Here is a 288,358-nt window from a genome sequence, read left to right on the forward strand (position 1 = left end):
TTACGATAGATCTTCACAAGTGGATTTTGGTGAGGGAGCAGCAGTGAATCAGATGTCTCTAATGGGAACGCTGCCATTTATGGGAACAAGCTGCCGGGTTTCTGCTTGTATCAGGGGAAAAGGCTGTTGCCAAGAAATGCTTCCTTGACTTGACAGGAAAGAAGCCTGCTAGATACATTTAACTTATAGGAGAAGTCAAGGCAAGTTTCAGGAGAGAAAAAATACCAGTAAAAATGAGCCAGACAAGTATATGTCTGTGCAAAAGTATAAAGCCAATCCAAGCTGTCAGCCTGACCCTGGCTACTCAGAAACCAGCCCATCTTCAACAGAATCTGGCTCTTGAGAGCCATGGACACTGTCTGGTGCTGAGCATCTTTTAATATAAAAATGCTACATTTATGAGGCAAGTAAGTTGGAGGTGTGCTGTGTTGAGGCCTGGCGGGTCCTTTTGTAAGACATGCACAAACTGCTTCAGTATTTTTTTGTATGTCAGAACTGACTCCGCAGGACCACTCAAGCCTGTCCTGAATCAAGGGTAAACAGGCAAAATGGCATGCATCGATATCAGTGCTTTTGGAATTACCTTTCTAAAAAGCTTTGAGACACTCGGACAGTCCTGATAAATCAGATGCAAGCTTAATTTAAATCATTAATTTCTCATGAACTGAGATTTCTTTTATGAGAATTAAATTCCCAGATAGCCATGAGTTCAGCCCGCAGTGAGCAAGTTTCTGCATGTAGTGACCAGAGCAACCTTAATCACATTTTATAGCAATAAACAGGTGCTGGGAACTCGCTAGGGTTCCTCACAAAGCTGATCTCAACACTGCACTGCGATCAGCGTCTCATCCCTCTGTCATTCTTCCCAACCCAGTGCCACTCGGGCTGCTTCCTTGGCTGGTCTTCATTTTCTGTGTGCATTTCTGGACATTGAATCAGTTGATAGAAGTATTACTGAAAGAAGCACATCCAAAGACTAACAGATCATATTCAACATTGCTGGCCACCTGACTGGCCTAAGACCGCATGGCTGAAAGACGTTATAATCAAATAAACAGTAAGATGCAAACCTACTGCTGATAGCCTGCTTCTAATTCTTCTAACACAGACTTCTGCATAACAGCCACGGGTTTAGGTCTGGCTTTCAGAGGGGAAGCCCACGTTGAAGAACTGTATTTAGGCTAGGATGCAAGTTTTCTTCACATCAAGGATTTATTTATTTATTTATTTTCAGGGGAAGGAAAGCAGATAGAAGGCGATTAAGATATTTTTTTTTTCTTCTTTTCAGGGAGCCAATCACTTTGGTTTCGGTACTTTTTTGCACCGACTGCCTTTCGGGCTGCACTTGCTGACAGGAGGCTGGAGCGCCTAGCCTCTCTGCTCCTCGGCACCGGGACGATTGGTCCTGTTCCCCTTGCAGCCTCGCATTCCGCTGTCGCACGCTGCTAAAAGCCTTGCCCCACACACAAGACCTTTGCCCACCCACACAAGGGCCGTGGAAGCCCTGCCACCAGCCCCGGGGGCCGCGGGCCATGGCGGCGGCTCGGGGCAGGCCTCCTCCGCCCTCAGCCGCCGCGGGGGGCTCCGGGGGCAGCGGGCCCGGGGACGAGCGGGGCCCCTCGGGCGCCACCCGGCCCGGCGGCTCCGGGCCTGTCCCGGGCCCCTCCGGAGCGGAGGAGCCGGAGCGGGGCGGCAGGGGGAGCACGAGCCCGAGCCGGGCTCTGCAGCGGGGCCGAGCCGGGGCTCCGGCTGCCAGCGGCCGCCGCGGCGGCGGCGTCTCCCCACGAAGCGGCGCCGGCTCGGGGAAACGAGGGATGCGGCGGCCGCCAGCTCCGCCGCTCTCAGCCTAACGGCGGGGCCTGGCCCTCCTCCCCCCCGGCGCCGGGGAGCAGGAAGCGTTGTGCGGCCGGCTCCCGGCGGCCATCCCCCGGCTCCCCCCCCAGCCGCCGCCGCCTCCCCGCCCAGCGCAGAGCGGGCGCCGGCGGCGCGGGGCCGCTCCCGGGAGCAGCGGGCGGCGGATGCCTGCGCCACGCCACCCCGCTGCCGCCGCGGCCTGGGCTCCGCCGGGCCATCGCCGCCCACCGCCGCTGCTCCGGGCCCCAGGTCGGTGCCGGGCACGGGGGGAAGAGGGACGGGAACGGGGGGCGCCGGCGGACACCCCCCCCAGCCGGGCCCGGCCTGCGCCCGACGAGGTGAAGGGCGGGGGGGGGGGCTTGCTTGTGCCGGCACCCCGCCTCGCCGGGTGACCCACGGGCGGGAAGTTTGGTTTATTTTCCCTTATTTTCCTTATTTATTTTTTGCCCGGGGAGTGTTTTTGACGTTGCCGCCGCTTGTTTATGGCTGCGGGGCGGCGCTGCAAATAGGTCGGGGAGGGTTTTCCACCTCGCCCCCTGCCCGCAGTGCCCCGGCTCCGGGCATGTCCGGCGCTGGGGCTCCGTGCCCCGCTCCTCGCCGGCTCCGGGGGCTTTTTTCCAGCGTTTCGGTGCCTGCCCCAAGCCTCCGGGTACTGGGTCCGGCTCTGGAGGGCTCCGGGGGGGCTCCGGGGGGGCTCCGGGGTGCAGCCGCCCCCCTCCAGCACTGCCCGATACCGGCCTGCCCGGCGGTGGGGTGAGCTGCCCCAAACGCCCCAAATTCGCACCGTCGGGAAGCCCTCTCGCGGAAATAACTCTTAGCTTTGTTTCTGGAGTTGTTGGGGTTTATTTATCTATTTTTATTTCCAATAGGATTTAAGTGGAAGCTTTATTTCGTGGCTGAACGTTACCGACGTGCCGCTTGGAAGGGAAATTGCATGACAAAAAAAAAATCTATTTTGGGGGATTTGCGGTCACGGTAATAATATTCCAGCTAAAGAGGTTTTCACGCCAAGGTGCTCAAGGCCGCTTCCCTTTTCTCCTCGCGGTGGGCTTTTCAGATGGCAAAGTAAACAAACTTCCCTTTGAAGGCAAGTTTTATCGAGTGGCGGGGCGTAAATACCTTTTTTATGGTTTGCCTTGGTTTTTAAGGCAGTCAGTCGGCGACCTTAGCGTTGTGTTATCCGTGGGCAAAGTGAGCAGAAATCCCCCCGCGCTGCTTTTCCATTTGTTGGGCTGATAAGTAGGGAACGCTGTTGGCGTGATCCTCGGTACCCTGGAAGGGAATGTATTACATTTCAGTCCCCTGAACCTCTCTTACTTAGCGTTTGGATTGTGAAGCAGAACTCCTTGGCCCTTGCTGAAGGGTAGCCAAGCCTGGTTCGGTCAAGCTGTGTTTTCCTGGAGCGTTACAGCTTTTTCAGGAGGAAAAAATTCCTGGTTTGTGGAAGAGCAAATTACGTATTTCAGCATAGTTCTCGTTATTCCATTCAGCAGTGCTTTGCCAGCTAACACCGAGATGCTGTTTTGTAGGAAGTGAGCAATAAGCCGGACTTCATTGTATCTTTGCAAATACCCGAAATGAATGAAACGCGGAATCATCGTATTGCCCTGTTTCTTCCATGTGACGGTGGCAGTCAAGGTGGCAGCACCCACATTTGAGAGGTCAGAGTACAGCTATAGCTCTTATTCTACACTTCCGTGGTTGGCCAAGCTTATTTTCCGTCTCTTGCCTCTCATTTTTTCCCCCTGTAAGTAGCATAAGTCAGTTCTTCAGCTTTCCTTCAGGAATCAGGAAAGGTTGTAGAACATGAATTAGAACTTATTCTTTGATAGGGTTTATGTTTGTTCTGTGGGAAGCATGGTCCTATAAAACCGGTAGGGGTTTTCTGATATCATATGTGGAAGTACTTCTTTTCTTCTTAAATCTACACTTGTTTTGTTAATAAAATGGATTTGTTATCTTCACTTTAAATTACAGTCTGCATGACTGGCCTGGGTAGGGTTTGGCACGCAGAGTAATCAGTAATAGTCAAGTGAATGCAGCAACCGAAATCTGTCTTCAGAACTGTGATTTCTCGAAATGTGCCAGACAGCCCAATACATGTGCTGATTGAATCTAATTCCACTGCTGTAGAATTTAGTTCTGTTTTGAGTTCAGCAAAACCTCAAAAAACAGTGTCTTGTGTTCTGTTCAGTGTTCAGTGGAAAAAAGCCTTGGTGTCTGTTGTGAAGCCACTGAAACCCTCGTGCAGATGAACTGTTACCTGGCACTGTAGTTTTGTGGTTGTAATGTCAGCTGTCCACCAGGGAAGGCTGACAGCATGTGATGGACTTCATGGTTGTGGTTTTCAGATGTTGTTAACACCCTGCAACAGGATGTTTCCGTCATTATCTCACTCTCACCAGGTTAGTCTGATATTTTGGTGCAAGCTTCTCTTCGGTAGTGTTGGAAGTGATTAGGATGGGATATGCGTGCCACAACCATCCTGTGGAACTGGATAGGAAAGCATATTCTGGCAGCAGGGCGAAGCAGATTACTGTGAGTGGCAAAGCCTTGAACTACTGTGGGTAGACAGATAGGGGAGTCCTGTCTGATTCTTGTACTTCTATTTTATGTGTTTGAAGAGAAACTAGATGTCTATGCCAGTGTAGGAGATGGATATATAAATGTTTGTAGATAAAATGCTGAGATTACTGGTGCCTCTGTGTCTCTTTTGCAGTGTGGGTGCTGTCCTGAAGAAGCATGAAAGAAAGTTAAGCTGTTGACAAAGGTGGACCTTAATGAGAGAATCATAATAAATTGTCGTGAATTCTTATTGCTGTTGACCGTGTTTCAATATTTGAAGTCGGTATTGAGAGAGACTAGTGCTTCTCATCCTTGTTTGGTAGAGGATTTGTCTTCTCCTTTGTGTCTTCTGTCCTGAAATCTTTTTGTTCTTTTGCATCCCCTGGTCCCTAAAGACTAAAGCATAGCCTTGGATACCCTTAGTTAACCAAGGTTGAAGAGTTGTGTTTTTGTTGTTTGGGATTCTTCCCTCCCTCTTTACTTCTTATGGGAAAATACTCTCTCACTGGTGCTTTTTATTGTTTTCATGACAGGGTGGACAAGTAGCATCTGTGTATTGACCAGTAACTGTTCACGATGGGTATTTGTTCAGCAAGCCTCCTGTTGTATGTCAGGCACCTCTGACAGGCCCTTGGCTCAGAAAGCATATAGCCAAAGCATTCGCGTGAAATACAGGCATGTTCAGTTTCTGCTTTGGTTAAACTACGAACATAACTTAATGTTTCTTGAGTTATGAATTACTTAGTCTTACAGTCATTTTTCCCTGCTAGTGGAAAAGCTTGGAAAATGTGATTATTTCTTTTAATGAAAAGTTTGTTTACATAGGAGCCTTCAAAAGCTTTATATGTAGGATATAGGAGCCTTCAAAGACTTTGCATTTTCCTGTTTTAAATCAGGAGCAACAGACTGGGGTTTGATTGGTTAAATACACTCAGAAGCCACTTTTTCATCTCCCTGTGAAGTTACTATAGTCAGACTGTTTCTGAGTAAGTGCTACTTCTGCATTTTTCTGCCACAGCTAAGGAGAACAATAAAGGATGTCCTTACGTTCTGTTAATGTTCATGCACCTTATGTTTTCTGTGTGGCACGGCACATGTTTTCAAGTTCAAGTATTTGCTGGTTTTGGCTTACTCTAGCATTTTACTGAACACATTTCGATCGCACTAATTCATGGAATACATCTCAGAAAGCATTGTGTATAGAAAGCTATGTCACTGTGGAAGTATGAACACGGCAGTTAAATATTTATGCATTCAGTTCTAGCAAAAGCAGTTGGTATGTTTGTAATGCAGTGTAGCTGATATTTCTAGAAGCCTGTCTTACAAATTGTCTTCCTCAGAGAACAATACGTGGAACATTTGTGGTAACAAGACTATACAACAAAGAGTATACAAGAAAAAAAAATCTGAAAGGAAGGAAGGAAGTTTGCCATACTTTGGGGTCAGGGAGAAGTGAGGTGAGCAAACTGTGTTTACTTCAAGCAGGAAATCTGTGACAGCACTATTCTTGGAAAGAACAGGCAGAGAAAAGAAACAGAGTGAAGCCTCGTAGAGTTCAATTTATAAGCAGAACAAGGGTTGAAAGCGATAAAGCAGACTGAAATGACATCAACTCTATTTTTCATTAGATGGTTTCAGTGCTGTATTTTTCTTTTTTTCGTGGATTTGCTTTGGAGGTTTTGGAATTGGGAACATTTTCAGTGCTAAGAACCTTGAAGTTTAATATTCTGCCAGCAGTTTTCTTGGAAGCAAGACATGAAGTCACCCTTATCAATATTTCTTACTAAAAATAAATTTGGATTTTCTTCATTTGTAAGTTGCATGCTTTGTACCAGGAAATTTAAAAACACTTTTTTTCCTATTTTTATCTTTTAAATTTACAGTTACAAATTTGTAACCTCTAACATTATATAATTTTATATATGCATATACATACATACATATACATACAGTTTGCTGAATCTCATTTACAGAGTAAATCAGCAATTCCCTCTCCCACCCCCCTAATTCATAGAGTTAAGCAGAAAAAATCTACAGCATTGGTCAGTTGTGCAGGAAGCCTTACCTTTAATTTATGACATTTTGAAATAATAAACGGTCTTGTTTTTCAGATCCAGCTCTGTTTACCATAGTCACAACCTTGTTCACTTGTTTAAACTTCTTGAATTTATCACTGTTATGTGCTACTGATCATGGCATAGGTCATTTGTTACCTTCTCTATACAGGATGTCAAGCTAGATGAGCAAATCATGCTTCCTAGCTATAAAATAAATAAGTTGCATTCTCTTTATGCTTTAGATGCTTCTAAAGTTAATAAAGCAAGTTTCCCTTTAAGGGTTTGAAATTTTGATATCAGAATGGCTCGCAGTATATCTTTTATCTTCTTTCTATTAAAGCTTGTGAAAGAAATGTAATACTATTTGCTCTCCTACAGGTTTAAGAAGTATTTTTTTTGGAGAACCTACTTTATTCTTAGGCTGTCAGTTCAGATGTCACTTTATGATTTTTCTGCATGATGATCGCATATTTCCATGTTAAAAAAAATCAGCTTTTTTTTTTTTTTTTTAAGGTTTTATGAATTTTCTGGGCAAACTGAGCTTATACCAACTTCCAGATAATTCCAGGGCCTGTGGTTCCCCATACCTCTGACCTTAAATTCTTCAGCTCAGTGAAATACATTGGTGCAAAATATGCCAAGGTAGTGAGTGTCTTTAAGGTGCCAGAACAACAGGGGCATAGATAGTAGAAAACATACCTTTGCTGCTTGTGATGCATAGAGAGAAAGTCTTATAACGGTTGAGGTCAAAAGTAGACCTACAAGTGGAAGTGACACCTAAACCTCCAACCTTGCACCTCTTCTGTCAGACTGGACCTTTTCTAATGAAACCCCTTGTTAGGCAGGCAGAAGCTGTGTGCCATCGGTTTTCACCTGGTGCTAATTTTACCTCGAATATTCTTGAGATATGGTCTCTTCTGTGAAAAGGACATTGTGTTACTCTGAAATAAATTTGAATGTCAGCTAAGGCTGCAAATATTTGGTTTGGCTGTTGGTTGGCAACAAGGAGCTCTGGCACGTATGTTCCTGTCTTTTGATGTGTGAAAGGTATGAAAGCTGGTGGAGTTTAGATGGGAAAATAAATTTACGTGGCCAGTCGGCATGATCAGCTGTGGTTTCATCCCTCTCAGCTAGAATAGGAGGTGATAAGGACCTGTTTGAAAACTAACTGTGTCCATAGGGTAGGGAGTACCTGTGAACTGGGCTCCTGGTTGTTGGGCTTTTTTCTTCTGGATGTGTTATGTGGTATTTAATAGCAGTTTTTCCTTATTCCAGCTGTAGCACACGTGAAAGGAGCGTATAAAGGATTTAATGATTACCAACTGCTGGTATGGTATTTTCTGACTAAATATGACAAGTAAATTGTAGGAAAAAAGGAATGAACAAAAACTGCTCCATATAAAACATAGCCAAAAATTGTTTAAATAGCAATGGTGATGGTTCAGGCTAATTTAAAAATCAGTTTGCTGCTTTGTTTTGATGTAACCCTTCAAGTCTCCCCGTTGAAGGTACTAAGGTGATCATTAAGTTTGTTTTATTTTGAACGTGTTGTTTGCGAAACACAGCGATGCCGTTCTGCGCTCGTGTCACCTCTCCTAGCAGCTCATCAAGTGTCAGCTTTATTCTGTCAGTTAAATGGCATGTGGGGAGGAGAGATAAAAGGGGCATAAAGCTATTAAGCCGTAAAATAAACAAAAGCAAAACTTGAATTTGATAAGGTTGCTATATTTGTCTGTTTAACAGGGATTCTGTACGTAACTCTCGTTTCGGCACCGTGCTGGTGGGGGAGGAAGTGTCGGCACCGTGAGGGGCCAGCCTGTGGCTTGGGGCGCTCTGGCGGCCGGGGCAGGCCCGTCTCTTTCTTCCTCCATTTCGGGGAGAGGAAGAGCCCTTCTTCAGCAGCAGTCGTGCCTGTCCTCTGAGGCTGGCACTGTAAGTGAGGGATCCTGTGAGCAGAGTGTGTTTCCAGGCCTGGCGGGACGGAGGACTGCTGGAAGCTCCTCACGCTTCCTTCAGGAGAGGGATGTCCCCATCTTCAGCTTCTCTCCCTGAAATGCAAGCCCTTGTAGGAGGGATTGGGACATCCCAAGTGCTGAGCCAGGGAGAAGTCAGGTTTGGGCCCACGCTTGGGCTCTTTTTGGCTGTATCCATCCCAGCAGGAGGAGTGCTGTGTCCTGCCTTGGCTCCGTTCCTCGTCCAGCTTGCTTGGTTAGTGTAAGGATGAAGTGCAGGGCTTTTCACCTCTGGAACGATTGTGAAGAGGGAAAATTGCTCTTAAACTGCTGCCATCAAGCCTCCTTGCTTGGCCTCACTTTGCCTTGAAGAGAAGGGAGCCCTGAGGGGTTGCCGTCTCCGGCTGCAGCTCGCCGTCCCTTCCCCACCAGTGGTGGTGACACAGCTATTTGTGGAGCTGTGCTTTGAAACAGGATAAGGAAGTGATCCGATCGAGCCCTGCAAAAATAGATTACTCTAAAATGGTAACTAATTCGTTTTAAAATGCTGTCCCATGAGCAATGTGTCGGCATGTTGGGGGGGTGAGGCTCTGATGCTGTGAAGACAGAAAGGAGCACCTGGGGCAGGATCTTCTCAAGCTGCTGCTGGTGGTCATGACCAGTGTTGTTTCACGAGAAGAGCTGTCTTAAATTCTTGCCTTGCCCTTGCTCACTTCTTCAGGGTTAGATGTTAATACTGGCCTGACTGCGGATGGTCCCTTCTCTTCTAAAGCTACAGTATGTTTTTGAAAACTTGGTGTGTCAATGGTTTTGACTCACATTCTGAGATACTTTTCCCATGACCCCGTTAGCTTCGTGAGGCCAGCGCTCCCAATGGCAGTCTGTTTAATTGGCATCCAACCGTAACCGAATTGCACTGTACTAAAATGATACAGATTTGACTGTAAAGTTAATGCATGTTTTGTGTAACAGAGGAGTTGCAGAGAGCATTTTAGAATATCTATGGTGAGAAAACCATTAACAAAAAACAAAACAAGAAGCTGCGGCATTTCTCTGACCAGTATTAAATAAAGGCAGTGGACAGAAGTTGAGAAGATGAGAACAGTGCTTTGTATTTCCAGGGTGTTAAGGTGTTTTGTTTTTCTTTTTTTTTTTTCATTTAAAATCAAAGAAGCAATCTTTTAACCTAAATTTACGTGGCATAATGTTTGCCACAATTTTTTTGTTGAAACTGGGGGAAACTGGAAGCCAAACTGTAAGGGAAAAAGTGATATTGGAGACTGTTTTTGTAGATATATTCCTGTAAAGTCAGCTTCAAGTCAGCTGGCTTTGTGTTAGGTTATTAACATTATGTGTTAAAAATAAACGAGGCTCCGATACCGTGCCCCCATCTGTTTATGAAATAACTTTTCTCTGCATAAAGAGCCTGGTGGAGTCGCTGTTCCTCCGTGCTGGCATGTCCGGCCTGTCACCACAGGTGGTGGTGGTGTAGGAGCTACCAAGGAAGTGGTTTTGTGATCACTGTTCCTAGATCAGATTTACTATCAGATTATCCTGTAATGTAAGTTTGATCAGGTAGGCAAACTATCACGTTTCTTAAGTTAGTAAGAGTACACAATATATCATTTGTGCTGACTTAATCCCTGCCGTGGGAGGAAAGACAGTAACTATTTGGCATGAAGCCTTCCAGTATGAAATCGACCTGTCAAACCTAAACTGTATTTACTGTCTTGTCAAACTGTGACCTCAGAAAAGGTATTGGAACAGTGACTTAAGTTAGTAAACTGTATTCTCTTTTATTTACAGAATTGCTTAATATGGATTTATTACCTATGAAGAAATAATTTACTGTATGCTACAGTACCGTTTACTTCATGTACCGTTAGATTTCTCTTAAGCTTTATTTTTTTAACAATAAATCTGCTTAGGCTGGGAAGGAGGTTGCAACAACTGACTCTTTTGAGCATTATTCTGATTCATAAAATATGGGAGAGTAATGATAATAACAGTCGTTGCAGACATTTTAATGTGAAATTCATTCATGCATATGTGCGAGTTAATTTTCATTTAATGGCATTGCGTGGCACGTGGAATTCAGAGAAGTGCTTATTTTCTTTCTCTAAGTAGGAAAAGGAAATAAGTACACTTTAAGTACACTGAAATAGAGCCTTAGTAAACTCTTTATGAAGAAACTTTTCAGTTGGACAGAATCAAATTACGTTGGGAAGCTTCCCCCTCCTAGTTTATTAATTCTTACATAGCGCATCCTTCATAAATTCTTGAGGTTATGAGATGGTGAATGTATTGTTATGCAATTTGTTCCTTAAGCCAAAATATTACAGCTTGCAGGTTTGTTTGTTTTGTTTTGTTTTTAGTCTATTGTAAGATCATCATGTGCCTTTCATGTAAGTTCAAGAAGACTTTTAATTATTTAGAGTTAGCACTTATTTTTTCTTTCTCTCCCATATTGCTTTTTGGAGTAGCTAGTTAGGAAAAATAGGTAGATTGTGTTAAATAAAAATTATATGCAAAATAAGTCTTCTCCTTGGTTTTTAGGACATGAGTATAGTAGTATTTGCTTCGTTTTTCTCACTTAACTGGTGGTTGGGACCAAAGTGGGACACGGCCTGGCTGACATGGCAGCACGCATCCTGAACCACCGCCGCTTTTCATGGAAATGGCTGCATTTCACTGGGACAGACTTGATCGCAGTCAAATTTCTGCTAGTAATTTTTTACCCTTTTAAACATAAATTTTTTTTTTAACAAAATTTTTAGGGGAAGTCTTTGTAAAAGACAAATACAACATTCAGTTTGGTTTGTTCACGTTCCGTTTCCTCTTTCTGTGCAAATTAGGGCTGGAAACCATTGCTCAATTCAGCCAAACGCAAAAGAGGAGAAGGGCTCTCTAAGATGATGAATTGTGTTTTGTGTAAATTGGCGGCTGAAGAGGGAAGACACTGAAATTAATGCCCTTTCTGGGAGGAAAAATACAGAAATCATCTGCTACGTGGTTTTGTAGCAGCTGGCCCCTCACAGTGGGTATATGTTCCTAGTACCTGCAGGACGTGTGATCTTTTGCCTCGTCAAGGTGTCACGACAGATAGGGGGTTATCGTGGTGGAGGGGGAGGAATGTGTCTGTAGGAAAGCAGCTTTTTAACTGTGCTGCCCGCAGAACTTTTCATGTTAAACTTTTTAATGAGGAAGCTTAGAAATGCCGTGTCATTTGTCAAAGGCCAATGTTAGGGTAAAAGAGAATAAGCCTAATAAATGCTCAAGATATGTTGTTATATCAGATATGTGGTCTATTAATAGGGCAGAAGAAAAGAAAGGCAACATATTACTGACTTCCACACATACTGAGAATAACTACGTTGTCAGCTCCATGTAGTATGTTGTTTTTATCAGTGCTGCACAGAGTACCAGATACTGGTGCTAAATTTAAAGATAAAAGTGGGAAATTTTGAGTTTGTATGCTGGTTGATTATCTAGCCCATTGAAGTGTCATAGGTAGCCTGCATTAGCTTGGTTAGAAGAGGTGAATGAAACCTTGTAATGGCTGTCTGCAAAGTAATACAGCCTTAGAGAACCATGCAAGAAGGAAATTCTAATAGTGGGGTTTTGCCCTGAGCCTGTAAAATTGGATCATTGTTTAACTGTGTTTAAGTAACTGGGGATATTTATACTCATACAGATATGTAGAACCATGCAGATTTTAAAACAATATATTTTTCATTAAAATAATAAATCCTAGTATAAAGCAGTCTATTCTGTTGTGTTTTTATTTTTTGAGTGGTAGTCATGTCATATTTTAAAGTTGGGATAATGAATTTGCATAAGGTATCCTAGATACCTCCACTTATCGTTACGTTGATGGTTTTTTTCCCATGTTTTACAACATGATGTTTATGCAACCCAAAATTCAATTAGCACTTCTTTTTTTTTCCCTTTCCCCCCTCACCTTTTTAATTGTGGAGGAGCAGGGTTTATTAGTGGTGCTGGGAAGCTCTAGTCTGCAGCCAGGACACTGTGGCACTGGCTGCTGTTCAGCTCCAAAAGGATTTCAGAGGCAGACAAGTAAGCGATGCTTGATGCAGTAGCCCGGGCTCTCCCTGTGGGGGATGGAGAAGGAGAGGTGAAATGATCGAAGTCAGAGGCTGGTTCGTTGCTGCACCGTGCTGGAGTAAGACACGCAGTGAATTACACCTTTGCAGCTTAACAGTAATTAAAACAAGCGAGGATATTAGCTCGGATGTGTTTTGGCCGTCTGGATAGACAGGACACGTTTCTGATCACATGCAGACGAATTTGGCAGGTGTTGTGCGTAGCCTTGCCAAAGTCTATGAAAACCAAGAGAAAACTAAATGAAAAACGCTCTCTAGGTTTGCAGTGAGGTTGTGCACCGAGGTGCACGCTCCCAAAGTAGGTGTCGGGAGCAGCCGTGCAGGTCAGGTTAAGGGCTCTGGTTCAGCCACAGTGAGCTTCAGCTGAAGGCTGCGTCCAAGAAACAGCTAAAATTGGAACTGAAGACAGTTCCCAGGTGGGGGGGGGGACAAATCTGAGTCATCAGCACAGAGATAGATGGTGGCGGAGTTTGTGTTGGCAGATACTGGGTCGCTGAGTTTGTACTCGGGGAGGAGAGGACAGGAAGAAAGGTCAGGCAGAGAGCTGCACAAAGCTCCTGCAGGAACTTAGAAGAAAAAAAGTTGTCTGAAGACTTAAATGCTAGAAGAAAAGTGGAGGAAAGTAAACATTTTGTTGTATTTTCCTTTGTAGGATTCTGTATTTTTGCATTTGACTTCCACCAAGTATAAAATACTAAATTTAAGGCCAGAGTAATTTTCACTACTCTGAGGACTTTGCACTGAGCTTCGTCCTTTAAAAAACAAAACAAGAAAACACTAGTATGGTACAGCCTGTACTGTGCAGTTACATGGAGTGAAAGTAATTTTGATGCAAGGTTATGGTATCAGAATTTCATCAGGGCATTACTGATAATTTGTGGTGTCAAAGATGTAATATTGCACATGACAAGCACAAGTGTTTTCTATTAAAACACAAGCAAATAGGTAATTTATTTTTTATGCTTCAGTGTCTCTGTTTTCTTTGAAGTTAAGGCAAAAACAGTTCAGTTTCACAACTTGCCTGCACAAACTGTGATAGGTTTTGTGTTTGTGTTTCTCTGAAATTCATGCAGAAAGGACACAAGGATCCTCTAAGAAAGCAGAAGTAAGCATTTTCTTCTCTTCGTGTCTGAAACTTAAAAGATGTCAGATAAGGTGGAGAACGAATGATTATTTTGTTGTTGTTGTTATTTTAAACTTCTTCACGCTTCAGAAGAATACAGGGGGCAGGCTGATTCTGAGCAAGTCCTTTCAAGATGGGGTCAGCGGCAGCTTCAGGAGGGTTTCGGAATAGCCCGTGGCATGGACCTAGCTGTAATGGTTGCTCTACGTTGCTGAGGTTCCCTCTGGAGACCAGGGGGGCTGCGGGGTCCTGTGGGAGCTCACGTGTGGATGGGATTCCTCAGCAAAGACAGGGCTGGTTTGGCTGAACGTGGCAGCGTCAGCCTTGCCAGAGCACCGGCTTCAAGAAACATTTTATTTTTTTGTCTTTGTTTTGGAAGAATACGTGTCAGCCTGTTAGGCTTGCAGAAAGCTGAAAATTTCAGCGTAGGAACCAAGGGCAAATGGGAGAATGGTGATAGAAGGTACGAAGATACGTGCGTGTGTTTGTTGGAGAGGACGTGGTAGGGTCTGGTATTAGGGCACAGAAAAGAGGATAAAGAACGTAAGTACTGAAAAGTTCTACAGATACTGTGCTTAGTAAAACATTTTTGTTTTTCTTTTCTAGTTCAAGCAGTATGCTTCTGACAGCAATAGTGGAGAACTGGAAGACTGGTTAATTATCGTACTAAAATGGAGTATTTACCAGTAGAGGTAAGATATTCTGTGAATATGCTGCGGTTTCATTTCTTAGCAGTGTCTTGCAGTTCCTAATACAAGTAGCACTGTTAACACAAACATTTCTCTGAGAACAAAGCTGGTTTAGGAGGTTTCTGCGCACCTCCATCCGTCTTTTCATTGCACTCAGAGGTGCCCTGATGCAGCTGCTGTAAAGTACCGCTAAAATGTTATAACGTTTTTATAATGTTTTTTATAATAATGTTTTATTATATTATTTATTATATTATTAAAAATGTTTTTATAATAATTTAAAAAAGAAAAAACAGAATAAAGAAACATTTTTTCCCTTTTGATGGGCTTTAACAGTCTGATATTTCTCTGATCCATTTTCTGTTGTTGCCCCGGAAGAGATGGGTGTGGGTAACTAAAGAAGGTTTGAGCTGGGGTGGGGACAGTGTTGACTAGCAAGGTTGTGTAGGAAATTGTCTCCTTAAGAACAGGTTCATGTAGATAAACCCTCAGATGTGTAAAGAAAAGTAAAGTTTTGGTCCTCAGTATAGAATCAAGTGGCTTTAATGCTGCTTTAACCATTGGAGATGTTCAGTCTCAGCGCTTTAATGCTACTGGGTTTTAAAATGCTGTTTTGATTATTCATAAGCTCTAAGTAGCCACCAGGAGTTGTGAAACCCTCTGTATTAGGGTATTCTTCTCATTTACTGTCAGATCCTCTGATGCATGTTTATATGCTGCGTTAACCTCTGTTGTTCATAATGTTGTTCTTAATGAAGGATTCTTCTGTTTCTTGCAGGCAGGACAAGTGTCAGTTTCTTTCTCTGTTTCTTAATGATAATTATATGCTTTAAAATACAACAATCAACTCATTAAGTATTGAAATGAGTTGTGGACGTGTAATATTATTGAAGTTAGTGCAGGTTTAGCTGTAAATTTAAATGGAATCTACACAAAGGAACACCTCTACACAAGTTTAACTTTTTATGTTGGGTTTTCTATGATAAGCAAACAAAAATTAAAGACAGCTTCTCCAAGTTTGGTTTTCCCCTTTGAAATATTTAGTTGCCGCATAACACTTCTTGTTACGCGGTTCAAAGAACTCTGTTTTACTTTGCACAGTTACGAAAGACTTCGACAGAAAGTAGTGGTTGGGTTTATGCCACACCAGGACAGCGAACGCTCCCCTTCTCCCAGACTGAACATGGAACAAGCCGATGCTTGGCAAAGGTCAGCGGATTGACTGCAGTCCCAGACACTCGCAGTGGCGCAGTGCTGCTTTCTGGATGCACAACGTGAACTGTGGCTCAGTAGTTCGTGCTGGTTGAGCAGTTGATACTGGAGCAAGGCAGGGGTGCCACCTTTCCACATATTGTTGATAGTCGATCGAGGGCTGGGTTACTGCTTTAAAACAGGTGGTGCCGTGTTGTGCACACGTGTGTGTGCTTGTGTTCAGTCTGCCTTGCTGCCTGCCCAGGCAATTTTTACTGGGCTGGTTGGGGATGCTGCGTTGGCTCAGCAGAGTAGGGGGGGCTCTGGCTCCAGCTGGAGTCATATCAGACCCAACGGAAATATCACAAGTTCGTGGGCAGCCCTTTTGACAGTAATGCCAGATATGGCTCTCTGTAGCTTTTTTGCTGTTGAAGTAACTCTTTCATAAAATGAGCCTTTAAATCTGCCTAGCCAGGCTAGTTCTGGGTTGGTCCCACCTGGTTTCCTCCTGAGGACTTGAGGGACCCTGAAGCATTTGGAAGGGCTGGCTTGGCTCAGCAACTCCTGCAGGAACAGTTTTCCTTCCTCATAGGGAAGCCAAACTTCAGGGACAAAGGACAGTGCCATTAGTGCTGGGGAGTCAGAGGCGTGTGATGATGTGATGTCTTGAAAATGTAGTTAGCTTCATCAAAATGCAAACTGCCTCAGATAGCTCAATGGCGTCCTTTGTCCTCTGAAGTCCTTTCTCTTCTGCCTGAGGATTTTCAAGTGGGGTCCTGTCCTTTCTGAGGTGTCATCCAGCTTCATCACGTGTTACATACACTGCCCTCAGGGTTTGCTGCCCAGGGTCACAGCAGGTCGAGGATCCCTGCTTGGTGGCAGGTCAGGTTCCATTTGCAGAAGATGTGCTTGCATCGTGGTAGGTGAGGCACATGTGGTAATGCAGTACTGCGACCCCAGAGGATTAGAGTGCCTGAGAAGAGCAGAACTTCTTGATTCTGGCTTCAGAGAACCACTGAGGACACCCCTACACAATCCTGTAGGCAGAGCAGTGGAAGAAGGAATTGTTTCAAAGTAGTGTAGGTTATCAGTGATAGCCCTTGCACTGCGTGCTGTGGCATCATTCAACTAGTCTGTCAAAATCCCTTGATTTGAGTTCGGATTATAATGCAGGGTTTTTAGACAAGCTGTGTTAAATGCACCACCTGTATGCTGTAGTTTTCACCTGTCATGAAGGGTCCTGGATCGGAGTTCTTCAAATTGTTATAACTCAGCTTCAGAAGCAAAATTCCTCTTTACCTATTCCCTGCTAAATCAGAAAGTACTAAGTTACTCTTCCTGTGTTCTTAGTAAGGTGTATGTGGAGTCCTTGTAAAGGCTGTTAAACCAAGGTCAGAATTTACTTGTTTATACTTAAAAATCTAAACCTGCGCTGCAGGTACAGCAAGGTAAATCTTATCTTGAGTCATATGCCAAGATAATTTAGTTGGTAGGCTCGAGGTAGCACCGTAAGACAACTTTGCTTTCAGGTGACTGATATCTGCTGTGGCTAGGAATTTTCTTTGCCAGCTTTCTATTTTCTGTCTCAGTAGTACCACCTGCTGCTTCACAAAACTCCCACATGCTTGTTTAAGCTTGTTTTATAGAAACAAAAAAAGCCCATAACGCATTCAAGCTCAGGCCAGGCTCGCTATTAGGTTTACTGCTTCTGCACGAGACACAGAAGGAGGACTAATGTGCATGAAGGGTTGTCTCTTTTATTTTTTTTTGGTTTGTTTATTCTTCAAACCAGGCAGTGCTTGCAGGAGCTAGGAAGTTTGAGGACAAGTGTTTGCAGAAAGAGTAGTCTGTTTTATTAATCCCCTTGATATTGTTGAAGGAAAACCAGCAGAACTCATCGAAGTCTGTAAGATTTTAATTTAAGTATCGGCAGGCATCTGTAAATTAGCAGTAAGGTGCCAGTCTGTGGCTGCAAAGAAGACAATGAGAATTAATGCTTTGCTACTAACAAAGATTGACTAAGGATGGGCACGTTGCCCTCTTTAGCTCCTGCCTTTCCCCTCCAGTCACTCCATCAAAAATCCTACAGCTCCTGTCAGGCCTTACTCTGCCCCGTTTGGCCACATTCAGCTGTCCCTGTCCTCATGTTGGGCTTGAGGTAGTGCTTGCTACCTGTTTGGTCATTCTGCTTCAGCAGGGGCTGGAAGCAGACCAAATAACTGTCTTTGTCTCCTTCTTGGCAGTGCTTTTTCCTCTCTCCAGCCAAGTACCAGAGCAGAGCCGCAGTACGTAGGTATCAGTAAGCTCCAAGGTTATATTATGCTGATCGTATCGTGATACTTCTCTGCTAATACTTGATTCCTTCACAACAAAGAAAGAAGCTACTGTAGGCAGGATTTGGCATATCCTATATAAATCCTATATTCATGTTTACCCCAGGACATGTATATTTAAGGAAGCTGTGTAAAATTGAGTAGCGTTTTCCTTTTAAGCACCAGATAGGCATTGTCCCCGGCTTGTGTTTTAAAAAGTTTGTTTTCTGTTTGTTTTCAGTAACTAAGGTGCTGACAAGCTTTGACTTCTTCATCCTCATAAACATGAGCGAAGTTCAGGCTATGGTAGAATTCTCCGTGGAGCTCCACAAGTTCTTCAATGTGGATTTGTTTCAAAGAGGGTAGGTAGTGTGTTCTCTAAAACTTTACTGTGATGTGTGGCTGATGTTAGAAAGACCTTAATGGGTAGTATCATGCAGCGTTGCTTCATGTGTTATTGACTGTTTTTATAGTGATTTGAAAGTTGTTAATTGCTTATTGGAAAGGTATATGCTTGCTAGAATCAAAACGTTTGAGTAATTTGGCCTAAAACTTAAGTTGTAACAAGTATTTATTTTCTGATTGGAAAGGAGGGAAGTTCTGTAGAGTTTGAGGATAGGTTATATTCTTACTGGGCTCTTACCCTTTCATATTTTAATTGCTGTGATCCCTTTTGCTTGAAATATGTCAGGCAGCTTTTGTATCTTTTAAAAATGTTTCTGCCCCAATTAACTTATTAATTTATTGATTTGGCAGCGGAGAACTTCACTAGCTTCTGTCGTCACGCTGTGCTGTGCCTCTGCAGTAGCAGAAGGCTCTGTACTGCATAGGTCCCTTGACTTCCACTTAACTCCATGGGGTCTCTGTAGAAGACCCTTTCACATTCCTTTAATTCGTTTTTTCCTGGTTGTTCCCAGATTACTTCCTAAGGTCCTGCTTTCCTATGGCTACGTAGGAAGTAATCCTTTGTAGCTTATTTTTGAGTTATTAAAGCTCGTTGGTCATCTAGCATTGTGGTACATTGCCATTCTGTAAGCTTTCTAACAGACTACGGTAAAAGTACATGTCAGTCTTTTAGTTGTTATGATGATAGTTTTAGACAAGTCTGTTTGAGGCTGTGTCAGTGTTCACAGACAGAGAACAGTGTACATCAGTGTTGATTTATGATAGCTCTTTCCAAAATATTGTAGAAGAACTTTACTTGGAAACAATGAAATATATTCTTGTTTTTAACCTAGTGATAATGCAAACAGTTTTTGTTCAGGGGCGGTGGGAATGTGTGTCTTTGTTTTGTTTTTCCTTGCTGCAATACATATATCTTTGTATTAAATCTCCGAGGTGGATATTTTGGGGAAGAGTGGTATGAAAAAGAATTGGGAAGGAGATCAGGAGAAAGTGGCATAAGATGATGTCGTAAAACACATCTTGGCTAGCTAGGCTTTATCTTTGCTGTGTCACTATTAATTTTCCTCTAGAGCTTATTAAAGCCAGCCTTTCTCTAAATTTGACTTGAAGTGGGTACTGAGAGGTGTTGACTTATGTTCACTACCATTTGCAGTCAAACTATATGCAGCTAACTAGCTGTGCCCATCTTTTAGAGGAAATTGTAATTCTGCCCTTCATTGGAGGAGGAGGATTAAGGAAGGCTTAAGAGGTCTGGGAAAACACTGAGAATGTTCTAATTACTTTGACAAAAAGTACACTTCCTTAAACTGTCCCCTTTCTTTTTCCCTCTGAAATCAGTGTGGAAGGAGAGGATAGAGTATGGAAAAACATTAATAGAGAAGAACCTGAAAAAAAAGAAAGTCTTTATGGGTTGTCTTCACCCTCTGATTCAAATGATTCCTCAGAAAGGTAGTTTGGAAGCAAAGCACAGCGTTATAATTACCAGTGTTCAACTTGGCTTGTTGCTTTTTAGCTTACTCTTTAAAATGCAATAAACTCACACAGCAAGCTGAGGGAGGTGAAATGCTGACATAATGAGAAAAATGACTAGCAGATACTGCTTCTGTGGTTTCAAGCTGCACCTTTACTCTGGGCATGTTCCCTTAGAAAGCAATGTCAAGAAGGAGAAGAAGCTGCCAGAATAAGTCAAAAGACTGAGTAATGTGAATTCTGTAATTTCTGTCAATTTGGGCAAGTTCTAGCCTTTGTATTTAGTGGAGATAGGAATGTAATACTTACATGATAATGCCAGAGGAGCTCTTAGATGATGGATTGAATCAGCAGAAAAGAAAATCCTCGGTTTCATTGTTGGCTTTGTGTTGTTGAGCTGCTGCTGCATTTAGCCTGGTTTCTCTCACCAGAAGTCAGGTATAGAACTGAGCATGTTGTGGGTTTGCTTGGGACTGTGTGCGTTCAAGCCTACACAGCTTAGCTTGTCTGTCTCATGGTGTTAGAAGCATAATGGCCTTGTGAATTGTGTAAAAGAAAAGTGCAGCCATTTCAAGTAATCACATCCAGCAAATCAAGCCCCTTCTTAAAACTTATGGGATTTTTATATGAACTATTCAGTTAGAGAGTGAGATCAGATTCTCACTCTTCTAATTATTGGAGATGTCATAATGTCCAGCCTCAATTTCCTTCTGATCAGTATACAGTTGTTTATTTTTCCCATCACCTTTGTCCTGTGCTTTGAATGATTTTTTCAGCGTGAATGTTCACTCTGATGTATTTTCAGATGTCAGTCATTTGTCTCTCCCATTAATTATAAACTGAATCGGTTTAGTCATCCGAATTTGTGACAAGCTGCTTCCCCCCCCCCCCCTCCGCTTTTTTGTGGGGTCCACTTATCCCAATACTGAATCTAAAACAGCAGTATCTCTTCCTGCTTTCATAACCATCTGAAGAAATCCGCCATCTATCGCATCTAACTGTAGCGTGTTTTCTTGGATCTGTACCTGTGGTGACATTGTTTCCAGAAGCATTTAAGACTGTATTTATGCTAACAATTAATTTGGTACATTCAGAATAAAGTGCTAGAAGCAAGGTTGAGGTCCCGGTATCTGTGTGGTTCCAGGATTACTTCAGACTAGGTTTAGTCTGGTCCTCTGGGCCAGATGTTTTCATCATGAGTGTGTTTTGAAGTTGTTTGTACCAGTGATTGGTTCAGACCTTTCTGTCCCCTGGGCTGAAGCACATTTTATGGTATGCAGATGTCACAAACTGATGGTTTAACTTTCTCTAGGAGAGATCAAGTTCACATACACAGAAAACTCTCAGTGAACTTGAACCAGCATGTAGCAAGCGGGGTCCTTTTTGGACCTTAATGGCTTTTCCTGGAAGTTGCACTGCAGCCGTAAGTAGCAGAGGAATGTAATGTAGTTAAAGAACACTTAAGTTCTTCTTATCTAATTTAGCTATCTCATTATATAATATTTTCGTATAGCTCTGCACTAGTTGCTTAAAAGCAAACTTGCTCCGGGTTGCTCTGCTGGCTTATTTTAACAGTTGCTACATTTAGATAAGGCTTCGCATAGTTTTCCTTTTTAAACCAGGGTGATGTGATCTTGGGAGTTTTTGCCCAAACAGTCAGTGGTTGATACGTGAGTATTGTGTGACAAAATGAATAAAAGAAGATCCATCTGAGATGGCAGGGCTTCAAGCTCTTCTGTTGTCTTACTTTATAAAGGCTCCGGTTAGAGTTGGGCCCTGTAGTGCTGACCTTTTATAAATACAAAGGGAAATATAATGCAGTTCGAGGGAGATGTGGACTGGAGAAATGGAGAATGAGTTGGATGGAAAACTGGCTGGGTGGCTGGGCTCAAAGCGTTGTGCTTAAGTGGGGCAAAGTCCAGCTTGTAATTAATGACTAGTGGCATCCCTCACAGATCGATACGGCATCAGTTCTGTTTGGTGTTTTGATTAACAGCCTGGGTGATGAGACGTTGTGCCTTCTCAGCAAGGTTTTGAATGATTACACTTTGCAGGGAATGGTTAGATACAGTGGAAAACAGCTCTTTTGGAAGGACCTACACAAACTGGGGAAATGGGCTGACATTGTGTTAAAGGCAGAGTCATACAAAAGAGGCCAAATAACCCCATACAGCAGTGCAGGATGGGGGCTAAGTGTCTGGAAGACAGCTTTGCAGAAAAGTACCCAGGGGCTGTGGTAGACAGTGAATTGAACATGTGAGGTGAAAGGGAGACCTTACTAATTTGTATGGCTGGAGAAGACAGATCCAGATTCTTCTTGCAGTTTTCCAGTGATAGGATGATGGGCAAGAGGCTCAAGCTGCCATATGAGACATTCAGATTGTGCATGAGGAATGCTTTTTCACCAACTGGACCAGGTTGCACGGAGAGGATGTGGAATCTTCATCCTTGAAAACAATGAAAGTCTGACGGGACAGGTGCCAGAACAGCAGGGTCTGATGGGACCTGCTTTGTGCAGGTGTTTGGGCTGGATAACTTCCAGGCTTTGCTTTCAATTTAAATTATTCTGTGATTCAAGTGGTTCTTTTCAGCCTTTGTTCAAAAAAAAATACAAATAAATAAATAAGAAAATGCAATGTCTCCCAGCTAAGTTTTTTTAATACTCCTATGATTTTGTGTATTGAGGGATCTAGCTTTGTTTTGAAGATTATTTCTCAAACTTTGTGACTTCACCTAAGACATACCAGTGATATTCACTGCCTTCACACTTTTTATATTTAAAAATGAATACATAACCTTCTGGAATAATCCACAAGCCATTGCCCAGCACAGTGTGAATTACTCTGTTTTGCTTACAGATGCCTGTGGAGAAAGTATGACGCTTTATTCATGCTTGCTTAGGTCAGTGTGCTGAGTTTTGTCACTGGATGGCAGTCATATTTATTGTGATTTAAGGTCCCCTCATTATCTGATACTTGAGAGTGACAGCCAGTCACAGTGTGACACATTAACGTGTCTGGTGCCCCTTTGCTGCCAAAGTTGTCCTAACTCAAGTTTTGCCCTGAACTGAAGATGTGGCAGCCTTAGGAAGGAGTGTGGATTATGGGCTCTCTTCTGTTGTTACCACCAAACTGATGTAATTTATCCTGTTTGTATCAGAGTAGCTGCTTGCATCCAGCTTTTATTTCAATCATGAATTCTTTGGGGACGAAGGTCTGTAAGATAACATCTTTCCTACCTTGTCCTGTAGTAGAAACTGGCAAATTCCCTTTATGACTTCCATTAATTTTCCTTTGGTCTTGGCATATGTTATGTTCTCCCACTTTCAAGGCTATCATTTTGACCTTGTCAGTCTCCTGACTCCTCTTTCCTCAGAGCAGCAAGTGCACTTTGGGAAAGCGAGGTCTCCATCCTTCCTGTGTTATGCTGCCTGACTCCTGTCAGCAGCTTGATCCTGGTGTCAGGCTCTATTTCTCAGGTAGTTTTGAAACCACAACGTTCATTTTTTCATACTGATTTTCCTCTTTGAAAAATCTACAAAGGAGATGCTCAATACATTTATATTGTTGCAAAAAAAAAAAGTCTCATACACTTGAGAATGATTAGGCATACAGGGTGGCTTTTTTGAGAGAAGTCATTTTCTTCTGTTTGGCCAGTGTCTTTGGGCAAGTGCTGTTTCCTGAAATCATTTTTGTAACACTTAGAATTACTGTTTGTGTCATTGTGCCTTTTATATTTACGTTCACATGTTGTCTCTTTTTCTCTAAGTCCTTTAAAATAAGGACTCTCTATTTGCACAGCAGACAGCTAGTTAACTCATTAGGCATATTACAGAAATGCCTATTCTGCCTATTTTTAATAATCATTAATAATTACTTTTTCAGCTCTGGATTGTCAAACCTCATTTGCTAGAGGAGCTTACCTGATATTTTCTAGTTCAGCACAGCACAGACATTGCTATGAGATCTGCACTGAAAGCAGATTTAGTCTACGTTTTCTCTACCTGTTTGCATTCTTAAAATCTCAATGTTAAATTCTTATTTTGTCACTATTTTTTTGTCAGCGATAGTTGTGCACACATCTAGCCAGAAGTGGATTTAGGAGATTTTCAATAGCAATGTTTCTTCTTTGTCTTGTTTTTCCAAGTAGAAGTTTCCTTTGTGGGGTGTAATATCACAGGAATGTGAAAACACTTTTTGGATGCATATCACATCTGAAATTCAGTTACTGGGAAGATTTCAGTAGCACTAATTTGCTTGTGAACCTGAGCCTCATTTGAAGTCAAAGGAATTAAAGCTTCAGAGACTATTGGAAAATTAGGTGTTCTTCTGTGCCATAGATTTGTTTTCTCCCTGTGCAGACACTTGCTGATGTATCTCAGCAGCATTGACATTTTATGCTTCCATGTGCCTGGTTGTGTAAAAGAAAACACACTGAATCAGAGAGTAGGAATCTTAATGAATCTTACTATGATTACAGGGTAATTTAATGAGAAATCAGGCGACATATGAAAGTTGGTTTTTTTTTTTTTTTCCTGGATCCAGTGAGTTGTCTACATTAATTTTATAATTTGTTAACAGTAAATTAAAATTTGAAGAGTGGGGCAACTCATCTTTCTTCTGGCTACATCAGGAGATGGACAGTTTTGGTTCCTAAATTAAGGATTTTTGTGGTTTGTGCCATTAGCATATGATCAGGTAGCAGACTCATGGGGTACATGGCACGTTCAGGCTGAGCTGTTTGGTTTTCCTTGGAATTCATAAACCTCAGTCAAACTTTTGCTTTCAAACTACATTCGTGTATGACACAGCTTTCTGGAGGTAAGTGTTCTGAATCCCCTTCTGTCATGTAGCATATCTTCTGAAGTATTGTGCTCTGATCTTTCCTTAATGTAATGCGATCTTTTCAAAGGGAGAAGAAAGCTGTCAAATTTGTCTAACAGTTGCAAGATAAGCGCTGTTCTTCAGCTTATGATTGTACAGCAATACGAGTAGCAGTAATACAGATTCAAGATTTGGAGGGCTGGGCTGTAAAAACAGGGGAATATTCTGTCTGGGGAAAAAAAAGGTGCAGATGCTTCTTTATTCATATTTTTAGAGGTGGATCAATTTCTGATTCTGGTTCAGTGGTGGATTCACATACACAGGTCCTTCTTGCTCTGAGGCAAGAATGTGTAAAACTGGGTAAAATGTCATATTGGGTAAAAAGTCGTATTTTATGTTGGTAATGCTTCAGAAGTTAAACATTAGGGTGATCAAATATCCCATTAGCCCTTCTGATGAAGGATGCCTGAGAGGCCAATGACATGGTGTGGTCCCAATGAGGAATAACCGTTTGAAGTACCACATCATAGTCCTTTAGATTAATGCCTTTTAAAAATAAAAAGCCCTACGTTTGCTGAGTAGAAATTGGAAAAGTAAGCATACAATTGAGCACTACTTCCTTTGAGTTAGCTGAGAAATTAAAGCTTCTGAAGTATGCTCAACCTTAGTTATATAAATGGAACTGAAGACACGGGGAGGTTGTACCACTTGGTTTTAGATATCTGAGTGAAAATATCTGTGTTAGGACACTTCTAGACACACAGGGAAGCCTGTTGAGGGATTGTTTAGGGCCATTGTAAATTGGGTTTCTACTCTGAAGCCTCTGAATCCTGTCTCTTTCTTCCATTCCCATATGTTAATTCGCAGAAGACTGGCCTCCCACTTAAGAAACTAGATCAGATGCCTGAAGCTACTGGTTTTAGGTACATTATCTGACATCTAGATATAATGGTACAGGTGCTTACTTCTTCAGTCACTACTCCCAGATACATAACAGTTGGTAATTGTAGTTGTACTGACGGGATGTTTTACAAAACCTTTTTCTTTCCTCCAACCCTCTCCTAGCCAATATTTGTTCAAAAATACACCTAAGGTTTTGTCAAATGTTCATGGGTATTTATTACATATTTGAGACTTCTCAGATGTTGGGTTCAAATCTCAAGTCTTATGAATTTTGTTCAGGCTTTAGCTCTTAGACCTATGTCATCCTTCTGGAAGGAAACTAACATCATAACATTTGAAGTTCGTTATTTTGAATGAGTCAGACATACCCTCCAGACATTGAATTCGGCAAAATTCACTTTTTAAGAAATAAAGTCCTCAAATATGTGCTTATGCCATCTTAATGTCTTGCTGGAGCCTGACAGCACTGTGGTAGGTGTAGCTATTTTGTGTGACGGTCAGGTTAAATGTAATTATGACACGGCTTATATTATATATCCTCCTTCGAGGACTGTGCCTGGAGGTCTATGTGTAATTCCTTCTTCCTATGATCAAAGAAAGATGTGCCTTGTGTTTGTAAGACCAGATACCATTTCACATTGTGGTATAAAGATCAGGTATTAGCATGGCACAGGGCTGTCCTGCTGTGAAGACTGCCAGCAGAAACATGATCAGTGAGCTCAGTTTAGTGAGGGAGTAAATGACAATGGAGACAGTACTGAATATAAAATGATTTTCTCCAGATAAAACCCTTTTTTATTTTAACCTTTAGAACAATATAATTAGCTTCTGTGCGTTGTATGAAGGTAGAATGAGAGTAGGTGTTCACTGAGGTGTAGGTTGAAGACATCAGAATAATGGTTTCTTGAGTATGTGACTTCTTTCTAAATCTGACTTTTACTGAGTTGAGTATTCTGCAGTGGCGTGTGCCAGCAGTAGCAGCTTTAACGTTGCATTAAATATATGCTTAGTCATTAAAATTGCTAATTTTGAGACTCTCTTCCACAAGTTCAGCAGCACCCTTTTGTAGCATGTAGATTCTGCATCGGCTTACAGTTCAGACCAATCTCTGTGTGATGGTAATGAAAACTAGAGAAAAATCTGTCATTTCTAAGTCTTCTGGCCTATTTTTGCGCACGTGGTTATAGCAGAAAGATGATTATGTTAGTCCTTTAAATTACTTCGACATCCATTGCTATCTGAAGGAGCAGAGAGAGGTGTTCAATGAGTATTCCACAGTCTTGGCTGCCTTGTGGTACGACAGGAGTTCCTGGCATTGGGTCTTGTTGTGCCCCTTCTGCTGCACGCACGTTTATTCATACATTTATGCAGATCTGTATCTGCAATCGCAGGCAGCAGTTTACTGGATGATGTGAGAAATACAGCTTCATGTGAATATGGAGCCAGGCCCTGTCACACCGCCAGGCTTGCTGCTTCTGCTTCCATCAGGTGCTTTACTCGAGACTCTCCTTGCTTCACATCTCTCCTTAAAATCTTCCTCTTTCACTCCTTAAACCTCCTGGTACCTTTGCCAATTACCTTATGCCGTACAAAGTAACTTCTCATACTTTCAGATTTTTAACCATTTTTCCTCCTCCTGCACTTGTTCCCCTTTCCCAGGTCTGATTTGTGTTGGCAGGTAAGAAGCTCAAGACGCTTCCACAGGGTTAGAGGCACTCCAGGCTTAGGCCACTAAGATGGCTTAAGTACATATCCGAGCTCTTCAACACGTTCATGTTTATCCACATAAATTTGTTTTTCCAGAAAGTTTTAAAATTGCTTTTAAAAATGTTTCTTGTTTCTCAAAAAAGATGTGGAATATCATACACGCGGGGGTCAGGACCTCTGTTGCTACTCACCATGTATTTTCAAGGTGCTTTATTTTTATTTTTTAATTTTCTGACTGTTGGAGGTAATCAGTCTTGGTCATATGTTTCAGCTGTACCAGTTTCTTTGATGTGGATGGTTGTATAATTGCCTGAGCACTGGTGGTGGTGGAGGGGGAGAATGTGCACCAGCATGGCCCACTGTTAGCGCCTCGAGGTCAAATCTGCTGTGAAACAGCGTTCTCATCTACGGATCTGTAGGTGGCTTAAGGCAGTACAACGGCATGTGTCTGCCAAAAGGTGTGATATGCACGGTCATCTCCTGTTCTGTTTGCTTTTGCAATCGTGCAGTTCTGTGGTCAATCAGATGGGCTTGCTTTTTGTGTAGACAGGGAGCGGGCATTAGGCTAAGGGTGTAGATGTTACTGATCAGGAGATGTGTTGGATAGCAGCTGCCTAAAAAGAGTGGTCCTGCTTCTGGCGCATCCTGTGTGCCTGCAGTGAGGCTTTTCTGCCACATGGTGGGTCAGCTCAAAACGCTAGGCCAGCAGAAAAAATAAACACAGGATATGGTTCTGCTTTCGCCAGTTTGTCTCCCTGGCTCACCTTCCGCAAGCTCAGCGCTAGTCAATGCCAGCGCAGGAGCAGAAGGTAAGATGGAGGAATGGGATCCCTGCTTGTGTCACCAACCAGCCTCCGGGCTGATAAACTGTAACGCTGGACCTCATTCGGAGAGAGGTGTCTGTAGTTTAGCCTCTGTGTTGGGAAGACGTCTCAAACAGGAGAGTCTGCATCAGCACGATCTCTGGCTGAGTGAGAGCAGCCCAGAGGTGAGTATGTGTTGAAAGAAACCCTCTGCTTGAACTGCTGCCTTCCCCTCGGTTGGCATCCCTGCCCGCAGGGTACAGGACGGTGACAGACATCAGGTGCGTCAGTTCTCATTTCCCTGAGCTGTCATTTAGGGATACTCGGGTGGCGGTGCCAGTTTGCAGGTTCTGCTTTCCTTGCTCGTGGCTGTTTCTTGCCCTCCCCGTTGTGCTGTCAGAGCTGCCCAGAGGTGCGCTGCAGGATCAGTCCAGTGGGCAGCGTTGTCTGCAGGTAGTGTGCTGGCGTAACTGGGAATGGGCTGATACATTGCAGCACAGGGGCAAGAGTGAGTGTCTGGGAGGGCAGGGCAGAGGGAAAGGGGAAAACAGAGCTCTTTAATCCTTTTTTTCCCCTCCAAATCCTTATATTTTAAAAGTCTAGGCTCATTTTCAAGCCTATTTAAACTGGTATCTGAAGGTTAACTGTGGTGAGTTTGGATTTTTAACTTTGTTCTTGTAAAGGTACAGGAGAGACTGAAAATGTTTTAGCTGTAGGAGGTGGCTCCAACTTGGCAAAAATAAAAAATACAAAAAGTCTATCCAAGAAAAGCAAGTTGTTTCCTTTACATGGATGGATAAGAAGTGGTGTGTTTAGGAATCTATTGAGTTCATGTCTTGAATGCTTACCTTACTTGTTTGACAATCATGAACGCTTTGGATCATCTGAATAAGAATTTAGAAAAGCAGATCTTGAAATCCACTGCAGACCTTTGATAGCATGGGTCTAACATAGTCCATTCTGGTAAGACTCCCTGAGATGACATCTTGAGAACTGTGTTAATAATGAATGCATAGATATAGTACACTGAGTAGATCTGCTTCTTTCAGTTTTTTAGAGTTGAAACCCCTGAGGAAAAAATACTTTACAGGAATTGGCAGTGCAGTTTAACATTGCTTCTGAGTGTGGGGGCACACCAGCAGCTCAGCCTGACCTAAGCCTGGGCTGTCACTGAATGGGGCAGTCCCACTTCTCTCATTCTCCCCTGGCCACATGTTCCTGCCTGCTCTGATAGCCCCTATTGTATTCTTTCTCCCCTTTCCAAATGGACATGTGTTGATTTGATTTACCATGCAGTTGCTAGAACGTGAGAACTTGTCTGAGGAGGGGCAAAAACACGTAAAAAGGGGTTTTGAGTGCAGAATTGCTCCTGTCTTAGGCTGGCTTAAATCAATCATGAAACTGCACCTTGCTTGAAGGTAAAAGATGGACACTTCAGATGCTGAAAGGCTATTTTTCTTCCCTAATGTCCAAGTAATATCTAAGAGTAGTTATATTTGAAACTATAGTGATAGAAACTTTAAAAAAATTGAGCCTGGGGAGCTGATGTGACTTTCTTGAATGATGTAGCTTTCTACAGGGGAAGATGAAGATGTTAGTAAGGGTTAAAAGAGTAACACCTTTATTTAATGTATTATACATATGACATGATGGACAGATAATGTGCATTTTTTGGGCACATTTTTGTGAGAATTTTCTTTGTACCTGAATTTCTGTTTCTGGTTAAATGTATGATATATTTGCTATTAAAACAGAGATTGCATTTCATGAAAGTAAGTCACAAAGTGAATTGTAAAGCTTGTGTATTTGATTAGTGGCGGATGAGAGGAACAGAATTGCACAGCTGCAAAGCTTGAAAAAAAGATTTGAAAGACCATTGGCAGTAAGTACCAGAAAATGAGTTGTCAGACTTGTCTTCTGGTCTCCCATCTGTTGTGTTTGCTAAACCTTGATTTCAAAATTAACATGTTATGATGTGTCTGAATAAGAACCACTGCCTGTTTGCAAGAGGTGGAGCTTTGGAAAAAACTGTGGCCCTACTTGCCAGGAAAACTCTGCATCCCATACCTTTGTCCCCAGAAAGCTTTCGAGCCAGACAGTAGATACACACTTGCAATACATCAAAAAATCAAATAAAAAAATTCAAAGCTAAATAAATACAGTTAGGAAGTTCTCTTATTAGGGAATGTAGGAAATCATTAGCACTGAAGAAGAGCTTCGTGGAGCTGTTATAATTTAAAGAGGCAAGATAGCGTGGTTTCTTTTTTTGTTCCCTTCAGTAATAACAGGAAATAAAAGGGGAACTAAAATTATAAACACAGACTGATACAAGTTAAGAGTTACTTGATTAAATGAGAGCTATTACTATAGTTTTATGTGGCTCTTTAAAAAAAAATTAAGATTTGTTTGAGAGTATTCTCCTTTGCAGTTTTTAAATAAACATTGACAGCCACTGCAGGAATTCTGCCCAAGCGTGCTGCTGGAAGGTACATGGAAAAAAGCTTTGTGTAGTAATAAGGCAAAATCCCTACTGCATTTATTTTCCAGACTCTCCTGTCTGATGTATATGATCTTGTTTCATAACAAGCTGCTGTGACTTATTTGAGGTATTCCAAATACATGCTTCCAAATAAAGGCTTCCAAATAAATGTCATCAGACTTTTGGCTTAATAATTGTTTTGCTCAAATATATCTTCAATTGTGAGAAGCAGTGTGCTCCGTAGACGTGCAGTGTATTTTAAAAAGTAAGTCACTTTTGAGCAAACTTACTTTCAAGTAAATGTGAACCTTTTATCAGTCCTGTAAGTTTTCCCCTTTCCTTTATTTCTTAATAAAAATTGTCTTATCCATCTGAAAAATACCTGGGTTTTTCATAGATGGGATTGATAAAAGAGTTTAAACAAAGTCTTTTGGGCGTGATAATTTCCTGTTGTTCAAGGATCTGAAATGGAATTTGTTAAATGGCATAAAACCCACAATTACAGCAGATGTAATCTCATGGTGCTATATTATTGGAAGCACTTACACAAGGTGAGTGTAGGATAAGAAGTTTTGTGTGTGTTCTATACCTGTATCAAATGATACCCTATCTAGATAAGCTCTGTAACTAGTTCTAACTTTTACAGTATACCAAACAATTCCAAACATTTAAAACATTTAACATTTAAAATAGAGTTTAAATTTAACATTTAAAATAGAGTTTTTGTGCTCCAAGGTCATTTAAAACGCTTCAAACATCACAAGCAGGCGCAGATATCCTTGAAAAATGTGTGGATGCTGGCATTTACCAGTACAGACTTGTGACTGGTCGTGTGAAATGCCAAACACCTTCATTGCTTGTAAGATGGATTTTTATGAATCCTTGAAAGAATTAGTAGTGTAGGATCTCTGTAGTAGCCAAGGGCTCGGCTTGTAGGACAGAGAGATGTTGAACAGAAGTAAAAAAATGCTCTTTCTGTCACTGTTGGATTCTTTTAATATGTGGCTGCCTCGACCCCTCAGTGCAGTGGGAGTTTCTGTTCTGCATTTGCCTGTGCACCAAGCGAAGCTTGCTTGCCTGAGCTACTGCTCTGCCACAACTGTCTCTTTGATGTCACCTTGGACAACAGAGAAGGAGAGAAGTCTCAGTGGTGGTCTGCACCTGAGCACGTGGATTTCAGCAGGGCCGCGCGTTCAGTAGATCCCAGGAGCTCTCCTGAGGTTTTACATCTGCAGGGTCACAGCTGTCACCTCCTTTTGAGGACTGATAGATGTAGGAGCTGCCCTGCAGGTGACCCGCTGTGCATGTGAGTACTGCAGTCCAAGATGTTCAGTGTTTGCTCTTGTTAATGTGACCGAATGCATTTATGTGTGCATTGAGCACAAGGGGACTCAGGGACAAGGGAAGGTCAGAATCTGCTGTGTGCATTTCTGCCTGTCCTCTGCTTGGCGAGAGGAGCTGCATAAAAGTTTTACCTCAATGATGAACTGTATTATAAAGCTTTTTCAGGATGTACGCTTCCCTTGGAATGTGCTTTAGCTGGCAAAGTAAGTGTTTTTCAAGTAAATGCTCATGCGGCTATCTCTAAAAGCACATACACTTTTTTATGCATGAGATTTTTGTTTTAATAATGGTTGTTCTTTTTGACTGCATTTGCACGCATTACTGCCTGTGGTTCCATGTGGGAGCATTAAAAAGTCAAATAACCATTCCTTCTTATATTTCCTTTTGTGTTAGCAGCAAGATAAATTCCAGTTACTGTTGAACCCACTTCTTGCCTAGATTATAAATGATGTTTTTCAACACATATAATGGAAAAATATTACCCATCTAAATGATGATCCCAGTGAAAAAAAGGAAACCTGACAACGTTTCTGTGTCAGAAGGTAATTCTGGCTCATGTCAGATTCTGAATCTTGGAGATTTTAATGCAGCTCATTTGAAAAAGATTTAATCCTTCATACACTATGGTCAATAAATGTCTCCTCTGTCCACGGGAGAGCAGTAAGTCTAACTACCTCTTTCAGAAGACTTTTTTCTACCAGGTCTATAGTAAGGACACTAAGCTGCAGGCTTAATAACATGGTTATGGATTTGCATATGGTTATATTCAGGACCAAATGAGACAGTGGACCTCAGCACGTGCACACATTTAGCGCACTACATAGACTTGGGTTGACAGACATCCCTTGGATAAGTCCTCCATCAGTGACTTCAACCGTGATTGTTTATGCTGTCTCAGTAAGCACCTCAAATATTTAGGCTAGGTCACAGATCATCTGTCACACATTATCTGTGATTATGTATTACATGCAAAGGTACCTTTCTTGGGGGTGGATGTGAAACTGTTTCAAGGCAAAGCTTTTAAGCAGTGAAACAGAGATCTGGTGTTCATTCTTGACCTGCTGCTGTCTGTGAGCAAGGTAAGTAATGCTTGAAGCGTTTAGAAATGGAGAGGTTGGCATATTTTCAGAGGCGGTGTTGTATATTGTGTCTTTTTTTCCTGTGCTCCAGCCCCAACCAACTTGATGGCTTTCTGCTGAACTTGCTCAAGCTGGGGGTCCCAAAGCTGGATACAGGATTCCGGATGTGGTCTAATGAGTGCTGAGTAAAGAGGGATAATCATTTTTGTCAACACCTGGCTGTGCTTCTGTTGATACAGCCCAGGATGAGATGCTGGTGACCTTGTCCACCTTGCTGGTGGCTTGTGTTCAACTTGATATCTACCAAGACCCCCAAGGTCTTCTCAGCACAGCTTCTCAAGGCAGGCAGCCTCTAGCCTGGGCCATTGCAGGGTGAGGTCTGCTGCTGGGACTGAATACACATTGTTGTGATAATGCTTTTTAAAGAGAATTAAAGCTTGCTCGCTGTGCATAAAATATTCCTTCTTGACAGTATTTGGCAGAGTTACCTCTGTTCTGTGTTGGAATAACAATTTAAAGTAGCATTAGGGAGCCTTCATTCACATAGTAATGTTTCTGGATAATAATGTTTCTGTTTCAGAAGCAGTGCTGGCTTACTTAGCTTTAACAAGGCGCGTACCTGGATGGTCTGCGACTGTAGAGCCATGCTAACAGTAGTCAGGGTTTCCTTTGCTGAGGGGCGGATGGCCTGATGGTGTTTGGGAAGCGAGCAGAATGCATTTCCATAGCCGCTGAGTTACACTATCTATGGGAAGAACAAATAGGGGCCCACAAGGGAGTAAATGCTGTCTCCGGTGAATGAATCCTCATTCTCCAGGTAAAGCAGTGATATCACGAATAAGTACCGTGTTTCAGCAGTGGAATCTAAGGGAAATGAGATAATGCAGGAAGAAAATAAACCTTTGTAATTCTGAATGCAGTGATGTCCGTAAAGGGTTTCAGAATTGCTTGCTTTTTCTCCAACAAGGTGAAGCTTTTAAAAAGCCTTGGATGAGAAGTCCTCTTAGAGGAATGAAGATCCTCCATAAGACAGCAAATATCTACTTTATTCCTTCAGACTAAGAATTTCTGCCAAGTGTCCATGGTCTAAAAGGCCTTGGTACGGGCAATTTATTTTACTGTTTGATTCTGTTGATGACATCCATCTGAGCTCTTCTGGGTGTTCTTACTCACTAAGATCAAAGTACCTCAAAGATGTGTTGCATATTTGATCGCTCATCAGGAGAGCTGTTTTTGCAGCACTTTGTAAATAGCTTTGTAAGGCTCAGGAAGGCTGCTCTGAGTCTCACTTTGCTCAGTCTCCCTTTGGAGACTTTCTTTCAAATCATTCTTATCAGCAAGCATCATGCAGCTGTAATCTGTTTGTTTGCTTTGTCTTGACAAAACAGAGCTAAAGACTTGCTCAAAGTCATTTTGTTGTGTGGTGTCAGACCTTCATCCAACTCTCACTTTGCTTTTCTTCCCAGATCGGATTCAGGCACTGCCCATGCTGCAGTGACTCACATTCAGATTCTGCTTCATGAGTTGCTGGTGTAGCCTGGACTTTTAAAATGCCCAAATCACCTTATATCATCAAAGATGATCAAAATACATCTTGCTGAATTATCAGGTGGTGGGTCTTATAAACATCAATGCGTAATCTATTAAAGGAATCCAGCAACTATTGCATATCACATTGTTGCTTCTGGTCAGGATTTTTAGTGTGTTTTCTATCAAACTGTAAAAAAGGCAGTTCTTGGTGTGACTACTCTTCGTTTTATTCTCTGTTTAGTTAAATACTTGGTTCATCTCATGGAAGAAAAGGTAGTCAAGGGTCGTAACATACGGATGCTGATGTTCTCATATATATAATCATAGAACGGCCTGTGTTGGAAGGGACCTCAAAGATCATCTAGTTCAGATCATCTAGTAATATATGATATTTTCCCCATTTAATACAGTTAAGAGAGGGACGAAGGGAAAGGTTATAACATGTTTTTTATTTGTTTGTTTCCAAATATAGTAAAAGAATCCAGAATTCTTGTTCAAAAACACCCATCCAGAAAAAATGGAGGCTGGACAAATTCAGTTTTCTCAGCTTCTACTAAGAGTATGTGTGCCAGCCCTGACCGTCCTTCGTGACAGCATCTGTAGCATCATTATTGTCTGGGATTTTCCACTATCCAGAATACCTTCGTTCTTCCATTACATAAGATAATGGAGAGTTGATTGTATTCGGATCTTACTCGCAGAGTATTTTAAGGATATCTGGGATAATTGAATGTGACAAGTCCTTTGGTAGTGAATTGTTATCTGGACTCCCAAGCAGATGCAATTGAATAGATCAGGTTTATGGGTCACTTGTAGACTCCATCAGAACCAGACAATGCTTCAGTTCCATATTCAAATGGGAAATAGTTGGAAGTGGTTGGTTTGTGTTGGTATTGTATTGTTTGTTTTGTTTGTTTGTTTTTAATAGAAAAGGAAGGATTGTGATACACATTGATGAGTCGAACCAAACAGAGATGGAAAGATGAGGAGAGCAGGGCTGGGGGAGGAGAGAGTAACCAGGCTTGATGCATTTGAACTTTCTTTTAGAATCTTGCTGTCACATGAGGAATGTCTTATTAGCTTTAGAAAACGCTTCCTTATTTTATGCATTACAAATGCAGTTCCATTGTAAATTAAATACCCTGTTTCAGTATCACAGTATTTCATTTGCAGACAGATCCTTAATCTATATGGTATTTAAAGATGAGTGGCAGTGATTAATTTGGGTAAATACTGTGTAGGAGGTTGGGTTTTTCATTTAAATATCTTGATGCAGTTACATAATTGTTTCAAAGACCTGGGCACAAGATTGGAAATTAAAATTTAAAAATTTGCCCTAAGATGAACTCTTACGGGATTTAAATTTTCAGATTAACAGGTGAATGTTTTATATTATAAACTGCTTAGAGTTTAAATCTGTGCTGAATATCAAAGCCACCTGTCTCAAACAAGCAGACAATACACCTCCATCTCCACATTAACCTCACATCAAAATCCATCGGGTTTACTGGGTAAAGGGTAGAATACTCTGCTTTTCATGAATTGAAAGTAATAATAGGAAAAGTAAGGGTGTCACAATGGCCTTTGGTTTCACAAATTACATTCTAAGCGTGAACAATTCTATTGATTATTGTTCTCTTTGAGGCCTGGTTTGTAAACAGTCAATTAATGGCATCACCAGGACAAATGGGCCTTACTGGTTTAAGCAATAGGGATATTGCCTTGCGTGATACCTTGTTGCAGTCCTAATTCATTCATCTCTCCACATCTGATAAAATTTTTAAGCTATAGTTAAAGTTTTTCTCTGTAGAGCTGCAACCTGTCTCTAAAGATGAACTGAGAATGGTGCAGGTTTGGGCTGTTTTAAAGGCTGATAAAGGGGCTCAGCTTGGCAGAAGGTTAGCGTGACATGAAATAAAATACGTGGCATGTTTCTGAACTACCGAGACATGACATTTAACCACACCAATTATTTTACATTCTTTCCATAATACCTGAAACAACAAGCACTGTGGTCTGCTAGCACATTCTAGTCATTTGGGTTGTGAGAAGATGTGGCTCGTGGGGTGTCAGGCTCTTGAGAAATGCTTACTGGGGATCCAGGAATGGCACTGCGAAACTGGAGCTGGTGAAAAGTATCTCCTTGCTGAGGTTATGTGCATTGTGAGGACGTGTGTCCTCATTGTAGTGAAACGGGGTAACTGACTGGATGATGGAAGCTGCATCTGACCGACAGGAAAGGAGACATCAGTGGATTGCATCCTGCTGGGTTATTGACGAAAGGGCTCTCCTAATCGCATTGATGCCTTACACTCTTAATATTACACTTTTTTGTCCAGTGCAAAATTAATTCAGAGTTTACTGTTTCTGAATCACTTAGGAAATGTATTCGCAATCTTCTTTGACTTCAGGTTTCTAATGCAAAATATATCATTACTAGTTTGCAGTAGTTGCTTTATTCAGTTTTTAAATGCTAGGGATGATTTTGCTCTCCACTCTTATCTCTAGCCGCATCACTGGTTTATTAAGTATCTTCTGTTATAAGGCACTCTTTGGTGCATAGTTTTGACCAGACTATAGTTGACTTATTAATTTTGTGGAAGGATTAAATTAAGAATTATTTTTATTGATTGATTGTCAGACTAGTAAATAGATGCATCAGTTGCTAATGAACTACTGGATCATCAGGTGTAGCGGAGGTGCTAGCAACCAAAACTGGAACAGGAAGTAATCTGGGATAGTTTGGATAGTCCAGACCATGAAAATGAGAGATGAGATTGACTGGAATACAGAAGGGGAATTGCATACAAAGGCATTTGAGGCCGTGCTTCTGCCCACTTTCTGCTTGAGGGTGTTCTTGCTCCCTCGCTTCGGTGGTGTCACTGTTCATGCAGGTCGGATCAGCGTACGGAGCTGGCTGCACCTCACCCCTTAAAATAAAAACAAATTATCTGAAATGGGATGAGATGGAGGAAACACACCATTTAAGTGTGTATTTATGGGTGCTTGTGTCTTGTGAGGAGTCCCATAAAATCAGTATAAGAGACAATTAGGGATTTCGTAGATAAAAACAAGGTTGGAAACAATATGGAACTGAACAGATTTAAAAACTCGATAAAGGTAGGGGCAGAGACTCAGAAAACAAAGACTGAAGGTTTTGTGTTCTTGGGTGTGTTTTGTTTGGTTTTTTTGTTTAATTTTATTTTAGTCTGTATGCCTGCAGCTGCTGCCCTTGCTATCACAAAGGCAATAGCACTATGTCTTCATAGTCAAGTGCTGCCATATTTTGCTTAGTGTGACCCTCCGTTTGCACTGTGTGGTGGTGGTGACAGGCAGTGTTGAGAGTGTCTGGCAAGCAGGGTATTTTGTGGGGTTCCTGGTGGTGTGTGTGCTGCGGTTTCAGGAATAGCTTCCTCAGCAGCAGAGCTGGAGCAGCCCTATAGATGTGCTGCGTGGTAAATCATTACAAGATGGGCGTGTGTAGCTGACGATCTTGATTTTTCATTCATATCAGTTCTCCAATATAGTTTACCCTCTATCTACATAAATACTTGCATTTACACTGTGAAGTGTGGAAAGTCTAGCTCTGTGTTCAGACTTCCTTCTTATATTCTTATCCGTCTGGTTGATGACACACAAGAACACAGTTTTAAGCTTTTTAGTCTTCCGTGCTCTGTTTCCCCTTCTCACTCTGTGTTCCTGCCTTTGCCATTGTATGTAAGTGCATAAGGTAAATGAGATAGATGTACTGTACAGCATGTGTTGCAAATCACTGTCTTTTGCTTTAGGTTTTACCAGATTCGTGCGTCTATGAAAATTCCTCCAAGAATTCCACACAAGTTAGAAGCTAGTTTGTTACACGCAACTGGTAAGTGCAAAGCCTTTTAGTAAGCGAGGCCATTATCTAGACTTCTTAATTAAGGGAGCATCCTTTTTGTCTTGTATTATTATAACTAATATAAAGGTGATTTAATGTTGTCATTGACACAGTTGAAATGTAAATTATTTCATGGCGACCTGCTGAAAAATTACTTGGTTTGTAGCAATGAGACTCAAAAGTTGATTGCAGAATTTGTGTTACTGTATTTCCTCTGTTAATTCTCTTTGCTGGTAGTGAAACATGGTGATTCTTTTATGTTAATATCTTCTGTTTTTTCCACTGATATGCTCGGTCTTCTTATGTTTTGGACTAAGGTTACTAAGGACAGTTCTCATTTAACTAGATATCCTCAAAGTGGTGGAGTACTTCAGATACAAACAATTATATAGATTGCTGCATACTGCCTCCCCTTTCTTCCCCTCCAAGAAGTCTCTGAAAGGATCCAGTCTTGCTGTTTTCAAACTTGCTCTCTTGCTGTTCAGCAGCAAAATCGGTTTAAGTTCCTGCATAGAATTAGCTACACCCTCTTCCCTTTTTTACCCTCCTTCCCCCCACCTTTTCTCCACGCTTCCCCCCCATTTTTTCCCTGTACTTGACTAGAAAGCAGAACTGCCTTTTGGTTTCTTTGTTGAGGCAAGTTGAACTGGAGAGACCTGTTAGCGCTGTTCTAGTTCTGTGAAGCCCACACCTCACTGTGCTGTAGAAATATGAAAAATGGAAATGAAGTTTTCAAGTGACAGATGAAATTCCTGAATTGCCAGGTAAAAGAGCCTGCTGCAGTCTGAGAATATAAAACTGGGATGCTGAAGCCTGAATTTTGGAGACTATTTTGAAAGTAACTTTTGAAAGAAGAACCACAATTTAGACACTGAATTTTAGTCAAGCTACTTGCATATTTGTTTGCTTTGATTTATGTGAAGTAAATAAATAATTCTTACAAACCATGGCTATTCCATTTCAATGTCAAAGTGTGGCGTTGTTGAGGGAATTTAGCTATGCTAAACTGATCCTTTCACTCTAATAAGACATAGTTTTTAATAGCATCGCTTAATGATGTTTAATATTGCTAAAAGAATGTTTTTTTTCCATTTCATGGTATATTTTAGAACAGTCTCCAGTTAATTTCAGAAAGCTGCAATCTTGTTAATAAATTCTCTGACGTGTTAGCTCTTTGGTCGCTCATTACTAGGCATAAGCATTAAAGACTGCAATTTGACAGGAGTTAAGATGAGCGGTGCTGTCCAAACAAATTGGCCTATGGTTCCCCCAGCTGCTACTCTTTACCTTCGTATTGCTCCATGCACTGTATTGACACAAGTGTCTGATTTGGCCTGATTTTGTTTCAGCTGCCTGCTGAAAATAGCAGAACGGGGAGCGGTAGGTTTAGGTCTGTAGGTTTAACTGTAGGTCTTTCCTTCATAAGAGCGGTGGGTTGTGTTGGCCAGGTATTTCTTCCTGTACTTTTCTACCTGTCTGTTGTTCTGTTTTTCTAATGCTTACCTCTCTTCTAAATCCCATTTCCTTTGACAGTCACGGTTTTCCCACTCTAGTCCAAGTATCTTGCCTAGCTATTTCTAGCTCTCCCTAGCCTGTCACAAGTCACGAACAGTTTCCTTACCCTAGCTGTGCTTTTCCCTCACCTGCAGAGTCTCTGATCTAATTCTTCCTTTTATTTCCCCAGGTTAATTGTGCATGCTCATTTGTTCCCTTCTTCCTGTTCATCCTTCAATCCTGTTTCTCCTTCCTTTACTGCTTCTTCCATCCCTTGCCCAGTCCTTCCCACCTTTTCATGAGGTCCCGTGCTTATTTAAATCCGTGTTTCATCCATTTCTATTTCCCATGTCCTTTAGTAGTTCCCTTGAGTTACTGCAGACCCAGGACATGACAGTGTGTGTCATTACAGTGGTGATACGGCAAGCCGTTTGCCTTAGGCCCGGACTTGAGAATGTCTCCTGGCATTCTTGTGACTTGAAGGGAGATGGAGGAATCCTCTAGGAAGATAAAAGAAAAACTTAGGTACTTGTAGTCTGTATGAGGTTATTTCTTATTTGAGGTTCTTCTGTACTCCTTCTTCTGTAAGGCAGTTTAGAAACGGCACGACCATGTTCACAGGTTCACAGCACAAGAATGAATTCAGTCCCCACTGTTTAATGTGAGACCTCGATTCCCAGGTAGATGTGGCTCAGCCTGTTCCTGGTGCTAGCTTTGCCTCTTCTCCTTTTCTCTCACTTCCGAGGATGCAGTTTCATGTTACTCTCAAGTCAGCAGAACCGAGAGCTATAACTCACAGAGCTGGACGGCACGTAGTAAGCTGACCTTGGCCATGTGTCTCCATTACTTCTTTTCTATCAGAATGCAGTGGCAGAATCCCTTCTGCTGATGGTGTGTGGTTCTGTCAGATTACACATAACGTGAAACCATGCCCTCTCTGCCCTTCACCTGCAGCATGTGACGAGGACTGATGCAAGGTGAACATGCCATTATTTAGGGGAATTGCCATTTAATGATTCATCCTTTGTAGTTACTTTGTTCAACAGACCTAAATCAATGATGCATATGAAAGCACTTCAGCAAAAAAAAAATTTTTTTTTTTTTTTACTGGTTTCTAGTTTCTGTTGGAAGGTTGAACAATAATGAAGGTTATAGACTGGGAGTGTTTGCAATACAGACTCGGGCAGTGATTTTCTGTCAGTGGTCAGTAGACTCCAAATCTATGAAGTGCCAACTTTGCAGATGTCTTTTTCTTTTGTGGACTCATTTGAAGTGATTGATTAAAAAGAATCAAAATGTTTTAAAAAATGTTTCATGCTCCCACTTACACAACTTATCAGACTCTGTGTTCTGAAAGAGGTTAATGTTGTTGAGGCTACTTGTTGAGGAGTGATAAGAAACTGTCGATGTTTCTGTTGACTTAGTTCTTCCAAATTCCGCCTTCTTTTATGTGTTGTTTCACAGGGTAGTGGCCATCATCATATTTCCTGTGTGATAACCCTTGGATAGTAATTATGGCTAAATAACTTCCTCAGTAACTTTTAAAAACTATTCCTTTCCTCATTTCTTCCAAAAGTCTTTTGACCTTTCTTGGCAATGGATTCACTAACCATATATCACACTCTTGTGAACTCTTCGTGATGAACAGCTTCTGAACTGAAAGCAGAAGTATCATCCTGAGCAGCAAACATAAGGTTCAGGTGATACACTTGGAACTAGTCTGGCCAGAACAGTATGCAAAGATCTGGAAGGAAAGGAGGAACCACCACTGTTCTTGATTTAATTCAGTGGAGTGATATATATCATTTAACCTCTTTGCGTCATTGGTAGTTAATTCTGAATTCTTAGTGTGGTTAAACCTTGTAAAACAACACAAATGGTGAATGAAACAAGACAGATTTCAGGGTTTTTATTAAAATTTCTGATGCCTAGAGCGTTTCACTCCAATTTGGAACAAATTAGATTCTTCAATCTAGAAATTGTATTGAAAGTAAATTACATTGAAAAATATTGATAAAGCATTACTTGGAAACAAAGCGCTTCCCTTCAAACTCCAGTAGTTGCTGACTGAAATGGAAAACCGCAGATATTGTTGATGTTATGGTTTTAATTGTGGTCATGGAACTGATAGGAATGGTAAATTCACTTATTAGCCGCTCTGGAGTTGCCAGATGCTAGGCGAATAATATTAATACTTGTTTCTCTTTTCAGGTGCAGATCTTGCCTTTCCTGCTTCAATCCATGACAATATAGTTTGCAGTAAAACATTTCAGATTCTTTACAAAAATGAGGAAGTGTCTGTGAACGATGTGATGATTTTCAAAATAAAAATGCTGTTAGATGAGAGGAAGGTAATCTGTCAACCAATTTAACTATATTCAGATACTTAAATCTTTGTTATGTACAGTTTGGATTAGTATAAATAAGGGACATGAAAAGATTTCACAATTCCACAATTTCTTTTTAGATTGAGGAGTCTCTTAATGAAATGAATTTTCTGCTAACATTAGATCTACACTTCACGGATACAGACTATTCGTAAGTTTAAATATAGAAGATTTTATTAAAGTAACAGCATATGTTAACTTTTTAAACTAATTAAATCTGTGGTATATATAGATGTACAATGTTCATATTAGATGTATATGAGAGTAAGAAAGAAATCCAACACCGAAGTCTGTTAAGATTTCGTAACTGGTTTGACTCACTGTGATTTTTCTTTTTTTTTTTTTTCTCCTCTGGGGCAGATATTATTACATTCCAAAGTATAGACCAATGCTATATTGTTATCTGCATCAGTTATTAATAACTCGCTTGCACGTTGCACCTTGAATGTGGTCACTGTAATTGTATGTGTTTGTTTTTTTTTCTTCTTAGACCAGATGACCTGAGCACACTACAGCCAATTAGTAGCCGAACTTTAAAGTTGCACTTTAACTTACACAGGGGCCTTCACCATTATGTCAATGTTATGTTTGATTACTTCCACCTTTCCGTCATATCGGTTATAGTCCATGCTTCTTTGGTTGCTCTGCATCAGCCCCTGATAAGGTAATCTCGTGTTAATAAAATACAAATAAAGTATTGGGTGTCCAAATGGAAACGTTATGAGAACTGAATACTTAGGAAGAAGTTAAGTCAATGTAGTTTTCTTTATGATTTTGTAATCCAGGGTTCAGAGGGAGGAGAAGCTTCTTGTTTTCTAAGTTACCTTGAAGAAAATTTTGAGTTTGTTTTCATTAAAAATAAGAGTATGTAATGTAGTAGAGAGATAATACCCACAACCAGAGAAGAGGGAAGGAATGTATAAACTTTGGTATTTATACATGTATATTTATATGTGTACATATTTATTCATGTTTTTAATCAGTAAGATCTGCCACTGACTGTAGTTAGTGACTGAAGTAGGTGCTGTTAATAGAATATCCTGAGTTGGAAGCCACCCACAAGGACCCTTGGAGTCCAATACAAATTGAGCATCTTCTGATGGCTGTCTTCTCAGTTTTCAATTGGTACTGCAGTGGCAATGATTTCTGCAAATGATACATTTACCTTCTCTAAAATAAATGAAACCAGGGAATTTTGTTTTCTCTTTAAATAAAATTTTGCCTAATTTTAGTAAAGCTTTCTTCTTTCATTAACTCGTGTCATTCATTGCAATCACTGTTTATCTCGCTTGCCGGTTCATTTGTGCTTTTTGCAGTTTCCCTCGCCCAGTGAAGAATACGTGGTTGAACAGAAATGCACCAGCACAAAACAGGGACTCTGTGATTCCTTCTCTTGAAAGCGTGGTCTTTGGCAATAACTACACAAAGCAGTTATCAGCAGATGTAAGAATACTTCAGTTGAACATTTCATTTGTATTTTGTTGGGTGGTGTGAATTTTATCTTTTCTGCAAAAGTATTGTTTGATTAAAAAATGAACTTTGTTAGAGTTACTTTGCTGTGCCAGGCATATAATATAATGTAGGAAATAATAATATGGGAACATTATATAATATAAATATGGGAAAAGAAAAGAATTGTTCCAAAAGGCTATGTTACCTGTTTCAAAACTGTGCAGATGGAAAGCTTACAGCATTTAGTGTTTAGCCTTATTCTTTTAAGATATTGCAATCCGTTGAAAATTGCAAAAAGATGGATGAGGTTCATAAAAATAGGCAATTTGCATTGTTAACACGTCCTTTATTGTATGAAATTAGTATGTGCCTAAATCTTTTTTCTTTTTTTCTTAGGGTTGCAGTTTTGTTGTTTCAGAGTCTTTCCTCAGTCATGCCTATAATTTCCACTATACACTTTGTGCCAGTTTGCTGCTTGCTTTCAAAGGGTTACATAGCTATTTCCTTATGATAACGAAGGAGCTCCCCTCTTCTCACCGAATTGAACTAGGTATGTTGAATTTAATAAAATATATCACTTTCCTTTTGATGTTTATTAAAAATAACCCCTTTCCTAGGCTAAACTGGCTTTGATTTCACACATCTTGTCTATCTAAAATCTTTTTATTCAAACTGAGCTGGAATTTAATAACTCAAGAACAAAAGGAAACAAGTGTGTTAAAAATCTGTGCATAGAAAAATACCAGAAACTGAGGGTTTTCTTTGTAGAAACAGAAGTAATGCTACAGTTACAGTACAGAGTATTTCTGTGTCAGTTATCTTAATCTTGATATGGAGGGAAACACCCTATTATGTGAATGACTCAACTCTTAGTCTGCCTTGTAAGGACAAAATGCACTTTTTGCCAAATAGAATCTGTTGGCACTATTCTTATTGTAAAGATAGGCTAAGATTGTGTCTTGATATTTAAATGTTTCAGGTAGGACCTTAAATTCCCCTAAAACATTGTTACAAAATACATGTAATAGAAAGAAGCTGACAATCAAATTGCATAGTGAGGAGGTATCTTTTAGTCTTCATTGACGTCACAAAAAAAAAAACAAAAAACTTCAGTGGTAGCTGGATCAGACCTTTAGTCATTTCTCTGGGTGACTTAGCTTAGCTTAAGAAAATGCAAGCTTGAAAAGAAACACTCAAAATAAATACATTAAAAGAAAATTAGTACTTACATTTAACATACGTTGTATATATTCTGCTCATGGTTTGTTTCCTGTGATGTTATGGTATTTTGCTTTTTGTTTTAATTCTTAAGTTTCTGCTATAATTATTTTCTTATTTCTGAATCTTTTTTTTTCTTCATTTATTGCAGTTATTTTGTATATACTTTGATTGGGGAAATTGATATAACAAAAAGAACTAATAATGTAAATACTAATTACGCTATTACTAGTCACTCTTTGCTCTTGTAAAATAAACAGTGCTTATCATTAACACTAATTTCTCTAAAATCTATCAACAGTTAATAATAATAATTTAGAAAGGAACAAAAAGCCATGTTTCTGTGATGTCTATAAAAAAATGAAGCTCTCTGGACTTCACAAAGAACAAAACTGTCTCTTGCATTTATTTTTAATTGTTAAAGTAAATGAACTGTTTTTTGGTTGAGATTTTATATGTTAAATATAAATGACCTTTGGAGAAGAGAATCTCAAGTCCCATTTAAATCTCAAATCGTCACTTTTTAATCTTCAATTAAATTATAACCTCCCTAATTTTGATTCTTCTGTTTGCTTTGCTCTTGCTCTCTCATATAATTTTTTAAAAAGACTGATTTTGCAGAAGCATGTGGAGACAACTGTTGGACTCAGTAACTGTAATTGACCATTTAAGTATTACTGGTTTCAGAAAATAAAAGAATGTTAGCATAATGTATATCATGAGTGATATCTAATCTAGAAATTACACCAAAATTATGTGCTTTCATGTACTGATCTAACTGCACTAATTGCTAGGCTAGCAATAAGCTTTTTTACTAACTTTAAGGCAAATAATAAATCAAAGATGAAAAAAGGAGTGTAGTAACTAGTCATGTGTGTGCAATCCCTATAACTAGCCAAGGCCAGCATGCAGGTCCTTTATGAACGCCTTCTCAGAAGAAAATTTCCACGAACCCAGAGAGACGCCTACCTAGGTATGTTTTCAAAGCAGGTGATATAACCCCTCAGATTTTTATTAATAATATAAAACATATTATTTTGTAAACAGGAACACTATTTCACTATTTAGCCACAGTGAGAGTATGTTGAACTCTGGTGAAGTCTGTAGAATTGAACTACTTATTTTTAGGTTGAGCGTAGATAATAAAATAAGAAAATATTATGCTTTGTTTTAGTGTTGTTCTGTTTTAATAAACAAATGATTGAAGAGTTCAGTCAGTTGTCACCATTTAAATAAAATAGCTAAAATTATTTTTATTTCTTTATAATTCATTTTATTTAGTTCATTACAGACTTAGTTTTTGGTTTTGTTTGTTTTTAATAATTAAAGGCTAGTAGTTATTCTTCCTGTGAAATCTTTCAGATTACTTTTGGTATCTCAAGGTTTGATTCTTCCAAACACTACACAAGACGTTCTTAAAGCTTAGGGTGCGTTTGTCCACATCTAAATGGACAGCCTTCTCTTTGGAGAGAGTCACTGTTGGTTTGATGTTGGACAAAGTACAGTGCTGTTTAAGCACAAGGCAGTTTATGATGAGAGAAGAATAAAATGGCAGCTTAGCCTCATAGTAGGACACCAACTTAATCATGAATGACTGCATTTTTGTTTAAAAAATGTCAAAACTATTTTAGCTGAGCCAGTAAAATTTCATTAGATGTATGAACAATGCTGCTATAAAACAGTTAATTTTGTTTAGTCTTGTATTGTCTAGTGGATTTTTTTTGTTGTTGTTTATTTTTGATATTTTAGGTTTTTTGATAGCATTGTAATTTGGGATTTTCAGAAATGACTTCAGACGTCAGCTTTACCTATTGTATCAAACCTACGCTCAATCGCAGTGTGGCAAACAAGATGACTACTCGGTATTAGATGGTCTCAAAAGAGAACCGTCTAATTTTTTCACTAATGACAAAATCTGTGTGGCCACAAACACTCCGAAAGACGTATATAACGTGTATATAAAATGTTTTCAAATATTTTCAGAGCAATTATCAAGTGCTGTCCTGTCAACAGGTGCAAGTAGTTTATTTCAAAAACATTTCTAAACTTGTTTCTGAGAACTTCATATGTTTCTATATTGCATATTTCCTCAGAACTTTGAGTTGTGTGAGTTAATTTGTCATTAAGTTTAAACCTAGACATAAGGCATTGCAATTATTTGAAAATCAATATATACTCAGCAAATCCAGATGGTATCATTCAAAGACCAGATGACTAAGCAAGCTATTGCTGTTCTACAAGCCTACATTCATTATCCATATCCTAAACATATTATTGTGGGTTTGGAAGCATGTTTTTTTGGTGTACATTTTTAAGTAAAACTGTTTTTTTTCCCTTAATACTGTTTTCTGAAAAATAACTTAAATATTTGTCAGAAATAATTTTAGGTTTGTAAATTACTCCCTTGTTACTGGTACCTCAGATGTAGAAGGAAATCTTATCATAGTACAATGTTATTATTTAATTGATTGGATTTGCTTGAGTAGAAAAGGAATTATTAATAAGGAACAGTATCTTACATGAAGGAATAAAGACATTTGAGGTTCTGATCCAATTTAAGTTGCCATAGCGTGGAAGATTGAGTTACTCTTGACGTTGAGCTATTGAGGGAAAGATTAATTAAAGAACAGTTTTATCTGACCAAACTATGACTCATCAGACAAGAATCTATTTTTATTTATGTAGCTTGCAAATCAGTTAAATAATATACCTGTAGAAAAACAGTGCTGAGTTAACAAATGTCTGGAAAATCTGAGGGAGAAGATGAATTGTGTTACCTTGGTTTTGAGTGATGATATTGCTGCTGAATAGCTGAGCAGTTCTGGTAATGTGCAAACTATATAATCTAAAATACAGTGCTTGCAAGTGTAACTTGGAATAAAAAACATTGTATCCTTGATGAGGTCTCATGATAAGTCTTCATGATACCTGGCTGTAAACCATTTTTTATTGATCATCTTCTGTCTCAGACATTAGTAAGAAATTATTTTATCATTTACTCGATTTAAAGTTGATTATGACGTTTAATGTGACATTAAGTTTTAATTGATAGTCTCTTTTCTTTTTAATGTTTTTAAATTGTTTTGTGAGATAATAGGTTTTACTATGCAACTTGGAAAGTATGTTTCTCATAGTTATATACTCTCATCTTTCCAGAAAACATAGATGTAGAAGTTCGTCTTACAGAATTGTGCGAAGAAGTAAAGGTACTACTTTACATTTGTTGAATAAGTGAGGTAACTGTAAAAGTAGAGTATGCTGATTTTACATGGTACTTGGGAATAAACTGTTTAGGTGATAACATCCTATATTATTTTTTTTGCCACTGTTTCTTTTGACTGTTCTTTCAAAGAGTAATCACTCAACTGACTCAAAAACTTACCTACTGATCTGGTGGCTCAGCATGGCAGTAGTACCCGTGGTAACTGTTAAAGATCATAAAACTGAAGATTATAGAAAGATGGATTACTTGTATTAAAATAACATTTTGAATTTTATGTGTTCATTATTTGAATCCCTTCTTTTTGAAGATACCAAATAACAGTTACAAGATCGAGCATGAGTAATAAGTTGTACAAAAGCAGATTCTCCAAGGCATACCCGCATCCAGAAGGACTTGGCCTGAGGCTGTCTCCTTTTGTTTTCCATGCATTCTCAAGAAAATACTGTCCACTATAGATTACTTAGATTTGTCTTCTCAACTCTTTAATGTGCACCAGACAGAATTATCCTCAGCTGAAGAGCTGATTTCCTTATCACAGACAAATTTAAAGCAGAAGTTTGAAGACTTTTATGCAGGATGGTCCATGCTTTGTTGCTGAGTGGGCTAGCTACCCAGCTTTTGTAGTAGACTTAACTTTCATTCGTCCTTTCAAAAGTAGTAGCACAATTGCAAGGAAATGTAATACTGATGTTGAAAGGATGCTATCTGTATAACTGGAGACAAAGAAAGCCAACACAGTTAGCTTTCTGTGAGCAACTGATAATCTTACTTTATAAACTAGAAAGGCTTTTTTTTTTTTTTTTTTACATTTATGTAGTTTCTATATATTTTCTAGTACTTAAGATTTTTTTTTGCTAATTTTTCCCTTAGCTTGCTAAACTATAGTTGTTTTTTTCCGTTTTCTCCTTTCTGTTCTTTTATGCAGTTCTCTTCAAAAGTTCCTCTTATTTCTACTCTTGCCTCCTAAGTTGGTGTTTCAGTATTTGTAATCTTTTTTTACGCTTCCCCTTTAATACTGCTGGCGTTGGATCTTTACTATACTTACTTTTTAAACCCCTTGCCTCAATGCCTTATCTGTCTCCAATTAGTTTCGGAAAAGCTAGATTTTCTTCTAAAATAGTAGGGAATATAAGGCTAACAATTTACAGTTGACTTGCATGGAACTGGATCGCAGGATTACAGTACACTCTCAGAAAGAAAAACTTGTTTTGCACTGAATTTGTATGACCTCTTTCTAGGAAACCTATTCTGTAACTATCAAATAGTATAATATTGATTCCTGAACATGTTTAAAGTGTATGTAGGCATATAGTGCCATATAAGCATTACTGTATGTTGTTAATGTTCCAAAGTGGAAATGTCTTCATTAATTTTTTAGGATTGTATCAAATTTGGACTAATATACCTAGAATCAATTTTCTGTTTTCTAATTCTGATTCCTTTCAGGCACTATATTTTTGCATGTTAGAAAATCAAACAGTTGCAACTCATAGTTATGGTTGCTATTAATGGTTTTGTTGCCTCAATTTAAGATCATGAGTTCTAATGCTAATAGACATCTAGATAATATTTAAAATACTAATAAAACAAGTTGGTAGTGTTGTAATATAAGTTAATTCAATTGTAATACTTTGACAAAACAGTTCTCATTTGGAAGTTACTTTTAAAATTAAATTTCTTACTAAGATGAAATACACTTCTTTTAATTTTTGTCTGTTCATTAGGGTCTAGTAATCATGTAAATCTTTCTTCCATACTTCAGAAAATGGAAAATCCCGATGAACTGGCAGAACTTATAAATATGAATCTTGCTCAGCTTTGCTCACTTCTAATGGCTCTCTGGGGGCAATTTCTGGAGGTCATTACTTTACAAGAGGAGGTCACAGCATTGCTTGCACAAGAGCATCACACATTAAGAGTAAGTATTAACTCTGGTGTTATAAATGGGATGTTCATACTCTTGCTGAGACACATTGTAATGGAAATGACACTCCAAATTGTAATTTTTCAGGTTTTATTAGGGAAAGGTAGTTGGAATCACAAAGGGAGCTGTTGCGTTGCATTGATTAGTTTGTATATAATGTTGTTAGAGCTTATTCTTGGAATATATATAAAGTACATACATATAAAATACACATAAAGTACATTGTTTATGTTTATTCACTGATTGTCTGAATAAGAAACGCATTTCAGAAGGCAAATTGCAGTCTGTGGGAGATGTGTTTGTGTAGAATGATGTATTTTTCTGCAGGAGCAATGTCTAGTGCCCACTCATTTTCCTTCCCTACTGCAGTTAGGCTGCCAGATTACATCATAAAATGAAACATATTTTTCTTCTGAATTGAGAACTGATAACGTTCCTAAGCTGTGAAAGGGTTCTGGAGTGAGATTTCAAAAAAGAAGAGACAATCCAGACAGGATTTGGCATTTATGTGTGTGTATGTATAAAAATTGATGCATGGTAACTACACACGCAGTAGATCTGGTGATGTGTATATACAGTTGCTGCTTTCTACATGCAAAACCACAGCACATAGTGAAATATTTTCAAGTATGAGCTGAACCTTCACTTTTCAAGTATGAGCTAAACCTTTGCCCTTATCTTCTCATAAATATATCTTTTCCTCCCCTCTTTCGTGGTCAAGGATTTGAAGAAACAAAACATTTAAAATTTTTCAGGGAGTAAAATTCATTAAAACAAACAACACTTCCCACCACCCTTGTTCCCCAATCACACAACTTGATCTTTAGCTAGCGTCACATCTTTACTCTCTGACATCATAATCCATACATGTATCACGTACATATAAGAAGTCATTTTAAGAGTTTATCTGGAGGCTCTTGTTGTAAAACCATTTGCAGAGAGTTCATTCGTAGGTCTGGTTAGTGAGAGTACATGGTATCAGTGCTTTGTAATAGTGACAATCCAAAATAAAGTCATTTTTAAAGTTTTAGTTTGCAGAGACTTGATTTGTTTAACCAGCATTTCTATCACTTGCACCAGAAGCCTTCTTGTTTTGGTTCTGTAGGGGAAACTGATTATGAGGGATACTTGGATTGGGGTCTTACGTAAGCCCTTGAAAAATCACACTGTTCAGTGAGGGAATTGTGGTTGTGCAAATAGCCTATTCTGAGAAGTGGGATCTTTCAGAAAGAGTGCAAGACTTATTTATTAGAGTGACTATGCTAGCAGTAGCAAGGTGTGATCAATTTACTGGCTATCTATGAATCTTACTTGCCTTTGTGCTTTTCATACAAATTCTGGAATCCTTCAACTGGGGTGGAAGCTATAAGATGAGAATATTGTTTCAATTAACCTGCATTGGCATTCAGCTGCTGCTAAGGTAGTGTTTGTACAAGTATACCTTGAGTAGAGCCGAAAGTATTAATATTTTTATTTTAATTGGACCATTGTTAAATATACGTGTATGCTAGTAATGATATGTCCTTAGCTTCTTAAATGTGTTTCTTAAAGTCTCAGATTTATGTCATTTTCTCTAGCTCTCAAATAATTTAAGAACTGAATTTTACTGCAGTTCTTTTAGGGAATATAAATCAAAGTATTTTGGAGATGAATTGAGATACTGTGTGTATTAAAAATATTTTCGTGAAAACTGGAAAGCATCACAGAAGCTGAATAGTTCCCTTACTCCCCCTTCCTTCTGATTCCTGATTTGTTGGAATCATGCCTGATCAATCCATGGTCCCTCATTACATCTTGATCTCCAACTTGGAGAGGGATGGATTCAAAGGGTGGACCATTCACTGGATAAGGAATGGGCTTGAAGGCTGCACCCAGAGAGTGGTGGTCAGTGGCTCAGTGTCCAGGTGGAGGCCAGTGACGAGCGGTGTCCCTCAGGGGTCTGTTTGGGGCTGATGAATATCTTTACCAATGACATAGACAGTGGGATCGGGTGCACCCTCAGCAAGTTTGAAGATGACACCAAGCTGAGTGGTGCAGTCGATACAACAGAGGGAAGGGATGCCATCCAAAGGGATCTGGACAGGCTGGAGAAGTGGGCCCATGTGAACCGCATGAGGTTCAACAAGTCCAAGTGCGAGGTGCTGCACCTGGGACGGGGCAATCCCAGACATGAGGACAGGATGGGAGAAAAACTCATTGAGAGCAGCCCTGCAGAGAAGGACTTGGGGGTTCTGGTGGACAAAAAGCCTGACATGAGCCAGCCGTGTGTGCTTGCAGCCCAGAAGGCCAACTGCGTCCTGGGCTGCACTAACAGAGGGGTGGCCAGCAGGGGAGGGAGGGGGTTGTGCCCCTCTGCTCTGCCCTTGTGAGGCCCCACATGGAGAGCTGCGTGCAGGCCTGGGGCCCCCAGCACAAGAAGGATGTGGGGCTGTTAGAGCTGGTCCAGAGGAGGGCCACAAAGTTGATCAGAGGGCTGGAGCACTGAAGAAAGGCTGAGAGAGCTGGGCATGTTTAGCCTGGAGAAAAGATGGCTCCAGGGAGGCCTCATGGCAGCTTTTCAATACTTAAAGGGGGCTTACAAAAAAGAGGGGGAACAACTTTTTGCTCAGTCAGATAATGACAGGATAAGGGGGAATGGTTTTAAACTAAAAGAGGGGAGGTTTAGATTAGATGTTAGGTAGAAATTCTTCACTCAGAGGGTGGTGAGGCCCTGGCACAGGTTGCCCAGAGAAGCTGTGGATGCCCCATCCCTGGAGGTGCTCAAGGCCAGGCTGGATGGGGCTTTTGAGCAACCTGGTCTGGTGGGAGGTGTCCCTGCCCATGGCAGGGGGCTGAAACTGGGTGGTCCTTAAGGTCCCTTCAAACCAAAGCTAGTTTGTGATTCTATGTAACCTGTTACTTGCTTTCGTACCTGCATTTTTCTCCCCCAATTGTTTTTATGCCCACTTCTCCTCTTAGATGTCACCCTGAATAAATAATCTTGTTTCAGGCATCACATCACATGCAAATTTTGCTTCTTAAGAAGAGAAAAAATAACATTTTTCTTTAATAAATGCAGCAGAAATATTCTTTTCTTTAGGTATTAAGCTACATTTGCAGCATAGTGGTGGTGAGCTGAAGATGGTTGCATAGTCTTCCATGTAGCTTGCTACTGGATGATACTTTGTCTCTAAAACTTTTGAGTTTTCAGGGTTGAACTCAGAGCTGACCCTTGTTATTACTGAAAATGTTCTTATTTTTTATTAAATATATATATATAAAGCTTATTTTATTTTTGAAAGAAGTGGCCGGTTGCTATTACTGAGTTCTGCAGTTACTGGATACTACAGTATCTATCCAAACATCAAAGTCTGAAAAAGAGATGCAGGACACTGGTAATCTTAAACTTACCTTTTTATTTAGGGCCTGATAACGAAGAGCAAGGAGGCTGTCTCCAAGGCTGCTGTCTGGCACAAATTGAATAATACAGCATTGAAAAGGAAATTTTACCTGAGCCAATTTACATAGAACCAGCAATGTGATCATACTTAATTTTACAAGCACTAATTTGCAGATACCACACTGGTTTCCTGTACTCCCAAGATGTGAAGAGCTGGTGCAAACAATTTGCAAATATGTGCAATTAAATATATATAAGGAAACATACTGCCAGTTGAGCAGGATTTAGCACTGCAGAACGTCAGTAAACCTTAAAATTAAAAAGGGATGGTAAATTTGAGCCATGATATTTTTAAGAGCATTACTGATTCTGGATACTGTTTTTGAGGGCTTACCATAACATTTTGCAATTTGCATTAATAGTCTTGAGACTATAAACCTTTATATAAACTTTGGGGAAACCTGGAATGATCATGTTTCACTAGAGGCATTATCTGCATGTTAAATGATGTAGACTTTCTGGTTAGTGAATGTAGGTGGAATTTGAGAGATGACCTACTAATTATAATTACTCTCTTGAGAGCATATCTGTCTTTTCCAAAATAAGATTTTTGCACTATACAAAATTCTGTCCTTTCATTTTAGAAAATGATGTTCTCATCTGGTCTATATTGGATTCTAAATCTTTTCTAAATTTACCTTTTCATCTTGCAGTATTTGTAGACTGTACTCGCCACTGGAAATTTCTCCCTGGGAAAGTTTTATATTAATCTAAGACGAATGAACGCTTTTAGGGATTCATCCATCTGACTGGTTTAGATGTTTCAAGTAAAATATCCCCTAGAAATGCCTGTCATCTGTATTTGGTCAAATAGTTTTCCCCCTCTGTGCATAGGTGCTTTTGCTGGAGTATTGTTAGAAAATAAGGTCATAATGAAATGCAATATCTTATTTGAGTACATCTCTGTAAAACACTATACAAGATTTTAATTGCTACATAAAAAGCAGGAAAAATTCAGATTAGAACATCCATCAACTACAATAGCCCACTAACAAGGTTTGCAACTACACTGGAAAAAAAAACTGATTAAGATATTTTATATTACACAAAGTTTGCACACACTCTTTGTTTCATAGTGACATCTTCTGGTAGGTCTGAACACGTCATTCCAAAATGATTTCTTACAGTGTGATTAGTCCTAAAATAGGAGAAGTGAGAACCAAGATCTGAGTGCTGCTACTCATCGGTGTGCCAGGGACTCAGTATGTACTCCACAGCACTTCTTCTATCCAATTTTTCTTCTGCTTACGTTGGGAGGACCATCGAGTGCATAATTTGAGGAAGCCTGTAGGGACTAGGAGCAGTGCCTACAATTTCCTCCTGCAAAGCCGTTGCCGAGTCAGCTCAAGTTGGTAGCATTTGAGTCACCAGTGCCAGCTGGTGGGCTATCTGCTGCTGCAGAGCCTGCTTAACAGTGTCCTAGCAAATGTCTCAGTCCCTCCATAAGGTACACGCTGATTAAACATAATAAACTACTGTTGTGAGGGGTTTTTTGTTTGTTTTGTTTCTTTAATACTGATTATCTGGGCATTTGGAGCAATTTTGGAGCTTGCATCCAACTAGTTTTCTACCGTTGCTGTTAAAATAAGCGCTGTCAGAGCTGAGAATCAGATTTTCTTCAAAAGCACTGGAATTAATTAAGCAATTACAAATGGGGTTTACTGCAAATAAAAAGCCCTTAATTTTCTGTTTGAGGTATTGACAGAATTATAAAGATCTGTTCTCCGTGTAAGCCAGGTTTTGGTCGGTGGTAAAGTGATTGCTTGCATCCAAAACCAAAAGCGCTTTGCTCCCCTACTGGGAAACAGCTATATGCCCTTTTCTTGGCTCAAATCACAGGCATCTAATAGGGAAATACTCTTGTTATTGTCTTATTTTCTATTACGTGATCAGTTAGGATCTGTAATTAATTTTTAGGTTGCTCAGTTTAGAATGATAACCAGTCCAGCCTTAATAATCAGTTGCTCTAACATCTAGTTTTTAAATAATAAAACAATGTTGTACCTTTCTGGGGGAAAGGCTGAGGATTAGCCCTGACAAAATGACATATTTGCAAGGTAGACCTCTGTTTAGAAAAGGATCTGGGAAAGCACAGGGGAATAGTTAGGAACACTTGGTTCTAAAGCAGCATGTGCGTGCATAAACTCAGAGTGCCATTTCTGAAGGAGAGGAGGTAGGCTCTGTGTGTGTGTCTGGTCACTGCTGAGAGTGGAAGTTGCATTTACAAGGCAGTATACGGTGTAGTGCTTTCTGTTGCTTCAAAACATTTTCTATGACTATTCATAGGTGACATGTCACTGAGATTTATTTCATATAAAAAGTAAATAGAATTTTGAGAGGTTGGGACAGAAGGACTTTCAGCCTCTAATACAGGTTAGAGATAGGGGGTTTTAATGTTTGTGTGAGGTTTTTGTGTTTTGTTTGTTTGTGTGTTTGTTGAGTTGATTTTGTTTGTTTTTTAAGCACCTCAGAGCATTTTTTTAACCAGCTTTTCTTATGTTATGAAGGGGAGGGGGAAAAAAAAGGAAAAGGTGGAAATTACAGAACATGAAACTATCATAGTCACTGTCTGGGAAATTAGATAAAGCAAGAAGAAGGCCCAGAGTACCTTGGGAAAATAAATACCTGATGATAAAGAAATAATCTTCCATATGTTACAAAAAACCATTTTAATATTGCATGGTTTATTAACTTCAGGCATACAATTCAGTCTTGAATACAGTGCCTATGATTAGCATACATTGTTATTTATCAATCACAGCTGAAATCTTTACAAACAAAAGATTTTTTTGCACAATGTTTTAGTTGTGGGCTAGAGGGTGTTTGTGAAATGTTTGAAACATACTTCTCAAGCGCATGTAATGGGTTTCTGCTTCCGAAGGTAATCCTCAAGCCCATTCAGAAGTGTCCATCAAACAGTTACTTCCTTTCCTCTCCTGAAATTTCTAATATTTTTTTGTATATTGTTATTTCACGTGGGCCTGGTTTAGTTGATTCATTTCTTGGTAATCAAGTTTTCAGCAGGCAGTTGAGTCTAATATAATTCCCCTCAGTCATCTAGTACACAAGTTAAAATTCTCATTTCACTTTCAAGTCTTGCCTATGGTATCCTCTTCCTTCTTTGCCCAGACTGAACGTTGAAAAAACAAACCACCACCACCAAAAACTATGTATATAATTCAATTATTATTACTATATAATTCAATTCAAGTTAATAGCATTGCAGCGTAGTAATCGTGGTGAATTTTCAGAACTTGTGTGTAATACACAATTAGCTCTAACATTATTTGGATCTTGCAGGTGCGCAGATTTGCAGAAGCATTCTTTTGTCTTGAGCATCCTAGGCAAGCTGCCCTTGCCTATCAAGAACTACAGTGAGTAGCCTTTCGAAGTGCATAACATTAAGCACATAGTTATTCTGTAGTTAACATTGTGTAGAAGTACTGTCTTGCAAAAATACTTACATAAGTTCAAAAGAAACTTAATGTTCTTAAACAGAGATTTGAAGTTTTTTAGGGAAGAACATACAAGTTAAGACAGTGCAATTCAAATGAGTAATGGAATAATTTTTCTATTAAATAAGTGATTAGTGGAAAAGCTTCCACTAAAGGGAATTAAACTACTGCTGATTTCTGTTAATGTAAAAATAAACAGTTCTATTTTTTCATGTAGGACTACTTCATTTTTTTCAGTGCTCAGAGTCATCTACAGATGTGTGCAGCTATCAAAAACACTTCCTTCTGCAGTTCTCTTCCACCCCTCCCTATTGAATGCAGTGAACTAGATGGAGATATGAACTCCTTGCCTATAATCTTTGAAGATCGGTATTTAGATTCAATTACTGAAGGTAAACACACCTCACAGTGCAGTTTTCTTTTTGAAAAAAAAGAGCAAAAGTGATGTAGAAACTGAGTATTCTTCTTGTCGTTTCTTGCTGGCTTTGAAGGAGTATGTTTGTTTGCTAGGAAATGTTTTTCTAATTTGAGTTTTGAGGATGTGTAAAATTCTGTAATTACCAGTGTTTTATAGCTTCAGCTACTTCCATAATCTTGTTGTAAACAATCCTTTTTTTTCTCACTTTTTTTTGGTAAAAGATCTGGATGTACCCTGGTTGGTAGTTCAGAATCTTCCAAGGTCAGAGTCCAATAAACTGGATAAATTTGAAGCTGAAGAAGGTTTTGTAGCTGGATTTACTAGCCCGGAATTGAAAGTAAGACCTGCAGGTGCCTCCAACCTTTGGCATTCAGAAAGTGAAAAGATGCTAACAAAGTCTTTGAAAGGGAAAAATGAAGATACAAATAAACCTAAAGTTAAGGTTACTAAGCTCATGAAAACAATGAAACCTGAAAACACAAAAAAAGTCGTGAAACAGAACTCTAAGGACTCTGTGGTCTTAGTAGGCTACAAATGTTTGAAAAGTACAGCACTGGAAGATGCCTCTAAAAGCTCAGAAGGCAGGCCTTCATATAATGCTAATGAAGGGCTGGACCCTACGTTAAGTGGATTTCCTTGTGATACAAAGACCTGCACCAGGCAAATAAGTCAAAGAGAATTTACGTGTTTGTCGTCGGGAACTGAGGAAAAGACTGCTAAGACTGAAGGTGTTCAACCAAGTCAGGGTAGCCCTGTGCACTGTGAAAACGCGGCTATTTTTGGTAGACTTACGATCTCCCAGGCAGGTCCTGGAACTACACAAGTAGATAGTGCTCTGCAACCCAGAGATATACTTGAAGGAGGTCAGCCACCTTCCTCGGGGGTCAGGACAATTGAGGTCAAACCAAGTAATAAGAATCCCTATGAAGGGGAGAAAGTAACTGTTCATATTGGATCGTGGTCTGAGTTTCCGCAAGATGGAGTACAAGGAGAGAATTTGCAGACACCCAATATTCAGACTTCAGAATCTGGAAATAAACTGCATTCAGTAGAACCAGTGCTTGAAAAGGAAGACGTCCATGAAAAAAACTTCCGACACACCAGTGATGTCTTGACAAAAATGAAAAATAATCAGCCTAGTTTATCTACAAAAGAAAGTCAACTTTCTGTAAGTGGGGACATGACTAAATTACCAGATGTTAGTGTGACATATGCCTCTTCTAGGTTTTCAGATTCTGGTATAGAAAGTGAACCAAGTTCTTTTGCAACTCTCCCCAACCCTGATCAGGTTTTTGAAAATGTTCAAGGGCAAAGTGTGTACAATACGGAGAGATTATTTCCTCAGCTTTTGCTAAAACCAGACTATGCTATAAAAAATGCATTGGAAAGCCATTGTACTGAGAGTACCAGCGCTGTAAGTGAAATACAATCATCCCTGACATCCATAAATTCTTTGCCTTCAGATGATGATGAACTCTCACCTGATGAAAATTCAAAGATAACTATTGTACCTGAATGCCAGCTAAGTGACAGTAAAACTGTATTGGATCTTGGAGCAGTTGACTTGCCAAAATGCGATGACATTAAAAAATCAAATATCAGTTTGCAGCAACAGTGTGTTCTATTTTCAGGGCATTCAGATAACGAAACTCTGTCTATACATTCCTCTCTCTCAGGAACAAAAGATCTTTTAGACTTAGTTGTTTCAGATGAAGTTACATCTACTGATTTGAAAAGTAACAGCCCACAGACAGACCTTGGCACAACTTGCAAGGGCTCTCAGGACCTCGAAAGGCATCATAACACTACAGAAGAAACAGTTAAATTGCATTTAGAAATTACTTGCTTGAGTGAGCCATCTGTTGTTTCAGGTTCTTCATCTGTAAGTGCAGGGTATGAGGTTGAAAAAACAAATGAAGGAAAACATAATGAGCCTTTAGAACTAAAGGAAACGGTGGAAGAATTGTCAGCAGCTAAAAGTGAAACTGGTACAGATAATCCTTCTCCCACCAGTAGTACTGATATTGTAAAACAAGGGTTTGTAGAAAACTATTTTGGCTCTCGAAGCAGCACAGATATTTCAGATATTTGGCCTATGGACAACAGCAATCCTGTTAGCCCTCAAAAAGAAATGTATGAAAAGCAAATTATTTGCTCTTCCCAACAAGATGAGGAAGAAGAGGATGATCAAGAAATGATTGAAAACGGGTATTATGAAGAAACAGACTACGGTATATATGATGGAGCTTCCAGTGCTGACCAGGATCATGGCTTAGCAGAAGAAAGAGCCCTGAGATCTGAAAGGATTGATAGTGGGCATCTGCGAGACGGAATGACTGTGCCTCCCGTCTGTACTACTGGTTGTCTGTCTTTTCCATCTTCTCTGAGAGACTCTCCTTGCAATGTTATATGTTCTTCAAGGAATAAATCTGATGCAATTACACAGCAGCCAGGCAGCACATCCTACAGCTCAGCTTCATCTATTTCCTGGTATGAAAGCTCCCCAAAACCTCAAATGCTAGCGTAAGTGACTGTTTTAAAACAAAGTTTATTTGCTTTTAGAAATGATGTTAATATAGTGTAAAAGGGGAAAAAAATGTGGTTATGCTCAAGTGCCCTCAAGACAGTGTCTTGTGGATTCTGTATATTCAGTAACATCACATTTTAGATGTTAATATGGAAAATGTGTTAGCACATAATTCCTTATATGATTTACATTGCAATTTCATGTGGTTTCATAAACTTCAAGCAAAATGCATGTATCTTGTTTCGTTAATATGTTCCTTTTTTAAAAATAAGCATTCAGCTGGAAAGTGGTGATGTAGTGGCTACTGAGCATAAAAATGGTGTTTAATGAAATGGAAGCTGTTAAAATAGCATATACAGAAAAATATGCTTCGAGTTTAAAAACATAAAAGCAAAAAGTATCTGTAACTTACTGTCCATTCTATTTGTTGTGAAGCTATTTTGCAATACTGGACAAGATTACAGCCTTATTTTTTAATCTTAACTTCAAATATCCAAAACGTAACACCTCTAAATTACACTACAGTTTGGGTACCAGGAAGGTCAAATTTAGAGGAACATTGGGGATCCCAGATGCAAAAATAGGAGTTTCTGTGATAATTCCTGCTGCTAACAGAACATGGGAAGCAGCAGCTTAATGTGCTGTGTTGTATTGGAAGCAAAATGTTGCTATCAGAATGAAGAAGGCTTGGAAGAGAAGTAGGAACAAGGAGAAGAATCAGCGGACAAAAGAGATAAAGACCGGACAGTTTGTGGTAAGCAGGAGGAAGGATCTAGTGATTGTGGAGGAAACGAGACTGGAAGTGAGAAGACAGAAATGTAGCGTTGAGATAATGGGGACTGGCATGGACTAGGTTGAAAAGCAGAGACTATTTTATGGCTTTCTGTAACAATAAAAGAAAGAGGGCACTCAGAGTAAAATCAAGGACTTGGCCTTGGGGAAAGCAGTCACGTGGATGGTGGGGCCACAGGGACTGCAGAGGGCAGGAGCTGCTTCTTGGAGACCAAACTTGGGTACATCTCATTCGTTAAACATTCTTGTGGTACAAACTAAGTAAACTCTGCTGCAGAGAGATAAGACCAGCTCTCTGCAGTGGTCTCTGTTTAGGCCGACTTTATTGAGGTTTGCTCTTACCACTTAGTGAGGAATGAGCTAAAGAAAAAGCTGGGGAACCAGAGAGCAAGACGTAGAGTGAGAGAAAAACAAGGAGCAGGCAGAAGAGGACAGGCTGTGGGGTTGACGCCGAGGGGTCATGTGGAAAAGACAAATAAAGGAGAGAAAGAAGCATAAAGCTTTTGGCATGAAGCAAGTCTGTTTGAAGCGTTGCAGGGAAAACTGATATGCAACTTTGTAGAAAGGTCATACACAAAGAAACTACAGAAAGGGAGAAGCAGGAGGAACTCTTGGCCTGTGGGCAGCTTATAGAAGCTATAGTTTAAGCCCTCTCCTAATAGGTAAGAGATCAGAGGTCTGGATCTAGTTTCTTCTGACGCAAATAACAATTGTTCAGCATATTAAAGGAACTTTATAGTGAGCGAATTCAGCACTACCTCTGCTAACCTAGGAAAATAGGTCTTAAATTTGGCAAGAATTATCAGAAGTCACTAGAAATCTTTATCTTGACTTTACAGGAATTAGAACCAGATCTAATGTTGTTATTGCAGTTAAACAAAGCTGTCGCTTACTTAAAACTGGAACTAAAGCAGAATCAGCTATGGTTTCAGAAATATTTTACAGATAGCAGAGATATTCAAAGGAAATAAGAGTTGATCTTAGGGTACAGATTTTGTTACAGAGGAAAGGGGACTTTAGGAAGCTGAAATGAAGAAGTATTTTGAGGAACTGGGTTATTTTGTGAAAATAGTAATTTGATAAATATCTTTTCTTCATATCGATTACATAGAAGACAAAAGTAAAAAGTCAATAGAAAACTGTATCCTAGGATACCCTAAATTTGTCTGGCCATAGTAAATGTTATTTTATCATAAGTATTGTTTCATTCCAGTTTCCTCCAGGCTAAAGAAGAATTGAAGCAACTTAAACTTCCCGGATTCATGTATAGTGATGTTTTCAAACTGGCTTCTTCAATACCTTACTTCAGTATGGAGGAGGATGACTGTTCAGGAGAAGGAATACATCTTATAGTCTGTGTCCATGGCCTAGATGGTATGCTGGGAAATGTGATACTGAATGAGATGGCAGTTCAGATTACCAGTCAGGTTTAACTTTTGTTATTTGAACTGTGAACTGAACACTTCAGGAATAGGTTCACCTGAGGGAGTTGGGAATCTGACATTGTATTGCTATGTTTAACAATGTGTTCTAGAAATACATTTAAATTAAGAATTTTGTGTAACATTTGTCTTCAGTAAAACTTTCAAGTGCATAAACCCGGTGTATGGCATAGTTCACATTAGGTACATCCTCCAGTTTTTACATCATCTAGGTGTTTGTCCGTACTGTGATAACAGAAGAGAGATAGTAACAAAACAGCTTTATTTAGAATTTGTAGTGTTACATTGTCAAGGAAAATAAAAGGTGTGTATACTCTTATTTAAAAAAAAAATGTGTGTGTAAATTGCAGGCAATTGTTTATTAGGTTTTAAAAGGTTAGATCACAGAGTGACTGAATGGTTGAGGTCCAATTCACCTGCTTAGAGCAGGGTCACCTACAGCAGGTTGCCCCAGACCATGTCCAGTGGGGTTTTTGAGTATCTCCAAGGACAGAGACTTTGCTATAGTAGAGATGAGAAAATCTCTTGCTAAATGAAAGAAGGTAGGAGAATTTAAGTAGTGTGGAACAGAAGGGTTTAGAGTAGTTCAGCTGGATGGGATCTACAAAGATCTTTGATTATAACGATTATAAGTGCCTGAACACTTGAGGGCTAACCAAATGTTAAAGCATGTTGTTGAGGCCACTGTCTAAATGCCTCTTGAACTCGTGACAGGCATGGAGCAACCACCTCACTAGGAAGCCTGTTCCAGTGTTTGACCACCCTTACGGTGAAGAAATTTTTCCGAATATCCAGTCTGAGCATCCCTTGGTGCAGCTTTGTGCCATTCCTGGACATCCTCTCGTTGGTTACCAGTGAAGAACAGACTGGCACCTCTCTGCACTTTCCCTCAGGAAGTTGTAGACAGCAATGAGGTCGCCTCTGAACCTCCTTTTTTCCAGAATAGCTAAACCCAGTGTTCTTAGCCTGTCCTCACAAGACATGCCTTCCCGCCCTTTTACCAGCCTTGTTGCCATCCTCTGGGCGCACTGAAGTTTGAACATACTCACCTGCTTTTAGTTCAATATGTATGTGCATGCTAAGAAATGGCACCCCCTGTAGTTAGGAACCTATTTCCCATCTTTCTGCCATTAACCTTTTTGTCTCATTTTGAGACAAAATGCAAGGAGACACGATACATAGAATATTGGGCTGGACTAACATTGCACAGCTGTCTTGTTCATTTTTCAAATTTCTTAGTTAAAGAATTTTAAAATAACAAAATAGCTTTTCTTTCCTCCTCTGAGCAGAAGGCATCCGTTATTAAGCTCTTCTGAAACTGAACTCAGAAATCTTCCTTCTTACTAGTGTAGATGTTTGTGTGCTATTGTATGCTTAGAGTTAACACAAAAGTTAACGTGGCCATAAAAATTGTTGTTATAAGAACATGTATTCAAAGCCTTAGAATAATCCATATAGTTAGAATTTTCTTGTAAAACAGTACATAAAGGTTCTTTCCTATTAATGAGATTTATTTTTTTTCTCTAAGGCAGAAAGGGTACCCTTTCTTCAAAAGTATGCATGATCACTGATACAGAAGAATCTTCAGGAGTCTTATAAACTAGCTTTAGTTGTCTCATATACCAGTCTAAGCATATCTTTATCTACTGATGGTCCATTTTGCCTTTTTACTGTGTGAAAAACTTTACAACTTGCCATTATTCCTTGCTGCTTCACCGAATCCTTTAAGCTAGTTCTGAGTTCTTTAATTGACTTTTATTAAAGTTAATTAGGTTTTCAAGAATTTAACGTTCACAGTGCTATGTATCTGTTGGATGCTATAAAAAAATGAAACGCCTTCCTAAATCCTTGCTTTTTTAAAACGGCGTCTGCAACTGAATGTCATTTTCGTTTTGGCGCTGTATTTGACATTGCAGTTTATCTTCCTGAGTCTCACTGAATTTTAATTAGGTCTGAGAATATCATTAACTGTGTTTAAATATAAACTTGTGCCATAGGTTCATTTCAGTACTCTAAATGCTTTTATTGCAAATTCACTTTGCAGTATATAACTCTTGGTTGTTTTTCCTTTTAAGGTAACAGCGCAGATCTAAGATTAGTGAAGACTTACATTGAGCTAGGGCTGCCTGGAGGGAGAATAGATTTTCTTATGTCCGAAAGGAATCAGGTATTTACTAACAAAAGATTTTTTGTAAAGCAATAAACACTGTACGTTTTCAGACATGTTTATTTAATAGTACTATTCTATGCAGTTTAACACATTCTATATGTTTTTATTGTATTCCAGCAGAACCTGTGAATTGTTCTGTGGCTTGCATTAAAGTAGTTACAAAGCCTAGTATGACATTGAAGGAAAATATGTAAGGAGAAGTATTTGTTGTTGCCATTTTGTTGTGTATACTGATATCTCCTAAATTCTCAGTATTATCAGTTAGGATTGTTTATAAAATACTTTTTTATATTAATGGTAAAAGCACTAATAGTAGAAACTTCTGTGGCAAGAAGGGAGATGTGTTATTTTGCAGGATGTAATCTTTTGTCAGCAAATTGCAAGATCTGCATCATGACACTGAATCCATATCAAATTACCTTGGTCTTCATCTTTTGTGAACTTTATTATTTTCAGATGAAGTAAACTTCGAAAAGCACAGAAGACTAATTTTTACATGTTTGTTTTTTTGTGTTACATATTGTATTAGACATACTTCAGGGAAGTATTAGAACAGAGTCTCTTCAGCGGCTCAGAGGAGAGGTTCACTTAGTGCAGTGGTGTGTTTCTGAAGATAGCTGCTCGGATGCTTTGAGAACAGGCTGGGCAGGCACTGAGCCATGCTTTCTCTTCTATAGCACTATAGTTTTTGGCAGTCAGCAGTTCTGAAACTTTGGGATTTGTGAATTCTGTTGAGACCAGTGAGCCTAATAGCTACTGATGGACATCTCTGCTTAATGTTGGCTGATTTGTTTTTGAATGATTTTACTTACCGTTTACACAGCATACAGTTTAATTCCATGGTTCATATACATGAATAATTCAGTTGCAAACAAAGAAATTTAAACCAATCCTACATCTTGTTTTGGGGGAAAAAAAGTGTCAGTAATTATTCCCCATTTTCTGCTTCAGTTAATCAAGTATTTCCTAAACAAGTATAATTTCTCCCTCCTAAGGAGGCAACTGAAGAGGCCTACTTCATTTAGTATTTCTCAGGAACACCTGTGGAACAGTTCCTGGATGATATCCTTCTCTGCCCATTTTCAAACTTCTTGTCATTTAAAATAGGTTGGTCAGAACTTGACAGGGCATTGAAGATGTTTGTGCACTATGAAATTATAAAATGGTATATTGATATTTTCTGTTCTTTCCTGACTTTTCTATTGTGAATTATTTTATAGAACACAGATATACAGATTATTGATTACATGTGTATTTAGGGCTGTTTTTCCCTGTGTAATATTATTTTGCATTTCTTTCCATTTTATCACCCAGTCATACAGTACTATAAGATTCTTCTGAAATTCTGGTCATTTCTAGATTTGATTATCCTGGATATTTGGTTTCGTTTACAAACTCTGATGTCTTGTTATTCTCCTTCTTCCCTTTTTCAGGTCATTTATCAATATGTTGAACAGTACAGATTATAGCGTAGATCCTTTGAACTTGTGTTGAAAAGTTTTAGGCAAGCTTTGCCTACCTCTTTTCAAATTTCTTACCGTTAATCATTGTAGAGAATCAGCTATGAATTGGGAATAAGGCTTTAAAGTTTTTTGTTTGTTTGTTTTGAATAAACAACACTTATGTAGACTCTGCTGTTGCAGTAATTGTCTCATTTTTATTTCATGGGCAGTGTGATTTAGTTTTGAATATGTAGTTGGGTCTTCAGTTTCACTAAAGATAAGATTATATGTAGAGGAAGGCATGGAAGTAAGGCTGGTTGTGTCATGTTGTTAAGATTTGTTTTGGTGTGTTAGAAGAAAGTAGTCTAACAATAAAATGTATATTACTTTATTTCATGTTACAAGAAAAAAAAAACTTGAAAAAATGAGAATACCTAGCTGTAGTGTTTGTATTCAAAGTTAATATAAATGCTTTTATTTGTGTGTTGTTAATCGAAACACTGGGAATAAGAGTTCAGACTGAATGCAGAATGTATATTACTGCATTAGAAAACACAGTTGTTATTTTTTATTTCTTTTATTTTACAGAATGATACCTTTGCTGATTTTGATTCCATGACAGATCGCCTTTTAGATGAAATTATACAGTATATACAAATTTATAATCTAACCCTTTCAAAAATCAGGTAATATCTGTTCTATACTATTTATAGAAATAAACTTAACAGTAGAGCCCTTTGTTGTTCTGAACTGTGATGCTCAGAAGCAGGCCACAAGAGAGAAGGGAAAGAGAAATTCATGAAGGGGGAGGAATAGGGAAAAGGAGGACGGAAGAGAGAGGGAATTCCCAGCTGAAATAAAACTGAACAGTATTGTGAGTTCACTGAGTCCTGTTGGTGGTTGTAGGGCAGAGTGAGTTACTCATTACATTTCCGGAACTGCTGTCCTGTGCCTCCTCAGAGATCCTGTGTGGTAGTGGTCTGTGGTAAAACTGATAATATTTTGAGAAAGTAGAAGGAAACCACAGCAGCGCTATTTCTAGATCAAGTTGTCTTTCTTCTGGTTTTAGTCTCTTCACCAAGTATGATACGGCAGTTTGTCATTCCTACAGGAAAGTTCAGTGTGACATGTGACATTAAAGGGAAGCTGCATGAGAAGAATACTTCATTATTTTGATTTTCTGATTGTTTCATCTGCTAAAAAGCATGTTTTGCATCGTAATACAGAGGGCTCATCCCAGTGCTCTTCCTCACTTTTTTTAGTTATTTTCAGGGTATACCTGTTCTGTTTATTTTTTCACAGTAGGGTGCACCGTTTGGGAAGACTTTCTTACTGACACAGCTGGAGTTAGCTCAGTTAGATGACAGGAGCAAATAATGTCCGACTTCACCCATTTGCTTAGACATCCTCAAATTATCCCTCTGTAGTGGGTTTTGACTCACTGGTCGCTGTTGTGTATCCTACAAGTTTCTGCATACTCATGTATTTGATAGGCCTTGTTCAGCTAGGGAAAACTTCTAACATGTTTAAATGTCATCTCACTTCTTAAACAAATGTTAATATTTTGAGATTTGACATGGTTAATTTTGTCTGATTTGGTGATTTTTTTTAAAAAAAAAAAGCATTGTGCGATTGTGTCTGTTACGCAGAGTACGTGTGAGCACCCTCGGCATCGGAGGCTTCTGTACCCACCAGCACACACTGATATTTTCTCTTTCCTGTGGTCAGAAGGCAGTGATGGATGTATCCACCCAGTTCCTTCTCATTGTTCATATCTGAGAATTGAAGTCTCTTCTGGTTTGCTGCATATTTTCTCATAAAACTTTGGATTTGTAGATATTTTTTCAGCTTCGTTTATTGCCTGACACTTGAACAAAAAAGAAATTGCAATTTTTATTTTAGCTTCCTTTTCAAGATTTACAGTCGTGTTTTGGCTTTACGAAGCAGAAGTCTCCATCTATCAACTCTCTCTTTTCTTAAGAGAAAGTTATGTCTATCAGCAAATCCTGCAGCTGTTTCCTGGTAGCTGCGTGAGAGATCTTTCAGAAAGATGTGCTTATGTGCAAGTCCTTGAAGGGATAACCCAGAAAGCCCAGGAAAGTACTCTTGAGAAAACCTCTGTTGAAGTAGCCACTGCGTTCCTAACTCATTTTGGCTGTCCCACTGTGAAGGAAGTGGGCTTTGTCTAGCTAGCCATGCTCTCCTGAATGGTGCTAGTTTCTCTAAAATCTTCTGTGTACTGAAGGTAATCTTCTCTGTACAAGTGGTACTCAATAGCCGAGTCAAATTAGAAATCAGCCTCCAGACCTGTAACGATGCCATAAGGCAAAAAGGACTGGGCAGTGCCCTGTCTTAGGAAAGCCTGCTCTTCTACATCCAAAATCTTGCTATAGGCAAAATGGAGCACACCTTATACACAGAGGTGGGTAGTATCTGTTCTGGAAGGGGCTCCTCAGGGCAGTGGTCACAGCACGGAGCCTGCCAGAGTTCAAGAAGCATTTGGACAGCGCACTCAGACACATGGTCTGATTTTTGGGTGGTCCTTTGGGGACCAAGGAGTTGGACTCGACGATCCTTGTGTGTCCCTTCCAACTCAGGATATTACGTTAGGCTCTCCTTCCAGCAGCTGTCAGAGTCCTGAGGTTAGTGGTTTCTCTCTTCCTTCAGCAGAACAGAGACAGAAGTCTTACAGTCAGACATCAGCATCTGGGGCTTCACTGGCAGAAGAATGATGTTCTTGGTGGCATTTTCTACCCCCTTGGCCTTGGGTCTGCCTGGATTTATTTTCTCGTATTTTTGGTCTGCCCACATGATCTTTCTTTTCATCGTTACCCAGTTACTCCGTTTTTCTGTTCTCGGTTGTCCCTAACGCCATTTTTATTTCCTGACTTACGAGACTGTGCTTCTGCAGTGGCCATTAATTGGCTGTTGGGGACCTCAGGCATATGACAGCTGTGTTGGCACTCTTCCATGCTGTGTTTTATTCTGGTGATACACCTTTCAATCCATACGGAACATCTATACGTTATTACTAGAAACTACAGAGAAACTAAACCAACTTTAGACCTGACTTGTTCCTTGACTGCTAGACAGTTGTTGTCCCAGCTAAAACAAACTAAAATCACCTCAGGCCAAGACAAGTCATGAGAAATACTGAGATTCTGTACTGGCCAGTCAAAGCAAAGCTTCGTGCTTTCAAAGTCATATTTAGCGTGCTACAATTTTGTACTGAGATAATAAGAGGCTCTCCATGTACCATCAGAACCCTGAGCCATACTGTATTGTCAGCTTAATGAACCAACGTGTTTGGTACTGCCAGAGCTAATACCTGTTACCATACCCATACACCCACCAGCAAGTGCATTGGTTTGCTTTGAACAAAATCTTTGTTCTTAGAACAACGTGGCTAGGAAGAGTGAACTGGAATCTTCATTGAAACCAACAGCAATTTATTTCTTAAAAAAAGAAAGGGATAAAGAATCGCAGAATACCTTTTGGTTTAACAGACCACTGAAGGCCATCTGGGCCAGCTACCCACTTGTATGAGTGCCAACTTAAAAGTTAGATCAGGTTTTGATCTACTTTAAAAAAGATCCAACTTCGAAATTGCTCGGTTACAGCCATTCAAGTTTTGAATATCTGTAAGGATGGAAGCCTTTCCAGGTCATGGTATAACTAGGAAATGAACGACACGCTTTTGCAGCATAGTTTCAGAAACCATCTTCCTCATGTATGGTCCTATATATGTTTCTGATCACCTGTATTGGACTTTGGCCTCAATGGATTTTTCAACTTTTCATCCTCTTTTAAGTAACTTTGGCTCACCCCTGACCCCCACCCCAAAAAAGGAAATTTTTCATGCTCTGCACACATGAAAACATCTGTTCTCTAGTCAGACTCTGGACTCTGTCTAGCCCAGTCAGCAGTGTCTCATGGTGACCAGAGGTAAATGTTTAGGGAAAGAGTATAAACAAAGGACATACAATAGGGTATATGTACCCTATTATTCATGTACCTCTTGGCACTTTAGATAGAGTTCCTGAGCTTGATATTGTTTCAGCAATTTCTTTTGTTTCTTTTTGATTATGGCTTTTGATGGATATCTTTTTCTTCCATAATTTTTTATACTTGGACATGATCTTTCATGTATTAACACAGAAAAACAAGGTTTTACTGTGTGTAATTTCCCAGTATGATCTGAATTTGGAAACCTGGGGCATAAAGCAAATATAAATACTACATTATAATTCTGTTCCTTTAGTGTGTTGTGTTAGTGATACCTTGTATTCAAAAGACAGTAATATTGCCACCTGCTGTTCAGAAATGCATTGTTTTTTCAGAGCATCCCACAGTTGTAGGTATCTGAAACAGTGAGTAGCATGAGTTATGTTTTTGTCTTGCATTTTTCAAAGCCTTTCTTCTCACACTTGATTTGAGAAAATTCCTGAACCTTTCTCTCTTAGAAAATCCTATTAAAGGCTTATTGCATGTTCACCTAAACACCTGGGTTTGAACCGAGTACATTACAGTAATTTTTGTTGTTTTTCAAGATCTTTACAAATTAAGAAATGTTTAATCTTTGAAATATGTTCACATAGCTAATTGCAAGCATGGTTTTTTTTTGTTTGTTTTTTCTTCTCAAATGGGTCTTCCATGTTTCTGAAGTTTTGGTTCAGGTATGCCCATACTTGAGGATGATAGGATTGACTGATGGATCACTTTGTTTTCCGGTTTAAAAATTGTGGTGCAGACCATCTGCAGGATGAACTTACTCAATTTCTGTGGGCATTTTCTTGTTCCTAAAGAAATAATAATAATAACCTACAGTTTGGGTTTTCTTGTATGGTCTTCATGATGTACCCCAAGAGAATAGTTTTAAATCTTAGTATTCAAGAGATTCAGCAACTCAGCATTTTAGTTTTCAAGCACACCCCTGTTGAGCTTTTAATGTGATTGTGACAACACAGAGGATACATATTTTTTGATTCAAAGTTAGGTAAACATAGCAGGCTGTGGCAAAGAATTTCTGATACTGCAGCAATTTTGAAAATCTAATAGTAAAAGTGACCAGAAAAAATATGCATATATTGTTAAATTGTGTTTTGGTAACAAACAAGTAGCCTATTCCATCACCCAGAAATGTACGGTTATGTCAGAGTTTAGGAGTGGCTCTGCAATTCTGTGGCCTAATGTTTGATTTTTTTCATTTAGCTTTACGTTGGAATTTTCAGAGCTAATAGTTCTTGCATGGGAAGAAATTGAATGGTCAAGTAATTTGTTAGCAGTGTATTTTATGTAGATATTGGTAGCTTTGTTGCAGCTATTTTTGTCAAAGAATGCAGTGATACAAAGCATATTGGAAGGGTGATACTACGGATATAATGTGGCAGTTAGGTGATTCAGCTAGCGTAGTTCTAGCATAGATTTCCCATATATTTTTGGATGGTGGCTTGTTCTCTCCAAGTCATGAAATTACTTCTGTAAAACAGGAAGACAACTTTTCCCTTTTAATTTTGTCTGTCTTGCCTGTACCATCTCCTCCTTAACTTGGTGCCTAAGTTAGTGTGGTCCTTACCTCAGCAGGGATCTGTAAGCATGACTGCATAATAACTAGGAATGCTTTATTTTGTAGTGTCCTTGCTAAAGAAATGCTTTGTACAGATTTGTAGGTGTGACTACAGGCAACTCAGATTAAGTAATAATTATAGCCACATTAAGTTAAAGAGTCCTATCAATCTTCCCTCTAGCTTGATTAACCAGGCAAACAACTAAATGTAATATTCTCCTGGTAGACAGATAACTTCATTTGCCTAGCTCAAGCTGATTATCACTTTTTTTGGTCAAACTGTTAAGCAGATTTGAGATGTTGCTTCTACTTTAAAATATTCAGATTTGGTTCAGTAATGGTTTTCCCCCTTATAGGAGTACACTTTTGGAATCTGTCTCCAGCAGGTTGATTCAGTAACTCTCATGCATTTGTCATACCGATTGTCATCACATGTTGAAGATTTATATAGTCCTGTACATCTCAAAATATTTTCTGAATAGTTGGTGCTAAGGGAAATAGACCCAGCAATAATCTTGATTTTGGGTGGGAGGTGTTGGTCAAAGGATAGTTTGTTTTCACAGTTTTTCAAAAACAATGTTTAAAATAATTTTGAAGGAGCTCAGAACATTTTCCTAAGGAATTTGTGTGGCTTGGGATGTATGGAAAAGCTGTGTTTCTATTATTTCCTAAAATACAGGCTTTTGAATGGAAACTTTCATTTTTTTTTCCTATGCTCCTTCAGCATTTTATGATACCAGTTTTATTTCTTGCTGTCTAAAAGAAAAAAATAAGAAGCTTGCCATCAAATTCTGTTTTTCTTTTTAAACAGCTTTATTGGACATTCACTGGGTAATTTAATAATCCGTTCAGTGCTCACAAGACCTCGATTTAAATATTACCTCAACAAACTTCACACCTTCCTGTCTCTGTCTGGACCACATCTCGGTACCCTCTACAACAGCAGTGCTCTTGTTAATACAGGTATAGTATTATTATTCGTAGTATAAGTTTAGGGAAGGTTTTGTCCTTGAAACTCATCTAGCAGTTATATGTAGTGTGCAGGGTTATAAAAGTAAAGTATCAATAGAAGGATGTGCAGAAGATGGTTGACACGAGTTTTCCATTATGTTTGATTCAGACTTTTTTGTTACACCTTAAAGAAACTCCAGTTTTAATGTATTGAATTCAATTTATTATAAACTGAATTTTAGTATACTTAATCTGCAGAGCAAGTAGGTAAGATGCAGTAAAACAGTTCTGAACCATTAGTACTGTATTTTCTCTCAAAAATATCTTGCAACCTTTTCTTATATTAACAAAAGAGAAAAGGCTGGATGCCCATGAGTTATCCAGTATGTTCCTGCAGATGCGTGTCTCATCAATGTCTGTTTTTCTGAAGACTAAATATAGCTCTAGGAGAAGTTGTAGAAAATGCTTTTCAAGTAAATTCTAGAAAATATTTTCAAGTAGCATACAAATTTAAAATAAATAAAGGATAAAAATTTGTTTCTGAGTTTACCACCTGCCTTGGAGGGTGCAGAAGTGAACGGAGTAACCCTTATTTCCAGTAAATACAAAAATGCTCATTAAACTGTTAAGCGTACACGCTCAATCATGAAGAAAATTACTTCATTTGGTGCCAGCTTATTTATTGATTGTCCAATTGCTTCATCCAAAACCAAAAAAAAAAAAAAAGAGGAAAAACCTTTAACTCATATCGGATGGGCTTAAAAAAAGTTAACAGGAATTGATGGCTAATGGCAGTTATGATGGTACTTTATGGAAGCAGACTCTAAGATTTTAGAAAATACCAAGAAAGACCTTCAGTAAATTGTTATTAAAAAAAAAAAAAACTATTTCCCTGAGGGTTGAATCAGCACGTAAAGAAATTCTTGAGGCTATAAGGACTTGGTTGTGTGCTTTTCTTCTGCTTTGCAAGGGATGTAAGTTTTTCTGAAAAAACAGCCAGTTGACTTGCTCATTGACCAATAAAGAGGGTACAAAATCATAGAATAAGTATTAGTATGGTTTTCCTCCCAGAAAATTCTGCTTCCTTTGTTATATTCTTCTTCCTGGTTATATATGATGATTTCAGTGCTGCTTTAAAGCTTATTTCTCAGATTTCTAAAAATATGCTTGTTGTTTAGTGATATGTATTTCAACATCAAAATGTTCTAATATTCTATAAATTACTAAAATAGTTTGTACATTGCCTTATGTCTACCAGTGATATATTTTCACTTTTTGTAAGTATACTTATTTTTGTAGGAGGGCATGTACATTAGTTGAAATAATGGTCTTCATGCTTTATTATACATATTGACAAGAAAAAAGGAATAAAAATGCCTAAGTGTGACAGCGCTGACATGAAAAATAGAACAGTCACACCTGAGAGGCTAAATGTATGTATGTTACATACTTTATATTAATTTTCATATTTTATTTTGGATCTATACTCATACTATACCTTACACTGCAGGACTGTGGTTTATGCAGAAGTGGAAGAAGTCTGGCTCTTTGTTGCAGCTGACGTGTCGAGACCATTCAGATCCACGACAAACATTCTTATACAAGCTTAGTAAAAAAGCAGGTAACCTTTATTAATATTGGGTGTCTTCTAAAGACCAATGTGCATAAACGTGAACAGGAAACCTAGAAAAAAAAGGTTTCCAGCAAGCTCTTGTTTCAGTTTCTTTAAGTTACTTTGGTTTTAGTTCCATATTCTTCAAGTAAGTAAACAGTAAACTGTTTTTTTTTTTTTCTAGAGATGGACCATTACATTTAGACTTTCCTTCCGAACTAATGAGTCTAAGTTTTGAGTGCAGCCAGTACACTGTATATGTCAGCTTCCTCTTCAGCCTCTGAAGCTAGTTATTGCAGTGTGATGAGTCAAGTACCTTCACACTTCATAAAGTTATTGAGGGTTCATTTGACAGGTGTTTTGAAATGTCTGTCAGCCAAGCAATTGTGGAGCCAAAGGTGCTCATGATGTTTTGTGGAAAATTTGGGCACTTTTCTCTGTCAAAATGTTTGTAGTAGCTTGCTACAGCTGAAATTTGGTTGCGAGCTTTGGGCAGCAAGAGACTGACATCCTTGTTCCTGTGATGTTTGATGTATTAAAACTTACAGGACTTGGAAGAAGCAGAACAGAGTAAGAATAGAAATGATAGGTATGTCGTAAACAAATCCCTCCTGTCTAAATCTTGCAGCTCTTCCTTCGTACAACTTAAATCCATCTGTCAGTAGTTGCTGAATGAATAGTCACCCAGAGTTTATTCTACTCCAGTTCCTTAAGTTCTCTACCTCAGTTTTCCTTCGCTGTAAAAATCTTTTGGTAGGATTTTCTTTAAAGCAACCAGTGAAAAGTGAAAAAGGTTTTCTTACCAGTTGTTACAGTGCCTGCTATTCATGTATTGTAATTCATCCTGTGATAGGACTGAATGATAATTATCCAGTTCTGAGATAAAAAGTGAACTTGTGAAGAACACATGGTTCGTACTCAAGCACTAGGTGCTTATTGTCATTAGTTGTGGTCTGATTTTTGTTTGTTTGTTTTAAAAATAGCTGGTGCAAAATTGAGTTTGTACTGTTTTCTGGCAAATAACATCGATGAAAACCATACCTATGTTGTGTTATGCCTGATAAATATAAACTATATGCTGGAAGAGTGATTCGTCTAAGTGACCAAACTTTGTGTTATGAAGTTGTTGTTGTCATTACTTGTTATTAGCATCTTTAAGCTAAAAGGAAATACATCCACCTAAACACAGATATCTGTGATTTAGAATGTGTTCATTGGATTGTTTGTGTACAAGTACGTCTACATAAGAGTTTTGTTTGCAGAATTTCCTCAGATCTAGTATACAGTTAACTCATTTAGAAAGTGAAGTCCGGGAGCATATACATTTTATTTTCAATTAAATTGTCAAGGCAGAATGACAGACAGGGTATTTTAACAGTCCTCTTTATATCTTTCTGATGTACAAATAGGAATTGATTCTTAAATTGTAAGTGCTTTTTGAAATGATTGATTCAATAAATTATAGCAACTGACAAGCGATGATGATAGTGATGAACTAAGTATCTGCTTTTCTGTAGCATTTTATGAGGCGTGTCTGTGAGCTACTTTTGCTTCTCTGCATTTAATGGAGTGTTATACTTGTAGAATATTTTTAAAGTCCAATACAACTCATTTATTGCCCGGTTACTAAGTGTCTTTGTCAATGCAGAAAGAACATTAAAAAGTTAACTTGTTGTTGAAGCAACCTTAGAAGGACCACTTTTATGTTATCTTCAAGAATTCTGAAAACAAAATAATTTTGGGGGACATGTAATAAGTTACCCTATGAAAAGAAATCTTTATTTTGAAGAATAATAGGGTGCAGCAGGAAGAAATGGAGACTTAAATATGTTGCAATTTCTGATGGGATTATTATTTAAAAAAAAAAAGATATTTTCTTTCTCACCATGACCATTCAAAAAGTTATTAAGTTAAAACTATTTTATTTCTTACAGTTACCATCGTTGGTACTTGCTGATAAGGTGCAAAATCTAAACTTATCTGCTCATTAAAAAAAAAAAAAAAGTAATAGGATAATTCAAAATTAAGAGAATTCAAGTTTATAATAATTCCTGAATTTTAAGTTACTTAAAGTACTGATCACTTCATGTTGGCAGTTGAGGCCAACTTATATTGGCTTTAGCTGGTGGAAGATTGAGATTTCTGCTGTTGTTTCTTCGTAATGATATTTCTAAGAATAATCTTCTTTAACAACAATCTCCTTAAAATTTGCTTGTCATGTCTTCAGCAGCCACAATCTGTCTGGTAACTTCTGGGGTCTTGGAAATGATTGTTAGCTTCATACTGCAACAAGAAATTACAGCAGGTTGCCAGCTATGATGACACGCAAGCTGTTCAATACAAAAACAATTGTAGCAGCACAGATGAAAAAACACACGAAAATTACTGTGTTCTGTGTAAACAGAATTTCATGTTGCAGTATTAATTATTCAACAAAAAATAAGACTGGAGTTATTTGAAGTTAACTTGATAAGATTTTTGGACAGAAAAATAAAAAATATGTAGTATTATTTTCTAATTGCTTAGCTTTTAGACATTAGTATGGTCTGTCTGCTTAGTGGGGAAGAAGACTTCTTGTAACTAAACACCTAATATTTGCCATAAAACTTACAAAATGGTTGTAATACAGACCTGTCCTGAAAAGGATAACCGGTAAGTAGTGAATTATTTAGTAGTATTTTTATTAGTAGTATTATTATTATTTAGTAGTATTATTTGAAACCAGTGCATGGATGCATTGCTTAGCACGGCACCATGTTGTGATTCAGCGACAAGTTTGGGAATTTACACAGCTTCTGATTTCTGCTTCCATTTAACCTACCACTAATCTTCCACTTACTCTGAGAATTGGGCATGCTCAAATTCTACAAGTGATACTGTACCTTCATTTTTTTTTTCTAACAAAAAATGGAAGAATTAGCTAGTATATGAAATTCTAAGTGTTTATTGGCATATCACCAAAAAAATAAGAAGTTGGTTTTTTTTTCTTTTAACAGATTGAGGAAGGATATGGGTTTGATCAGGGTTTTCAAATACATTATTTTTTCAATTGGAACACATTGTAGTTTTGGTCTGAGGAAGTGGAAAGGCAGTAGCTCAGGTAAAACTGAAGGTGCTCGGCTGGTTTTGACGTTCTGATTGTCTAAGAACAGTGTTAGGGATGCGTAGCATTTGGCTTTAGTTTGGTTTCAGACAAATCTTTTGTGTGAGAATACCTTGTTTAGAACTCCAGCACATTGTTCAGTACGGGTATTAAAAGCAGAGTCCAGTTCCATCAGCTGGTCTTTGCTGACAGAAACTTGAGCTTCTCAGTCAGCTCAGACACCAGGAATGAAGACCCTGGAGATAGATCCCAAGTTGATACAAATTTTTATAGGTCATTTGGAATTAAGGACTTCCCAAATTGAGTGGCTCCAGAACTTCAGACAGAACTAGTTCTCTTACAAAGAATGTGTATGTGAGAAGCGTGCCCTGCTCAGACTTGCTTGCAGAAGGAAAACCTCAAAATAGTGTTTGCTCACGGGAAGGAGCCTGCAACGAACTTTGGAGCTGTGAGTTTTTTTTCCTCAGCTTTATTTATGTATTCTTTTAAGTCCTGTTAGTCAGTCGTAGACTATGCCTGCATCAGCGCTTTAGTTTGGCTGAGGAATGCATTGGGGAGCAAATCTTTTCATCATCCCTGTTTGCTTCAGAGCACAGTGAGTGAGCATCAACAGCCAATGCATGTTCCAGCCATGGGACCAGACAGAGCTGGTCCAAAGTAAACTCTCCTGAAATGGGCATTACGATGGATGAGGGATTCCTCGTACCATCAGGATTGCTGTACGGTTCTGTTCCTTTTTATCCCACAGAGCTCACAAATGTGAGCACACAGCTGTGGTCTCTTTTAGGGTATTTTTGTACTTACGTAGGTAGGCTTCGATTCATGTGTCTTAGCACTTCCACAGGTCTTGGTTAGCAGAATTCTGATCTGCTTGTTTATTACATTATCTCCCCCCTTTAAAAATACGTGTTTTCCTAGTCTCCGAAAGGAGGAAAGGAAAGTTGTTTGGGTTTCAGTGTATGTCCACGTTAACAACAGAAAAGCCATGAATAAGCATGGCTGACGTTTTCTGCTTTTAGATGTCTGTTATGGAGAGTGAATTTTTAGGCCATGATTCCAGCTTTGTGTGTGATGTACTAACCTCACAAAATAGTGCAGAAGACTACCTGCAGGAGAGAGAGCTGCCTTTCACAGCGAGTTTCTGACGTCTTTATTTTCAGACTGCATTTTTGGCAAAGCTTCCAGATCCCTTTTTCCAGACAGGTTTGTAAAATGATAGAATTGTAGGAAATGTTTGCAGTACAGTACCTTGACAAAACGGAGAAGTTTCATTCAAGTCAAAGCAGCCAGATAGGAGGCGAGCTACTGATCTAACATCAAAGCTGGCCCTGTTTTGAGCAAGTAGGTAGGATCAGATGATATCTAAAGGTCTCTTAAAACCTAAATTATTCTATTCTAGGATTCTGTGATTAGTATATTCCTAAACAAAATGGGAGCTTATTACCAAAATCAGATTGCTGTATTTTTTTTGAAGCTTATCCTAAGTGATTTTCATTTCCTTATGCTCAAGAACTCTGTGGTATCCACAGTGTATATTGTCCATTGCAAATAATTCAGGCCTCGTTTTGAGTTAAAGGGGGGTAGGCAGAATTTTGTCATCCCTTTTGTCATGAAGTGTCAGAGGAAATCAAGAGCCCATTCTACCAGTGGCATCGTCTTCCATTCACTGCTTGCACGTTGACTTCAGCTAGAGGGCAGACTTAGCGTTAGATTTACAGGCTCCCTGATTCTGGTGCTAGAATTTATATAAGAAAACTATTTCTCTCTGACTGTAGACAGTTTTGGATTGCCAGGTCTCTATACCTACTGCTCCAGACAGATTTTTCCACCTGACAAATTATTTGGGAAAAAAAAAGCCATGAATTTTTAAATATTCATTAATAATGACTAATGCCATTATCATTCACTGATGCACTGACATGAATGGAAAGATGGTTAAATGATAGAAAATGCACTCTCTGTGTATGCTTAAACTAACTTTGACTGAAAATGAAGTTCCATTAGGTGATGAGAATCATCGTAAAAATTTGGAAAGCCTAGAAGGGGTTTGTTACTACAGAAAAGAACATTCTGTTGTATGGGGCAAAACTTATTATTTCAAGAGTGATCTTTCACTTGGATTGTTTATTTTTCTCCAGGCCGTCTCAAACCCTGTTGAAAAATTTAGTCAGTGCTTTCTAGTTAATGAAAACATCAGTGTTTTTATAGTACTCTGCAAAAATGTGATCTGTTTTGCAGATGAGGTGATGCGATGAGTTCAAATATATTTCGTTCTGATAGAATTCAGTTTTAATCTTCTAGTATTTTGCCTAACTACAGCAATCTAAAAATGTTGGCCTAATGAGATTTTTGGGGTTAGGTTCCCAATTCAGTAGCTGAAAATTTTGCTGAACAAGTGAGATTGGTTTAATGATTACTTAGAATAATTTTATGTTTGGGCTGTGTTTTTTTTTTTTTTGTTTGCTTTGTTTTGTTTTTAATACTTCTGGTGTGTGTGATAGATCTCGTATTATGTCTGGTGAGTTGTTTTTTATTATTATTTTTGTTTCTTTCCAGAGGGAAAATTAAGATAAGGATCACAGGAATTAACAGAGCTTTATTCTTGTTTTCAATCTATTCTAAAATTTCCAATTTAAAGGCAGGATATATTTGAAGTCTAGGAAGTAAGTGAAAGAACAACAAGGAAAGATGACTGGTGTCCAGTTTTCACATCTACATAAAAGAAAGATAGTGATAAATTTCTTATTTGTCCACAAGTACGCTTAAGATAGGCACAGTTTAGCACTGCACACTTCCATATTAGAGATCATTCCAAGCCCATGCCCTGAGTAGTTTCACAGTCTGCTCTCAGTCTGGAGAGCAGAAAAGATGCTGTTGAACATCATGCAGTTTTTTCTCCTTGACAAATGGTTTGAGTTGTCTCATGTTGTAGACATCCAAGGGGTTGTTGCCAGGCTCTGTATGTTTTATATACACTATTTGACTCCTTTCATTCTGGGAGTGCACATCTGTATTCAACCGTGTCAGAAAAAACAATTCCAAAGCATAAGACTTCGACATTTTTCTTCAAAATAAGCACAAAGACCCATCCAAAAAAAACATCACCACCAGCAAAAAAAAAAAAAACAACATGAAGAATGGTTAAAGAATAAAATTCATGCTTATGAAATATCCTGTATGCCTTTTTTGTTCATACTGAAGAATTCCCTTAAACACTTAAGGAAAGATTCCTTATATTTGTCATACCTGAAGTAAAGGGAAGTCCATTATATTATTTTTATGAGATATAAGTTTTTATTTTTATGTAGACCATAAAAAATGAGTCACTGTGACCAAAAGGGGGATGCCTAATTTATTAAATTGTGATGTCCTAAGCTATTTTTGTTTTAATTCTGTTTTTGTTTGTATGTGAGGCTGAAAAGAGACTATTTAAATGTTGATTGATGTAGACTGCTATTCCTCTAAAGATTCCACAGGACTTTTCTTCCTTCCTCAGGTTGATTCTAGGCAACCCACTTCTTTGTACCTTTTATATGAATTAATGCATATTTCTCTAGGGAAAGCTCATATCGAAAATACTTAATACGAGATAGGTAGATTCCCGAGGAATTTATAAAACGATTACAGATTAGCCTGCAGAGAATTCCTGTCTTTGATTCATTCCAAATGCATTGTTTTCAACTTAGTACTAGGTTTTTGAACTGGTATCTGCATCTTTGTGTAAGATTGCTGCAGTCATTTTTCATCGGATGTCAAATAAAAGATTCCAGTGATTTAGCTGATCTGCTGAGACAGTATTGTTTTTGCAGTGGTCACAGGCAAAACAAATACACAAAAAACCACAAACCAAACAAAACTAAAAAAAATTCTCAAAACCACAACAGCCAAAACAAACAGAAAAACAGGATTTCATATTTGAAGAGCACAGGATTTAGTTTGGATGGATTTTCTGTATGTTTTTATAGATATGCAGAGTTTTTATCAATTTATTTGAAATCTGGGCAGGTCCAGTTACTTTCTCACATATTGCGGTTGTTCAGCATTGGTTTTGTAACTGACTTGGTTTGGACATGTAGCCTTCATCATACAGAGTCTATAAAACACTGGAAACTTAGGAAACAAGCTGGTAAAAGGGAAGGATTTTTTGTTGGATGGGCTGCACACCTGGGCTGTACAGCATAGATGTTTATGCTGGGCATTAATCCTGGCCCAGCTACGCTGTCGACTGGGGCATCAGTGAAGAAGACAAGGAACCATTCAACTCTAGGCTTCGTTAAGCAATGCAGAGCCTTTACTCCCTTCCGTCAGCCAGAAATTGAGTGCTCGATTCCTACACCTCCTCCAGTCTAAGAAGCCAGAGAAGGTTTTAAAACCTTCTGATTTTGGTTTAAATTTTTTGGATTTAAAACCATACTGATTTTGGTTAAATGGGAAACATCGCACTTGAGTCACGCCTGTATGTGTGTATTAAAATATGTACAGAGAAAAAGGCCAGTACTCAAAATTTAATTACTCTGTAGCTCTGTCTTTTGTAACTAATTCTTTCTGCCTTTTCATGCAAGGTCTTATAATAAATCAGTGCCAAACTTCAGCTGTAAAATGTTTAATTAGTCTGTAGTAATTGTCAAGTGATTCATTATATTATATACTTTTTTCTCTTTTCTTGTAGGTCTTCATTACTTCAAAAACATTGTATTAGTAGGATCTCTGCAAGATCGTTATGTTCCTTATCACTCCGCTCGCATTGAGATGTGTAAAACAGCTTTAAAGGATAAACAATCAGGTAATAAATGGAAAAAGACCACTCAGATTAAAGCTTATAGGTTTTGGATTCATCCCATTTAATTTTGAGTGCTTCAGGCACCTCAGCTACGTCTTTAGACACCCTGGCCTTACTCTGTAGTAGTGGAGAAAATCTACATGAGAACAGAATTGCTTTCTTAATATGTCCTGCAAAAGATGAGACTGAATACATTTCTAGCTTATAAACTTCATTGAAAGTTAGGTGGGACAAACACAGCTCCGGATGTGTTACTCCATGAACAGGGAGGACAAATAGCTTTCATTTTTTGAAGATGTCCAGTTGTAGCTTCTAGCATGTGGGCTTTATTTAGTTGAGGCTTAGTACTAGCAGTGAATGAAAATGCAATTTTACAATTTTGAGAGATCGTGGAATCACAGAATGGTTTGGGCTGGAAGTGACCTTAAAGACCATTTAATTCCAACCCCCTGCCATGGGCAGGGACACCTCCCACCAGACCAGGTTGCCCAAAGCCCCATCCAGCCTGGCCATCAACACCTCGAGGGATGGGGATGGCAACCTGTGCCAGTGCCTCACCACCCTCCAAGTAAAGAATTTCCTCCTTACCTAAACCTACCCTCTTTTAGTTTGAAGCCATTACCCCTTGTCCTGTCACGACCCCTTGCCCAGACCGAGTCCCTCCGCAACTTTCCTGCAGGCCCCCTTTAGGTACTGGAAGGCCTCTGTAAGGTCCGCCTGGAGCCTTCTCTTCTCCAGGCTGAACAACCCCAAGTCCCTCAGCCTGTCTTCGTAGGAGAGGTGCTCCAGCCCCTTGATCATCTCTGTGGCCCTCCTCTGGACTTGATTGAATACTTCCATACCCTTCCTGAGCTGAGGGCCTCAGATGGTTGGTTGTTGTATTTACAGTTGAGATATCCTAGCACACTCACATTCTAACATTATGTATTGGCAAGTAAATACCTTTTACGTAGCCAGTATAATACATTAATACTGATAAGCACATTCTCACTATAAATGTACCAAGAAAAAAATGCAAAGTAAACAAAATTATTTTTCCCAGGTATCTGAGGAAATTAAACTGTATTCAGTCTTAACAGACAAGCAGCGTAACACATGCTGTTAGCGCTCTGGAATGCATTCATTTTCAGTTCAAGGTCAGAGAACTGTGTTTGTTCCTGGTGATTCACGCAGTGCAATTTTTATTTTCCTCTGCAGGACCAATTTATGCTGAAATGATCCAGAACCTGCTTCTGCCAGTTCTTCAAAATAAGGAATGTAATTTGGTTCGTTATAATGTAATTAACGCGTTGCCCAATACGGCAGATTCGCTCATAGGGAGAGCTGCACACATTGCTGTTCTTGATTCAGAAATATTTTTAGAAAAATTCTTCCTTGTTGCTGCCCTAAAATATTTTCAGTAGAGAAAAGCATTGTAAGAGACTTGGTTATTACCTCATTAACAGATGAATCAAATAATGTGTGGTATTAAAGTATAGCTGCAGCTGTATTTTAGGAGATATTTATACTTTTTATATGGAAGATAATTTATATCATCCACATTTAGGGCTTTTTAACATCAACTTTACTTTCTAGGTAATGTGGCTGTGCAATATTTTTTTTATTTTATTCTTTTTACTTTTCTATTACTTTTTCTTAATTTGGGGTACCTGATTATTTGGAGATTAAAGCACAGTGTGTACTTTCAGTTTGTTTATTATGGGCTCTTATACTACAGAAGTCAATGTTCCTTGGCTCATTTTGCAAGAGGGTTTAGATGCCAAAATTAATTGGATTTAAAAATTCTGATACGGTATTACACATTCAGTTGTCGTATTTTAGCACTGCAAGAAGTTTTAACTGGAAACACAACGAGCTGCTAAAATACTGGGTATTTGAAAAATGACTACATCCCTGAGTCTCGCAAAGACCATTAGTGAGTTGTCTGTTCAGATATCACTACATCCTAACAGTTTTCTACAAAGTCATTATCATCATTATTAAATACGTTATGCCTGTGGGAATATATTTTCTACTGATCTCAAAAACATGTTAGTTTACATATTCAATTTTATTACTGGAACTTTAGTTTTCAGAAGCAAATGGCAACTAAGGATTTTTGAATGTTTAATGAAAGCTGCCTTCAAATAATTGGGGTTTTGCAAACTGTATTAAAATTGCTCCTTACTCTGTCAGTTCTTCAGATGAACGTGGACAGTTTTACATGGACTTCCTTGTATGTACATAAAATAAGTAAATGTTATAAATTTCTGCAATACTTTTATGAATTTAATCAATTTTTAAATATTGTTAAAATGTTTTATTGACTACAAAGTATTGTAAATAGAAACCAATACATCTTCAACTGGGACAATATTGTAAACTTTACCTGTTTAGTGATACAGATAAAATGTTTTTGATATACAGGAATGTTAAAGGTCTATTGACTTTCTACTGGTGCTGAATAGCATTACGTTTGGTTTCTCCTTCCTTCCCTTTTCTCTGTTTCAAACAATAATTCACTAAAGGTGGGGGGAAAAAGGGGTTACATTGTGCATTCACTAATTGTAATGAACATTTTTTTGAAAAATATAAATTTGTTGTATAATGCATGTTTATTTTTAGCTTTGTGTTATTGCATCTGGTGTTAATAAAATGAACAAATGGCTCTAATGGAAGCAATTAAAGAAACTGAAATCTTCTGCGAATTACCAAAATTCTGAGGAGGCATTTTTGCATATAATTAATAATTTTGTATTATTTGAAATGAATATAGCAATAAGAGTTTATAATGACGTGGTTTTGCATTTGATATGGTTTGTTAATACAGTCTTTGTAATCCGTTTTCTTCTCTGTGGTTTCCAAGTTTCAGCTGAGCACCTGCAACTTGGCAATGTGTCCACTTAAGAGGCTTTTATTAGAGTTGGGTTAGGCAAGTGCTTATGACACAAAGATACCTTAAATACATTCCCCCTCTAACAAGGTCTAGCTTTATTAATGATTCTTATATTATGACGGTGCTACTCTGTTTTAAATATTTAAATTGTGTTCTGACATCTCGACTGTCTTTTGTTTAAGAGTATTCCAGTAGCTTAATTTTTAATATCAGTTTAGGGAGGTGGATCTCCAAAATATTCCTTGATTCACCATGATGAAGTTAAAATACTGTGAGCACGGAACTATTTAGACATTTCTGTCACTAGTGAGAAATGTTTTTGTTGGATCTCTCTGGAAATCCAAAAGTGTACGTCATGCATTTGTGATTAGCAAAGCAGAAATATTCTGCACTGTAGCCACTTTTTTTCTTGACTTCTTTTTTAATACTTGAGCCCATTCATTTAAGCAGTCTTGAATCTGGTTTGTTCTTTAAGGGAAATGGATGGTATAGAAAATCATATGATATTTGCACGTAAATTCTTCATGGAACAGGGCAAATGAAGAGAATTTCTTTTTCTCTCCCCTACTGTGTATTGCCCAGTGCAGTCTGTTTGTAGTCTGGGAGCCCTCTCACTACTGTAGCCTTCGTGGGGGCTGTTTGACATCTTGAAGAACCAAAGGAATGGCCACTACTTCTTTTTTGTAAGACAGCACTGAGTGGCATGATGACCCCAGTGTGTCCTTGAAGTGCATTTATTAACTGTATGGTATGCTTGCAGTTGCTGTCTGAATGACACGTGCACTCATCCATGTTTTGGATAACTCTGTGCGTGTTACACAGCATACTCCCCCTACTCCTGCGTATTCCTACTGTCTATTTACTAGACAGAGTATAGATTCATATGCATAATTAATTCAGTGTTGTGATCCAACGCAGCCATAAAGTGCTCCATCTCTCCCCTCTTCTGTTTTGAATCAGCTTCATCTTCCTGTGGTGATAGCAACCTCTCCTCCATGCAGGTATTGTACAACCAGGATTAGGCTGCATCAGATGCTGCTTACGGAATGGGAGTTAAATACTAGGGTTTTTTCACTCCTTTAGGGAGCTGCCAGTCTCTCAATTCCTGAAGGCAGTATGTTGCTCCTGTTATTCACAAAGCTCCCTGTGATATTATTAGGACAACATTGTGTAAAATGACTGTGTCTGAAAGTTTGCTTGTGTGTAGTGTATATAAATTAATTCCTTGGTTTGTGTTTGAATCTTCTATCCAAATTAAACGTTCTGATCCTGCGGATCTGGATACTGATTGGGGGAAAAAAAGATCATTGTGGAAGTCACCAGGCTTTGCAGCAGAGCCCAGAATTTCCATGTTGGTGGAAAATTTATTCTGTAGCCACAAAACACTCTTCATTCCAAGCTAATCTTATCAGCACAGCCCCAACCAGGTATGTTGTTCTGACAGCTAAGGTTTCTTGACTTGATCAGAAAGGAAATGCTCAGAGGGAGCCTTAGGAATCGGCACATCTGTTGGTGGCATGTGACAGTGGTGGATGTGGTGCTTTCCTGACAGCACTCATGGAAAGCTTATGTTCTGGCTCATCTGAATTGACCTGCTGGCGGAGTATATGTTAGCTCCAAGTCTCCTATTCCCTGCTTTTTAGAACAGCAAAATAAATAATACAATATTGTTTGACTCCTCCTTGCAAGGCAAGCTGGAGAGTAAGTGAGAAATGATCAGTTAATGGGGGGAGGGAAACAACAACAACAACAGTTTCTTTTAATCACGAAGTGGCAAATTCCTGTGGCGCGTGCTAAATTTGTACTTACCTATGTTCAGATTCGCAACCTTCTCAACCACAGGATCTAGAAATACACAACTGAGGAGTAAAATGTGCATTTCGCATTTTTACAGGAATACAACAAATAAAGCATAGAAAATAATGCTTTGAAGACCTCAGCTTATTTTTTGGTGGAAGAATAGTTCCTAACTAATCCTACATTGCTATTTTATCCTTAACATTTGGGAATGCATGTCAGCATGATTTTCATGGAATTGCTTTAAGCTCTCAGTCAACAGAGCTTACTGCTACTTGGTACCTACAGACAGCTTGGTATGAGTATTTTTAAGGTAAGGATTTCATGATAGCAAGTGCATACATGATTCGTTGTTGAACTTGTCATAGACCCGTGGGCTTTTTCCTTGCTGCTTGTGGTCAGAAGAGCATTTTTCCTGCACGAACCACCAGTATTACTTTTTTTTTCTTCTAGTCTAGAAGCTCAGCATCTTGCTGTTAGAATAAAGTAAAGCGTTTCCCATTATTTTCAGTCTCTAATGTCCAATTAACCATGTTACAAGAAGCTTATTGAGAAAATGTCACACAGAAGGCAGTCAGTTAAATTTAATCACTTTCAGCGTGTAGGCATTGCCAGTTGTAGCGCAATAAACCCAGCGGAGCATGGCTGTTAATTTACTTTCTTAAACTGTTCAAACACAAAATGCTATTTTAGACTCCATGAATGGCTGAGTGAGTGAGTTATCTTCTGTGGCTTTGTATCTGTCGACAGAGTTTTGAATTCTCTTTTATGGAGGAGCAAAGTTAGCTGGAGATGGTTGGAGTGCGACAAAAATGTTAGTATGCTCAAAAGAAATCGATTGGAGCTAAATAACTGGAACTCCACCCTGTATGCCCAGATGTTATCTGCTCCAGGCTTAGGTTTGTACTGACTGTAGAGTGTTCAGAGCACTTTCTCAGTGTATAGATTGGAAAAATTAAAAGATGTGGTCTGAAATACTCCTCCTGGGTCAGTGACTGGGCTGCGTTGCTCGGTTTCTTGCTGCCTTCTTCCTACCTACTCAGGTGCAGAAAGAGGTGAGAGAGGTCAAATTTATTAAATAATGAAACAATTATGTGAGGGGGGGAAAAAAGGGGAAAGGCATGGCAACCTTAAAGTTCTATAGCCTTTGATTTATGAGGACAAAGCCAGCCTGTAAATTAGTGCTGTGGTGCCAGCCTACTTCCCTTATGGAATCATATAGATCGTTTGGGGTTGGAAGGGGCTTTAAAAGCAATCTAATTCCAACCCTTCGGCCGTGGGCAGGGACGCCTCCCTCAGACCAGGAGGTCTCACGTCCCAGCTACCTTCCGCGTGTTATTTCCGCGCTGTATTTTAACTATTTTTATTTGTACCCGCCCTGGCCGGCCCCCCGCTTCCCGCCCCTCCCTCAGCGCCCAACGGCCGCCGCGCCAGCCCCGCCCGCAGCCGTTGCGCACGCGCCGGGCGCCTGAGGCGGCCTGGGGGGGCCATGGCGCTGCGGCTGCTGCGGGGCGCGGCGGGGGCGGCCAGTAAGCGGCGGGCGGGCGGGGCGGGGAGAGGAGGGGAAGGGGGTGAGGGGAGGCCTGGGGGTCTCCCCGGCTTCTCCTCCTCCTCCTCCTCTTCCTCACGCAGGGGCGGGGGCGGTTGCCTCGGTGGCTGAAGGGCGCCTGAAATGGCGGCGGGGGCAGGGGCCTCGCTCTGCCCGCGGCTGGGGGGGGGGTGAGGGCGCGAGGGGGCCGCCTCGGCGATCTCTGCCCCGTGCCCGGTGTGTGAGGGGCGCGGGCGTGCAAGGAGCCCCGAGCGGTGGGCACAGGGCGGCGGATCAGGGCCCTGCCTTCCCCTCCGAAACGTGAAGCTCCCGGCGGCCTCCTGCCGCGGGGCTCCTGAAGCACCCACCCGGCCGTCGCTCCGAGTCTGTGGTGTCCTGGCTAACGCAGAGACCTCCTGCAGGCTTAGTTTGCGAACGAGTTGTTTCTGAGGAGGTGGAAGTTCTAGAGAGCTCTGTAGCCTCCAAGAAACGTAGAGTAAGAAGCATGAATGTCCTCCACAGCCATGATTTTAATTTGGTAGAACTAGATGTGTTTTGGGTATTATGGATGTTGGCTGTGCAGCAGCTTAAAAGACGTGGGATTTTCAACTTCTTTTTAAATTCAGCCCTGTAATTAAAACATTGCGTGGCTTTGTGACTGCCCGCAAAGGAAGAGGGAGATCAAGGGCAGTTTGCAGAATGTGCTGTACTGATGAGGTTAGAATCATAGAATATCCCGAGTTGGAAGGGACCCATAAGGATCATCGAATCCACCTCCTGGCACCCCACAGGTCTGCCCAAAATTTTAGACCATGTGACTAAGTGCACAGTCCAGCCGCTTCTTAAACTCCAACAGGCCTGGTGCAGTGACTACTCTAGGTTGGTTGTTCATCGTGCCTTTCTCAGAGGCACTTAGTGTTGAACTTCTCTCGCCTCTGTGTCAAGAAGAATACAACTTGGTCAACAATAGCAAGTATTACAAATAGGAAAATTTGATTTTGTCTCTTCTGTGCTGAGATAATCGATTTCATCAGTAGCTTCATCGGACTTCTGTTTGAAGTTAGACTAGAGTATCAGCCATAATTTAGTTTTCTAAATAGCTTCTCTTTCACCTTGCTGAAGAGCCAGTTGACTGGCAGGAGTAGAAGGATCCAGTGTACGGATGAGAATTAAATTCCTCCCTGTTCATAATCCACTATGTCATAGCTAAAGGAAAAAAAAATAGATTCCTTTGGGGCATTGGCAGTGGTTGGTATGGTTTTTGTGACCGTAGGGTTTAATCTTAAGGTTGTGGTATTTTGGGATGAATAGATGCAGATTCTGGCAGTGCAGGTGGATTGTCGTTTGGTGTCGGGGAGGCGAATCCGTGCTGCTTGCGGAGGCTGCCTGGTGCGGTCTCTAGCACGGTGGGATAGTTCTTCGCAGTGCTTTGCACCTGGGGTGGTACCGGGAGGATTTCTGCTTGAATCCTTAAGAAAGGTCAGAGTCCCTTCAGGCACATGTCCACAGTGGACAAGAACTACTCTCTAAACATACGCTGTCTATGGACATTTGGCTTTTTAAACGATTGTGGAAATAGCGTTCATTTTGAGAGGTTTTGAAAGTAATTTTTAACTTGTTAATGACTTCTGAATTTTTTGTGACTTATAGTATCTGTGCACCTCTGTTTTTAGACTACTTAACAGAACTTTGAGGTGTGGCTGATAAGCTTTCTTCTACATTTGTGTTTAAAAATTGTTAGTAGGTCTTTGTTAAAATAAGTAACTTTTTTTCTCTTTAATGCATTTGCACAATTTGCAGGTGTATACGTGAATGCAAATGTGTTTAAAGTTTGTCCTGCTTTTGCCTACCAGTTTAATTATTTTACCATCCTAAACAAAGCCCATCTATTCTGTAGCAACTTCCAGGAATACCTGTTACTAAGGGAACAAAGGTTTTGTTTTTTTTTTTTTTTAATACTTTCCTTTGGGAAGGCAGAAGGTTTTTCTGACTAAAAAGCTGCTGGAAATGAGCCAAAACCTGGAAATCAGCTGGTTTCTTGGGGAGGATAGGATTCTTCCAGGAAAACAGAATGTACTGGTCTGTGCTAGCACAACTACTATTTAGAGTCTAAAATACAAGAAGGTAATGATGAAGAGAAGTTCAAGCAGTTTAAAATACACTGTTTATGTGAACAGAGTTACACAACTAACACAGTTTTCCCTGCATGTGTTTCTAGGACTGAAAATAAGAGTCTGTGCTGATTTCTTAGGTGGCTGGGAGTTGAGTTTTGAACTAATATTTGGAGGGCTTTTTCCTGGCCTCCCCTCCCTAGTTTCTGAAGTTAGATGGTTTTTTTTTCCTTTTTTTTCCCCCCCCCAGAGGTTCTCTAAACAGTGCTAGAACTGTTCAGTGTTAAAGCCTCACATTTACGTTACACATGTCTGTTCATTTGACAGGGTCACCGGTTCTTTGCAGCTCTCTGAGGAGCACCAGCTCTAACACAGGAGGAAGACCTGAACCCGCTAAGCAGGCACTTAAGAAACCAAAGTTACCAGTAGGTCGATTTGATGAACCGGAGGAGTCCAGTATAGAGAGGGAACCCCTGGAAAGTAAGTCATGTTTTACCAAATTGAAAGCTGTGTTTTTTAAAGTAGAGATTTTGAGATGTTGTGCTGATACATGCTTATGAAGAGGGATAGGTGTTCAGCACTCTTCAGAATCACTTTCTGGGCTTAACGGTTCTGAAAACGAATGGAGATGGGGCAGTGGTGACAAGTCACAACAGAGGATGTATGAGCAGAAACTTCTTCGAAACAAGGGCGGTCAAACGCTGTAGGAAGTCGCCCAGCGAGGGTGCCGCTAAGGGTCACTGGGGTGGCCAGCATTAGTCTGTTACCGTATAGCTCTAACCGATGGTGGTAAACCCATGAGGGCACCCGCTACTTTTTGTTATCCAAAAAGTCAGTTCTGTTTCTTAGTCCGCAGAAGATTCCTGACCTGTGCCATATTTCGTGGTCACCGTTTCTTAGCCTTGCACAGTGTTTTGAAGAGCAACAGCAGATGCAGTTTCCTGAGCCCCTCGGTGGGGCCGGGGGCCCTGATGAACTGCGGCTGCTGGGGCTGTGTTCCCCTGGCCTTAGTGCAGGGAGCCTGGCAGCCCCAGGTGCCAGATGTGTCACTGCCGAAAGCCAATGGAAGCATGCGCTTATTTATCAGACAGGAGAGAGAGAGAATCTATTTCCCTCTCGTTTTGATGAGCCATCTTTCCTTAAGTAAAAGTGCTGGGCAGACCTGATCTTACACACCAGTGTGCTGTTCTGTCACTGTTTGTTCACCAGTAGCGATAGCCCATGTTTGTCCATTCCGAGGTCTCCAGGACAAGCTGTTTCAATATAGCAATAGATCCCTGTGAACATCCAGGTGACGGAACGACTGAAAAATTATAGTATGGTCTGCAAAATGTTTGCAGGCAATTTCAGATCGACTCACTTGAGCATTGACTCAGAGTTGTTCTGTAAGCAGTGTTTAATTCTTAATTTCTTGTTCTTTTATTTCCGAGGAAATAAATGCCATCAGTGCTTCATTTAAAACAAATGCCTAAATATTATCTTTTGCTTTTGGCTTAAGTGTTCTATATTTAAAGCAAAATTTAAGGTTTCTTTTGGCTTTAAATGTAGTTGTACTTGGGTATTTTTACGCATAACATCAGTTTGTTAGGATGCCCGCTACCCATTGTATCCTTGATGGCTACTAGAAAAAATGTGAGGGTTTGAGATGGCTGTTCGCGATTCCCTCTGCCGTGTAGCTATCATGGAGAAACCGTCTGGCCTTCTGTGTCCACTGTCAGCACAGTAGTGCTTGCGTATCAGGATGATGACATCTACGGGATAATGCAAGATGCTTTTGTGCTCCTTGAGCTGTGGGGAGTACTCGAGTACTTGACATTCCCTGTCAGGGTCTGTGTGAGTGTTCAAACAGGCATCACAGCATGTCATCGCGTATCGCCTGTAGCCATAGGAGTCTTCCTCTGTCCCTGCCCTTTTTCATCGCTCTCCAGGATTCCTGTTGTCTTCTCGCGTTCTCAGCCCTGCTCCTTGTTACTTGCGTCCCCACCAGCGCTGGCTCAGTGACGCAGCAGAGGGAGCCCAGAGCTGGGTGTACAGGAAGGTTCTGGAATCACCATGGCAAGGGGGTGTGGGGTGCAGAGAGCTTCAGAGCACTTCGCAGCCTGCCGCAGAATGAAAAAATACCCAGCCTAGGGTGGTGCCGTGCCAGAAAGTAACTCCTCCGTGGCTTGGCGATGCCTGTGCAGCCGTCCCTGGGTTACTGTGAAGAGAGGGCCCCGTTACGGGAGCACCGAGTAGCACAAGACTGCCGGGGGTGGAACAAAGCTGCGTGGCGGTAAGGGCAGGTGGCGTCAGGGAGGTGTTGGGGGCGTGAGCTGAGCGTGCAGCTCAGCACAGAGATTTTGGAGTCCCGTTCACACCCTGCTCAGGAAGGGTCCCACCCTCTCCTGAAGGGGCATCACAGGGACTTAGCAGGCTTATGCTCAGTTTTAAAAGGTAAAAAGTCTAGTTTCAGTTATCTAGGATTTCATAGTACCTTCTAGGATGGTGGTATTTAGTCTGATGTTGGTAAATCTCAACATGGTATTTGCTGAAAAAATACCATCCATGACAACATGGTGTTTTAAGTCCAAGAATTACAGAATCTCGACTGAAGTTCTCACACCTGTGAGTCTAAAATCAGAAACCTAAACAAACACAGACAACGACCTGATATTTTAGATGCAGCAAACGTACGTACAGCATACCTGCACGATGCCCGTTCTTACTCCGAATCCACTGTGGAGCTTTGGACATTGAGTTGCTTTTTTGTTTGTGTGACGGAATTTGATCATACTTTCCTGACTGTAGCCACAAAACTCTGAAATGACTCTTTTATTGCTCTGGGAAGTGCTTAACTCAAGGTTGCCTTTAAAAACAAGATAATTGATTTTGCGTTGAAGTGTGGACTGAGAGGCAAAGCTTACAGCTGATGACAACTTTCTATTTCACAGAACGGCTGGGGTTGGCAGGGCCCTCTGGGGGTCCTCTGCTCCGGCCCCCTGCTCGAGCAGGGCCCCTACAGGTCTCCAGGGAGGGAGGCACCACGATGTCTGTGCAACCTGTGCCGGTGCTCTGTCACTCACACAGTTTAAAAAAAAAAAAAGTGTTCCTGATGTCCAAAGAGAACTTCCTTTGTTTCAATTTGTGGCCATGTTTGTCAACATTACAGGCATGTTAATGAATTTTCCCTGTCATTCTAGAGTTCCCTGATGGAATCAATCCTACTACAAAAGAGAGGGGTGGACCTAAAGGCCCTGAACCGACACGTTTCGGAGACTGGGAGAGGAAAGGACGTTGCATAGACTTTTAATGTGTAAATGTATCAATATTGCTAATAATGTTCCTATGAAAAATATATCATGTATAGAAAAACCTCGACTAGATTTGCTGTGAAGCTTCTTGTTGCTGTCATGTTTGTGATGAATTTTCTGAGAGATATTTTATGTAAATAAACACAACGTACCAATTTTGGGAGCTGTTACTTGTATGTGCACCTGATCTTCAATAATATTTATCCTGTGCCAGTATGAACGCAGGCATAGCAATGTGGAGGTGGCAGAAAAGATAGAGATGTCTGTTTGAAAACTGGCTAAATGCTGCTTGGGGGAAAAAGGAACATTTTCTCACACCTTAGGGTCAAAGGTGAGTATTAGATAAGATGATCTTAATATTGTAGGCCTTTAAATATCGCTAGTGTACCTGGTGTGGAGCTGAACACCTTTCAGTCAGATTGAACTCAGTCACTTGTTCAGGAATTTGCCTGGTTGTAAAATACTTGAGTAGAGTGTGAGCCTACCGCTTCTGTATTATTAATATGAGAATAAGCTGACATTATTAAAACATCTCAACATACTAACGCTCCAGGTATTTGCTGTGGAAGCTCTTTTTGGTAGACTAAACAAACTGATTTTCTCTAGTCCTCAACAACGGAAAGTGTTTGTTCATTTTTTTCACCCCTTTGTGTTTCCTTCCCTGTGCTTTGCTGATTTCCCAACCTCTTCACTTCCGCTCTGCGCTCCCTGGCTTATACGTTCACAATTCCTATTGCCTGCTTTTGCCATAGCATCACAGTGGGCATTAAAACTGAATTAAAGGGTTTTGGAGAGCACAGTACAGTCTTCCATTTTATGGCCTAAATTTCTCTTTCCTATACAAATATTTTTTTTGTGCCTTTTGCTATGCCAAAGCAAGTTCTACCTGACTGACAATCAGCTTCAGGCATGATTTATGTTGTTCTGCATTACTCAGGCTCTGTAAGAATGTACCAATTCATCCACTTTTGCCTTTTGCATGATTTTATTAAAGCACCAAAGTGTGTCCTTGTACAGATCAGTAAAACCTCCCTAAAAACCCACCTGACCTGCGGCCAGTGGTGAAGCTCCTCCTCCAAATCTGTCAGTTTGGATACTGAGTGTGTATTTTGTTAATGTAGTATCATGCTGGTTGTGGATTAAGATGTTTGACTCACTGCCATGATGCCCTACAAAAGTATCATGTCTGTTTGGTTAGGTTTATCAACCAAATATCTCACTGAAGAACAAAATGAAGTTTATTAAAGCCTATTTTTTTTCATAAAGGGTGTTAACTAGTGGCAATTATATTTTTGATCCCTTAATCTTCTATAAATTCTGCAGCACTGCTTGGATACTGGAAAATCAGTCTGTATTTACCCGATTCTTTCTTGTTGTCCTTCTGTAGTACAACAGCTACATTTTCCCAAAATCTATTGAATTTCCAAGTTACCTAAAAATGCACTGGGTAAACTTATTTAATATACGGTGTTTATTAAAATGTCTATTTCTAGTGTTGCTTTGCCTCTTCAGTTGCTAGTAGAGGGGAAAATATGTCACCACCCAACACACCACCTACTTCTCACATACGAAGCAGAAATTTTAATTGGAAACTTCCGCCTTTTCTGCATCATTACCAATAGGCTTAACGTCTTAATTAGTGAAGAGGCAAGAACACTACTGCAGTTATTTTACTTTTGCATTCTGAATCTTACCCATGGGTTGTTGCACGATTTCATTATCTCTTGCCAGATTTTGCCTTCCCCAGCACAAGCTCTGTGAATGTTTATCTTGTTCCACTTCTTGGTGTTCTTGATACTCGGTTCCAATTGCTGCCTTCATCACCGACAGGTTTCTGGCTGCAGCTGTGCTTCTCTCTGGTTACAGAACAGCACTTTTTGGCTAGTGTATAAAAAAATCGTTCTTACCTGCCTATGGTTTTATTTTTCTGTTGTCACCTTTGTGATTAAGAGCTAGATCTACCGATGTTTTTTTGCAAAAGGAGATCCCCATGTCAGAACTTGCGACCCATCCCATTTGTTGCTATCCTTGAGGAAAGTAAAATCGCTTGTTTCCTCCCTGACGTGAAGGCTCTTCAGGCACCTGTGTGTCCGCCTCCATCCAGGTGGTGGCTGTCCCTGCCTGAGCCACAGGCAGTTGTTTGCCACGGAGCTCGGGCGAGTCCTAGGCACTCCCTGTCTGCATGCACTGAGTTCCTTCATTTGAAAGCTTCTTCTGAAAGCGCTGTCCGTACCAACAAGAATGCCTCAAAAAGGCATGGATTTTATTTTTTTTTGCCTTCCAAAACCTAAAAAGCTCCTAACCAATGTAAATACAAGTTGTCAATGGGTAGGCGCTCAGGAAATAGAGGATACCTCTTCAACATTAAGGAACAGGCCTTCTTCACCACCTCCCAAGTCCGTGCTGCTAACTACCGCGTATTTTTTTAATTTGGTTCGGGAATGTATCAATAAGAGAGGAGAGGCCAAATGTTTGGGCAAAATAAATGGCCACAAGGCATATGCCAAGGAGCTTTTCGGTCTGGCAATGGGGCATTTACCAAAGGAGCCCTGGGCTCCTTTATTGATAAGTTCAAAATATTGTTTTGTGGTGTTGCAAGATCCCTGTCAAAACCAACAATGGTTTCAGTGCAATAACCAACATAATGACATTGCAGGGTGTAAATGATAATTTCTGTTTGGTTTTCTTGCAATGTCTGCAGTTGTGAAAGAAGCACTTCAGCACTTTTTCAGTGCTGTCTTCCTGCTCTTTCCAGATGAATAATATTAGCAATTCACTATGATGTAGCATAAGGGTAAAGCTATGACTTGTGGCATTAGCTATAAGATTAGCCATAAAGGTATGTCTTTATTGTAAATACCAATTAATCTATCTTTGTAGCTCTTTTTTGTTGGTATAAGAGGGTGGAAAGCATCAGGGGTTTTATTCCTTTTCTGTTCTCTTAAATTTCTGTGAGACAAAGAGTTGTTCTGCCTGGGTAAGCAAGATCTTGTAATTCTGGAGGATGCTTGTTGCTCTGTCTTTACTAAAAAGCTGCATGTTGCTTTTCTGCAGTAGTTTTTCATCGTTAAACTTCTTTCTGCTAGTTTGTTTACATACATTCAGTGCATTATTAAAATTATGAAGCCTATATTGTTCTAAGGAATTGCTCTGTAATTACTTTGTTACAAAATATATGAAGTTGCACTCTGCAGTTAAAATGTTTGCTATATGTTGTCATGTTTGGAAAGTATATATTTCAGTGCTGATTCTACCGAGTTAAAATGCAAGGTTGTATTATATAGTTGAATGAGAGTCAAATTATCCTGTCTCGTAGCAGATGTGTTTAAAGGACTGTGGAATGTTGTTATAAAACTTCACTGCTTGTTTAGTTGACTGCAATAAATGGATCACAAGTACCATCAGTCTGTAGCAATGTGGCATTTTTATGATGCTGACTTTGGTTTTGTCGCTTAAAAAGGACCACAACACATTGTTCTGAAGTATCAGGAAAATGATACAAAACAGTGTATTAGTTTGTGAGAGAAGAAGATTCGGAGATTCTCTGGTATTTGTAATTGTTCATCAATCGTGAACAGCATTGTGTGTATGATCAAAGCTAAGGAAATGATTTGAGATTTATTTCTGTGTGCTGACAGTGATCAGAAAATGTAAAAATCTGTGATAGCTGCCATGCTTTTGTAACATGCAGTATGGAAACACCTTTGCTTGGCTGATGGTTGGTGCACTCCAATACTGCGACGCTTCTGCTCCCTCGTACATCTTGGTAGTTGGTGGCAGGGCGTAGTCGCGTGTGATCTTCTTAAGGATTGTTGTAGAAAGGGCGGCACAGCACAAATAGAAACAAATATAAAATCTGGTTTTGGCAAATCCTGAGAAAAGTTCTCTATTTAAATTAAGTATTGTGAAGAGCAGAACTAATGAAGTCTTGTTTCTTATGAGCTTCTTGAGCCTCCTGTAAATCCAGTTTCTTTACCCATGTTCTCTTGCTGAGTGACATTATCTCGCCCAGGCAAGAGAAAGGGCATCTTTCTGCTCATCTCTTCCTCCCTGGAGGCGATACTTGGACTTCTTTCTTCTGTTCCCTCCTCCCCTGCACTGACTTTGACAGAGCTGTTAGGAACTTACTTACCTTGGAAACTTTTCTCTCCTCGATACCTTTTCAGAATAGGTTAAAGTTACTTGATGACTTCTAAAGTAATGGGGCAGTGCAGACATTAGCCTTTCATCCTTTGACCGTACATTTTTTTGTTGGAAATGTTCATTGTCTCTCTGCATTTTTCTCTCTATGAAAAGATGATATTTTTCCCCCTCAGAGAACATTAAAAGTGCCAATTAAAGCTTACGGCAGTAAGACTTTGACAAGCTTTTTCCAGACATTAAGTCTCTCAGTCAACTGTAGTCTCAAGCCTTAAAAAATCACATATTTTAATGGTGTATTTTTAGGATAAGAGTGTTCACAGCTCTTTAAGGTCCTTAATTAACAAATTCATTTATAACAAAGCTGACATACCCAGCCATTAAAGCACACAGTTGTAATTTTCAAATGTTAGTCTCTGTCAAAATTAGGTGAGCTATGAAGTGGTGAGGTCAGTTCTGGAGGCCAGATAATGAACTATTGTTTGCACTGAGATTCCCACCTCATCAGCTGCTTAAAAACTCAGCGACTTCCCTAGCCATCTGTGCTCCCTTCGTAATTAGCTGCAGGGGAGGAGATGCCTCCCAACAGCAGCCCGTCTTAGAGCGGGGAGATGAATTCCTCACTACAGATGGTGAATGGGAGGAAGTTTTAAGCGTATCTTCCCCATTAACTAACTGTAAAAGCTGCCTAAATAGCTATCTTAAGGTCTCCCTCATCTTAAGACAGCAAGAGCTTATCAACAATTAGATAAATAGAATTGAACGTGTCGGGCTTTGCGGTCGTGGCAGTAGGGAAGCCAGGGTGCCGGTAAGTGCCACGGCCTCAGAGCGAACCGTGCAAGGAGACAGCAGGACCCGCGGCGCTTTTGCTGCCTGTGCCCTTCCCAGGTGGTTCTGGTGGGGAAGGACACCCAGAGCCTCGTAGGCACCTTGTGAACAGGAAATGGCTTCCCTTAAAAGGAGAGAAAAAAGCCTACTGATAAAATTTTTTCTTTTTTTTTTTTTAATTCCCTCTGCCCATCTACCTCCCAAACAACTACCTAAAGCACCTTACAGCCTGGAGGGTGACACGGCTATATCATACCTGGATGACAGCACGTACCTCAAACCTAGGAGAAGTGTGTAAAACTAACAACTAAACTCCGATGCCCTGCTAAAAGAGGGGGAACCAACATGAAGATAAAGCTGGCAGACTAGAAAAAGATGAACATATTTGCTCAGCAAAACCTTAATCTGTGTGGTTTCCTTATAGCAGGGTAAGGAACAAACTGGAACATCTGTGTGTTTCCAGTTTTCATTTGAAGGATGGGGAAAATTTCACCGTCTCCCAGAACATACGTGAGCAAATGTTGCTTAGCTCAGGGAACATCATGCCTTCAGATATTTTTTTTCTCCCAGGGCTTTCACTTGCAAGTTCTACAGTATCGATGTATGATCGTTAGATTTTATTTTTCCAGTGTTACACTTGAGATAGGAATGCAGTGTAATAACAGGTAACTGCTTGGTCTGGCAGGCTTACTGCTTCATCCTTCTTGTATATGGTGATGCCATTTCTTCAGCCCAGTAATGACAGCTACAGCTCTTCTCTTGGTAATTACGTGCTATTTAATCCTGCTTTTAATTTTTGACATTGAGGTCATTTTTGATAGGTACCTTTAGTTCCTTTTCGAGTGGTAGCAGTATGCTTCACAAAAATGAATCACAAATTGCAGATATTTCTTATTCTTCTTTCTCTGAAGGAAATCTGACAATTTGTATTTTGTATCTGAAGATCTTGTTGGCAGTCAAATAAAAAAGGTAAGTCCCATGGACTAGAACTCCACCATCTCAGAGTTGTGTCTGAGTCTCACACTCAGATTCGTTATTATAGTAAAATGTAGCTCTCGTGGGAAGTCAAGCATGCAAAGGAAGAAAAAAAGAGATGCCCCGTCCCTGGAGCTGCTCAAGGCCAGGCTGGATGGGGCTTTGGGCAGCCTGGTCTGGTGGGAGGTGTCCCTGCCCACGGCAGGGGGTTGGAACTGGGTGGTCCTTAAGGTTCCTTCCAACCCAAACCATTCTGTGACTGTGATTCCATAGGTGAGTAAGACCAATCTCCCTGAGTGTTTTAAACACCAAATCATTTGAAGGCCTCCTTCCTTAACTGGGCACTGGTGAAGATGACTTAGCTGTTACATGTACTGTTGCTGACCTTTTTTCAGAGCGCAGTTAGCCTCCCCTGTTACACAGAGTTTCTATTTTGAATATAAACTGGGATTTGTACACCTACTAAAGAGACACCTCTACCCACGGCTGCTTTGGGAGATGTCCTCTCATCCCTCGGCTCGGAAGGACCTCTGGTGTGCGAGCACCTGGCAGGGAGAGGCTGGATGAGACGCTGAACAGGTGCAGGAGGGCAGGCAAACGCGCATTTGGACAGCTGGAGACCAGATGGTCCTTCCTATAAAACTATTTCCTATCTGCAGCCAAGTGTGGATAATACCAGGCGTGTCACAGAGGCCTGCTGTGCTCCGCAGACTATGTGAGGAGAGAGCGCGGGGTAACGCTAAGCTGGATTTGAGCAGCGATTGTGTGTGCTTCACGGGAAGCCAGAAAGCACAGCAGTACAAGGATGCAAGGGAAGCTCAGTTACTTCCCCGTATTTTTGATAAATAAGGGGGGAGAATGAGGTGATTGGAGCATTAAGGTAGCAAGCTGTGTCCCCATACCTGAGATAACCCTTTGTGTGAGTGTTTGTTACTAAGCAGTGACAATACTGACGTACCTGTGCATTGAAATGCCTCGTATTGTCTCTTTTCTGGCCCGTGTCCTCATATACTTCGGGGTGGCAGAGAAAAAAAAAATTGATAGCTACCACCACGAGCAGCTTCGTTGTGATGGGGCAGCCGGGCAGCCGAGCAGATGGCAGGGGTGAGTCGCGAAGCGGGCGTCCACTGGGGTTCACAACGAGCCCGGGGGGACACCTCTGTGCCCACCCTGGGGCACGCGGAGCGGTCGCTGCGCCCTCAGCAGGAGGGGAGGCAGGAGGTGGTTTTCCGATCCTGGGCTGATCTGCGACGGGCAGTGGAACCAGAAGCCCAGCAAACACGGTTCTGTCTCCGGAGCCCTGCCTCCATTCCCGAGTGGCAAGGTCACCAAGTCCAGCTGACCTCCCCTCTGGGCCTTTTCCGTGCGGCAGCGAGCCCTGTGCTCCTGGGCTGGCAGGGACCTGAACTACTGATAGTCCTGCGCACCCTTCGTGCCTGGTCTTCAGGAGAAAATGGAAAACTTACTTGTTTTATACCATAATAAAAATTGCAATTCTTATCTCTTCTGTCTCTGCTTTGACGCAGTCCCAGGGTTTTCGCTGTCACAACAGTGTATGTGCATTTTTCTCTCAGTTTATGGGAACGAATAAGGTTTGTGTCATTTCAGAGTGTGTTGAAACTGATAGCAGAGCAGCACTGCTGATGGTGCTTGCTTTATTTTAGACCACACTGGCATTGGAAAACACAAAGTTAGTTTTTTATCCATGAGCAGAGGAATGAACATTTGCTTCTGGTGTTTGGAAGAAAACTAATGCGCAGATTTTCATCATTTGCAGATTGCTGGGAGAGAAATGATAAGGTACAGCCTGCTCTGTAGGAAATTCTCATGGAACGTAATTTGGGAATAGCAGCTTTGTAGTCCACAGAACCCTTTCCAAGTGCTCTTCTGTACGCCAACAGCCAGATCTATTCAGAGAATTTCAGAAGTGGTCTGGATTTCACACTGTTCCTGGATGCACAACAAACTTCTTCTAAGCCTGTGTTGATGATTTTTTTTTTTTTTTTTTTAAATTTAGGCTATCTCCAAATTGCCTTCTCAGAGCCAGTTCCAGCACGAATACACTGCTTTGCTAGCCTCAAGGACAGGAGGCCCAGACTTACCAGGAGATTTACCGTGAGAAGGGCGACCAAGCTGGTGAGGGGTCTGGAGAACAAGTCTTACGAGGAGCGGCTGAGGGAGCTGGGCTTGTTCAGCCTGGAGAAGAGGAGGCTCAGGGGCGACCTTATCGCTCTCTACAGTTACCTTAAAGGAGGCTGTAGAGAGGTGGGGGTTGGTCTGTTCTCCTACGTGCCTGGTGACAGGACGAGGGAGAATGGGCGAAAGTTGCGACAGGGGAGTTTTAGGTTGGATGTTAGGAAGTACTTCTTTACCGAAAGGGTTATTAAGCATTGGAACGGGCTGCCCAGGGAGGTGGTGGAGTCACCATCCCTGGAGGTCTTTAAAAGACGTTTAGATGTAGAGCTTAGCGATATGGTTTAGTGGAGTACTTAGTGTTAGGTCGGAGGTTGGACTCGATGATCTTGAGGTCTCTTCCAACCTAGAAATCTGTGATACTGTGTGATACTGTGTGAGTCCTGAGAAGGACTCTGTGTACTGGAGACTGGCCACTGAAGCCTCGGTAATTTAACGTTGCTGGGTATGCAGGGGTTATTGTTACTCACCCCATGAGCAGTAGAACGCACTGCAGCGAAGCAGGGCTGGCACAAAAAAGAACAAGTTCTGTGGGAAGCCACTCTTAATACAACTTAATTTCCTATGAGCAGTAAGAAAAGTACAGTATGACCTAGTACATCACCAAATGTCACAGCTTCCTCTCTCGCACAACTCCTATGCTGCATCCAATCCCAAACTCATCATCTCTTCCTGTCGCCTCTCTCCCAGCACTGTTAGCTCTCTACCCCCATTCCTTGGCTGCGGGCTAGGCAAACCCAAGCGTATCATCTGCAGAACAGGTGAGTCACCGTGCTTCCCCGCTGTCCCATGTAGATAACCTACAGCCTCACCGAGCAGCGTCCCAATGCTGTCCTCTGCAGGGGCAGCCGGGGTCTGTAGGTTGTCCTGTCAGCTACCCGAGTGCTCTCAGCCACCCTGTAGGCAGCAATTTGGACTCCGAGCATTTTCCACTGAGTACAGGCATCCTGTTTTCCTGTGGCAAGACAAAATGTGTGTGTTGTTCCTCTCCATGGAAGGAAATTATTTCACTAACAGCCTCCTACACACAGCTGAAATTGAAAACCGTAACCATTTCTAGAATATGAATATCTACATACATTGCCATAGCCTAATGCAGAAGTGTTTGCAGCTTTCATCCCTGTGTGGGAGGTTGTCACTTCATGAAACCATTTCACAATGCATCAAAACTCGATAGCTAGAAATTATAAGGAAATATTTTATGTAGTAAAACTACAGCTAATAGTTTTTCTTTTGGAGCTTGGCTAGTTTATACATATTTTAGATCATTTTGAAAACTGAAAAAGTTGCTGAAGTAGAAAGCAAATGCTGATGTCTTATCTCCACTCCTGAGAAGCTGTTTACCAGATGCACGTTTTTTTGCAGTCATGAAAGAGGAATCCTGATGGGAGACGCCAAATCGTAAGACACCATGATAACACCTGCTGGAAGTATACCCCAAATCCAGCTAGGCCAGCAACCTTCATCTGATTGATAAAAGTATTGCCAGGCGCTTTGGCAGAAGCCCCCTCCTTACAGGCATTGTGGGATGATAGTGGGACATTTTCCTGATTCCCTCTTCCAGAGAGCTTACCATGGTCTTAAGAGTTTAGCTTTTAAGCACATTCAACTTTTCAGCATGGTTCTCTTCAAGGCCCCATGTTCCTCAAACAGGCCTACACCTTGTACACAAAATAAATTGACAAGAGACAGAACTAATATACAAAGGTATAAATCAGCTTTGGAAAAGATTTAAGGAACCATTTGCTGAGCTTCCTTGAATTGTTTCTTACAGTTTATCTTTTAATGCTCTGATTAGTTGAGATGCCTTGATTGTTTCCTAAGTAAAAAAGTCAATAAAAAGATAAACATCATTAAAGAATTAGAGAATACATTTAAGATACTATAGACCTGATCAACTGTAATGTTTCTACTGACTTTAACAGATGTGAGACTGAATTCAATGTGAATAAAGATATTTTTTCCTCTTTGCAAATATTCAACTGAAGCTGAAAGAAGGCATGTTGGAGTTTTCCATTTGTAACAGTAATGTCATTATTCTTTGAGAGCATAATTTGAAATGCTGTCAGATGCAGTTAATATTTCTCAGTGGAGAAACATCTGGTTATATCAGGTATATCTGGGTAAATCTTTTGCTTAGTTTTGCTTTCAAAATTTACACTTATAGGTGAACACTTACTTTTGCATGTTCATATGGGGCTCAGTCCTATTCATGCTGTTTTTCTAACTTTTCTTTCCACGTGAAATTCTAATAAAAACAGCATCTAATTTTCATGACCAATATCCTGCCCTCCAATCACATGCACCAAAACCAGAGGTTGTTCTTGATTTCTCCCCAGGTATGTGTAGTTCACTGTATCCCCAGACATTAAAAAACAATTCTTGGCCAAATATAAGTCATACTTCTTACTCCTCTTACCCACATCTCACTTCTCTTACCCAGCTGAGGCTCGTGCAGCTCCTGTACCTCATGTTGTTTGCTGTCCTATTTGTGGGCTGTATTGTTGTCCTGCAGCGGTCACAGAACTGGCACAAAATGCTCCCATTTGCATCATCACTAAACAATGGGAAGAATTTGGAAAACACATGAGCCTAATAGCTGGTAATCAGAGTTTTCTCAGTTTATGCACAACAGTACTCAGAGCACTCCGTCATACAAACTAAACTACATGCCAGTTGTGGCTGAAGGGTGTTTAAGAACAAGAGGAGCAAGGAAGAGTGCAAGAAGAATGAAGAATGTGTAAATGAAAGAACTTCTTTGGAAAGGTATCTGTATACACACCACTTCTCCCTACAGATGCTTTCTCGTTTAATGTCTGTTGATGTGTAAGGGTCGCAATTCAAATATAATATATTAATGTATTTTACATCTCCAAAGAACTGTACTGGTATTAATACTCTCAGACACCAATATGAGAGATTTTTAAAGGCAAAGAAATGTGGACACTCTGAAGCAGACTGAGAAAGCATCAGAGCAAAAACTGAAGTGCTGAAGTCCCATTCTCTTTTTGCCACATGTCCATCGTTACGTTAACATTAATGGGTCTGTCCTCTTCCTCAAGGAGCAGAACTTTGGAGAAATTATTGTTCTAAACCCTTACAGTGTGAAGAAAGGGTTCTTTTAGTTGCATGTTCAAGACAATGCAAGCTGAAATACATGAAGAGAATCAATGATGAAAGCAAACATCTTGGTGCGGTGACAGATAAAGTCAACAACAGTTTCCACAACCGGAGACACGTGAACAAAACCTGAGATGGCACTGTTCAGCCAGGTGAGGGTCAACCTGTTTGTGAAGGAGCCTGGGAAGGTCTGTTTCAGAGACTTCCCAACAGCCAACATGTGTAGGCTACTACATGAAGCACCAGGGCACGTGTCTGAAAAAAGCTATGTGACTGGGTGACACCAAAGGCCACACGGGGAGAGAAACTTGGGAGAAGACCAGTAACTGCATCTCCGCATCAGTTACACTGAGGTAGAAACAGACACATGGTGTCCTCAAGAAAGTGACCTCTTGGAAGCAACAGATAAAACCACTCTATAGCATGTATGTCACAGTCGAGTTGTCGATAGTGTGTGGGTCCTTTGTCAGTTCTTACGTTCTCAAAACAAGTATCTCTGCATGTGACTTGAATAAAACTTATTCTCAAAAGGAGCAATCTCATCAACGCTTATGCAACACCTTAGGCTCTTTTAGCCACTTTTGAGTAATTCTTTTCTTTTAACACTCATTTTTTTTCTCAGTTTTTACCCTTCCTGTAGATTTATTTTTGTGTCAAGGCTTCATTAACATTAAATTCAGGTTACTTGAAGGAGGAAAAACTCAGTTGCTTCTTAATTTCCATTTACTACCAAGTCCTTCAAGTCTATAATAACAGCCAATATTTCTTCTTAGTGTTTATTCTAAAAACATTTTCATTCAAACAAATTGTATCTATGAAAGCTGTTTATCTTTGAAAATTTACAGGAAAAGTGTTAGACTCCTCACAGCAATCATTCACTAATAATAAGGCTTCAAATTCTACCAACTGTGTAGATTTCATCTGATCTATTTTTAAACATTTTCCTTTCTGCACATCCTCCGCTGGCTCTGCAGTCTTCGCTCTGGATTTCTGAGCGGCTAGAACTTCCAAAACTTCATCAAATACTGCTGGCTACAAACCAGCTTTTTACTACAGGGTCCTGCAGCCTCCTCCCAGATACTTACCTTGGAGGGTTAAGGACTTGTGCACATGAGGTATTTTCAGTCTCAGCCAGAAGTGGGATCAGAAATCAAAAAAACTTATTTTACAGTGCTGCTGCTCTGATAGGTGTATTTGGGAGCTGTGATTCCAGGAGGAGTCATACAATTCTGTGTTTGGGACTGCTTGGTGCCTTAAAGGGTCAACGAAGTAAGACAGCTGCTCTCAAGTGCAGAAAGCAAGTGCTTCTTTAAACCTCAAAATCCATGCCATCTTCTAAAAATACATACAAAGCAGGTAGGTATTTCAGGAAGAACACATGAGCACAAAGCAAAGGCTTTCACCTTAATCCGAGCTCCAGGGATGCGAGACGTAATATGTTCTTTAGCACTTTGCTTCTATAAATCAGAATTAACTTTTTAAAGGAGGCCAGTACATTATCCTCATCTTACAAAAGGGAAAACTAAGCCATTGGAGGTGGAGTAACTTGGCCAAAAACAGACCTGGGTCTGCCTGTATTGGAACAGACCCATTTCATCCAGGCAAAAATGCAATCTCTGACTACATCTGCTAGACACATCAAAGAAAAGTACAAGAAAACCTACATTACGTGTGCTGAGGAATCTGCCTGTTTACTATGTTGTGTGGGGCAGAAGTGAGGTTGATGCAATTGGTACCAGTAAGTTATGCCTTCAGTCCAAAAAAAATAAGCAACAGGAAATTTGTTTTTCTTTCCTTTTATATGATACAAATAGGTAATAGAAGCGTGTGATACGAAAAAAAAAAAAAAAGATAAAAAGGCTCAGTTATTGTAGTTTTAAATTACACCATCAACGTCACGTAAACCACCCTGAAATCAGAGAGCCACTTACAGAGCTTCGTTAATGTGTTATATCTCTGAAAGCGGCAGCTCAAAGGACATGAAACCTAGTCTTTATTGAAATGCAAAGTGAGAAAATAGCAAAGAATATAAGGAACTTGTATAACACAGACATGGGTAAATTTCAATATTGCTGTGACACCCAGGGAAATTTGCTCCTTGGTTATGTGAGGCACAGCCAATGAGATTCATCTGAAACCAGAGGAAGCTGTGGATTGTTTGCAATGTTTTCACTTACGGGTGGCTTCAGAACCATCAGGGAGACAGAAAAACCCACTGCTGATCTTGAGAGATTTCATGGAAAACAATCCCAAACTAGAAATGAAACTAAATATTAACATCTGCGTCTGATCAAACTAAAAAACACCCTCTTCCATGTCCAACAGCACACTTCCATCAGTACAATGCAGTCCAGTTTTATTTTGCATTTTTCCATTGGTTAAAAGCCATACCATCACCATCGTTCTCCATTGACTGGGCTGAAGGGGTTCAGAAGCACATCTCTGCACTCCACTTTGGATTTCTACTGAGTAGCGTGTCAAAGGGATGCAAATAAGCCACATCCCTATTTACATACTTGAATGATTATCTGAATTTAAGACCCGCTGGAGTTAGGTAAGAACGAAGATTTGTTGGAACTATACATTTTTACTTAATTAACATAAAATGCTCATGGATTTTAAGTGAACTATTGTTAATTCACATTTCAAAATGTCAAAACTATTAAAAGCCTATGGCTAGGGCTTATCCTGTCTACTTCAGAACAAAAAGTCTTCTGACATTAAACAGCTGTCATGGACATGAATGCTCCAAGCTTGTATATTAAAGACAATTCCCAAGAGACTGCGTGGTGCTGAGAACGCAGAGATGACGGCTGACCTTGGGTGTGTCATTTAAACTGAAGATTCAGAGATGATTTCACATCATCAGAGCTGTAAGGACAACATTGCTCATTACAAACCATCCTTTAAAGAACAAATTATTATGTCCTGCCTAGCACTAGACTATTATTAAATGCGCTGCATAAGCAAAACAACATTTCAATAGAGCTCTCAGTCCAAATTATGCTGACACATGAAGTATTCAAGTGTTATGTTGGACACCTTATTTCAACAACATGCATGTTCCAAGTTGTTCCTGCAACTCATCCAGTTAAGAAAAGCCCCTTCCGCACAGCATGCATGAACGCAAGCAGGGTCTACCAATGTCATAAAGCCATTAGCATGAAGCAACAGTTGTTAGAACATCACTTACAGTTTTTCCTGCCTTTCCCACAATAGGAAAGGTCCATACCACTCTGAACAACAGGCCCTGAACTGCACTTTCAAGGAACAGGAGCAGTCAGTTCTACTGCTCAATGCGCTTATTTCTGCCTTCACAGTACCAGGTACTGACATTTTTTTTAAAAACTCAGTGTTTGTTAAACAATGATCCCCCTTAGCAGACTTAACATCACATAGAATACATACTTACATCAACTTTTGAAAGTCTAGAATCTCAGCTTTCTTTTTTATTCACTATTTCATCACATTCAGTAACACGCTTCCTTCTTTGCAGGAGAGCTCCCCCGAAGACCTGCAGTGCATTCTGGAACTCTGCATGGGAGTAGAGCCTGAAAATAGACCGTCGTTCTGCACTTCAAAGGCTCTAGAATCATCTGGCAGACAGTGACATTAAAGAACACAAAATGAAGATTCAGAAGCAAGAGACGAGTTACGGAAAGCACATCTTAATCTTGCAGTCAAACAAATGGACATTGTGTAGAACATTTTTAGAAATCACACAGGTCTTGTCTGGGAACCTTTAACGGTCTTTCTTATTAGTACAAACTGTCTTAAATCTGTCCCGTGATTTTTATATGATCTTTTTTTTTTTTTCTTCCCTGTAATTTCTGCACCCATTAGCTAGCTGGACCTTTTGTTCTATAACCTTTTCTGCTCAATTCCTAAGTTAAAAGATCATTTCATATTCAGTGAAGTCAATGCACGGATTTCAATGTATGTCTCAGAACCGTACACTTTTCTTCAAGAAAAAGAAATATGCTTTCCAGATAAAATGTCAGAATGAAATAAACACAGAAACAATGTGCCTTTGGGGAGTAAGAAAACACTCCAGGGCTGATTATACTTGCCAGAACATTGAACATGGACCCATCGGATTGATTAAGTCTGTCATAACAGCAAATCATTAAGCCGTAAAAGAGAAAATTCAATGTATTTTCTAGAGATAGAAGTCTATTTTTAAAAAATCAAAGCAATATTGGTTTTAGCCAATCCTTGTTGCTTTACTGTACTAACACTTTGAGCAGGACTTTGACATCAAAGATGCTGTAGTAACAAAAGTACAGACATCTCAACATTAATTTTTCTTTTTTATTATATGACATCTATCTGGACCCGTGTCAGTAAAGATGAACACGCCAGGCATGCTGTAACCAGTGCCATGCATCAAAACATGGAAAGGAAAAAACTGTGAGGGAAAAAGACCAACACATATTCTGTACGGGGAGAAAAACTCTTGTTGAAAAGCAGCTAGGAGGGGTTTTCCACAAAAACTTCCCTTCTCTGTGAAAATATGATCTGGAGAGAATTCCAGCACTGCCTTAAAGTGGAGCAGTAGAAAAACTGAGGCAAGCAAAGTGAGCTGAGGGAATCCCAGTCAGATGCCTCTCCAGAGAAATCCTGTTCTCTTCCACATCCCCGAGGGACACACAGACCTTCCAGAGCTGCAAATTCTTGGAATGAGAGCTCACATTCTCCCGACGTTACGCTTTCTGTGCAGTGTAGCTCGGCTTTACATTGTACACAAAACAAGGGAAACAACCCAGGAACCATCACAGACTTATTCGTGCTTCGAGAGGCAGTCACCCAGCTGCCAGATATAGACACAACATGGTGAACACATCCAAGCGCGTTTCTCAAGCGATCAGTCACAGAGGGCTGAAGGAAGAGGCTTTTTCATTTCTTGAGAATCCACTGAGTGAAAAAAACACGTTCTCCTGCAGATAGGAGCTCAGCTTGCGAGTGTTAAGGACATTCTTTTATTGATAAAAGACTCACTGCTCACTAAAAATAACCAGCTTTTGAAGTAGAAATGATACTTCTCCAGCATCTCTGGACTTCAGAGAAATTCAGAAACCAGTATGATTTGCATAGCCAAGGCTATGACCCAACCACTTCAGCCTCCCCCAGTAAGAAATTATCTTGAAGGAGAAAGCAAAGTGAAAGTACTTCAAATGTATCTCCTTAACATTTTCACTTCGAGGATGATTATACTCTAATACTAAGACAAAACAGGTAGCATTGGCAGGAGTACTGCAAATGTTCAAGCAGGTAAGATCTAGCACGCAATTATTAATTGTTCCTTGTTGAAAAGATTAACACTGGTTTATTTACACTAATATTTAAAGAGTGCTACAGAAAATAGTAGGAAAAACATACTGCTACAGAGGCAGATCTGTGTATAGAGAGATTCTTTTGGTAGCAACAGTCTGAAGCTCGTGGTTCATCAGCTGGTTTTCAACCTGTGCTCTCCACAAGTTCGTGATTTCAGAGGGCTGAAAAAGCATGCTACATGAATCACAGCTTCTACTGTTAAGGAACTAACACTGAGATTTGTTCCACGTGAAGCCAAAATGAAAAGCTTTCCCAGCTTTAGGGTCAATCCTGTAGTTTACTGAGTCAACAAAATGTTTTTAAGCTCTAAGACTACCTATTGCACATGAAGGAGTAATTACAATGGAGCTCAGCTGTCTCACTATGTTTTCTTTTCATATTTCTCCCTCATCTTTCAAATGTATGATTTTGCAACCAATTTTACATCTGATTGTTGCTCTTCTTCTTGGCTAGCTATCAAGGGCTGCTGATACCTAAGACTGGTATTCTTATCCTAAAAGCCCGAGTGAGCCAAATGCATGACTCACAAAGTTTCATCTAATAGTCTCTCTTTTTGAGCTTCTCTTCAAAAATCCCTATCTTAGAATGGAAATGAAAAGGCTCAGGCTGAAACATACACATAGCTTTCAACAGCTGAAAATACACAGGGAGCTTGGGAAGCGCAAAGCATTTCGTTTTTAAGATCTCTTCTTGCTTTGGAACCGTGTGGAGCTTCCATTTCGTTATATTGAACACCCACACTATTCTGCACGACATTCCACACAAGAATACAGTGGCCAAATATATGCAGTAGTTTAAGTTATAATTGCATACATGCTTATTAGCTGTACAGTAATGATTTTTTTTTTCTGAGCTTACACAATTTATGACTGACAGCAAAGCTCATTAAAATGTATTTAGTCATTTGCATCCGTCTACTTAATTCATAGTTTCCTGCCAGGTACTCATTTGTATTTACAATTACAATGCAGATTTACTAATAACTCTCAAGAACACAAGATTGTGATGTGTCACCATGTGCTGGCATGTCACTAAACGATGCCACTTAGTAAGAGATGGAGATCCCTTTCTAGTTTTAACAATTTCCGTCTTAATTTTTGGAAATCTTTAGATTTCAGTGTATTTCAAACGCTCGGCACCTACAGAAACCAGACGGCATTATGTGTGATACCATAATGTCCGTAATTGCATTCAGTATCAGGTGCTTGTTCTCTGTGCATAGACGTAAATGAAGAACCAAGAAACTGGAAGGAAAATTTATTACCTCTAATATCTCATCTCTCCAGTCAAGCTGCTGTACAGAAACACAAAGTCACTGAAAATACTGCCTCCCCTATAAATCTTGCTTATTTTATACCTTTTAACCACCTCAGGCATGACACTATTACTGCTTGCTTCATGGGGCAGGCATTAAGTGCTGAAACTATGGGGCCAACAAGTAACTCATGCGGCTCCTGGGGCAGGTGTTTAATGGTTATAGATCAGACTTCCAATTGCAGTGATCATGCAGGGCTGCCAAACATTTAATACCCTTTTTGGGGAAGAAGTGAGATGAACTTGTTGTTCTACTACTATATTCGTACTGTATTCAGCTGTAGTTCAGACAGTCTTGTCCTAATAAATTTTGCATTGCATCATTGCATAAGGAATTTCTTTCCATATCAATACCTTATGTACGGTTAAAATTTTGTGAAGCATAAATTAATGCAAGTAGTATGTTAAATATATGTATAGTTTGTGTTAACATTTTAATGTTAGCATTGAAAAGGTTTATCGAAGCAGAATTAAAATTGAGCTTTGAAAACTAAACTTTCTGATTTTCAAAGGCTGGGTTTATATTATTATTATTATTATTAAATACTGCTTTTTAACACTTTGTTGAATTTGTTTACAGAATTATGTTTTTGTTTATAAGCAAAGAAGGAAAGTAACAAAATCCCCTGGTATAGGTTTAGATGTCTTTGTACAGCTGTTACTTCATTTTCCATGAAGTTACTATTGCTTCCTTTCTTTTTTGTCTGAAGATACCAGAAGTAGAGCTGGGCAGGAATTTTCCTAAACGAAGTACATTGCTGGAAAATTGTTGATTAAAAACAACACTGATAATTCGTCTCTTAAATGACCAACTTCTGTACACTCAGGTACAAGACAGTCGCCCTCCCTACCCTTTACAGCCAATGGGGAGATGCAAATGATCCAGCAAGTGGTTCGCCTCCTCCTAACGCAGGCTCTTCCAGATGGTAATTCACCTCACCGCAGTTAGACGCCTGTCTCAGAAGAAGACAAATCACCTTCTGGAACGTCCGTTTCTCTCCACTGACTATAAAGGGTGGCTAGCTCACTGCTAAATAAAGATTTCCTTAAGCACCTCAAATTTGTGAAAGAAATTCCATCTGAAGTGCCTTAGTGGAGTCTATGCTATAGTGAAGTCTATGTGCTTTTAGAACATAGTGGTTCATATTTTGGGTACTGCCTTTCTCTGACAGCCACGGGCTGCAGCTACCATGTTATCTGAGTCCGTGGGCATCCCAGACCCTGCAGCCTGAGGAGCCATCTTCAGAGCGCTGAGTTTCAGGAACATTACTGAAATGTCCATTTCCCAGAAAGACACAGATCTCTCCTTTCCTTTCCTTTTTCCTTTTTCTTTTCTTTTCTGCCAGAAGAGCATGAAAATGTCTGAAGCAGTGAGGTTTCTTATGAATCAGAAATTCTCAAATTCAAAAACTCTGTAATTGGAACCCTGTTTATTTCTGGACTTTGATATTTGCAGATGAGACATTAGGAAACCACAGCTATTTTAACACCTGGTTTCATTTCAGCTAATAACTTTGCACCTGATACATTCTCCGCCATTAAGTCAAATTTATGCTAATACCATCCTGATTAGCAAATACTATTTAAAGTTGGTTTATGTGGAGATTTCTGAATAAAGTAGGTATCTAGACTTGGTGAATTTCAGCCAGGAAGATTATATATTCAGTGAACATCAGCTATCAGATTATAAAACAACATGAGCTTCAGAAGTTGCCCATAAGTATCCCTGCAGAACAGCGGTGTTGCCTACAGGATGACAAGTAGGAACAGCTAGGGAGAAGCTTTTTTCATGCAAGGTCGATCTGTGCTTTTTTACTGAACACAACGAAATCTCTAGCACCAGGGATGGCAGAACTCCAGTATTTGAGTTACTTCATGGAAAATTCACTTAGCCACGTGAAACCCACTCGCTATGGAAGATACAGGTCTTCAAACACCTGAGTATGTCCTTTAACAATTCAAAAACTGGATTGTATAGGCTGTGCTCTGCAGGGCTTTACGAAAAGTGAAGCAAAGGGCACCAAGCTGACAGGCTCAGCGAGACAGCTGCCTATCTTCTCCTTCTGAAGGAGCCCTAGGTGGTGACATCTCTGGCCTCTATGCACTACATTTCACTGCAGACCTTAGCTTTTTCTAAAATCCATACCATATCCTGAAAGACATTTTCCCTTTTATTTTCCTTCTGAAAAATGCTTCTGGTGGTAACTTCATATATACAATACTTTGCTTTTCTTTAGGGTCTAGGAAAAGCAGCAAAGGCACAGAGGGGATATCCTTTCATCTTCTTTACATTCATTTAAGCTCTTAGGGAAATACCTAATAATGCATTTACAGCATGCTGTTTTCAAAGCGCTACCTATTAAAATATTAATAACTTACTCATCTCAGTCTCCTAGGGAAGCAGGAAATTTTATATTTCCACTACTTTATACAAAGCATGGTAAGTATATTGAAGGAAAGGATAATTTTGTGAGCTGAACACAAGAAGGACATCTTAATGCTTGACAGTTAGAGGAGGATATCCCATACCAAGCCACTCAAGCATGCATGCAAAGTTGGAGCTAGTCCCAGGAAATAAACAATTGGGACATCTGGGTTTAAGGCACTAAGGCCAAAGCACAGACTAAACAAATACACTTACTCTTCACTTCTGTAATTTTTTCAAACACAGAAACTGGATCAATAGCCACTTTTCATGGTAAGTATCCCTGTATTCATTTTAGGATCAGAGAAGCTGATGCACATTAAGTTAAGCCGATTGCTTAACTTGACACCTTCTGGCAGCGCAGCAGATGTTTTCACAGCATATGTAATGTACAGGTCGAGTTTGTCACAAGACGTAAAAGCAAGTACTATTTTCTTCTAAAATGGCAGTGCTGCTGCCACAGTCCTTTGATATAAGAACACATGAAGAACTTACCAAGAATATGAAATGCAAGCTCGTTTCCTTTCCTCTCTGAGGGCATTTGTGCCCACAGTCCTTGCCCTTCTGAAAAGCGTTCTGTTCCCCAGAGCCCTGGGATGAAGGCGAGGGGCAGAGGTATGTCCTCTGCCCTTCTAGCTGGAGCTGTTTTTCTCTACAAAAGACACAGTAATTAAAGATACTTTGGGCTAGAAAAGAACAATTTTATGCTCGTAGGTAAAATACTCAGCTGGAACTGTTTAATGTCTTGTTTAAATAGCTAGGACTATTGCACCCCAATAACCACGTCCCTAGCAAAGCACAACTAACACCAAGCTACATTGCTGTTAGTTTTACGATCTTTCTGGTGCAGTACATCTTTGGATTCAGGCACTGCAGCAAGGCAGCTGCAGGATGCTAATGCATCTCTTGGCCTCATGCATCGGTACCAGGTATGCAGCCTCGTACCCAATACCGGGGCGCTCTGCGTGTCTTTATTTATTTGAGGGAGATCTAAACGCAGTCTTCCATGTTAGATACCAACCTAACTGCTCAATATTGTGATAAGCACTTTCTCAGTTCTTTCTGTTATAAGTCTTCCAAGTTTAGGGGATAATTAATTAACCATCGGAGTTGAGCAGAAGAAAGACAGGAGTTTAACCGCTGAGGGAGAAGAGACCTGAATTCCCATCTGCCTCACTGAAGTGTTTTATAGGCTATATATATAGGCTCTAGCTCTTTCCAGAAGAGTTGGATTAGGGGAAAAAAATAACAACAAAAAAAAAAAAGGAAAAAAACAGAAAGCTTGGAAGAGGCTGACAAAAGGGCCGATACTGACGGCCGGCCGGCACAGATCGAGGCGAGGGGACGCGACACAAAATGGCGGCGGGCAGGCGGCACCGCCACGCGGTACGGAGGGGCGGCAAGGGACGGAGCCTTCCTTCTCCTCCTCCTCCTCCTCCTCCCCACTCTACTCTTCCTCCTCTTCCTCCTCTTCCTCCTCCTCGCCCGGTCCCCGTACCCATCCCGCCCTTTCCACGGGGCGGGTCGCGAGGGACCCGAAACCCCACGGGGCTCCCGCGGGGCGGCGGCAGGACCCGGCGGACTATTTGTCGTCGCGGAGCGGTGGAGGGGCACCGTTCACGGATCCCTCCGCTCGCCGCGAAGTAGCGCCGGTCGCGGAAGTCGGCGCTGGCGGCTGCCGGGGGCCGCGGCAGGGCAGCGGCGGCGCCTCCCCCCCCCTCCCGTCCCCCGGCCCAGCCCGGCCCGGCCCCGCTGCCGCCGCCATGGCCACCCGCTCCTGCCGGGAGAAGGCGCAGAAGCAGAACGAGCAGCACCAGGCCATCCTGGCCAAGCTGCTGCGGGAGGAGGACAACAAGTACTGCGCGGACTGCGAGGCCAAGGGTACGGCGGGGGGGGGGGCGGGGGGTTGAGCCGGGCTGAACCGTGCCGAGCCGGGCTGAGCTGGGGCTGAACCGGGCCGGAGGGAGCCGCAGCGGCCGTGCCGGCGGGGTGCGGGGAGCCAGCGCCGCCCCGCCCCGCTCCACGTCCGCAGGAGCGGCCCCGGCCCGGCTCGGCTCGGTGCTGCCCGGCCCGGCCCGGCCCGGCTCGGCTCAGGCGTGTCGCGGCGGTGGGCGAGCTGCTGGGGCTGCGGCGCTGCCTCCCGTGGCGAGGGGTTTGCGGTGTGCCGTGTGCCGGTGCTGGCCGTGGGCTCGGGAGGTGTCGCCTGGCCCTCCTCGGGCTGGAGGGACCCCGTTAAGGTGACCCGAGCTAGGGGCGGCACGGGGAGGGCTCTGCTTCCCGGTGGTCGCAGCGTGCGGCGAGCCCAGCGCTGCCCTGCCCGGTCCCGACCCGTCCTCGGAGCTCGGTGGGCTGCCCTGAGCTGCCCCAAGGCGCCCCGTGGCTGTGATTCCCCGCTCCCATCCCTGTGTGCTGCTTTTCCCGGCCGCGATCATCAGCTGTGCGGTGTCTTGCGTGATGCTGTGATTTAATACATCGGTCTTACGGAAATGCAGAAATACGATTTTATTTTCCGAGCTTACAAACCTGAGTAGCGTACAGTGTGGGTTACACTAAAGGCGTCAGGCCTTCGTTATTTTGCAAGTAACTCTGCTTACTCGTTTGCTAGCACAGCTATTCAGGCCCCCCAGGCTTCTGGTTGCTGTGTGAAGACTCCTTGCAGACTGTGCTTTTCTGGAAAAATCGTATGTTTTGTGCATTACTGGCATTTGGGAATGCGATGCTGAGCGCTGCTCGGAGTTCCTTGCTGACTGAGCTCCACACGGGTGCAGCTCCGTAGCACAGGCCTCAGAGCTCGGCTGGCCGAGATCTGTGTCTCGAATTCTCCAGCTGAGTTTTGTCTTGTTCCCTCTTTCCAACCACCAGGTCAAAGTATTGTTCATAAATCTCTGTAGGCCTCCTTGCCTGGTATCTTCTGCCTCTTCAACTCAGCAATACTGATGCTTCCAGCCTCCTCCTCCTATTCGTGTTACGAGTATTTTTGCGCACTGTTCTTCGTTCTTTGATACTTCCGTACCATACCTCTTGTCCGTCACAAGGCAAAGCTTGAACTGGCAGAAAGCTCTTACCTTCAGTATGTGTGTGTCTTCTGTCCAGGTTCTGGAGCACCTACCAGTCCCTTGACCAGATGTCTTCTGCCAGTACCTGTCACTTGTTTTCCATCTTTCTAGTAAGTTAGATAAGGTAGCTAAGTAAGATAAAATTCAACTGCAGTTCTAAAGTCTTCTGTTTTCTCTTTGGGCAAAACCTCATCTTGCCATGCTGTCTTTCTGCATGCTAGAGGTGAAATGGTGAACTTAGCTGAGCCTCAGCTGTTCTAGGGGCTCCTGTCTGGGGGGTGGTTATATGTGGAGATGCATGTGTAAATTTCCTTTCTTAGGTTTAGGAAGTTTCCTTCTAGGCAGTAGAGCTGTGTGAGCAGTGTTGAGGTGCCTCCTTTATACCCTGGAGTCTGGATTTTTAAATCTTTCCAGAAGACATGGTTCAGAAGAAAAAGCACAGTTGGTTCTCCAGATGAAAATCAGGCCTTCCCCTGCCGTCAAAACGTGACACCACTGTTGAACTCCTCCCTGATGTCATTCCCTTGTTGAAACTTGTTGAGGAAAAGAAGAAAAGTGGAGGCTGCTGCTTTCAGATACAGCCAGGTTTTTCTTTCTCCTGATGTTTCACACTTGACCCATGGTTTTGATATGTGCTGGTGTCTGGCAAAGTTACGGTTTTATTAGTCATGGCGCACAGGGATGTCTGAGGCAGCAGTTTTTAAAATGGCTCTGCAAGGAAAGCAGGTCTGTGGGCTCTCCCCAGGCTCTGGCAGCGGCCTGCTCCGCTCGCATGGCTAGCAGCATCCCTTTCATCACCAAACACGTTTGTAATTACAGGCTGGAGTTCCCCGCTGTCAGTTCCACTAGAGGAACTGACTTCTCTTAGTCCTGCCTTCTGGAAACTGACTCGTGAAATTGTTCGTGACAAAATATTGAGGACCTCTCTGGTGCGAGCTCTAGTTAAGAGCTTTTGTTTCCTTTTGGTGGTGTTACTGATTCTTTTTTTCACGGAGCTATTGTCCACTTCAGCTTCTGTTACTTTTCTCTTTTGTGCGAGCTTTGCTTCCTTGTCTGTCATCCTCCTTTCTGTTGGCTAGGATTCCCCGAGTTCAGTTTATTCATGCTTAAGGGAGTTGCACTTGCATCTTGGTTCTTCCTCTGCCAATATTTTAAAACCTTTCTGTCTGGTATGGTCCTGCAGATGCCTACCATCGGCCCAGATTCAGTGAGCTCTGAACTGAGACGCAGTGGCTGTCATCACAGATTCCTTCCTCTCACCGGAGACGCTGCAGTCTTCCCTTGGACCTTAAGCCTCAGGTGTTCCGTTTACCCTGGGCTTCTGCTCAGATGGCTGCATCTAGGGGATGTTAAAACCTCGTGTACCGCACCTGCACGTCTGTATTAGCTACTATTCTTTGAGGCCCTGGGAATTCTTCAGCAGCTAGATACCCTCTGAAGTCTTGTTAGGGTCTACAGGATACTTACAAACTTAACGTGGTCCCACTTGCATTTTTATTGCACATTGCTTTGACCACATCTACCATTAAGGCTTCTCTGCTGGCTTTTACATCTCGCATCAAAAAGGGGATCTCTGGAACTTGCTGTTGTCCTGATCCCCTCCTAAATCCCTGAGCTGGCTCCTTGCTCTGCGAGGACCTTCTGCATTGCTCACAAGGAAGTGTTGAGCATGCACCTTTCCTCTAAGAGGATCTTTTTTTTTTTTTTAAAGATACATACGTCTTTCTCAAAATAATAATGCCATTATTAATAGTGATTGTGTATCAAGAAGAAATCCATCCATGGCTTTCTGGCCTACTTCTTAACGCGTGAGGTATGTGGATGAGTTAGGCAGGGATTATACCTCCTTCCTGCTTTGTTCTGCAAATCCTTCAGAAGGTGGAGAATACAGCTGAGGATGCATCTGCCAGAGTGGGCACGAAGCAATAACTAGGATTGCTGACGCTGGGTACGGTTTGCGGAAGCGTTTTTTATTCTATATTTGCCTTTTAACTGTTGAAAGAGCTGCTAGGAACCTGACTGCCACTGCTGGCACGTGTTGGGAACTACCTGCAGTAGGGCCGGGCTGCAGTCACTGTCACGCTCACAGCTGCACAGGAAGGCTCGATGCCATCTCTGTGGGGAAGAAGCCTCAAAATCAAAGGCTCTGGAGCTGTCTTTGCAGCCACTGAGGTTTTTGGAAGAGTGAGGAGACCGGGCTGACTTCTGACAGCGCTGTTCTTGTCTGTGTGCTGACTGTTCTTGGTGTCCCTGTCTGAACAGCTGTCCGCATATGGCAGTAGATGTCTTCCTGATGTTATACTACCTACTCCTAATATTTGGAGGAAATACTAAGGCATGTAGGCGGTAACTTCAGTGAGCCTGAGTTTCTGAAAGAGACAAGCAACTGAAATTCCCTCTAGTGTATCATTGTATGGTGCAGCTCTTCATAGTCCTTTTCTGTGTGTAGGTAGGTAGAGCTGGCAGGAACTGGAAAGCTGTGGGAGAGAGAAATAGCTACAGATCTGTCAAGCAGACTGTGCTGAAAGCTACCTTGAAGCACCTGTGTTTTGTGTTGTTTTTTCCCACTGTATAGGGAGTCTAAATGGATTTTTGCTATTTGTGCTGATGTTTGAGTCTCCTAAGCAATAACAGCTCTTAGGGATCTCTCAAATGGAAGCACAGTCAGAAAACATCAACTTCAGTCCCCCTTTGACTGTCAGGGTTTGCTCTTTCTATCTATTTAGTACCGAGTTATAACGTGCTAGGAGTCTGCCAGGCTCGTGGTACCGCTTGGCAGCGGATATTACATGGGCACTGACATTAAACAACAGTGAATCGAGTACTTGGGATCTGAAGAGTGTGACAAAGCCCCCAAGGAGATGTACTGTGTTAGAAAGGGTCAAGGTGTTCACTGCTATCGAAGGAACGGCCAGCTGAGCAAGAAGACCTGCCAAGTAAGCTGGAGGCAGGAGACCTTGTGCTAGTAAGACTCTGCTGGCTGTTCCTAACAATGCTCAGATGCGAGGCATGCGTTTGAAACCAGTGTGAACATACTCCAGCATCTTGTCTGCTTGTCACGCCTTGCGTTTGGGTGTTGGCTTTAACACAAAGGTGTCGACTTGTGAACTCTGCTGGTGCATTCACGTGTCTGTCAAGAAGACAATTACCTTCACTTGTCAGCCCCATTAGATTTTTTTTTTTTTTAAACTGGAGCAGTTACAGGAATGTAATTGGAAGCTTGCAGATCTTATATAGACAATTTTAGATATTTTGGACCATCAGAAGAGGGGAATAAATTTCTGTGTCAGGTGTTTTGTTGTTTTTTGTAATGTTTACTCGCTTCTACTGTGATGAGGTATGAAGTCTGGATAAGCGATCCTTTACCAGAGCTCTGGCATAAAAGGACACACTGACACTGCTTGTTAAACCGGATACAATTCCAGTATTAAACGTTTTTCAGTAAATTTTAGTTGTGCTGTACAATTCGTGGATATTTGTCTATGACTGACGACTTGATCTTTTCTGTCTGAAGAATAACAAGTATGGGCTTTTAGGGAATGTGGGGAGAGACTGAACAAGAAAAATCACAGTGCCAAAATTCGTGTAGTCAAAGCCAATTTCTACAAACTTGGCTTTAAGTAAACCTAACTTTAATTTGCCTAATAACCTGCCTACCTCAAAAAAAAAAGTTTAAACTGAAATGGACAAACCAGCAGTCAAAACAAATTCCTGCTGTGCTTAGCTGTTCAGACTCCTTGTTTTTTTTGTAGACAATTGATTCTTGTGTTTGATGTCTTCCATGTCTGGGAGACCAACTTAAACGCGTCTAAGCCTCAATGTCTTTGAAGCTACTTCTGCTCTTTGCTTGTTTCAGTGACTAGGGGTCTCAGCATCTTAATCTTGCTTGTATACTTTCATAGAGTACTTCTCCTTAGGCATTACCCTAAAGCATATGGCTAACTCTTCCAGCCCACGGCAGCAGCGCTTGAGCTTTTGCCTCTGGCTGCCAGTGTCAGCGTGCTTTTGGGTCGGCTCGTCAACACTGTTAGCTTGATCTAGCGCAAGGCTTTGGCTGCTCTGCCTCCTAGGGTCAAGGCTTTCTCCTGCCTCCAAAGGTGGAGAAACTGCTGAAGTAGGACGTGAGGGCAAATGGAGCAGAGTTAGCTTATATCAGAGGTGAAGTCCACAACTGACAGCTCAGGTGTAGCTTTTAGCCCGATACTGAAGGTCAGCCACTTAGCAGAAACCAAGCAGCTTGTGATTGCACTGTGGTACCTTGTCCCAGCAAACATACCTGTATCCCATGTGAATTTAGGTTGCCTGGATCAAGAAGTTGCTGGTATCCTTTGATTCTGTTGTAAGGTTGCTCTTGCTGCTGTGAGACCAGGCTGACAATGAAAACAGGAGCTTAACAGACCAGAATATGAATAGACAGATAACAGCCGAAGGCTTCTACAGTCCCTGTCCTTCCACAAGGAATAATGAAGGCAAGCTTTGATTCAGGGTGGGTCTTGACCTCTAATAATAGGAAGGAGCCGTGTCACTAGAAATCCTAGGGTTCATCTGGTTACATTATTATTTTTTTCTCACCTCTTTGCAGAACATCACACCCTGGAAGACCTTAAGGGACCAGAAACTCCATGCTCTCTTGCCACTGTGTCTGCAGGGTTTTTTTCCGGATCCTCTGCTGCTAAAAGCTGTGCCAGCCCTCGGTTTTTGTTCTGCGCCCTTTTACCTCTTGCTGGGACTGGTTGCATGAGGCTGAAACTTTAAGAGCGAGAGCTGGAAAGTTAACTGCCTGGGGTGAGACAAGAGCTCTGGAGGAGACGCTTCTCTTTCCAGCTGGGAGAATGCAGTGGCTTTGGCTCACAACCTGTAAGCAGGTGGAACGGGGCCGTGGGGTTGTTGTGGTGCTGGGTGACTCCAGTGGTGGTCTTTATACCCTATAGGGAGGGGTTTGTTTCTATCTCCTGACTCTCGCAGTACAGAAGAATACTCTGACACAAGCCACAGGAAATCTGTTTAACTTGTAATAGAACAGGCTTGTTTGTAAATGCATACTCCTGCTTTTGAAGTTCTGTGTGCTGCCTGGAGGCATTTTACCCAAGCCCTTACTGTGGTATTTGTGTGGATTCTCCATTCTTCGGCACTTGGCAGAGCTCGATAGGGTGAGACCCGAGGTGGCATGATGTAGCATTGAAGTTGGCCTTGTTTTGACGGGAGACTGGGTGGGTTGACCTTTGGGGATCCCTCACAACTTAAATCTTTCTTTGACTTTTAAAAATACGTGCAGGACTTGTGTAGTTGATATTCTTCTCATACAGTTGCAGTAATCCTTACCACGGTTTGCAGCCCTGTGCTCAGGAGTAAGGCCTCTGCAATCTGAGCTGTTGCCTTTGTGCGGACCATAACGGTGGGGCAGTTCCCGGAGCAGGGATCGGTGGTGTTGGTGAGACGTCTTCTGGCCTTTGAGTGCGGGATGGCCTAGCGCTTCTGGCCAGGAGCTACTGGCGTCTCCCTCCTAACAATGCCTCACCCGTGGCTGTGTCACTCCTCAGTGGCATGAGAAAGGTGCCGCTGCAGGATGCTGTTGAGGCCAGATGTTAATCTTCGCTCTGTTCCTAGATCTCCTCTCCTGGAGCTGAGGCTGTTCCTGTCCTGTGAAGTCTTCCCTCCTTGGTCCGAATGAACAGCAAAGCAGCGTTGATGCAGCCCGAAGCAGTCCTTGTCAGCAGAACAGAGGAAGCAATTAGACACATGTATGTGATAAGTAGACTTTTAGGGAGGGACCTTTCCTGGAGGGGTGGCTCCCTCCTTAATCCGGATTTCCTAAGGGGATTTAATAGAGTCAATTAGCAGCTATTACTCAGGGGTAGTCAGAGGTTAACTTAGCTCAGGTGTTGCATCTTCCCTCACTGGCTCACTCAGGTTCATTTGAGCATGATTCAGCTCTGCACTACTGGCTTAGGTGCTTAGTTTTGTCCTCTCTGGAGGCCTCAAGTAAATTCCCTAAGACTTAATGAGTTTGCCTTACAAGCAGGTAATGTTCAGTGAGATCTTATTCTCACGTTGAGGTTCTTGGAGTATCCCTGTTGGGTCTGTAACTGCTGGAATCCGGCACAGGATTCAGGCGCAGTAGCCCTGGGCAGTAATAGTCCTCTTCTGTCAGAGCACGGGCCTGCATGCGGCTTTGCCTAGAGGTAGGTGATGAGCTTAAGAGCTTACGGGTCAGGGCTAGAGGGCAGACCAGCAGGGGTGCTGGTGTGGGTGTCTGCTCCTGGCCACCTGGTCAGGCAAAAGCAGGAATGAGGCCTTTCTCAGACAGCTTGAGGGCTAACATTCACGGGCCGTGGTGCTTGTGGAGGACTCGAACCACGATGATACTTTCTAGAGAGGAAAGAGGTCTAGGAGAGCTGGTTACCTCCCCTCAAGGGTCACATCTTTATGCTATAGGGGGGCACATCCCAGTGAGCAGGAAATCAAGCAAAAGCAGCAGGGAGCCTGCAAAAATGAGCAAGCTGCTCCTGGCAAAGCTCAGACATAAAAAGGAAGCACGTAAGAGGTGGAAGCAGGGACAGGTGATGCACTGTAAAAACAGAGGCACTGCCTAAGCATGCAGGGATGGGGTTAGGTGGGAAAGCAAAAGCCCACTTGGAGTTGAATCCGGCAAGGACAGTCTGGTAAAGGACAGGAAGAAGGGACTTTACAGATACATCAGCAGCAAAGAGAGGGCTGGAGAAAATGTGGACCTACTGCTGAATGGGGCAGGGGACCTGGTGATGAGGGATGAGGAAAAGGCTGAGGCATCCCTTGCCTTCTTCACCTTGGTCTTTATGTGTAGAACTGCCTTCAAGAAATTTCTTGTTTCAGAAATCTCCATGGATCTTAAAACTCCTGGTTGGTTCTCTGGATTGTGACTAAAAATTATATCCTCTGGCAGACCAGGGGCAAGAGAGAAACTATTACAGCATTCCTGTTCTCCCCATTTGGCCTCTTACCTGATTAACATCTGCTGGGAGCTTGAGCAGGGCTGCTCTTCCTGAACGACTTCACATGACTTAAAGCTGCTTCATCTTCTTTGTGAAAAGTTATCAATTCAAATTGAAGCTTGTTGTCTGTTTCATGTTTGTGTTTGCAGTGGTTGACTGTAGGATATGGAACTAACCCTTGCTTATCCTCCAGTCCTGCATCGATCTCTGATTGCTTTCCAGTAGGCAGTAAACATGTATGCGGATGTCAAGGAGTTCCTGCTTGGTGTAATGGTGTTTGCAAGAGGTGCTGAGTTCCTGCTCTGTTCCCACTGTACCCCAAACGCCCTAGAGTTGATCTGTGTCCCTGTCACTGGAGAAGCCGGGTGCTGCTGTGTTGTGGGGCCACCGTCTGAGGTGGAGGAAGAGCTTGGCAGCACGGAGAGCATCCCAGTGCTCCGCTCCTGTACCGGGCGTGGAGAGCACTCGTCCTGTAGCTGACAGATGCGGCGATTTACTTCTATGAGAGATGTGAAAAACTGCCCAGGTCAGCTCGCCGACCATCTCCGTTAACCTAGACCTTCAGCTGCTCTGCCTGTCCCGAGGGAAGGCGCTGACATCCTGCGGGCTGCTCTGGCACGTGGCGGGGGGAGCGGGCGCAGCAGCAGCACAGCTCGGTGCTTGTCAGAGCAGGGCTGCCTGCTGCTCAGGGCAGGGTTGCCAAGCAACTAACTTTGCAGCTGTGATTTGGGGAAAAAGTGGCTCTGTTCCTTGAAGCTGCGCCTGGCTCTGGTTTCCGTGGCAGAAAATGGATACGCTGATTAGGAGCTGCGCTCCTGGCATGGGTGGGGAAGGGAATTTGGTATCCGTGTTTGGCTGCTGGTTGCCGTGCTCTTCTTGTATGCTAGCTCTTTGGTAAGCAGCCGGGAACAGAAATCTGTTAGGTGATTTTGGTCAAGTACTTAAGTGAAAACGGATAAAGCTTCATAGAATCACAGAACGGTTTGGGTTGGAGGGGACTGTAAAACCATCTAATTCCACCCCCCTGCCATGGGCAGGGACACCTCCCACCAGACCAGGTTGCCCAAAGCCCCATCCAGCCTGGCCTTGAACACCTCCAGGGATGGGGCATCCACAGCTTCTCTGGGCAGCCTGTGCCAGTGCCTCACCGCCCTCATAGAAAAGAATTTATTCCAAATATCTAAACTAAAGGAGGGTAGATTTAAAGGAGGCATAGGGCTTCCTGTGCTTTCTTATGCTTTCACTGCCTTTCATGGCATAGGGCTTCCTTAGTAGGGTTACAGGCTGTAGTACTGTAGGAATTTCTGCAAAAGGAGGTGGAAGTGATTTATTGCGTGTAACCTGCTATTCCTGAACGCAGCAGAGCTTGCAGGTAGTCAGGGTGTGTTAGTGAGTAGCAGCTGGGTTTGAGTAATAGATTTCAAATAAGCTCTTTGTACTGTGTGTTCAAGTCATTTGGGTTTGTTTGTCATCCATGACAATTTCTAGAAACAACCAGTATGTGAATAAAACCCAGTGCTTTTCTGTAAAACATTTGACTTCTCTAATAGGGTATATACCTATGGGGTATTTGTTCTGTTGCCTGTTACCTGTAGATAAAAGCAAAAACATCCGTTTCTTCAAACATAGCAAATGCCATATTTAACATTGACTCTTTAGATCTTTAGCAGAAATGCACGTGGGCGTGTGAGCTCCCTTCCTAGGGACTGGTTAAACTGGAGACACCACCAACACGCGGACTTTGGTCCTATTACCAAGTGATACCTACATGGCTATTTCCAGTTCTCGGTGCACTGAACTGCTGAGGGCTGCTTTGGTGTTTCAGGAAATCACAGTCCTTTACTAAGCTTCAGGCTTCACAATCCTTTATTAAGCAATCTTCCTGGGTGTTCTGCACTCATAGCAAAGGGCCTCAGAGTGATGCTGAACGCCCCTTGTCTGGCTCACTGTAATTTCCGTGGAGTTGCTGTTCTTAAAGAAAAATTACTCCAAAAAATGTGCTTTATTAGCAAAAAGATTGTCATGCGTTTGGTTTTAAGTAAGACTTAAGAATACAACAGAAGAAATCCAGGCTCAAGATTGCGTGCTGGAGGATCCTTTTAAGTTTTGGGAATATGTTTTGAGAGCTGATACTTCTCGAGCACCCTTGATTCCACTCTAAACACTTTTTAAATTGTGTATGTGAAAATAAATGCAACTGATTACTTTGGTGGATTATTCAGTTTTTCTTCCTGGCTTCTGAAGAAACGGATATTTTGCAACAAGTATTTTCCAGCCGCAACTACTCATCTTACTACTCTAGGAAGTAGTAACCATGTTGGGGGGGGGCGGGAAAGCTTTAGAAAAAATTGAGCAGTTTTGTTTTTTTCTTGTGAAACACAAATCTAGTTAGAGCACGTGTGAGGAACACTGCTTAGAAGGAAATTGCTCTTCCTTCCAGTTGCGTGTGGCTGATCTCATGGTGCATGATACCTGTGTGTTGACAATTGTCTGTCATGCAGGAACATTTAACTATATTCAAATAAATTATAATTAATCTAGTGTCATCTCAGATGTGCCATAGTTTTAGGAAGCAAAAAACTTTTAGGGAAAACGTGAAGCTCATTTCAGCCTTGTGTGGTGTGATACCTTCCGATTCTGTCTGCCCTCTTTGACCTCTTCTTTCCCATGATCTTTCACTTAAGTTCGTACCCTGAAGTCCAGAGCGAGTGCTGCTGTGAAGGTTAGTAACATTACAGAATCACAGAATTGTAGGGGTTGGCAGGGACCTCAAGAGATCATTGGGTCCAACCCCCCTGCCAGAGCAGGCTGCCCAGGTAGGCGTCCAGACGGGCTTTGAATATCTCCAGGGAAGGAGACTCCACAACCTCCCTGGGCAGCCTGTGCCAGTGCTCCGTCACCCTCACCGTGAAGAAGTTCTTTCGCATGTTGGTGCAGAACTTCCTGTGCTCTATCTTGTGGCCATTGCCCCTTGTCCTGTCCCCACAAACCACTGAAAAGAGGTTGGCCAAATCCCTCTGTCTCCCACACCTCAGGTACTTACACACATTGATGAGATCCCTGTTAATAAGATCCCCCCAGCGTTGCTACAGTCAAACTTGGGCATCATCCAAGAATGGGGTTACACTTATGCTCGTAGTAGGCTGTTCCTGTGCCCGATCTGACACACGTCAGTGTTGTGGGGTGGCCAGATACGCTCTCAGTAGGTAAGAAGAGTCACTGGTGCAGCATCACCACCTACGTGGTGTGACATATTTCCCCTGCAGAGGAAGCGAGGGGAGGCGGTAGGTGTGGGAGGAAGGGCGGTGAGTAACCCCCTGGCGTGAGCACGGATGGTGTGGGTTAGTCCCCCAGCTGAGCACTGCACAGCCCTTTGCTCAGTGCCCCTCAGGGGATGGGGGGGAGAACCAGAAGGGTTAACGGGAGAAAACTTGTGGGTTGAGGTAGGTAATGGGTAAAGGGAAAGCTGTGCGTGCAGTTAAAGCAAAATAAGGAATTGGTTCACTGCTTCCCCAGGCAGGCACGTGTTCAGCCATTTCTAGGAAAGCAGGGCTCATCGTGTACGATGGTTACTTGGGAAGGCAAGCACCATAACCACCAGCAGCCTCAACCTTTTTCTTTCTTCCCCCAGCTGAGCACAATGTTGTATGATATGGGCTGTGCCTTTGGGCAGCCTGGGCCCCTTGCCCTGGCTGTGTCCCCTCCCAGCTCCTGGGGCACCCCCAGTGTCCTTGTGGGCAGGGCAGCACCAGGACCAGGAGAGTCCTTGGCTGTGTGCAAGCACTGCCCTGCAACAGCTAAAATAGTGATGTGTTATCAGCACTGTTTTGGTCACAAACCCAAAACACAGCAGCACAGGCTCTGCTATGAAGACAACGCCATCCCAGCCAAGACCGGTGCAAGAGACTGGGCAGTCTTCACAGATGCTTTCGGTCTGTTTCTGCAGTCCAGAGACTCGGATTTGGTGCTCTGCTTCTTGTCTGCAGACCTGGGTCTCTTGTTTTTTCTCTGCATCTTTTTCAAACGTAGGTTCACGTGGGAGAGGTGACGGCGGTGTGTTTGCCTGCTTCGTAATGCAGGGTGTATGAGGGAGAGCAGCTCCTGGTAGTGAGGGCTGCGCAGAGGCTGTGGAGTTTGGGGAGTGTCTGCTTGAGCTGTCTCTTCTTCAGCTGCGTTTGAGTAAAAATGGTAGAGGAAGTTAATGTGATTACTAGATTGATAGTCTGGTAGGTAAAGGTAATTTTTCTTTCTTGTTTTATGGCAAATAGGCTGTATCATAAATCTGTCCTGTAAGCAAATCTCATTTCTGTGTTTTTGTCATGGTTTAAAGAACTTAACTGCTGGCTGAAGGCTTTGCAGCAGATGCTTCTACAACCTTGGTCTTGTGTCTAGCTACACTGGGGCACCTGCTATATCCCACCAGAGTAGCACAGATTTACATACGTGTATGTTTCCTCTTATCAGTGGTACTCCGAATTCTTAGCTATCAACTTATAAAAACATTTTTGTAAGACCTTACTGTTCCCTAAATTTTCTTTCATTTCTGCATATAAAAGGAATATAAATTGTTCACTTTAAAAACAATAAGCCTTTCAGCAGTTCCTTGCTGACGAGGGAAAAATTGCAGTCAAGACCACCTCCAGAAGCCTCTTACCAGTATGTAATATGCTCCATGACTGTGTCGTCTTAGAAAATACCAGATGCTGTTAAGAGGAAATGACTGCTTGCATGCTTCTTTCTTGCAGCTTGAACTCTGACATGAACAGTGCTTTTTTCAAGCAAACAGGCCGAGTAAAATCAGAGCACTACTCCTCAACCGAATTGAAATTTGATTTCTGAAATTGCAGGCGTATTGAATGTGGCTAGGTTGGCACCGCTGACACTTGCCATACCGAAGGGTTTGCTTTTTGCCTTTCCAAAGGGGATGCTGCGGCGTGCTCCTGTCCTGCGAGGCTGAGAGGAATACAGGGCCAGTGTCCGTGTGCTCTGCACACGCTGTGCATGTGTGTGCTCAGTAACCAAGTATTTCAATGAGGAATGTGTTTTATTTAAACATCGTCATCCTATTTGTAAGATGAATAGGAAATCTTGGTGATATTTTGGGAACACACCTCCCAAAAGCCATTCTTGATCTCTTTTCTCTTACTATTCCATGAAGACTGGCCAACTATGTATGGGATATATGTATGTGTATAACTTCACGATGAACTTGGAAATACTGTGTTTTTATTTGTTAAACAACTTAGCATTTGCATCATATCATTCCCTAATGTTTGGTGACATTATTGTTATTATTATTATTATTTATTTTGGAAAAGCAAACATCTCAGAGTCTCATTCAATCAAATTCAAACTCTTAGTAGCTGGCTGTCAGTAAGGCCAAAATACTTTGATTCCATCTCTTGTCACCTTACAAAATTTCTTAGCTAGTAGCAATTTGGCATGAGTAAAATGCTGTTTGTGAAAGAATAAACTGACTTTTCCTGTGTATCCTCAACAGCTGTAAGTAGCCAGTCCTGATCTGCATACTGCACATTGCTCATATTCCTAAGAAGTTTCCCAGATAAGTGGTTTGATGTTTGAAATGTTGTATGACTTGAGTGTACTCCAGAGTTAAAGTAGTTATAGCTTTGATTTATTTTTTTTTCCAATGAAGCTGTATGTGGTTATCAGATAAATCAGGTGAATTAGGTATATTTTATTTTGTGCCTTAAACAGAGGTGGAAGAATTTTCATGTCACTGTGGTACCATTCTAGTTCAGGCTTTATACACTTGTTGGAATAGGGATGCTGTCTTTTAAAACACTTAACACTTACTGATGCTGTGGAAGCAAGCATTAGCGAGCTGAAGGACTAATTAAAACTGGCTGATAAGGATTTCCCTCTGAGTTGCAGAGGTGGAGCACAGGGGGAGAGTCTTGTTCAGATAGCCAATGCGTGGCTTCTACAGTTAGGAATAAGACTGAGCTTAGGTGTGTTGTTGTTGATGACTTTGGTGAAAAATGGTTGTCCAGATGGAAGAGACAAACTTGGGGGCATCCTGTCCTTGAAATTCTACTCCACTTACCAGATTTTGGCTAGCAATAACCAAGCAATGCATCCAAGTCTCGTCTTTGCACCGTTCCTGCAAGAAGTCTTGAACTGCCCGATTCTCAGCGGTTATTGAGCTGGGCTCTGGAGCAGCGTAATTGCTTGAATTGCTTGTCTTCAGCAAAACTTCATGCCGTTGAGTTTAATTGTACTTAAAACTACTAAAACAGCTGTCTTGTTTGAACTTTTCCAATGCTTTTTTTTTTTTGATGTAGCAAACTTTAAGTTTGTTCTCACCTTCTGGTCTTGACTATGTGTCAAAACCACCCAAAAGCCTGCTTTGAGAATAGCAAGGTCTAAGGGAGGCATAAAGTAAGGACTGGAGCCACCATCAGACCTGAACCTGTCCCATGGCAGAAGCAGCTCCGCTTTGCATGTGGATGAGAGAAGGTAACTGGTGTGATAATACCATGAGATCTGTTTGCATGGTTGGTTGTTGCTAATTGTATATAACCTGCTGGAAATTGTAATGTGACCTTTCCTTTTCCTAATGGAGGAAGAGTCTCATGATCAGGACCGAACTTCAATGAAACCTTTGTAAATCTGCCTTTGGTCCTGATTCCTACTTGTGACTTGGGATGTTCAGTGACCTTTTGGGTCATGTTTGTCACAACTGTCAAAATACAGGCTTATTACTAAGCCATATGGAAGAGATTTCTAATAATGACTTGGAACAAGGTGATCATTAAGGTCCTTCCCAACCTATTCTGTGATTCTGCAGATCTGTTTAAGCTACAGACTCCTGTCACCTTTTTTTTCAGTATAAAAGAGCTTTTTGCTGCATGCTTTCACATCTGAAAAGAACATGAGGAGTGCACTCGCATGATTTTCTTAGCCTTTGAGTATGGAGGTAAAGCAGGGAAGCCTCTGCTGCACAGGAAAAGAATGAGCTTTCTGTGGGGAAAGACAAGAATGAGCTTACTGTGACACAAGACTGCTTCAGGCTGTTTGTTCCTTTTAATCAGGAACTAACTCAGTGCAGCAAGTGGTAGGTAAATAGTCCCGTATCTTCAGTTTGTAAAGACTAAAGGTTCAAGGTCCTTGAAGAACGCTTTATTCAAGAGTAAAGATTCATGTGTTGTGGTTCTTGCACAGTTTCCTTTGTGTAAAGGTCTTTGTGTAAGATCCTCAAGATTTTTGCTCTTTCTGAGATCTGTTCTTTAATTCACAAAATCTGATGTATTTCTTCCTGGCTTCTTCTTCCCGATTTGAAGACTTAACTGATTGAATAGATATGATTAAGATTGTAGTTACATTATTTTTTGTTTCTGGGGTGTTTTTTGTGTGTGTGTTTTGTGTTGTGTGTGGGGGAGTCTGAATCCTACATGGTAGGAGATGGTGGATGGGGTTCTTCTTCTTTCAGGAGAACTGAGCAGCTTCCAGTGAGGCTGGTAAGAAAGTCTCTGAAACAGCAGGATAATACTGAACATGTGTGACAGTACTAATACTGCTTTTGAGCATTTTAGTCTCGTCATGATTTAATCCCTGTCTCAAGTGTATTGCCTTGAGGGGAGGAACTGATAGGAGTCTCTATGGTTCTGCCTCGTACTTTTCTTCTTCCGTGTGTGGCCAGTGGAGGTGGGACTCTTGTGTTAGTGGTGCTGCTTGTTGAATCACACAAAATACAACTGCTGCTTACATATTTGTCTTTTTTTCCCCCTATATATCTGATACATAAGAACACTTGTTTTCTGTTCACAATTCTTATCTGAATCTCACCTTGGAGAAATGAGATGTTTCTGGAAATGTTCATTGATAACTTCATTTAAGTCTTGATTAGCAGAGCACTTACACAGCCCAAATTGTGTGGGGAAGTCGTGGAGAGAGCACTGCACGAGCATGCTTATGCTGATGCAGCCACCCAGGCTTTGGTAAATCTTTGGCAGAAGAAGTGACTCTTTAGGAACTGGCTGGTAACCATTAGGAGATGTGTAAATCTTCTTGCAGTTAATTCGCTGTTCCACAAGATGGAGCCAGTTATTTGACAAATAAAATCTGTCAGCCAGCTGTTCTGTTTGGAGGAAGAGCAGCGTACTGCAGTAACTTTGCTTGCTGCTCGGGGCACAGTCAGCGACATTGGAGTGAAGGGAAGAGCCACGGAGCTGGAGTCTGGCAGAAGACGTGGCTGATGTTGGCCCAGAGAAGTTTACGATGGACTATTTTGAGATGCATAGGAGTTAGTGCTCTGTTACCTGTAGTGTTTGGCTTCCTTCCTTCTAGAATTATTATTTTTTTAATATGTCCATGTGGGAAGTACATGTGCTCCTGCCCTAGCCTTAGCTGATAGCCTGTAGGCTGTTTTGCACGAGGTAGGCACGTGCACCCACTAATGCAACACGTAATTCCAGCAGTCCGGAATAAAACTTAAACTTCGGACTTGCAGGAACTGATGTACCTCAGCCCACGGTACCTTTTGTAATGCGCTATACTGGCCTCAGCATTGTCATTGCTCTTGTTTTTCTTGCCCGAAGACCTGGATCAGCTGTACTCACCAGGCTGTTTGTGTAAGCTGTATGTACACGAGCAGGGTGCGTCAGCAGGGCTGGGGATGTTTATTGCTGCCTCTTTGATCAGCTTTCTAATACAACCAACTAGAACGCTTTGCCCAAAACGAACTGTGGGGCTGGGGAGGAAAGGGCTGTAAGGGGCACATTAAACATGTGCGAGGAGCTAGACCAGTTTAAATAATATGGAGGAGAAATATATCAGCAGAAGTCATACCCTGAAAAGGGAAAAGTGGGAAGATTTTTGAAATCTGTTCAGAGAAAGCATCTGGTTCAACAGAAAATACATGAAAATGATGCCTATTTTTCATAAAATTCATACTTTGAAATCATTTTAGAATATGTGTCATGTGAAGACAGATAACTTCAGCAGCTTAAAAATTGGATGAAAATCAACTTATGTGAAGATTTGTGTTTAAAATTGTCAGTGACTTTCAGGCTCTTTATTGGTTAGGTTTAAAACAGCTGAATTCTGATGTTGAAATATTGTCATTTTTTTGGTAGCTGTAGATATTTTTGCAAGCAGGGAGAAGTTCTGCACAATAACTGTAGGGGCATGGAATTTCTCTGTAAGAGGGGGAAAAAAAGCTCCTGTCAGTTTGTCTCTGAAATTCACAAGTTACCTGGCAATTTCTAGCAGGAAAACTTGAGACATGTCGGGAAATGTTGAGCCCTGTGGCTATACTTCTTTCATTCTAAAAGTGTAGATGGTCTCTAATAAAACACTGCTTAAATACTCGAAATATGTCACAGTCAGTGGTGTGTTTGTGCATCTGGTTAAATTCTAGTTTCCAATGCAAACTTGACAGATGATTCCTGGATGCAGGTGAATCCGGCAGTGGCCATGGCTGATCCCGGTGAGCAACCAAACACACACCTGGGCTCTCGCTCCCCTCTCCTGTGGGTTGGGGAGAAAACAGGAGGGCAAACAGACCTGAGGGTCGACATAGTGACAGCTGAGTAAGAAAAGGAAAAAGCCCTGTGCACAAGGGAAACTGAGGAGTTCATTCCTTGCCTCCCATCAGCAGGCAGGTGTCTGGCCTGGAAGGCAGGGCCTCAGCACATCTAGCGGTTGTATGGGAAGACAGACCCCATAACCACTTATGTCCCCTCTTCCTCCTCTTCTCCTGGGGCTTTTCCTACTGAGTGCAGTGGCGCAGTGCAGGATGTGGCACAGGGCACAGCCGTACGGGCTGCTGTCAGGGAACGCTAGCTGGCCTGGCCAGAGCCAGCCCTGTGGGAAACATCACTTGCTTTTTTTCCGTTAACATCTAGGAATCCAAATTAATTTATGTGAATGTGTAACAACTCAAATACAAGTTTCTGCTTGGGTTTTACAAAGCTTGCCTATTCTAGCTGTTTAAATTTTAAATTGAAGTTTTATCACCTTTCTGCTTCTTCAGAAGGTAACTGAATTGCAGCTACAAATACAACTAAACACGCACGATAAACCATGTGTGGTTGTATTCGGTACTGGTTATTGTAATGGTTACTTGTTAATGTCAGACCATCCTAACAGAGATTTCAAAATGTTCATAAGAATAACCTAGTACATTCAAAATCTTGTTGTGCTGGTTTTACTCGAGTGGGCAGCCGAGCTCCACCACAACCGCTCTCTCACTCCCCCTCCTCAAAGAGGAACAGGGAGAAAATACGATGGGAAAGGGCTCAGGGGTTGAGATAAGGATGAGGAGATCGCACAGTAATTATCATGACGGGCAAAACAGACTCAGCGTAGGGAGATAGTAAGATTTATTACTTACTACTAACAAGCTAGAGAAGTGAGAAACAAAGGAAAGAAACCAAAAGCACCTTCCCCCCCATCCACCCTCTTCCACCTCCTCCCCCCGAGCGGCGCAGGGGAACGGGGGGAATGGGGGTTATGGTCGGTCTGTAGCGCTTCTTCTCCACCGCTCCTTCTCGGTCACTCTCGTCCCCTGTGCTGTGGGGTCCCTCCCATGGGATGCAGCCCTTGCTGAACTGATCCGGCATGGGCTGCCCACAGGCAGCAGCTCTTCAAGAACTGCTCCAGATATGGGTCCGTACCATGGGGTCCATCCCTCAGGAGCAAACTGCTCCAACCTGGATCCCCCACGGGCAGCAGCTCCTGCCAGGTCACCTGCTCCTGCGTGGTCTCCTCTCCACAGGCTGCAAGTCCAGCCCAGAATTTGCTCCGGCAGGGGTCTTCCACAGGCCGCAGCCTCCGTCGGTGCAGGTCCACCTGCTCCACCGTGGTCTCCTCCACGGGCTGCAGCGTGGAACCCTGCTCCACCGTGGTACTCCATGGGCTGCAGGGGGCCAGCCTGCTTCACCAGGGTCCTCACCCCAGGCCGCAGGGGACTTCTGCTCTGGTGCTTGGAGCACCTCTCCCCCTCCTTCTTCACTGACCTTGGCGCCTGCAAGGCTGTTCCTCACTCCTCTCACTCTCCCAGCTGCTGTGTGGCACAGCGTTTTTCTTCCCCTGTCTTAAATATGCTCTCACAGAGGCACAAAAGAACATCACTTACTGGCTCAGCTCTGGTCAGCAGTGGGGCCCTTACCAAACATGGGGCAGCTTCTAGATCCTTCTCACAGAAGCCACCCCTATGGCCCCCTGCTACCAAAACCTTGTCACGTAACCCCACTACGCTTGTCTAGATATGTTTTCTAGAAAATAGCATGTAGCAGCTGGCCTTACCTAACTACCTAGTAAGAACTGAAAAGTAAACTTAAGTCTAATCAGTAGACAACGTAGAAGAGGAAAGTTTAAATGAAACAAATAGTTTTCATCTTTGAAGCAGCAATCTGCCTTTGGATTAGTGCAGTGTTTTCCTGGGTGTACCCAGATAGTGTTTGAGAGGCTTCATGGCCTGCTGGAGTGGGCCACCATAAACACATTGCACTACAAGTCTTGTGGCTTTTCTACCTGCATTATCTTTAGCCAGTGATTAAAGAGGCTCAAAATATTTTTAAGCAGTTAACTGTATCTTAAATGACAGAAGAAGTTGAAGTGGATTTGGTGTCAGAAATGGTACCTTGATAGCAGCATAGAAAGTTGCTGAAGTTCAGCCCAGCCATTCTAGTAAGAAGCTTGTATTAAATGGCTTTCAAAAGAATAAAATTAAGTATTGTATTAAAACTTACACCAGACAACATTTCCTACTAACATTGGCCAGTTGGAGTTGCACTATATCATGGCAGTTCTTGACAGGTAGCTTTGTTACTGCCATGTGAAGGTGTTTTAAATAACATTAATTAACCGTCATCAACTTTAATGTTCAGTCTCCATTGTTGAAGCCAAATGTCTGTTTTCTTATGTCAGTAGCAGAATATGTACAGCAGATAAGCTAGCTTATTTTTCTAAACTTGTAAATTGTTTGTTGAATCAATCCAATTTACCCTTGAACATTTCTGACATGGAAAGGTTTGCAGGCTGCCAGCTTTCTGGCGAAGTTGAGAAAAGCTCAATGGCATAAAGTACATACTCCTGAGCATCGGTTGCTGCCACTTTGCTTTTGCCCGGTGTGGTTCTTTTTGTTCAGACTGTCCTATTGTGAGTACAACAAGTGTTTTGGTGCCCATACAGACAAATTATTTTATAACTTCTCTTGCCTACTGCTTACTGTGGCATAATTGATTTGTATTAATTACTTTTTATTTGAAGTATTTAATATTGCGCACTGTCATTAGTCTGAAATAAATTCAGGGGTTACATGTAGCATTTTATCTGGCCTCAGGTTTATTAGTGTTATTCCACTGCTTAGTTTGTTACTCTGTTGCTCAGTTAAGTTTTATTTCCCTGAGTTATTCAGAAATAAGTAAAAGTTAATGAACTTTGAGCTTCTGGGAAAACACAAAACCGTTCCTCTCCAGGAGAATAATAGCTGTTATATATTATGATCGTACTGTTTGTTAACAATTCTAAGCTAAGCTATTAAACTACCAAGTTAGCAATCTCCCTCCTCATTTGTTAAAACAGATTTTGGTCATGTTGAACCCTAATCCCAGTCTTGTCTTGTTGATGTATATGGGGACTGTAGCTGAGAAAAATCTGAGGAATAGGAAACTAGATAGGTGACCTAAAGAGCAGCGCCCAGCCAGAGTTGTATAATGTTTTAAAAAAGAAAAATGAAAGAAAAATGGCTGTGTAAGCACCCTATAGGATAAAAATAGGGACAGCACATAGATACTACAGATGATTATCTCCTGTCCTTGTAGTGACCTGGTCAAAACGGGCTTTCCTCTGTGTAACCCAGGGTTGTGCATTCTAGTTTGGGGGCAAAATTGGACGAGCTGTTGGGTGCACAAGACCTTGCCATAGTTGTTTTTAAACCATCATGGCTACATTAAGCAACTGCACAAGCTAAGGTACGTTAGCCACAGCGGAGTGGCTAATGGAGTATTTAGAATAAGTTTCGTCTGGTGCGTAACTGCAGCTGAAATTTGATTAATATCTTGATGCAAGCAGCCTGCACATCCTGGAGCACTAAAACTTGTGGTAGTGTACATTGCTAGTGGGGTCTTCCTGCACTCTGGATCTGTACAGACTGATTGAACAGGGTGCTTCGTGTGTGGAGCATTTTATGGGGGGGAATGGCAGGTCAGGAGGCTGCTAGCTTTTGAGTTCTTTTCAGGTGTATATTGCAAATAGTTTGACTGTTAGTTCTTACCTGGTGAGTATTTCTGTAGAAGTGTAGTTTGTGCAGGGTTAGTTTCGGTGAGTAATTGTTAGATCTCCTGACCCCTGAAATCTAATTTTATCATCGTAGCACTTCTTTGTAAAACTGCCAGTCACCTTAATCGTTTTGGTCTTAAAGGTCAAGCGCTGGACATCAGGGGTCTGGCTTGTTGAGGTCATGAGCAAGACAAATTAAAAGCAGAGTGGCTACTCCTGCCGTAGCTAGTAAGAGGAACGCCTCTTGCAGTAAAGCCAGGGGACCTGTGTATGTACTAACAGTATGTTAGTGTTGTAATGCTAACTGCTGCAGTTATGTTAATGGTCTGGGTGTACATCTGTCCTACAGAAGGGGAAAGTGATTGCTCAAAACAAGCTCCAGCTCTTCAATGTGTGTCGTCTTTGCTTCTGGTTGTTAATTATTTAATCACTTCAATTCTTTAGAGTTCAGAACTAGATGGAGTTTAAAACACTGCCTTTCATACTGGCGGTGTTGAGAGCTGGAATAAAACAAGTAAGAGTCATGGAATCACTCCAGGACATGGTTGGCTCTTTTGGCTTCCAGGGCACGCTGCTGACTCACATTCAGCTTGCTGTTGACCAGAACCCCCAGATCCCTTTCTGCAGGGCTGCTCTCCAGCCTCTCGTCCAGGTGCAGAATCCGGCACTTGCTCTCATTAAACTTCAGGTGCTTGATGATTGCCCAGCCCTCTAATTTGTCTCAAGATCTCTCTGCAAGGCGTCTCCACCCTCAAGAGAGTCAACAGCTCCTCCCAGTTTAGTATCATCTGTGAACCTACTTGGTATGTGTTTGAGTCCTGCATGCAGATCATTTATAAAAACATTAGAGAGAACATTAAAGAGCATTTGACTTGAAGTTACTACAGTCCCAAATATCCCAAGTGTCTGCGAGATTTCAGGTCAGCATGTCCTAGGTCTGTGTCAACATGTTTCTCAGCCGCATTAACAGTGATAAAGTTCATAAATCATCTTGATTCTACGGGAAAATTCATTGGGCTGTGAATGGCAGCTCATTAAGTAGTTCAGGCATCAAGGGGGCTGAATATATTTCATTTTCTATCGTATTTTGTCTTGGGTATTTTGATTATTTGGCATTTTAAATCTCTGTATAGTATCTCTGTATAATCATTCTCTAAAAACTTGCATGCTACTGTTGCATATGTGGGGTATTAAAGGATTTGGTGCATTCATATAAGATCGCTCTGCATTTAATTTGAAGCTTGGTACAGATGCGTGTCTTAGGTGGCTTTGAATTGGAGAGAAAGGGGCAACTTCTGATTTTTGCTGATACTTGGATCTCATGCGTAGCCATAAGTGTTATTCAGAATGTAAGCAAAATCTTGTTGCTGCTGGTAAGCCAACTTCTTAAAGTTTGTTTGGAGTGTGCTTTGTAGCTAATTGAAATGTTATGTGATATCAGTTAAAAGTAGAAAGTCATAAATAAAATTGCAAATGATGGACATTAGTAGCAGTAACTAGATGTAGATATCTTCGAGAAAGAGCTGTCAGCCTTTATTCAGACTTATTTATTCCTGTTGTCTGGAACAGAGTTGTGCCAAAGAAGATCTTTGCAGTATATGGAATTTTGAAAATAGCTAATGTGTTTCCCTGTTCCCTTTAGGTCCAAGATGGGCTTCCTGGAACACCGGTGTTTTTATTTGCATCAGATGTGCTGGAATACATCGAAATCTTGGGGTCCATATATCAAGGGTCAAATCTGTCAACCTGGACCAGTGGACACCAGAACAAATACAGGTAGAATATTAAAATGTTTTCAAATCGGAAGGAATTCAAGGAATCCTTTTCAAATGATTGAGTTTATCATGAATGTTTTACAGTCAAAGTAGAGAGATAGGAGAGCTACTGTGATTTTCAAATGTTTAAGGGCAACTTTAACTGTCTAGCAAGGTAACTTAATACCCCTACGTGAACAGAAAAGCTACATAATCAAAAAAGATGCCTGTAGTTTTAAGGAGTTGTATTTAAGAGTATTTATTCTACTTTCCTTTTTCCTCGAATCTTTCAAATGTGTTTCCATATAAATAAAATATTGAATGTACTCTCTAGCTCTTCTGATTCATTGTAAAGAGACTTTATAGGTATTACACGTGATTTTTTAGGTTTCATTCCTTAGGACTGAACAGACTGTAGTCAGCTACAGTCTATTCACAAATACCTAATATATTATTTAAACCTTTTTTATTTATAATCTTGGTACACAATTTGAATTACTAGAACAAGGGATCAGAAATACTCATGTTCATATGAATCTTTATTATGCTGAATGAGTTTGAGAAGCCGAAGCTTGTTAAGTGTTATAAATTTGGGACATCTGAGTTCTTTAAAACCTCCAGTGTCATTTGAGCACACCTTTAGCATTCTCACTGTCATGATTTGAAGTACAAATGGTCAAGAACTAACTGTTTTCTATCACTTTTCCTTAGTGCATGCAGGAAATGGGAAATACTAAAGCAAGACTACTCTACGAAGCTAACCTACCAGAGAACTTTAGAAGACCTCAAACAGATCAGTATCCTTTTTGCTTTAGTTTTCACATTGAAATGACTTCAAATGCTATTTAGATGTTAGGACTATTTCAAGAAAATTCTGTGGTTGGCATCTCGTTGTTTCGTTGATACCGTTGTGTAAGAAGTAGCAGTGGAAGTTGGGGACGGTTCAGAAAAGGTTTAAATTACTTCAGTTATAGCAAATCTACTTTGTAATGAGATTTGGCAAGCCCCATTTATTTTTACTGTCAAAAGAAGTGACTTCATAAATTCCATATATGTAAGAAGTTAGAGTGATACCAGAGAGCTCTTGATTCTGTCTCTATCTTGAACTAACTGCCAGCTGAAGTTAGGAGCATTTGAACAGGAAATAATGAGCTGAACAGTAGAGAAAAATAAGTCATTGGATCTTACGCAAAGTGAAGTACAGATTTCTTCCTCTAGATTAAGTATAGTTTAGTTTTCTGAAGTTGAAGTGTGTGCAGTCTATGAACTATGTGAGCATAGATGATAAGTATGGGAATATCTGAGTAAACCAAACATCCTGACAGCTGCCATTTGTGTTGGTGAGCGTTTATCACCAGGTACCTGGAAGGGGAGGGTTGGAGGAAAAATGGTCTGCCATTGATGGAACGGCTCTACTCAAAAATTAGCTTTCTCAAATGTACTGAATCCTTTGGATAATTTATAATAGCATTAACCTAGGTTTGTATTAGCCTCTGATTTAGTGATGGTACTCCACAGGTAGGATTTGCTTCACCTGATCTTATTGGAACTCTTAACTGTAATGAGATACTAAACACTTACTGTTAAGTGAGCTGAATCTTTTCCCAGCTCTCACAGTCTGACACAGGCTATAGAGGCTGATAAACTGACTTAGCTGTAATTGGATCCGAATCTTCTTCTTCTGTATCCAAAAGTGATCTTGGTTCTTCTGTTTATTAGATGCTATGCTTGATATGTAATGTGCCAAAGATTTTTTGAAGGGTAACACTCTTCATTTTAATGAGCACTTGGGGAAAAAAAAAAAGGATGTGTTTCTTGACGTTCCAGTAGCTTTTGCATTAAATGTACATAGGTTTAAGAAAAAAAAGAAAGGAAGCACATAGTACTGTAGTATCCCAGGTGTAATACTTAGATTAAAACTCAAGCAAAAGTTGACCTTAAAGACAAATATTTTGTACATACTGCATTTGAATTTCCTGGTGCTGTTGCAGGAGAACTAATAAAGCTTTGCTTGAACCTTTGTAGTCAGTTAAGACCAAAAGTTGCATTAGCTCTGTTGCACAGTACATCTCAGACAACAGAGGTAATCAACACTTCTGTCTCATCGGGCTTACTTTAAACTTTCAAAACAATCATTTTCTTGACACTGTATACCTTGAGATAATTATATAGTCTTTTGTCAGTTTCTAGGTGGTTGACTTGGTAAACTGAGTTTCTTTAATTGCATATGTCCTCTTTATTAAAAATACAGTGCTAGAAAAGAGGATGACAGTGTTTTCTATTTTAATTCTCTTCTCCCTCAATTTTGGCAGCTACTTAGCTGCTTGACATTGGTAATAACTGCTGTGATATGAACTTTTTTGCCATCTTTTTGACCTTTTGTATCAGTACAAAATCATTATGGTCTCGAAAGTATTCTGGTTGTGAATATTCTTAATATTCTGAAGCAACTTTTGGATGAGTTGTGAAAACCCTTTGCCTTACAGTGATCGCTTTTGTATATATTATTCCATCTTAGTGTTTAATTTCTTGTAGCGCTATAATGTGCATTCTTCTACTTTCTGGGTAGTTGAATGGAGAAATGGAGAAGCTTGCAGGGTTGGAATCTGCCCAAAATCTCCTGATAAAGGTCCGCCATCACTTCTGCTTGATCACAAGACTGACCTTTCTAAGCATTTTCATTTTGTCTTGTACCTGACGGGGGTCCTCTGGCCTGGAAGCTAACTGAAGGTCTTCTTGATCTGGACATCAGTTTACTGTTTGAAAGTGGTTTTGTTCTTAGAGTAGATTAATTTTTCCCCCCTTTGTTTTACTTGTCTCTTAAAACAGTTTTGGCGTCTGTTGAGGTTGCATTAAATTATTCTGCTAACAAGGACACAGAGGGTTACTGACGTAAGGGTAGACATCGTTCAAAACTTGGCATACATTAATGTGGGTTACCTTGAATAAAGAGGTATCTTTCAAAATGCACAACTTAATACCCCAGTGTAATATTATCCCGAAAAATTAAACCTTCCGAAATCTAAAAACTTCTGATTGTTTGGTATGTATAAAGAACAACATATGTATAGCTTGGTACTAAAATTTTAAAGAGCTCAATATAACCTTAAGAATGTAGATACATTTGAAAAGAGTAAGAAAATAATGTTTTCTTTTTGCAGCTTTTTTATGAGGCAAGTGTTTAGGTGACACTTGTATGCGATTTGAAACTAAATATTATTGTTGAAGATAAAACTTGGTGTGCAGAAGGAAGCAACGGAGTGCTCTGAGCTCAGCGCTAATCTTAAGAGATAGTACAGGGAACTAAGGTAGTTCCCCTTGATTGAGGAAAAAATGGTATGGGAATTAAAGATGCAATGAACCTGAGCTTTCACAGTTGAAATTTTGATTTCTGAATGGATAATCATATTGCCAAACAGATTAGTTAAGATCTAAAGTTTATTCTATAGACACCAGAGACACCAGAGAGTTGGCTTTGCTAAAATTCAAGTACTCACTCTGCTTTGGATGAGGTGCTTTATTAAGCTGAGATAATACTTGAAGAAAATAACTATTGTTCTTCCTGTATTTGAGCTATCAAGTTGTCTGTTCTGGTCTTCCATGCTAGTATACTTGCTGTTATTTCCACCTGTGGTTCAATACCTTCTTATCATTATTGCTTTAGTTTCCTTTCCCTTCCACAGAGATGTTTGTTGTAGTGGAATATTCTTATAGAGGACTTGCTGATCCCAGAGGACTTTTTATGATCAGCTTTTGACGCATGCTATAATTTGTGCAAATCAAAAAACGGTGCATATTTCTCACCTGTTTTTCTGAAGAGAAAGTGTTTTTTCCAAGTTACGATGATAAATGATACTTTAATTATTTAATGTATTTACTGTGAGTACCTTTGCAAGTATTTGCAATGCTATGGTTCTGCAGCTTATAAATACCAAGTGCAAATACCATAACTGTAGAATGCTGGGTTACTTCTAGTATATCTTTTTGATATTTCATTAAGAGGTGAAAATGACTAATTTTCTGCAGTAAAAAACAGCTCTTTTTGGACAATACAATAGCAATTGTTCTGTCCAGAGTGGTTTCTCTTCTGTTGTTTTAAAATGACAAAATGGGTTGGAACAAAATCTGCAGTTCTTTAACTTGAATAATCTGTCAGCTGTTTAACTTACTGTTGCTATTTATCTGAATGCATATTTTCCTTAAACTAGCTGTTTCCAGAGCCGTGGAATTTTTCATCAGGGACAAGTATGAAAAGAAGAAGTATTATGATAAAAATGCAGCAAATACCTTCAATGTAAGTAAACAGTTTCACCAAGAATTCTGTCACTTTTCTTACTTGAGAGCTATATGAGAGAAATGTAGGAAACCTTACACACGTTAAAATGTCTTTCACAGTAGAAAACTTTTTGATACAGAGCTAAATGCTTTATTTTATCTGTTGAAATCTATTCCTAGATTCTGTAAGTACAACTTACGTTGTCTATTGCATTTTTAACAGCAAACTGTTACGATCCAACAAATAACTTTCTTCAAGCCTTTTATTTTGTGGTGTTTTGTTCTTTCAGTGATGGATAGTTCTTTAACAGTATACTTTTGAGTCCTTTTTGAGTGTCTTTTTCTGTTGTAGAAATAAAACAGAATTACTGTTCCTGTGTACTTTGGTTTTCCTCTTTCTCTGTAATATCTTGATGAGAGGTCCTAAGGTGTTTTGGGTCCCTTTTGTGAGGGTCTTGTTGCTCTGATAAAATGTTCGAACCTTGCTTCCAGTGAGGTGCACTGTAATAGCAAATGAGTAATAAGACAATACAAAATTAAATAGTTATGCATTCACTGAAGTAAGCTGGTGAGAGATTTCCTTGCAAAGCAGTTTTGAGAATGTCAGTCCTTACTGAAGTTCAGAATTCATTAGTTTTCTTGATACAGCAGTTCATGGGGTGTACAATCTAGTTCATACATCTCAATTTTTATATAGGTATATGTATGCTTAAACTTCCATATATCTACATTATTTAAGTATGGCCTAACACAAAACTTATTAGTCCATCTTACTAGACAGTGAACTTTGACAGGGAAATGAGCGTAAGGATGGGAGTAGAGACTGAATTTATGCTGCCTTTGCCATTTGAAAAAATGGATCTTCAAAAGATATTTTTATTTTAGAAAATCTAGAAAAATGTGGAAATCAGAGAAGTGAATTTCATTAAGCATTACTGAAGTAGGGGAAAGGTTGCCTCATTTAAACCACAATTTGTATTTTACCTCTTGAATTACACTGTTAGCTACCTCTGTTATTTTGATTACAAGGTAGAAAATAGCAACAATCATTTAAAACTATACTTGTATAAAAAGTTCAGAAGACTCGCAAAGTACTTTTAAACACAAAACCTGGGTGTCTAGTATAAGAGTCCACTGCTGCTTTAGTATATTTGAATGAGTAATCAGATTTTGCTTGTTGTACTGCAAACTAATATAAATCGTTTTTGACATAGCATTAAGAATGGAATCCAGAAAAGCTGGAGAGATGCACGTTACTGCTGAGTAGGGAACAGCATTTTATTTCTTCCTACCTGGACTTGTCTTTCATTGACAAGTATAAATTGCATAATTTTTCTGATTAGGACCAAAATCTGATTATGAAATGTTTTAACAAATGGACAGATCCTGCACAGTCACATTTACCTGCTTTTCTTCAGGGCCATCAGACATTGGGTTTGAGGTAGGCAATTTTTTGCTACAGTAGTAGCAAAGTCCTAAAAGCACACAGATTTACTGAACTAGTGCAGTGTCTGTCATCCTGGTCTGCTGCTTGTTTTCAGTTGCTCTGCTTGGCTCTGATCCCCAGCCCAGCTCATGCACACTTGTGTTTTGTGTGCCTGGTATTCCGTGATCATCTCTTGTGTGGGCTTTGGACTGACAGGGAAGAGGAAGAAGAGGTGAATTGAAGGTGGGCCTTCGTATTCTGCATGTGTGATGCACGTCTTTTCCCCTCCTGGGTGCTATAGACAGGGGAGGTACCTGCACCTCCAGCAGATGGGGGTGTGTGAGGCGTTTGAGAAGAACGGGGTGAGGACAGTGCTGCTGGGGTATGAGTTTCTGCACACTTGTGTGGCAGTGGTGAGGAGTTTCTTTCTGTGGTTGTGATGATGTCTGAGAAACCTACCATTGTCCCACCTTTCCAGGAGGTGGCTGAGATTCCTGCTTGTGGTCTGCAGCTCTGTCAAGTGTTTCAATGGCATCAAAGCAGTTGCTAGCATGAGCCTTTTATCAGTAATAGTCTCAGGAGCTGTGGGTTGTGAACAGTTTAATTTGGAGATACATATGTGTATTGTCATCTGGTAAAATGAGTCCCTTCTGGGTATGAGCAGGTAAAACAAGTGCAAAAATAGGCTTGCTAGACCTTCAGGGCTGCTTTCCTTAATCAAGTGATTTTGCTGAAGTGGTATTTAAAACTTCAAGGGACTTTCCTGGATTTGATTCACTGTTAAAGGTGCTTGTGATAAAAGCTTCAAGCAGCATAAAAATTGTACGTTTTAAGAGAATCTGTTCAAAACCATACACAATTTTTCATAGATCAATTTTGGCGAGATCATAAGCTTTTCAAGTTTGTTAACAGCACAATGCCTGTGTTAATGTATTCTGTCTGTTGGAGTCAGGAGTGTATGTGTCAAGGCTCAGCTCTTGCTTCTGTGGTTATCAGGATTCTTGTATCAAAATGTTAATTACTTGAGGTGTTTTTTCTGACAAGAAGACTTGTAATACTAAATTGAGTTTTGAGAGACCCTGACTATAATAACAAATTTCTCTAGTGGCCAGCCTTGTACTGCCATCAAACACGCAGGCTAAAAATAAGCAAATATGAAAAGTTTAATTATTCTTTTTATATATTTTTCATTTTTTTTCTATTTAGCTTCTGCTAATATTGCAATATTTGACTTTGTTTTATTCTGATCAGTGGAAAACAACAACAACAGCAACACAATGAATAAATAAGCCTGCAATGAGGAAAACGATTCATTTTATTTTTTGTGTCCCATGGAAGCATCCTCAGATAGACTGGGTGCATATGACGTGGTGCTGAGTTTGCACAGCTGAGTCGTAACTTTCCTGTGTTTTCAAGCGTTTGGTCAGAGGCAAGGTATGACCAACAGGCATGGAACGAGGCAGTAACTTCTGTAAGCTCCACGCAGCCAAATTTAAATCAAGCTTTATAAGCAAGAGCATCTTTCTTTGAAGTTAAGGTGTAGTTTAGGGAAACGTAATCCTCAAGAACCCTTTAAGGCAAGTGGTTTTCACTCGCAAAAGCAATTATCTTTGAGCCAGCCCAAAGACTGGGAATTTCAGAGTAACTTAATGTGTGTCAGCTCTTTGAGGAATTGTTACTGTTGTAATGATCTGTAAATGTGTAGATACAGTTGTAGGGTTCTGACTGTGACTAAATTGTCAAGACAGCTGCATGGTATTTATTGTATTCAGGAAAATGTATCCTCATTATCAAAGCATATTCCATGTAAGCAGTGTAGCCTGTGACAGAAGTAGTATTTCTCAGGCCAGTGCCCATCATATTTCTCTTTCAACATTAATTAGTCACACTGGTATAAAAGATTACCACTTCCTTTCTTAGGAAGTAGTTCATAGCCCTACTGTGGTGAGACCTTGGTTTGTCAAGATTTCTAAAGACCAGTTGCTTAAGGAAGCCAAGTCTCTCAATCTGACCAGCTGCCTTCCTGGTATGCTTTGTTGTGATGGAATTTTGAAACATGCAGGACTTCATGTTTGTTATGCTTTTTGTGAACGTTTGAATTTTAAAAAATGAGGAATAATACAAATAAAAACATGTGAAGCTGACTGTGTTACTTGGGAGTGTATGTTGGCTTTGTGTGAATGCTGTGGGATTTGGCATTGCTAACAGCAGGAACTTTTTTTTGCTTACTGAATAATCACTCTGAGAGCAGCAGTAATTGTTAACAATTGTTAACAATTTGACTAATTTAAAATACTTCCAACATAATACTGTCCACCTAAATCTTATTTTCTGCTGAGTCCCCATGTTTTTGAGCAATACGTAAGCTGTAAAGGATGCCAAGTGCAAGGTGAAATCTATTAAGATAAACTTCACACAGGAAAAGGATCGGGGTCTTTATGAATGTGGTGCATCTAAGATAGGGCATTGTGTACAACTTGCTGTGCACTGTGCTGTGGTATTTGACTTGATTTACCCCAAAAGCTTGTACCCAGCAACTGAGGGCTAGCATCGCTTCTGTAATTAGCTACAGATACTTGCCAGAGGTCAGGTGGTGTGAGGTGATTTTGCATGTTAAAGCTCTTCCTCAGGTGGGTGTTGATGTGAAACTGTTCAGGAATATCATTCCACTTCAGACTTGCACCTGAGTTTCACTTCCAAGCAAAGGCAAATCCTTCTGTACTCATCCTATGTTTTTGTTGTACAGAATTGTTGTACAGAATCCTATGTTTTGTTGTACGAGAACTGAAGGGTGAAGCACGCAGAGTGGTTTCTCCTTTTACACTCTCAGTTGTAAAGACTGTTGCTTAGTAAATCTGTTGTTTGCTTTAGGCTCTCATTAAACTCTTTATGCTCTTTTATTTTCTCCTGGAGCGCTCTTAGATGAGCACAGCTTACAGTTACACAAACACCTTTCCACAAAAATCTGAACTCGTCTGCTTAAATTAATGACTTGAAGGACTTTGCCAGACTTGTTGCAGTAAATAGTAGTGGAGCAGATGTAAGCCTAGTCAGAGACACAAAGTATTCCAAGAGAACGTAATATAAAACTGTCATTATTTTTAGGAGAATAAACTGCCTTGCTATTTTCGAGGGCTGTTCCCTGTTACAGCAGAGAATACTTACACAGCTCTAAAACTGGGTGTGAAAGGGGATTCCCAAATGGGAAAAATACTGTACAGGGAAGGCAGCTGACTGTCTTAACTCCCTTGATTTTCAGTCTTTTTTTCTGATTGGGCGTTTCTCCTGTATTCCTCCCACCAGACCTTAGTACAACTGCAGATAATTCTTGTTTGTTTTTTTTTTCTTTATTCCTTTTTTTTTTGTGTCTGGGATATATTGATATCTTTCTGGATTACTTAATATTCTCTTACTTCCTCATACCACTTTGTACTACTTCCAAGAAAGCCGTGGATGCAGGCAGTGATGCAGAGCCAGAAAAAGAAACTTAGGTTGTTAAGACTTCCAGGTGCAGCCTGTAGTTGTCCAGCCTATGTGATTGTGCAATGGGATTATTATTATTCTTATGATTTTCTTCTGGTGATATTTTCGTTGTTGAAGCTGTGGCAGATATAGCTATTCTCGACTTTCAGGTTGGGTTCTCTTTCCCAGTTCTTGTGAAATTTTTTAATCTGTATTGCAGAAACAATGTTTGCCATAGGCTTTGTAACACCACTTGATGATGTAAGATGTTAAATGTGTTGAAAATTGGTCGTATGTAGTTCATTAGTAAAACTTATAGGCTGAAAAAAAGACAACAGTGTATTTACAGCTAATGGTATTTTTAGTTGAATTATTATAATTTTTGATTCTTTTGAAACACTCGTATGACGCTGAAAGCAGATTGGTTTGCAACTGAAGCAGCTTAGTTTGAATGCAGGCTGAGGAGTGTTCTCAGGAATCTATTCAGAACATCACAACAATTGTTAGGCCGGTTTTCCCAGTGAAATAAAACACGTTTTTAAGTATTAACTCATTTTGGTGACTATCAAGACAAAGCACTTATTTGACAAGTACACTTTTTGGCCTTGTTTCTTTCCCTTAATTCTCTAACCAACTGAAGACAAAGTACTTGAATCCAGAACTGGAAATGGGGAGACTGCTTTTAGAGATCACTTTTTAGTCTGGAAGAAGTTCAGAGATATTAGACTTACCAATATTAGTAAGTGTAATAATTAAACTTGAAAGGTAAGACTGCAACTGCTTCCCCTCAATACTTGTATCCTAAGAAATAGATAAGCATTATCTGCTCGAATAATAGGAAGGTGGTTCCTAGTTGTATAGGAATATGAGTGCACATCATCGTTCTCTCATTGCTAAACAATTTAGCTGATCCCAAAGCTGCTGCTGTGCTTAATATTCATATATAATTCCTGCCTAGCCTTTAGTAGGTTTGTCGCCAGTATGTGGAATGATGTCTGAAGTGGCAGTAGTGGGTGGAATTTGCCTTCCTGTTGAAGGGAAGGCATTGTGAAAAGTCAGAGCTCTTGGCTTGCTAAAGGTCTGAACAGAGTTCATGAAAGAGCGTTGATTGGGTGTCTGTGCTGGGGCATGAGTTGCTGCCTGATTTTTGGTTACAAGTGGAATGATTCAGTGCAGTGATTATACCCAACAATGTGAAGTGCTCAAAGGTTAGCTTGTCTCGTCTTCAGCAGAAGTTGTTTGTTAGCTCTGGAAAGAGGCAAAATCTTTTTTGAAAGCTTTTTCTGAACAGAGCATTCATCTTGACTGATGATCTCTGTATTGAGTTCCAAATACTTGTAATCAAAGCTGTACACCTGGTAAGGTGGCAGGAAAGCTGTTAATGAGGCCAGGTTCTTAGATGCAGTGGCCAGGAGAAATTATTCAAGTTGCACAGAGGTTTGGGAGATGGTTTGCAGCCATCCTATTTTCTAACAACAACAACAAAAGTAGCACCACTTTGATATAAAATAAAAACTACCAAAAGACAAGCTTGTTTAAACTTTTGTTTATATCCAGTGCAAAGACCCTTATGCCATACGAGTAATAAGGAAAAGAAGCAGTGAGGTCACTGTTGGTTGTGTATAAAGATGAGCAATGTAGGTATTAACACGAGTAATCTCTGCAGTTTTTAATGAAAGTATATAAGAGAAGAAACAGCACAACTTCTAAGAATGCCTGTGGAAACTACGATATTCAGGGTGGATGGTGAATCAACTTAAGCTCCCTCCAGATACTTTCAGCCTCAGAAATAATGAACTGGTACAACTTTTTCCACTACATGTAGTGTGAATATATTATAATGTACTGATGATACTGAGAGAATAAAAAACAAAGTTCCTACATTTTAGAAAGGGTGTGAATTATGTATGCAGCAGAAGTTTTATGTAACTCCTAAGTTCATGGAAAGAAAAGAATAATGGGTCTACGTTTTCCATGCTTTAAGATGCTGTGTATAATTTAAGAGATTTGAAATCAGGCAACTGGATGAAATGTGATGTGAATTTAAAGAATGTGGTAACACATTTTCCAGAAAGTTATCTTAAAGGGGATTAGTGTTGTAAATTTATTATGGATTTAAAATATACCTCATGGGCAATTTAAGGTGGAGAAATTGGGGTATGATAGAGTAGGTGAATGATTGCTTTATAGTAACAAGCATTGAGAAGCATTCAGAGTCATTGGCCTGGAGAGAGGTTACTGGTGGCTTAAAAACCAAAACAGCTCTGCTCCCAATATTACAAGATCCATAATCACAGAATCATTAAGGTTGGAAAAGACCTACAAGACCATCTGGTCCAACCATCCCCTCGTCGCCAGTGTCACCCACTAAACCATGTCCCTAAGCACCACATCCAACCTTTCCTTAAACACCCCCAGGGATGGTGACCTACCACCTCCCTGGTGTTTTTAACAATTTTCCTAAGGGGTCTATGAAAAATTTGTGAATCAAGTGATAGAAAGTACCTTTGAAATACGCTAATCAAGAGGAAGCACAAAAACACCATATGAGAATGACTTGAGGGCAGGCATAATAAAAGTAGGATAAAAAATATTTTGCAAGATCGTGCTGTTAAAACGAGTTAAATTACAGAATTGCAGAGTAGCTGTTTGCCTCAGTCATCATTGTTCCCCACCACTAGTTATTTATGCAGATTGGTAAGATTTCTTCCCCCTCAATAGCTTTCAGTCAACAGTCTCAACTCACTAAGCCTCTCCTTGTCTGAAAGATGCTCCAGTCCTTTAATCACCTTAGCAACTCTTGACTTGTTCCTGTCAGCCCATGTCTGTCTTATGCTGGGGAGCCCAGAACTGGACACGTTGCTGACACACGTCCAACTTGTTCACCAGGACCTCCGTGTCCTCTTCTGCAGAGCTGCTGGTGATGGACTGTCCCACTGTGTGGGTCATCAGTGAAAAAGTTCAGCAATACTGACCCCCGTGTCAACACCTGGGCATACCACTAGTGCCTGGCCTTGAGCCCAGCATTGCCCAGCAGTGGTTAGGCGAATTGGTTGGAGAGGCCAGGGTGTGGATTTTCTGTATGCAGCTGCATTCTCAGTAGTTGTCGTGTGCAGTGTCTCTTTTACTCCATTTCCATAAGGAACCAAGTACGTTCATTAGAGGAGTAGTTAACACAACAGGTGGATTGCCTAGCTGCAATTTACTATGTCCATGTAGACAAAAATTCTGCCAAAGCTGAAATCGGTAGTGATTGAGTTGCCAGTTCAGTGTCAGTCATGAAAATGTAAACGATCCTGGTGTGCAGCAGAGCAGGCATAGCCACTTGGGAGGAAAAAAGGTTTTGTTGTGAAGTGTTGGGAAGCTCTCACCAAAGAGAGCTGTTTTCCCTGGAACAAATGTGGAAAACATCTGTTGGGTTGGACAGGGGAAATGGAGAGTGCTCCAGTAAGAGATTAAAAGCATCTGTTCTGTTCATCCAGTGTCAGCCTTTAATCAAGCCATGTTGACTCTTGTAACATCCCAAGAGGGTAGATACCTGAAGGAGAAGCTAAGTAACCTAAAAAAACGTGGGCAACCATAGGTATGGATGCTCTTGAAGTTGGGGAAAAAAATACGTATTTTGCACTGAAGTCAAATACTATTTAAAAACAAACAAACAAAAAATCCTCCCACGACATTGAGTCATTGCATCTCTACTTGATGTAAATGTTATGAGTGTCTGTACTTCTGCACACATCCAGAAAGAACTACAGGCAGGTTTTGCACAAGCTTCGCTGTATTCCTGAAATGAGATGCGAGCACTCTAAAGGAATGGAGGGGGGATGAGCACGTTCAAAATAGTGACCGCACAGTAGTACTGGGTTCTTTGAAAAGCCAGCTACTGCTGTGTTTTGTGAAACGTGGGGCATTGCATCTGTTCTCTGTAGCGTCCAGCAGATAAAGCTCTGAATGGCAGAGATGTTTTACTGGCAAAAAGCCATAGCAGTTAGCCTAAGGAACTTCTGGTATGTTAGCATTCTTTATACTTCTTTTAAAGAGGTCTACTCTTGAAATACTAAAAAGTGGTAAGCAGTTCGTTGTGTGTATGCATCTGCGAGGACTCTGTAATTGCTACCACTTTGAAATTGTTTTTTTCAATGTGGTTGGAGATGTGCAGTAATAAAGACAATGAGAAACACACCTAGTAGCCAGACTTAAAACCTGCCAAATGAGTATGGAGTAGTCCTCTTGATTTAAGTTATTTCCCTGTGTATTGTGTGCGTTTAAAATGGCCACTCGAGGGCACCTTTGCATTTGGTTCAGCTGCTGACTTCCTGAATGTATTGACCTGGTTTGGTAATTGACTCACTTTTTAATATCTTGAATCTTCTGAATGACAGCACCATAAATGTCAGGTGTAATGGCAGCTTGTTACAGGTTTCTAAAGATTTAACTTGAACTCTCTAATAAAAAGTTAAATAGTAAAATGCATTAGTTCAAGAGCGAGATTTTGGAAAAACTGAAACTAAAAGTTTATGAAAACTTTTAGTACTTTGACCTTAATGTCCGTAAGTGTTTGTATGACTGCTGCCTACCATCAGAAATATCTTAGTAAAAACTTAACCGAAGTAAAGTCATTCTTAGATTTTGTGCATGTTCTCTGACAGCTTCATTTCTTTTAACCTTGATTTTTACTTGAAATTATATGTGGTGCTTAGACTGCAGCAAAGTCGTAGGGCCAAGTACTGCTTGTAGTGATGCTTTCACATTGAACTACTAACACAGTGTGTATTCGGTTAGTGCTACTACTAAGAAATACTATAGAAGCTTTTAATGGAGAAAATAGGAAACAGGTAACCCCTTTCTGTGTAAGAAGGACAAGGAACTGGATTAATATTTTAAACTTGTAGATCCATGCTTTTCTGTTCTTTTTTTTTATGAACCATAGAGGCTCTTACAGAGCATAGGTGAAAATAAAGTCTTACAGTACCTTTCCTTTACGCACGTGTATGCATTTTCTGCACTGAATGTTCTTAATGTTTTAAAAAGCACTGATGAGTTTCATTGCACAAAAGGATTGTTTTGGCTAATACCAGCTTTCTAAAAACTACTCCCAAAACAAACAATGGAAAGAGACTCAAGAATTGCTAAAATGAAATGACTACAAGTCTTTCAGTCTCAAACTCAATTGAAATTTTATGATCTTAAGAGTATAAGTGCAGAGACTTAATAAAGAGCTCCATACTTCCCTATCTCTTTTAGGCAATTCTGAATTCACTTTTCAATTAAAAGGCCCAACTATTCTTAGGTTAAAAACTAAAATGAAATATTTAGATGCTAGTTGTCAGTTTGTAATACATTTTTAATGCATACAGGCATGTCAGTTTTATTCTCTTTCCAGCAGCATGTGCTGTTGGTGGTAGGGGTTGCCACTGGTTTTGGCTGGTGGTTTGAAGTGCCAATAATTGACTGTTGTTGACAGCTTTCCAGAGCAGAATGCTAGCATGTGTTGTTGGAGCGTATCAGTGTGTGCTGCTTTACTTGAATTCTGGAGAATGGCTAGAAACAGCTTTTTGGTTTTTGATATAGAAATTTAGATGAATTTATTGCTTTATACTTGTGGCTGAAAGTAGGGGAGGTTTCGGTCATTTGTCACCAAAGCCATTAAAGATAAATTTCACTCCTACCACCTACTTACTCAAATGTCTTTCTGTTGCATCTAAATTAAAAGCAAAGATATTTTCCATTTTCCTGCTGTCTGCTCTTCAGACTTCGTAATCGGTGTCAGCATTGGCCTGTTTTTCTAGAAACTTTCGTTTCCAATGGAGTGTAAGAATTGAATTAAAACTGACAAATCAGAGAAGTGGTAACAGGATTATTGCTGTGGAATAGTGGTTTTGCAAACCACGTTTTCACCACTAAAGAGGGGGATGTCTGCTTGTAAACAACAGTATTTTAGGGACTTGAACTTGCTCTCAGCTGTAGAGCTGATCTTCCTTACTGATGTTTCTGATCACCCCCACAGAAACAAGCCATCATTAAGAAAGGCTGATAAATGCCAAACAGAAAAACATACACTACTTTGAGATGGGATTACGTAGTACTGCTTTCCAGTGATCTCAATCTACTAAAAAGGTTTTAAAATTATTATTAAAAACCATGGTCGGCAATCCTGAGTGGTGACCAGCTATAAATATTTAAGGTGCATTTGGGGCTTTCAACGAATTGTGGGCAGTCTGAGCGGCACAGCCTGCAGCACGCTGCGGAGCTGGGTGCATGTAGCTGTCGTGAGCGACGGGTTTGATCTGGGAGCTGGTCTGAACCTCGGCACTCACGCTGCTGGCCAGCCGACGGTATTAGCGCAAACGTAGAAGTAGGTCACTGAGCAGATGCTTTTTCAGTTGCCATTTGTTAGTCAAATGAGCTTCGTTAGCTTGCCAACAAATTGGGACAGCTTCATGAGCTGCTTTATCACTGTAGTAGTTTTAAAAACAAAGATTTACTGGAACTGTAAGACAGCAACACACAACTTGTCAGCTGCTGTTCCTCGTCAGCGTTTCATTTGTTCAGTGACTGATACGACCATCGCCAGCGGTGTGCCAGCAGTGCAAGCAGGATCTAGAAGCTCCTAATACCAACTTTGAGAGTGATAAAACATGCATTTTTGCAATAAAATCATCAGAATAGTGTTGTAGTTGTTTACAGATGATTTATGCTAACGAGAAGGATTATTTGATGAGGTTTTTGCTGTACGTTATAACATGCACATCTGTGAAGCGTGCTGCGGTTTGAAAATAGGAGCATACCACAACCTGTCAAAGTAATAGCTGGGGGCCAGTGCAAGGGAAAATAAAACCTGTGAGGTTCTATTGAGATCTCAGAACATCAAGCAACTTCAGTGATTTGCAAAAATAGTGCATGTGGCTTAGTTTGAGTTAAAAATGAACATTTTGCAAACTGGAAAACAAGCACTCGATGATTGAGGTGTTCCTTGTCTCTTTATGCTTGAAGACAGTAGTAGCAGCTTTTATGATGGCTTTGATACTAGTCAAAATTCAGAATCTCAAGATAATAAAATACCCTTACATTGCAGCATTATTACAATGCTTAGTTGTATTTGGTGCTCATTCCGGTATACAGACATGACACAGTGAAACCAGCTGGGAGCATGATAGCTGGCACTGTCGGGGCTGATGCTAGCTGGTTTGCTCTAGCTCTCCTTAAGGCTCCTCTGCAGTCAGTGCCATGCTGGGCTGCTCTTAGCTCAGGAGGGCTTGTTCAGTGTGAGCTGGCAACGGTAACAGGGTGCTGCTGGTCCCTCAAGCATCCGTTTGTACCAGTGGCAAGTAATTCTACAGGCTTCTCTGGTACCCTGATAACTCTGCAGCGGACTGCATCAGTCTGTCTTTTAATCCTGTTTCATGTTCAGCTTTATCCAGCCACTCAGTTAGACTTGATTTTTTTTTCATTCAGATTTCCTTATCTGGTGCAGCATGGTAGATAACAAATTTAACATGATGCAGTGATGACAGAAACTATTCAGCAGCCCGAACTCACACCATTACTTCCATTATATAAACTTAATCAGTTCTATACATTGTAAAGTGTTTTCTTTTAAAGATTATATTCAGTCATATACCTTTTGTATTCCTGCTCAGTCGAGTGTTTGCATATGTCAAGCGTGCTTTGAAGAGCTGGTGTTTAGCCTGAAGTGAATGCAGAGCTGTGTATCTATAAATGCTTTGTCTGAGTATTTCTCAGCTTGTACATCCTGTTCCATATCACAGGACAGACTGCCACTGCTTGTCACTGTCTAGCTGCTTAGAACTCGCATGCCACTTCTCCATTACTTGATTGGCGAAGGTACAATTTCAGGCCGTTGTAGGATTACCCTATCCCAGGTTAGATGATCCCTTAAGTTATGAAGATGAAATACAGATTGAGAAGAGCTATTACAGAAGCACAGAAATGTGACACAAACATCTATAGTGCTGATTTCTCCCAACATCCAAATGCACTTCTGCTCGTCTGGTTCTGTGGGGTGCGTAGCAGTTACCTGCTGTTCACCCGTGAGAGCTGTCAAACTTAAATTCTCTAAAATCTGAAGAATACAAAATAATTTGAAAAAAGCAAAAAATCCCACTTTATCCTTAGAAACCATACGTAAGATGTTCTGCTATCGCAATTTCACACATTTGCATTTAAGTGAAATGTTGATGAGGAACATGTTATTAGAGCTCATTGTTTAGTGTATGCACCTACCTATTTTTCTGACATCTTTATTTGGTTACGGCGTGGTGTAATTGGAATAAACAGGATCCCTGTGTTCCTATAGCAACTGAATGCTACAGTGTAGAACTGCTTTCTTGCAGCAGATGTATCTGTAACTCTTCTGATAACCTGAGGATTTTAAAACAGTAAATTCAAAAAAGAGGACTCTTCCATGTCTCTGTAGGTTAAATCTGGTTTAAAACTGAACTTTTTAAAAAGCTTTCCTGAAACTACACCACCTTCCAGGTTAAGTATAGTTTGTGAAAAAACTGATTATATATACACTCTATGAATATCTAGATATATGAGCTATGGTACTGGCAGGATTGTCTGTAGCAAATATGGAGTATGTAGATATATTTTTACTAAAAAAAAAAAATGCTTGCACTAAAAGGAAACTGAAAGCTACAGAAAAAAAAAGCACTGTCATCTAAATTGGTTGTTTTGATCCAGCATAATGGCCTGCTCTGCAATAGTTTCATTTACTTCTACGTTTTCCCTGTAGATAGTAGAGATGATCCAAGGCGTTGTAGAACTAAGTGTCACCTTTATAGCTCTCAGGATCTACTACCTGTTTGGTAAAGGGGTAATTCAGTTGCATTTTTGTAGTAAGTGTAACAAAGATAATGTTTCCATTAAAGTGATCAACTATGCATAAAGAAACAGAATAGGAAGATGTATGGAAATCCATTTAGAGAAATCCCATTTTCTTGAGCAAACTGCATCGCTTGCATATCTAACTTAAACCTTTTGGATCACTCTGCAAGTCTAGTAGTGCTTATAGCAAATTTATGTACTGGTTCCTAGGAAAGAAGCATCAACTGACCGGAAGGTCTGGCGTCCTACCTCTAGGATGGTGCCTTATATTAAGCTGTTTACTCCTCTGGGGTGCTCTTAGAGGACAGTTAATTAGAACTTTAATTACTGAATAACTTTCAGAGTTATTTTGCATTGTTCATTGCCTCAGTAATTTTATTAAAAACAAGAAAAAAGGCACTCTTTCTCTCCTCCTCCTCTGGGGACAGTATGCCTTCATGCTTCAGGACATTAATATTTCAGGAGTCATGCTGGAAAAAATTGAAAAATGGATGAAACCTAATTATTTCTCGTAGGCCTGTGATATGATCATATCCAGGTTCATTTGCTTATATGCTGTTCTAGTGAACCTCATTATGAGTCGCTCATTCCTACTTGACAGATCTCCTTTAGAAATTGTACTGATAAAATTTATGAAATTAAATGGAAATACTTTGTTTCTTTCTTTTGCTTTTTCTGTGTTGTATGTTTTTTTCTATACTCAAAACTATTAAAAAAGAATGAAAATCATGTCTTAGCTGCCTCTGTTCCCCATCCACCTATTTCCCACCTATTCTTGCTTATTTTCCTTCTCATTTCTTTCCTTTATTTTGTACAGATATCCTCTTCTGATACTGCTCAACCTTTGACATCCTCTCCTTCTCTGCAACCTGCTGCTGAGAAGAGCAAAGCAGAGGTATATTGGGTTTTCTGGTGTAACTCTTGTCAGATTATCTAATCTGCTTCTTTGCACAAATGTTTGCGTTGCTATAGGGTAATTTCAGTGAGCTAACTAGGTAATTTGAAATGTTAGTAATACTTCAGGCATTTAAAATACTTCTCTCCCCCCTTGCTTCCTGGGCTTGATAAATTAACTGATAGAGTGGGACAAAATATATGCATGAGTGATATGTGCTACATTTACGTGTTGAAATTCAGATTTTGCTCTGGTTTAGTGTCTCAGAGTGGAATAACTTTTTCATTCGAAGCTAATGGGCATGAGTGACTTTTTCCTTTCTCCTCAGGAATAGTTCTTGATAACTTCTTTATATTAATTGTTTCAGAACCTAAATTATCAGTACTATTCCAGCCATTGACTTCAGTCTCCTTGGAGATGAGGGTCGTGGAATTAATTCTGTATTTCTGTTAACTTATACTGTTTTAATATCCCTTCTAGTTGGGGTTTGTGTGTGTGTGTACTAAAGTTACATTTACTGTGTAGAAGGGCCTTTGAATTTTCACAGACAAACAGGTAGGGGATGAGACATTTGCCAAAACTTCTGGTAAATGTTACAATTCATAACAATAATGAAATGCATAATTTTAAATGTAAATGTTAGGTTCTTTTGTATACTTCACTCTAAATTGAGGCTGTATACAGTATATGAAAAAAATTATGATCTAAATGTAAATCATGCATTTTTCTTCTAGATAAAGAAAATCTGGCCAGATGTTATAAATTATTTTAGTTCAGCTATATTTAACATTAATTAAAATTTAAGTTAGTGTCATGGACAAGACCACAAGCCTTAGGGAATGTGACATGCTTTTAAAGTTGTAGCAGGAATCTCGGTTGCCATTCTATAATTAAACTCACCTTTCATTTCTTAACCTCCTCTCTTGTATTCAAATTTAAAAGTTCCACTATGTAACTAGTATGCCATGTTGTTGGAAATGAATCTTGGGGAAAAAGGAATGATTTCTGCTTAGAATTTAAGACCAGTACAAAGACAATTTCATGTTATGATCTTGATAGTGTCTTTTGACTAATTTTGCAAGTAATGAAACACTTGAGTTGAAGTTCTGGCATGAATACAGCCTCTGAGAAATGCTTTCACTTAGTCTGAATTCATTTTTATCTAACGGAGCTGAAGCAGAAAGCTTGCATATTGGACTTGTGAAGTGCGAAGATGGAGTTATGGGTTTTTAAGCCTTCAGTGAAAATGTACTTAGCAAGAATAAAGTCTCTGGGAATTGAGAGAGGTCCTATGGGCTTTGTGAGGTATGGAGGTGGAAACGCCGGTGAACAGTTTGTCTTCACATCTTCAGTATGAAGAAGTCAGGAGTTCTATAAGGGCATTTCTTGTTTATATTTAGTCACCTTTATGGAGTGTTTGCCATGTGAAGCTTAATGCAAACTCTCTTCTTTCCTGAAGTCTGAAAAATTAAAATTTTCTGATACTTCTTCCCCTGGAAGTGAAGCTTCTCTAACAAAATATATTTAAAAAATGTTAAAGTCAAACTGGAAATCAGGACATCTTGAAGAAGATCATATGCAAAAAAAAACTTTCTCTGCTTTCACTTGATATATTCTAGTAAACTTACAGTACTATATTTGAAAAGTAAGTACTGCCATGATACTTCCAACAACCTTTTCCGAAAGGAGAAGAAACAAATAGCATCTAAGACATAAAAGAGCTTCCATAAGGGAGGAGATTAAGTGTACTTAAATTATTCAACTTGAGAAAGCAGGGAGGAAAGGGATAAAAGACTTTTGGAAAAAGAAATATATATTTCTCCAACAGTGTATTTGTGCACTATATGTTATTGCAGTCACAGGATTTAGGGAGTCTTTAGAATGCAAGTTGGTACTGGAATGAGTAATGCAGTAATGAAGGGAAGATTAAGCTTCGTTTGAAAGGCATGGCTGTGCATTTGCAATTTTAGTTCAATAAACCTGCAAATCCCAGGTTATTATGATGGCTTCAACATAAAACACTGCTCTCAATACTTGTCCCAGTAAGCTTTTTCTTCTATACCTGATGCTGCCACAGGTGAGGTGCAGCGTTGGCTGGTCCTCTGGTTTGGACTGGTGTGCTCATTTTGTGTTTCTAGTAGTTTGTTGCTTAACTGACAGCTACCTGTGCTTAAAGTTGGTTTACGTGATAGCCTCACTTTTTGGGATCAGAGATTAAGTTAGTACAAGATTAAAGAATACACAGGGGTTACTTGGGTCATGAGGAACCTCTGTTGAATAACCTCAATCCATCTGGTAAATATAGTGAAGCTTTTGAAAACATTACTTGAAGTTGTGAAGACTGTGTGTTCTTTGAGTTCCTTAAAACAAAAATCCTAATATTAGAGCTGTTTTATAGGGAACGCCATTGGTGACTGCCAACCAGCTGGAGCTCCATTCACTGCAGTGAATATATAGTTTGAAGCAATAGTTTGAAGGCTACATTACACTTGAAAGCTTCCTGGTAACATCCTTGATCTGAGCCCTGGGGAGGCAGCAAACTTCTCCGTGAAGAGGGTCTGGCGTGCAGATGGGAGCCTCCAGTCCCTTGAGAATGGAGTCGTCTACAGCTACAACTCGCTGTCGTTTCTTCACGGCGCTGGTCTTGTTGCTGTGCTTGCTGTGAGGCATTGGTTGATCTGACCTTGGAGGGAGAATTTGCATGGATGTCTCTTCTTCCCTCTTTTCACGTTCCTCGTTTGCAGCTCCCAGAGCCTTGTACCTCTTCAGTAGTGGAAATTGAGCAGGCAGACGGCTCCTCTTTCAGTTCCACGCGGTAACTTGCTTCCACTCCTTGGTGTCCCTCAAGTTGCTGCCTTTATCCTGATGCAGATCAGATGGCAGGTTGGCACATGCATACCTGAGAAAGCAGAGTATGGCTCCATTGACCTTCTCAGACTCCCAGATGCTTCCCGGTCTCCCCAGTTCTTCCTGGAGCTTGGCTGCCAGGCAGAGCAGTCCATCTGCCCAGGCACACCTCCCATGTGCCCTCGCCCTCCATCTCAGGGAGCAGCGCCAGGCCCACCCCACAGCCCCAGAGCTGGGCGGCCAGCACGTGGTGACGTCTGCCACCGCCATTAGAAGTGACAGTGTCCTGCTGTTCTGAACCAAGACTGCTCAGTCTAAAAATCACAGCTAACACGTCGTGTCAAAGCACACAGAGCACTGCCCTAAGAAGTCCACATCTTCTGTGTGTTACGAATGGTGCCTTTTTTTTTTTTTTTTTTCATGCTGTTCTTCAGTCAGACCTGATCTGGAAGAGTTTTGAGTTAATAAATCACCTACGACTTCTGTAGTGTCACTATGATCCTTTTAAAGGAAAGTGATCTCTTATGTTTTCTTTCTGGAACAACTTAATGTTTTATGACTCATGAAGTCTTTTATGTGGCTGAAGTCAACTTTTTATATTCAAGAGTATTATATTCTATTTCTGATCTACTAGATCAGCTTTTAAAAATGGGTAACTCTCTGCAGAAGGTTACATGTATATTATCTTACTATAGTTCTTTGGTCAGCTTGGAAACAGGTCTGAGAGAGATTATCAGAGTTAGTAGAGTACCCTCCACTCCTTCCATAGTAGATGCCACCAAATCCCCTTTCATTTCTACCCCACCTCACCACTTTATCTGTTGTCCACTGTGGTTTTTGTCGCGTTCCTTAAATGACAGAACAAAAGAACTACAAGCTTTCAGCTGAAGATTTCAGGGACTTCCCTCTGTAACTCAGACTGTATGGTGTCAGGTGTTGCTGAATCCAGCAAAACCTAAAGTATGGTAGTTTCTATAAATTTATTAGTAGTTGTTGGCTTTTCTTCCATGAAATTGTCTGATTGCCCACTCAACCCATGTAAATTCCCAACAGCTGAATGACCTGCAGCAAGGAATTCCATGGCTTAAGTATAAAGTATATAGAAAATAGTACCCTTTAGTTTTCATTTTGTTTTCAGTCTTGTTCTATGTTGCCTTTGTATGATAGCCCCATATTCTTATACTGGAACTCAAAAAGAAATTCTATATTACTCTCTAAATGCATCCTCAAGATGATGAATCTGTGATAATGTATTTTTTGCTGTCTCCTTCTTCCTTTTCTGCACTGAAATCAACTTACGTAGCTAACTCTAATAGGAAAGCTTTCTGTGCCATGAAAATTCTTGATGCCTTTGTCTTGAATGTTTTCTGGATCTTTCAGGAGGAATTTATAAAAATCTGCCTACTTGTATCTTTTGATAATTTTTTTCCATATTTCTGAAACAGAAATTCAAGGCAGATTCTGATTTATGAAATTATAGATGATGCAAGGAAAGTAATTCCTCCGATGCTAAGAATCGTTGGTACTAGTCAAAGCTGGCACACCTGTTTCTTTCTCTTCTTTGCATGGGACATCACTATTAGTGAGATGCTAGTGAGTAGTAACGGATAGTTGCAAAACCGAAGTTCTTGTGGAAAGATTTCTTTACCAGGTTATGTATAAAGGCTAAATCAGGTAAAAAGGAAGAAATAAGCTTTAGTAAGCTTTTTTTGTTTTTTTTGGTGACTGTGGCCTTTCCACAACTGTTTTCTGTGGACAGTTAGAGATGTTTTTTCTTTCCATATCTCCTTGGCTCAGGAAAAAGCAACCATGATTCCTTTTTCTTTCTGCTTGTACGCAGATGAAATGCAAATGAGAAGGCAAAATAGTATTTTCTTAAATTTGGAAAAAAAAAAAAAAAAAGATTTTTTTGGTAGTACTATTTGAACAAAAGATACTTCTGGAAGCAGAACAGACGAAAGCATAAACTCTGAATTGAAAGGGACCAGCTGAAGATCTTTGTTCTGTATGACCTGACATTCAGTATGTTTGCAAACGTATTGTTATTGAGTACTAGCAAAATGCTTTTATTCATTTTTCAGAAGGAAAAAGAAAAAAAGAAAGAAGAGAAAAAGAGAGAGAAAGAATCAGAAAAAACATCAAAACAAGTAGCAGTTGAAAAGGTAAGAATATTTTATTTTCCTCAGTTACTTAAAAATTACATGTAGGACGTGAGGATTTGAAAAAATGAAATTTTAAGTTGTAGAGAATATATATATACACGTGCACACACATGAATAGTTATCTAAATAACCCACATGAATGGTTTACTTAATGTTAGTACTTCTACTTGCATACAGACGTTGGTTGACCATTTGATGAGGAATGTGTGTGGTGGAGCAGGGAAGTGAGTTAGGATTTGTTCAGATTTAAGCTCAGATGATTAAGGTTTTTAACACGTGCCATTAATATTCTTACATAGAAAATCTGCAGCTTTATTGAGCACTGTGTGATCATTTAATGCTATCTTTCTTAAATGAATCAATTTAAACAGGTGTATAATTATAAAATTGAATTAATAACTTCAATCTAGGTAGCTTGAAAACATTTGACAAAATGTGACAGACAAACCAGCTTAAGCTGCTTTTTTCAGCAGCTATATTAAAGCATAACGAGCAGCTTTAGCAACGTAGGTACGTTTAAAATTTCATGTACATTGATGTACACTGCTTGTAGAGTTAATATTAACAGAAATAGAAGGGATAACTTAAGTATTAGATACAACAGTTTCTTCTGAGACAAAAGTCCTCTGACCAATTAGGTGTCTCCATTAGTATGTTCTTATCTGCTGCGTAGTCCACAGAACACACTGGGGACTCCATTTGTCAGTTAATTTGCCAGTAGTGCTGTGTTACAACTATGAAAAATGTGTATTCATAAATTATAATTGCGGGTATATTTCTAGTTCAGTTTTCTATTTTTATTATTTTTTCAATATATTTTATATTTATTTTGCATAACCAAAAATAAATACAAAAATATATGCATCTGTGGATGGGGAAAAAACCCTCTGCAATTTAAATATCTTTTTTTCTGGAGCTGTAAAGCAGTTTTGGAATAACAAATCAAACTTGTTATGACAATGCGAGTCTTCAGTGAGCTAGTGGGAAAGGATATCCTTACACATATGGTAGGAGGTCAAAGCATGTTTATGGATGGTAATACAAATATTAAAATTCTTGATTATTGAAATTTTGTAAAAGTACAGTTTTTTTGCATCCAGCCAAATTAAGTGTTTTATTCTCATGATTAGAACAATATAATTCAGTTCTATGGGCTAAAAATATTGCTGTGGTTTCTAAGTGTTAACTTCTTAAAGCCTAGAGGTCTAGTGTTGGTTGGGGCGGGGGGGAGTTGCTTTTGCAAGGGTTCCTCAACCTTGTCTCATCATGGCAAGGACTACTTAAGTGAGAAGAAAGGACAGCAGTGCACAGTTACAGCTGAGGGGTTACCAGTTAAATGGTTAAGCAGGAAAAAGAAGTGTTTTGATTTTAAATGTTTGTGCTACAAAATGTGGCATTTTGTAAATAGATGTGCGTTAGGTAATAGTGCTGTTGTAACAGCTGCAAAATGTTTGAGCATGCAGTGCATTTTATTTCGTTATTAATGCAACAGCACTGGTTGCTCAAATGAAACTCATCTATGTGTCTCTTTGATTTAAAAGATTCTTTAAGCTGAGGCTTTTCAAGGTTTTTAAGGATCATTCAAAATACACTATTTTTAGATACCACCTGTAAATGTTACTTTAAAATTGCAGTCAGTTTCTAGAATCCAAAGGAAAGAGACCTATATTGAATGCTTGTGTTTCCACTGGGAAGTACTGGTGAGATAGAGGATCTGAAGATTTTTATTTATGTGTATAGTCATACATTGCTGTTTTTTCATGTGATTCTGCTTCAGGAGATCATAAACAATAACATTCTTCTTAGTTTGACTAATAATGATGGAATTTGTATCCTGTTAAGACTGACTGTAGGGTATGTTAAATATTGCGTGTTGAATCAGTAGGAGGATGATGGAGTCTTGACCACAGTATGATATTCCCAGCAACCACCACAAGCAGCAGATGGCAGTTTATCCCAGTTTCGAGCTTTCTGAAGAAGGAAACAACTTAAGAATTCTTTGGACACTTCATATGTGCAGTCACTGGTCACCTTCATCAGGCATCGTATACCTCAAGTGTAGACGTTCCAGGCTTGAAAAGTCAATAAAGTAAAAGCACGTAACCAAGCAATTGTCAGTTTTACAGGAATTATGTTGATTACGATTATTCTAGCCGTGTTTTAGCCATCCTGTAGAAGAATCAATGAAGATTGTGGGGGCAGAGGGGGGAGGAGGAGGCTTTAAGCTAGCAAAAAGTTGGAAATGAAGCTATTAAGAAAACTTCAGGTAGCTTTCCAAAAGTGATGTATTTCTATGAGCCTTAAGTTCCTAGTATCATTTTTGTATCTTATACTGAGTTCAAGTTTGTTAGCTTTGGAAACGAGTTTTAAAAAAACCAAAAACTTGAAAAAAAAAAAGCAAAATGTGCCCATTCAGTGCTTATGTTCTGGTCTCTGCGTCAAAGAACCAACTAATCTGCTCCTGTGGTTGCATATAAGAGCCTTTCACTGGTAACTAACTGATCTTTAGTCTTTCACAAGCTGAGTGTCTAGCCCTATTTCTCTGGCATTTTCACATACTGCTGAAAGCTTGTAACATGGGTTTAGTAAACTACATTATTTCAATATTGTATTAATGCATCAGGTAATTAGGAAATTCTTCAAGGTCCAAATGAGATCTACTGAAGAACAGTGAGTAGCAAGGATACTTGGCTTTGACTCGATTTTTCTGGGCTGTTCCATTTTCTGTGACAAAATGGCTGGGTAATTTCTATTTTAACAAGATCTTACTATGTCAGCTGCAGAATGAGTCTAACCCAGTGGTTAGTGTTTTATTGGGAATAGCCAACACTGTGATGTTCCACATCGGGTCCTGCAGTTTCTTAAAAATTGTGATATCGCCAAGCTACTGGCAGTTGTAATGATTTATTTTCAGTCTAATTGAGATCTACCTCATGAAATCTTACTATGGAATAGTAATGTTGTCAGCTTTGCTGTTATTAATTATAGCTTCTGGTGCTTCATAAAGCCTGGTCTAGTAGTCTGACGTTTTTTCATGTTGGTAATAGGCTAATAGTGGTCAGAAAAGACAGGGAGCTAGCTTTCCTCTTCAGTGCTCATTTGATCCTATAGTACTGTGTACGTGTTGGATCACGGGTCTCAGTTGATAAAACTCCTTATTCCTATATAGCAAACTTCTTGTAACCAGTAGATATCAAAGTTTATATTGAAGGCTTAATTGATTCAGCAGTATTTTGAGACTTTCTAAAGATGATGTTTAAGACTTGCCATAATATAACTAAGCTACCAATACAAACTACAGTGTTGAGTGTCAACACTCTTCAGTTTCTCCAGGAAAACTGTATAATAATTGGAATACTAGACGTTCGGCATCCATGAGATTATATACTAACCTATCATGTCAGAAAACTAGAATTTTATATTTGGTTTTAGAATTTCTAATATGGGCTGAATATTTCAAATAGGGCTGGTAATCTGGATTCAAATTTGTCTTTTAAAGTAAAGCAAATTAATCAGTAAAATAAGTATTTCTGTGATGTCAAAATTGTACTCTAAGGGGTTTATTGCCTTTGTTAGATCATCTTTACAAAGGTTTGAAAAACAATTCTTTGGGACGTTGCTACTTGGACAGTTAAAATACGATTATTGGCACGCCTCAGGGAAATGAAAGTAAAGTATGGGTAAATGTTAGTCCTTTTAGACTTTGAAGTATCTTTGGCTTTAAGAGGGTGCCTTCCAAGAACAAACCATGTTAATTTTCAATGAAGTATTATTTCCATGGTTTAAGATAGTAATCAAGAGCTAGAGCTTCTAATAACACAGAAGACATGCATACAGTTTTAAATGGGAAGTTACAAGTGACTTGAAGGCCTCAGGAGCTATAACTATTGGCAGATGATATTGGCAGTCAGAGGAGATGGGTGCTACTTTGCCAGCACGCTCATTTCACAAATCCATATCCGGATTTTAAATAAAGCAGTTACAAAATTAAAGGGAAGTAATAATTCTGTATAAGGGTGGGCAGAGAAATGGAGCATGAGGAATAAAGCACTTGAATTTCTAACTTTAATGAGGAACAGGAAATAAAATCTCTCATTTTGTGTGAAATTGCGAACTTCCTTGAACACAATAAATAACCATCTAGTAAGTATAAAGGGGCATACTTTAGGAGTAAGGGACTACTGAAGGAATACTCTTCAGAAATCTGGCAGCTTATTCTAGGAGCAGTTGACCTAATGAGGCCTGGACTCTCTGGGGATATTCTTGTATCCTCTTTTCCTTTCATTCACTGCCAACTGATTCTGCTCAGAATAAGCAAGATGATGCTTTAAGGATAAAAGTAGAACTACTTGTCATGTTATTCTCTCAGTATTCAGTAACTCACATTTTTAGTGTCTCCCAGCAAGGTCTTCTGCCATTCTTCAATTTTCAGCTTAAAGTCTTTCATTAACGTCTTCTTTGAAGCCGGCAGGGACCGAATTCTGCCATCTCCAGCACTCCAACACCGCTCTTTCAGTGAATGCCCTTGTCTCGCAGAAACCCAGGGTACTTCTTTCCCCTCTCCTTGTGCCATTTCCACAGTTACAGACTTCAAGTTTTTTTTTGTCATGCTTTAAATAACCTTACCTTTACAGTTGCTTTGAGAAGAGATTGTAAGAAAACTGCGGGAACAAGCACAGTTCTTCTTGACAGGAAAACTGGGGACTGATCACGTGGAGCTGAGATGTCCAGCCAAAGCCCAGCTTGTTTGCGAGCAACAGAAATACCAATATAAATAGAAATATAAAATACATTGAATTGCAGGAATAAATAAATGGGGCTACTCATGTGTTTTGTAATGTTTCTTAAGGGCCAACAGCAAGAGTAATAGCACAAGAGAGACTGTCATGCACTGAAGGAAATTTTTAGATGTTTTGTAAATGCAATTATGACTAAGATTTTAAATTAGCTTAAAATCTGATGCTTTTAAGAGCCAGTTTGTGAAGGGAGGGAAGAAAGTCTGTAGTCTGCCACTAGTCCTATGTGTTTCACTGATGGTAACACATGAAAATTTTTAATTTCTTTGAGAAAAAACAGCTAAGCTTTCAGTAGTCATCTTTTAAACTTCATCGTCCTGCCCACCCTTTCATCAGCCGCTGAGTAGCTTTCCTTTCTTATTAATTAGTCCATTGCACAGTCAAAGTAGGTGAACTCTCCTAAATCAGCCACAATTTTTTGTTTTCCTTTTATGCCAAAGCTGATTGAACTAGTTCTTAGTTGGGGATCAAAACACTGAACTCCTTTTTATTTCTAGTATTTCTACTGAGAAGGACTTCTTCATCCTCAGGAAATAGAATGTGTTCATTTTAGTCATTTGGTTTATTTGAGAAGAATACCTAGCCTAAGTATTCTACTAGTGTGTGAGGGAGCTACCAAAGCCTCGTTAGTAGTTTTTGGAACTAAAACTTAAATTGTGCATTCCTGTTGTGTAGCACCTCCACTTGCAGCACAAAGGAGCACTTGAGGTAAGTTCCATGGTGCTGCTTCAAGCAGTGTGCACCCCATCCATCTTGTACCTGTATCCACTGAAAGGAGGGATGGGATACAATACAACCTGGTCATTAAAGCTGCACAGAGTGGAGTCAGGAGGTTGGTGTTTGAGGGTAATCAAATGGAATCTGATCTCTGCAGAACGGACAGGAAACTCTTGGCGCATTTGGCAGGACTTATAAGTGAGGCTATAAATGCTAATAAGTATTAAGGATATAATAATTCATTTAGTAAAGGTGCTTGTGTTGCACAACACCTGAATTAGAACAGAGAACTTGGATTGAGTTTTATGAATGAGACCTCCTGAATTTCAGTGACTAACACAATTCGATTTTTTTTTTCCAAAACATGCATTATATATCCATCTGCAGTACAAATTCAGACAAAAATAGGCATAACCAGGCATGATGTCTTGTAGTTTGAGAGCTTCCAAAGTAAGGAAGAGAAAACCCATGTGCCTAGAACATTCAGATTTTTGTAGGGTTCGACTTTTAATAGAGATTTAATTCTTAAATGAAGGAAATCTGATGTGCTTGAGTGCTAGCAATCTAGAATTTAGCCAGTAGTGATCTGTAAAACCATCCCTGGAAAACTTGACAACTATTTCTGGTATCCAAAATTACGAAGTTCAGCTAAGTCCATGGCACTGAGTGATTTGAAAGTGTTTGGATTCGGCACAGTATAGCTTTTTATGGTGTTTATTTTAAAGACTTTGCATCAGTTGAAGGCTTTCATGAAAACATTGTGATGGTTTCTCTGTAAAATACTGCATATTGAGGGTTGTAACCTGATTTTTTGAAAGTGGGCCCTGTGAAGACAGATTTTGTTCTGTTTGGACAGTAAAGTTACATCCTAACTATTTAAAGAACAAGGTGTTTTTTTTGTCTTCACCAACTACCTGTGCTTTTGCAAAGTAATAATGATATTCAGAGTTAAGAACTTTTTTATTCTCATGAACATACCAGGATGAATGTTTCTAAAGGACTGCAGCAGTTAACTTGATTAACTGAAGTACTGTTTGACACTAAGTTTAATTTCCTTTATTATGTTGCATTTTGAGTTTGAAATTGGCTCTTATGTGTAGCGTCGAGATAAGTGACAGGAATGGGTCAGTTAGAGGCTGTCTTTTAGTGGCAGTCAATCAAATTCTATTTTTCTTCCCCAAGCTGAGGACTAAATTGCCAGCTTAATCTCAGCAATAAGAGTAAGCTGCTGCCTCTGTCCAGGTAGGACCAACTTGCACCAGATGGCCAGTGTTATGGAGGTACTGACAACTTTATTTGCACTTTAAAAGTGCTAGCAAACCCCTCAAGTAGAAGTGGAGGCATATCATATTAGCAGCTTTTCTGCTTCGTATAGCAGAAACGGTGTCAAATATTCTTTCACTGAAGAGGAAGAACTTACTGTAGTTTTTTGTGTTGTCCCCTCACCCTCGAAAGACAGGTAAAACTCCCACAATAATCAATCCATCCAGGCAAGTGAGGCAAGAGGAGTGTTAGTCCCTGTTGGCTGGAAGAATGAAAACTTGCTAAAATTTTGGTCTCCGCTTAAAGACCAGTTTGATGGAGGTGATATACTTAGGTGTTTACTTTTAAGCTGTAGGAGTATCTTTCACTTGCTGGATATTGACCTGAATGATAAAATGTAAATGCAGAATTAAATCATTGATATTGTAAATGTTTTCTTGATTATGATATGGTTGATGAGCCCTGCTAAATCACTTGAATAGTTATTCATGTTCTCCTAGCCCTATAACCACAATTTTGCCTTCCTGAATGATTTCATTTTTAATGTTTTTTCTTTGTAATCTTACATAAAATGTTAACATATAAGCAATTGAGTGTTTATCAGAGGAACAGAGAAATAAACAGGTTTTGCACTATGACTGTATAGTCTCTTTTATATACTTAGTGCTGGTGCTCATAAAATTCAAACAAAGTAGATTTGATTTAAAGCTCAGGAGTCAGGAGTAAGTGGTAAGACATAGGACAACCTGTTTCCCTTCCTCCTGCTTCCACAAAGGGTGAAGAGTTTTCAGGCTTGTTCTGTTTTTTATGCTTGTTCTGCATTTTATGGACTTGTGCAGACTGGTTTTATATTTCTAATCATACCTTTCCAGTGTTTCGGAAGAGACCAGATTATTTTTGAGTTGTTTTGTTGCTTCTGTTGAGTGGTTTACAACATGATTCTTCTTCCCAAAGCTGTGCAATTCATTTTTTTTTGTGCAGGGAACAAAGGATTACTTGTGTTTAAGGATTGCTTTGAAAAATAGTCTTTATTTCACAGAAGTAATCTGTCATGGGTATTATTATTTATTAGAGCTGTAGACAAAGATATTAAGAAATAAATATTGTAGGTAGAAGCAATTGAAAGAAAGTCTTGTTTTGTCATATGGGGGGTGGGAGGGGAAGGACATTTGTTTGTTTTTTTTTAGTTCTGGAAAAAGAGTCAACCATAGGTATCACATTTTTTCTCTTCAGTGCAGCGTGCTTTCTCTGTATCTGCTTGATTCTCTCAACTCTGCTCTGTGGCATAACATTGTTTTCATGTTATTATTTCTAAATAAATGGAATCTTAAAACTATGAAAACAAGCTTGGGTTTTGGCCGCTTTGGTTAAATTTGCCTTTGTTTAATTTTCTACACTATTTTTAACCAAAAGGTATTCCTAAGTGTGCTTTGTTTTAGTTGATCCTCAGTTGTTTTTCCTGCATACGGAGTCAAAACCTAAACCAGACATGGTTTTGGGGTTGATAATACATATTAACAGGTGTCATTTTCAGGTTTCTCCTGCTTGCTTGTGATAAGCTTCATCTTTTTTCTGTGTAACCTTGAGACATTTAGGAAGGCAACTCACGCAGAATTGCTGGAATATGTTATACTGCAACTTTCACTTTTATGCATCAATTCTAAATTGGAATAAGTGCTGAGGTACATTAGTCTTACTTTTAGCCTGTTGACATGGTTTTACATATATAAATCTGCATATATATGTTTAGCTAAAAGAAAAGCGTGCCCTTAAATTAGCTTGAACTAAATTAGCCTTATTCAGAGATGGACACTCTCTTTAGATTAAAAGCATCTATAGGACCAAGTCTTATGCATTTTGAGGCATTTGAACCATAGGAGCATGCATGATTGAAAGTGCAAATATGCAATCTCATATAAAGCATATTATAAAAATTACAGTACTAGTTAAATTGTGTACAATCTATCACGTGCAAGAACAAAGAAGTATGATGCTTTTACAGAAGTGGTACTGACATGTGGAATTGAACATAAAGAAGGGTAAGGATTGGATGAGATGAAGTTGAGAACAGGAAAAAAAAATAAAGAATGATGTTCAAAATAATAATCTTACCTTGCTTTGTATAATAGGCTTCCTTTGTTTTTCTTACATAATTTAAGTATTGGATCATGAGCAAAGCAGCCAAGTGTCTTTGTGTTTGTTTTCATTTTACTGTGCTTAGGCTAGGAGAACGTGCTTAAAATCCTCAGGGGAGACACCTTACTCTAGTGTAAGGCATAGACAGGGCCTTTAGATAGGGCAACTGGGTAGCAGGAAGAGGTGTTAGATGTGTAAATCTTACTTAAGAGTAAAAATGGTAACCTATTTTTTATAAAAATAATTTTAGATGCCACTGGCAATGTTAAAACCTCCAATGTAAGCTTTAGCTATTAATATGATTTTTAAAAGAGTATGTTGTAAGAGGTTTCAACAAGAAGTTAAACACTGTAGTGAAATTTTCAGAGCCTTTCAGTTCAGGTTAACAGTCGACGTAGGTATGGATTGTGCAGCTTTTTATTAAAAGGAAAGACGGCTATTCAGATTGAATTTAGTATGTTTTGGTAGTCACTCATGGCACTAGAACAATTGCATAAAAATCTTTATGGTTCTGGCATTAATCCTGTTACCTAATTATGTCTTCACACTCTTTACTTAAAGGTATTTGAAGATATCACTCTAGCTGTGATAGAGATACAAGCAAGACAAGGTACAGGGCGGGATCTTTTAATGCAATTTGAAGGAAATGGACAAGCTTCTTCTAGAAAATTGTGCGAGTTGGAAGTGTGGTACAAAGTTAAGTTGCCAGTTATCTGGTTGTTCCGATAACTAGAGTCTCTTTAATGCTAAATTGCTAATATGTCAACACTGTTAACCGATCTACAATCAGTTGCCTCCTGTCTCTGTTGCCAAAAGGGTTGCAAGTGGATGGATTCTTCTTTGTCTTACCTGAAATTTTTCCTTTATAAACTTGGCACCTGCAGCTAGAAAATGGGGCAGTCCTGTGGTTGGTCCCCATGCTAGTTGTCAGGGTACCGTTGTGAAATAAATCTGTAGCACATCTTTGCTCAGCAAGCATGGTATCTCCCAGCTTGAGGGTATTGTAGATCACGTCACAGTAAGTTACTGCAGACTTGGCTGCTAGGCAAATAGTGCATTTTACACTGTGAGTAGCATGGGTAACTTCTGCTCAAGATAACCTATGGATTTTGTCTTACGTACTTAAATCCTCAGTTTACACAGTATGTACATATCAAATATCCTTTTTCTTCATTTAGAAACAGACTAAGTGGTGTAGAAGAAATTGATTTGGTTGAATCTGAGCATAAGTATTGAAATGGCTGCACAAATAAGCAAATTGGAGTCCTTGTAACATCGCTTTGAAGGGTCAGTTGTAAAAGTTCAGAATCCCTTGAAGCTATGAATCTAAAGTTTTAGTGATCCTGACATTTAGTAGGGATGCTTTAAAACATTCATTTTCAGAATACCCAGAAACTTCATATCGGTTCATATTATTTAAACTGGAGGAATAAAAGCAGAAAGAAGTTTGATCCATTTGCAGTACAGATGTAGACTGCAAGACTGGATTGCAGTTTAGTAGGTGTTAAAAAATTACGGTGATATGAAGGGCGAAGAGAAAGAAAATAGTTTATTCAAGTAGAGTGAAATCCATTTTGGTATTGTGATAGGTTAAAATGAACTAGCTTCTAAAATAATTGTTTCAAAGTGGTTAAATTTGAAATGAGAACAAAACGGGAAAAAAAAGTGACAGGAAAAACCAGTGCATTGTCATAGATGTGAAAAGTTAATGATGCTTATTTATTTATTAAACACTTCTTATGGGATGCAGAGAGAAAAGAATGGGGATCGGGCAGCGAGGATTGGGGTTGTGAGAAGTTAATTATACAATTAATGTGCAGTTAGGTGACAGGTTAATTATGCAATTAGGTGACAAGACCAAAAGCAGGGAAATGAAGGAATCAAGGTGGATAGGGGTGGATCAAACGTGAGGAAACCCAGGGAGAAAGGGATGTAAAGGGCCATGCACATTGATGCAGGTTGCTGGGCACTATGTGCGTCTGAGCCCTGCAGACAAGCAGGATCGAGGATCACTGCAGGCTACACTGCGTTTGTATCAACTTCTGTTTGCAACCATGAGATTCCCTCTTCTGTACCTGTGTGAACGCTAGCAAACCTTAGGTTGGGCTACCAGACAAGTAGGATAAGAGGTTAGTGTTGGACACGGGAAAGACAGCAGGTCAGAGGACCTCAGGGTCAGCAACTGGAGACACCAGCATCCAGAAGTCAACTGTTGAAAAGGCAGCACGTCTAAGACCAGTTACTGGAGACACTCAGCATGCTCACGCAGGCAAGTGTGTAAGAGCTAGCAAAACTCAAGCTGAGTTAGCCAGTGAGCAGGAAACCAGCATCTGGAAAGACCCAAGGCCTGAGCTGGGGACTGGCTGCAGGTATAGGGTCCTGATACCAGATGAACTTCAGTTCCATGCAAAAAGCATTTTTCAGCAGAAAAGCACTTCTGTTGTAGCCAGGGAAAAGAATGCAAACCATGTATTCACAAATAGGGATGGAAAGCAAGGTTCCTATTAGATCGTTTTTTCACTATGAGTTCAGTCAAGTGCCGTGCCCACAACAGCTTACTCTTGTCTAGAGGTCTGTAAACAAGGAATTACAAATATACAGATATGTTTGGGTGAACTGATGTTATATCATGTATGCCTAAAGGTTTTTAGAAGGAAAGTTATTAAAAAAAAAAAAAAGATTGGAAAAACAGTTGAATCGTTTCCAGGATACATTTACAAAACATAATACAGTGCCACATGGCTATGAACAAGCTGAGGAACTGGAGCTAATACAGCTGTATTACCGTAATATTGTCCAGGCTAATTATACAGGCTCTGTATAAACAGGGTTGAAATACTTTTAACAGAGTCCATGTAACCAGAATGTGGTTCTAAAGCTGAAGGCATATTTAAAACAGCTTATAGAAATGCAAGCCACGTGTATTGCATTTCACAGCTTGCAAACTGAGGTGCATTAAAACACACCCACTCTCATCTGATTTATAGATGTTGTAATGGGACAGTGGATCAGCCACAGCTTTACGATGGATCTGTCCAGATTTTCTGCTTTAAAATGACTTATCAAAGATTTAAAAACAGCTTTTATTGGATTAGAAGTAGAATGCTTTGGTTTTATCTAATCAATTTTCATGACCGGATTAAGACAAAACAGGAAAAGGCTTGATAAACAGCTTTTCCTAGTGCCTTATATGTCCTTGTAAGCAGGTCCTCAATTCTAGGTTCAAAAGCAGTCATTTCAAAGATCTTGAGCTGCAGCAAACTCTGCTCACATCCTTACCCCCAGAATCCCTATAAAACTGTTTCCTTACCTCCAGAATCCCTATAAAACTGCTACCTCTGCATGCAGGCTGTGGGCCTCTCCTTCTCAGCAGTGTTGCCATCCTCTTCAGGTTCCTACTCCTCGTGACTGTTACCTAGCGAACACGCAGTCTTTTGATGCTTTTCTTCAAGTGCCAAACTCTTGGGAGAAAGAACTTGTCCCCTTGTTTCAGACCCTATTGTGAACTTGTCAGCTTGAAAATGAATGTATACAATTAGTGTACCAAATGCGGTTTAGATCTTTTTAATAAGTAAATCTTGCACTTGCCCTTGAAATTCTTATATTCAATCTTAGACGTTTTGCCTGATGTCTCAGCAATAACTGTAAAAAATAGGCACCTTCATTTTAAGAAATCATGCTTCTACATTGCCTGCGTTACTTTGAACAAGGCTAAAAGGGCCTCTGAGAGTGTCTGATGCAGATACTAGAAAGGAGCTAAGTATGAGACATGAAAGGTTTTAAGTTTTCTTGGAACACATTGACTAAAGTAAATGAGACCTGAGCTAACGTTTTATGTTCTGTTAAAATGGTAGTACCAGGTGGTCAAGACATGATAACAAAAGAATAGTCTTAATCCACTTTCATAGATATTAACATCTTAGCCTTGACCCAGATAAAACTATATTAATGGAGCAAGATTAAGGTGCAGCTGTCTGATAGTTCAGCCAGGAAGTTTTTCATTCAGGTGACTGAAGATACGGCACATTGTACGTTATCTTCTGCTAGGACTGCCCTGGTTTAACTCCAGCGGGCAGCTCACCACCATGCAGTCACTCACTCACACCCCCCACAGTGGGATGGGGGAGAGAATTGGAAAGGTAAAAGTGAAAAAACTCATGGATTGAGATAAAGACAGTTTAAAGCAAAAGCTGTGTGTACAAGCAGAGCAAAACAAGGAATTCATTCACTATCTCCCATCAGCAGGCAGGGGTACAGCTGCTGCCAGGAGAGCAGGGCTCATCATGGGTAGTGGTTCCTTGGGAAGACAAACACCATCACTCTGAACGTTCCCCCCTCCTCCTTTGGCCATCCCTTTGGGCAGCCTGGGCCAGCTGCCCTGGCTGTGTCCCCTCCCAGCTCCTGGGCACCCCCAGCTCCTCGCTGGCAGGGCAGCACAAGGAGAGGAAAGGCCTTGGCTCTGTGCGAGCACTGCTCTGCAACAACTAAAACATCAGTGTGTTACCAAATTATTTTAATCAAAAATCCAAAACACAGCACCATACCAGCTACTAGGAAGAAAAATAACTCTATCCCAGCCAAAAGCAGGGCAAGTACTTGCCCTAAACTGTGAAAATTTAATGAAATCCAAATACTGAGGTTTTTAAAATGGAAATTTAGATCAAGGGCAACTTAAAAATGTTTTCCTTCAGACTGTATGGCCTTCAAGTGTACAGATTCCAATTTAAAAGTGTTTCAGTTTTGTTGGTTTGCTTGATATAAACACTCTAAATTAGATTACCTACATCAGCATGAGTAGTTCAGTGTCTGAGAGTGATTCATTACAATAATCGCAATAGACTCTTAAATAATAAAATCAGAACTTCCCCTTGGAGTAACTGTTAGTTTGAGGCAATTCTTCTTTAAAGAAGAGTTGCAGCCTTTTGTTCAGTTGACATGCAGTGTTTTTTCTCGATTAGAAATGCGTCAAGAATTTGCATGCTGAGACGTTGTAATCTGTACAACTTCAGAGTGATACCACTGTAGTGTCTCTTGTGCTTCAATGTAGTATACGTGCTTTCTGGCTCTTTTATTTATTTATTTATTTTCAATTTAGGCAAAATGGAAGGTCATTTGCTAAAGGTATCCTAAGTTTTTAATGTGTCAGTCTTGTTATTGAATTTCATCTTATTTAGTTACAAGTCTGAGAAAAATCCTGATAACTTATAGGAAGGTAAACAGAACAACACATTTCATTTTTAACTTGATTTAAATATAGTATTATGGAAGAATTTATCTTTTACTTATTTACTTGTACAAACGGTACAAAAGATGTAAAGTGTTCTTTACAAATTCTGGGACTTCTGTGAGTGATGCTTTAAATAGATACTGGCCAAACTAACTTGTATAGTGAGAGTATATAAGCTGTCAGAAAAATCCCACCTACTGCAAGCTTATAGTAAATGACTAACATTATTTTCTCATATCAGAATTCTCAAATGTTTATGCTGTCTTCAAAAGTTTTATTGCAAGCAGGTAATGAAGAAGGAAGGAATCCAATTACTTTATGCACAAGGCATGAAGTTCCTACCTAATAAAGAGCAAAGGAGGACTTTTGTTCAGTAAGCATAGAGGCATCTATAAGCTCTAGTGAGTAAACTGGAAATTGCTTTTAAGTAGGTTAGGAGTGATTTTCACTAAATTATTTGATGGATCTTCAGCTTTCATAAACCCTCATGTAGCTAAGGTAGAGTACAGGAATAAATGCCTGAGTGGGTCTGATGTATATGAAACAAACCAAATTCTAGATTCATGTGAATTTTTCATTGAAGCATGAAATTGAGGAAAATGTTCAGAGAGGGCTTTTGTGTGTATAATGTTTAAGTATGAAAATAGGAGCAGATAACTGGACTGGACAGCTGATGGATCAATCTTTGACAGTGATTGATTCCTTGCTTCAAAGAAGGAGAAGAGGGATTTACAGTAGTAACTTATGACTGCTCTTACTTTAAACTTTTTCTACTTCAGAGCTACTAGTCATGTGGCTTACGTCTTGCACCACGTATGCTACCCCTTCTAATACTTCTCAGCTAAAGTAAATGAGAATAAGGTAAATTTTAATCCTAAATGCTGTTGTCGGAACTAAATGATTTGCATGAATATCTTGTGGTAGTGAATTCAGCAAAAGTTCCATTTGTTTTTTAAAGTATTTTTTCAGTTTTACGTTTCTGTTGGGTGTCACTTCCCTTCTAGAACTGTTGAACCCTTAAAAATTGTACATATGAAGTAATTGTCATGAAGTTACAGAAGCAGAAAATGGACACTCGAATTACCCAGCATTATTCTTTTATCCCAAAGCCAGTCATTTACGATGAAAAATAACCACAATATGTTCTCTGTGTGCTGGCACTTTTGAACCTACCCTTCCCAGACAAGTTTGCTTCACCATTGTGAGTTTTATGCAGAATGTCCTCAGCTTCCTCTGTCAGAGGAGAGTAATCTGGTGAACAGGAATGTGCAGATAAGTAGCTCATAAATGCAGAGTTCAGACTGACCTATAGGCTCTGCAGTGTGTAGTCATGTCTGAAAATGTTCTGAAAGGACTGCAGTGTATGAGTAGTGTGTCCTTAAATCATTTCACAAACTTGGATTGATTTCCTATTTTGTTACGATAATGATTAAAAAGAGAGAATGGGGGTAACTGAAGAGCAGTGGAGTTGTTATGAGATCTGAATATTCTTAGTTTTCTTATTCAGGGTTTAACTCACATAGGAAGACCTGACGTCATCTGTTCTGTCCACCAAGCAAGCTGGGATAAAGCTTTCCGTTTCCCATTCCCCTACCCATCTTGTACACCTCGTAGTCAAACATCCACGTGGGCACTATCCTGCGAGTCAGGGAAGGACAAGCTGTTTTTTTTTCTTTTTCAGAAAGGGAATATAGGTTCCAGCAATAAACCTTGTAGTGTCCTCCTACCTGTGTGAATTTAATAGATGTGTGACTGTTGGTCAGGGTCAGGTACTGACCTTTCTTCTTGTCTTGCCCATGAGGATAACCATATCCTTGTAGACAACATCGTACGTGCTGAACTGTAATCTTTGTGCAGAGGAAAGAGGAAGATTGACTTGGCAATGCTTTCGTTATTTCTCTTTCCTCTGATGAGACAGAATGAATTATTCATTTAATGGTTATCTTCAAAAATAGCTGGCTGAACAAAATCTGATGAAGTGCCTGACTGAGACAGCAGACTCTACAGTATACAACTTAGGCTTCAGGTGTTACTCATGGGGTTCTTCACAACCCCATCTCCTGTAGAGCTGCTGTCTCAGTCTCTGGGAGAAAACACGGTTGTTGTTCAATGGAGTGGGAGTTCACCTTTGGATGAGGCTAGTGCAAAACTGTGTTAAACTCAAACTTAAGGCTTTGAGGCTTGTGTATGCTAGGCTTCAGTGGGAAAACAGATTGGGAGCTCACTGTGATTTGTACTTCCTTGAGGCTGTGCAGGTGGTGCTTAGCAATATTCAAAAACACTGCTGTGTTACCTATACTGTTCTAGGCAGAAATTCAAAGCACAGCACCGCACTAGCCCCTCTGAAGAAAGTTAACTCCATCCCAGGCAGACCCATACAGGCAATTCGTTTGCAAAATATATGGTATAAATCAGATTTCAGTTCTCTTGTCCTTGTCAAAGAACTGTTCTTATTTACTGGAAGATTTGCCTTAGAGGAACATATAAGAGAGAAACAAATCTATACAATCAATCCTAGACCTTGATGTGTTATAGAGTAATTAACATTGTCACTTGCTGATTTATTTGGTTTAAACTAAATCAAGAAAAGTGTTTCACATAAATTAGATTGAACTAGAATGGTGTTATTAGTGTTATATTGAGAGCAATGCATTGTGAGAGTTCAATAAAATGTAATATTGGTTTATACAAAAGCTTTCCTTTTGGATCGAGGCCTAGTAGGGACAAATAAAATGATTTATTTTTTGCTGGTCTAAACTAGTATTCTTACAAAACCTGTTTTTCAAATTAAACCTTTATTACTGCACAGAATGAGAAAAGAAAGAATAGCAGAGGAGAAAACAGCAGTGCATCATTAAATGTAGGTTGCTGAATTATGAGTTATTCTTTCACAATGGAATGGAAAACTTTCTCATCCTGTGAAAATAGTGCAGTTTTCTAGAATGATGTTCTTTTGATCTTGGAAGGATGTTGTCAGAATTTGAGCAAAATAAAACTCAAAACTTTGATTTCAGTACAAATATTTTAAAACAAAAAAAATCTTAGCCATGAAATGTTAGAAAATGAGAAAGATGGATAAGTGATTTTGATTATATAATACCTAGTATTGCTATGGATTAGAAGCAGACTAGTGTGAATCTTAGGAAAAATTACATTACATAAAATTATTCAGGCAGGCTTAAGCACTTGCTTAAAAATTGTAATAAATTACAGATGGCCTGATTTTATCCACAGTTGACTGCTTTTTACAGCAATTAGGACAAGAATTCTGTTTGTGATAGCATCTTAGCACATAATATTAAAGTTGACCAAGTTGCAAAGTGGAGGCATATGCAGATTGCCAGCATCTAATGTTCTGTCTGCTAATTTCAAGCCAATTAACTTCTCGTGAAGGTGTGAGGAAGTTAAGATCTATATAGTCATTTCTGCATTTCCATTTTACACGAACAGGAAAGAGATGTTTCTTATTATCTGTAGAAGATATTTTCTCAACTGCTCATTTTGTTTGTTGGAAGTAAAGTTATGGAAAGTTCCCAACTAATTTTAAATACTTGCTCTTTAAATACTAAAATATTATTTATTTTGTTACCTAAGAACTACTTGTGAATAAAGTTTTAGTGCTACGTTGTCATGGTATGTTTTTATTGTATTGTAGATGGAGATTAATTTGGGAATAAAATTGGGAGTCACTCATCACTGGATAGTAAATAGAGAACAGAATGAGAGCAAAAACTTGAAGAACTTGTTTCCATGATAGCAACTTGATCAGTTTTAAGCACACAGCTATGTTTGCCTTACTAAAAGGCAGCCACTACAGGTACTGTGATTATCTAAGGTTCTGACAATTAGTTTACCTCCTAAATATTAAACCAAAATTCAGGTATTCTGTGAAGGAGTAGCATTTGCATCAGTCTCAATGTATCACGCGTTCTTTTCAGAGAATAATAAAGGGAAATTCTGATCAGACAATAGAAGAAAGAGCTATTCTTGACCTCAGTCCATTCTTACTCAACTCCTGTTAAGTACTCACCTTTCCATATCACCCCATACATACTGGCATGCCTCTTGGGATCCTCATAGCAACTGTAACCTCTGCTGCAGTTCAACTTGATTGTTTTTCCCAGTTTTATTAAGTATGGAAAATGAATATCACATAATATTTATGCAGTAGATACTTCCATTTCATTGCTGAAGCAATCTTCAGAGGTGTTACTAAAAATGATCTCAGAGAGAGCTTCAAGATTAGGCTATAGTAGATGAGACAAAATCCAATACAAAGGAACGATTACTTATAAATGAGAGAACTCATTGGTATAAAACCAATCCTAAAACAGTGGTTTCTGTGCATTCAGCATCACACCAGCTAAGATGGATGAGCACTTTAGAAATCAGTGTTTTATGCCAAGAATTACTTGCCTATACTCTTCCACAGAAGACTGCTTTAGCCCCTTCCATTGAGAACTTAAAACAATGTTAGGGTGCCTGAAAGCATGGAAGGCTTTCAGCCTTAGCAAAACTGTCTGGCAAGAGCAAATAAAATAGCTGATGATTTCTACGTGATCTTTCTCTTGAGACAATCATAGGGTGGTCAAGGTTGGAAGGGATCTCTGAAGATCATCTTTTGAACAGCAGGTTGAACAAAGAGTTCACCAGACAGCTTCCAGCAGCTCCAGGCTGGGAGACTCCGCAACCTGTGCCAGTGTTCTGTCACCAGCACAGCACAGAAGTGCTTCCTGATATTCACACAGACCCTCTTATGTTCCAGCTTGTGCCCGTTGCCTCTTGTCCAGGCGCTGGGCACCACTGAAAAAAGCCTGGCTTCATCCTCTGTGCAGCCTCCCTTCAGTCCCCTGGCTGAACAATCCCATCTTTCTCAGCCTTTCCCCGTAGAAGTGCCTTAAATCAACGTACTGGCCCGTCACTGGACTCTCCCTAGTCTGTCCATGTTTCTTTTGTACTGAGGAGCCCAGCACTGCAAGTGTGGCCTCACCAGTGCTGAGTAGAGCGGAAGGATCACCTCCCCGGACCTATTGGCAGTACTTTGCCTAGTGAAGTCCAGAATACCGTTAGCCTTCTTAGCAGCAAGGGCACATTGCTGCCAAGGGCCCTTTCTGCCAAACTGCTTTCCTGCTGGTTGGCCCTCAGCTTGTCGGTGCCTGGGGTTGTTGCTTCCGAGGTGCAGGACTTTGCGCTTCTGCTTGTTGAACTTCACGAGGTTCCTGTCAGCCCATTTCTCCAGCCTGCCCAGGTCCCTCGGGATGGCAGCATGACCCTCTGGTGTACCAGACCCTCCCAGTTTTGTGTCATCTCCAAACGTGCTGAGGAGCACACTCTGCCCTGTCATCCAGATCCTTAACGAAGATGTGGAACGTGACTGGACGTAGTATTGGCCCCTGGGGACACCACTAGTTACTGACCTACAAGTAGACTTCATGCCACTGATCACCACCTGCTGGACCTAGCCACTCAGCCAGTTTTCAGGCCACATCACTGTCTGCTCATCCAGCCCGTGCTTCATTAGCTTCTCCACAAGGACCTTACAGGAGATGGCATCAAAGGCCTTACTGAAGTCTGGGCAGACAGCATGCTGCGCTCTCCCCTTTCTACCATGCTAGTTGTTCCATCACAGAAGCTTATCAGATGCGTCTAGCATGACTTCCCCTTGGTGAATCCGTGCTGCTCCTTTTTAACCACATTTGTCCTTCATGTGCCTAGAAATGGTTTCCAGGACCAGCAGGTCTGTCACCTTCCCACGGGTCGAGGTGAGGCTGACTGGCCTGTAGTTCCCTGGTCATCCTCCTTGCCTTTCTTAAAGACAGCAGTGATAGAAGAATGTACTTAAGTAAAATTTTAAAAGATAATGGGGGGGGGGGATGGGGGGATGGGAGGAGGATTACTGTATCTCAGCTAGATATTATCTGCGCAATTGCAGAAAATCATGATACCCATACTGGGTCTCAATAATGATTTGTTTCCCTGCTTCTCTACTGAAGAGGTTTGCTTTATGGATGAAAATTGCAAGACTTGCCAATCTGAGGAGCTGTATAAAGAGCTGAAGTATGCAATACCTGCTGAACAAGCGATAACTTCAATGGATTGTTGTTGCCCTCTTCAAAACAGGGGCTAGGTTTTTCTTAGGGCAGAAAATTCCAAGTCATGTTGGATACCAAGCTGATAGCACGGGGGGTGCAAAATAATTGACTTCCAAGAAGCTTGTTCTGGCGTTGGGTTTTTCTCAATGACACTTGCAAATAATCTGCTTTCAGTTATCTCAGAATAATTTAAAGCTTACAACATTACTTGGTTTCAATAGATGCTTGAAAATGAGAACAACCTTAAAGTAAAGTGTAGTGCCCATTTGTGACAACTGTGAAAAATGGAAATTTAAGGCCTGTGTATGGAAGACCTTTGATGCTCTGCTGTTTGCAAGGACAGTGTTTCAGGAGTATAGACTAGTACCATAAAGATTTAGTTTTTCAATTAGAAGTTGCTTATATATGATATGAAGTAAACATATCCAGAAATTGCTGAAACTGTGTACTTCACTTATAAAGCCACACATACTGCTATGCCAGCCTGAAATATGTTTAAAATGGTAGCCCCAGTAATTGTGAAGACTCCGCTTGAAAGTAAATACACAAATACTGCCTACCTGTCCCTTTATACATGACTCCATTATAGCAGATTTTTATGCTATTTTTTATTTATTTGATGCTGCTTTGTCTCCTATTTTTATGCAGCCTTTTTCCAAAAGATACTACAAAGAGTAATTAATCTATTAGTGGTGTCAATAATTAACAATAATTGCTGTGATATTCTAGCAGACTGGTAATAGTAATAGACTGAGATGAATCTTAGTGCAGCAGAAGTCCCAAGCAGCCTTTTGTCAAGGTATATGACACTGCTACAAAATTAAAGCAGGTCACTAAATGAAACACTAAGTTAAAGCAATTTCACTGCCTTGTTATGCAGTTCTTTAGCCCATTGCATGCTTCTGTGCACACTGCATGCAGGGATTTTTTTGCTAGAGCAAATCAATATTTCTCTGAAAGATGAGCAGGGATGGGTTTGGGTGTGCAGGTTCCTGTTTCCTGTCACTGCAGATATTTCCTAGAGGTTTTCAATGGATACTTGCTTGTTTCAGAGGGGTGTCAGTAGTATGTTGGGTTTTGGGTAGTCTTGAGTTCCCTCACTGCTCTTCACAGACACCAGCCTCATTTACTCTTTATTCCTAATTTGCAGGAGAGGAAAGGATTATGTATACAAAGATAACTCCATACCCATGCAGTGAAATATGTTACAGAACTGTAAAATTCTCCTAATACTAAATACTAAGATTTAAGGACTTCAGCACCTCAGCAGACTCAGTAGCTCTGTCAAAGGCAGCTATCGGGATGATAATGGTGTGAGCGAAGCACATTTTCTTGATCTCAGCCCAGTGCCCAGCCTGACAGTGCTCTTCTGCTATCCTTCAGGAATCGGCTCTAGTTAAAAGCCGTGCAAAAGATTGACCAGTTTGCTTCAGCTGTGCTTTTTTTGTGATTAAGTATGGAGTAAAGGCACATTAGATACATAGAAGAGGATACATTTGCTATGTCACTACTGTGAACCAGTTTGTATTCATTTTAAAAAGTGATGTTTAGATGGATTAGGATGATCAATCTGGTACTGGTATGTGAAGAACTATAAATAGATCTATAAAGTCATTTTCATAGTCAAAGTTCATGTCAATACCATCTTACGTTCTGAAGTCTCTTGGCAAGAAAAGATGAGAAGTTTCCTTCTCCAAAGAAGACAAATAGTGTCACTTGCCTTCAGGTTTACAAAGAAGGACTGTGAAAACACATCTGTGTGGAAGCACATCTGTGCTTAGCATCTATAAAGCATCTACAAAGTCAGCACATTCTGCAGATACTGTTTTCAAGAAGGGTAAATAGTGTCTGTCATTAGTCTGCTTCTGAATTTTTACTACAAGCTTTTGAAAAATTGAACTTTTTTTCTCTTTAATGATGCAGAACGGCATAGTTTGGATGCTGAAGTTAGTCAATACATGAGTATAGACAGCTTTCTGGCTGGTGCATGATAAGCGGTGGCTCAGTTTAAGATTTCAATTTATTTTTAATTTATCCTGGAAGTTTTATTTAAAAATTGATTACATATCAGTGAAGGAATAAGGATAATGTTTTAGAGTAATACGCCTTGCCCTTTATGACCAAAACTGTAATTTATATCCTTATAAATCAAATTCATTACAATAAACAAATACAGAAAAGAGTTTTTATTTCTGATACTGGAACAGCATCTTTCACAGGAATTTTTAAGCACTTTACACTTTTCAGAAAATTTACTTGTGATTTTTTTTTCTTTCTAAAGCCACAGAAGAAGGAGGATCAGCAATTAGAAACTAAAGCAAGTCCAAAAAAGTCATCAGAACCCACTATTGACCTTTTAGGACTTGGTAAGCAATAAATAATTACCTGTTTTTCTGTCGAACACAGATACATCATTTTATATTTTAATAAATATTCTCTCTGCTTACTGATACTGTTAGCTGAATTTGAAAACCGTAAGATTGAGTCTCTGAATTTGAAACTATAAAGGAAAATGCCATGGGGACGTGTGTGTATCAATACTTGTGTTTTGCTAAGGAGAGTAATGAGCTCCTGTGGGAAGGGGAAGTTATCAAAGTGATCTTCAAAGGGCTTGCGGATGGTGGAATTTCAGAGTTTATGGTACAAGCATACTTTTTAATTGAAATGCTGAGGTAATCTGAATTGTATTTCTCTAAAATGCCTTATATCATAAAATCCCTATCTTAATTAAAAGCACAATAAAGTGTCTCACTGCAACTGACCAGTATCTTGTAAAATTTAATACACTGGGCACTGCTTTGTCATATACTGACTGTGACAGTCATTCAGTTTTATGTGATACATCTTTTGTTTTCTTGACTGGCAGGTAGCCATCAATTTGTCTTGTAAATAAACTGTTTCGGACATTAATAATTTAATTTGCAACATCTTCATATGCTACCGTAATTTTTATGTGTTTCCTCTGCTTGTTGAAGACCATATTTCTATAATATATGTGTTTACCCATTGGATAGAAACAAAACCTAGAAAAACAAAATATTACAATAATTACTTTAAATCCCTTTTATTGTTTGAATTATTTGTTTATGAATTTGAATATTGTTTATGAATTGGGAGTGGATATTAGTATATTCAATTTAAACTATTCTAGATTTCTACATAGTTTTTACAGGGTATTGCATGAGGCAGATAAGCTTTTAAAATGTAATTATTTTTCTAGTCTGTAGTACAACCTGGAATTTGTTGGAAAATGTTTTGTTGCCTTTCTTAAAAAAAAAACAAAACACTTTTGGGTTTAAGGTAATAATGTTACAACAAAGCAAAAAGTGTCTTCCCTATTTTAGAATTTACACTGGCATTCAGAACGCAATTTATTTTCCCTCTGTGTGCAGAGTAGCTCTGAAATACTGTTTTTGTACTGGTTATGCATGTGTGTTGTGGTCCGTATCTCATCCCAAGTAATCTGCTACTGTAGGCAAGCAAATCTTAATTAACACAGTAGAAGTTAGATTATGGATATAGAATGAACTTGTTAAAAACAAAAGTAATTCAGACGTCACGGAAAACTGGTCCCCCTTTCTTTTCCTTTACCAGACCGACTACCTAATTAAGAATTAAAATTTAATCAATATGTGGTTCTGAGGCTGTTAGACTTCTGTGTCCTTTTAGTTATTGTTTGAAAAGAATCTTGGTAATGCCGCTTTATGATGCGGTAATGAACTCAGATCACATCGAGAAAGAGAATTATAATTGTGTTCAGCAGCTGTGGTTCTTCATTGTAAGGAAGCATAGCGACATACACAAAGGGCAAAGTTTATAATTTGTATTGTAGCATAAAATGATTTTAGAGAAGGGGGTGTTAAAGACTTCTTCAGTAACAAATTGAAAGGCAGTGTAATAAGCTAGTATCACTTAGAGTCTGCTGAGCTACAAATGAGATGGATTAATGAGAGCAGACCTGCATATTTCATTTGGAGATTTGTCTTCTAATTAATTCCTCCAGTGGACTACTTGTTATTAATTTGTTGGTTCAGATAGTATTAAAAGAGAGATCACTTCAAAACAATATATATGCCATATCAAACAATAATAGAGTGGACACGACTGTATAGCTCGTTTTTCTTACTGAGTGGACACATTTCTAATAACAGTGATTCATTCCCTCAGGATTTTATTTCTGCAAATGGAGAACGATAGTAGTTTTCACTAGACGGATCAGAATCACTTGTAATAGCAGGTTAAGTAATTTTAATGGATCATGATTCATGCTAGAAGAATTCTGTCTTTCAAAACAACCTGGCCTCTTGTGGAGTATTTTCTTGAGTAAAGAGTAGCTTTGGGTATTAAGTTAACCTCTGGGTGATTGCTTTTTTTTTTTTTGTCTCCAGTACTTTTTTTTAATAGTGACCTCATCAGAAGGTAAACCTAGTCCTGTGTAATAGGACTTACCCTGAGAAAATGAGAGGCAGTTATAGCTAGACAATATAATTTTCTGGAAATATTTTTTTATTATTATTTTTCTTTACAAAATGCAAAATTGTCAAGGTAATATGCCTGGGCAAATTGCATCTTTAAAACTTGTAATAGCAGCAGAAGTGTAATGCAGAAAAATAGTACAGTCACCAAGGATTTCTTCTGAGCTTTTAAAATAGATTCGTATGGTTTCCTTGAGTTCGTCCTGTTCAGGAGGCTATTACTGAGATAGTGTTTGGAAATTCAATTTTTGATGATCCAGCTACATAAACATTTGTGCCTTTTGGCCTTTTGTTTCAATGTAGATTTTAATTCAGTAATCCGCAGGCACAGAAAGGTGGGAAACAAACGTGTACAAGCTAAATGTTCGTACATTCTTCACAAGCAATAGTGATAGTTAATGTTCTTGCTGTGCTACCTCAAATTCTTTCCCTTACTTCCCAAGCTATGAGAAATCACAGCCTATTTCTGCAGGCTAAAACTGCTGCTCCTTTTTGTTATTGATCTCTACAATTAGTTGGATCTTGCCCACACTGAACACGAGTGCCCTATTGAGAATGTGAGCACTTGGAAGTTAATGCCAAAATCGGTAGCATGGGATTTTATAACATTAATTTTTAATAGGGGAATTATAGGAAACATTTTTTCAGTCTGAAAGTCACAGCATGTAAACCAGAGTTGTTCAGCAGTTAAGTCACTGTCACTGCTCTCTCCATCTCAGTGGTGCTAATCTTGCATTCTGTGCTGCTTGGTGCCTTGGGGTTTTCTCTTACAAGAATTCTCTCCGCTTATGTCAGATCAATAGAAATAAAGACAATTTGAAGAAATATTTGTAAAAAAATATAGCTATGTAGGATAGTGAGAATGTTTGAGAATCTTTTTTTTTTTCCTGAATATTATTACGCAGGTAATCTGGGGCCATTCTGTTTGTCACTGTATGCCACTTGAATTATTTCAGCATTACATGAATACAGAAAAAAGTGAGAAGTTAATATTTTTAAACTATTTTACCTTACAGAATAATGAGAAAAAAGGAAAGTGCATTTTATGTATTCTGCACCATTTACTGTGTTTAGACATGCCTTTTATAAACCAGTTAATTGCACATCCTTGATTAATCAGTGTAGTAAGCTGTTACAAATAATCAGGAGAAATTGAGTTTTATTATGTTGGCTTTTTTTTTTTTAATCTTCATGCTTATTTAAGATACTCCTAGATATACCATAGTTAATGTACTGCTGGAAAGAAGATCTAATACAATAAACCAGAATACAGTATCATTAATAGAATGGAAGGAAGGCATCATTATGGAAGGAAGCTATCATTAATTGAATGAGATGTGTGGGGCATTCATCTGACGTGGCTGGAGGTAAAGTAGGATATGCCAAAAGCTGCATATCTGTCTGCTTGTACGGGGGAATCAGTTTCAGAAACATAATGCAAAGTTTAAGAATAAATCTTCTTACGGTGCCTTTGAATCTCTTCTGTTGGTCACTTCCACTGTTGGCAAAGAAAATTATACCACATATTAATGCTGTGTATTAAAGCTTTCATAACAAAAGGCAGCATGACTTGGAAATTGTAGTGTCAGAAACAAGTAAAATGTATACAGAAAAGCACTATAATGGTAAACCCTTCACTTACTGAATATATCCTGGTAAATGGCTTTTGTTTCTACTAGCAAATTTAAACAAGACTTCCTAATCTGAAAGCAGAAGCAGCATCTGCTGTTGTACAGCATGGCAGACAGCAGTCAGATACTATCTGTCATATTGTCATAAATGTAGAAAGAGCAAGTTTGGGACCACAGATAGGAACAGCAATGAAAACCAGCATCTACTGTCGTAGGGTTGAGCCACGTCTTGTGCTTCATCCGCAGCTACTGATGAGGACGAAGTGATGGGTGTACTGTTGATTAAAAGTGCTTTCCAAGTAACTCTGTGATGTCTCCATAAGACTTCTGGTGGTTAAAGCTATAAATTTCTAAGAATATTCGGGCAGGCCTATATAACTTAATCTGTTTTTTTGACTGCTTCCCAGAAAAGACTCCAGGCCTGTTTCCTTCCATCTCTTCTACTCATCAGTTTTTAACGGTAGGCAGCAAAAGTTGAGTAAGAAGTAATATTCTTAGAATAATTTAGAACTCAGAACTCCACCACACCATCTTTTGTATACTATAGAAGTATTTTAAAGTGAGGAGAGAAAGGAGAAAGTGCTTTCTAATCGATGGCCTGCTGCACTGAGGTTGAGAATATCCAACATGTGAACTGCTACACTGAAACACAAGTTTGTGTATGCCTGCATGCATATATTTAAATGAAGACAGTAATATTGCTACAAATGATATACAGGATTGAAAACACTTAGGTTTTGTTTTTTTTTTTAATCCTGAAATTTATCACATTCTGGAATCTTCTAGTTTCATTGTGGAAAAATGTTTTAGGAATCACTTTTTAATAGATATAAATATTCTAACCATTATGTTTTTGAGAAATTAGTAATACAGGATCTCATATTATTCCAGAGTTGAACTATGTTGTAAACAGTAATTCAAAATGGCTGGCTTCTGCACTGATAGAGACAAGGAAATACTCATTTTTAGTCTAAAATTCAGTAAGAGATTGAAAGTAGGTACATTATCAAATAACATTCTTTGAGAATATGTATAGCTGTTAAAACAGCTTTGGACTGATCTGATGAAAACCTGGGTTTTCATACTACTAATTTATAAGCAGGTTATTAAATACTGGAAAGAAAACGTGCTCTTGCAAATGTGTTCTCCCAATGAATGCTCTAACGTATGAAATGTTTGTTTTACTAAATGATTATGTTTAAATTTAAAATCTAAAGTCTTATGTTAAACATTTTTACATTCAGGGAGACTGAACCACTTTGGAATATAAGATTTTCTCTTTAATACATGTGCCTCACTGAGAAAATGAGAACGTTAAATTATTAATTCTAGAAAAATCCTTTTGTGTGAAAATTATGCACTGTTCATTCCTAAATTTATCTGAAACAGCTTTTTGGGAGATGTTTTTGGAACTGCCTGTCCAGAATGACCTCAAATGAACAGAATACTTTACACTGCCAGAAGCTTGGTACTTGTGTGCAAATACATTTATTTGCACGTATCTTAAAGCACGGTTGTGGATGAACGGTGGATCAGATTATGTGTATGGTGTCTGCTGGCTTCCAGTCATCAGAACAGAAATAAGGAAAGGAGGAGACCTTCATAGCTAAGATGTAAGCAGGTTTGCCATAACTACACATGACTTTGTGTAACTTTGTTTTTCAGAATTGTTGAAATGGTGATCCTCCCAGCAAAGTCAAATCATGACACAGGAACTAAATTGGCTGGTGTGGCAACTGCAGTCCTGTTGTCATCGTTCAAGTCACGAACTTATTTAGTATAGAAGATCTAATATGGCCAAGCCATTCCCATGGCCATTTTGTCTGTGTGGAGTTCTCGGGTCTTCCTTAGTCCTTGCAGACAGCATAATTACCCTTACAGACTTTGGGGAACTTAGGACAATAAACACACGTGCCGAGGTTCAGTTTCTTGAGAGTGTTGCTCACTTGCATCCTTCTTGTATCCCTGCCTTGTAGGTATTTTGGTCTTTCTACTGGGTCTGCGTGCCTTTGCTGGCATGCACAATTTGGTCTGAATTTCCTATTGATAGGAAGTGGATTTGAGAATTAGCAAATACCAAGCTATTAATGTTCCTGCTTGATACTGAATCAAGCGTAAAATCATGTTGTGTATCTGAAGTAGTCACAAAAGCAAGCATACAGCTTTCAAAGAATTGCAACCCAGCACCCTTCCACGTGGTTGTTTCCTAATTCCCTGTGCAAAAAAGGTGCAGTAAGTGCTTTAAAGTATGCTGGGAGTTTTACATATACCAAAGCTGTTCTGTTGCAGTTTCTGTAGCAGCTATAGCCATGCCACATTTCCTGTACTTACAAAGGTACAAAGGTTAGCATCTCTAAAGTAAGACAAAATACAGATGTGGAAGGATGGTGGTAACTTTGGACACATTTCACATTGACGGATTTTGACATTTGTGACTTCAATGTCAGCTTTTCAAATACTTAGCAGTAACAGTCTGTGCTTTTAAAATAAATATTTACAAGCAGCGTGGCCAAAGGGGTGGGGGTGTCATGGCTGGACGGTGGTCCATCGGAGTTTGAAGGCAGGCATCATTGAAACGTGAAGACATCTTTTGTGGATATCTTGGACTGACTGTTTCCGATGCATTGACTTCTAATACAAGTTAACAGCTAAAAATCTTGTCAGCTCCTCTGTGATAGCCTAGAAACCACTTGAGTGAGGAAACTGATGAAGTGTCTGGTGATGCCTTCAGGCTTCTTCCAACTTGTCAGCATCCTGGGCTACTGGGAGCAGTAGTCTCCAGCTGCTGGCACTGTTTTAAATTCGCATGTGACTGAACAAAATAATGAAAAATGAGAATATTCTACATGCAAGGTGACAGATCTTACTATATTCAGCCAGTTATCCGTGTTTCTGAAAAAAAAAAAAAAAAAAAAAAGTAGAGGAGCAAAAGGAGATCTTATTTCTAACTAATAAACTTACTCTTTTATTCTATTATGTCTTTAATAAAATAACATACCAATTCCTCTATGATTGTTTTCCAGATGGGAAAGAATGCTGGAGTTATTTAAGAGATGGACTTGTAGTATTTTAAATAAGTGTTGGAAGCCTCTTATGATTTGCTTTTAATTAAACACTGCATTTCAACAATGCTCTTCACTAATCAAACCACTTCTGTGCCTTTATTAGAGTTCTAGAAATTTTAATATACTAAAACCTCACATCTCCCATCTACCTTATGTATTTCTCTGTGGTAGCAAGGCATATGTTTTGTGTGTTATCACTAGATTGCTAATGCTGATATTCCAATGACAGACCTCTGCTCTGGAAATAGATCTTTTCAGTATGGTCGATAATTTTCATGGTTGTAGGATATTGGAAAACAACGTCTTACAGTGTAGTAAGAGGAGCGAGTGACTGTTTTTTTCTTAAATAAATATTAACTGTTTTTGAAGGTTCTTGATGTTTTTAAGTTTAAAAATGGTGATCTGTATTCTGTGTTTTAAATTTGTAATATATTACTGAGAGTCTGTAAATGTTTCAGAAGTTTCTGATAGATATATTTGAAGTTAGCTACCTATGTGTAATTGTATGACTTCAAAAAAAATCCTTTAATTAGAATTCTACATAAATTTAAATTTGTTTTACAGAAACTTACTCTGAATAATGAGAACAGTCTTATCTTAGAAATTGAATACATATTTGATGGCAATGGGGAGAATGGGCAGCTTTAATTATTTTTTAATTATTTATTATCCATTAAAATATTAACAATTTTCACTTTAAATGCAATTCCATTGTCTTTTTAAGATGGTCCAGCTGAAGCATCTGTTACAAATGGAGGCACTGCTACTGCCGCAGCATTGAATGATGACCTGGATATCTTCGGTCCAATGATCTCTAATCCTTTACCAGCAGCTGCTGTATCTCCTGCTCAGGTAAAATTTACTTGGCTGTATGTATGCCTAAATTTGTGTGTTTGTGCACATAGTTTCCTTCCAGGAGTTGTTCTCATCTCATGGAGATTCAGAGAGAAGGAATGCATCTCTGTTTGCAGCTGGAGACTCTATAGCCATAATGACTACATTTTTCTCACCTCTTCGGGCTTCCCTGCTGCTTAAATATAGAATTAAGAGACGGTCTGGTCTTCCCTTCTGATTCCTCCTGGTCGTCCAACTGAATTGGTTTCTGCCTTCCCTCGGTGTGATGGTAGTCATGGTTTCCTCTAGTTCATATTCCGTCATCTTGTTCTTTTTTTTTTTTTTAAATAAGTATTGCTGAATATATTTTTTTATTTCACATCTGCAGGTTTTTGTAATTTAGGTCATACTTATTAAGGACTTCTTATTGCTTTTTAATATTGATATTTAGGAAATGCTACAGCAGATGCTTCTATCTTAAAGCTGCTGACAAATTGGGGTCTCAAGCATCATTCTCAAAAGCAAGAATGGATACCAAGAAAAACTAATAATTGCTTCCTGGACTGATCTGTCTTTTTTTCTCGTCTTGGAACTTGTGTGTCCCTTCTTCCTCAAGGAAGGGGTGGCATGAAACCCCTGCACCTGACCTCCTCCCTGTCATAGCACCGTGACAGCTCGGAAGAGACCCCATTGCCTTGCCTGCTGTAGCCGAGAAAGGCAGCTTTAGGATGCACAATGAAAGCACTTAATGCTACAGCTCCATCAACGTACCTTTCAGCCTCAAAGAACAAAGCGTTGGTGCTGAATGTGGCAGGTACAGATGAGAATGCGTACGTGCTGGCTTCCCTACCCGAAGTGGCTTCTGACAGGGAGGCTTTGCCCCATCTGTGGAGCCCTTTTAAGGTTATTTGGAGGCTTTCTGCCTCACTCAGCTGAAGCAGGAAGTTCTGTATGTATTCTTGGATTTATGCTTTGGGACCTATGATCTGTACTTATTTTTCCTTCTCCAGTACTTCTCATCATATATAAAATGTAAGGAATGGTGATGGAAAGTAGTTGTGATCGGACTGGCCTATCGTAATTTTGTTCCCAAATGTTCCCTTTATCACTGTGGTCACCTCAAAGCATTGAGGAGCAATTGCTGTTGTCACAAGATTTGATTGTAATTGTTATTCTTTATCTTTTACTCTACCCTCATCTACTTGTTGTTGAGGGCTGGCTTTCTGAAAAATGCTGGGTAGGGTTTTAGAGACCGAAATCACGCTTCTTTTTCAACATAAAAACTATAGATAAGGCAAGCTTCCCAGCATGCCTTCATCCAACTGTAAATGGTGAGAGATGAGTGGTTTGGATGTGTTAGCTAAGGCTGCAAAGGAAATTGTTGGTATGGATTTTCTTGGCTCTTGTGGATGTCTGTGTTCAAAGTACCAGAAAGGACGGTATCTAAGTGCACGCTGTCTGCTATTCTACCGCCTTATGTCAAAATTGATCTAGATAAACCTACCTGTAGAGCTAGATGGAAAAGCAGGAGCCCATTTCCAGCTTCACTGAGCTGTTTAATGTATCCAATTTTGGTGTAGATTGGGTAAATTGAAATCTAGAATCATGCAGTTTCCACTCAACCCCGTAATAAACAGACCGGCAATAGTAGCACATGTAATAGGAAGGGCTGACTTGTGTTTTTCCTCTTTTCCTGCCTTTCTGATGCTGGAAATGATTTCCTCTATATGTAGTTATTGTCTGTGCAGGAGAAAAGATTTTGGGGGTACAATTAATGTTGCCTAATGAGTCTTTTCAGAGAGTTTTCAGAATTGCAGCCTTCCCTGGATTCCATTCCGTGAGCAAGTGACGAGATCCGCTGGTTAAACAAGTGATGTAGCTGCGGAATTCAGGAAGTCGAAAAGAAGGCCAAGTACTTAAGAGTGAGAAAAAGTTAAGTGAAGGGTGATTATCTGGATGGTGATGATTCCTGAAGCGTTAAATAATAGGGTGGCTGCTACAGCATATTGAATAATATGTATTAGCAGTTAAAGGAAAGAAAGTGCATTTCTGTGATAAAGATTGTTTTGATATTTATAGTTTATCTGTGATTGTGCTGGTTTGTATACCAAGTATAGCACTTATTAAATAGATTACAAAGTAGTAAAAAGGAAAATATTCTCAATATCTGGTAAGTATCAACTTGTTTGTATCCTCGGAAGCAAGGCTATATTTACTTGCAGTTAATAAACCAGTCCAGATTTTTAGTGATAATTTGCTTTTTTCTGAGTGCCATAATCAGGAGCAGCAAATAGAACTTTTATCAAATAAATGGCCCTTATGGCATCTTGCAAGATTTAATTCTTGGTTGTCTTCCATTTTTAATCAGTAGTCTGAAAGAAAATGTAATATAAACAGATAATTTCCCTAGATTAGGGACAGAGAAATAGTAGTAGCAGAGGATAGGTTTCTGGTGCTGATTAAATGGCTTTCTTGGTAAAGCGAATATTCCATTTTCCTTTAGGTATAAAAAGGCCTTGCAGGTCTTGCACGTTAGGATGGTGGTATCTAGTTTGGGCACTGATTCTGGAAAGGACTTGAGGGTGCCTCTCATTTGGCAGCGGTATGAGTATTTTGCAATATGGATAAAAGTTGGATGGGATTCAGGGAAGTGTCAGGAAAATACTGGAGGCTGGAAACTATGCTTTGTAATGAGATTTTAAGGATTCGCTCTGTTTAATGTACTGAAGCAAAGAGGTGGTGTGATTATGTTCTGTAACTATTTTGTATGAGACTGCAAATGGGAAGGTGAACACGGAGACAGTCCAGTAGCTGAGTAACCCTACTGTGCAGTTCCTACATTTGGAATTGGAAAATTTAGAGTAGAAATCCGTGGCCAATTTTTAAGTTGGGAAGCGTAGCACTTGTTTGAATATCTAATAATAGAACGAACCTTATTCAAAAACTGAAGGTAGAAGAAGGGATCAAAAGCAAAATATTGTGGCTTGCATTTTCACCTAGATTTGCCATGGTATTCTGCATAGGTTTTTCTGAGATACCACAGCAGGGTTTGTGGGCATCAAAAGAGAAGGGAATTTAACTCTGTCCCTCAGACCAATTTGCAGGAACAACATACACTTGTTCATTATTCATAGGATTGCTTTTCTGTTCCAATTTAACCTTTAAGATAGGACTTAGTATTCGATGAGTATTTTTATGGCACTGCAGAGTCCAGAAATGTACTGTTTGAATGTTTTATTATGAGAACGGAACAATGTGATGTCTGAAGAACTTAGGATTTGTTATGACAGTTGACATGGCCAAGACATGATTTTAAATGAAAACAAAAGCATTTATTTTTTTGTTCTCAACCATGACTTCACTATTCAGTGTTTTATTGACTTTTACTCTCCTTTCAGTTGTGTCTTTATTATAGTTTTCAAAAACACTTAAAATATTTCTTCCTACTTTTCTGTGTAGCTGGATATTAAAAAAAACAGTTGATTTTGTAGAGGACTGGTAATGCACAGTATGGGAATGAGTAACTTTTTTTTTTTTTCTAGAAATTTGCTGACAAGCAAATTCAAGGGGGATTAAGTTAGTTTAACCAGCTCCAACTGTAAAGCTAGATAAAAGGCATGTGCTATAAAATTACCAATTATGCAGTGTTCATGGACAGAAAAAGGTAAAAAAATGACATTTTGTATGGTTAGTGACACTTTCTAATGTGAAGTGAGCATAGCTGAATTATAATTATTAGTACAGAGTTTTTTGTTGCCAAACATTGGATGGGAATTGAACAGTGGTCTATTATTCTTAGTTGTAATTAAGCAATTTCCTAAATTGGTTTAGCCAGATTGTAATTTCAGACTTTGTTGGGTATATCCTCCAGCAAAAATGTGATCTTCAGTCTTTGCTGAAACTTGTAGCATGGGGGAGACAGGGAGAACTGCAGGTAGTAAGTTGAAAAGTATTAATTCACTGAAACACTTAACATGCATCTTTAATGGAGCAAAATACTAAAATCCACTGAAATTACACTTTGGATTTTTGTGTGCCTGTTTTGCATCATATGGGGGAGCTGAGAACAGTTTCAAGGGCTGCAAAAATACGTTTTTGTAGAGATGCTATATGTTCTTCATGAGTGTTTGAGGGCAAACTTTAATTTAAAGTAGTAATGTGGTTTAGATAACTACGTGTTCTCAAATACTCATTTTTCCCTGAGGCCAGATGTATGCACTTACTGTGGCTGCTATCGATCAGCCCACAAGCTTTAACTTTTTAACAAAAGTTATGGTAATGATAATGTGTCATAGTCCTCATTTTTTTCTGGAAAAAATGAGTTGGTCAGAAACTTGCTTTACAGTGAAAGTTCTTTGTGTGGGCCCTTACTGGAGAACTATTTAGTTGTTATACTATGAGCAGTTGGATTGTTTGTAGCTTCTGCTTGTGTTTATTTTATCCCTCTAGATTTTGAGGTAATCTGAAAGATAAGTTTATTCCTTGAATGTGGGGGACATGGAGTGACTCTTTATTGTGACTATGATTAATTAAGCTTATCAAATTGTATCTCTAATTGTAGGAAGTTGTCTTATTTCCTAATCACTAGGCTGCCTGTACTTGCCTGGTTTATCATCGTTGATACAGTCTGAGCGTCTGATGAGTCTGGTGATGACCGGCAGTGTTCAGTGGCAGGCTGCACTTAGGAGTCACACTGAAGCTTCTTACTCAGGCAGTCCCTGTATGTTTGCACCCGGTAGGCAGAGCTGAAGGCCTCTGTATTTATGTCTGTATCCACAAATGGAAGCTACTTGGGTAAAGCCTGTGTTTGGGAAGTCGGTCACTGGGAATTCTTCAGCACTGTGCTGCTCCTGGCCCTTCTTCAGCAAATTGTTTAGATGTGGTGTCAGTGATCAGATTACGGAACATAGATGTGGTCAAGTGATCTTTAAATTATTTCATTATTTGTTTTGGTGCCAATAGCTGTTTGTTTATCTCTTGAAGAAGCTTAAGAGGATTTCTGTAGTTTAGTATAAATTAACATTGGTTAGCACTGGTCCTAAGTTCCTTTTTTTATATGCATGTTCATGTTGTGGCAATTCAAATATTGCTGGAAGCATTGATGCACAAGATTTGAATCATTTTGAGGTCAAGGAATCATAGAAGCATTAAGGTTGGAAAAGACCTCCAAGATCATCTGGCCCAACCATCACCCTACTACCAATGTGCCTAAGCACCATGTCCAACCTTTCCTTGAACACCCCCAGGGACAGTGACTCCACCACCTCCCTGGGCAACCCCTTCCAATGCCTGACTGCTCTTTCTGAGAAGAAATGTCTCCTCATTTCCAACCTGAACCTCCCCTGGCACAACTTGAGGCCATTCCCTCTAGTCCTATCACTAGTTATCTGCGAGAAGAGGCCGACCCCCAGCTCCCCACACCTTCCTTTCAGGTGTTTGTAGAGAGCAATGAGGTCTCCCCTGAGCCTTCTCTTCTCCAGGCTAAACAATCCCAGTTCCCTCAACCGCTCCTCACAGGCCTTGTGCTCCAGGCCCTTCACCAGTTTTGTTGCCTTTCTCTGGACATGCTCCAGGGCCTCGATGTCCTTCTTGTAGTGAGGGGCCCAAAGCTGAACACAGAACTTGAGGTGCAGCCTCACCAGAGCAGAGTACAGGGAGACGATCTCCTCCCTGCTCCTGCTGGCTACACTATTCCTGATACAAGCCAGGATGCCGTTGGCCTTCTTGGCCACTTGGGCACACTGCTGGCTCATGTTCTCCCAAGTGTTTTATTTCTGTTCTTCGGTGTTGGCCTTTTTCAGTTTTAAACTCTTGAAACTTCTGATACAAGTCTCAATTGTTCTTGCGTTGAGTGGCAAGAATGTGCCCTCTTTTATTATATTCTTGATGAAAAAGATTGCTTCAAGCTATATACAGAAATTCCTTAGTTTACCTTTCTCCCGTTTTAACTACTCTTGTGCTTCTTTAGTTTTACGTTTAAAGAATGCAGTGCTTCAGAGAAGATCGTGAAGTCTGCAGTAGGGTGACATCTCTTCTTCCTGGGGAACTGGCAGAACAATGGATGCTTGTAATGTTGCAATCTTTGTGTTTTTAGTTGAATTACACTTTCTTCCTCAGCTGTGATACACAAACCAGAATTATTGACCCAGGTTCCCCTCTGTTTCCTGAAGACATGGTCCAGCTGAAGAGGCTTGACAGGGAATGAAGCGTAGAAGGTGCTTGTTCTTGGACCTCTCTCTGCATGCTAAAAATTTGTAGGCATTATGAAGTGTCTCCAGCCTATACTTTGCAGTATACTACTACTACTTTTTTAGTTTCTCTTCCATAACTTTACATTCTGAGCCATGATGAGTAAAAATGTACATCACTCAATGCAGAAGCAGTACCAGACTAATGAATTGTTGAAGAAGAGCTGGAATTTAGATATGATTGATGTTATTACAGTAACAGGATCTGCATCACTCTGTGCCTGGGGGAAGAGAAGAAACTCCTTATATAAGTCTGTATCTTGGTGTGCTGTTGAGAAGCTGTCCTATTAGTATGCATGCTGTACAGTTCAGAGTGGAGGTAACAGTGCTAAGAAGCTTACAGTCTAATGGAGAAATAATGTAGATGTGCAAAATTCTATGATCCTATGAAAATAGCCATGTGCAATTTGTGTAGCCAGATGGAAATGTAAAGTGATGGATTCAGCTACCAGATTTGTGGTCCTGACACATTTGGCTGATACTTTATGGTGAAAATTTCCTTTGCTTAAGTATTACCTTTACAGGTAATAAATAAGCTGTCCATAACTAAACCAACTTACATATGAACGTGACGCATATTTGTGATAACTGCTAGTAGTTTAGATAAATTCTGCTGTATCAAACAGCTCAGCAGTGTATTTCTTAACCACCTGACGAGTGTTTAGTTTTGATACAGTGACTGAGAGTACTGCACGTAGCCTGTCTTGAAGGCCTGATACTATATGTATTCAAGACATGCTTTTCTAGAGGTCTTGGAGAGCATGAGAATGTTAGGTATGTGAAAATGATCTCAATGTTTTTTTAACTTGAATGCCACCTGCTGTTTTCTTGCCATGTATTTTGTATTATCTTCCATCTATTTAGCTGTTGAACACTTAGGGCAGTGCTTGTTCAGTGCCTTTGGCTCCTCTTACAATCTTCCCCAAACAAACTGAAGGAACAGAGGTTCAATGAACATTCATTTCAAACGTAGTAGCTGATCAGTCCCCATGGTCTTTAGCTGTCTCTTCTCTTTTGTGCACACATGTATGATTTGCTTTATTTCACTAAAGCATCTACAGGTAGCAATATTTCATGTATCTGGAGACGATTTTAACCTGAGGTCATGCCAGATGAGAACAGTTTGTCTCTGATGCTGTTGTTTATTTAAAGCCAAACTAATGCACATGAAAACAAACAAAAACCAGAAAAAACACAGATACTACTGTTCTCCCTCCCAGAAAAAAGCAAACCTTTTCCTTACTGCAGTATGAGTGGCAGAGAAGAAGATGCCTCTGTTAACTCACCTCTGCTATTTAAATGTCTTTCTCCAATACGCTGAGCATGGCTGCTGTACAGAGGCTATCTCATGCAATAAGAGGAGAACGTGTAATAATTCGGTAATGAGACTTCCTGCGTGGATGCATGGGAAACAGATACAACCATTTAGGGTGGACTTCTACATGAATACATTTTTTAAATTAACCTCTGGTATTTTCAAAGAAGGTCATGCCAGCCTGATGAATAATCCTCTCAGATTGAGCGGACTTCCTACTGCCCATTACAAAACTCTGAATTTTGCTTTGCAGTCAGAATTTGTTGTCAGTAATAAGCAGGAGGCACTAGCTTTATTAATATGTGCTGAAGGAAGTTGATAATTTAAGTATATGTTGGCCAGAGAGATGATTTCACAGGAGTTAAACTATTCCTGGTCTTTTTTTTGGTCTGCTTTCCCCTGCTCTTCGTAGGGTGGCTCCGTAGGGTCTCAGTTTGACTTCGGCCCAAACTGACTATTGTGTAAATGCAGGGTTTTCAGTTGCCAAAGAGTTCCCATTTCTTACTCTCTGCCCTTTCTACAGTAATCTTGGAGATTCTGCCCATCAACCATCTGAATCCACATTCTTTATCCTGACAGTTTCTGACCAATTTAGTTGGTATCACTTTTTTATTTTTATTTTTATTTTCCCTCTAATTTATAACACTGCCTTATCCTATAGCTTTTTAGCACTGAAGCAGTCAGATACGCTTTTTGAAGCTGTGTACTCAATACTTGTATTGCAGTGTTTGTAGAAATCCAGTGTCAATATGTGTAGGGGAGTTTTCAGGGCCTGCCAGCAAAACCTGGAAAGCATCAAGGTTGTGGCTCCAAGGGGGAATACAGGTGTCTTACAGCAACTGCTTCTTTTGGGGTGGCTTCTTGTACCACAGGCATTGCTGTGGGATGACAGTGAAGAAAGAGATGGACCTGACGGCAGATCCAGTCCATTCAATGTGGTAGTGCAAGTAGGTTTTTTGTGTTTTGTACAAAAGGGTTGAAAATTGCATAGGCTCTGGTATCAGGCAGATGTATGCTAACCGGTTGGCATTGTTTGGCTGGACCATAACTTAAATATGTGCTGTAATCCTGGCTTTCTTGCAGTGTGCTTACAGTTGATTTGTACTGAAAGTTCCCACTGGTAACAGAATGAGTTGTTTTAAGAAATTTAATGGGAATGCAGCGTATTGCCTAGTTATCTAAGCAAACTCCGGTATGGAAGTGTGTGCATGTTAACAGCAAAATAACATAACTGACAGACACGTGGAGGTAATTTGTTTATAAAACACTTGGTGCAAGAGCAATGAAAAGCCTGACAGCCTGTGTGTGTTTTAGGTTTTCAGTCCTGGGCTACAGTAAGCTTCAGATAATTATGCTTTCTCAATAACTCAAATGTGCTTAAAGAACTAAAAGCTAATTACGTTGTATTTTAGAAGTCGTATTACTTTATCAACTGAAATTTTATTTCTGCCTTTTCTCCAAAAAATATTATCCTCTTAGCTGAGGTATATTCTAAAACACTGAACATTTTGTTAGCTCCTCTCTAATTTATTCTATGAGAGGATTAATGAGATGTGAATTGTAATCTCCTTATTGATTTCCTAATTATTTTTCATAATCTAGCTAGAGCTCATGATTTATGCTGCTCGCTGATAAAAAATAATAATAATGTAGGAGCACCAAGAATGAATAACCTGTACTTGTAATCCCTGGTGTTGGTCTGGGTTTTAGTCTTGTTTCATAACCTGTCTGGTTGGTGTTCTTGCCATATCGCATGTACTGCTGTCTTGCTTTTCAAAGCTTCATTTAATTTAATCTCTATAAATGAACTGGTTTTCATGTTGTTAGGGGATGAGGGTGTGCGGTAAATATTTAATGTAACAACTTCTGCTGGTTTCCTTCAGTAGTCTGTCTTGACCTTTATTTCCCAGAGCGCTTCCACTAAACCAACAGCTGCCACCTTGTCTGCAGCATCCGGGGATCTCGATCTGTTCACTGAGCAAACAACAAAATCAGAGGAGTCGGCAAAGAAGCAACTCTCCAAAGACTCCATCTTATCACTGTATGGCACAGGAACCATGCAGCAGCAGAATGCTCCAGGTAAATAATTTTGTGACTGTTTCTAATGCAATCCTATTTTAAGCTTTACCTGGAATGCAATAATCTCCTACAAGTGTATGACTAAGGTGGGGTACTCTGCTACTTCTCTTCAAATGAGGAATTTTCTTTTTACAATTTATAAGTAATGGGAAAATTATTGAAACATGAATATTGAAGCTACAGAACAAAATACTGTGTGATTTTAATGTATTTATAGCTGTTGAAAGTACCAAGTATGCATTTGACTGAAAGATTCGTGAATTCAGCTTCTGCCATCTAATTCTGCCAGGATGAGTACAGAGCTGTCATGTTTTGATTTTAGCTATATTTGTGTGAAACCAAAGACTTGTAGTACAGCAATTGAAAGATTCTCACTGATCACAGCGATTTGCCAAACTCTTTTGGGTGGTTAACCTTATGGTGGTGAGGCCCTTTCCTTTGACAGATTTTAAGCAACTTCCTACTTTTACAGAAAGTAAATTAACAGCACTGACATACAACTGGACAAAGTTATCCTTTAAAATTACTTTGATGCATTTCAAACCTGGGGGCATGTGGGTTGAAAATCACAAAACGCTTTCTCTGAAATATTCCCTTCTCTGTTACAGGTATGTTCATGGGCTCATCCTCTATGCCATTTACCACACAACCATCAACTCATTTTCAAGGTTTTCCAGCCATGGGAGTTCCTGTGCCTGCAGCAACCGGAATGATGGGAAGCATGATGGGACAATCGGTGCCAGTCATGGGACAGAGCACGGGTGTGATGGTAGGAATGGGAATGCCCAATGGATTTACTGGTACTGCACAAACTGGTGTGATGGGACTTCCTCAGAATGTCGTTGGACCTCAAGGTGGAATGGTGGGACAAATGGTTACTCCACAAAATAAGTATGGATTGCAACAAAACCAACAAGCTCAATGGAACCTCACTCAGGTAAATACTTCCTGTTCCCAGATAAGGACGTTTTTAAAAAAGATGCTGCTTTTCTGACACAAACTGTTGAGCTGTAGGAAGGCAGCTGCAGTGGAGCCAAGTTACAAACTGCTGGACTATGAGTTGCTCAGACACACGAGGAAAAAGAATCAGCGAGGAAATAAATTAAAGATAACTAATACATAAGCACAGAATAAATTTTGCCAAGGGAGACCAAACTCAGTTTTCTGCTGCTGTAGCTAGTCTCAGCCCATTGTCTGAATTAGGTTAAATAAAAAAAATAATAACCTACTAGCTTCACTGTAATCACGCCATACTGAAGTGTAAACACAGCAGTATAACTAAAAGCAGAATTTAATTGCTCGAGGATAGCTATTAACAATACTTTCATTTACAGACTTCAAGATAAATTGCAGTGGAATGTGCAGTGCTTTGCACTGTGATATTCTACTGTACATAATTTGCTTAGATTCTTGTTACTTATCTGTAGCATTTCCATGCTATTTTTTATTTCTTAAACATGTTTAAAGGGTTCTGTAAGTGTCAGTATATGCTTAGTACTATATTTATACATGATCCAATGAAACATCTTAAAATCATGTAACTAACAGCTTATTTTTTTTAAAAAATAAATGATTCCCTAAGAGATCAATATGGATGATAGCAACTATTTTTTTTCATAATATGTTTTTAATGAGAAGAACAATGCAATATTTACATGCTGCTTACTCTAGTGATTCATGAAGTGAACTTTAATGACTTGTGAGATTTAATTATATTAAGTCCTGCAGTGTGAACAGTTATGAAGGTAAGCAGTATTTCTTAAAGAAATGAAATAGGCCTTATTTGAAAATACAGGCTGTCATTCTGCTTTGAAATTTAACTTTTTAAAACGTAAGTATTCCAGAATGTCAAATGAAAAATGAAAAAACTCTGTGGTCTTACTGTTAACAATCTTTGTTAAGATACCTAACTTTAAAGAAGCCCTATATCAGCTTTGACATAAAAATCATGCTTCTTATCAAATATATATTAAAAGTTGGCTCATAGGACAAGCTCCTACCCATTACTTGCACACCAGGTAATTCTACCAGTATGCTCATATTCAGCAATTTGTAGGGGATCTGTGCTTCAGTTGAAAGGGGGAGAGATTGCTTTACTTACCAGAATAGCCTGCTTTGTATAGTCTACTTCTAAAGAATTCTGCTCAAGAAGAGATTAACAGTTAGGTGAGACGTTTTCATCAGCATTTTTTAATTTCCATGTTCAGTGATTGGTCAGTCATTTTTGCGGATAAAAGTATGAAAGCACACAGTACTGAATTTTACGCTGAAATATTAGCTTGCAGTTCATTTAACAACTTTTTTCACCAGTTTTTCACAATTTCCTTTTGTACCCTGGTGTTGTGTGGTCTTCTTTAGATGAATTCTGAAATTCTACCTAATGCAGTCTCTTACTCAAATCTGATGCTGCTTAGCCAACATCCCTGTTCATTGATTCTGATTATTAATTGCTGTCTTGCTCTCGAACACTTAAGAGGGGACATCTTTACTCTGTCTATACAGTTAAGGTTTTAGCTTGTCAGTAAGTGTCTTTGAGAAGGTAAGGGGTAGTTACTTAACGGTTTTTATATTGGACACTGAAAATTACACCAAATAGATAATATTTTTAGAAAGTAGAAGTATTTTTTGCACCATCTTTAAGATGAATGTGCTCGATTTTGAACTGTTTCCCACCTTTAACTAGTTACCTTCCTTAATTTCAGGTGAACTATTTCACTTGTTTTAAAGTAGTTACGGTATCTTGAGTTGCTTCTTTAGCAAAAATGCTTAGATTTAGACAACGCTCAAGTTAATAAATCTGTATCTTTTTTGGCCAACTAAATGGACAATTTTTATAGAAAACAGTGTAGTCAAGATTTTGAGGTCTCCAAAGATATACTGCTGAAACAAAAAACATGCGGAGTTGCAAAGGTAGACAAGGCTATGCTACCTGCTTTGGTGTTTCTTTACTGTGGTTGCCAACATTTTGTTGGTTAGCTTTGAAACTTCAAGCTGTTACCAACTGAAACACATCAGACCCTGTTGTCACATGCTCTGTGAATTCACTAGCAGAATGTTTATAGGCTTGTCACAGACACCAAGTGCTACAGCCAGTCAACCTATGTGTAATGGTGATCACTTGAACAGAAAGTGGTTCGCGAAAATCTGGTCCCTTGAAAACTGTTTAGAAGCTTATCTTGAATCAATATTTAATAAGAAATATTAACGTTAGGAAAACATACTTTAACTGGGTTGCTAATTTAGGAGGCATTACTGCTTTTTGGCTAATAGTGTGTTGTTTCTGAGCACCAGTGCTAACAAGACTTGTGTATGCTTCACAGATGAATCAGCAAATGGCCGGAATGAATCTCAGTAGTTCCAGCAACGTGATGGGCTTTGGCCAGCCCCCCAGCACAGTGGCAGGATGGACTGGAAGCTCATCTGGTCAGACTCTGAGCACACAACTGTGGAAATGAAAGTTGCAATAGAAGTTTCCTCCAGAACAGCCACCTAACATTCCTTGTTCAAATGCATTTACTTTTGCTGTTCTCTCCATGTACATATTCTTTTTCTTTTTCCCAAGCTGTTCAGATTAAGAATATAACTGACTGACCGTGTTGTGGTCTATATTGATTTAAATTTGATGTAGTGAAAAGCAGATCAAGAATACATTTATATATCGTTGGCAGCGTTTTCATACAATGCATCTGATTTCATAGACCATGTATTTAAGAAGCTGCTTAACCACATACTGATTTTTTTCCCTCAAAATTCTAGATCAAATGTTTGCATATAAGGGATGTAGCTATCATGTTAGTAATATCCAAAAATATAAACCCTGACCCCACCCCCCAAAAAAATTACCCAGTAATCCTGTAGAAGGTACTGTATGAACAACTGTTTAATCATATATAAATAGAATGTAAATGTATCACTGAGCAATGTTTTCTAGTGTATCAAAGAAATTTTGTTTCATCATACATTTCACTGTGATGTTATTATGGTGTGCATAACAGGGAATATGGTTATTGAAAGAAAGATAAACCTGGATGTTACTGTAGTTCTACAAATTAATAGTTTATTCTTTTAAAAAATGAGCATTTGATCCATTTGAGTTTCCTGTGATAAAGTACCCAATCTGGCTCACGAGGCATGTACACAGTATTAATGCTGAGAACTAGTGGCACAACATGTATACAAGGTAACTCAATGTGAACAGATATATTTTTCCTCGCAGTGATCCAGGTTTATGACAGTGATTGTGTTTACATTTTATGGTGCCTCGTAATGATAAAATGTTATTTCCCTATATTAAAAGGATAAATCCATAAATGATTGTGGGTTTTTATTTCATCGTTGTATGACCTACTTGACAGCTATTTCTTCCAGAAGTCTGCTTTTAATGAAGAAAAGCATGTTCAATTTGGAGCATCTATTTATGCAAATATTTAGATCAACTGTTCATGATTTAAAATCAGTTTATAATTACACCATTAAGCTGGATAAATACAAAAACTATGTACATACATGATGATTTTGAAAATATTCCATTGCAGTCATGTTTCTCTTGCTTGTTTTTACTATGTGGAAACAGCCTTAAAATAAAGGTAAGTGTCAGTTTATTAAGACGAGTTCAGAAATGCATGCAAACAAGTTAGAACAAAGCACACCCATTTGATTTGCTTATTAGAGTATCTGACAACTTTCTTTTTGTTTCCACAGAAGTCCATCAGGTGACGGTTAAGAGATCTCACACATGTAGACTGTTGTAACTGGCTGATTGCGAACACCTTCTGACACATCCGTTGTACTGTACCTCCTGTGTAACTTTGTCTCCAGTTCATACCTCGATATTGACTGTGTCCAGATGGTATTTTGGCTCATTAGCTAGATTGACTTTTTCTGTTCGTGTGTGCCATACAAGGACCTATAAAACAAGATTTGCGTTAGTACAGCCTTCTCCAAAGAAAATACAAGAGCTTCTTAGTAAGGAAATTAGTACCTTTGTGCAGTTGTTTGCTTTTGGTTCCAGTTCCTCCACTGTAGTTATCTGTTTCAGAAAATCCGATTCTTGCATTCCCGGCTGAGAACCACGACGCTTGAATACAGCTTTTGGATGTGACAGAATCACTTGAAGACTCACAGCAAACCCTTCAAGAAAAAAAAAAAGGGGTTAAGAAACCCCTTAAGGTTTTACATTTTGTGCAGATTACACTTAAGCCTAGAAATCTCCATGTTCCTTTTAAAAACATGTAAATTTGATTATATGGGTAGACAATATTTAGTAGTTTTTTACATCCCACGTTGTTTTGTTTTGCCCTGGAGATGCACTCAGATTTTTTTTTAATTGCACTGTATTTTCAACACGTTTAATCAGTTTCCTGTAATGAAGAGAATGTTTTTTGCCTGAAAAGTCAGCTGTTGCTAAGATGTTGGACTATCTTCCCTTTCTACTCCTAGTTAAGAAGATAAAACTGAATTTTAACTGAAATAAAATGTATGACATTCACACTGAACAAACACATCTAGGTTTAAAGGTGAGAGTCAAAAAAAAAAGTTACGTAAGTGATGACTGTTGTCTTTAGAGATTTTTTACCTTGTTGATGAGACACGTCATTTATAAGCAGTCACCTGCAAGACAGTCTGTAGCTGATCTGTGCATTGCACTATGCAAAGGATTTCATCAGTGGGCATACCTCTGTTGGCAATGCATTCCCCCTAATAACATACACTAGGCCCCCCAAAGGGAGATAACAAACCAGGAAATCAGAAGTTCGAACAAACTCACCCTTTCTGAAGCAGAAAGGTTAGTCTTCCCATGTGCTGTTATTTACAGAAATGTAGTGTTTTCATTCAGTAAGGTTCAGTCGTATGTGTACTTCAAGTATGACTCAAAACTGTTCTGATACACTTGTGAAGAAAAAATTCATTTGCAATGCCTTATGTCTAATAATAGCCAAGACTACCAAATAAATAAATGCTTTTTAGTCAGTTCTGAGTGGTGCCAGCTGCCCCTTTGTAAGAGAAGCTGCTGTCCCTTTACAACAGTTTTCACGTCTGCTTTGGAAAACTGTGAGCGTGTTAAAGACAATGTTAAGATTTTTCTCATTAAAAAAGAGTATAATTTTCTCTAATGGAATATAAGTCTGTCTCTTTTACTAGAACTGTCTTGCCGCTGTATTTTCCTTGAAACTACCTGGGTCTTTTATAGGAGTTTTTTAGAGAAGAAAATAAAAGGAAGTAGTTAATACATCATATGCAAAGAAAGTGTGTTGAAACCACTTTTACCTTACAGTACAGTAAGACTCCAGAAAGTGATTTTTTTCTTTAAAAGTAAAGAATTGCCCTGGTTCAGTTCAGTATTTTTGGTTAGGTTTTCTTCTAAATTAGAACAAGCAATTAAAATTTTTGGTGTAACTGGACTTCACTGTGGTTGACAGTTTGGGCACAAAACCATATTGTTTGCTCTGCAAGGTAAGTCTTTGCTGGAGCCCTGATCAGCTGTAGGAGCTGCTGTTTCCTTTTAAAACGCCCTAAGATTTAAGCTCGTCATCCGTGAAGAAGAAAATAAAGTAAACACCAAAATTAGTACAGTGTCCTAGATTTTAAGAGTGGTGAAGGCATCCATCCTAGGTAGAAAAGAAACGCTTTCTAGCATTTCTTTGCATGTCTCACATAACTTGGTCCCTGGTTCTCCATAGTCCATGCTTATCAATAAAAGAATTTCTTCTAGGGTCTCTTGGTACAAACCTGCTCCTGTGTTGAGAAACGGAGTCAGGTTTAAATTTCTGAATTTCTCCTTTGCACATATCTTCAACAGTGCTGTGCCGCCCCTGCACATCACACGTAGCCTTGGTACCATGTTACTGCAAACCACCCTTCTAGAGTGCTGTCAAAAATCCCCCGTGTTTTCAGACATGAAATTAAGTCAGATTATTAAACTGTTGTACACAATAAGGACATAGACTGCTGTGCACTGGCTGGCCTGAGGCTTGGTTTCGTGATCAGTGGTCATGCATTCTCTGTGTATCTTAAGAGACTGAGTAAGCAGCAACTCGAAAATAATTCAGGGAGACTTATCTCCCAGCTCTGCAGTTCTTCAGCGCTGCTGTATAACTGCTTTAATTTCACATGACATATTTCTGTAGATAAGACTTCCAGCGGACTTGGAAAACATTTTCTAGTGCCAACTTTTGGTTGGCTTTATCACAGATCATTCTGGCATCAAGAAGAGATAGATGGCTGAGGTTTTGGCCACACTGGCACTAGTTACTCCCCTTGGTAGCTAATGATCCCATGATAGTTGATGAAGAGCCACTCTTGTGCCTGAATTCTATCCGCGCCAAGGAATTCCATGGAATTAATGTCTCCAGTGTAGCGTAACTGAGCAGCACTACACTCACAAGGTCACACTGAGCTTAATCACTTAAAATACCATGGGACAATTTCATAGACAAAGTGTAAAGGGGCATTTTGTTTGTTTAGTGCAAGGCTGTAACCGAACTCTAATTGGCTGAATATCCACCTGGAGACGAATGAATTTGTTGGAAGATGAGACCTCTGGAAAACACGACAAAAACTGCATCTGTGCGTCTTTCAGTGGAACCGATCCGTTAATTCACACCTTGACTTGTCTTGGATCAACAGTTTCTGTTTGGTGATAAACATTTTTCTTCACCCAGTTAGACAGCCTTTGAGGATTTAGTTGCCACAATAAATGCCTCTGCCTCCTGAAGGCTCTAGATAGGATACTAGCTGAAGGCAAGCTAGAGACTGAGCATTTTTATCACTTCCAGGGTGATAATGTGATAAATGTTTAGCATTTTAGCATGTTTAGCTCAGTGCTGGTGTTGACACAGATACACTGGTTTCCACACAGTTTGAGGTACTACCTTTGATTTGTTAAACATGTCCTGACTTGGGATCTGCTTCCTTCTTCTCCCTGTGATGTAAAATTTGGGTTCAATATTTTAAAAATATATATTGTTTGTAGTTCAGAACAGAGGAACAATTCTAACGTTCTAACAATTCATTCACCTGAAAGAGGTTCTCCATTTTAAACTGAGCAACCTGTAAAACAGTTGTTACATACTTGATGGCGGGGTTGAGTTTGTCTGCTGTAGCCCCTCAGTTTTTTTGTTGTTTGTACTTTGTCTTGCAGCAGCAGCTCTACCAGATTCAGATGCAATGCACCATGTTTTGCAGTGTCTTTAACAGACTGGCTTTTTTCTCAGGAGAATCGTGAGAAAGATGAGATGTATTAAAGCTCTCACATCACCACAGAACCCAGGAAGCAGGTGGTTGCTCAGGCCCTAGCAGAGGGACTTGGAGCACAATGAATGACTCAAAATCTGCCTGCCCAGTGAATCACAGGTATAGATTAATCTGTATGCCTGAAGCAGCTGCTGGAATGCTAATGCAAAGCATGCATCTGTTTTCCTTGAACAGTCTTGACATTGCGAGATTCATGATCTAACTTGTTCTCATGGGTGGTGAAAAACTCTTGCACTGGAAACAAGCTGTAAGTAAATCGGTAACAGTGTCACTTACAGAAGATTTAGAATCAGGTCTATAATAAACAACACAGTGCACTCACTTCAGCTGCCCAGGTGGCTACTGATAACTTAAAAATAGTTTGTGGTGGTTTGTTTTTTTGGGGGGAGGCACAGGGAGGGGTTTTTTAAATTCCCCCAAAGCCTCAAAGAAGTGTTCTTGTTACAGCCTGCGTTCTTTTAGATATCAAAGTGTAATGACGTACTAGAGTTGATATTTGCATCAGGCTTTCTAGGTCCAGAGAAATTCCAGTTCGTCCTTGTAGACAGCGTAAGTATTTGTGGAGCCTGATGTTAGGACAAGCACAGGTAGACCAAATCTTTAACAGAAATTATCTGGCAATACACAGGAATAGTGTTCTAGCCAAACCAAAAGCAGCTATTGCTTGAAGTTACTATTTTACCATCCATTCAGACCAAACTGCCTAAAAAGATGTGAAAAATGATCCCATACTTCAATGTATGATTCTTTTCTTCTGTGGGGTAGGGATGGCCTCTACTAGCACTCAGCGGGTGTGCGTCCTTCCACGGATAAAAGCCATGACAGCAGGCAAGGCCGTGAAATAAAGAACGGTGTTCGAGACCTCCTCAGGTAGTTTTACATCAAGGCAACCAACTACTGGAGTTTCACCTCCTTCACTCCCCTGAAAAGGGGAGTGAGATGGGTCTGTCACGTCATTTTTCTGCCAACCTATTACAAAAAGAGTGCCTCAGCTGGAGTCACCAGGAGCAAAGATGCTTCACAGCTTTCACAGTCAAATCCTGTTCAGTCTGTGACAGAAATACTAATGAAAAAAGGTGTCTGTCTTGCAGTAAATTTTGCCTAGATTAAGATGAAACCTGCCTGGAGTGACAACGCATTTCCATACTTCCTAGTTCCTAACATGATAGTATATCTTTTTTTTTTAACCTAGTTTTCCTCAGTTCATGTTTAACCTATATTTTAATAGCACTTTTAAAGCCTTAGGACTGCGTGTTTGAAAAGACAGTATGTTTCCTTTCCTACCCTCTGGGTAATGTTTGTCTGTATCTGGAGCAAGATTTTTCTTAATTTCATTCTTTGTGTACAAGAGCCCAACTTCTGTAACTTTCATGTCATGGATATAGAATTTTGCTCAGCTTTGTTTAATAAAATATCATCATAGTCTAGGTAAAAGCACAAACAATATTTATTGCAGAATCCAGTAAAGTACTGTTTTCACCGAGAACTACAAAGCCAACTCTTCAACGGTTCTAGGTAATGCACGTTTCTAAAGTAACAAGCACAGGTTGAATTTCAGCCAATGGTAAATACCTTTTACCATTCTCGTGAAACCAAACAGGTAAAATTTACTTTAGAAGTTGAAAATTAATTTTGGCTTGTGCTGCCACACTGCTCTCCCTACTTAAATCTTTTCCATAGCCAGTTCTGCAAACATGGAAATACAGCCCTGGCACACAGGCTTTAGCAAGAAGACCACTTCTAACTGTGGAAAAAAGAGGGATGCTTACTGTACCACAGAACCCTGTGGGTGAGTCCAGGGGCTCTCAGGAGGCGAGAGAGCAAACAGCAGCTCCTTTCTTTTCCCTCCTCAGCCCTGCTCTCCCCTGCTTTTAATGGACAGAGCAAAGAGGGGAAAAAAAAAAACATATTCTTCCCCTGCCCCAGCCTTTTTCTGAATGCACACTTATCTATCTTCCAAGTAACCTATGCTTCTTCTCCTTATTTTCCTTGAACTCACACTCTCTTTTCTCACACTCCCTTTTCTCTAACAGCCAAATGCTCTCCCATGTGTTTGCAGTCATTTCTTACCCCATTTTCCTGCTAACTCAGACTCACTGTCCCATTTTGCTTACAACACCCAATTCTCTTTCCCTTTTCTTCCCTTATGATAAGGAAGTCTGTCAAACTCTAGAAAACACCTACCGTTAAAGCTGAGGCAGTACTTTAAAAACACCAGAACTAATTTGTATGCTCTGTTGGTTGCCAGACAATAAGGAACACAGGAAACAGCTACTCTGCTTTCTGAATGCAATTTAGCACCGGGGAATAACAGTATCAACCACAAACTTCTCCAAAGAAATCAATGTTCACTTAACAGATAAAATGTGACTGCCACATGTGAGGACATTTCAAAGAAGAAACTAGAAGTTGGCCAGCTAGGGTCTTTAGCCGATCCCAATGAAATCAGCAGTTCCTGTCTCCACTTGTGGTAGATTTGAGTTTGGCCCTATATCTTAAAGTCGAGAATAAGAAGTTTGTGTACTTAAGCACAAGGATGCACTTAACTGAACAGCCACAAATCAGTGACCTTTTGAACTGCCATCCTTTTCATACCAAGCCTCCTGATCAAATCCTTGTGAAAATCCCTAAGAAAATATGGTTCTGTAAAAGAAGAGAGCCCCTTATCATTACCTTGGGAGTCAGAACATTAATTAGAAACAGCTATAGACAGCTGGACAGCTTAACTTACACACCATTTATTTTTTTATTCCTGATCTTCCCTACATGCAGTATATGAAATAACCTTAGTTGCTTACATAGTTGGTGCCAGTAGAAGGAGGAATTCCAGTGATGCAGTCAGCATGCACTTCAGTTTACTAGCAAGTCCTCTAAGTCCCCAAAGGTATAGAGGTGTGCTAGGGCTGACAAGGCTGGAAAACAGTGTTTGCGCACATCCTGTACACCACAGCTGTTGAGACACCTTTTAAGTTCTGAATTCACAGCTTCTGTTCTGATTGTGCCCTTCCACCGTGTTCCTGAGGGGAATGAAGATGCAAACTCAACATACATATTTACCTGACTACATAACATCCATTTCCCTCTTTACTGAAATAATGGTATTTAAAACGTATTTTTTTCTGATTTTTCTGTTGTTTTTTTTTTTTTTTTTTTTTTTTAAGAAAAATGGAAGTTCTTTCACAAAGTAATACCTCCTTTTTGGTGATTCTGCCATAATTTCCTGTACTCTCAGCCCTTGTACCTGTTTCCGTAACTCTCTCTTCCATGACTTCTGTAGTCATGTCAGAGCAGGTCATGCTCCTAATGGAGCTGCTTTTCCCTCGTGCCAGTGTTTCAGCCAGCCACTGCAAACTGTAAGCAAAGATGACATGAACTTTCCATGCATCTCTTCATATCAGGGTTAGAGTCCCTTGGCTAATGTCGTGTAATGGCTTTTTGCCTGCTGCTAATGAATTATGAACCATGCTATCATCCTTACAATGCCCAAGAGCAACCAATTCTACAACAAAGTATCTGTACGTATCTATATATCCACAGGCAGAGACTGTTCTTAAAGCCTGGAGCTGCAGCCAGGCTGCAGGCATTTTGGGATTGACATACCTAGATTTCCCCCCGAGGAATGCCTCTACCTAGAGGCTTTAAAATTTTTTCATGCTAGGTGATATTAGTAACCTGGAAGGTTTCTACAGTGCAGAAAAATTCACCTGTTGATACTTCTGCTACTACTTAGTTCTCCTAGTGCATTTTTTAACCAAATGTACTGTAAATACTGCACATATTTGTCATCAAACACTTCAATCCATATAAAAACAGTCTGTTGAGATGAGAAAGCACTGTCCCTTTCCCACTCCTGAAGCATAAAGGTTTTAAGAAAATTGAAAATTGCTGGCTATTTCTATCCCATTCTTGCCCTTGTATCCCTACTTTTCCCCTCCCTCTGCACCCTGAATACAGAATATGCTTAAGTGCGAACACCGTATCATTCTGGGAAACCAGCTGCTGCTACATCAGCAATCAGAATTCGGGACCGTGATGATTCATGTGGCAGTTGTGAGTATATAAAAAAGAGTGTCTAAGCATGGACTGGCAGCAAGACAGAGCTCTGTGCTGTGCTAACTTCATACCAGAAGACTGAGTAGATCAATTCTGAAGCTTTTCTGCCTTCATCTATTAGGCTATAGCTGACAGTGATTTTTTTCCCCCCCTCAGCACACCATTTCATACTATATCCATCTACAGTTATCACCATCATTCCAAATAGCCAATAAAAAATGAATTATTTCATGATAAAGTAGCATTTTACAATATGGGGTCTAAGAAGGGTCTCCATTTATACTGACTGCTGTAGATTGATGACACAAGGAAAGGGAGGCATTCCTTGCAAAAATTAACTCATTAATTTAAAAAAAAATGAACAGCTTAACTTACAATTAACTTGTAAATCGTACTTGTAATTGTTTCAGACAATTTTTACAACGTAACTGCCAAGTTGCCACATAAAATTAAAAGCAAGTGAAAGTCAGTTCAGCTATCACTAAGAAGCAACTTAATTAAAGGAGATGTGCAAGCTAAGACTTCCAGGATATTTAATGCTAAAGGGCTACGTACAGCGGCTACACTTCAGAAGTTTAAACAGCTGCTTACCTCGAGACGTCTGTTTCTGTCCCACTCACAGAAAATGTAGGTCTAGGTGTTACGAGAAACACGTTCATACGCCATGAAGCTTGGTGCTTACCTGCCATGTCAATAGCAAACGGCCTGTCAGCTCTCCAGCCAGTATACCAGCCGACGACCTTGCCGTTTTCCACGACGGGGCGCTCATACCGCCGTCCTCCCACAAGTCCCACGGGCCACACCGACACTTTGCGGGTCGTACGCATCTGCAAGAGGCAGGTGCAGCGTGACTTTGTGCACGTTTTCTTTCCTAGTAAGCTTTTTTATAAGTGTTGGTGGAAAGCCTACGCATTAATCGTCAATACCTGGTACTTACGAGGAATTCTAGCTTACAGGTGTCAGCCCAACAGAGTAAGCATTTGGAAGCTGCATAGGCCCACTCATTTTCTGTGAATTCTCCAGCTCCCTAGCTAGTAGGCACCTCCTTTCTACTGGAAATATCTCATTCAAGTTATTTTTAAAACAAAAATTTTAAAAGCCGTGAAAAAACACTACTTGCTTTCTTGTTTGTTTGGGTTTTTCAAGGTGCATTAGATCTTTGTTACAGGCAAAACTACAGCATTCTCTCAGTAGGTGTATTTCTATAGATCTCTTATCAATTCTGAGAGAGATCCCAGTGAGATTACAGGAATGATTAACAAATACGCATTTCATTAAGACGTGTACAATGTACAATTAGAGACTATTAGCAAGTACACAGAGTACAAGATTCTGTGACACACAACCCTTCCCCTACCCACAACATATCAGATTTGGACAAAAGATGCAGATTAGATCTATTAAAGGGTCACAAATAAACAAACAAATAAATAAATAAACAAGTTTTGGGGCTATTCCTTTTAACATTTACATTTCCTCTCAAAGAGAGCTGTTAAGTTTCTGAGAAGGACAGAAAGCAGGCTGGGCAGTGTGCAAGTTTGTTGTCAGTAATGGGAGTTTTTCCCCGGTGTAACCAAATGTAATTCTGGAAATGCAGTCCTCATCTATCCTAGAAGAAACTATAGGTACTGGAAGATCACTCTTTCGTTAGCAACAGGCATGTTGGACTGGGATTCTTCTGTTCACAGGCTAGAAGACCACTACCTGCAGAAAACAGAAGACGATCCCTGCGGCCCTGCTCCCCGCAGGAAAATGGCCATCGCTGCGGCCTGAGGACTTGAGAGGCCGAGCACAGAACTGACAACGCGGACACAACTCGCATTGTTTTACCACGCTAGTTCAAAAGCCACTGATTTAACTACCGTGCTTAAATATGGTCTTATTTAAGCAAGCAGGAAACTATTCCAGTGTGACATGGGTTTAATTCGATCAATTTTTAAAACAACCTCATCTTCTAGTGTAGTTGAGGCCTATTCCTTAGGGAAAGGTTATCCCTTTCTCCTTCCAAGCACTCATCTTAGCAAGAAAAGCAAATGAAATTTTACTTATTTGTAACTGCACTCCCCTATCGATAGATGTTCAAGTAAAAGACAACCTTGGTTAAATATTAAACACTTCCCTCTCTTTCTGTCAAGGTGAAAGATTTATCATATGTATCATCTACACTCCCACGAGATCCACTAGAAAAAACAAAGAGAGCACTTCGCTCTTGTTGGCATTTTTACGCTAGAAGCATTAGCAGATCTTTTAAAGAGAATATAGGGAATGCATAAAATACATATTTAAAAATCCAGATATGTGTGTGCACACAGAGGAGAGGTGTACACCTCCTCTCCTTCCGATTCTTTGTGCAACTTTAATGTCCAAACTATTGGCTATTTCAGCACCAGTAAGAAACTGCAATGAATGTCTCTACAGGTTACTGTTAAAGGTGTTTGCCTTTAACTGTTCTGCATACTTAAGATATTTTTTCCTGCCTCTCCCACTCATCCATTCAGAAAAAAACAGAATTAGCAATTAACTATTCAGATATGGAAATCAGTCAGACCTTCTCATGAAGCTCTTTTAGCTCTGGTTTTAATGATACATCCCATTTGCAAGTTTTTCTAACAGCATATTGGCATTAATATCCAAGCACATGGGATATGGACACAGGGCATGATCCTCTCGGGCTTGTCTACACGGGCAAGCCTGCAGTAAGTTTCCAAGGGCACGACTGAGCCGTGCACCCACCTATGGCACACGTCCTCTACCTCCTTTCTGTTAGCACCAATACCTTCTTGAGCGCATGGCTGCATCAACAACTTCTCGGCATCTGGATTTACAGCGCTTTGACAGCTCTGTGCTAGCCGCCTGCCTGCACCCATGCCGCTCTGCACGGTGAGCACGAACTGCCACAAGGTACGGGCAGGATCCCAGCTGCGCCAGAGCCCTGCCTGCTCTCACTGGAAGCCTTCGGGCACCTATGTGGCAAAGTGAGCCCGACCACACAGAGCTACTGGGCAGGGTGAATACTGGCTGCAGCATTTATGCTAACACAGCTAGACAGATTTTCATCAGTACTTCACCTTACAGTCTGTAGGGAAACCTTGTTACTCGAGAGTGTCCCACTGACCTCCAGAAAGCAGCATGAAATGCCCCAGGAAGGTTTAATTATTATAGTCTTGTGTTCATCTCCATGTCTATGAGTTAAGTCAGTAATGCCACCGTACCTCAGGAGAAAATAGGCACACATTTACAGAGCTCTTCATTTTGTACTCGTGTTAGTTTCTTTGTTCTCACAGGTTACACTTGTGGAGAACAAAGTAAGCGGGTGTCAAGAATGAAGCAATCCCTTTAAGTACAAACTGAAAGAGCACATCTAGACCAGTATTTATGCTAATTCTGAAATACCTTACAGCCTCAGGATTTGCTAGGCAGATGGAAGTAGGAATATTTCTTCTAATCTTCTGAGAATAGCATTAATGCATTTAACGTACTCACGTGTGTCAGGGCTGTATTTATGTACGATGGGAAGAAAGCTGTATTTGGATTAAAAGGTCAGCTTGCAACTGAGATTTGACGCTACCAATCATTAGGACACAAAAAGGTGATTGAAAAACATGTTAATTCTAAATAGCTTTGCTGCTGTGAGTTAAACTACCGCCAAAATCCTATAAATTACAAACAGCTTCCTAAATTACTCTTCTAGCTGTCACTTTTATGCGTGGCAGCACATGCTATCTTAATGTTCACCACTTTTAAGTCCTATTAGTTTACACGAATAAGATTCATCTTTCTTACACATAACTCTCTGAAGGGTAGGCATCTAGTCAATCCTAGTTAAACTTTGATAGTTAATGAGCAGAGAGATGAACCTGCTGATGTGATTCATCCTGCTCAGCTTAGACAACAATCTTAAGATAGGATGAATCTCCTATCTCCTAAAAATGTGGGTTTTTTTCCTCTATTTACTTTTTGATTATTTGAAGGTAGTCAGGACACAGGAGAAGAGTGATGTACTGGATGGGGAAAGATGGGGAAAAGGACACTGCAAGATGGCAGAACAAGCAAAAATGAAGCAGTTGAGAACTAGGAAGGAGTGGGCAAGGAAATGACAGGAGAGAGCAGTAACAACTGACAAAAGAAATCCCAGTGAGGTGATGGGAATACAGCAGTAGATATAGTACTAATATAGGAACCACTGAAGAATAACAAGTGAAAATGCACAAAACGTAGCTGAGCAATAAAAGAGATAGCGTTAAAAGCATTGCCAAAAATAGCACCACAGTCAATCAAGAAAAGCTACTTAATGGGATGTGCTGATGGATAGGTAAGATGCCAAGCCAGAAATAAAATAAAAAAGCCCTAGCGGAATGAAGGTAAGTGACAAAGAGAAGGAAATATACTTCCTACAGTGAAAAGGCTTCAAGGCAGGAACTACAATTCCTGTGTTTTTGCAGCCTGATGTTGATGTGTTTCTCTTTGGATTCAATGTTAACAGCAAAAACAAAGCTGGCTGCCACACGCAGTAAGCTTTGTTCTGTTCTCTGTCACTTCACCCTCTGTGTAGTTTGTGATCTGTACTGGTCAGTCTACAGACTATCATCCAGGCTCACCTGGATGAAACTCCATCCCAGTGAGTTTCAAACAGATCTATATGCAAAATTCCAATTTATTATTACCAAAGACGTGATCTAGAGCCTAGAGCTCCTTCACTACAAGTCTTCCAGAAAAAAAAACTAAAATAATAAAAAAATTATGGGGTAAAGCAAGAGCTTAGCCAGGTTCCTTATCAGTTCTCAACCAGGTGTTGTGCATTACTCTCAGGTCACATAAAGCCAATTTCTACTTCAACAAAACTTACCTGACTGCACTACTAGCCAGGATAGCTCAGCAGCAACACTGCCATGTTCATTTTCTTAGACATGAAAAGGAGCTCCTTACTTCAGAGGAGGTCCTGTGTCAGAAAATCTGTGCCAGTGGTTTTCTGGTTCAGGGACTGTGAGTGAGGCTTTGGTGACAGTAACTTGAAGAAGCAAGTCTGTTGTCAGTAAACAGGGGTCTATGTCTCCACCAGAAAATGTGTAGGAAGGGTCTACAAATCAAAAAATGTGTCAGTCACTGACCTAGCCTGCCCTGCCCCACAGTTAGATAAATGGTATTTGAACAAGACCTGAAGGATCTATGTCCAGGTGGAGGTTGGTGACAAGTGGTATCCCTCAGGGGTCTGTCCTGGGATCGGTATTCTTTAATATCTTTACCAGTGACAAAGACAGTGGGATCGGGTGCACCCTCAGCAAGTTTGAAGATGACACCAAGCTGAGTGGTGCAGTCGATACAACAGAGGGAAGGGATGCCATCCAAAGGGACACGGACAGCCTGGAGAAGTGGGCCCATGTGAACCGCATGAGGTTCAACAAGGCCAAGTGCGAGGTGCTGCACCTGGGACGGGGCAATCCCAGACATGAGGACAGGATGGGAGAAGAACTCATTGAGAGCAGCCCTGAAGAGAAGGACTTGGGGGTTCTGGTGGACAAAAAGCCTGACATGAGCCAGCCGTGTGTGCTTGCAGCCCAGAAGGCCAACTGCGTCCTGGGCTGCACTAACAGAGGGGTGGCCAGCAGGGGAGGGAGGGGATTGTGCCCCTCTGCTCTGCCCTTGTGAGGCCCCACCTGGAGAGCTGCGTGCAGGCCTGGGGCCCCCAGCACAAGAAGGACGTGGGGCTGTTAGAGCAGGTCCAGAGGAGGGCCACAAAGTTGATCAGAGGGCTGGAGCACTGAAGAAAGGCTGAGAGAGCTGGGCATGTTTAGCCTGGAGAAAAGATGGCTCCAGGGAGGCCTCATGGCAGCTTTTCAATACTTAAAGGGGGCTTACAAAAAAGAGGGGGAACAACTTTTTGCTCAGTCAGATAATGACAGGACAAGGGGGAATGGTTTTAAACTAAAAGAGGGGAGGTTTAGATTAGATGTTAGGTAGAAATTCTTCACTCAGAGGGTGGTGAGGCCCCGGCACAGGCTGCCCAGAGAAGCTGTGGATGCCCCGTCCCTGGAGGTGCTCAAGGCCAGGCTGGATGGGGCCCTGGAAACCTGATCTAGCGGGTGGCATCCCTGCCTATGGCAGGGGGGTTGGAACTGGGTGATCTTTAAGGTCCCTTCCAACCCAAGCCATTCTGTGGTTCTCTGATGTTTTTCTTATCTTTTCTTAAAGACCTGAAACAACAGAAGCTCTACAACTCTCACAGGTAATCTGATTCAGTGCTTCATCATCCTTACCATTAGACTTTTTTCAAATACCTGCCTTATGCTTTCTTTGCTGATTTTTACGCAATCCACACCACAAAGAAAGATGATAGATTAATTTTCCCTTCTCTCAAGCAACATTTTATATATTGGATACTATGATTAATGCTTCTAAATCCTCGGGTACAAATGTCAGTACTGCTTCCCTAGGGGAGAAAACTGTACTAAACTACAGCAGTTCGGAGCCAGCTTGGGAAGACTTCCAAAAGATTTGTTGTTCGTGTTTCTTTTGGCTCTTCTACTTACTAATTATTTTTCTTATCCTACTTTCTGTCATTCCATTCAGCTGTGTTCCTGCATCATGCAAGGCATCCCCCTAAAGAGCCTCCAACCGTTCATAATTAATTTGATAGTAATGGCATTAGTTTCACAGGTAAAAAGGAAAAGACTTGTCAAAATGCAGAAATAGACAGTGCTTTGCACCATGTAATCCAGAGTCCCTCACTTACATAAATCTGCTTCAAATAGCTTTTTTGTCACCGTTTCCTCTCATTTTAAGCTATTTCATTGTTTCTCTACCAGCCTTTTCTCATCCAGCCTTTTTAGCATAGGTATTACACGTCTACGTGCAAGGGGAATTGTCAGTGTGCATTTAAAATCTGTCACGTATTCTTAAGTCATTTATATACCATGAAGATATTTAATGTGCTGCTAACTCATATTTAGATCTTTTTTATTACGAAGGAAATAACTAATGACAGCCAGCTAATATTTAATTCTGTCTAGGCTACTGAGTGTTATTTTTAAGGCTATAGCAAAAATCTGATTTTCCAACCAGTTCCAAGAGATGCGACAAAAGATCTCCATGTTTTCACAGAGAACTAGATTCATTTCCACTACTTTTAAATCTTTGCATAAATATATCCATTAAAAGATACACCGAAGTCTACTTTTACATAATTGTCATAACTTGAATACACTTTATTAAGCTATCAAAAGAACACTAACCCTTCCCTTGTTGAATTCGGAATAAATAGTAAATATTCAATTCTTCTCTAGTGTCTTCTCTGAGTTGCTTTCAAACTATGCTACAAAATAGATCATGGGAAAACTGAAGCCTAAGTTCAATTTCCCACTGCTCTTTCCCAGAAAAACCCTGTCTAATGTGAAGTCTGCTTGGGGTGGTGGGAGGAATGACTGGAAAAGAGATTTAAAAAAAATATTTAAAACCCTTCACCCTTCTTATGCTAACAGGGAATAACAGTCATGAACAGTCAGAGATGCAGAAATTTTGTCTTCACTTTCATATTTTCCTGACATTTTTTCTTTTGACAAAGCAGACATCAATGTCACTTTTCAATTAAGGTTTAATCCAGAAACTATTCAAATGGGGGAGGAAAGCTCCCATTAGGTTTCTCTGATCACTACATCAGATCAAAAGTCCCTGGAATGTGAATGGGTTAGTCTACTTGTGGTGCTAATTTAAGCCCACAGATAAAGTAGCAAATTAAAACTGCCATCTCCTACGTGTAAACAAACCCCAAACCAATTCAAGCCATTGACAAGGAACACAATACCCTGAAACGTGTATCAAATTAACTTTGATAAGGGCCAACACCTGCATCACACATGCATTTGACAAGACAGCGCGTAACAGAATGGAGGTTGTCCCGTCCTGGCCACACGTCGCAGAAAGCCCCACACCATCACGGAGAGCTCCCTAGAAAGGAAGGAGAACTGCGCATGGCTGACAGACACGTCCACTGGCCATCCGATGCCTACATGACACACAATGCCTGCAAGTATTTCTGTTCTGATTTTACTAACGCGGGTATTTTAAGCCACAAACTGCTACCAGCAGTTAGGATATCTGCTACCTTTGTACAAATCCTCTGGGAGAGGGAAGAGCGGGGGCATGAGAAAATGTTTTCAGAGTGATTCACTCTCACAACTCATCCTCTGCTCCGCAGTGCCACTATGGAAATTATCAGTGCCTATTAGCAAAGGCACGATCTTTACTATTTTTCCTCTGTTCTTCATGAATCTTCATTCCCATCTGGCTGACTTGAAGATGATCCTGTCTGGGCAATTTAGGCCACTACCTAAGCATTAACATACTTCCCAAATACTAGAAAATTTTTGTTTTGATTTGGTTTAAATTTCTCTTGTGAAGAGCCACCCAGATGACTGTCCTCTTCACTGATCTGATTCATATCTTTTTTTGTGGTTCCACAAATCTTGAATTACCTGTAAAGACTACCTCAAATTCAAGCAAAGGAGACGGAGATCTCTCTCCTCCGCCTCCTTCTCTTCTAGCATGACAGGGCATTCTTGTGCAGGCAACAGCTTTGGTAATTTGAATTCTGGTCCCCAACTCAGTGAGCAACCAGACTAACTGAGCTACTGAATACAAGGACTTTTTTTCTCCTCAGAAATGACGATTAATGCTTTGCACTGTGTTCTGCAGGTCTGCATTCAGAACACACCTTACAGCATAAGTTCCTCTAAGAAGACCCAGCCTGTGAATCCTCAGCTCACACTCAGACAAGACAGTGGTATGTGCTTGCACATTTTAGGCGGCCATCAAACCTTGCTTAGACACCAGTGACCAAAGGGCTAGGGGTGGCAGTGAGGGAGATCATGGTTTTAGATATAAGCTAGTGAATTTCACAGTTACGTGTCCAAGCGCAATACAAGCAAAGGTGACAGATAAAACTTAGGACCCTCTGAAAGTCAATGCATTTCTAAATACAGCAACGTCACCTTCTAGGACATTAAAGACCTTTGCTCCTGCTCTTTGTACTCCTTAAGCAGCATGACTCTCGTCCCCAAAGGTTTCAGGGGAGAGTCTGCACAATCAACAGCAGAGTGGCTCTCCAGCACTAGTTCATCTCGCTTGCATGTACAACCATCCGTGGACCAAGCAAGCGGTGGCCTTTGGCCAACTACTCAAAATATGGAAAGGGCAGAGAAAACAACTGAGACCCACAAACACATGAAGGATGTGAAGAGGTAAGGGAAGTGGAATTTCAACAATGTCTGCCTTCAGTTTCCAGTGCTCAGGCTGATCTTGTTTAAAAAAAAAAAAAAAAATCCTCTATGAAGGTGGAATGCCAGCCTTATCTAAGATTTTCTTTCTGGAAGTCTAAAAATATAGAACCGGCAGTTGCTAGGCATCAGTCACAATATTACAATAACTTGCATTCAGGAAAAAGATGAAGCACAAAGACAACAAACCATAACAGAGTCACTCCAAAAAGAACAGCCTACAGTAAAAAATAGAAGTTATGATGACTCATGTAGGAACATCTGTATAGCCTATTGGATACTGGATTTGGGATTTCAGGCCTCTCAAAAGCTTTGTTAAGAACCCAGGCTGAGGTTCAACTGATAAAAGACATTTTCACAAAGTGGACTGCTTTTTCTGACGGAGAGATGCAGCTGGACACCTCCAGGCAAACACATCATATCTGAGCAGGGAAAAAAATAAATCAGTTTTGAGGTCTGGATCCCAAAAGAATAAATGACAAAACCGTACACCAGACCCAGCAGCACTGAAGTAAAAGCGTGATTTTTCACCTGGGCACCATTATACTCTCAGGCAAAAAGAGCTAGGGATAACTTAAAGAAGCCACACCTCCACACCCGGAAATATTTCTTGATCATAACCGTAGCCCCACTTAGCTCTCCAAATAATTTTACAGCCCCTGAGCCAATTGGTCCTTTCCCCGGAGCCTTTTCGGGAAGATTAGCCTCAGCTGAGCCAGTAAGGAATACAGTAGCAGTGGAAAGACACCAGCTATGACTAAACCTGCTCAGACCCCCTCCAGCCTGACTGCGAGGATGTACTTTACCAGTCAAACACACATGTGCCACTGCATGTCCCACAAAATAAACTACCATAAAAGCACCAGAGGGTTCCAGATTTACTGCAGATGGTGACATTTCCCAGCAAAGCACCACTGTAAGGTTTGTTGTTGTTCTCATTTCCCACCCCCCCCTTGATTTCCACAGAGCACATTTTGCCCTGTTCACTCCCTGTCAGATGTAACACACTCACTCCTGTAAGTACCAGATGGGAGGACTTTGGACAGCGATTAGAATTTCCTGGGTAGTTTAGAATTGCCTGGGGCAGTGACTTGCTGGAGGCCAAGGCAGGTAGGACCAGCAGTCGGAGCTCCTCTCTCCTTGCTCCACATTTACACTGCTCCCCCAAGTAAGCAGATCAGTTAATCAGACCTTGGGATTAGGCAACTGCACATCTGGAGAATTGCGCCTGGTAAGGTAACCAAGAGCAGGCAGAAAACACCTCCCTCCCAGGCATCTTTACACCACGTCCACGACGGAGTTACTGCTGGATTCCTTCTGCATGCAGCATGTTCTGAAGTTGCTCTTTTTGTGCTTGGAGAAAAGAAGCACAGTTTACCCCCGTAAATCAATCAATCCCTGAAGGAGAGAGCAGGATTTACTACAGAGCTGTCAAGCCAGAATCCGTAACCACAGATAAGTTTTGGTTTTTTTTTTAAACAAGAAATAGAATTTCAAGCAGTCCCTTGACTGAAAACAAGGCTACTAGCTACCTCCAAAAGTAACCTCCCACTTATCATAAAGGCACATACAGCCCGCAAATTGCAAATCCTGCCAAGGGACTTCAGTTGACTTGGTCAGGCCGACACGGCATTCCTGGAGTTACTGTCAGCGGCATCCCAGAGACCTGCCCTACACACCGCCCGTCGGCGGTGCCAGGAGACAGCCACGGGAGCGTTCAGGGATAGCTGGAGCAGGAGCCCTTCCTCTGCTCCTGCACTGGAGCCTTCCAGCTGCTACCTCTCACAAGGAGAACTCATTCATTAGTAGGATTCAAAACTAACACCTCCTGCACAGCGGCTGAACCCTGGTCAAAGAGAAGCCGGGAGGCTGCATAGCTGCAGGTGTGAGGTTACCACTCCTGCCAGCAGGAGGGAGCACAGGTTGCCTGCTCTGCTGGTAATGTCTAAGGTTAGCCCTTCAGACATTCATTCCTTTGCCTTCACGTATTCTGTGGCTGAGAGATCACTTGCAACTTTCCATTTCATCATCCACACCAGTTAGAACAACAGTACAGGGAATAATAAAAGAATAAATCTGACACGCACACCAGTGGCCGTGGGCCACTCAAGTGACATGCCTGCAATACTGTTCCTTTAGTTTGCCCTAAACATTTGCACTCCAAAAAAAGTAGAGATTCACCTCCAGGTATTTTCTCTCACACTACTTGTGGTGTGAAAGAGCATTTTCTGTATCGATTTACAGAGTCCCTTAGCAAGAATGAGGTTAGTTTCACATCTCCGAGTAGCGACGGGCACTCCCATCCCACCAAAGATCTGTATGTGGAATTGCTCTGCATCATAACACCCCAAGCACAGCCGTGAGATTTTAAGGAAATCAATCACAGCAAGGGCTTAGCCCCCCAGGCACAGGTCCCCCGATTAGCAGCTTCGACGCCGAACGCCAAACTGGAAAAGGAACTAGGGCATCTCTGCTCAACGGGACCTCGTACCTGTCAACACGCAGAAAGTGGAAGCGGATGCGCTACAAATCTAAACACAAGCCAACATAAGCATTTCTAAAATAACCCGCTCTGGGGAATTTCACGTGCTTCACATTTCTGTGTATCACGATCCTCTTAGCCTACCAAGAGGAAAACATCTGAGGGAGCACGATGCCTGTGAAGCGCAGAACGGGGGTGCACGCTGCTCTGCGCCGCACCGCCTGCCAGTGAAAGGCAGGGGTCAGGATCCGTCCCGAGCCCTTGACGTTCCCCACCTGCCTGCCAGCCGCCTGTCCTGTCCCCTTCCCATGTCATCCTGCCAAGGTTACTCTCCGAACTGTCACAGGAGATGCAAGTAATGATTCTTCTGCTGCTTTACAGCCATTAATTATTATTAAGCATCCCTCCTTCCTGCCAGGGGAAATGAGACAGAAAGCCGGATAACCTCCCCCAAATCCTTGCCAGTTTCCACCGTGAAGCAGCAAAGCCCTTCACCGGGGGGCTGAAAACACGTCCCTTTATGAAAGCCTGCCGACGGGCTGGCTGGTCCTCCTGGTGACAGCCTGCTGCTGCTTTTAGGGGCTGCTTTTAGGGGCGGGAGGCTCGGGGAAGTCGGGGCGGCAGGGGACGGCCCCGGAGGACGGACGGGGCAGCTCGGTGCCTGGCCCTGGAGCTGCTCCTTCACTCCAGGCAGCGAGAGCACAGCCTGAAGGAACCGAAACTTGTCTGGAGGAGGAGAAAACACCTCCGCAAGTTCTCGGGGTGCCCCAAAACACCGTGGCGGCGCGGGGCGTCGGGGCGCTGCCGTGCGGGATGGGGTTGGGGTGGGACGGGGGGGGGGACGGGGAGATTTTGGGAGGGATGCTGCCCGAGGGGAGCCCTCCCCGCCGCCCCACGCACCTCGTGGAAGAGCTCCAGGCTGTAGGTGTTGTCGTCGTCGGCGAAGAAGAGCACTCCGGGCTGCGGGGGGGGCAGGTGCTGGTGCCGCTGCCGCAGCCAGGCCAGGCCGGCGTTGCGCTGCTCGGTGGCCCGGGGCAGCCCCGGCCTCTTGTAGCGCCGGGGCGTGGGGACGTGCAGGTGGGTGCAGGGCAGCCCGGCCGCCGCCACGAAGCGGCTCACCAGCTCGCTGCGGGCCGCCGCGTCCTCCACCAGGATCCAGTGGAGCCGCGACACCTGCCGGAGGGTGTTGGCCAGCCGGGTCAGCTCGGCCTTCTGCACCGGGCGGCTGTAGGTGGGCGTGATGGCGTAGATGGTGGGCAGCGCCGCCTCGGGGCCGCGCACACGGGACCCCCCCCCGCCATCACCCCCCGCTCCGGCCCGCGGGGGCAGCGGCGGGCGGCTGCTGTCGATGTCCAGCACGATGATGACCACGAGCACCCAGGGCAGCAGCAGGAGGAAGCGGCCGAAGAGCAGGGACTTCATGCTGCAGGCCCCCCCCCCCCCCCCCCTCAGCGCCGCCCCATGGACGGCAGCGGGGGCGCTCAGCGCATGGCCGCCGCCCGACCCACCGCTCAGCGCCCCGAGGGGCTCGGGGGGTCGTCGGTGCTCCCCCTGGTGCCCCCCGGTACCCCCCTGTGCCCCCCGGTATCCCCCCGATGCCCCCCGATGCCCCTCGAAGCCCCCCGGAGCCCCCCCGGTGCCCCCCGACGGGGGCAGCAGCGCGGCCCCGCCGCCGCCGCCCCTCTACCAGCGCCCTTCCTCCTCCTCCTCCTCCTCCCTCAGCATCGCCGCGGCGCCGGGGGGCTCCGGGGAGCGAGGCTGCTCCTCCGCCGCTTCCCCGGGCGGCTCTGGCGGGGCGGGGAGGCGGCGGGGAGGCAGCGGAGGGAGGGTCCCCGCGGGCGGCTCCGGGGGGGCTCCCGCCCCGCTCCGCCCCGCTCCGCTCCGCCGGCCTCCCCCCGGGCTCCGAGGCGGGGCACCGGGCGCCCCCGGGGGGCTGCGGCTGCCCCCGGACCCTCCGCAGCCCCCCGCCAACTTCTGCCGCCGCCCCCCGACGGCCCCGAGCCCGGGGGCGGCCCCGAGCCCCCCGCCGGCGGCGCTTCCCCCTCCAGCGGGCTGGGTCCGCCTAATTCATGTTATTTCTCCCTCTCCTTCTCCTTCTCCTTGCAGAGGAAGAGCGGTTTGGAGCTCGGCAGATGCCCCAAGTTGTACATAACGCGCCGGTTCCTGCTCGCCATCCCCCTCGGGTCCCCCCGACGGCCGTGGCCCGGAGCCCTCTCGGCAGCACCCCCGAGCCTTTGCCTCTCAGGGGAGGCACCGAGAGCGGGGGGAAGCACCTGCTGTCGGCATGTTCCTGAATCTCGTTTCGCCGCTTTCCCCCCGTCTTTTACTTTGCCTCGTCTCCGAAGGGCTCGGCATGCCGCGAGAGCTCCTTTGTAAATCAGTCGTACACGGGAATTTGCTAATATCCCACCTTTCTGCACTTTGCTTGAATAAAAGGCGTTCGCCAAGTGCCGTACCACGCCTGAAATGCATGATCTAAAGCCCCCGGGATTAATTCCTCACCGAGGAAGTTCCCCGTGCATTTCGCAGCGCTCGCTGCTGTCGCAGCTGAAGAGCTGCTTACAACTTGAGCTGAACGCTTCAGTCTTCGTGTTGCACAAAAACACGGGGGCACAGAATGAGTGTTTACAAATTGGGGAACCCTCCTCGGTTCCCTGATTAATACATTTACCCCTTTATAGACCAAACTGGGGGCTCACCAACTTCTGGGCGATTTGAGGTCAGAAGCAGGGTGATTCATCGCCGAAGCATTGACTTATCAGTGGGAACGGTGTGGGCTAGAGAAATTGATAGTGTCTTCACATCAGCCTCCTTGTCTCAAACTGCTCCTTTCGTTTCTGCTTTATATGCATCCTTCACATTCGCATGTGTATAACCAGCGCAGATAATGTAGATGCTGCGTCCATCTATCACTCATATCTCTGTAGCGATCAATTTGTTACCCAAAAGGACATATTAACCCAGAGGGCTCACCCACAGGAAGGACGTTAAAGTGATGTAATATAAGCTGAAATGCTTGTGAAAGTGGGAGTGACACATGACCACGCACTGAATATCTAAATGAGGAAACATCTGTGTAGCTGAGAGGTAATTAGAGTTAGCATGTTTAGTCGGGAAGTGGAAGGGTTGTTATGTGATTAATGAAGTAATATGGAACAATGCAGCAGCCACAAATAGTTCAATATATCCGAACCAAACGCATCTCAGACATGAAATTACAGTTGCCCGTTTTGTGCTGGTGCACTTTATCTAGAGGACAATAATCTAAACAACATCTCTCCCCAGTGAATGAACATACCCTTGTTTTCTCATAGTACGGTCCTGTTTACAGAGAGATTCATTCATGTAATACAATGTATGTATGAAAGCAACATGCCAGCGAGCTGCTGGTTGTGCTCCTTTGGAAGTGGGGAGTCTGTTGGAAAAGTGAATTCAAGACTTGTAACTTCCAGGTATTGTGTTACTGCGTCAGCACCCTAAAAACCTGCTGGGGCAGAACGTGGAAACTAAGGGTTACAAATGAAGGTGTTTAATTAGCGCTCTTCACATAGCCTGCAGCCTTTTTTTGGTCAAAAATAGTCTTTGGTGGACTTCGAGTCCATATTCAGAGCTTAGCCTGTAGAAAGTGCCTAATAGTCTGTGGCTATAAAACCTCGATAAAGGTAGCAATAAGAATAGCTGGGTGTAATTGCAGCACTTTAGGAAGGAGCACAAACACTAACTCAGCACCAGGGAGATATCCTGGTGAACTGCGTGGCGTTATCCCGCCTCTTTAATTGCGTCCTTGGAAGCTGGTAACTACATGTTTTTGTGTGCTTGCTAACATAGCACTTACTGCTCCTAACTGCACACAGGATCTGTAACATAATGATTCGAGGTACTTGGCTGTTGGATAACAAATCACTACAGCTATATTTTCACTCCAGAGCTGCTGCAAGGTGTTTCCATGTGCCACAGAACAGACTCGGAGGTCACGATTCGAGCGCGTCAGGTGTGATATCAAATAAAGCAGCATCACTCTCTGCTAGCTTTAGGTGTAGATTGCATTAGATGGGAAGGTAAATGATAATAAGACACTGTGTACAAGCCAAGTGGTATTTATTAAACTGCTGCTTTTTGATGAGCAAAGAAAAACGTTCTTCCTTTGGACACTGGAGGAACCCAATCAAATAACCACTCCATTTGTGTGGACAAACCATCCACAAACATAGTTTTTTCTGCAAAACACCTTAGCTCTGGCTATTATAAAAATTGTCACATTTGATTTGAGGCCTCAGGTGCAACTCTGAAACAAAGGACAAGTTTCTAACTTGTGATGGATGGTACCAATCACCGTGTGACTCGGGTTGTTCCTATGGCTTCACACACGGTACGCAGTACAGTGCATATTCCAGGTTGCATGGTGGTGTGTGGGCAGGCGTTTCTCTTTAGGATCTAGTCCAGCGCCGTTTATTTGCAGTACTTTATTGCTTGGCTCATCTATTATGGGATTGCTGATTGCTGCCCCCGTTCTCCAAAGATTTTTGTCAGAGATGTGTCAGGATTTGTCACCCAATTTTTCATTTGTCTTAAAAACGAACAAACAAACCAAACCAAAACAAAAACTCTACTTCAGTTTTGTGCACGGTTCTTACCAGCGGAGGGTGCCTGGCTCTGGCAGAGGAATGTTTGACAGTGCTAGAAAGCAGTGTGTATGTGTAAATGTCCAGATACCTGGTCATACACAAGAATTTTTATTCTACAGGAACACACAGAAGCTTTTTTTTCTTTCTTTCTTTCAAATTAGAGCACGTTTCAGACTCTTCTGTCTTGTGCTGGCTGGACACAGTCATAAGAGTTTGCGATGCTAGCCAGTGATTGCGTGCCCCTGTTTATTTTCTTTTTCATTGGTTTCAGTCTTTCCAACATCTGTAGAAAAAGACAAGCATGACTTGAGAGTTTTTATCTCCATGTACGGTTCTACTGGCTCTAAAATAATTCATTTCTTTTTGTTTTTCTCTCTCTTACCACCCTGAGTCACCCTCCCACTCGGCAGCTCGGCCATGGCTTCTGCTAGGACCCCCCCCCAGCCTCCCAGCTGGACAAGCCCAAACCTTCTCCTTGCTCAAAACATTTGAATTTCCCTGCAGTTTCTGAACACCAGGATTTGCTCAAGCTAAGTACAACATTACAGACTGTTCTTCAGATATTGGAAAGACAGTCAGGGTTATAGATAGCATTTGAAAAAAAAGCTATTAAAATTGATTGTTTTGTAGGTTCTGCGGCTAATGGAACTATTACGGTCCTGCAGGAACAGAAGCAAAACCAGTTGGATAAACATATCAAAATGTGCAATTATTTTTAACTCGTGGATAAAACGCTGTAGAGAAAGAGTTCCTATTTCATATGTTTGTAATTGAATAGATTAAGCCCAAGGATGGTTCATTTCTTTGGAATGTTTTGAGGTTTTCCTTTCAACAGCACCAACTGGTGATAACTGAAAATGGGTAATCAGCTCTGGCATGCAAAGGTGGCTCCTCAGCTTGGTTTCTGTGACAGGCAAAGCCAGATACGAGCTGACTCAAATCACAGCAGGCAGCAAGGCCGTCCTGCCTATCTAAATTAAATATGCGCAGTGTGTTTCTTGCACCTTTTGGCACCACTCAGTCAATCAAAATGCGTGATTAGCCAAAAAAGAGCACCGGGGCCGCACCTCACAGGAGATGAACGTACACTGTCTACGGTACATTCAAGGGCGCGAGCCTCATCTCGGCACTATCTAGGCATGTAAATGAGGACAGGTTTATTATACTTCAGCAAAGGCCCGGAAGACCAGAGCTTAAGCCAGACTTCGTACAGATAATGTAAAGTTTTGCTGTCTGACAGGCGCAGATCACCTCTCCCTGTCTGCTTAGAGGTATCTTGACATCAGCAAGAGGCGAAAAAAAAAAGAAGGAAGCAGCAGAGGATACGGCAAAAACATTTCTTCTGTCCTCATCTGTTCCTTTAGAGTTATTCCAGCCTTATTAGATCACCTCACACTTTCTTTAAGGGACCGCATTTCCCTGCGTTGTCCAGTTGTGGAAACCACCAAGAAATTTCATTCTCCAGCTTAGAAGTAAAGGACCCCACACTCACACACAAGATTTGAGTGTGTCAGAAGAGACAGGCAGTGGAGACCAGGCTGGACTTGTTAAAATAGTAGATAAGGGGTCTGTGCTGTTCCCAAAACGAGAAACCAGCTGCCTGAGCTGATAATGAAGGATGAGATTGCATGTTTATGTATGCACGTAGGCCATTTTGAAATCATTTTCTCTAGTGCTTTGTTCCTCTCCCTAATAAGCCAACTTGTTTATCACTATAGCAACCGGCTCCAAATTCCTGGAAAGAAGAGCTGCAAATGCCCATTTGGACCTCTGTGGTCACAGGCAGTTCGTACAGGCAAGGTGCCATGCCTGCCTCCTTGGGGACACAGGAGGACAGAGCAGGGTGAGGCAGGTACGACGTGGTGTGAGGGGACATCGGAGGGAACGTGGCTTTGCACGGCACGACGGAGGCCATCCCAAAAACGAGCAGTGTTTTACTTGGAAATAAGTGCTTTAGGAAGGATAAGGTTGAAACAAAGAGCTGAATCCTCAGCTCTGAGAAGGGTCAATTATTTGTGCTGAGGCTTTGGGGATGAATGCTGGAAGAGGTGGGAAATGGACGTGCAAAGAGCTTGCTCAGGGGAGGTCCTCCAGACGCAGGTATGGATGGAAATCAATGCTCTCACCAAACATCTGCCAGCAGACACCTCTGAAAACACCTCTGAAACACCTGCCAGCAGACACCTGTGCCAGCGCGTGTCCCGCTGGTGCTCAGCCACATCTAGATGACATCTCACAACTACAGCATCTGCTCAAGTGGCAGAGGTCAGTGATGTCAAGCCAAAAACACGATCCCTGGAAATAACCTGCAGGGGTAACATGGTTGCACAGAAGGCAAAGCTCTTATTTGCTTCTCAGCCTAGGCAACTGCATGCAAAGAATACTATGCTACAAAACTATTTTCAGAAATGCAAATTTAAGAATTCAAAGAGTGGAAAAGCCAGAATTAAAACTGCCTCTTGAAACTTATGTTGGTGTCTTTGAGCTCTCGCCTTATGATTCAGCCTTTGCACTTTCCAGCTTCTCTTAAATCTACATTTTCAGATAGTAGGAAAAGGATCAACCTTACACTGTTTGGGTACCCCTCCCCTGTACCCATATAACTTAATTCATAAGTTACTGAGCTCACCCCTGAGTCCTGGTACGTGGTCAGTTTGCTTTTATTTTGAGCAGGCCCCAGGTATGAAAAAAAAAAAAAGGCAAGTTAAAAGCTGCATGGTTGAAAAGGCTACTCGACCCTTAGTCCTGATACTTGCAGGGCTGAATGTTTTGTTCTGTGATTGTAGTGTAATGTTATATTAATGAGGTAATGTTGTTGTAGCTCCAGTGTCCTAGCATAGGAGAGGCACTCTTGTAAGGAGAAGCCGTACCTTCTCGTAGACTCCACGATATGGTAAAACACAAAACAAAACAAAAACCAAGCAAACAAAAGTTTTGGCATACTAGCTTTTCTTCGAGTCTGAAACAGCAGCTTTCCAAAATGCTCACAAAAGAGGATACCTCCAGGCTACCAGTCATTGCTCATAAAGAAAAAAAAAATCAACAACTTGGGAGTTTTTGGTAAGAGTCTTAAGTTTATGATTTTGACAGCAGATCATTTTAGTTAACCAGAGGTTAACTTAAACCAGCACAGATAAATACAAGCAAACTTTTCTCCAAGTGTGCCACTGTTAAAGTGGTGGTTTTCTGTTCAGCATGATTTGATCAGGAAAAGGCTTAGGCTAAGCCAAACCAAGCCACTCTGAAATTAATACCAGTGACAGAAGTGGTACTTGTGAAGCTGTACCATTTGACTAATTAATAAAGGAAAGTTGCTTAGCCCTACCTGAAGACTAATTCAGCCCTGTGTGAATCTATTGTCCTCTATCTCCCTGGCCAAAAACCCACATCTGATCTGACAACACACACGGAGACAGCTGGCAATCACCACGGAAAACGGGTATTGTCTGACAAGGCTTGCAAGCTGTCTTGCAATGCACCTGGGGGACACCTTGTGTTGTGAACCAGCAGAAAGCAAAGTTTCTTGGTCTTGGCTAAGGACTCAGTTCCATGATATAATATTTACTAGTTGCCATATGGAGGTGAGTGGCTGAACCTGGCTCAGTTTTATGTAGAGATAATAAAAAACAAAACAAAACATCAAAAAAAAAACCACCAAACTGGTGCATCTCTGAGATGATGAGTGTTTTACGGTGCTGTAGTGTCTGTCAGTTTGGGGACTGGTAGATCCCTTCAAAGTCCTAGAGCATATACCTGCCTCCCCAGATCTCCAGGGACTTTGTAGAGCTGACTGGCCAAGCTGGAGACAACTCCTTACTGTATGCTCCTCTATGTGTTGTATACAACAGTTGTGTAACAATTGTATGGGACATCAGGCTGGCAACAGGAAAAAGCACGTACAAAGGTGTGACCTCTGTCCGATAACCTTACGGTCCCATAACAGCTGAGAAGTCATCATGGCTAGGGGACAGCAGGCACCTTTCACCATCTCCTCCCTAGCTTCACCTTTTTTCTCCTTGAGGCAGGCTTGCCCCTGCTGATCCAACAAGAAAAGGAAAAAGGAGTTTGCTGCCTCCTGGTGCAGGCTGGAACTGGCGAGGTGGTGAAGATGGCATCTTTGTTATGGGTAAGACAGGCACTGGAAAAAGGGTCGCACTAGATCAGCACTAACCAGAAATTCATGCACTGGGAGTGTTACTTGAAACTCTGCCTCTTTTTCTCCCGAACAGACTAGACCAGAGAGAGGGACAGCTGGGCTTGGTCAACACCCAGTTGGCCCGCACGCCTCATCAATATGTCTTGTGGCTTGCTGCTGCCTTTCCATCTGTTCGTGGTGTCTCCTTCCACACTGAAATTCTCATTAAACCCTAGCTATGGCCATGATATCGTAAATATACATTACATAGTACCTTTGTGCTGAGTTTGCAAACTTCACCCATCATTAGCAGAGCTCGAAGACACTGAAGATCTGGCTCTTCTTCGGTGGTATTTGTAACACTTCCACCAAATCAGAGAGCTGACACATCCCTCCCTCCCTCTTCGCTCACCTTCCCAGTATTTCTTCTTTGCGTTGCTCCAACAGGGTGTCCCTGGAGCCTTCCAGCTTGTCAAGAACAGTAGACTGCTCTGTGCTTGAAAGCATATGGCCAACAAAACAAAGAGCTTGCAGCCGGAATTTGAATGTGGTACAAAGAGAATTGCCTTAAAAATCAAGGTGCGTGCTGGGAAGAAGCAAACTGTGGAAATGCCAGGCACAAAAGGTCATATAGTCCAGACACTTATCTCAAGCCAGGAGACATTTGTCTTAATGTCCAGTGATGATATTCCAGCCACCCGATGTTGTAAATATAAGTAAAAGTCTTCTCATTACATTCATATATTTAATAAAATGTGGACTCCAATACCAGAATTATTACTCTGCCAAAGATTCTAACAATGCCACCTGAAGGAGTGTATTTACCACCCATGTCTTCCATATGACACTTTGAACAGTTCGGTTCGTTATTCATCACAGGTCCTTTTCTGTGTTACTGTTACTTGTTATTAAATTTAAGATTTTTTAGGCAACGGATTATAGTTCATCTTTCTAGGAAAGGATAATCCACAAGAAGAGACATGGCACCTTTCAGTCTTAGGATATATTTTATGGCGGTCTGTCCTTAATATTCATGCTAGTTTAATGAAATTTTAAAAGTTTTCTAAAATCCCTTTCTCATTACCTGAGAACAATGCACAACAAGTCACCATTCGTATCCTCCTCGATATGCTCTGATTTTGAAAACTTGCTGTAAGCTGACTGTCACTCTGAAATATGATCAACAAAATGCCCTATGGGGCCATTGCTGAAGGTGTGGTGGAACAAAATGAACATTTTCCATGAATGATGGGATAAAATACAGCCATAGAAACATTTTGCTTAGGTTGCTGGTAGGCTCATACATCCACTTTTCTGACAATTTGATTTGCCTCTGTGCTTGCAGCCAATGCATGAGTGCAGGACAGGGTGGGAATGAGACTTAGGGGGGGATGCAAGAACGCTTACTGGGTTAAAGAGCAGAGCAGGGTTGGGAGAGATATTGCAGCCACCCTAATCCACAGCACCCTGGTTGTAAGGCAGAAGTGAATCACTGCATAGATACCCAAAAATGAACTGTTGGAAGCCCATAACAGTTTAGCAGAGCAGACCCTCTCTCTCCAATGGACTGGGGGCATGTCTAAGCAGCTGTGGGCAAGCATGGGGGTAAGGTAAATTTTGAGGAGGCTCAGGCTGTGTCATGCCTTAGAGGGGGTGGGTAGCGGGAAGAAAGGTCTCTTCTTCATTGCAAGGCAACGGGTGAGGACACGCTATTATTCCCAGGAGTTATTTTTCAAGGGCAATTTGCCCTCAGGCACTGTTGTTTTGTTAATAAGGATGTGGCCAAGCTAAGCAATTTTCTCTAAGTCGTTGTGTGCATTTCTTTCTCAAACCATGTCCATGGCAAATTATGTATAATTGGGCTGTAAGGCTCTCTGTGTCCTCCTTAATCTGCTGTTTACTGATATGCTCTTTATCAACACTGACAATTTTTTTTTTCTTGACGATTTTGTCACCTCTAACAGAATGTAAACAGTGATTATGTAAACAGCTTACATTCCTACTCACCATGTTCAAACACTTTGATTTCTTATCGTAGTAAGGATGAGGGCTGGATAAAGAAACGTGGCAGCATATTCTGCAATTTAATAATTAGGGCTGGATGAAAGCACCACCCTGCACCAGGGGTGGGCCACCCCTGCCGTGCTCTGCTGAGGCTTGAAGGTAGGAATTCAACTTCAGATAGTGCTTGTGGTGGGGACTTAACCAGCTCAGTCCCCTCCTTCAGCGGATGAGGCTATGCCAGGCATTGCTGTTCCAGAGCATTTCTCTGATAAGCACAAGTAACAGGTCCCAAGCAAAAATGTGCCTTAAACCAACCCTATGTGTTAGTGTAAGGATGTGCCTTTCACAGCTGTGAAGTCCTGAAGCATTAAAATTGGGCCTTTCCACAGAAGATTGCTTGCCCTGCAGCTTGAAATTCAGTACATGTCAGTGAGATATCATGTGCAGAAACTTTCATTTCTTTTCTTCCCTGGCAGGTGGAACTTTAGGGATTCAGATTTATAATAATGTTTTAGGGAATATTATTCTTTCAGAAATCCTTGACCAGTTATGGCATTTGAGAAGAATAAGGTGTCTCATCCTTTGTGAGGAGACAAGGCAAGTAGTTGAACCTGTCACAACCTTCCTCCCAAATTACACTGTGTGTAATTCTCAAATAATACAATTTTACATAGTTTAGCTATTCGCCAGAAGTTTTCACTACAGATGAGATGTTGTATAATTCTCAAATGGCATAATTTAACACCATCTCTTTCAAACCTGCTTTAACATCCTATTAGGTGTAGCACAAACAGAAAAGCCTCATGGACTTGCTATGTCAGTAATGGATACCGAAACGACACCATTTTTTAACTATTATTTGCTCTTCCATTTTTAGTCCTGCTGTTATTCCAAAGGTGACTGAAATTATTCCACTATTTCACAGAAACCTCTGCAGTGTAAGGCTAAAAATGACCTCCAGAGGTCATTTCATCTAATGATTTCCACACATTTTGAAACGGTGGATCAGTGCCAAGGTTCAGCATATTTCCCAAACTACCTTCTAGCTTTATTGGCAAATCTTTAAAGGGAAATAGCTGTATGATGATCCTGTAGGCCAGTTATGGACCACCAAACCCAAGGTTCATGGGTGGCCAGGTGTCCCAGCATGGAAATCTTGAGTCCAGGAATAGCGTCTCAGTCATCTCCTGTTGCAGACTCAGGTGTATGCTGATGATACCCTTGTATTTCACACCAAGTGTCCTTGGCTCTCCCATTTTCCAGATAATCCTCAGACCTGAGCAGGGAATGAGCTCTGCGCAGAAAAACTGCACTGGCAGCAGCCTGTTCCCAACCACCGTCCTCCCCAAATGGCTCTGGTCCTTCTCCAGTCCGGGAAGCCAGGATGCATGCACCATATGAGAGGTCCTTCTGTGAAGCTGTGAGCTGGGCAGCGGCTGCCACCCCCGAATGGCTCACCCAGGTCACAGCTGGCGTCTGGCTGGGTATATTGTCCAAGCAATCTACCGACGGTTGGCAGAACAAGCAGCCCTGATTTAGCCTATTCTTTTCCTTGAGACAAAATCAGATAGATTTTCACCATTCTCAGCTGCTCTTAGAAATGGTCAGTGTAGAGAATGCCAGCAGCCCCTATGGTAACCAATGCTCAGCTGTCCTTTCAATTCTTCCCTTATATCTAATCTAAATTACCTTTCTTCTCAGCAATTTTACTTATTTTCCTGCTGATTGTGGAGGAATAGTACATATTTTGTGCATGTGAAGACTCACACTATCATCCCTGTTTTCTTCCTAGAAAAAAAGAGGCTTGATTCTTTCAGCCGTTCCCAAGGAGCCACATTTCTTACCAGGTGTGTTGCTCACCTCTGAGCCGCATGATTCAGAGAGTTACATTCTTCTAAAAATACCCAGTCCAAAATTGGGCACAATATTCTAGCTGAGGTCAGTAGTGCCAAACTAAGTAAAAGAAATACCTCCTGTATTTTATAGCTGTTAATACGTCCCAGAAGGGCATCTGAATGTTTTGCAAAGTGCTGTATTTTCCACTTTAAGTTGTGCCCCATTGTGATCTTCTGGTTCCTTTTCCACAGCAGAATAAAAGCAAGCGCAATAGGACAAGCTTCTACAGGGCCCCACTTCTTGTATCATCTCAGTGGAGCGACCCCCTGAAGGATAAACTCAACCAGTAGATACCGATTGGTTGGACATCCACCTTAGGATTTTTTCTGTGTCATTTTCCTTCAGCTTATGAGAATGTCATGGGAGCTTGTCAAAAGTAGTGGCTTGGTCAATATAAATTCTATCATTCCTCTCGTTTTTGCAAGGTTTCTAACCATGTTAAAGAATTTTGTTAGAATGGTATCAAGTGAGTTGCTCTTAACAGAACAGAATACTGTCTGTTGTTTATGAAGTGGCTGTTCAGTGAGAGTATTTCCAAATACTGAAGCTGAATTCATCCATCTTGTATGTCCCATAGATTTCTTCCTAGTCTTGCTCTTAAGATAGATTTTGTTTGCATTTTTCCAGTCCTTTGGGACTCCCCATCCACTTACAATTTTCAGAAATGATCATTAACCGTTCAGAAATTGCTCAAGCTAAGTCCTAAAATGCTTTTAAATAAACTTCGTCAAAGCCAGCTGACATGATTACAGCTGGCCTGTTTAAATAATCTGTCCTCTGCTCCTCTGCTCTTGTGCTCTTGTTGAAATTAATTGCATGAACTATCTGGTCAAAACTAACTTATTTTTTGATGAATAAAAGACAAGAGGAACTTGATGGAAGCTCAGTCATATATATTGCTTTTAAAATGTTGTGCATATTTGGGTAGACTTTTCAGAAAATCTCACCTATAGTGCTATATACAAACCCTCACAGATCAAGCGCAGCACAGGGTTTTCAAATTCTACCCTGAGATCCATATAAATATTAAATTGACTATTTTAGCAGTTGCTAGCTAGATTAAAATGTAGAGATGGAGTCACAGCCACCAAAGTCACTCTATGAAAAGATCAGTTCTTCACAGCTTACTGTTTATTGTAAAGTCTGAATCATTTCTCTTTCTCAGAATCTTTTGAAGGTGTAAGTGTCAAATTATGTATCGTTTTAAGAGCTGGGTTTTCTAGTCCTTACTGTCTCTCATAACTCATCATCTTCACCTCTACAGTATTTATAGCATGCATGAATGAAGCTTGTGCAGGCAGAACGTAAGATAAAAATACATCTGAAAGCTAGTTAATATCTTTATTTGGATGCGGCACTTTGCAAGGCTCACCCTTATTTTTTTCACATTCCTCTTGTTTTTCTTGCATTCTGTGACTGACGTAAAATTTATGCTTAGACTTTTTTTTTTTAATGCAAGATTTTTTATTATTATTATTTTTAATACAGTTCCTCTTTCTTATGTTAGAGTGTTTTTCTGCGATAGGTGCAAAACATCACCTGAAATCCTGGATGGGCTCCTTTTACTCACAGACAGGCTCTCCTCGTGCATGCAGACTCACATGTTTACAGTGTCAGGTTAGATATTGAGAGATGTTAGAATTTCAAAATGAAATTTTTGCTGTTTGGCAGCCAGACTTTAACAGGGTTAGAGCATCAGCCACTGTTTGTCCAGAGCTTTCAGTAAGACACTCATTTTGTGTAATTCATATGACTACAGCATAAATAAAATGCATTTGTCCTTATTTGAGCACTGCCTCTTTGCAGGGAATGGGTAATCACACAGAAGGCAGAGGGATGAAGGGCTCGTAGCACTGGTTGCACTACAGAGAAGCTGCAGTCACAAAGAATTCATAATCTAATTTCAAACAGAGACAATAAGTGGCTATAGCACTGAGGTAGAAAAATAAAGGAAGCACAAGGGGTTTTTAAGCTCTTACAGAAAACTAAAATACTTCCTTCAATGCTAAACAGGCTTTTTTTTGTGATAAACAGACCTTTTCTCCTCTATAGGGAGCTGTGTGCTTTTTATACCTTCTCGATATTGCTGCTATAGACAGCAATGCAATAAAACAGGCATTTTCATTATTAAAACCTTTTCTTCAACTGCTTATAGCTTTCTGGAAATAAAGCTTGCTTTCCTGATTTCTTAACATTGCAACAGGGAGAAAACAACAACAGCAACAAAATGAAGCAGACACTGAAGGGATATAAAGAACATGTTAAATGTTAAATAAGATCAAACAACAAGACCAAGGTTGTCCAGTTTCCTAGATTAGAAAAAAACAAAAACAACACATCAGGAGTGAATATAGGGGGGGTGATGTTACTCTGAAGTTTCTGAAGTTTGCGCTGAATTAAAATTACCTAAGTCTTTGCCCCCTTACAATCTAAGCAGTGAGGTCCAGTCTGGAAACCTGGGGACCTCATCTGCCTTATCTGCATCCCCTCGATGAGCAACTCTTCCTCAGACACAGAAAAACATTCAAAGAAAAACAATTCAAAGAGAGATTTGCAGGGGGCTGGGGAGGGGCTTGTTGGAGGCAGAAGAAGAAAAGTAGAAACAGTCAACAAGAAAAAGAGATGGTCATTAGGGATGGCTCTTCTCTGCCCCCTTGGCGTTTTCCCTTGCCCGCCAGTGACCGTCTCACACCCCAGCTTCTCTCAGCTGGGAGAGTTTAACGTGGCAGCTAGCTCCAGCCTCCTGGCTCATCACATGCTCACTCTGTTCTCCTGGATCCACAGCGTCTGCAGCCTGAGCGCTGGCATGCCCGCCTCTCACCTCTGCCTGCAGGTGATGCCTGCCGAAGGGACACCTGCCCGAAGAGAACCTTTTTCCTTTGCGATACCCCAGCGCTGTTTGCCCGAGGTTTCATTATTCAACTGTTCGGGCTCCTGCTTAATGCATAGCATAAAGGGACAGTAGAATTTTGTTATCCCCAAATTTACAACGTAGCTGCGCCTTACCAGAATCGCTCCTACCAGTCTTACAAATAAAAAGCAACCCCCTCCTGGGCAAGCCCCGTTTTTTCAATCGCCAGACTCCAGCAGAGGCTGGCAAAGAGCCCCCTCCTCTGCAGGGCTCCTGCCCCGAGGCTGCTCCCAGCCCCGCTCAGCACCCGGGCTCCCTCACAGGTAACCCTGCACGAGCTTGTGCGGGGACTCGCGATGAGGGATTCATTAACAACGCCCAGATCCAGCAGTGCAGACAGGCTCCTACACCTGTGCAGGGCTTATGGCAAGTCTGGGATCAACATAATTCACAGCTCTACCGTCTGTGGTATCAGGCTCGGTTACTTGTATCAGCCTCTACCACAGCGACGCTGAGAGAGGAGGTGAAACTGGGAGGAAGAAAACTGAATTAAACACCCAGGGTAATGAGATTCTCCTACATTATTTCCCCCGTCAAATGAAAAGTCTCTGTCTTCCCCAAACTGGTTTTGTCAAGTGCCCCGTCTGATTGGTACCAGGGGGTTGTTTGGCACGATTGTCATCTGAAAAAAAACAAACTTCACCCCCTGGAGATTTTTGCAGGGAATAATGGATCTGTGTGAAGGTCTAAATCAATACAAGTCTTTCTGAATGCATTTCCAGGAAACCTGGACACATTTCTGGTGACTTCGACTGAAACACAAGGTGCCAGACGCTGTTTGTAAAGCAATTTATAGTTAAGTAGTTTAAATTTCATAGCTAAGAAGGCCACCCAGCCACCCATGGCCAGAGGGGGATGCTGGAGGCCTTCAGCGACTGCAAAATACCTGTGCAATTTTGGGAGGAGGTTTGAGGGTTATTGCTTTATTGCTGTCAGTTATGATTTCTGGATCCCATTCTGGTCCTAAGGGTAAACCCTAAACCCTATTCTGCTTCCCCCAAATCACAGCAAATATTCAGCTTCTGTCTTTTTTTTTTTTTTTCCCTACAGTTCATTTTCTGTCAGAGGATTATTTTTCCTGCTATTAAAAGCTTTTTTTTAGGCTATCAGAGTAGGTGTTTAAGGTCTCAATTCTGCCACTTCTTGTTTACATTTTTTCAAATGTTTTTCCTCAAGCTTAGGCTTAACTGGAGGAGAATTATATACTGTGGCTTGACAGCCATACATTCAGATGAAAAGCACACCAGTGGTTCTTCCCCTCTTACCATCCACTGTGCATATCAGAGCTTATGAGAGGTTTGATTTTCCCAAGCTCAACTTTTACGACTTGACGCCATCCCCACACCTTCTCCCTCAGCTGCAGCACAACTCTGCAAACATCTGAATTTGGGAAACTTCCCCGTCTGCTGACTGTGAGGTTTGCCAGGCTCTGTTTGCCCTGGCCTCTCCTTGACCGAGTAGCTCGGCAATTACCTCCAGCCCAAGCCCAGCTGGAAGGGCTGAAACCCACATTTGTCACCGTCAAGAAGTGTGTCCTCTCGACGAGGATACATGCAAGTCACGCCGGAGATGAAAAGAAGAAGGAAGGTGTGGTTTCTAGATGCTGGCTGAAGCACTGCCACTGGATGGCAGAGAAAGCAGGAATCACAGGGCTAGAGAAGGGAAAAAAAGGGATTTTGTGTAGCCTGATATTCCCATCTCAGAAGGCAGCAAGTACTGCTCTAACCCTGCATTTCTCACTTCTTATGTGTTCACCAATCTCAAGGATATTAAAAAAAAAGATGGGCTCAGCTTTCTCCAGCCACTTTTGCATTTTCCCTCAGTTTACCAAGGAGCAGTTCCAGTGTTTCCCTTGGGAGATAGCCTACATGTCCCCAGCCTGTCTGGAAGGCAGCATCCTCTTGCACTGTGCCCCACCGCATCGTTGCCCACCCCTCTCTCAGCCTTTTGAGGGGATGGCCTAGCCGGGTGTGCAGCAGATGACCACAGGGCACCAGGGCTCCCATGGCCCACGTTGGCCTGTGCAGCTCGATGGCACCCAAGCACGCTCTGGGGACCCAGCCAAAGCCCACTGCCAAGTGCTCTGGTGACGCGTGGATTTAAAGTCTCTTTTTACCACCAACGATGTTATGAACTGGAGATTGATGACTCTAAGAGTTGGTCACTCTTTCTCTTGTCTAGGTTTGGTTGACACAAACTCAACCATTGCAGCCTTGAAAGACTTAGAAAGAAAGCTCAGAGCGCGAAAACCCATAGCAGCGGCGGGGAAAACAATTTTCAGGAAAATAGACCGCGGCGGGAAGAAAGGCAGCGGAAAATGAAGCAGCTCTCCAAGGCTCCCCCAGGGCACAGCGAGCCAGCAAACTCAAAAGAGGAAACAGTAGGCATGCCCCAGTCCTGCCAGTGGCAAGTCAGCCATCAGCTGGAGCACAAGGAGGCTCTTGGAAACGAAACTGCCGCTCATCTCACCCCTCCTTCAGCAGCATCCCCAGCATGGAAAGTAAGATACCATGAGACATTAGCCAGTTCTGCGCTCATGAATATTTGAAGGTAAAAGCTCATAGAAAGTTAGGACCCCCCTACTCTTTTATGAAATCATGGGCACTGTTAGCAGCTTTGAACAAGGCTTTAAATGGGCTTTGAGGGCTACCAAGAACTGCATGCCCTGCTCCAACAGTGTCTCTGCCAGCCTCCCCTAGTGCTGAACACCAGTGTTTGAAACAATTAAAGGTTACTTTAAATTTTTCACTGTAGCTCTCCTATATCGTATAAAATACTTTCATAACAGAAAAAAAAATCTGTTGTGAAATTTTCCAGTGATGTCCTCACCTTGAGTTTCTCTAGTCGGAGAACTACAGCTAAGAATTGCAAGCTCCAAATACAAATGCACATTGGAGTGTGTGCTTAAACCCACAGAGGAATATGATGAAACATTTATTTTGGCAACCCCTGCACTTTTCAAATTAGATGCAGAAAAGTTATTCTAATTATTTAAAGGTCTCTGAGTCTCAGCAAATTGTATTGGCAGAGCTTTCACTTTCAATAAGACACAGAACTGAAATGTTTGTGTAAATGTGTTGTTTTCATCAGGATTTTTTCCACTGTTATTTATCTTTTCGCTGGGCAAAAATTATACACATGGGCACATTTGGGCACACCCTCATCCCCGCTCTCTTTCTTCCCCCAGCAACTATTCCTGATTTCTCTGTCCTTTTTTCATCCCCATCTGTGGATACCCCAGGAACCAGCCGCACACAGAGGGCAATGAGTTCACTTCTAAGTGAAGGCAGAGGCAGGAGTGGGGCAGGGGAAAAAGAATTTGAAGAGGGAATTTGGGAGTACAAAACATGAGGCTGGAAGGACAGTCAGTATGGAGAGAGCTGAGTACTGGTGAAGCAAGAATAAAATGAGCTGGGATGACTGAAGCAGAGAGGAGAGAAGATTTTGCTACAGATTGTTCTGTCATGAAATTGAAATATGGGCCTTTAAATTGCAAGGTATGTGAGGCAGAGTGAGATAAAAGAAAGCCAAGGGAGTAGTCCTGAGCAATAAGCTGTGTTAGTGATGCACATGCACAGTAAGCGCATAAACCAATTAATGGAAATATTACATTAACATCTGCAGAGCGATCTTCCCTCTGCCATGCCCCCACGGCGCTCTCCTGGGTGCCTGAAGTGGTCACATCTTTGCAGGAGGGACCCACTCGTGCCCGTCCACGTTTTCCATTGGAAGAAGTTGTACTGCTCCGGTTTTAATGAGATCCCTAATAAAGAGACGATGACTGGCAGTGTAATTTCCTTTCTACACCTTGTGCTTTCATGACTGGAGTTTATTATTAACCTCACTACCACATTTTCTGTTATTTTACTCTGGTGGTTTAATTGTATTTCCACCCCAGTCATGTGCATTCATTTTCTAATAGCCAGAGTCTCCTCTCACAAGATTGCTTTCATATGAGCAGCAGGGTTTTCTGTTAAGTACTATGTGATGTTTTTAGTATGAATTTCTTTCTGGTTTAATCTCTTTTTTCTCTCTCTGTCCATGTATTAGTCATCCTTAATGGGGTACAGCACCTTGTGCTCTCTGACATGGAAAACAGGGACAATGTAAGCAAACATCAAGGACAAAGCATAAAAATAATGGAGGCAGTCTCGGCAAAAGAAGAATTAATGACTCGGGCAAGTAGGTGCCACATGTAAGTAATTTTAAAGAAAGAAAGCATCAGCCATGCTTAGAAATGCAGATGTATTTATCGCCTTTCAGACCCCCTGTTTAGCTATTACTAATGGTGTATTGAGAGGGAACAAAGGAAATTTTCTGAATGCAAAATCAGGGATGTCTTAACAAGGTGGTTAGGGGTAATGTAAATTTAGGGCACAAGCAGCAGGACTGATTCTTATTTCATCAGTGGTGACACAAATCATGTGTGCATTCACTGAATGGGTGAACGAAGTTATGCCACTGCAGAGGTCTGAAGAGAAGTCGGTTGTGTCTCACAGCTCCACTGTAATGCAGGGCAGCAGCCCCTTCAGTAATGGCACCTCTGCCCTCACTCGGTGAAAGAGGGTGGAAATAAATCTTTGTGCTACACTGGAAAATACTAGGATGGGTGCACCGCCGAGTCAGGGCAAGTGAGTGCTAGTCCGTATGTTCCACTCATAGTGCAAAAGTGCAGTAACCCTAACAGCACAGTCAGGGTTTTAGCATTAAGTCAATATAAATGATTGAGTCAGCCCCTTATTTACAGCCTGGCCCCTCTGCAATGCTGGCCTTTTAGGGGAGCATTAAATTGGATATAAATGTAATGCAATTTGCCAGTATTAGGTAAAGGCCTCTAATGTGAATGAGCATCAGGACCTTTGATTTTACATCGCTGGGCACATTTCCATTTGACATGTTACACACAGATGTTATTCATCTGTGAGAACTAAGGGCGGTCACATTCATTTGCTGAAAAATTGTAAGCAGTGCAGAAAGGCTTGTGAAGACGGAGCAAGGCTGGAGGGATCGCCTCGCAGCACACGGCGAGCCTTCCTTCTGAGGAGGTTACAAGAGAGAAACTGAGCTGCCTTGGCTACCCTTACAAACACCTCCATGAGAAGGGGAATCTGGGTGATAAAGAGCTCTTTAAGTTACTGGGGAAAGGTATCATAAGAACTGCAGGCAGCTGGATAAAACCAAACAAAATCAAGTAGGAAATAAAGTGTGCCTGAAACTGTGAAGCTGACTGGTCCTTGCAGTGATACAGCAGAAGATGATGGTGAACTCTGCTTTTCTGTTTTTCATATTGTTGCTGGACACCTGGCAAGAGGACGTACCTTAGCGACACACATCTAGAGGGCTCAGGAGGAGGCCCTGAGTAAATTTAAGGGCTTGTACTAAATAAAGATGAGATTTGATAGTCTAAGGGTTGCCTCCTGGGTCGCCCCCATGAACCACTCGTCCTTGCTGCCCGTCGTGACAATGCTCTTGGCCGGCTGCCCCAGGGCCAGGCACGGCGTGGGCACCAGCTGGCCGTGAGAGGAGCGGTCATGTGTGCAGCCCGCAGTGTGCCCACACGTGGCTCTGTCAGCAGGAGAAGGCTTTTGTGAGAAAGTATTGAGAGAGAGAGACGGGCATAATGCTGGAGCTCCTTGTAACTGCTTGTGTGAGGAGCTCTTAGGCCGTCTGGCAGAGGAGCGGCCTCAGCTCCTAAGATGGCGGCGAACACAAGGCCGCCACGCAAGGGAAACAGAGACCGGGAGCATTTGGGGCGGGCGCATTAAGCTGCAAGTTTGCATGTGAGCTGTGCTTGCTGCAACAAGGCAAATGCAGGGCAGGCATTTTGATCAGTGGAAAAATCAGTTATTAATCAGCCAAGGGCTATTGATTTTCCAGCAGCCGTTTCCACGGCATAGGAAACCTGCTGCTGCGGTGTGGGCAGCTGTGAAGTGCCAGCGGGGGGATGCAGGGAGGCCAGGGGTGCTGTTTGCAGACAGCAGCCTGCCAAACATGTGGGGGCCTTCATCTCCGAATAACAAACCAGCCAAATCTGTCTTAGTAATAAGAAATATTTTCAGAAATGTAGGTTTTGTTGCAGTAAATTCATAGTGGACCTGAGAAATTTGTCATTTTCCTCTTTCTGCCTTCAGTCAGCAAAGCACCCTCCTTTTCTCTCTCTCTCTCTCTCTCTTTTTTTTTTTTTTTTTTTTTTTTTAATGCAGTGGAGATATTCATAAGGTATTCAGAGCACTGGAGACTTCTGATCCCTTTTCTTCTAAATCCAGACCATTTGCAGCACACCCAGGCAGACGAGTGCTGATCTGGAACATATGCGTTTGCTTATTTATTTTATATAGGTCTGTAATGAAGTTTTTATCACCAGCCACTGGAATCTAGGTTCTTTTTATGGAACCTGCCCAGAAAAAGGAACATCTGGGGACCTGAAATTCTTTCACAGCCTTTATCCTAACCCCCCTGAGTCAGCATGTCACTGAAATAGATCCACAACACCGATGTTACGTGGACATTTAGCCAGGAGCATTCCAGCATCAGCAGTGTATAATGCTGCATAATACAAACAGGCCACTGCTCTTTCATATTTTATAGTATGAAAATTATAATTTCATTATCTAGGAGCTGCCCTGATTTAGATCTGAATTTTAGCTGTCCAGCAGTCAGCAGAGAGTGAAGGCTGGCTTGCATCTATTTTAGGTGCCTTTTCAACATGCACATAGTCAGTGTTACGCTGCATTTCGCTGCATTTCTCTGATCAAATTGTTGTTTCTTCAGTCATGGTCCAGCAACACAGTGACAGTATCAAAGACAATAGCTCTCACAGCTGTCATTAAGAACCACAAGTTCATTTACTCACTACTGAAACTTTTGTTTGAAATAATCCAATACCAAGCAACCATTACAGGCAATTGGGGAAAAAAAAAATCTCCTTGAAACCAGAACTACAAAAACATTACCCTGGACCTCAGTAAAAAGAGCATGGTGCATAGTTCTACTCTGGTGGTCATCATCAGGAGAACATTGAAGGGTAGGTTAGATCCTAAAATTGCTTTTGGAAGATAGCATCCCTGGTGTCACAATTACTGCCACCACTATTGGTAACACAGTCCTAGCTTCATATAGCATCACTGGCACGTGCAGCCTACTGTAAGGGAAAATGATCAGCCCATATGGTTTAAATCAAATTGGGATTAAAGCAATTTATTTATTTATTAGCAGCATGAATTTAACCTGCAATCAGTGAACTGTACATGTTCAGGACTAAAATCAGCAATGTATCAGATAAATAACAGTACTAGCACTTGCAAAATGTTAATAACTGCCTGCAATTTTCTAAGGATGGTTCTATAATTCCAAAATCGAATGATCCCCCTCCCAGGTGGGCTATACCCCCCATGTCCTGTACGTGGGTGCGGGTGCCCCATGTGCAAACCCTCTCGTGGCCCCATGTGCACCCCAAGGAGAGCTCCCCAATGCCTTTCGCATGCTGTGGGTCCCTGGTGGCAGCAGGAGCTCTGCATGTCTACTCCTTGTTGAGGTGGGTAGGAGAGGTAATGGGACCAACTGCAGTACGTGGCTTTCCCAGGGCAAGACCTTCAAGCTGAGAGCCTTTTGCCGCTACCCTCCTGGACTGGTCACCTAGATCACGATCAAGGCGTGACTTGTCTTCAGCTAGAGACGCTGCGTACACATAAAGGCAGGGAAAAGAGGGCTTATACTTTGCAATCACACTGCGTGAGAAGACAAGCCCCAAATTTTAAGATCCTCTGTGAGTGCAGCTTCTTATAAAACTGAATTGTTTGTTTCAATGGCTTCTCTCCCTCCCTTGTAGCGATTTTCTTCCTGTTTAGATAGTGTTTATATATCTAGATATGCTTATTTAATTTAAACCTGATATTTCTGAATCTCTTCATTCTACAAACCTGGTTTACTTTTTCTCTTAACCTTGTTTTCAAGGCAGCATTCCCTTTTTATTTAACAGCTTCCCTTTCTGTGCAGTTTTCCATGAAATTCTTTCTTCCTCTATTACTGTCTGTGTCAGTCCCTCTCCAGCTTGAGAGGACTTAATGTTTTTTTTTTTTTTTTTTTTAACTTCTCAGGTTTTCTTAAATCAGTTTAAGCCCTTTGGTCCCAGTCACTGTCCAGAAGCAGCTGAGAGCATCCCAGGAGTGCTGGAGTGACAGAGCTCCTTGCATGGTCACCCTCCAGATGCCCCTGAGTGAACATCCTTGGGGCTACACCAGAGCTGACCTCTGTGTGACATGTTATTATATACTAGTGCGTAACAGATTCTCACTGCGTTGTGAATCTCAGCTTGCAGCTGTTTGCATTTGAGCAGAACATGGAAAAAGAAACAGTAGTTTGTGGGTACAGTTTTCTCCTTCCTTCCTTCCTTCCTTCCTTCCTTCCTTCCTTCCTTCCTTCCTTCCTTCCTTTTTTCTTTTTCTTTCTTTCTTTCTTTCTTTCTTTCTTTCTTTCTTTCTTTCTTTCTTTCTTTCTTTCTTTCTTTCTCTCTCTCTCTATCTCTCTCTCTCTCTCTTTCTCTCTTTCTCTCTTTCTCTCTTTCTCTCTTTCTTTTTCTTTCTTTCTTTCTTTCTTTCTTTCTTTCTTTCTTTCTTTCTTTCTTTCTTTCTTTTTACCCTAAGAAACTAAAAATGGGCCACATTTAGACAGTCATGCTGCTTCTCTCTTTTGATTCTGTGGCAAATCTTGAACAACAGTACAGCAGGGAAGTGTAGAGAAAAATTAATAGCAGTAGTGATATTTTCAGATGAGTGTTGCCCTTTTGGCTATAGGCATTTAGTGTTCTCCAGCTCAAATAGTATTGAGTTGTTCTGTAGGGGAAAAAAGAGGAAATGAGAATTACAAACAGTCTCTTTTGAGTCCCTTCTTATATGTCACATGCACTCACATCTTCAGTTTCTTGGACCAAACCAGGCAGAAGCTTTGTGTTGATTTCTTCCAGCCCTTGAAACATTCAAAATGTGAAGTCCAAATAAACCAACAGAAGTTCAGACAAGAATCTTATTAGCAAAGATACAGTGCAACTTCCTTAATGCTCTCCGTGCAGCCCTCCTGCTCTTCTGTTTATGCAATCCGTGAAGCTTTTTAAGGCTGACAGTTTGGATTTATCCCTGGAGGATTATCTTTGAAGCAACATATAACTTCTTAAGTACTAAGATTTTTTTTTTAACATCCTGTATTCATAACTCTAAGACACAAATAATATTATCAATATTAATGCATGGAAGACGCTTTCTTCTGTACCTGAGGATATGTTACTACCCACAGAGATAAGTAGAATTTCATAAATACATACAAAAACCTAACTCTTGTTATCATGACATGTCTTCTGTGCTGTAATTGTCATAACACTTCAGAGCATAACATTGCTACTAGCTGTAAAGGAGCCAGAAGCTACCTCTCAAGAGAGATGCTCCAGTGATTCAACATCTCGACTCATACTGAGAAAATGCAGAATATATATATATCAATATCTTCCAAGATACATATATATTATTTACATATATATATCATATATATACACATAATATATTATGTGTGCATATATATGGAAGTGTGGTTACTCATTCAAGTGAAAAGAATTTTCTCTTTTAAAAAACTTTTAACTTTCTTTGAATATTTACATAAAAATATTATTTTCCTTTAGGAAGAAACAGTTAAGTAGTCACATGAGGATGTTCTTAGGCTACTGTTGTCATAAAAGCTTTGTAAGTCCTTCCTCTGTGTTTAAAAAGCGTGGTTTTCTACTGTATCTGAAGAAGAGTATTATCTTTATTTTGTGTCTAGTCATCCCCTGGAAGAGGTAAGTTGTCGCCAGTTGTCTGTCACAATTCCCTGGGCTGAAACTGATCTACTGAAATCACTGGGAAATGCTGAATAATGATAGAAAAGTGACGTTTCAATCCATTCGTGGATAACTGACATGAAGGAAATAAACTTCATTTAATTCTTTTCTATTATAAATAGTTCCGGTTCTGTCCTTAACTTGGATGTAAGCTTGGAGTATCTTCATAAATTCTGCTGAAAATGCTCTATGTTTATAAAAAAAATATAATAAAGTATAATTTGTAGCATGATTAGGTCAAACATTCACTACAGGAGAAAAATGTTTTAGACAGAAACAATGATGGTGAAGAGTTGTTCATTGTTCCTATATAAATGTGTCTCTTACCTCTTTCTGTCCAAGAAAGGTGGTCTGAAAGGGAAGGTGTATTATTATCCAGATAGATAGAGAATTGGGTAAGTTACCATAATTATTTTTTAAAATTTATATTGAGGAAGACCCTAGCATCCCTTTCAGCTGAGCGATATTTATGTTACCTTTATTTCTGCCTTTTTTTTTTTGTGTGTGTGTTATGTTTCTTGTTGAGGCCTCAAGATTTTCCTTCAATGTAATTGTTAAATAATAATTGTTATTTATTATCTAGTTCTCTTTTAGACATCACAGAAACAAATAAACAAGTGTGCTTGCCAAAGACACTTTACAGTTTGACTGGTACACTATGAAATAAATAGTTGATGTACTGATTTTTTATTTGTTTCGAACGAGAAGCAACAAAACTAAAGAGAACACATTTAAAGGCTCTGTTAGAAACCTTAGACAAAGGATTTCTCCCTGTAATGTACTTTAATGTGATAACTGCTTTATGGATCATAGAGGTGTACATATGTTTGCAATGGAACTGGGCCCACTTGAAGTTGGTCCTGGTGCCATCAGAGAATCAAGAACCCTTCACCCAAACATCAAAATCTAGAGCTGTCTAACCTTTACACCACTTGTGCTGAGCTGCCAAGCCTGTGACTTTCCTGCGCATATAAACCCGGACAGGATTTTTACATCTTCTGGGTCACAAATCCCATCTGAGGCTGCCTCGGTCTCATTTTGTGCTTTTTGCTGACTCAAGTGGTCCGAAACTACCTCTTGATTTCCAATCTCATTCTTTTTCCTGGCGAGTTTATTCTATTTTTCTGTTGTGTCATTTCTGAGTTTTATCTGAAATAGCTTTTCTCTTCCTAGAGTTTACTCCCTTAATGTAGAGGAGCCTGATCCTTCCTGAGGGTTTGGCTCAGCTAGACAAACCAAGCTGTCCCAGTCCTCTCTGCTAAGTACAGCAAATAACTCTGCTCATCCTAAACGTTCTCCCCTCTGTGTAGTCCAGTTAAAATTCAGCTTTCACATAAGTGACTGGAGACCCCAATGTTTTGTCAGAGTCATCACAACATATCACTTGCCTTCATCATGGCGGCAGGGCTAAGAGACATTTGTGGATACCTGTGTGCAAGTGTATATGCACAAGCACGCACATTTATAGAATATTTACATTTGACCCTGGGCAACCTGCTGTAGGTGGCCCTGCTTGAGCAGGGGGTTGGACCAGATGGCCTCCAGAGGTCCCTTCCAACCTTAACCAGTCTGTGCTTCTGTGAAGTACACAAGTGCACACACACACACACACACACATTTTTTTAGTGGCTTTTTTTTTGCCAGCTGAGTAACTCCCAGATTATAGCACTCATTTTTTTTATTATTATTACTGAAGTGCACGGCCTTGTGTATTACCGCACTCCTTTCTGATACCCCTTGTCCCCAGGGACATCTGTCTCTGTGTGACAGCCAGTCTCCCCCATATCAAGGACGATGTGCTTGGCTAACAAATCTCATTAGCAATCACCCACTTTTTGCGCTGTTAATAGTGATAACACTAAGCCAGATCCAGTCTCTGAGAAATCCATCGTCCTCTTCCAGCCCTACACTGCCCCTTCCAGCACATCCTGCTGACATTCCCCCTTCAAGCATCCTTACTCACACTCCACGGCTCATACTCATTCTGCTCAAAATAATTTCCTGTGTGGCTGTACAGCAGATGTTTCACAGACGTCTAGATGAATGGGAGTTTGATCTTAGTAATGCATAATAAGAATAGTTAAAAATATCAATTATGATTTCCAAGAAAGATACGAGGCTCATCTGACAGGTATGCTGCATTAATTTTCCATCTGTTTCCACATGTTTAATTATTTCTTCTTCAAAAATGAGTCCAAAGCTTAGTATAGGAATGCTGTCAGTCTCATATGCTCTGAACTGCACACGTCTCTGAAAAACTCTCCTCTTTGCTTAAGTGTGCATAAAGTCTCCACTCTCAGACCTGTGGCTGTATGTGCAAAGTCTGTAGCAGGGACTAACTGTCCCTTTTTGGTTATGCTGCTGATGGTGACAGTTTCTTCACTTGTATTTGAGTTACTGTATGCAGGAGCAAATCCCTAATGTGACCGCTGCCCACTGAAGACCAAACACCTCTCCTGATGCAGTCAAAGAAGCTGGAAAATGTCCTGGTGGAGACAGCTGTTTCTGCAGGCAGGCAAGGAAAGGTAGAGGGCAGGGAAGGTGGGATGGACCAACCCCAGTAGCTTTGCTATTTCTGTCATTACGTTTGTCATTTACACCTGGAATGAAAATATTTCTTTCCCATGGTGCCCATCCCATACTTATAACTGTGCCTGTGTGTGGGGTGGCTAGATGCAATGAATGCTCTGGCATTCATCCATCCATCTCCACCATCCTTCCATCCATCTTCCATCACCCTCCTTCTTCCTGGACATATAGCCTACGTGTACGGCCTGGGAGAAGGACATGGGTGGGTGTGATGGTGCAGCTGATGACCACTGCTGATGCAGCAGCAAGCATTGTTGCTGGAGCAGCACAAGTCCTTAGATATGGAGCAGCTCTGGGATTTCTCTAAGGCTCCATTCACACCAGAATTGCCAGTAAGGAAGGGTAAAACTGGGGTGGGTGGGTTGTCCTGAACTCCCATGGGGCCCAGGCAGGGTCAGGGAGTACAGGAGGGCTGCTGAGATGCTTTTTGGGAGGTCAGGGGGTGCATCTTTGCCCTGTGTCCCTGTTTGACCTGAACTGGAAATTAAGGCCTTCGTTTCTCACTGCATGTGAGAGAGATGGGGCTGGCAGCAACAAGCCGTGGGAAGGGGGGAAGGGTCTCGGAGGCCACCAGGCAGGAAGGACCACTGCATTGCGGGCAAGCCATGCACGACCTCCTTTAAGAAAACCTCCCCAGCGGTGTCCCCCAAAGGGAAACAAAAACGGCATGAGGAACTTGAAGAGCACACACAGCTGCTTCAAAAATCTCATGCCTTACTTCCAGCAAATCACTCCAGTGTCAGTTGTGGAGAACAGTCTGCCTGAACTCAGTCTTTCATTTCCCTGTTGCAGTGTTATGGAGGTTTTCTTCTTCAGTTAGCTTGATTTTAATCCTTTTTTTTTTTTTTTTTTTCCAAGCGGGGTATGCCTTTTTCATTTTTTTAATAATGTTTAATAATCATGTATGTTCAGTCCCCTAGGTGGTATGTTAATTCTTTTCTTTCATCTACTTAATTAGAAGATTTTGTTCTGCATAAAATATATGAGGCAGCTGGGGCAGGGTCTTATGAACTGGTGAGCATCCAATAACTATATTAAGCGGTTTCTTAAGGCTTTGAAATTGTCTTCAGATGGAAGCTGTTGACAAACCCTGAAGTGAAGCACTACTTGAATATTCACATTAAAACCGCCATTGCAGTTAAGTCAGCGATGCATGATTAATTGGTTTGAAAGCAATGGATTCATATGGAGTAAAATGCCTCTATGAAAATCAATAGCATGACTACAATTAGCAAGAGCATTACTTTGAAGATATTAAGGGCCACAAATCAAGTGTGTCAGCTGAAGAGTAATGCTCGCTGCATCTACAGACAAATACCAGCTCAGTCTGTAACGCAGCATGAGGGCTCATGGGTCTTCCCATGTATTTTGTCTCTTCTCCTACCAGCCACTTCAGTTTGAAAACATGAGGGCTGCTCCTGGAAAATCAGAGCCGAAGGTGTTGCCCTGCTTCCACCCACCCGGTTTGGTGGGAAGCTCTTGGTCCCCAACAGGTTTGGTTTTGCAGGACTCGATGCCATCGCCCAGCATCCCCCTGCTTTTGCCACCCATGTTCACCCCAATTTCAGTCCACACTGGCAGCCTGCTCCAGCCCCACAGCTGATGGATGAGCAGCCCTGGAGTTTCACAGAGGTTTCGCTCCTCTACATTAGAAACCCAAAGGCTTTTTTTGGGCTGTACAAGCATTGTCAATACTGCTCCTCTCTAGTCGCACTCCCTCAACCCCCCTCCTACCCTGCTGCATAAAAACCTCTGCAGGAGTGAGACTGACTTGAATCCATAGGTAAATTAAATACTATATTGTGTTCGTGTTTACAGCGGTACACAGAAATGGTACAGATTTCAGAGTCTTCCTATGGTATGTGCCCTGAATTTAAAAAATAAACGAACCATTAGGTGCATTTTCATCTCTTTCACTCACAAATATGCTGAGTGGCTGACTCTGTGTATCTCTACGAAAATAGAAAGCTGTCTATCTGCTGGGCACTACGCCTCCTGGCTTAAAGCTGGCTTAAGTGATGATAAGAATTTTAACATGGAAATGAAGGGGAGGGATGGAGGTGACTTCTTTAATATACATGACTGGAAATCTAATATTTATTAAAAAAATGAAAAAATAAATAGCAATATGATGATCTGTATTGGAACTATAGAAGATGAGAGGGTGGACAGTATAGAGAAATAAAGTGCTATTACTGATCAGAACAGTGAGGCAAAACAACTGCCATATTGACCTAAATATAAATTAGCCTCAGATATAAAGGAATCCTCACTCTTCAAAGAACAGAATCAAAAAATCTATACTCTTCTTGAAGTAGATAGGAACTATCTATTTAAGGAAAGTATCAACTAACACAGAAAAACACCGTGTACCATAGAAATATCAAGTTGGGGATAGATTTTCAGTAATGACCATTGAAACTAATAGTTCTTTCGAAATTTGCTGGTGACACAAAGACGGGATGAAGATATCAGGCAGAAAAATGTACTGTCTAAAGGAGGGTGGCAGTGCAATAAACTTCAGAGGAATAAAGAGCAGCATAATTTGAAGAGTAATGTGGAAAATTTGCACTAAAACTTGGGAATTTCTCAGCTGGAAATGAAAATGAGGAGAACGCACTGGGTCACTGAGCCAGTCAGGATGAATATTGTCATCAGCGTGATCCAACCATGAAAGGCAAATCCGGTTGGAGGGTGTCCCTGATGACACGTTTCCAGCGGAGCGAAAGCAGCACTCAGGCGGTTTTGCAGATCATGTTGAGACCTCATCTGGAGTTCTGCGCACTGTGGTGGTAGCCCTTGCTTGTCAAAAATGGAGGAGCTGTAGAGGACAGCCTGTGGGATGGCTGCAGGATGGTACGTCAAGGGCTTGGCTCGCTTGGTCTCGCAAAGCAGAAGATGCAGAGGTGCAGTTGTTCTCTGCAAACACATCACGACGCTAAATTCTAGAGAAACAGGAGAAAAGCTATTTAAACCAAAAGATAGCATTCACGTAGAAACAACTGGGAATACATTCAGGCAGGATTTTATATACTGTTTTTCATTATCAGTGTACTGAGGGTCTGTAATAGAATAATAGCGGTACAAAACTTGGTCATCATTAGAAGAGTTTGGTCAGCTTATGAAATTTTATGACCAGTGTATTCAGCAAGTGACTGGTCTTAAAGGCTCAGGAGCTCCTTTCCAGTCTTATATCCCTCAGACTGGTACTGCTTAATGCTAGGAACAGGTAGAGAGAGAGCCTCATATCCCAGAAGAGCTGGTGCTGCTGGTCTGTAACAGCAGGTACAGGCTGTTATAATTGCTTAAAGCTCAGCTATCCTGGTCTTCTTTCATTAGAGCTGTGCTTGCAGTGGGAATTGGAGGAGAAGTAAAATTGGTTTCATCTTGTTTATTTACAGCCTAGCTGCTCCCTATCCCTCTGAGACAAGCACTCAGCATCCCTGCTACGTGGACCATATTAGTCTGGCACCTCCGTCCTCAGCTATGTGCCCATGCTGCTGGAAGTAAGTGTGCCTTCTGTGCAGCACGTGCTGTGCTAAGGGCCCCGGGCATATCAGGCCTCCCAGAACAAGCCCAGTAAAGTTATCTGTCTTGGTGACACGCTGGGTGTGAGATGATTCGGGCCCAGAAACTGCTCCTTTGCAACCCCAGGGCTCTGTTAGCCCACAGCTCCTGGGCTTGGAGCTGTGGAGGAGCGACAGTGGCGGTAACAGACCCCACGCTCTGCACACATCTGGCCTTGCTAATGGCTAACAAAACCTGGCCCACGGCTCCATGAAGGAGAAAGCCCCTGAACAATTATGGTGGGGTGATTTTTTGCCTCTTCTAAGTGAACGACCACACTGCATGAAACAGGAGGTGTAGCCATCAGGCTGGCACAGATGCAGCAAAATTGTGCTTCTGAGCATTTAAAAAAAAAAAAAAATACCAAAACCCTCCTGTTATTGAATCCTGGTGAGGTGGGAAGGGGATGGGAGATGAATTTAATAAATTTCTCTCTCTTAAAAAAAAGTGTGATTTATTATCTGAAGGCAATAATTCTAACTGGTGTTATTGGTATGCGGCACGCAGGGATCTTAGTGCTTGCGCATCTTTATTAATGTTGTTATAAAAGCTTCTACTGGGATCCTAGTTATCAAGTGACTCTGACAGCAATTCATCCACAAAGCCCTGTGTTTTAATTTCTCGGTATCTGAAAAGAAATGGACTGGGTGGGTGGAAAGACTCCTATTTTCAGCTGCTTTGTCCTTTGCTTTAAAGCCTGGCACGTTGCAAGTGTAAAGGAGGAACATGTAGGATTACAGCAGGAGGAATGCATCTTTGAAAAATAAATATCCTCCCATAAAACGCATGCTACAAAGTGACAGGTACCATCTATTGATATAATGGAGTCTTTGATTCCCATAGTGCCAGCCGTTATAAGAAGCGGTACATAGAAATGGGAGCCAGAGCCCTGAAAATCCCTTTGAATAGCAGCAGAGCCACAAATAGCAGCAAGGGATTTAATGACAAAAAGAAGATTCTGCTGTATGCACTGTAAAACAATAGAGAGTTAATGAATTACTGGAAATAGCAAATATCTCCTCTGAGACAAATCAGAGACTGATCAGGGAAGCAGCTGATTCCTAGGACCTTTTCCTTCTCCAGCCATGGTTGTACACTATCAGCTCCACATTGGCACTGCGGGTCCAGACCCAGCGGGATCTGTGAGCAAAAATGATCAGCTAGCCAGGATAAGCAGCTGATAAATAATACTTTATCATTATTACTATTTTTATTTATTACTTTCTTGAGGCTCAAAACTTTTCCAATTGTGTGACATTGCAGCAAGGCTTCGTGTGAATGTAACACAGTGAGTGCTCAGGGGGTGATGCATGAGCCAAGGAAAGTGGAAATGGGGAAGGGGGGCAGTTCTCAAAACTTTTAGGCCAATACATATTTGAACTTTCTCCCCTCAGCTCATTGCTTAGCATTTGTCCAGGCAAATCTGTCCTTGCATCTCATGTAACAAACTCTAGAGGGACAATGCATTTTCCAGGTTACAGCTTCTGGGACCTCATCTGTCCCACAAGGGTCTTTCTGTGGGGCTAGAAAGTGCCGTTTCAGCAACACTGCGGTGTGACGGCCCTTGGTTCCAAGGAAGAGATATTACTGCCTTCCTGGAGAACCTGCAGCTGGAGAGGACAGTTCCCTTTTATTAAAGATGCTGGGTGATGCAGCCTTCAAAATAGGATCTAGTCTGTCTGGAGGTGAAGTGGGTAATCAGGCGATGGCCATGTGGGACTGGCTCTTCTTGTGTGGCCAACACATAACACGCACCTGAGAGGCTTTTCCCTTTTAAGATAATATAACACACTTTGACTTTTCTCTGTTGAAAATGCAAAGTACTTTATTTATTTTTATTTTGATAAATGATGGCTTTTCTGTGTCTCTGGCTTGTTAAGAACACGGGGCCCCAACACCGTGGCCAATCTGAGGCTCTGTCAATGGTCATCCATGGTCAATATGGTTGTGGCCGTGCTGGCATTGTGCCACCTAGGGCAAGATGCTCTCTGCTAGCCATTGAGATGGAAGCCAGTTTTTTTTTTTTTTTCCTACCAGGCACTTTGCTGGAGTAGCGGTGCACAGGGCTGCCAAAGCTGCCTCAGGGTGGTATATGAACAAAACAAAACAGTTCTGGAGCCACCTGGCTGTCCCTCACGCTCTCTTCTCCTTTTAGTTATCTCAGTACGAAGCCTGGAGCTGGCAGTGGCAGCTGCCAAGGTTCGGAGCAGGCCATGAGCAGCAGGAGCTGGAGCATCCACAGGGGACATCGCCTGGGCACAGGCAAGAGTGGTGCGAGGTCCTCGCCAGCCTGGCCACCAAGCTACCTGCCCTGTTTTTATTTAGGTAGAAGTTCACAGTGAACTTCATAACTGGCTTAAACTTCAGCCTGAGCTAGCTCTGAGAAGCTGTTATGCACACTCCTGGTATTTAACTTCCAAAACATTAATTACTACTTATTTGCAAAGCCACCACCTACTCCAAAAGGAAGAAAATAAAGACCTGGGGGCACTTGTGCTGCAGCGTACAGAGGCTGTGGCTGGAGCAACGCAAGCACCAGCCAGACTTTAAAACCTTTTATCCCAGCAGCAAGAGTGGCCACCTTGCATACACGCTTTCTGCTCTCAATTGCATAACTGGAAAAAAAGAGAGAGATTAAAAGAAAATTTCGCACTCGTGTCTCAGACATGCGCTGCCCAGCTCTGTGTAAACAGCCTGCGGTGGGGGTCTCTGAGGAGATGCGTATCGTTTGGAGGCAGATAAACAACAGGAATGATCTGCTATGCGCATTTTGATCCTGGCGTAACTCCGTGTTGTATAAAAAACGCTTTGTTAAGGGAAATGAAACAAGAAGATCTAAAAACAGGAGCGCAAGGGAATGTTACTTCATGTGGTTGTGTGAGCAAAGGCCAGGGATGTGAGGTACGAGAGCGTGATCACCCAGAGGAGCTGCAGCACCTTGTAACGGGCACGGCGCTCAGGAGAAAACGGGAACACAGTTTTGTTCAACAGCGGTGTGCAATTAAATCCACACACACAGGGGAAACCAAGAAAACTGGAAATGAGGTGGTGAACGAGGATCCCTACGGCGAACAGCGCTTTAGAAATCACAGCCCATCAGTGACTATGGAAACCTTGCACTAGCCACGGGGGAATAAATAATTTAGGAAAGACCCACATTAAAGGCTGAATTTCTCTCACAGGTCTGGACAGATGGACTTCTTCCCTTGGATAGATGATTTCTGTCTCTTTTAACAAAGCTCAGCTCCAACCAGCAATTCAGCAGAAGGTAGCACAAGCCCCGCAGAGCTTTTTGTCTTTTCAGCAGCCAATGCTTCACACATACAAAATAAAGGCAATATTGAATTAACCTCATCTGCAGCAGAGCACGTGCGAGCAGGCACACTTTAGCTGCCTCGCAGGAGAAACATGATGGCTTTTTTGTCCAGGGTGGAAGTGTATCTAGTCAAACAAGTGCACGGGCTTGTACCTTGCTGTTAGCTGTCTCACATCCCAGGTGGAGTCCCTCCTGCCACCCCTCTAGCATCAGTGGGTGGAGATGAGGAGAGGCCCAGGGGCTTTTATGGCTGGCCTCATGTTTTCTGTTTTCTCCTGGCAATGCCAATGCACAGTGGCTGTGGTAGGGAAGGGGAGGAGAGGCTGTCTCTCTCAGGGGGACAACATTTCGTCCCCATGGCCCCTCGCTCAGCCTTATGTCCAACCCCTACTGCGTGCTGTTGCTGAGAGATGGCTGGGCACACACTGGGCAGGGAGGTTTCTTTCCCAAAGTTTGGGTCTCTCCACAAAACAAAAGAGTTACAGGCTACTTATCTGCAGCTGAATTGTTTTTCCTGGGCTACACGCACCAATAGCTGCAGCATGTGCTGCCAAATTAAGAGTTTGTGGGGGAAAAAAAATAATAAATAATTGATCCATCTTGAAAAACCACCTGCACATAGGAAAGAAAATAAAGCATCTTGGGGTGCTTGGAAGTTAAGTCTCACAAAAGGGGAAGCCAACAGGTAGTTTCAGTTCTGGTTCTCTTCTTTTCCCCTGTCCTTGATTTTCCTTTTATATCCCCCTCCCTGTGCCCTTTCCTTGCATTTTCATTCTCCCCTGCCAATCAGTGGTCTTAAAGTAACAACCACAGTAACAACAGAAATAACCCCAGAGTGGCTGAGGTTGGCAGGGCCCTCTGGAGACCACCTGCTCCAAGCCCAGCTCCAGCAGGGCCAGGCAGAGCAGCTTGCCCAGGAACCAGAGGGAGGCAGGCAGCCCTACAATGCATGCAGCGCCTGCCTCGTCCTGCAGCCCCCTGGGGCCAGGCTTCTCCGCCTGGATGCTGCCTAGGGCAGGACACTGGTGCCACTGGCCAGCCTCACTCCACGTTCCCATTTTCCTGGCCCTAATAAGCATGGAAGGATTTTTTCATGCATGATCTCCTTCTCATTTCTATTCCTTCCCATCCCAAGGGCTCTTCTCCCCTTAAGTTGAATCCTGTATGTCCTCCTCTTGAAATACGTGCTTGTGACAAGTGGAAATTGCGAGGTTACTCAGGCTCCTGGGGAAGAAAGGAGGGGAGGAGAGACACTGCAGGTGAAAAAAACCCAAGGATAGAATGAAGGCAGGGGAAAACAGTGGTGTGAAAGGTTGCTTGGCAGTGGGGACTGGCTAATGCAAGGCAAGCTGAGGTATAGATCTCAGACTGTTTAAAAGGGAGCAGCTGCCAGACATTTCCTAATCAGAGAGACCTGCCTGCCATGTCAGGAAGAACTCCACAATTAGAAGGTGCATGGCTGGAAAAGGCCCATCCATGGGATTGTACATTGTATTTTTATTACTTGCAGATTGCTGTTAAAACATTTCCTATTGCAATTCCAATTCATTCAAAATCTTCAATACCCTCTCTTGAAGTAGATTAAACTGCATATTCAGTCCTTAAAAATCAAACATTGGGTAGTTTCCAAAAAGTCATAAAGCTAAGGTTGCAGGATGATAACAGTCATTTGTAAAAGTAAATATGATAAAATGAACAGCTGCTTGCATGAGGCAGCACCGCAGACTTCCTAATGACTAGATCAGTTCATTTGGGGCTTCAAAATAATTTGAATTCTGCTTGTCTGAGTGCTGTTAATTGATCAGAAAGCAAAGCTGATCACTGCTTTCTTTTCCCATGACATATATGTTTTAATAAATCATTGCTTGCAACTCATCCAGTGTTACTCATTATTGACTTCAGATACATTAGCTGCTTGGATGGAAAGGACTGTCCACCAGCACCATTAATATCACACTTTTTTTTTTTTTTTTTGAGGGACCTCTGCTCTCTGACAAAATCCTATCAAGGAGCTGGTGGTTTTCAGAAAACTGCCAAAGCAGCCTTCTTAGTAACATGTTCAAGTGAGCTCTTCCTACTAGAAGAATTTTCATGTACTAAACACATTTTGTTGGCCACAGGCAACAAATAAATATATATCCTCAGATTTCAGTTGCTGATAAAAGTTTAACATATTCCTTAAAATAAGGCATATTTGTATGCTGTGCTGCTGGGCTTGACCTCTGAAAGGGCATTTTCTGGATTTTCTTATTAACCCTGCTCTTGTAGCAGTCTCTGGATAAAGGGTCCTTGCCTCGGGAAGTCCTCTCCTCTATGAAAATTTGGTACACGCAGGGATGCCATTTGGGCAGGAGGCACGGGTGCAGTTCTGGGCACCAGGCTCAGGAATGATAGCACTGACAAAGCTTTTGGGGGGGGGTCTGGCTTACACAGACATCCAGCCGGGGAGGTGGCTTGGTGCCACCAAGTGCTAGGTGGGTTGGTGGTGGGCCTGGATGCAAGCCATAGCCAGCAACGGTAGGACAGCTGGAGGTGCTGGCCGCAGTGCAGATCAACTTCCCAGGCTGCAGGCAGAGTAATAGTGAGATGCTTCTCTGTGGGGAAAAATGTTTCCTGAATTTGTGTGACTCGGGGAAATGCTGGATGGCAGACTGAGGGAGGATGGGATGAAAAGGGGGCAAGGGGAAAGAGAAGATAGGAAAAATGTGGCACTTAAAAAGAGAGGTGGAAGGAAAAGCCACTGAAAATGAAATGAGATAAGAAAATATGAAGGGGAAGCAGAAGAAGATGAAAAATAAGTAGCACATGTTTATTTTATAGGAAGTTGGCTGACGGGCTGAATTTCTACTTTGGTCAGGGAATCGAAATTATGGTGGGCTCTGGATGAAAAGCGAATAGCAAAGATCCTAAACTAAGAACCTGAGAGACTGAAATGTGTTTGTAAAACTGTTCTAGATCAACAAAATCACCATATTTAACACAGAAGCTTGTTGATGAATATTTTGCAAGCATAAAACAGGCTAAATGTCTTAGGTAAGAAGGCACTACAAAATGCTTGCTCAGAAACACTGATGAAAGTAAAGACCATATTCTGTCATCGTTTTTCCTTACTTTTAATTTGATTTAAAATAGTGAGATAAAGAACATTTTGCCATTAACAATAACTGTGGGTTTTCCTCTTCTGCAAGCAACCAACCATCCAGGTTGCTTTGTGGCTGGTGCTGATTTAATCCTTGTAAGCTTCTTGCCTGACAAGCAGTAAATTATTTTTTTACGGGGTGAATTCAGCTCCTGTTGTAATGGAAATGTGAGGATGGGAAAGAAAGAGGAAGCTCTGTGTGGAAACACAGCCTCCCTCTGTCACCTGAGCTGGCACCAGGAGGTCTTGGGCAGCATTGCTGGGATGCTCACTGACCTTATGCCTTCCTGGAAAATAACTTTGATATAAAACATGACGTCTTGGAGGCACCATATAACTACTGCAACATTTATCGAGGAGATACGGTCTTCCTGCAATGTATCAGAAGAACTATCGTGATTTTGAAATAAGAAAGGATGCCTGCAGAGGAAAGAGAATGAGCATTTTATTTTTCATTTGATAGCAACACCTACCCTAAGGCAAATCCCTTACTCTTCTGTAGACATCCCGGTAAATATTCCTCCATGCACAAAAAACAGCAATCTTTCAGAATCTTAGCTGAGTAGAAGAACTGCAAGTTGTAAACCTGACAATTTTTGTTATTCAGAATTAAACAGAGGTAAAAATAAGATCCTAAAACTGGAAGTGTCTGTCAGGGCACCAGAGTGCACCCATCACTCCTGCTGGTGCTGTAGGAGCCAGTGGTGTGGACAGGGAGCAGGCAAGGAGGGGACAATCCCTCATCTGGGATGGAATTGTGGGGACAGATAGTCCACGGGAAAAAGATGATATCTGATAAAAAGTGTTCCACGGGTCTCTTCCAAAAGGCTACTGCAACTCCACCATCTCAGAAACTCAGCCCTGCAGCTGCACACAGTATTACAGCTTTGTCCATTGGTCTATTATTGCAGATCTGTTATGATAAGAAAGCCCTGGTTTCTCTGCACTGCTCATGGGATTCAGTGCAGCAGGGCGAACCTTTCACCCTGAAATTAAGCTGGGATAGTTCCTGGTCTTTCAATCTGTTTTCACCCATTGTTATTCTATCAAGCTTCAAAGGAGATGGGCAGTCCTGATTTGCATCCCTGTCACTAAAACAGAAATGTACCCTTGTTTCTAACAGAACGGGTGGCACATTTCATCACAAAGTCTTCCTCTTGGAAGCCCATCGCTTGCATGATAGCACTCTGAGTTGTAAAATGTGTGAGAAGGGGTATCTGTCAGAACATACCTGTGTTTTTTTTTTTTCTAATCCACGAATCAAACAGACCAGAAAATAGGAGGTGAGGAAAAACTTTAATGCAGTATTGCCTTTCCAAGGTAATAGAAAATTTCAACCCTGCAGAACGCGAACTGATCTGTTATGTGCCGTATGTCAGACTTTGATAAGCTATGGGTTCAATCTCTTTTACATCTCTGGATCAAGTTGGAGGCGTGTAACCACTATGCTGCACTTCAAAGTTTGACATGCCAAAGGGAAGAAGGTAGCTAAAATAACAGCAATCTCTACATCAAAGACAGGTCTGTGCTGCCACCCAAATCAAAGGTGTATGCAAAGCAAATGGTGGTGGATGTTTTTGCCTGGGTACATTTTATAAAGGTCCTTGTGTATTTGAGAGAAGCTGTAGGAAGAGCAGGGACACTCAGAGAAAAGGCAGTAGTAAAAGACCAGCAAGGGCAGCTCTGATGCAAAAATCTATGGAAAGCAAGACAGAATACGTCATAGGGTGAGTGTTAGTTGATAGGGCATTCTTTACATTTCTTTAGAGCTCAGATAAACAGAATTTTGGTTATTCTCAGGCCAGTCAGCCTCAACTCCACCCCTGGAAAGGTGATGGAACAGCTCACCCTGGAGGTCATCTCCAAACATGTGAAGGCTAAGAAGGCAATCAGGAGTAAGCATGGATTCACCAAGGGGATATCACATTTAACCAATCTAATAGCCTTCTATGGTGGGATCACTGACTGGGTAGATGAGGGGGGAGCAGTGGATGTTGTCTGTGACTTCAGCGAGGCTTTTGGCACTGTCTCCCATAACAACAACATAGACAGTCTCAGTAAGTGTAGGTTAGATGAGTGGACATTGAGGTGGATTGAGAACTGGCTGAATGGTAGATTGCAGTGTGTTGTGATCAGAGATGCAGTCTAGTTGGAGGCCTGTAGCTAGCGGTGTCCCCCAGGGGTCAGTGCTGGGTCCAGACTTGTTAAATTTATTCATCAGTGACCTGGATGAGGGAATAAAGTGGACCCTCAGCAAATTTGCTGATGACAGAAAACTGGGAGGAGTTTTGTGGACCCGCCATTCAGGGGGATACAGACAGGCTGGAGAGCTGGGCAATGAGGAACCTCATGAAGTTCAACAAAGGCAAATGCAAGATCCTCCACCCAGGGAGGAATAACCCCATGCACCAGTACAGGCTGGGGGCTGACCTGATGGAAAGCAGTTCTGCGGAGAAGGACCTGGGAGTCCTGGTAGACAAGATAACCATGAGCCAGCAATGTGCCCTTGTGGCCAAGAAGGCCACTGGTATCCTGAGGTGCATTAAGAAGTGATGTTAGCAGGTCAAGTGAGGTGATCCTGCCTCTCTACTCAGCCCTGGTGAGGCCACACCTGGAGTATTGTGTCCAGTTCTGGGCTCCACAGTACAAGAGGGACATGGAGCTCCTGGACATTCCAGCAAAGGGCTACTAAGGTGATCAGGGACTGGAGCATCTCTCATAAGAGGAGAGGCTGAGAGAGCTGGGACTGTTTAGCTCAGAGAAGACTGAGAGGGGATCTTATCAATGTGTATAAATACCTGAAGGGAGGGTGTCAAGAATTAAGGGCCAGGCTCTTTCAGTGGTACGCAGCAAGAGGGCAAGAGGCAAGAGGCACAAACTGAAGCACAGTAAGTTCTGGCTGAATGTGAGAAAACACTTCGTTACTTTATAATGAGAGTGACGGAGCACTGGAACAGCCTGCCCGGAGAGGCTGTGGAGTCTCTTTCTCTGGAGATATTCAAAACCCACCTGGACATGGCCCTGTGCAAGGTGAACTCAGCGACCCTGCTTGGCATGGGTGTAGGACTAGATATTGTCCAGGGGTCCCTTCCAACCTCAGCCATTCTGTGAGTCCATGATTCTTTGTAGAAAACAAAGTTGCATTACAGCTATCTGACACTATCATGGTATTTTCACCTTGATGAAGTTAAACTACAGTCTGAAATCTGGTACCCAGGTTGGTTAAGAAAGAGGTAAGAGTTTTAAAGATGAAAGTATGAAGAGAGCATAAAGTGAACAAGTAACGAGAATCACCTATCCTCTTCACGCCATTAACAGCCTCCAGAACACAACAGTTCATAGGAGCCTGGAAGCACTGCAGTAGCCCCAGAATCGTAGGATGGTTGAAGCTGGAAGGTCCCGGAAGTTGTCTGAACAATGAATTAAAATTCAAGAGCTACACATCATCACAGAGTGTAACACTGTGTACCACTAAGAATTTCCTTCATGTCTCCTAAAGTGATTCATTTAGTGTATGGAAATTGTGTGCCTGCCAGAACTGGAGAAGAGTTGGAAGTATTCTTCAGCCAGAGCTCGTGCTCTATTATTATCTTTTGCTCCGTTATTATCTAAATGCAGAACATGTTCTGGAATCAAAACTGTGTTTCTGTGCATCTGGAGATAAAAAGTCAGGGGAGAAAGAACAGTTATATAGATTTTTTTTTTTTTTTAAATCTGTGAATACTATTTGTTCAAAGCAAATTCATAAACCAATAACTTCTTATCTTATATTCATGAAAAGATTACCACCAGCATGCAAATGAGACATTTAAAATCTTAATCACTTTATCACTTATAAATACAAGTTGAGATTTTCGTGTAATTATGCCACAAGAAATTCCATTAAATAAAGGTGAATAATTTATCATTTACATGATACAGTCAGAACTGGAGACTCCAAAGAGGGTTGTAAAATCTATTTCTATTAGGTTTTCTAGGCAACAAGAATCAACATTTTAACAAATAATACTGTGATACTGGCTTCTGATATGATCTTCCTGATACTCCAAAACATAGGCAAACTGAGCATGGACTAATTGAATTGGGACACACTACAGCTGAGAGAGGACAGGGGGAACACTAACATATGCAAGAACATATGGGTAATGAAAGAGCATAAGCCTTTTATAACAAAATTATGCTTCTGATATTTAGTAGTTCTGTGGCAAAGGATGAATATGTGGAATCCAAAGCCCTCGATGCAAAATCAAACCCTCATGTATGTCAAGTATTAGAGTCTTTATAGCATATAGAAATGACGCTTCCAAATTACTCAAAAATTTCAGTCATGTTTCCTGGGAAGTTCAGTTTTGTGGAGACGTAAGGACACAGAGAGCATTCTGCATGCAGAACAACATGCAGAAGGTCTGCAAGGAGGGACAGATCTATCTAGTAACAGGTGTATCATACTTCAACCACCTTCTGCCACTGGACACTGGTGGCTTTGATTTGTCACTCTCTGCTCCCAGGCAGATGTTCGACAAACCTACAACAGAGGCCTACAGAATGGCAAATAGAAGAGACTACTGAGCAGCTTTCCCTCCATTTATATTTATCAAAGTATTTGGTCTGATTTGGTTAGTCTTATAGGAAATGAAAGTTTACATTAGATATCCATCCTGTGTTTTTTTTGTTTTTTGTTTGTTTGTTTGTTTGTTTTTTGTTTTTTCTTTCCATGGTATCACTATTCAGCATAAACAGGAACTTTACAACAGACTTTAGCACAGTCAGCTTGAGAACTGTTAATGGTCTGAGTAGAAATTGATTGTCTTTTCTTTTTTTCTTTTTTTTTTTTTTGAATCTAAAGAAGAAAGAGGAAGACTTACTATGAGCCCAGGTAGCCACAAGGAGGTAGCTGAGCATCTACATTTCTTTAAGAGTATGACAGTAGTTAATTTATGCAGATTTTGGATATAAGGAAGAAATTCTTCACTCAGAGGGTGGTGAAGCACTGGCACAGGTTGCCCAGAGAAGCTGTGGATGCCCTGTCCCTGGAGGTGTTCAAGGCCAGGCTGGATGGGGCTTTGGGAAACCTGGTCTAGTGCGAGGTGTCCTGCCCATGGCAGAGAGGTTGGAACTGGGTGGTCTTTGAGGTCCCTTCCTACCCAAACCACTCTATGAGTCTATGATTTTTAATCTGACAAATCTACTCCTTTTTAAAATTGACGAAAGTTGCTCACAGACTGTAGTTCTTTGTCAAAAGCATTTTCAAAGCAAACCAATGGAACAAAGCCAGGAGAGAGTGCTTGCAGCATCATCAGTTATTTCCATACATCTATAAATGTTTCCTGCTTCTGACTTCTGAAATAAATCCATCCAGTTGGCTTCATATGAATCTACAGAGAGAAGATTTGAATCTTCTGTCATATGCAAAAGACATGCTATTTGTTTTGGTTGCCTTCAGAGCTGTGTTGTCATTTGGCAGGGCTTCCTTTCATTCTGCATTGACTCTGCTTTCTCTTTAGCCTCATCAGAAAAAATATGTGCATGGGTGAGAGCATCTTTGAAAACATCTAGCATTAGCTAAAAGGAGTGTAAATCCTGGGGAGAGGTGTGAAAAAGAAGGCAGATATAGAGAAAGGAACACTAAACAAGCCAAGACTTAGCGTTAGGGAGGAAATCAGTTCCCCGACACAGTGCAGCCTGTCTTGTTCACCACAGCACTCACTCTGGGAGACCTCGAGCCATATCCTTGAGAGGCAGAATAGGAGAGAAGCGGGTGCTGCTTCAGACTGCAGTGGCACCAAGGTTTTGCCACTGAAGGTGATGGTGCAGCACTGGCTTGAAGGCTCCCCATTAGCCCAAGTGGACCCCCAGCCTGCAGGCAGCACTCCCTCCCCATTTAGTCACTGCTGGAGCATACTTAAATAAGAGCCATGTGAGTTAGAGCTGGAATAACACAGCTGGGAATATCAGCAAGCTGAGTGCTAAAACCCATTACTATATAAGGGGTTAATTAACAAAGTGAACCAGAGCAGCAACATCAGCAGAAGGCTAACAAGATACTACATTTTCTCCAGAAATAACTGTAAACAAAGCATTTGGGTGGTTAGGCTGCACTGGAAGTAAATAGCCCAGCTAGATTTATGACATGATAGTGCTCATGTGTGATTAAGCTCAAAAGAAGTTCAAATAATTTGGGGGCAAATACAGGAACATGCTGCAGAACTATTTTGCCAGTGCCAACCACAGTGGCAGAAGTGTTACTTCAGGTGTCTCCTGTTGAAGAGAACAAGGACAGTATTTTGGGATGGAGACAGCTTGCGGGATGCCTCCTCACTGGCTCCTTGTGAGAAGGTGATGTGGGCTTCTTGTGAGATCTGCATCTCCTGCCAAGGCCAAATGAGAAACTGTGTGGAAGCTGGCTCTGGCTGAAGGCTGATGAGACTCCGAACCTCAGCAGTCATTGCCGGTACTGGATGCATTCTACCTATGGGCATATATCTCCCCTCTAGTGTTTATTATTCTTTTAGGTGTTATGCCTCCTTGAATTTAACATGCACCACTGAAGATCACTTTTCACCATCCTGAGCTTCACACCTTTGTGGAAGCCCATGACCGTCCTCCTTTAGGAACTGTTTGTTTTGTGACCTGATCGTGGTGCTGGCTGCCTCTCACAAAGAACGAGTGGTGCTAAGTGTGTGCTCTGAAAAGAGGTCTTGAGTTTTCACATTTCAAAGGGACTCGTGGTGTCTAAGTAGCTGGAAGGGTTCAGTTGGTTGCATTTGCTGCAGCCCCCAGCAGGTAAGAACTCTGATCTGGGTAAACACCAGCGGCGTTTCAAGGAGGAAAGTGGAAACTTGTTCCAATAGAGGCAAAATAAATGTGTTTGTGGGAATAGCTTTTAATTTGCTTTCCTTAGGTCTTTATAGCATGAAAGCAAATGGTTATTTGTACTAAATAAAGATGGATTATGCAAAAGACAAAAGTAAGTGCAGTGTCACGTATATTCCTTTTTATATATAATGAATTCTTTATCTGACTGTTTATTTAGGTTTATTGAACCTTCACCAAGTGTGTTAGCGAGCTGTAAGCAATGTAGTAACTGCAAATGTGCATCTCTGACAAAATGATATCAGATCATTTTAGAGCTTTCACCTTTCTGGGGTTGAGGCAGCTCTTGTTTTCTTCCCAGAGTAATTTCTGAGTAAGCAAATAGGAAGTGAAAATAAAAGCAAAGTTATTTACAAGTGGTCAAACTGCATCTCATCTACAGTCAGCTACACAAGGCTACTCATATACTTAAAACTAGGAGCATAGTCAAGGGCACATTTGAACTTAGGTCTTGAAAATATCATGTGCACTCCAAAAGTGTTTCAGTCTTTAAGTTGCTGAATTTTCCAAAGCAGAGTTCAAACTTTAGGCTGGAGAAACAAATGATAACTGTGCAACCTCCTGATTGCAACGCTCATCTGAAATCAGGGGACAGCGCAGGGGCAGTCTCTGCTAGGGAAAAAATTGCTTGCCACATCTGATAGGGAAGTTACTCCTGACGCAGTCCCCCACTGCATGTTACAAGCATCCTTTTGGTTACACCCAAGGCTTCAAGAAGAGGGAGCAGCTGGTGGATCCCTCTCGTTTCTTCCCCTCTCTGCACGGTCAGGGGTCCTGAGAACAGGCTTTTAAAGTAGAAAAGGAAATCCCTACTAGCTCAGGTATGACTTCAGTAGCTTTCTGTGTAGTAGCACAAAAGTCCCTCTTTAGGACTAGAAAGCCATGGAGATAGTTGTTGTGGAAACACAAAGGAAGAGAGTCCCTGCCCTGAAATACCCCAGCCTAGTGAGTTAGAAACCCGGGAAGCATCCCTGTGGGTAATCTCCATTTGTGTTGGGTAAATGACATCACAAAACGCTCTCATCAGTATGACTTGTCTCTGTTTGCGGTGGATTCAATCATCATGTGCAGGATTTTCTCTCAGGTATGATTAGACATTAACTGGAGAATCACATTAAAAATTGGATACATTGTGTTGTTAAATGTAATTTCAAAAAGCTTTAGAAATTGGAAAGACCATTAATATCTACTGCTGGGATGCAATTGATGTTGGAGGGAGTTCTTTCTTTAAAGCAGAAAATGCTGATGTACTGCATCACTGTAAAATATTGTTCTTATATCTCCTTACTGACCTGCCACCTTGTCTCCTAATAATAATAGTGTATTTAATAAATGTGGGATTTGTGTCTGCAGTTTTGAAACAAATCCATTCTGTTTTTTCTGAACTTTTATTCACTGGCATGTTATTTAAAACGAGGTGAATGGAATAAAACCCAGATCTTAGTTCCTATTTGTCATGCCTACTGTATTGGGCAATACTTTTGCCCTAAGGTTTTGAAAGCACTCTGTCCAATCTAAGGGGATACAGTTTTGTTCTTTTGGCTGGAGTTTTCACCGACACCTCTGCTCTTGTGGAGTACTAAGAGAGATTAGTATTTTGAAGGCAGAGATGAGCCCTTCACACCAATAATGTGGAGGTCCCAGTCCTCTATACTGGAAGAGGAAGACAAGTGCATATATATTTTGGACTATCTGGTCATTTCTTCATATGGATTATATATATGATTCTTACTGTGCACATAATAAGAATTATCAATCAAGTTTAGAGGATTTGAACCTAAATATTAGATCTTACTTGTTCTAAACCAGCCCAATCTAATTCTGCTATATGACATCTCCTCTTTCCTTCTGTTCCCCCTGTGGCTTTCGTAATTCAAAGTGTCTTTTAGAGTGAAATGTGCATTTTTGGTCAATGTTTCTTGAATTATGTATGTAATGATGTTGTTTACATCCTCCTTCTTTGCTGTTACTGAATATTGAACTTAACTGCAAGCTTGCTTTTTCTCCAGTGCTTATGTTGTTTTTGCTCCCCTATCCATTTTGTAAATTATATGTCCTCCCCTCCCAATTTTTTCAATGTATATACTGATATAAGGATCACAGATTTATAGATGGGCCTGTACCTACAGACTTCAGAGATGATGTTCATTAGTTTTGCTTCATCTAAAACATTTAAGTAGTTATTTCAAATCCCCAAATAACCCATGTGACTTTGCCCTGAGGATGCATATCCAAATATCTGCACTTTTGCTCATGCTGCCTGAAGCAAGTCCCACAAAGAAGCTTAATATCAATAAGAAAATTGCAGTGCCAGGCCTCAGTGAGGCTCTGCTGGTGCTGTGAAGCCCTGTTATGAATCTTTCCACAGCCTAGAGTCCTCTCTGCAGCAGTATGGGACCCTGCATGAGACCCCACTGAGGCCAGTGCTGTGCCCATGCCTCCGTCCTGGGCCTCCCCACCAAAAGGGCAGTGTTTGTGTGCACCAGGACAGCCCTCTTGAAAAGCAGACCTATTTACGAAGTCCCAAACCAGTTGCATATATAAACATTGCATCCAGACCGATGCCCACTCTATGTATAATTCATCCGGATTCACTTTATGTATAATTCATCTGAACAGACCAGAAGGACAGGTTTTGGCCTGGCAGCACTTCTTCCAAGTAAAATACATTTCAAAGTACAAATGCAACCAAGGTCTTACCAGAACTGCATTTATTGTCATAGACTTTGTAGTGTGCTGAGCCTCCCCCTGGTTTTGAAAGGCTCCCAAACAGCAATCTTTAATCATTTCCCTTTCCATTCTTCTTCTTATCAGCTGTCTCCACACATCAATCCCCCCTGAACTTTTGTCCTCTATTTTCATCATGTACAATATTTGTCTTGACTTATTTAGATTGCATGCTCTCCGAGGAAGGGAATGTGCTTTATCTCCTTGGAAGAAATGGCTGTGGAAATGTATGGCACTATATAAATGCTTTGTAATACTAATAACACAAAATGTGTGTGAAGTTTGTGCAGTTTATGGTTAGTTGATTTTATGGTGACTAAGCCCATTCTATCGCTCGAGGTGACAAACACCATTTTTAATGCTCTCAAGGCATCTCAAACCCCTTCTTCTGCTTCTTGTATTATCATGGAAAGATAAGGTAATGTTTTTTTTGGTTTTGTTTTGTTTTTTTCCTATATGGGAGGCCTGGGGGAAAGAGGTAGTCTTGCATCTGAGCTGAGTGTATCAGCAGGAAGCACCCAACAGTGTTTCTGAATGTTAACAATGAGAAAGATAGGAATCTTGAGACAAAAGGCTTGAAGATATATTTTATTTACGCCACTGCAAAACAAGAGTCAATTTTCTAATGAAAAATTGTCCATTTTAACGTGGTTTCAGAATTAGTCACATTAAGGGTCTCAGGTCAGTGAAGGTTGCAAGCAGTAATGACAGAGGAAGGAGAACAGTAAAAGTAAGAAAAAGAAAAGAAATATCTATTAAAATAAACATTGCAGGAAGCATACATAATAATGCCGATGTATCGGAGGCATGTCTGTTGCAGGAGTGGTGCTGCATTGTTGGTATTGCTGAAGCATGGCGGAGCCAGAAAACGACAAGTCTTACTTAGAAGCACTGAGGAGCGGAGTTTACAGAAAGCCAATGCCAGATAAAGGCATTAATACTGAAGAATAATATTGTGCTTGATGAAAGACTATTAGGGCTTTCTCTGTCACCGAGGAGCCTGACTGCAGCTGTGGTAAGGAGGAAGGCCACGGGAAGGCAACTTATGATCCGCAGAAACTTATGTGAGGTTCTGGCAGCCCCCGGGCTTCTAGCAAGTGACTGCCTCTGCTGTGCCTTCAGTCATACTCTGCGTGACACAGTGCGAATTCAAGCATGTCCCCTTTCTCTCCTGACTTAGATGGTGTTTTAGGAACTGAAGTTTCCTTACGATCATGCTGTTTTCACAATTAAAAGATGGTCTACCTGTGCCAATAGGCAGACGTCCCTTATAATACAGATTGGTATTACCCTGATCCCCCTGCATAAACCTGATAACATAAACCAGTAACTTGGATAAGCGTTTCTTTCAGAGGTATGTTATCTACATCTCAAAACGAAGAGTGAAGAATCAACCACTTATTTTCATGGTATGGTATTTAGTTCTAGAATTCATCAACCTGCTGTTAAAAAATACAAGTTTGAATTTAATGTATGCTGCTTCCCCATCATTAGTTCTTGCTGTGTCCCTGGTTTTGCTAGTAATTATCCAAAAGCTCTGATGGACAACGCTAGCAATGCCACCTCTTTATTAAAAATCACATTTCATGCAAGTAGAAAACAAAAAAAAATTCCTCCCCCAATTCTCTTCAGTCTATTTCATATCTGTTCAGGCAAGTATTTCTCCGGGGAGGTGCAGTTTTCATTTTTCTTCCATTGAGTCTTTGGCCTCTTGGAGTCAGCAAGCACCAGGACCATTGTTGGATGCTGAACACCAGAATAAACCAGGAAACTAGTTTTGCATCAGACAGGAGTGATCTTTGCTATTTTTCAGTCTGACATTTGCAGAATCAGTGGCTTGCTGGCAAGAAACACTAAGCTCAAAATACGGTCTTCTTATCAGCCCCCTGAGCCATCCACTTCACTAACAACTTTTATTTAATTTATCTCTGTATTATGCTGCCATTGCTAATTATAGGGCCTACAAATTGTGTTTTTACTATCAATTTACACCCTTTATTATCTGTGATTTTCAGTGGTAATGATTTAGCCCATCTGTAACTCTTCCTGACTCCTATTCTAAAGCAGCTTTAACACAACACCTTTGTTTTCATGTAGAGGCTGAAATTTTCAAATTGTATAGGCAAAACTTCCTGGGCATTTTTCCAGTGTCAGATTTGTTTGCCTGAAGCACCTGATACATCCAAAGATGCAGAGGAGGATTTGCGTGAACACTTATCCTTGTGTGCTTCCAATTAGTGCTTATGAACCGGGATTTTGCAAGGCTAATTAGATAAGGAATAAGACGTACAGGTACTTGAAACCCAAAATAAGACTCGGATCGTATGAATCAACTGTGACTTCTTTTGGACCATGACTTTGAGAGATAGTCATCCAAACTGATGCTCAGGAGTAAACAGAGAGCATACCTCCCAGCAGCCAAACATCGCTACTGGATGTCGATCTGTAATAATAGAGGAGATGCTCTCACTTGTGCTAAATATGCATCCTGTAGATAGACACACACCAGTGCTCAAATAAAACAAGGGGAAGTAGCAAGCTGATGGGCCATCAGAAAACACAGCATCCTTCTCCCGGAGAGTATATTTGTAATGTACCTTTACCTCAGATGCTCCAGACTACTGGGAAAGCAAATGAAGAATTCTGCACATTCACTACAAGCTCATTCACTACCTACCCTACTTTTTGGAAAGTATTTGCATACACCAGTCTAATCCTTTCTTGTGTCTCTGCTCCTACAGAGTAGCTTGTATCTATAGATCATGCAGATTTTTCCTCCTACAGCTCTGAAAGAAAGCTCCTGTGCATGATGCACGTTTCTATTTGGGGCATGCTTGCTCCAGCAGATTAGGGCAATTTAAGATGATTTGGACTTGCTCCCACTGAAAATAGTGGCAAAATTGCCTTTGACCCCTGGGGAGATAAGGTAATGCCCAAAATTTCTGGCAAAGAAGTTAACAATTTAGAAAAGTAAATGCCTAACAAACTACAGTTTCCTCCAGTGATGATTTTATATGGTGATGGCATACTGTGCCTGGCCCATTCTTACGTGTGTTCTGGATGAGGAAAAATTGTCCACTGTCCTCCCACAAAATTGCAGAGGCAGATATCAGTGCATTCAAGAGTATTGTTCCAAAAGGGACAAATTATCGCACAGTGCTGGAAAGAGAATTAGTGTTTTTTTAGCATAATTGATGCAATCAGATCACATTTTCCCCTTGCTCTCAGCAGCACGCATACCTACAGGTACTCTGCACCGATGCCATCTGTGGGTTTTGGCTATGAACCTCTTCTGTCACTTTTCCCCCACAATTTAAGCGTTTCCTTGTTTCCCTTGCGGAGCCCAGCTGCCAGGCTGTGGCTGACAGTGGTGACACCGCTTCACTCTGCTCTTGTCTTGGTGGCTCAAAGTCACCCTGCGGAGGAGCTCAGCACACTGATGCATGGCCCTGAGTCTTATCATCCTGTCACAGCACAATATTATCAAAACAGGATTTTCTGTGGTTTGCAAAAAGGCACCGACTGTGGTCATTAGCACTGCCAATATACCAAAGCGAGCAAAACAGTGCAGAACTACAAAGAGTGTTTGATTTTGTGTATCTGAGTATTGTGGTAAAATATGCTTGCTCAGTTATTGGATATCTCATGAATAAATATATTGCTATGTTAGGCATCACGCGCTAGCTATGTTAAACACAGTCTTCAAGTTATTGTTCTTAAGACCAGGATTTTTAAGTTATGCAATGGTTTCACAGAGAATCAGCTTATAGGGAGTTGCATGAGCGGCAAAATAGTTTGCTCTCTGCTGGAGGTGCTGATTTGCATCAGCCCCTGAAGAAAAATTGACCCCTGGGAAATAGAGATTTGCTCTTTGGTAAAATTCCTGCTAGAATTGTCTTGCACGCCTTTTAGCTTTTTCTTCTGAAGATCGGGGATATGTGTAAATAAAGCGAGTTATACTTAAACTATAACTACAGTGCAGTTTGCATTGCAATGCAGAGACACTTCAGCAAGCCTGAAAAAAAAACTCACTCAGGTCCTGAGAGCTGTCTGCTGCAGTTTAATCTGTTTTTCAGCTCCGTGCTGCCATGGAAATGTGTATGTATGACCCCAGTGTGGAGGTCTGTATGGGTACCAGAAATGCTGGCCTGGAGCTGAAATGCAGATTAAGATGGGAAGAGAGGGCATGCTTCCAGGAGCCGAGGTGGTGTGTTGGTGCTTATCCTTCAAGAAACCTCTGACTCTGCATCCCTAGCATCTCCTCTCCTGCGAGGTTGCCTACATTGTGCTCCTGCTCAGGAGCAAAGACATGATGTCTCAGCATAAGTTCTGAGGGTCAGGAAAGGCTAGCTGCATATTTAGGTTCAGCTCTGTTTGTTGCGTCTTCCTCCTCTCAGGCTGAGGAGCGCTGGCATGTCAAAATGAGAGGAGGCAAAATATATGTAAATAAATCAGGGCAAACTGATTAACACAGAGAGAAGTAATTTATGAGCAAGCCAAAAAAGCCATGGGAAGCAGATTGTAATAAACAAGCGGGTTTGCATATTTGTGGTTTCCCTTCCCTCGGAGGAAGAACATCCAAGAATACCTCAAGATTACCTTTCATACATGCTCTTTCTTTTCCACTTTTTCAACACAAAATGTGATGCTTTCTTCCATGTATCTGGGATGACTGCAAAATTATGTTATCATTCCTGAAGTCCTCCTTAAAAATTCTCCTCTGCCTCCATGTAGCAGCAGGGCAGCGATCAGTACTGTTATTTTCTCGGGTTGAATTATATGTTTGTTGTCTGCACTAGCCTGAAGAGGCTTTGTGAGTTATTTGTAACAGAATGTCTGATTTCATAGCTCTTATATCTTTCCCTTTGGGCCCTAAAGAAAGTACCAGCTACTTCTCTGCAATATGTGCCTGTTTGGGCAGCAGCCTCGGATGTGGCTGGGGATGCTGCCGCCAGTGACCCAGGTTCACACTGCAGCAATGCACAGCTTCGTTTTTATGAAGAGAGGGACGTTCTCGGATCCTAAGTCATACACGCATTTTTCTCTTGCATTGCATTTCCTTGGGTTCCTTGTAGATCCAGCAATCATTTCCAGCCGGCAGGCATTTGTGTTTTCAATTTTCTGTCGACTGAAACACCAAGAGAACAACTCGCACCTTGGCTGTGAGCAGGCACCAGGCTCTGGCCCCCTGAAACTGCCCTGGGGGACAGGCTCGGTGCCCAGCTGCACACTGACCTGAGTGGTGCTGTTTCTCACTTTCCCTTGAATGGGGAATAACAAGGATTTCTTGAGATTTCTAAAGTCTCCATTAATCTGGGGTTTTTGCCCCTAACCTGTGTCCCAAGCAGCTAGTGCTTCGTCAGCTAGCCCAACCCTAGGAGAAACAGAGGCAAGCAGTTCTGAGATAACCAGGTTGTATCTTTCCAAAAACAGAAGTAAATGTACTTTGCACAAAGGACTTGATTTTTCTCTGGTGTCATCAGTCCAGGATCTTACACTTGTCTTGACCTCCTGTCTTTGTCAAAGGCAATAAACTTCAGCAACTTCTTCCTTGTTGCTGGTGGTTTTTTTCAGCCCAGTATAAAACATGGCAATAATAACTTTCACATTTTCCTTAAAAAATACTTTTAAATAACTAAACATTTATGTTTCTGTTGCCTTCAAACAAAATTCCATCTCCTTTTTGAGGTTTCTATTTACATTGATAACAAGTCTGGGAATACACCATCCCAGCCACCCGCTAAGAGACTTAATTACCCTCTGCAGTCTCATCCTGCAGTGGCTCTGGCAACCAGCAATCCATGTTTTGGCTGGAACCAGATCGGCTTTTTTTTTTTTTAATCAGATTGACACGAACATCATTTTGCTTGGGTCTTTGCTCTGCTGCATTTCTTTCAAGTGCTTTACAAGCATGCCTGCCTCCCCCAAATCTTTGTTAATTTGTATTCTATTTGCATAGGGGTTTGTCTACCCCAGGAAGTCAGCCCGGCCAGCCAGCCAGTCCACCCTCCTGCCTCCAGCAGTAGATTTTGCAAAGGTGTGCAGGGATGTTGCATATTTTTTTTCACAGCATGGTTTGCAGGGCCCCTTGCTGTACATATTTCAGTGACATGAAGAATAACTTATCGTACATAAATGCATTGAATTGCAATTTCTCCAGAAGCTGGCTGCATTCTTCCCCTCACCCTGTCTGTCTTCACACCCTATGCAGAGCAATGAAAAAGTACAACCTGCACCTGACAACCCTGGACCTATTTTCGTGGCCCTGTGTTTCCATGCCCTTAGGAAACCATCACTGAACTCTTCCAAGAAAGGTGATGCTGTCGGATGTGCTCCATTCAGGGCCCTCCTCCTGTTACTTCCCACTGAATCTCTGAGCCTTGCTGATATACCTGGGGTTTATTATTCTATAATTCAATGAGATCTTACTCCTTCCAGACTAGACGTTAGCTCATCCTTCCAAGGCAATCCAGCGACGACAATGAAATACAGCAATTACAATGAGGAAAGGTGTAAGGGACAAGTGCTCATCTCCTTGGCAAGCCCTCCCAGCTTCCAGCAGCTGGCAGCTTTGTAGCTTCCTGATCTGGAGCTTGTGTCTGAATTGTCATGCGTAATAGGCAAAAACAGTCCTGTGTTAACAAATCTAGCTAATCCCTTTTAAAATAAATTCATACTCTTGGCTTCTCTACTAGCCTGCAGTGACTAGTCCCACAGATATGACCTGTGCTTTGTGAAAAAGCACTCCCTTTTGTTTTCTTCAAAGCAGCTGCATGAGCATTGCATGGTGCCCTTTTGTGCTGAGTGTGATAACAGATACAGCAAACTTGCACACCGTAACCAAGAGTCAGCCAGCAGGTGGTGATCCTTCCCCTGTACCCAATGAGACATATCTGGAGTGCTGGATCCGGGTCTGGGCTCCCAGAAGGACAGAGCTGAAACCACTGGAGCACATCCAGCAAAAGGCCGTGAAGATAATGAAGGGAATGGATTGTCTGTTGCATGAGGAGAGGCTGAGAGAGCTGGAACTGTTCAGCCTAGAGAAGAGAAAGCTGAGGGCGAATCTTATCAATGTGTATAGGTATTCAATGGGAGATCGGAGAAGACAGAGATGCTTTCTGAGGGTTCACGGTAATAGGCCAGGAGACAATGGACACAAGCTGGATATTATTCATTGTGAGGGTGCTCAAACGCTGGAGCAGGTTGCCCAGAGAGGTTATATACTCTCCATCCTTAGAGATTTCAACATTTAGCTGGGAAAGTCCCTGATCAACCGTATCTCTTTGGCTCTGCTTTGAGCAGGGGGCTGGGCTAGATGACTTTCAGAGGTCCCTTCCAACCTGAATTATTCTGATTCTGTGAATGATAATTTTGTACTTGCACTCTTAATACTGTTGATGATTCCAAGAGTTCTTGCTTATTTAACCCTTCCTTATGTGGAAGCCACCCAGTATCTTGCTGCTCCTCCCTGTGTAATTTCTAGTTCTCCTTTTTGAGATGGGCTGACAACCACTGCACGCAGCTATCAAGATCCTAGTCCTGGAAAAAAAGTCCCTGTGTTTTCAGAGCATGACCTGTCTTGGTCTCTTTTTGGTGCTGACACTAACTGATTATGATCAGTTTAAATGAGTGCATGGCTCCCGTAAATAAAGACATGAAACTTTACAGTCACAGAACAAAGCCAAAACATCCTTCTCAAGTGTGCAAAGATCCTATTTTTGCCAGCCTTCAGTTTTGACCTCACAACTGCAAGAGGACTGTGTAAATATTCAGCATGGAAGCATCCATGTACATCTTTTTTATGCTTTCCAGCTCTGAATACTCCTTCAGCCTCTCACACTTTTAATAAGAGGCTGCAGGTCAGATCTGTTACATAGCTTTGCACATTGGCAGTCACCAGGTGCTGATTTAGGCTGGGCGTCCACTCATTTCACCACTGCACTTTCTCTGGCCTGTAAAGGCATCCTATCAGACATTAATTAAATGTTTATTAAGCTTCCTATGAGCTACCCATGCACCACCTTACTGTGTTATCTCTCCTCCTGTATGCATTATTTATAGAACTCACAGGTCAGAATTCGACTCAAGGCTGGGACACCTAAGTGCAGATGTCTACATGAAAGTGTCCACAGGCACAGTAGATGTCAAGCACCCAGTGGGATATCTAAGGGCTTGGTACAGTTGTCTGCACATGGGTGCTAAATGCTGTTTGGGATTCCCTAGCAGATCCCACCTGGTGTGCAGCAGCCAGCTCACTGAGGTGAGATGTCGCCTTATTATTTTGGCCAGCCTCATGCAGTTGGCTCAGATGCCCAAAGGCATCTCAAAAGTGCCGGTCCATTGAGGATGTCCGATAAGAAAATGCCACCCTCCTGATGCACAAAGCATAGACAAGTGTCTTTCAGCTGTTCAAGTGCTATAGCTGGTGGAAAAGTTTTATTTACACATGGGTTTAAATCCTTCTGAAACCATACATCAATGAAGCATTATGACTTTTTACATTTATTCAGTATTACATTCCTGAATGTTCTGCTCTAAATTCTCCAGAGTAACAAAACTTTTCTTATACCTTTGTTTAATGTGAGAAGAGCATTTATCCTTACAGATAGGAATATGTAAGCCTATGTATGTAAGCCTTACTCCAAAAGTTTTTTCCTCCAGTTCCCATCCCGATTCAGAGGTGTTAGATCTGTCATACTCAATTCTAAGCTTTAAACATTTCCTTTCCATTCCCTGCATTTCTTCTTTAAGTGTTAGTATCACAGCCTTTATCACCATATTGGTTTATTCACCTCTGTTAGATAAAAATGAATAAAAACTTCTTTTGCTTTCAGGCTCCATCTCTCTGCATGGCTTCCATTATACAAAGTTTTCCAGTGAAGCTGCTGGAATGTTTATGTCGGTGTAAAGTGCACCCTTACAGTGGCTCTTTCCGAACTCTCACTGAGTAACGTACACCACTCTAATTCTCGTATTGGTTCCTGAAGGCCAGACCATGTCATGACTTCTGATATCTACCAAAACATGCATAGCTTCTGATTTTATTTTTTTTTTAAGGCTGCAGCTTCCAGTGTCACATTTTTTTATGCAATATCTCTGATTCTTGACTGAGTGACAAAGAGTTATGTATATTCTGTAGATTTTATACCAGACTGGGTTTCAATTTTGCTTGAAAAATTTAAGTTTGTTTTATTGAGGATTAATCGTGGATCTTTCTGGAGTTTCCATTTAAATATTTTGTGCCAGACCCAATCTGGCCTCTGGTCAGAAGTATAAATTGCTAAAATGGGAAGATGTGATCAGTTGTGAAGTCTGTTTTGTATTCTGGAAGCATATCTGACACTTGCTTCATTTCACCATTATTCCTCATTTTTTATGCAGTAACAAAATTTCATTATCAGTCTGAGTTAATTGAGAGCTATTAAAAACACAAAATGCTTCAGAAACAGAAAAAGTCAGAAATATATCCTAATATCTGTCTTTTTCCGCACCCATTTCTTGTAGGCACTAAAGCCTTCTCCCGTTGTTTTCCACATTTCTGAAGAATTGAACCACCATTTTTCTTTTTTTATCTGCTCCTTTCTTCTTTGGGGAAATTTTCGTAGCTCATTTTATTTCTGCACCCACTCAGCACTCAGAAATTGCTTTAGGCTGCAGGGGACAGCAGAGCGGTTTCATCTGGTATTTAAGCTCTGGCTAATCACGACCTCAGCTCATGAACCTCTGGCCAACAAAAGAGCTGGCCCCAACCGGCGCTTGCCAGAACCTGCTGAGGGTGCAGCTCCACGCAGCCTTCCTCGCTGCCGCTCTGAGAAATGCAATAATAATGGATGAATACAGGCACAATGCTTAGGAGACAGCAGGAAGACAATTTACAATCTTAATATGCTACCTCTGGGGTTACAGGGCATCACACATCTGCTTTCTTGCCATAAACATTACTCCTTCAGGGTTCTGCCTCCCCTAAATGTAATGGATCTTTTCTGCTAAATGAGTCCATCAGTTTATGCAAGGAGACAAACGCCTTTCTCCCACTGTGCTGGCCTGTGAGCGCTGTGTAGCCCAAAAATTGGCGCAAAGCAAGAAGTCAGCAGCGTATAGGGAAAGGTAAATAAGGTATGTACGGGGCACTAACTGATGGGCAGCCTCCTTCACAGAACTCAGAGTGCAGCCTTACCTCCAGTAGCAAAATGAAAAGGATAGGATAGATATAAGCTCTGAATTACAATGAAACCCACCTTGTGACACCATTTCTTCCCACTTTGGTTATATGTTTTAGTTTAATGTATCCCTGTTGGTGACCAAGTCAAGGAGCAAGGGCATGGCTCTCTCTCACTTCAGGCTGCAGACCTATTATTCTACCAGTGGGAAATAAGGCTTTTGCAGTCTATTATGGGAAGCAAAATTGCTTCATCCTCAGGAATCTAAGTATTTCACGAGCTAGCAATAGGGAGCCCATACAAAGCTATAATTTGCAATCTGAATCTAATTTCAAACTTCATCTCACCAAAAATGAAAATTAATGTATGAAGGGACTCCTTGTATCACAAGTACTCTCCTTCTGAATTCTATTACCTTCTGAGTTAACCCATAATTTAGCTTTTTTAAACAAATCAAATTGAAATTGATGGATGCTTTAAAGTTTATAGTTTAATTTCTTTGTGTACCATATCTTAACAAATTACAGTCAGTTTAGGATAAAACCAAGTGTACATAATATGAAATAAGCTTGTCAGGAAGCCTGCTTGCCTAGTCTGCAGGGTTTTCAAATCTTCTTAGCACAAGGGAGAACTTTTAATAGACCTTCTCCAAGTGTGTAGAGACCATGCAATCCTGCACATGTACTGGAAATAGATGGTAAGGATGAATAATCACCAGCCTAGATGTGGCTTTAACCTCTAATTCAATGCATGCATAATATATGTCCTTCTGATCTGAAGAATACTACATTGGAGAAGACAGGCTAGACACAGATTGTCTCAATGGTAGTGACAAGAGTGATTTTGAGGCACTAGGAAGACAATGCTTCCCAAGCTGAGGTAGGACAGACAGCTGTGCTTTTATGTAGATGGGGTCTTTTGAATAGCACGGTTACAAAAGACTAGATTGACTTGACAGCTTCAGTGCACCCGTGTACCAGGAGGACATTTCTGGGAGTCTTCTGCTACCAGCACAAGCCTGCATGGGCTGTGCTGAAGCAGGGAGCCCCTCGTCCAGCAGGTCCAGCCTGGGGTCACCTCACTTCAGCTCTGGAAATGGGACCGAGCAGACAGTTCTCTGTCTACACTCACGGCAATAAGTGGAGGTACATCCTGCAGTAAGGCAGCTCCAGGCAGTCTCTGATTGCTGAATGACCAAAGGGCTTGCCTTCACCTGATAAATCTACACCAGATTTAAGGGTTCCAGGTAGACATTTTCAATGCCAGCTGCCCACTTTACTCTGCTTTTTTATTTTTTAATTTTTTTAAGCCATTAGAAAAACAGAATCACAGAACAGTTGAGGTGGGAAGACCCCTCTGGAGGACATCAGGTCCAGCCCCTGCTCAAGCAGGGCCACCCAAAGCAGACTGCCCAGGAACATGTCCAGGTGGTTTTTGAAGATTTCCAAGGAGGAGACCCCACAGACTCTCTGGGCAGCCTGTGCCACGGCTTGGTCACTTGCACAGCACAGAAGTGCTGCCTGGAGTTTGCACAGAACCTCCTGTGCTCCAGTTTGTGCCCACTGCCTCTTGTCCTGGCACTGGGCACCACTGAGTACACTTCATTTTTTTCCAAGAGTAAACTCATGTAAAATATATTGTTTTGCACATGATAAAAAAAAAAAAAAAGTAAATAAATGATCCTGACTAGTTACTTGGCAAGCTCTTCTGTGATTTCAAGCTGAGACTTGTAGTCTGGCCAGTGATTGCACTCATGCTGGGGATATGTAATTCCCTGTCTCTGTGAAAGTTTCCTTGAATTTGGAGTGTAAAACACCATGCAAAGCTCCAGGAAGATTAACCCGGGGCTGCTGCAGAGCTGGCTGAGGGAGTGGAGGGCACTTGCCTCAGCTGAAGTACCTACCAGTACACTCCCTGTGGATGCTCATGTATGAGATAAACAGGGAGGGCAGAAATACAAAGAAATAATCGAGTTAAAATTGTCCAGCAGCCTTAATTCAGCCCCTTATGCATACACATTTCCTAACCTTGAGAGCCTAGCATTAAAATCTTAATATCGAGAGTCATTTCTTACCTGAAATAAAAATTATGCAGTCTCCAAGCGTTACATTTCCACAGAAATTATTCATTGATTGACTCAGGTTTGTTTTGTGTCGCTGCTACTTTTTATGAGTGTTCTTACTTTTCAAGTAGGAAACTTGGAAAAATAGCCTAATATGGGTTAATGTGGTTATTTCTCTGTGGAGGAAAAGTAATCACATGAAACACAAGTGCTTGTTCTTGTGATTCCTTCTGAGGGCCGGGTGGTACTTTTGTTCTGCCTTGCATTACCAATTGCTTCAGCTCTTAGCTTGGAAGGACCAAAGAGCACGAGGGAGTTGATATCATGTTCCCTCTGTTTGTGCATTCCCATAACTGATCTCTCAGTACCTCTCCCCCAGAAAAACAGCACTTTTCAGTATAAATCCACATACGCAAATGATACGTGCAAATGGTACCATTTACTAATAGTAAAGAAACAAACGGTTGAAGCATAAATCAATTTGATCCGAGTCATTTAACACTGGGCTGGACAACTTGCTATGTGCCCAGATACAGAAGGAATTAGTGGAACAAATTTTCTCCAGCCCTAACTTCCATGACATCTACTGTGACCTTCAGAGACCATTTATTAAGAAGGAAAGATCTGTTATTTTGGACATCATATTTTTATGTGAATGCATAGAAAATTGAGTAGTAGATTAGCCTTGCATATGTTTATGAACAATTTTGTTTTGTACAGGTAACATATTTTCCAGAAGCAAAAGAAAGCACAAATAAACTAGGTGTTCTTCCTTATTTATGCACATGTATTATTGTTAAATAATGTATGTTATTTGGCAATGGGAAGTTATTCTTATGCCTATTGACATTAGTATTGCTGTTTCTGCAAACATTTAAATTTCTCATACATATGCATTATCTCGCCTTTCTTGCCGCACACCCAGGTAAGCAATCATCGCTCAGCATTTCATTGCTTGAAGTGACAATAACGAGTCTCACAGCGCCCACCGCTTTTACAGCCTCTGGCTCTGTCCTTTCAGCAGTGCAGTTTTAAACACCTTTTCCCAGCGGACCAGAGGCCTGACAAAGCAGGTCCAGGAGCAGAGGTTCAGCTCCAGAGCCAGCGATCAGTGACACAGGTCACGCCGAGTCCATCACTACATGTTCCTTCCTTCCCCTGGGGGGCAGCAGAATATTGCTGTTAAGGTCAGTTCACTTGGTTCTAAACCCTTGGGATTAACACAGCTTCACTGGAGATGCAGAATTTTCCTGCCATATATTGCTGCCATCCTGGGAATAACCTGTGGTGCCACTGGATGGGGAGAGCATTAACACTTGAGAATGTGTGGAAAAGTGATGCTTCTTCCCCAAAGGGCTTCTGAAAATATCAAAAGCATTAGGTGAGACCAATTTCTAACCTGTAGTTAAGGTTAGGTTGCAGTTTGCCCCTTGCCACTCTTAAATTCCACATCATCTCAGGGAGGGCTCTGGGCTGGGATACCAAAGGAGCTCGTTGAAGGTGTTAGGTCGGTGGGGCTGGGAAATAAATTCTGCCTTGTCACAAAGGCAGCCTGGACTGACAGTCTGAGAGGTCTCAGCATCCTCTTTGTGAAAGCAGTTTATGCTTTCATGGGCAGCCACAGTGCAGGTTATGTCACATATACCAGGACCCCAAAGCAACAGAGTCCACCTGATTTGCTTGGGTTTTTGGGAGAAGCACAAATGTCATTCTTACAGAGCACCTGTAGCTCAAGCTGCTCAGCACAGCTTTTCCCCTCTGTTTCACCAACTCCTTCCAGCATTCACCTAAGCTAGAGGCAGCATCCTTCAAAGAAAAGGGCCTGAAGATGTTTCTTGTCCCATATTAAAATGAAAAGTTCCAAAACAATAAGAGTGTCTTGAAATAATGAGTCTGCCTTATAAACCATGACATTTTTGAAAACAAAATACATTTGAATAACTTTACTATTTCTCGTTTCTAGGACCATATTTTCATGGTTTCAGTTTACTCTTCA

The 288,358-nt window shown here is 41.0% G+C and overlaps 4 protein-coding genes and 1 long non-coding RNA gene across 14 annotated transcripts; 3 read left to right on the forward strand and 2 right to left on the reverse strand.

Annotated features, from left to right (window-relative positions):
* Positions 1-1,231: 1,231 nt before the first annotated feature.
* Positions 1,232-84,457, forward strand: FAM135A (family with sequence similarity 135 member A). Of its 5 annotated transcripts, XR_014582939.1 has the most exons (23): positions 1,232-2,103; positions 14,282-14,367; positions 15,466-15,573; positions 17,799-17,844; positions 18,109-18,229; positions 38,199-38,278; positions 41,993-42,132; positions 42,249-42,319; positions 42,659-42,832; positions 43,485-43,611; positions 44,017-44,170; positions 45,734-45,811; positions 47,995-48,044; positions 49,824-49,979; positions 56,725-56,798; positions 57,117-57,271; positions 57,519-59,820; positions 61,830-61,990; positions 64,134-64,225; positions 72,048-72,199; positions 73,698-73,808; positions 81,572-81,685; positions 82,880-84,457. XR_014582939.1 is itself a non-coding variant. In XM_083832491.1 (22 exons), exons 3-22 carry the CDS (start codon positions 18,153-18,155, stop codon positions 83,083-83,085), a joined length of 4,572 nt encoding a protein of 1,523 aa, XP_083688617.1. In that variant the 5' UTR covers positions 1,235-2,103; positions 14,282-14,367; positions 18,109-18,152; the 3' UTR covers positions 83,086-84,457. The 5 variants fall into 5 exon arrangements, 4 of the variants coding, with proteins under 4 accessions (XP_083688617.1, XP_083688616.1, XP_083688615.1 ...); XM_083832491.1 differs by lacking the exons at positions 15,466-15,573; positions 17,799-17,844 and adding an exon at positions 66,259-66,356 and having other exon boundaries at positions 1,235-2,103; XM_083832490.1 differs by lacking the exons at positions 1,232-2,103; positions 17,799-17,844 and adding an exon at positions 66,259-66,356.
* A 3,267-nt stretch (positions 84,458-87,724) lies between these two features.
* Positions 87,725-96,687, forward strand: SDHAF4 (succinate dehydrogenase complex assembly factor 4). 2 transcript variants are annotated; one of them, XR_014582940.1, is made up of 5 exons: positions 87,725-87,883; positions 90,321-90,473; positions 93,173-93,614; positions 94,777-94,930; positions 95,015-96,687. XR_014582940.1 is itself a non-coding variant. In XM_083832497.1 (3 exons), exons 1-3 carry the CDS (start codon positions 87,844-87,846, stop codon positions 93,280-93,282), a joined length of 303 nt encoding a protein of 100 aa, XP_083688623.1. In that variant the 5' UTR covers positions 87,725-87,843; the 3' UTR covers positions 93,283-96,687. The 2 variants fall into 2 exon arrangements, 1 of the variants encoding a protein (XP_083688623.1); XM_083832497.1 differs by having other exon boundaries at positions 93,173-96,687.
* Positions 96,688-103,324: 6,637 nt separating this feature from the next.
* On the reverse strand, positions 103,325-115,224 carry LOC310898084. 3 transcript variants are annotated; one of them, XR_014582941.1, is made up of 4 exons: positions 114,634-115,083; positions 114,108-114,264; positions 107,952-108,135; positions 103,325-103,976 (listed from the first exon to the last, which is right to left on the reverse strand). It is a non-coding gene; the product is annotated as an uncharacterized lncRNA (long non-coding RNA). The 3 variants fall into 3 exon arrangements; XR_014582942.1 differs by lacking the exons at positions 103,325-103,976; positions 114,634-115,083 and adding exons at positions 105,626-107,410; positions 115,111-115,224; XR_014582943.1 differs by lacking the exon at positions 103,325-103,976 and adding an exon at positions 105,626-107,410.
* Positions 115,225-115,359: 135 nt separating this feature from the next.
* On the forward strand, positions 115,360-206,747 carry SMAP1 (small ArfGAP 1). Of its 2 annotated transcripts, XM_083832493.1 has the most exons (11): positions 115,360-115,493; positions 138,530-138,663; positions 139,353-139,438; positions 142,860-142,935; positions 157,472-157,549; positions 162,478-162,558; positions 185,071-185,155; positions 192,685-192,812; positions 202,268-202,436; positions 203,045-203,373; positions 205,757-206,747. In XM_083832493.1, exons 1-11 carry the CDS (start codon positions 115,376-115,378, stop codon positions 205,889-205,891), a joined length of 1,419 nt encoding a protein of 472 aa, XP_083688619.1. In that variant the 5' UTR covers positions 115,360-115,375; the 3' UTR covers positions 205,892-206,747. The 2 variants fall into 2 exon arrangements, with proteins under 2 accessions (XP_083688619.1, XP_083688620.1); XM_083832494.1 differs by lacking the exon at positions 157,472-157,549.
* B3GAT2 (beta-1,3-glucuronyltransferase 2) lies at positions 206,472-228,302 on the reverse strand. 2 transcript variants are annotated; one of them, XM_083832495.1, is made up of 5 exons: positions 228,062-228,302; positions 227,394-228,003; positions 215,425-215,569; positions 207,418-207,566; positions 206,472-207,342 (listed from the first exon to the last, which is right to left on the reverse strand). In XM_083832495.1, the coding sequence occupies exons 2-5, from the start codon at positions 227,913-227,915 to the stop codon at positions 207,256-207,258; spliced, it is 903 nt and encodes a 300-aa protein (XP_083688621.1). In that variant the 5' UTR covers positions 227,916-228,003; positions 228,062-228,302; the 3' UTR covers positions 206,472-207,255. The 2 variants fall into 2 exon arrangements, with proteins under 2 accessions (XP_083688621.1, XP_083688622.1); XM_083832496.1 differs by having other exon boundaries at positions 227,394-227,759; positions 228,173-228,277.
* Between the last annotated feature and the right edge of the window lie 60,056 nt (positions 228,303-288,358).

The sequence above is a fragment of the Anser anser genome (assembly GCF_964211835.1).
Source record: "Anser anser genome assembly, chromosome: 3".
Classification (NCBI taxonomy): Eukaryota; Metazoa; Chordata; class Aves; order Anseriformes; family Anatidae; genus Anser; species Anser anser.

Bases quoted from the DNA above. Each gene is read 5' to 3' on its own strand.
- FAM135A (XM_083832490.1), top strand. The intron at 44,171-45,733 runs GTATGTTGAATT...CCCTATAACTAG, and splicing joins TTCTCACCGAATTGAACTAG to CCAAGGCCAGCATGCAGGTC. The intron at 72,200-73,697 runs GTATAGTATTAT...CTTACACTGCAG, and splicing joins CAGTGCTCTTGTTAATACAG to GACTGTGGTTTATGCAGAAG.
- SDHAF4 (XM_083832497.1), top strand. From the start codon at position 87,844: ATGGCGCTGCGGCTGCTGCGGGGCGCGGCGGGGGCGGCCA. The intron at 87,884-90,320 runs GTAAGCGGCGGG...TTCATTTGACAG, and splicing joins GGGCGCGGCGGGGGCGGCCA to GGTCACCGGTTCTTTGCAGC. The intron at 90,474-93,172 runs GTAAGTCATGTT...CTGTCATTCTAG, and splicing joins AGAGAGGGAACCCCTGGAAA to AGTTCCCTGATGGAATCAAT.
- SMAP1 (XM_083832493.1), top strand. From the start codon at position 115,376: ATGGCCACCCGCTCCTGCCGGGAGAAGGCGCAGAAGCAGAACGAGCAG. The intron at 202,437-203,044 runs GTAAATAATTTT...TCTCTGTTACAG, and splicing joins GCAGCAGCAGAATGCTCCAG to GTATGTTCATGGGCTCATCC. The intron at 203,374-205,756 runs GTAAATACTTCC...TATGCTTCACAG, and splicing joins CTCAATGGAACCTCACTCAG to ATGAATCAGCAAATGGCCGG.
- B3GAT2 (XM_083832495.1), bottom strand. From the start codon at position 227,915: ATGAAGTCCCTGCTCTTCGGCCGCTTCCTCCTGCTGCTGCCCTGGGTG. The intron at 215,570-227,393 runs GTGCGTGGGGCG...TGCCTCTTGCAG, and splicing joins GCCTGGAGCTCTTCCACGAG to ATGCGTACGACCCGCAAAGT. The intron at 207,567-215,424 runs GTAAGCACCAAG...TTTTTCTTGAAG, and splicing joins GTTTGCTATTGACATGGCAG to GGTTTGCTGTGAGTCTTCAA.